Source organism: Sceloporus occidentalis, unplaced genomic scaffold (assembly GCF_023333645.1).
Source record: "Sceloporus occidentalis isolate IW3139 unplaced genomic scaffold, rSceOcc1.0.p SCAF_4, whole genome shotgun sequence".
NCBI classification, from domain to species: Eukaryota; Metazoa; Chordata; class Lepidosauria; order Squamata; family Phrynosomatidae; genus Sceloporus; species Sceloporus occidentalis.
This window is the reverse complement of record NW_028316984.1, coordinates 155,847,903-156,136,260: the sequence shown is the minus strand read 5'-3', so window position 1 is coordinate 156,136,260 and position 288,358 is coordinate 155,847,903. Positions and strand designations below refer to the sequence as shown.

Sequence of the window (288,358 nt, the reverse complement as noted above, 5' to 3'; positions counted from 1 at the left end):
ATTAAAATAGCTGCAAGAAGGAGAGACAATCTGAACTATTACCATGACATATTCAAGGAGCTGTCTCTCCCCCATGCTATTTTCCTCCCTCAGATCCGCCCTACCTGTGAGGATTGGTGGCTTGTACATCAGTGACAATGATGAAATCACTCCAGGTTTAGGTCTGAATTCTAAAAGAGCTCCCCAAGTTATTGAACCCTTCTCCCCCTCACTTCCAGCACCTTGGATAGCTCCATTAAAGTTCAGACTGAGGGTACATTTACATTGTAGAAATAATGCAGTTAGACACCATGTTAACTGCCATGCCTCCATCCTAAGAATCCTGGGATTTGGAATTTTGTGTGCTCTTTGGCAGAAAAGACCGAAGTTCTTATAAAATTACAGATCCCAGGATTCCATAGGATGGCACTTCAGCACTTAAAGTGATGTCAAACTGCATTATTTCCTAAAACTCAGAGTGGATTCTCTACCCTACTGACATGGGAGCTAGTAGCTGCTTCTGGATGGCATCTCTGAGAACAAGTAGTAGTATTGGAAAGTGTAGCAATTGTAAAGAAAACTTTGCTTCATATAAGAAAGGGCATAAATCCACACAAGCTGACTGGACTGGTAGTTAAATTTTCCTTCAATATTGGGAATGACAGAGGACCCTCCATGACACAAACCGTTTCATCAGGTACAGGAGAGACTATGTAGCACATGCACATCTGTCCTTCAAGGGAGTAATTGGATATGTAGACACAATGACTGGGATGTTCACTACTGCCACTGACCAGCATTCTCTGCTTGAAGTGTATGCTTCACTCTGCCTTATGGCAAGGTGGCCCTAACAGGCAAAATGGCACAGGGAAAGGGGCTAACATGGCTTTCCCCAGTGCAACACTTCCCTGCTAGCTACCCTTCTTACCTCTCAAACAGGAATTCAACAATAATTTGACAGTTTCCCAGCTAGAGTCAAATCTGGGGTTCTTGACCCCCTGAGAAATTTGTGTGGGAAAAAATTGACACGTTGAAAGTTCCCACAACTTCCAGGAACTTTTTTCTTCTTGTTATTGTTCCTGGCACAACAGGAACTGCACAGGAGCATGAGAAATTGTGCAGCTTTGCTGTAAAATCGTACACTCACAGTCTTTTCCGTTTGCCTAGAATACTGCACAGCGTGTTTAAAGAAAATTCATCCACTTACATTCTTTTTCGCTATGTACTTGGGAATGGAGCAAAAGTTTTGACATTATGACTGCAGCCTTTGATGGCATGATAATGGGGCTTTTCCGATTATTTAAGCAGCACAGGTAGCTTTCTTTCCAGGTTACAAAGGGTTAAATGAGGTGAGGAGGTTAAGTTACATTTTAATGGGGCTTGGCATTACAGAGTTGAAGAGAGAGCAATTGCCCAGTGAGATGGCCAGTTGGGCAGAAGTGCAAACCTTCAAGAGGCAGCTGAAGGACCGGAAGACTGTGGGAAGAGAAGGAATAGGTGCGCACCTGTTCACCCTCTTCCCTGCCATCCCAGGCCTTCATAAAATTATAGAATCATAGAGGCCTGTTACAGACAGCCAAAATAAAGCTGCTTCGAGTCACAGTGGAGGTATGGTGTTTCAATGATGCATGCGTCCTAAGAGTCCAGAAGCCACACCAAAGCCATGATCCAGTCCTTAGGGCTGGAGCGTGGCTTTGGTGCGACTTCTGGACTCTTAGGATGCATGCATCATTGAAACACCATTCCTCCACTGTGACTCGAAGCAGCTTTATTTTGGCTGTCTGTAACAGGCCAGAGTTTGAAGATACCCCAAAGGCCATCCAGTCCAACCCTCTGCCATGCAGGGACTCACAATCAAAGCATCTATGACAGATGGCCATCCAGCCTCTGTTTAAAGACCTCCAAAGAAGGAGACTCCACCACTCTCCAAGGGAGTGTGTTCCACTGTCAAACAGCTCTCACTGCCAAGAAATTCCTCCTAACGTTGAGGCGAAATCTCCTTTCTTGTAGCTTGCACCCATCCTTAATATGACATCCCTTTAAATATTTAAACAAGGCTATCATATCACCTCTTAACCTTCTCTTCTCTAGCCTAAACATAGCCAGTTCCCTAAGTCTCTCCTCGCAGTGGATGGTTTCCAGACCATTCAGTATTTTGGTTGCCCTCCTCTGTACATGCTCCAGCTTCTCAACATCTTTTTGGAATTGTGGTGCCTAGAACTGGACACAGTATTCTAGGTGAGGCCTGACCAAGGCAGAATAGAGTGGCATTATTACTTTCCTTGGTCTAGACACTATACTTCTATTGATGTAGCCTAGAATCGCATTAGCCTTTTCAGCTGCCGCATCACACTGTTAACTCATGTTGTGGTCCCCTAGGACTCCTAGATTCCTTTCACACATAGTCTTGTTCAGTCAGGTATCCCCCATCCTATATCTCTCTATTTCATCCTGCTTTCTCTGGAGAGGTGGTTGAAAGCCCAGGAGGGTGGGGGAAGAGGAGGAAGAGGCATGCACCTGTTCCTCCTCTTCCCCCCTCACCCTCCTGGGCCTTCAACTGGGAAAATTCCTCCCTCAGAAGGCAGAGGTCCTGCCCCCAGAAGGTGGTTATGTAAAGGGATCCAGTTTTGAATACAGTTGGTAGTACATTTTATCTTAGAAGTTCTAAAATTTGATTTTCAATTGTTATAAAGTGGACTTTTAGTTTAATTCGGTTTCAGTCATTTATCTTGCTTTGTGTTTATTCTGGAGGTAAAGTGAAATGTAAATCTCTTGAAGGATGAAGGTAACTCTGCTCCAATTCTTGTTCCACCACATGCTGAGGAAATGCAACAGGGTCAGCCTCAGTAGTTGGCAAGACCCACTGATTGCAATGCCTATCGAGAGCCTGGGTACCCCTCTCTACATTCAGAACACAGCAAAGGGGCAAGGGACTTATGAGTGTCCCATCATTTTAAATTTCCCACAGTGCTCTGGATTGATTCAGATTATGTGTGTCTACACTGGCCAGAATTCTCTGGGCTACTCCTGGAATATTCTGGCCCCCCAAATCCCCCCCTTTCTTACATGTTCTGGAGCAATACCTGGGAGTTTTTAGACACTGTGTTCCACTGTGCTATCACTGCCAGCAGTGGTGCAAGTTGCTCCCACCGACTCTGAAAACAAGATGCACAGTACTGATCTCAGCACCTTGTTGTGATCTCAGAGGAGCAAGTCCTGCCATTACTGTTCCTAGTGGCAAGTAGCACAGCAAGAAGCTGAGTAGACAGTTGCCTGGCATCACTGCAGAGTGGTGTTATTAAAAAGTGGTGAGTTGTTTAAAAGTGGCCCATGGAATTATAGTTCACAAAATCATGTGATTCCTGCAGAAATAGTGTTAATTATACAACCAAGAATAGAATTTAACAGTATTTGTTTCTTTGTAGAATGTATTTCTCTAATGACAATTCTGCTGTTACACGAGCCCTGTTGAAATCAGTAGTGCTTGCATGCAAGCATGGGAAGGAATGATTGTTTCCAGTGAGAGATTCTGTGGGTATGGTATATGTGACAGTTTAAATATTAAACTTTTTTTTAAACCAAAAGAAAAAAAGAAAAAAAAGAATTTCAGCTTTAAACTACAGATATTCAGTTTTTACTTTTGTATTGTGACTTCTGAAAGTGCCTTTTCCAGACTATTACTGCTTTAGTGGAGACAATGTACTGTGTATCAGTGTGCTGTGTGTTTCATGCTGACATTCTTGTTCTGTTTTTTAAATTGCTCTATACCAGGGATGTAGCCAGGATTTTAGGAAGGGGGGGGGGTCCAGACTAAGTGCCACCATTATATTGGGGCTTGGGTGCGGCAGCACAGCAGCACGCACCATTCATTTTTCTAATGGAAGGGGGGGTCCGGACCCCAAGAACCCCCCATTGGCTATGTCCCTGTCTGTATGTAGTTGCTCAGAGTAAACAATTTACATTCTTAAGGACTGATATGTTTCAAGCTCTTTGTAATAAAACATATTCAAATCCAAAAAAAAGTGGGGGGTTAAGGGAGGGATGGTCTGGATTCCCTGCGGTATTGCTCTTTCCACGTGAAGACTGTCTGCAGTTGAATTGGAGCTTTGACCCTATGTTGTCTGGACATGTTCCTCTTGCAACATGAATGGAAAAGGAAAACACAGCAAATAGCCCTGTATAGATATGCCTTATGTCATGTTTTTCACTGTCTCTGGTAACCCCATTGGGGGGAGGGGGGGCTGGAGGAGCCAAATAGCACTTTGCTGAGGGAAAGATTTCCTCCGCCCCTTCTTGGATACACTCATTCTTCCACTCTGCCCCCTATTTTTGGAATCTTCTTCCCATGAATTTGCGGACCACTACCTCTCTAGACTAAGTCTAAATTAAAGACTATGCTACTCAGGGAAGGATTCCAACTTTCATTTTGATTGTTGTCCATATTATTTGTATTAATTCATAATTTTATAGTATTGTTTAAATCTTGTTATAATAATATTTTATTAATTTTATAATCTTGTTTGTGGTTTTAGATTGTGTGCCATTGGCAGGCTTTTGTTTTTATTTTGGATTGTTTTTCTCCTTTGTAAAGTACTATGTAAAGCCTATGGTGCTATATAAATAAATGTAATAATAATAATAATAATAATAATAATAATAATAATAATATAAAACTGAGTTGTCTAATAAATGGAGAAGCTGGGATCTATTACATGTTGGACCATACTACATTTGTTTCCCATCACTAAATGGTGGACTAGTTAAAGATCATAGGGATAAAATGAAATGAAACAATTCTAAGAATCTACCATCTTGATAAGGGATGGAAGCATGGTAGACAGTAGGCAGAATTCTGTATTCTTTGGAACTGCCAAAAGAAAAGGCTATTTCTGGCTCTTCAATATTTCTTCTTGGGAAAAGCATCCAACCATTATCCATTTTTTCTTACAGAAGCCACAGATGATTTGGAGCTTATTTTAACAAATATATATAAAGAGCAGCTGCTAGCATCTTCAAGCAACATCTGTGACATATTCCTTTACATTTTGCAGATGTACTCACACTTCTGCTACTATTGCCTGCTCCTTCTTTTTGATACATATATTAACTGATGAGTTGGAAACAGAAAAAAGGCACAAATCTAGCAAGAATATCTTCTGTGTGATCTCACTGATAGTAATGAAAGCTGAACACGTCTTTGCATGTCTGTGTTTATTTGAATGTGATTAATATTTCTACATTTTCATTCTCTTGTAGAATCACAAAGGTGATCATTGGTACTGATTACAACAATAATAAAGTACAAAAAAACCACAATTGTAAAAGTAACAGAAAATTAAAACAAAACAAAAAATGAAATGAATGGTCACTGCCACCATGAGAGAAAATTAATAATTGGCATTTAAACTTATTTATAAAAATGGGATTGCCTAGTTTGCTTATGATAAAGTATTCAGTAGAAAGCAAGTGTTGAATCCTGATGTTTGTTGAACTACCAAACATAGGGTAGTTCAACAAACATCAGCAGGGACATAGCCGGGGGGGGGGGGTGTTCTTGGGGTCTGGACCCCCCCTTCCATTGGAAAAATGAATGGTGTGTGCTGCTGCACCACCACACCCAAGCCCCATTATAATGGTGGCACTTAGTCTGGATCCCCCCCCTTCCTAAAATCCCAACTACGTCCCTGATGGCAGGGGGTGAGATTGGCTGTTTGGGGCATGGAGCTTCCTGGAACAGCATGGAATAATTGTGCAAAGGGATTTTTTTTTCTTTTTGCATTTTATACATTTTGCATTTTATACATTTTCTTTTACTGAAAAGCAGCCTTTTAAAGCTTTTTAGTGGTGCTTTCAGGGCCTTTGGGTAGGTATTGTGGCCATACTGGAGCTACAAAGGGGTGTATTTTGTTCAGTCTGCACAATTGTCACTACTGGTTTATTCTATTTTTTTGGTCAAAATTAGAGTAGTAGACCAATTAATCAATGCCATTTACTTATGTGTTGACTTGCTGTTCAACTAGTTATTCAGTGGTTCTACTCTAGTTGGGACTACCTATATGTCTGATTATTATTTATCAGCAAATGCTTCTACAAGCAACAAAAATATATTTGCACATCAGACTGAAATAATCTTTACCAAAAATAAAATAAAATCATATAGTATAGGAATGAACCAAAACCATGAAAACAGCAAAACCAAGCAGTATAATATCATTTTTTAAACAGGGGGCAGGTTAAAAAAAAAAAAAAACAGGTTAAAACCACAGGTTAAACAACAATAACACATTTTAAGCCACCAGAACCACAAGCCCTTAAGAATACTATTCAAACCAATATGATATGGAGAGCCAATGTGGTGTAGTGGTTTGTGTATTGGACTAGGACCCTGGAGAGCAGAGTTTGAATCCTTCTCAGCCACAGAAACCCGCTGGATGACCTTGGGCAAGTCATATTCTCTCAGCCTCAGAGGGAAGCAAGGGCAAAACGTTCTTAAAACAAACCTCAGAAAAAACCCATGATAGGTCCATCTTAGAGCCATCATAAACTGGAAATGGCTTGAAGGTACACAACAACAATGGAGGCTGTGCATTTTAAGTGTTGCTTATAGGTGAGTTTTTCCAGTTTATCACACCAACTAGATCATTTTTTGCATGCCACAGCATTTTAAAGTGTTTTAGTAAAACAGCAACACCTAATCCACAAAGTAATCTTAGGTTTGTGAGTGACTAGCCGCAGATTGCTACTGCAATTTAACAATTCAAAGAGGTCTCGTTGGAATATCTGTTTTGTATGCATTGGCTCATTCTGGATGAAATCCATACGTTAGTTGTTCCTCAAGCTGTTCTTCAGCTAAGATTACTGTTTATTTCCAAACACCATTTTACAACTGAGCCAAACCAGTAACTCAAGAGTCCTTCTTGTGGCACAACAGTTTAAACAGACACATCAAGTGCTTTGTTCTTCATTTATCAAGAGCTGTGGCTCAGCCAGGAGTTTTCAGGTAAAAAAAAAAGATCCTCTAGCAATCTGTCTTTCCTTTTGCACAAACCCGTTTTACAATGTCAGACCTGTCAACACTGCTGAATATTCAAAGTGAACAAAGTTAATTGCTGGGTGAATGAAGGTCGGGCGCATTTCAAGTGAAAAGGAAGCCCCTTAACTGAAATCCATCATTTTATGACAAGCTGTAATTTATTCCCACTCCATAATAGACAAGGCCAGGTTCCAAACCTTTCTTCAGTCTTTGTCACAAATTGCAATTATAATAATGTATGGTGACATTTGACCCTAGAGGTTGTGGCCCTATTTCACCACACATGAAAGACTTTTATCTCTCAGGAAATTCTTGGCAACCCCAGTCTGAAAAAGAACCAAAACCACTTAGGACTTCCAACTGTGTTTGCTCATCATCCACTGTGCCTGAAGGATTTATTAACATTCTGTATTTCATAAGTATACATGATATTATTCTGAAAATGAAAAAGGGAATAGGGTAGGATTGTGTGCAAGCTTTTGTATCAGGATTTGTGTTCATGTATACTGGGTTTTTTTTTATGCATGCATTAAAAGTGCAGCGAGGCCTACTACCAATGATCAGGCTTTAAAGATATAAGCACACATATTACATGTTGTAAGGTGCATTTAAAAAAAAACCCTAGTGGCTGCAAGGGATACAAAAATATCTAATTTATTATTTAAGTTCTTTGTTTAGTATATTTATATCCCACCTTTTCCTCATCTTGGCAGCTTACAACAGTTTTTAAAAGTATAGTTAAAAATTCATGTCATAAAATGCTAGATACAATTAAACTATCAATACAATTAAAACCTGTTAAAACACAAACCATTTAAAGGAAAGCAGCAAATATGAAATCCAGCACATTGCCTTTGAGCGATCCATTTTCCAAGGCCTGCCAACACACAAAAAAGTCCTCACCTGCCTGTAGAGAGATAGTGTCAGTCTAATCCTTCCGGGAAAAGAGTTTGAGAGCCAGGAATTTCCCAGATCTCAGAGTCTGGCCCTGAATCTCCAGTTTTCATGGGCCAGTCTCCAGATTTGGGGGACTCAGCACCAGGCAAGAAGAAAGAGCTGCTTCCAGATCTCCAATTCAGATAGCAGAACAGTAATTTACTCCAATCTGCTGGCCTGAATTAGCTTGTTGTTGCAATTTACAGAATCTCCAGGGGAGTTCTCTGTTTATTTAGGATTTGTCTACACTTGCCAGAATACCCTGGGTTGCCCTGGAGTATTCTGGCCCCAAAATCCCATCAAATTTGTCCTTTATGTTTCTATCTTCTCCTAGTAAGTGATGAGCAACTGCCTTCCCACCTGACCTCCATTTGACATTTGATTCTGTTGCAGATATCAGAACAAGTGCCCAGGCTTGCTATTAATGGTGAGTGTCTCATTCTTACCTCAGAGCAACTAGCATCCACAGCAGTGGCACCAGGCGATGAACAGGGACTGTGAGTGGAAAAATAGCTGGTGAAACCTCCCTCTCCCCCCCCCCAAAGGGGGGGGGGGAAGAGAAAAAAACTGCAGCAAAAGATTAATTTTTCAAATCCAGGTTGTGGGAGGAAACCTCAAATCAGACATGGGCATCATGAAAACTGTCCAGACTTGATTTGGGGTTTTGGCCCAATTTTGTCTAAGCAGGATGAGTGAGCTGAGAGGGAACTTCGGTTAAAAGACCCATGTAGACAAGGCTCTGCTTGACTTCCCCATTGTCTCCTAGTAATTGTGACACAGGACTTACCCTCTGCATCCATCTTCTGGCTAAAAGCAAGTAGGCTACATAAATGTAGGTTATCCTGTCTCCTGAAGTGAGTGAGAAGGGATAAACCTCTCATTCCATATTGATCTGTGGATAGGCTTTTCAGTTTTATAGACTCCTCTCTTCTAAACAGGAAAATGTGTGTGTGCATGTTTGAATGGCAAGCGGTGAGCAACTGTGGTTGACACTTATTCCATAACAATGACTTCAGCAGGGGCTATCCCTAGCTCTCTAGCTTTAGCCCGGAGACCTCACAATCTAGGACGATCCTGGACTTACTAATGCAGTTTGACACTTCTTTAACTCTCATGGCTCAATGCTATAGAATGCTGGGATTTATAGTTTTGTGTGAAATTTAGCCTTCTCTTATCAGAGAGTTCTGATGCCACAACAAACTATGAACCCCAGGATACTATAGGTTGGAGCCATGACAGTTAAAGTGGTGTCAAATTGCATTAATTCTTCAGTCAGGCAGCAGCCTCAGAAGGCCCTCTCTCATTCTCACTCTTGTGAGCTTTGGCCCCTAGTTATAGCACTGGAATTTCACTGTAACTGACCTGGTTGTGTCCCATTGAATCCTGGGATTTGCAGTTTAGAAAGGGGTGTTTACAATTCCCACCCAGAGAGCCTCACCAAATTATAAACTTCAGGCTTTCATAGGATGCAGTTATGGCACCATGATGGAACCATAGTACTATAAATGTCTAGTATGAAAGGCCCCTTTCTCTTCCCTGCAGCCTTCCACTTTACCATTAAGCATTATTGTCTTTTCTAATGAGTCATGAAGCACCAGTCTAGTCATTTTGGCTTTTAGTGAGAATTACAGCTGGATTTGCTCAAGGGTCTATTTACTGGTCATTTTGGCAGCCTGTAGTATCCAGCACCACAGTTCAGATGAGTTGATTCTCTTCCTGCCAGCTTTCTTCACAGTACAGCTTTCACAACGGTGAATTTCACAAGTGATTTTACAAAAACCTTTCTATGCACATGGTTTCAGCTCGTTTTAAACCATTTTAACCCATTTAATCAATCTTTCAATGTGCTAATCGCTGAAAATATTTTTATCCTTTTTAATTATTTTAATTATTTATATTATTTTAAAATTATTAAATTGGTTTTATTGTATGCTGCCCTGAAATCTTCAGGTAAAATGCAGTACATAAATATTGTAATAATAAATAAATAAGAAATACAATAGCATGGATGATCCTGACTTTGGTATTCAATTAGATATCTTTACACTTGGGTATTGTATATAGTTCATTCATAGCTGTCCTTTCAAGTCTAAATCATCTTCTGATCCCTTGATTATAATCTCCACCTTTATTAATGACTGACCCTAGGTGTAGAAAACCTTTAAATATTTTGATATCATCATTACCCACTTTAAAGTTATATAAATCATATGTAGTCATATCAATGACTTGGAGGACAAAATTGGGGGCATACTTATCAAATTTGCAGATGACACCAAATTAGGAGGACTAGTAATACCCCAGAGGACAGGATCAAGATTCAAAATGACGTGAACAGACTAGAAAACTGGGTCAAAGCTAACAAAATGAAATTCAACATGGAGAAATGTAAGGTACTGCACTTAGGGCGGAAAAATGAAATGCACAGATATAGGATGGGGGACACCTGGATGAATGAAACTACATGTGAAAGGGATCTAGGAGTCCAAGTAGACCATAAGTTGAATATGAGTCAACAGTGCGGTGGCAGCTAACAAGGCCAATGCAATTTTAGGATGCATCAATAGAAGTATAGTGTCTAGATCAAGGGAAGTAATAGTGCCACTCTATTCTGCTTTGGTCAGGCCCCAACTGGAATATTGTGTCCAGTTCTGGGCGCCACAATTCAAAAAGGACATTGAGAAACTGGAGCATGTCCAAAGGAGGGCGACTAAAATGGTGAAAGGTCTGGAAACCATGCCCTAAGAGGAACAACTTAGGGAGCTGGGGATGTTTAGCCTGGATAAGAGAAGGTTAAGAGGTGATATGATAGCCCTATTTAAATATTTGAAGGGATGTCATGTTGAGGAGGGAGCAAGCTTCTTTTCTGCTGCTCCAGAGACTAGAACACGGAACAATGGATGCAAGCTCCAGGAAAAGAGATTCCACCTCAACATTAGGAGGAACTTCCTGACAGTGAGGGCTGTTCAACAGTGGAACACATTCCCTCGGAGTGTAGTGCAGTCTCCTTCCTTAGAAGTCTTCAAACAGAGGCTGGATGGCCATCTGTCGGGGATGCTTTGATTGTGATTTCCTGCATGGCAGGGGTTGGACTGGATGACCCTTGTGGTCTCTTCCAACTTTACGATTCTATGATTCTATGATCCTATGGTCATTATTTTTGTTTTCTTAACTTTCTACTAAAATCTACTTTTGTACTTTCTGTCTTGACTTTCCTCAATAGTTGTTCCAAGCCTTTGATATTTTTTGCTAGTGGTATATTTTCATGCTTCCATCTTCTGAGACTACTACAGCTTTCCAGCTGATATATTGTGTGTTTAAACCTAACAGATAGGGTCATAACATGCAGCTTTGCCTGACCCCCTTGCCAATGGGAAACTATTATGTATTTCTATATTCTATCCTTACAGTGGCCTGTTGTTCTGAATATAGGTTACACATCAGGACAATCAAATGTTGTGGCACATCCATTCATTTCAGAGCAATTCATAGTGATTCATGATCTACGGATACAAAGGCTTTGCTATGATCCAGTGGTTCTCAAATGGTGGGGCATGACCCAAAAGGGGGTGCAAAAGTTGCTCTGGGACACAAGAAATATAGTCACAAATTAACTGAAATCTGATCCACGGAGGCAACCCACCTCCCTGCCACTTCTGATGAGAGGAGAGGGGCTCTGGCCAAAAATTGCATGCTCTCATTACATGGAATTGAAATGACTTCTACCCAGTTGTTTTCCTCCCGTTCTTCTTCCTCTGGCAGATGGGTGACATGGCAATGGCAGCCCAGCTGTGTGAAGGAAAGGCTTCCAATCCTCTAGCAGTCCCTGACATACAATCTCCTTTCTCCCCTGTCCCATGTCTAGAATCATAGAATCATAGAATCAAAGAATCATAGAGTGGGAAGAGACCACAAGGGCCATCCAGTCCAAGCCCCTGCCATGCAGGAAATCACAATCAAAGCATCCCCGACAGAAGGCCATCCAGCCTCCGTTTGAAGACTTCTAAGGAAGGAGACTGCACTACACTCCGAGGGAGTGTGTTCCACTGTCGAACAGTCCTTACTGTCAGGAAGTTCCTCCTAATGTTGAGGTGGAATCTCTTTTCCTGCAGCTTGCATCCATTGCTCCGGGTCCCAGTCTCTGGAGCAGCAGAAAACAAGCCTGCTCCCTCCTTAATATGACATCCCTTCAAACATTTAAGTAGAGCTATTTTATCACCTCTTAACCTTCTTTTCTCCAGGCTAAACATCCCCAGCTCCCTAAGGCGTTCCTCATAGGTAGGGTTGCCATAATTGTCCACTTTTACCAGGGACAAAATGTGGAACAAATTCAAGACCAAACTGTAGGACAACTGCAGGACAAAACTCAGCCCAAAATGTAGGACATTGAAGAAAAATGGTGGACCTTAAATGTCCTACATTTTGAGCTGAGTTTTGTCCTGCAGTTGCCCTACAGTTTGGTCTTGAATTTGTCCTACATTTTGTCCCTGGTAAAAGTGGACAATTATGGCAGCCCTACTCATAGGGCAAGGTTTCCAGACCCTTCACCATTTTAGTCGCCCTCCTTTGGACACGCTCCAGTTTCTCAATGTCCTTTTTTAATTGTGGTGCCCTGAACTGGACACAGTATTCCAGGTGGGGCCTGACCAGAGCAGAATAGGGTGGTACTATTACTTCCCTTGATCTAGACACTATACTTCTATTGATGCAGCCTAAAATCGCATTGGCCTTGTTAGCTGCCGCATCACACTGTTGACTCATGTTCAACTTGTGGTCTACTTGGACTCCTAGATCCCTTTCACATGTTGTCTCCTTAAGCCAGGTGTCCCCCATCCTATATCTGTGCATTTCATTTTTTCGCCCTAAGTGCAGTACCTTACATTTCTCCCTGTTGAAGTTCATTTTGTTAGCTGTGGCCCAGCTTTCTAGTCTATTCAGATCATTTTGAATTTTGATCCTGTCCTCTGGAGTATTAGCTATTCCTCCTAATTTGGTGTCATCTGCAAATTTGATAAGTATTCCCCCAATTTTTTACTCCAAGTCATTGATAAAGATGTTGAACAGTACTGGGCCCAGGACAGAGCCCCGTGGAACACCACTGGTTACTTCTCTCCAGGATGAAAAGGTGCCATTGTTGAGCACCCTTTGGGTTCGGCCAGTCAACCAGTTACAAATCCACATAACAGTTGCCTTGTCTAGCCCACATTTTACAAGCTTGTTTGCAAGAATATCATGGGGAACCCTGTCAAAGGCCTTACTGAAATCAAGATATACTAGTGTACCTACACTACTAGTATGTACTTTTGTGTATGTACTTTTGTGCCACTACTAGTGTAGTGGCACAAAAGTTTGTGTACATACACATGCATGAATACATGTGTACGTGTGTACACATGTACACCATGAAACCTTTTGCAGTCTCCCTTCCTTCCCTCCTACACTTCTTTTGCTCAAGTCAGTATTTTACATTTAAAATTACCTAGCTAACAAGGTCAGGGCACTGCTTCTCAGCCTGGCCATCATGAGTTAAAAAAAAGTTTTTTCATTTCAATCCGAGGTTGCTCAAATCCACAGATATCAAAGGGCCCACTGTACTGGATCAAGTGGGTGGTCTCAACATGATTATGTAGATGTAAAGTGGGACCCAAGGGGGAGGAGTTTGAGAACTGCTATTATAATCTATAAAACATAGGCTGACTTTCTTGTGAAATTCTTTGGTCCATTCCATTATGCTGTGTATGTTTGTAATATTATCCCTAGTGCCTCTTCCTTTTCTAAATCCATCTGAGATATTTGGCACTTTTCACTCCACATATGGTAAATGTCTTTCTTCTAAAATCTTGAGCACCACTTTGCTTTCATGGGAGATCAGTGAAATAGCTATGTGGTTTCTATACTCCATGGAATCCCCTTTCTTGGGGATTAGAATATAAATAGAGCATTTCAGGTCTATACACCATTGTTTTGTTTTCCATATTTGTTGGCAAATTTTAGTTAGAATTTGAATGGATTCTGTCTGTGTAGCTTGAGACAACTCTATTGGTATGCCATTTGTGTCTGGTGATGTATTCTTTCCACATGCTTTGAGAGCAGCTTTAACTACCTTTTCTAAAACTGAGTTCTTAATCAAAAGGTTCTTCCTTAAATGAACCAGTTGTCTTTTCATCTCTTTACAGTTCTTCAATGTATTGCTTCCATAATCTTTTTATTTATTTTTCTTGCTCATACAGTGTATTCTCCTCTTGGTCATATTCACACTTGGTTCGAATTTCTCTGATTTCATGAGCCTTAAGAAAGACATCACTTGTTCTACTTTTTGTTCTCATTATCTGTTTCTGTCATATGGCCTAATAGTTGCCTTTGTCCCCAGGCATTCCTGTCCACTTTTAGCTCATGTGCCTCATGTATTGCAATGGTTATAGCCTCCATTTCTTGTTTTACAATATCTAGCTTTCCATGATTTATGATTCTCACATTCTGTGTTCCTATAATATGTAGCTTCAGACTTTCTTTTCACCTCAGCATGTCAACAGCTGAACATTGTTTTGGCTCCTCTCCTGCTGCATAATTATACACAGTGCTACTTGTAGCTGTCCAGTAGCTCTCTTGTTTCATTTAGGATTACTTTATCATAAGGTTTTCATTATTCAGGAGGTGTTTACCAGTGGCTCATTCTGTATGGTGATAACAAGAGTTAGTCCCGCTGCCATTGTCTCTGAGAGATTCTCCACCAGTGTCACCCCCACTACTGGTACTGCTTAATAGCTATAAAGCACATTTAGTTTGGCTCCTCATCCAAAGCCTGTCTAATGTGAAAGACCTTACCAGCAGTAATGCTATCAACAGCATAGCCTCTTGCTTCACAGGAGTATGCAATCCACTGTCATGGAAAGGTAGTGCCATGGTGAGCAATTTATCCTTTGCTGTAAATACATTTTAGTTTATGCTCCAGTAAAGGTAGAATCCATCTTCTCCACTTCTGTTGTATCTATTCAGTACCATCCAGCTGAGTTGTTCTTGTGAGCTGTGGCTTATTGTATCCCAGCATATCTGATGAAATAGAATTACCTCTTTCTACAGTAACAAAATTGTTGATGTTGTGTGCACTGAATGGAGAACTCAAGAATAACTCTGTTCTATGCAGGCAATCCCTACATGGCAAATGGTACATGTGTCAGGACATGTAGAGTATAGAACTGCACATTATATATATTTCCCACATTTATCTTCCATCTCACATTAAGTGAGCTTGTATTCCTCCTGACAGGATGAGCCAATGACCAGCCTTGTTCCGTTACTATCCTGCCTTTCCCCCAAAACTGAAACTCAAAGTGGCTTACAAAAATCCCAACAAATACTGGGGGAAAACCCTCATACAAAACCATAATTAAAAACACATCAAAGTTTTGTAAAATGCAACAAAACCATCCATAGTATAAAAAGCCATTTAAAACAAACCCACTAAGGCAAGATAGTTTGCTTCTTAAATGCTAGTGAGCACTCTGAAAGTCAATGAAGCATGTTCAGTGCTGCAAAATGAAATCTAGCTTCATTTTTTTCTCCTGCCCTCACTTCCTCTTAGACACTATTGAAAAATATGGACCAGATAAATATACATTGTATAACAGGGCCAGATTCTGTTGCAGATGTTCTTGAGTACTCAAACAAGTCAGTAATTTAAAGAGAGATGACCTATGATTGTTTTTATTATGAGAAATTTTTGTTTTATGTATTCTATTTGCCCTGCTGGTGTTTACTTACTTTTCAAGGCATCTAACAGCAATTAAAACAATACTATACAATACACAAAGTATAGTAAAAAAAAACAACAGAAAGATATTATAGGCCCCATACAGACAGGCCAAAATAAAGCTGCTTCAGGTCACTTTGGAGATATGCTGTTTCAATGATGCATGCGTCCTAAGAGTCCAGAAGCCACACCACGATCCAGTCCTAAGGGCTGGTGCACAGCTTTGGCACAGCTTCCAGACTCCTAGGAGGCATGCATCATTTAAACAACATACCTCCAAAGTGACCCAAAGCAGCTTTATTTTGATCTGTCTGTATGGAGCCAAAAATTACATTAACAACAGAAAAGCAAATGTCTGAACAAGAAGATATTTACCATATGGCTAAATGCAAAGATTGTGCCAAGCTCACTGTTTGGTGCAAGGTATTTGAGAGACTGAGTGCATGACTGGTACACAGCTGGTACACAGAAAGAGGCCTCTCTGCCCAATTTTAGTGCTGGGCACTTTAAGCAATCCTTAAGGTACCCTGGACCTAAGCCATGTAAGGCTTTAATGTTATGACTGACACTTTGAATTGTGCCCTGAAACAAATAGGCCACCATCAGTGCAGAGGTGTTAAAATGTGATGCTGTAATCAAGCACCCAACAACATTCTTCCTACAGTGGTGCAAAAGACCTGCTGAGCTGGCAGGAAAAGAACATGCTCCAGGACCCATTTTCATAGGCAATACTCTCACCTGGCCAACAGTGCTATTAGAGAAAAGTTGCCTTTATACTGAGGCAGAAATAGTTGTTAGATGCAGTTACACATGGGTTTTGATTGTTATTAAATTCACCCGAGACCAGAGGGCAAAGAGACTTCATACATTCCTATTTTAAGACTGAGCTATAGCTCTGACTGTGCTGGCACTGTGGAGATAGAGAAAGGGTGAGAATCATGTAGTCCTAGATACATTGTTGGATTGCAGCTATCAGCATTCCTTACCATTGACAATGCTGGCTAGGGCTGCTGAGAGCTGCAACCCAGTCTGGAGGGCTGCATCATTCCCAACCCTGATGCAGAGGAAGCCCATTCCCCTCGAGTGTATCAGAAATAATAGGAATGTCCCAGGGAACCTACAGGATTCCTGGAGTAGTGACTGTACCAGAAGATTCTTGGATTCAGAACTCCAGAATGAACCCCGTCCACCACCAGTATTAATACTACTGGGTGTTTTCCCTGGGGTGACCCATCAGGTTTCTGCCCCTGTCTAATTAGCTATTCAAGTCCCTCAGGGCTCTGTCTTGGGTCCTTTACTGTTCTCCTTTTATACCCTGCCCCTAGGAAATCTTATTAACTCCTATGGCTTTCAATATCACCTGTATGCTGACGACACCCAGCTGTACTTCTCTATCCTGAGATTTCACCGGGTGTTGAGCAGCAATTGTCATCATGTCTTGCTGCTGTCTCTGAGTGGATGATTCACCAGTGCCTGAAGCTCAACATGGCCAAAACTGAGCTATGTGTCTTCCCACTCAAGCCATCTTGGCAATGTTCTTTGTCAGTTACTGTGAATGACATTTCTATTCAATCTGTCAATGAGACCCATAGTCTTGGCTTCCTATTTGACTCTTCATTATCATTTACTCCACAAGTAATTAAATTATTTTGTCTTCACTTGTCCTTGACATAAAGAGAGGGTCTTGCAGAACAGATCAGTTCCCCTACTTACTGCAGGGGGCCAAGGATTAAAAATCCCTCACATCTTCTGGTTAAGGTCACCCTGAGTCCAAAATACCATTGGTACACAAGGTCAGTGCAACTGTGCCAGAGGAGATGATGGCAGAAGGAAGAAAATGGCTGCAGTTGCAGTAGCCACCATAGCAGTAAGACACAAGAGATATAGGCTCCATGATGCCAGAAGGTATGAGTTGGCATCCTGTTAGTGGCATACGCAGTTGAAAGTCTACCTTACACCTGTATATATTGTAGTTTGTTGTTTATGAGGTTGGAATTTCTTTCACAAGGCACACCCTGAATTTATTGTTAAGCTGTGACAGCTCCCCTGGACATTCTATGGCTGATGGTGAGTTGTTGTATATGTCCCTATAGCCAGACATGAAATGATGACATCATCTGCTGAGACCTCTGGAGGAGCTCAGTGGAGCTCAGCAGATGATGTAATTATTTTGCATCTGGCTACACTTCTCTGACATCTCCTACACTCTTCACCAGCCATAGAAACATCATCATCATCATCATCATCATCATCATCATCATCATCATCATCATCATCCCTGCCTGTTTCCCACTTCAGAACTCAAGGTTGCTTAAAGCAATTAAAAACACAGCTAAAAATTCAGAACATACAAAAGTTAAAAATGTAATGAAACCATAAAAACATTAAAACCAATTAGCAACATAAACCATTCAAAAGAAAGTAACAAACAGACAATTCAGTACATTATGCAAGGCCTGCTCCTACAAAACAAAAACAAAACAAAACAAAGTCTTGTCAAAACAAAAACGGTCTTCATCTGCCTACAGAAAGCAAGCAAGGAGGGTATCGGTCTAACATCTCTGGGAAGGAAGGTCCAGAGACTGAGATCAACCACCAACCAGGCCCTATCCTGTGTTCTCAACAGGTATATAGGCCCAGTGGGGAGCTGCAGTGTCTCAGTGGTATGCCCAATTATAGCATTGTTCTGTCTGTAGAACTATTGTGCTACGTTATCTTGTACAGGATTCTGGCCTTTGTCTTTCCTCATTACTATTCTGTGACCCTAGAAAGATTGTGATTACTCACATAGTGCACCAACAGGGTTCTGGCCAGTGTGATGGCATGTGTCTTCTATTCTATCCTTTAATGTACACACACAGAGTTTTGAATGGCACTGAAATGGTTATTATTTTGCTCCTCATGTTGCTGTCTTTTAAAGGTGAGAAGATCAGGAGTGTGGGCAGGAGAACTACAATTTTGAGGCCCTAACAACATCTCAACTAGTGCTAAAAGAATGGATAGTTGCAATCTTATCCAAAACTTTTTAAAATGAAAGTTCGCAGACATTTTTTTTTTTAGAATTAGCCAATGCCTTTGGCTTGTCTTATGAATTTGCTCCACTTTACTCCTTTGCTGAATGACATAAACCTGAAGAGAGAGTTCATTTTATCTTGGTGCAGTCTCTCAGAACACTTCTAATAAAGAATAGACTCCTTTTTCAGGACTGTCTTTTCATTAGGGCAGAAAGCAAAGGCCTTGAAAGTGGTAGAAAAACATGGTGTAATCACTAAGGGACCATTATCCTGTCCCTAGTAACCATTAAGCGTAAGCTTCCCAAAGCCAAGGAGAGTAAATTACTCATTTATTGTTACCTGAGCTGTCTAAGAGAGATTGAAATCTGGACTATTAATGATTTTTTCATTCTGTTTGGGAGAGATTCAGTAAGAGTTCGTGTACAAGCTTGGATGCTGGCTGTCTACATTTTCTCCAGGTGCACAATAAAATAGAGGTGGAGTGTCATCTCTCTCATATGAAAAACCCTCATCTCTTTCTGAGAGTAGTTCTAAGCAGATAAAAAAGTGTTGCTCTTGTTATTCCCAGGCAACTCAGAAAAATATTAGATGGCTTGCGCTTTTCATGTTTTCTCAGGGGGAAAAGAAAAAGAAAGAAAGAAAGCTAGGTGAAAATGAACATTTAATGTATGGATGTTTGGCTTTCACAGATAAGCTGTGTTCTGTATACTTACTAAGTACAGGAAAGTAAATATAGTTACCAATTGGCTTGATCATCAACTATTTTGTTGTGTTCTCATCTTCCTCTGTTGCTATGTTCATTCCCCACATATGCATAGCCTCTTAACATGCACACATGCATGAACAGTGGTGGCTAATGGCTTCCATGTCAGGAGGGCAATCAATCTACCCAGACTTAAAAGGAGCTCTCCAATTGCTGAACTCTGTCCCCAACATAAGCTCTGCACCTTGCATTGCTCCTTTAAGCCCAAAATGAATTCAATACACATTGGCCATCATTTTGTGTGTGCATGTACCTGTGCATGTGTGTACATCCACATAAGCATGCCTGCACATACACACACACACACACACACACACACAGTCCTTACAGCTTAAAAGTACTCCTTACTCCTTACATCTGGGGATGGGCTAAAAAATTCTATGCCACCATTCACCCACAAAAGTGTGGTGTAGTGCTTTGAGCTTTGGATGACTCTGGGAGATTAATCTTTGAATCCATGCTCAGCCATGAAAAACCACTGGGTGACCTTGGACATGTCACACTCTCTCAACCTCAGAGGAACACAAAGGCAAGCCCTCTCTGAAAAAGTCTTGCCAAGAAAGCCACATGATAAGAGTCACCATAAATTGGAAATGGCTTTAAGACACACAACAATAAAAGACAGTATGCAAAACTAAAACTCCCTGCTAAGGGAGGCTGGTCTGTGGAACTCCTTTCCAAAGGAGGATAGCATAGCTTCTTTTTGTTGACCTTCTCTCAGCAGGCAATGACCTTTTTATACAGCTGAGCTTTTAGCAATTAATTGGATTTTTGCTAAATGGATGCTTTATTTTATTTCTTTTCCTTTTTATTTATGCATTTTAATTTTTTTTATGCTGGTGCATAATGAATTCTTCGTTGGTGTCAAAAAAAATTCTTTGGTTAGAATTACAACTTAATGAAACTGTCATCCTGCAAGGTTAGATGCCACTACTATTCTAAACTTCTACCATAAGGACCTCCCCAGTTTAAGACCACCAATGTCCTGCACAATCAATAATACTTGGTCTGGAGTGTGTTCAGTAAAATTTATCTGGCTGGCAATATATAGAGAAAAACTTGGTTGACATGGTAGCCATAACATTCCAAGCAATTTTCTTAAAGGAGCCTCCAGACGGATGTTGAAACTTTCCAATATAAAATTTCTGGGGGTTTCCAAAACAGTACTTGAGAGCACCTCAGACAACTTGTTTATGGTGAGTGATGGGTAGTTGAGGCAGCAGCTGATAGGTAGCTGAAGCTGAAGGTATGTATATCAGCACAAACAAGCAAATCCAGCACCTGATTTGATGGTAAGAAAAATGTTCCATAGAGATAACAGCATCTCCCATGCTCTAGTGGATAGTCTACTCTAGTTTGCCAAAATTCACTTTGCCAAAACTCAGATACTTTCTCTCCTTCCAGTGTGCCCACATAGATTCATCCACCTAGGTTGGTTTATTTGTAGAAAATTAAATTATGAATAATAGATTTCATTGTGTGGTCAAAATCAGCATTAAAAGCAGTATTACAAGACTGGGTGCAAATTGACAGGGTCTCCCAAAATAATTTGGACAGAAGAAAGACCAGAAGAGTGGGAGTTCATAGATGGTTACTAATCTTACACTTTGTAAACCCGCTTAGGGAGTGCTTAAGTGCACTGATAAGCGGTATAGAAATGTACTTGCTGTTGCTAATCTATCCCCCAGTTGCATACTTTCGTCTGCCCATGAGTACTATAACAAATAAACCCACATCTTTCATTCTAAAGAGTTTTTGAAGCATTGCATGTCAGATAGTTGTTGTCTTCAGGTTCTCATTCCTTTCCCATGGGAAATTTCCCTGTGTTTCAAAAGTCATTGTGACTTCTTCAAACCTTCCTGGTTCTAGATAGGAAAAAAATATGAAAATATGGAGACCCCCTTATACAGAATGGGAATGCATGGTGTGCTAACAATGTTGATTATACTATGCACCCCTTGTGTTGAATGGTAGCATTGCAGAACTAAATGCCCAAATGAATGTGCATATCCATACAGATGCACATGCACATCTGCATCACATCAGATGCACACCAAACTGTGCGTGGATGAGCATGCATTGCATGCGCTACTCTATTTCTGCAGCTTTGAACTGAACAAAAACATTTTGCATCCATCAGAAGTTTCCAAATGCTTCCATGGGGGATAGTATACACTAACAGGATTCTGGGTGATGTTAGAAAGTATACTTACATTTTAGGATGTAAAGCATTCGTCTGAAGATATGCAGGGATAAAACTGGGGACAATCTCTCACAGCTTCTAGTGTAAACTAGGCTTTCATACTTTGAGTCTATGGATCTTAAGAGTGCAGTTATTACACTGAATGCATTATGAGGCTCATGAGAATGATAATTCTAATAAGACTGGGCTCCTACTCAAGGGAGCTCTGGAACACTATTCTGCTGAAAGTAGTTAATACAGCTCTCTCCAAACCTTTGCACTCAATGTGTGAAGATCTAACTTTTATCCAGGTGTTTGGGGGAAGACGTTAGGTGTTGGGTTTACATGCACACTTCTGTTTCCATCCCCAGGTGTAGTCCTACACATAGAAATAAATGTATTATTTTGGTGTGCATTTTTGCTAATGTACACACATTTTCAACACATTTTCCTACCGTCTATGGTTTGTTACTGTGAATTTTTCATTTTTCAATCACATGCCTTTAGTTGTGCATAATCTGAATTTGAAAACAACAACAATAGCAAAAAGAATCTGATGCTTATAGTTTTCCCCTGGTGACAGCTAGGGATGGAAAGAATATTTGCCATTATTAGTTTTCTGGCTGACAAATGGGCTTCTGATACATATCCCAGTCAGGAAGAATAATAAAGAAAAAATCTTGTGCAGTTTTTGCACAGTATTTACTTACACATCTCAAAGTGTCTCCAAAAATTACTGTGCACAGAAATACATTTTTGTTTTGTTTTGCATCAAACCTCGCCATTTCTCAAGGCTCCTTGGGATGCTTGAATATTGTACAAGAATATTCTGTTCAGAAATATTCATTTTCTCTGAAGCAGGGAGAAAGCTGTGGAATTATTCATCCTCATTTGTGAAAATGGTATAGCCAAATATTAACATTCCCAGTGACAGCAGTGTTGGGATATAGACTCCTGAGAAAATGCACAATGTGGTATTTAAATAGTGACTGGATGACAAAGGGTCACTGTCAGCCATGATGACAATGCATTTTTCCACCAGTGCTGAGTCATGGGAAGTGACATCAGAGATGCTAGTCACCAAGTGCAGAAAACTGCTGCAAAAGGCTGCAAAAGTGTAAAGTCACCCTGGACAGAGGACAGAGATCATTGTGACACAGGAGGAAGAGGCAGGGCCAAAAAGGCCACATGAAGCCCTACCTATAAAAGGGGTATGCCTCAAGTCACAGTGTGGGTTGTGGATGATAGTGGATGGTGGAAGGTGTTGGAGTTGTAAGATAGCCTTGAACATAGTGGAACTTCTGAAGAATAAAAGTCTCATGAAGAGACATCTGGCTAGAGTCTCTTTTGTCAGCTTCTGGAAGGAGAGAGGCATTTCTCCAGTTTGTACACAGCTGCCTGTCGCTTGTGAGGTGGTGATCCTGGTGTGACACATCATGCACTGCGCAACCAACGCTAACAAAGGTTATGGGCCCAGTGTGTGCCAGCAGATCCGCCTGAGTGTCTGTGTGAGTAGCTGTTTTGTGAACAGTGGTCCAGAAGAGCAGCTTAAGATGACTGAGTGCTGGAAGGCAGAGTGTTAAGGAGCTGAGCTGCTGGCTGCCTCCTTATCTTCAACCGATAGTGAAAGCTGGGAAGGTTGCCAAAGTTGAGCATTTGTTTGTTTTGTTGCCAGCATGGATTTTGTGAAGTTCCCGAAGTTAAGTGATTCCAATTTCTTCCAGTGGGTTGTCTATGCAGAAGCAGTTCTAATAAGTGAAGGATTCTGGGATGTAATCGAAGAAGGTTTAACTGTGAAGAATCCTGAGTTGGGATAGGAGAGCTAGAGCCATGTTGCTGCTCACTCTGGAGCCCAGCCAGTTAGACTATGGTGTTTATCACACTATACTCTTATAGTGCTACTATTCCACTTTGACTGCTCTAGCTGCCTCCTGTTGCATTCTGGTATTGGCAGTTTTAAGGAAGGGTATTTAGAATTCTCAGGCAGATTCTCTGCCTGAGAATTCTAAATACCCCTCCTTAAAACTGCAAATCCCAGAATGCAACAGGAGGCAGCTAGAGCAGTCAAAGTGGAATAGTAGCACTATAAGAGTATAGTGTGATAAACATCTATGTAAGGGATAAGGTGTGTGCTAAGGAAGTCTGGGAAAGTCTGAGAGATTTGCATCAATCTGATTCTGCATTGTCTAAAATGTTCTGGAGTAAGAGGCTATATGCTTGCAAGATGCAGAAAGGACAGCCCCCAGAGGAGCACCTGGCTGCCATGCGGCACCTTTTCCTAGAGGTAGAATCCAGAGGGAAAAAACTTCCAAAAGAACAAAAGGCATACATTATGCTGGGCAGCTTATCTAGTGACTTTGATCATATATTGTATAGCCTTCAGGGGGTGCCAGAGAGCCAGCTCAAAATGGACTTGGTGTCAACACGTGTCTTGGAAGAATGCCAGCGACGGCATTTTGAGAAAAGCATTCAGAGACAGCAACATGCCAAACCAAGGTCAGCAAACACACCGTCTGAAGCAGTTCAACAAACTGAGAGTGCAGCTGTCTGCAAAGCGAAGCATTGCTACAACTGTGGATAGACAGGCCACTTCAGGAGGAACTGCAAGAAGCCACCTGCTGCCAGAAAGAAGAAACAGCACTGGACTCCTAGGAACAGGAAGGGAGTTGTTTTGGCAGTGAAGAAAAGTGACTGTCAAGCCCATGTGGCTGCTCAGGCCAAATTCCTTTGGCTTGTTGACAGTGGAGTAATGCATCATTTGGTGAACCAGAGGTCCTTGTTGAAGCCATCAAGTATAGACTCTGTGGTCTGGCTGATGGGGGTTCAAGCCAAATAAGGGACATGGGGACTGTGTAGTTTCCTGGGTTTGGCAAACACTTTGAGAATGTGTTGTGTGCTCCCCAGTTGCAAAATTGTCTGGTCAGCATGTCCTCACTGACCACAGACGGGTATGTCCTACATTTTGAGGGGGATGAGTGTGTCATCACAAAAAGGGGGCAGGTTTGTGCACAAGCACAACAAATTGTATTTCCTTGATGACCATGCACAGTATGCCACAGTGAACAATGTGCCTCTGCACTCAAACTGTGCACACTATTTTCATAGGGTGCTGGGACACACTAGTTTCACTAGTTTGGGGAAACTGGAAAGTGTTTGTCCTGAGCTGAAGATGAAGGACTGCAAGAACCATCTGGAATGTTCTGTGTGCAGCAAGACAAAGCTGAAAGTTGCCTGTGAGGGTGCCGCCACAATAAAACACAAAGCCGCATGTGGAGGAAAGGCCACAACTTTATTAACGCAAGTATCAGCAAAAAGGTAGGGTTGGCCAAAAGCATGAGTTCTGGATCATCTTACAACCCGCCGTTGTAGGATAAATGGCATGTCATATAAAGCAAGGCATCGGGATGAGCTAGGGGCTAGATTACCAACCTCTCGTATCCATGCAACCCGCAGATTACATTTAACTAAAGCCCCTAGTCACCTGGAAGCGGTGTCACGTTATGGCCCCCGCAATGACCACAACGTATGCCCTCATCGCTCCCGTGTCCTATAGGGACTGCCAATACGGTGCTATGCAACCTTATAGACCATGCCTACCAGATCCAGAACCTCTGCTGCCGCCACTAAGGCCGTTCCAAAGGAACGCCACCGCCAACCCCATCCCGCAAGCAATACCAACAAGGTTCAGAGGAGCTGCCAAGCCGGCCTGACCCATGCCAAAAACTAAAAGTCCAATATGGCTTAAGCTGCAACATATCACACGTTCAGCCTGGCGGAAGCACATCTGAGAAAACGCATAATGTCCACCAATGAAAAGCCAGGTTCCACCTCAACGCCGCCAGAGTAGCAACCAGTAAGCACAGTCATCCGGCTAGGCAGCAGAACAGCAAATAACAGCAATGTTGGTACTTAGCCCAAACCTGCAAGTGAATGGACTGAACAATTTGGAAAAAGCAAAACAGTATAACAATCCAGAGATCAAACATGCACATGTAAGGAAGGGAAAAAGGGGGGTACCAACACGAACCAAGTGAACAAACCACAGCTCAAACATGGCTATTTAGAAGCAGGGCCAGCTCCCCTGCTGAGAAGAGAGGCAGAGCGAGGGATCGGCGAGGCCTGAGATGTTGGAAGGACTAGAGGGCAGGACAGCCTAGCATGAGGACCTCTGCAAGAAGCACAAAGATGATCAAATTTGCATTGTGGGCAAGAACACTTGCCAACATTAAAATCTCGGCAAACAAGGCCCAGACTAACAGGGGGAGCAGAACAAGTGGAAGAGGCAGGCGGCATGGCCTGAGTTCCAACTTCCAACAGCCAAATTTCGGAGTGAAGGTGATCCCATCACTCTCTGGAATTCTGGGAGGCATGCTGGCGAAAAGCCATATCATAAGCAATAGCTTCCAAATCACCAGCGAACTCTCTGGCCTTAAGGACATGCAGCAAATGACTGTCAAGCTGCCAAGCCCGTTCAGGGAAGGCCATGGCAACAACAGCCTTGAAAATGGTGAAAACCTTCTAGCCAATTGTCAAAATTGCAGTCAACCGGAGGGGAAAGGGGGGGGGGCTTCTTTTTCCCTCTGGTAGAGGTGACTGCCAAAGCTGCTTGACCTGTCGGAGGAACCAAACCAAAGACATCAACAAAACAGCCCCTGAGGATCAGTTTCTTGGTTTTGTGAGGTAGATGAGAGCCAGGAGGGCGCTCTCCAGGTGCATAAACTGGAAACCCTTGTGCTTCCTGGTTGACCCAAACCCCCTGAAGACTGGGTCGCCAGGTACGATGCTTGATGGCCCAACGCGGTAGGCCTGGGGCCATGGCATGCTCAACCCAAAAGCGATCTCTGCCAGAAGGTAAAGGTGAGTTGACAGCAGTGAAGGCATCTTGAGCAGCTTGCAAGGAACGAGCCCAACAATGTCTTTTCTTGGCTCTGCGTCCTTTCTTGCGCTGTCTACGTCTGTTGTCACCATCCCTGTTGTCGATCACCTTGCCGTCTGAACTGGAAGATGCCAATGATGTCGAACTGGAGCTGGAGGAAGACAAGACTCTCAAAGGCCTAACTGTCCCAGGAGTCCTGTCACGAGCAGCGGAAGGTACTTGGCTAGAAGATGTAGCTCCCTGATAACTGTCAACTGATGGAATTGAAGTAGATTCTGGAACACTTGATCGGCAGAGTGCAGTGGCATTAGCAATCAACTCAGCAATTGAATGCGACAACTCTGACATCACCAATTGGGACAAACAAGGAGCAGCTGGAGCTGGACCAACACTTGAAGATCCAGATGTAAAAACAGCTCTGGAATCTGAGCCTGGCGTACCTCTGAAGGAGGAAGTGGGAATGGGATCCAAGGCCGGCATAGTCTGAATATTTCCAGCTTGCTCAGATGAAATTTGAGTTGACAAGGCAGGGGGTGCCTTATGACGCCCCGCTTTGTTGGGCATGATGAAAAACACAATAAGCCAATTACCAGTAAAAATGGATAACAAAATTAGACAGGTGGCTGAGAGAGTGTTACCAGTCTAAAAATATCAACAGATAACAAAGCAAAAAGGCCCCAACCAAACAGACCCTAAAAAGGGGAACCAGCAAGGTAGGGGCTGCAAACCCCAAATAAGCCCAAAAACAAGCAAACAGGGTTTTAAAGTGCAACCGCACACTCACCAAAAACAAATTAAAATTGTCCATAAGCAGAAAATGGGGAGAGAAGCCAGCAAAGTACTCTCTAGCTGGGCCCCCCAAATGAGGAGCCCAGCCCAAAATGGCGACCGCGTCACCCCTCTCTCCCCCAAGGCCGCAAAAAAGGTGGGGGAGGGGACAATAGGCCCCACCTTGTAACGCAGGGCTGCAGAGGACCCCTGGAGTAACACGGGGAGGAGGGGGCAAGTCCCTTATGCTCGCCTCTCCGAAAGCTCAGCTCTGCTCAGCAGCAGAGCCGAGCAGAAATGGCACCGAGAAGGACGCCACAAGGCCTTTTTATAGGCCTTTTCCAAAGGTGGGGGCCAAGAGGGGAGTTGCCCTGCCCTCAGGAGCAGCCAGCCAATTGGCTGCCCTGGAGGACCAGGGCAACCATAGAGAGGGACTATCCACCTCCTAGAGTGTCACTCAGGAGGTGGAAGTCCCTCCCTTTCCCCCCTCAGCCGGCCAATCAGAGGCCAGCGCACCCCAGCAATGCATGCTGGGGTGCGCCAGACCTCTGTGGCACCTGGCCCCGGCAGCAACACTGCCTGCCTGGGGAGTTGGGCGGCAGCCTCTTTTCCTGTTGCCAAGAAAAGCAAATGCATCACCCAGAGTCCATTCCAAATGGTCCATACAGATATGGACTCTATCTAAATGAAAAGAAAAATGTTACCTCCAGGTTTCCGTGGCAGTGTAGGCCCTAGACTTCCAGCTGCTTAAAACATGAGCATAAGGTTGCCTTTGCCCACATGGACTGCTTGTGGTTGGCCATTGTGAAAACAGAATGCTGGCCTAGGTGGACCTTTGGTATGATTCATGAGGGCTTCATCTTTTTGTTCTTCTGATAGAGGTAGCTGATATCTATTCTGGTTGGTGGGTTAATCCTGTCTGCACTGCACCATGGGTAGTTTGGTTTTCATTTAAACTAACAGCAGTTTACCTATCACAGTATGCTCAAGATATGGGAGAAATCTTATGCATAAAAGATTTGAATTTATTATTATTATTATTGTTATTATTATTATTTATATAGTGCTGTAGATTTGTAGATATATTCTGAAATGTGTTTAGAATTTTCTCTAAGTGTTCAGCAGGCAACATACGAGGTAAAGTTCTATGGCTTCTGTTGTGACATTGTTCTGAACATCCTTGTTCCAATATTATATACTTGTTTCCTGGCACAGCAGATCCAAAAACAAAAACAACTCCCCACAAAAAACACCACATAAAAACAAACCCCTGAAATAATTGGTATACTTCATATTCTTCTGTAACCAGTGGCAGATCTCCCTTTGATTTTAATAGATTTGGGCTGTACCTACTGTTTTTGTTTATTTTAATCTATCCCTTTCATTTCACTGTGTGCTGCCTTGTTGTTGGGTTTTTTGTTTGTTTTTTTTGCATTGCAAACACAGCTAAATGTTCAACAGATTCAAGAGGCACCAGCTGAGCTGAGTCTGTATCTCATATGAAAATTTTCAAACATTCCAGAAGATTTGAAATGGTATTATCATCTCTTTAAAAATGCATTTTCTTCACCATGGGGAAAAAGAGATAACCACACTGACTTGATCAGGTTTTCATTTTTATTGTCCTAAGAGAGAAGGTAAAAGTCAAGAAAAGGAATGAATTTTACCCCTCCCTCCCTGTCTCTGGAATTTATCACTTCAGATTCAATACAAAATCAAAGAAAATATTTCTACTACAGCTTATGTTTTGACTATCATAATATTTTCTTTCCCTATCTGAAAAAGTTCTGAGATAGAGCTATCATTCTTTCAACTGCCTTCTCCACCATGGTGCTTTTCCAGATGTGTTGGACTGCAACTTCTGTCATTCTCCAATGCCATTGGCTATTTTGATAGGGGATGACAGAAGTTGTATTCCAACAGATCTGGAGAATATTGAGGTGGAAAGGGTATTCTAGAGAAATCATTGGTGAAGGGGCTGTTACATTTGATCCCTGAAGGAGGGACAAGGGGTACGTACAGGATCATGGTGACCAGTTTATGAAGCTCTTTTTTTGGTATGTGTTGTTCACATTTGTTCTGATTTAGTTTACATTTTAAGACAAAGACCTATAGATAAGTCTTTGGCTTCTGTTTGTATCATTTAATTAGCAAATATAGGTTTCAACTACTTTAGCCTGAGTAAAATCATAAAGTTAGAAGAGACCTCAAGGGTCATCCAGTTCAATCCCATTCTGCCATGTAGGAACACACAGTCAAAGCACCCCTGACAAATGGCCATCCAACCTCTGCTAAAAACGTTCAAAAGAAGGAGACTCTACCACACTCCAAGGGAGTGTGTTCCATTGTCAAACAGCTCTTACTATCAGGAAGTTCTTCCTAATGTTTAGGTGGAATCTCATTTCCTGTAGTTTGACTCTATTGCTCCATATTCTAGTCTGTGGAGCAGCAGAAAACAAGCTTGCTCCATCCTTAATATGACATCCCTTCAAATATATAATATAGAAATATGACTATCATGCTATCTCTTAATCTTCTCTTCTCCAGGCTAAGCATATCAGCTCCCTAAGCCACTTCTCGTAGGTCATGGTGTCCAGATTTCCTCCCATTTTGGTCACCCTCCTCTGGACACACTTCAGCTGGTCAACATTCTTTTTGAACTGTGATGCCCAGAACTATGGTGCCAGAATTCAGAAAGGATATTGACAAGCTGAAGCATGTCCAGAGAAGAGTGACCAAAATGGTGAAAGATCTGGAAGCCATGCTCTATGAGAAGTGGTGTAGGAAGATAGGTATATTTAGCCAGGGGAAGAAAAGATTAAGAGGTGACATGATAATGATGATAATAATAATAATAATAATAATAATAATAATAATAATAATAATATTTATTTATATCCCACCTCTCTACAAAATGCAGTCGAGGCGGCTCGATAGTTATGTTTAAGTCTTTGACAGGATATTTGGAGGGAAGTTCTATTGAGGATGGAGCAAGCTTCAGTTGATTGGATGGTTTGGCTCTTGCTCTTCTTTGCTGATTCAGATAACTACAGTGGGACTGACCGATAGGGTAGTTGAGGTTTGAAAGGTTGCTTTCAGAAAGAATAAATTGCCATCATTGTTGAAGCAATTATGGTCCCTGTATCTGAAAAATGTTTTCTTTAAGCATTTTCTAGGTACTTCGGTGTCATTCTCTGGTATGCGTCTGCTGACAGTTGGGCTTTATTTCAATAGGATTTGCTGTTACTGGCATTTTCAAGTTTCCATATTATGTCTGCAGATATGAGAGTCATGCTGTACTTGGGCCACTGGCCTTGTATCTAGTCTAACATCATTATTGTTCTTCAGCAAAATGTCTGAAATGTTGGTAACCTAACTCAAAGGAATTGATCATCTAGGTACTAGCCTATCTGGATTTCAGCCAGATTTTAAAAACCGAGAAGCTTTGGTTATCCCAGTGATGGATGATTTATGGTAGGAGTAGGAGTGTACCCTTCGACAACCTCAGGTAAGACCTCGAATAGGGATCCAGGCTGTGTTAGAAGGGGTTACACTCCCCCTGAAGACACAGGTTCCCAGTTTGGGAGTACTCCTGGACTCATCTTTGAACCTGGAGGCCCAAGTCTCTGCAGTGACCAGGAGTGCTTTTGCACAGTTAAAACTTGTGCGCCAACTGCACCCGTTCCTTGAGATGCTGAATCTGGCCTCAGTGGTACATGCCTTCATACATCCCATTTGGACTACTGTAATGCACTCTACTTGGGGCTTGAGGAATTTTCAGAAATTACAGCTGGTCCAAAAAGCTGCAGCTGAGTGGCTAACAGGGGCAGGTTACAGAGACCACCCAACACCCCTATTGAAACAGCTCCCCTGGCTACCACTTTGTTTCCAAACACAATTCAAAGTGCTATATGACTCAGGCCCAGGCTACTTGGCAGACAGTATCTCCTTATACTAGCCAGCCTAGGCCCTTAGATTCTCAGGGGAGGCTCTTCTTGTCATGGCCAGCCAAGATCAGCTCTCGGAGGATGAGCCTCCTCCAGAGCAAGGGCTGATTGAGGCAACGCCAGGTGTTAGTTCTGCTCTGCCAGGTCCCAGCTGTGATCCTCCAGCCCCAGAGCAGGAGATTCAACCAGGTCCTAGTGCCGAAGAAAGGCCTTCTAGGGTGCCACAGCCTAGTGGTGATTCAGGAGACGAGGCGTGCCTGCAAGTGCCTTCTTATCAAGAGAGAAGGGCCGAGAGTGCTTGCAGGCGCAGATCCAGGAGGATTGCAGAAAGACAATCGGCAAACCAGCCTCAGGTGGCTCGAGGGAGAGCTTCCCTGATTTAAGTGGGAGAGAGGCTTGAGTTTGTTGCTGGAGTTTATTGCATGAGCCTTTGGTGTGATTGCTGTCGCTCTAGCTCCTGACATCTTGTTACCTTGCTACCTTGACCTCGGACCGGACCTTTGTTATCTCTTGGCTATTGTGACCTCGGACTGTTTTGACCACGCTGCTTTCTGGCTTCCTGACTTCGGCTCGTCTTTCGGCACGCTTGACTTTCTGCAACCCCGACACCGGCTTGTTTTCTCGGCTTGCTCCTTGACTGCTTCTCCACAAGGTTTGTTTTGCCTACACGTGTTGGTTGCAGGCCTGGTTATCAGCATAAGTCAGAGATTGCTGGCAGCAATCCCGGACACTTCTCTCCATCCCACCACCATCACAAGCATGGGTGGTGGGGACACGAGAGAGGGCCTTTTCCATAGCTGCCCCTAGACTTTGGAATTCCCTCCCCCTTCCTTGATGGCCTCCCACTGAAAGGTGAAGATCTCCCTCTTCAGACAGGCTTTCAAAACAGAAAGCTTTTAAAGTATGGCCTGGGGTGCTATATTGTTCTAATGTACAGTGTGCCTGCGTTATATGTGGACGCTTTTTACGCAGATTCCAGCATATGCTGGAAGCTGCGATGGAGATGAGGGAGGCGCGCACTGGAAGGAAACAATGGTGCATGCTCCTGCGATGTGTGCCCCATGTGCTGTTGCCATGCTGCCACAGACACAAGCCCCATTCATTTGAATGGGACTTGAGCATCTGTGTTTTTTCCTTTACGTGGGGGGATCTGGAACAGATCGCCGCATAAGGGAAGGGTGGACTGTATTTTAAACATTTTTTCAATCTTTTTAAAGTATTTGATATTTTAGTATGTAATTTGTTTTAATCACTGTGGTAATTTAATTCTATTTTAATGTACTGTTTTTGTATGCTTTTAAGTGTTCTGTTTTTTAATGTTAAGCTGCCCTGATTCCCAGTCTTGGGAGAAGGGTGGGATATAAATAAATATAACAACACCAAAAACAACCTGGATATAATTCTCAGGTACCTACCAGGGACAAGGTTGGGAGCATTGTCTTCTGGGTAGGTCCTGTTCTATTTAGAGATTAGGTGACAGGAGGTTGACCCCCCCCCCCCAGCCATTAGTTTATGGTGCTCTGTAGGATTTGACCTTTTCTGCTATGCTATTCTACATCTCCATGAAATCACCAGCAGAAATTATCTAGACATCTATACTTGGTGATCATCCCAATGTGTTGCTGACAGCCAATGTTATTTCTTATCTTCCACTTGGGACCGGAGGGTGGGGGGGATTTCTTATGGTCAGTAGGAAAGCTAATTCAGGAATACATGCTTTCCAGGTTGTGACTTGAAGGACCAGGACTGTAGGTTTTTTTGGGGACTAATGGATGTGGCTATGTTCAAGAAAGCATTTTTATATAGTGGGACTTTCCCTTATGTGGGGGATCCATTCCGGATCCCCCAGCATAAGGGGAATTCCATGTATAGAATCATAGAATCATAGAGCTGGAAAAGACCACAAGGGTCATCTAGTCCAACCCCCTGCCATGCAGGAACTCCCAATCAAAGCATCGCTGACAGATGGCCATCCAGCCCCTGTTTAAAGAACCTCCAAGGAAGAAGACTCCATCACATTCCAAGGGCATTTTTAGAGACATTTTAACAAGATTTTTTCAAGCTTTAATCTTACAGTCTTTTCTTCTCAAAAAGTTAAAAAATAATAGAAAAACTATGAGCAGCATTGTATATCAAGTTAGATTTTTCATTATGACAAGTAGCAACAACAGGCCCCATCTCAAACTTTGTAACAAGTGACACAAATTAATTATTTCAATGAATATTTTCAAAAACTAACTTTCAAGGCTGACAAAATGAAAATCAAATAAAAATTATCAGGAAGCTCTGTGGTTTGAGATGATGATATTTTAAGGATTGCAGTCACCAGGGGCATCACTAGGGGTGAGGGGTTGTGTGGTCCGCACCAGGTGATACCATAAGGCTGTCTTTGGGCAGAAATAGGCTGTGGCATGGAATCATAGAATCATAGAGTTGGAAGATACCGCAAGGGTCATCCAGTCCAACCCCCTGCCATGCAGGAAATCCAAAGCAAAGCATCCTCGACAGATGGCCATCCAGCCTCTATTTAAAGACTTCTAAGGAAGGAGAATCCACTACACTCCGAGGGAGTGTGTTCCACTGTCGAACAGCCCTTACTGTCAGGAAGTTCCTCCTAATGTTGAGGTGGAATCTTTTCCTGCAGTTTGCATCCATTTCTCCGGGTCCTGTTATCTGGAGCAGCAGAAAACAAGCTTGCTCCCTCCTCAGTATGACATCCCTTCAAGTATTCGCCAGTGCTCCTTTAAAATGCTGAAAAGATGGTGTGAGTTGGGCAAGGCTCAGTGGGAGAAGAAAGGAGAGGCCGCAGGTTTTTTTAAAAAATTAAATTTATAGTTGAAAAAAATAATTTAATTTTAAACATTTTTAAAATTTAATTGTTTAACTAATTTGCTTAAAAATAACATCTTACAAAATTTTAACTTTAAATACATGAAACCATGTACATGTAAATCCACTTAGGCTGTGTGCATATTGTAATTTAAAGGTATAACTTCAGTTTTGCTATGTCACAACTATTGCTCTTACATTCAGTGATGTACAGGAATTATGATATATGAGTAAAATTAGTACAAAAACACTGCTATGGATTCTTATGGCGTGGCATGGGAGGAGGTCTCTTCCTTTCCTGTTTTGAATTGTGTTTCAGTTGGTGCTGGATTTTAGCTGTCTCTCTTTGTTTTTATCATTGTTTTTATTGTATTATGGTTTAGGCTTGTGGTTGTAAACTGCCTTGTGAAGCCCATCTAGGGACAGAAGGTGGAACAAACACAAATGTATAAATAAACAACCCCTACCACCATTTCAGATTGTGCACACAGAAAACGTAAACTTCTAAATGGTAAAAGGAAGAATGATTAAGATCTCAACTCTGGGAAGGTTTTTAGACAGAAATGTAATTAAAGGCACTGGAAGAGGTGACTCAAAGAAGTTAAGAGAAAATAATGTTGTAATTTTCTAGAAAAAGAGCACGCGCGGGGGGGGGGGGTGTGTCCAGAAACAAGCATTGCTGAAATGTATTCTTCCTCTTTCCAGTAGGTGGCAGGGAGCTCTTCAAACTTTAAAAGAAAGGAAATAGAAAATATAGGTAAACAGGTAATCTATTTGCTAATATATTTTTGACAGTGAAGATGAGTAGTGCATTTCAATATTAATACAATATTGCTGTTTCCCAAAATAATAATAGAAAGAAAGAAAGAAAGAAAGATAGACAGACAGACAGACAGATACTATATAAAATATGCCCATGACCATTTATCACAAGAAATACTAATTATTGCTAGACAAAATGTACCAGAGTTGAACAATGCAAAACAACATGGGCTAAAATCTTACAGACTCATGGTGAAAATGACTGACACCTGAAAGACTGACACCTGTTTTGATGAAAATTAATTTACAAATCACTCCTACGACATTCAGTGGGGCTTATACTTTTTATCTCTCAAGTTACCCTTTTTTTGGTAGTGGTGGAAACACATTGCTTTAGGCAATGAAATGTAGAATTAGGTTTATTGCACTGGTAAATGTAAAAGATGTCTGCTGGTTGGATTGTGGTGGCACAGTGAAGCAAATGGGATATAGATTTGCAAACATAATCAACAGGGGATCTATGGGATCACAGAGTCTTGTAGAGTGGAAGAATCCTCAGTTAACACCTTCCTTTCTCACTTGCTTGGCAGCTTAAATGAATACTAAGGGGCCCTTCACACTGCATATTTATAGCAATATAATGCCACTTAAATGCCATTCTATGAAATCCTGGGATTTGCATTTTAGTGAGTAGTATTTAGAATTCTCAGCCAGAGAGTTCTATTGCCTCACCAAACTACAATCCCCATGATTCTACAGGATTGATCAATGGCAGTTAAAGTTGAATTATAGCACTATAAATGTTTAATACAAAAGGGCCCCTGGTTTCTGGCAATATCTATGGCAGCTGCTGTCAGTTACTCATTACATTTGCCATCTTTCTTTTGGCAAAAATGCAATGTGTATCAAAGCAAGAATGCTTTCCAATCCACTACATGCACACTATCAGTACTGTAGTTAACAGAGTGTGCTAGAGATCTCTCACAGATTGTGTGATCTTTTCCAATTCTTTCATAGCTGCCCTCCCCATTCCTGGTCTTCTTCATTTTTCTTGACTGCAATCCCCATTCTGATCAAAGTTTGACGCAAGGTATGGGACCTTTTTTACTGGATGGCTGGCTGGATGGGCAGGTGAACCAGTGAACAGCCCCACCTCCCTCTCTCCTGCCCATCCACCCATCTGGGTGGCTGGCTGGGCAGGCCGGCCCGTGAGGCAGTGGACTGCCCAGCCCTCTCTTCCCTGGAGGGTATCTTCATATATACTAAACTTAAACCGATCTACAAATCTACAATTTTGTATAGCTTATCTTCAGTGTTGGGCTTTATGGTAGGGTCCATGTGCAACTGTGCAGGGATGACAGGCATGCCATTAGCAGGACTGTTTTGAGAGTATGAGAAGCCTATCATACATCTTTTCCTGTTGCTGTGCATCTACAGTCTTATTTCCTAGCAGAAGTTCTGGTAGCCCATTTTTGATGCAAAATTATTGTTGTCATCACAGCATCTAAATAAAAGCTCAGTTTTGCCCTGAAGAGGTCATGTGTCTGTCATTCAATTAGTAGTCCTACTTCAAATCACAATACTGATTCAATCTAATATTAATTCTTTCTAAGGTACCTTTTGTCCCGCTAGGAAAAATATACAGAGAGACCAGTCTCATGCCTGTTCTTAACATTGTTATTGTTGTGTGTCTTCAAGTCATTTCCAACTTATGGCAACCCTAAGGTGAACCTATCATGGGGTCTTTTGTTCTTAATATTGGTGCGTTACACACGCGCCTAAAGTGCGTATTAGGGTTAGGAAGTGGCATATTAGGGTTAGGAAGGGGCGTCACTTCCTGACGCCCCTCAACCCTAGTACGGACTGAGTCCGTACAAAATGGCAGCGCCCGTCCACACAGGGGCTGCCATTTTGATGTCGTGGACGCATAGCGTCCGGGCATCACGTGGCAGAAGTAACGCCACAAGTGCGTGACTAGTGCCCCACGGCGCCACTTCCAGGGCGCAAAAAGAAGCACCATTTTGGCGCTTCTTTTCAGCTGCACCCGGGAATCGCACGGTTTGGCCACTGCGGTTCCTGGGCGCAGCCACCGGCAGACCACCGCTTTTAGGCGGTCTGTAACACTCCATAGCAAACTAAAAATGGTTTTCACTCATTTTTTCACTGTTAATGAAAAAACTGAACAATCTCATTCCAATCTCATTTGTCCTGCCCATTAACAAATATGACATAAAGTTCTTCTCAAAATCTTAACATTTTCAAAGCAATGGCAACAAAGGAGCTGGGTGAATTAAAGTGACGATGCTCTCACAAAACTAAGGTGATGACAATTTTATAACGTGACAAAAGTCTCCTGTTCTTTTCTTCCTGGACTAATATATTCTAACTTCATAATCTTTGCCAGAATATTACCATGTTTTGATATATAATTAATTAATTCAACTATTTATACTAGGAAGGCTGCTAAACACCCATTGATGTATAATCACCATCATTTTAGATAAATCTTCCTGTCATTGACACATTTGAAACACATTATTTGGCCTCTATAAGCATGTTTGTGCTTGATCTCAAATCTGAATGAAGGTCTTTCATGTACATTACAGAGTTCAGTCTGCTAGGGATGGGGGTGGTGGCTTATGACAGTGGCATTCTTTAGAAACGTTTCAGCTTCCTGTAGCAAGTAGTACATAAAAGAATCCTTCATTCAAACTAGGAGTTTGCATGCAAACTTTCTCCTTTCTTGACTCCTCCTTTGTTATTTCCCTACTTCTTCTTTTGAGTTTGTATCTTCAGGCAGAACTGCAAAGAGATGGGAGGGGGGAGAGCTTTATAATAAAACTTGTGCTGATCCATAATTATGAACACAATATCCAGAGCATGTAGGCTAGTCGCAACCAGAAAAAACAAACAACCAAACTGTTGAATAAAGGGATTTACAGAAGTGTTGACTTACCATTCAGCAATTGATTCAATGGGTTTATTCTAGCTGGTATTAGTAATTGGATTTGGGCCACAAGGTTAAGCAGCATTATTAGGAGTCACTTCACAGACTCTCAGAAGCCATGATATGAATTGAATTACCAGGGATTTTTAGAAGAGTCATTTTACAACTTTTGTTGTGCCTTACGACAATATAGAGAGAATATCCATTTACATTTCAAGTAAAATGATATAGGCTGCTAACCAGGGACTACAGCTGAAATGTCTTTATTCTCAGTTGTAAATGTAAACTCCTTCAATGAGGGAACAATGATTCTCTATAACTAAAAGGAATGTATGAGAAATGTTGGCTAAACTTGAATGCCAAGAATTCATCTCAGAAAATGAAAGTAATAATACTTCTTTAGGAGCATCTCAGTTCTCCATAAATTAATCAGAAACAGTTACATTATTAAAGAAGACAAAAATTGATTTAATATGTCAATTTAAAATGACTAAGTTTTTAGCTTGTCCTTAACTTTTATAATTTTGCTGTAGAATAAAGCATCACAATTCCACACATGTCCCATCCCTTTTCACAGAGCACATGAAAATAAATGAGGAACAGAAGATTCATATGCACTGGGGTCTGTTTATAGACTGGAGTTCCTTTGGGTTTTGGACAATGATCACTATCTGTTTTATATCTTCCTGAATACTGGGAATTTCCATCTTATGAAACTTGTTGCAATACAAAGTATACCCTGCCTCCTAAATTTGCATATTTCATTGCATTTTTAGAAGTAAAACTTGTGCAAAATAATGCATACTTTTTAGATATGTGAACCACTAAACATGGGTACATTTTTTAAAAACCAGGAAAAAATACTCAAACTCCCTTTTGATGGAAAAAATCACAGCTGTTACCAAAAAAGGGTCAGCAAGAATGCAAGTGCTATTTGCAAATAAACAATTTACCCCCTCCTCCAGATCTCTAACTATGGCGGGATACAGACCGCCGCTTTGCGGCGGTCTCCCGCCGGCGCCATTTGCTCCACGAGGGAGCCGCAGCACTCAAACCGCGCGGCTCCTGCGCGGAGCAAAAAAGAAGCTCCAAAATGGAGCTTCTTCTTGCGGCGCCTTTATGATGTCGCGAGGCGCCTGGCGCGGACTCGCGACGTCATAGGCGCCGCGACACGTCTGGACGCTATGCGTCCAGTACGTAAAGATGGCGGCGCCCATGTGGAAGGGGCGCCGCCATCTTGTACGTATTCTATACGTACTAGGGTTAGGGGTGTGTGGAAGCACCGCCCCTTCCTAACCCTAGTATGTATAGAAGACGTACTATATGGCGGTATGTATCCCGCCAATGATTCATTTGAATAGGGTTATGCCCTCTGTACATTTACTTATTTATTTCATTTTATACTGCCTTTCTCACAGAAAGGGACCCAAGATGGCTAGCAAAAACCAAAACCACATTGTAGTGATACTTTTATGAGGCCAACAAAAAGTTATTTTAGAAGAACAAATGTGAGGATGGAAGACCACAGACCTGCATCTTTCCTGAAATGTTAAAGGTCAGTTTAAGATGGTGTTGGTTTGATGCAGGTAATGGTCAGACTCCAAGGTGCCCATGGGGCATTAGGGATTAAAAAAGCAAGGCAAGGTAGTCAACGTTTTTATCCATTGTTAGAAAGAAAGACAAGTCCTTTGAGATATAGCCCGTATCTGTTCTGTGAGAGGCTTCAAGTCATTTTGTAGGCAGAATACAGGAGTCCCTTGAGAAGCTACTATGCTGACACACTTAGAGATAAATTTAGGTGCTATAAAAGGTAAAATGTATCAATGATAATTTCAAATTGTTTTACTTCAGTTGGAGGGAAAACCTCAGAGATCAAGTCCCAGTTCATGTACTCTCTCCAGTTCTCGATTCCCCTGGTGCATCTGAATTCAGTATCTTCAAATCCAAAAAAATATAAACAGGGTAGCATCTGTATATAAAAAAGTTCACATAGGCCTGAAACAGACAGGCAAAAAGTGCCACCTTCAGGCTGATCCAGGGCCATAGTGTGTAGATGATGCATGCTCCTAGATTGGCTGGAAGTCATGCTGAGGCTGGCTAACATGGCCCAAAGCCAGCTGCAAAAGGAATGGTGAAAAACCTCTCTTTGCTGTCGGTCTATTCTTGACCATGGAATCCATTTGCCACAGTCCTGTGCCAGTCGGGGCTGGATCAGGGCTGGAGCAGCCTCTAGCCACTCCAAGCTGTTGATCTGTTTGATCCCATACTTATTGATACAGCTGACTATCCTTAGGTGGCACAAGGGGCATAATTTTCTTCTTTGTCTCAGGCCACCAAATGTATTGATCTGACTCAGTAAACTGGAACCAATGGCTCAAACCAGTGGTCTTTATGGTCCCAAAGATTTTTCTTCAAAAAAGTGGTTGAAGTCTCATGTTTCTAATTTATATTTTCAGTAGAGAATTTAGTGAATTTAGACAAGCTTCTTATTTAAGCATTTACTTTGGAGACTGGAGAAAATTTTAAATTTCATTTGATAGAGGCTCCATTTCAGTGTAAATAAACATATTTTTGTGCCCTGCTGTTATTTGTGATCAAACAGATTTATGCATTTCATTTAGCACTACAAAAATCTGCAAATGTGTTTAGCAGAGATGATTCTAGGATGAGCTTATATACCAAGAATGCTTGTCATGGTACCTTCAATACTTAAAAATAAAGAAATAAAAATGGTCAGCTTCTAACCAAAAGCTGTTCAAAATTATTTGTCATCTGTTATCATTTTTCAAAAAATGATTGATCACAAATCTGTTGCTGTTACTCCTCACATTTCTTGTGTCCTTGTCAATGCAAATATAGCACAATATTGTTTCTATACTCCCCCAGCTGTATGTGGGTAGTTAAGTACTTTTCCACAGAAATATTTAAACTCAGTTAGCATCCACAGTAAATATGGCTTTGAGCTCAATCTGCACTCCAATAAAACTTGGTTCTTAAGGAAAGGAAATACAAAACAAATGTTGATACATGGAAATTAATTAATACCTGAACTGGACAGCAGGCAAAGTTACACTGGCTATTCAGCTGTGTTAGTATATGAGCAATGCTAAGTCTTGGATAAGCTAAGATACAAAACTGAACAGAGATTCATTAGAGAATTAAAACATTAAGCAACAGAGAGCATTTTGTGTGCTATAGCCATCATTGTGGCTGCAAACTAGTTACTGCTTTTATAACCCCCTTGATTTATTTTAGTGACCTAGCTGTCTCAGTGAGAGGCCAAAGAAGATGTGGCCACCTTAATTGGAACTTCCTACATTGATTGTTCCCATTTTTTAACCATTTCTTTGTCTCTTCCTAGATGTATGGGCATATAACTATGTACAGGCCAGAAAACCACAAATGCAAATGCATCTTTCTCTATTACAGAAGAAGAAATGTGTAGAAGAATCTGGATATATGCTAACATCATGGGATTCTTTGTCTGCCAAGTGGACAGTATTAATTCTGAAATGAATGAAACTACAGACTCAGCCATTTTATTACAACTGTTGAACTCTGTACCTTGGTACCAAAACCTTTGAAATGTGCAGTTGAACTGTGATATAACCCAAGTTTCATATGAAACTATCAACATGTCTGGTAGGAATTAAGCCATATCTGAAGCTTTCAAATGTGCAGTTATTATTTTATCACTTTTAGATCTTTGAGATCTAAGATTATTTTCTACAATTATATGCACCTATTCCTGTCTGTATGGTATTTCATTAACAAGATTCTAACTCTGGTATGTCCAGTGCTTGTAAATGTCCTCTAGGAGCTGCTTCACTTGCAGTTTGTCTACAGCTGATGAAGTGTAAAGCTCCACCAAACGTCTCATGCACACAGTTGTAAACTGTCCCGAGTCCCAGTATTGGGAGAAGGGTGGTTATAAATAATAATAATAATAATAATAATAATAATAATAATAATACCACCAGTGGGAGAAGTAAGTTATTAATTTACAAAAAGAAAGACTTTTTTGTGGTGATGTCCCAATGTTTTACTTTCTTTGCTGAAGGAGACATGATTGGTGCCAATCTTTTCAGCTTCATATCAAAATGCTCTATTTTGCCTAGGCTTTAAAATTTTAACATGGTATGCATATGTGATAAAATTGATTTATTGATTTGTCTGCTGTGCAAATAGTTTTTGTATGCTACCATGGGATCCTTCATTGATAAATAGTGGTTTGTGCAATTAAAATAAATGAAAGAAATATAACCATTCAGAAATTAAAAGTATTAGCACAATGATTTCTAGAATAATGTACTTTGGAGCATCAGAAACACTAGATCACTGAGGTTTCAAATCAAGATACCCTGAACACTGGTACTGACATAATCCATGCCCACTGGCAATAATCTAGGACTCAAACTCTGTAGAAGTGTGCTGTGCATGGTTAACTTTCAAAGGGAGATTAAACATATTTGCATAATTACCCACAATAAGGAGAAGGCAAAGATAGCTACCTTTCTCACAAGTAACTTTCCATGTTTTGATTTCCTTCATTCCTTCTTTTTAGCACTATAATACCTAGATTGCAAGCATGGAAGACTGCAGTCTGGTTTGCTTCTAAAACACTGTGCAGAAATAGTCAGTGTTTATTGACTATTAATAGATTCCAATTTGAAATCTAGGGTATTATTAGAAATGAATAATTCTATTCAAAATTGAAACAGAGATGCAAAATATCTGTAACTGCAGCCTTCCTCCTGCAGGGTTGAAGAATGAACATTCAACAGAAGACACTCATTGATTAAGCTGAGACCTTACACTTGCTTTCCTAATAATAAATCCAGTTAAACTCAGTGGACTCTATTTGAAAATGTTTTCAATATAAAACATGGACACAGAAAAGAGCAAAAGAACATTTTTGAAGCAATGGTTGCTGCCTGAGGCTATACTGTAATTCTATAGAGGCCTGAAGATCCTAGTGCTCATAGCAGAAAGGAATGTCTCTATCAGACCTTTCCTATCTTGCATCAAGTCTATCAACATGGGTCCCACCATACCAGAAACAAGTGTTAACTTCTTCTAAGGAGTACAGTCATTCTGTTAATTTATTCACCAATTAAGGTCCATTTTAATTGGTGAACAACTGCAATAGTATTGCTGGGAGTGTACAAAAAAAAATCTCATTAGAAATTGAAAATTGTAAATTATATCACTGAAAGCTGGACAGTGAAAAAGGATGACACAGGGAATAAAGCAACTCATTTAAAATGTGGTGATGGAAGAGAGTTATATGGATACCTTGGACTGCCCAAAATTGAAATAAATGGCTCCTAAAAGAAATCAGAGAGATACAATGGTGTAATGTTTTGAGTCCCCGCTCAGCCATGAAAACCTGCTGGGTTACTTTGGGCAAGTCATACTCTCTCAGCCTCAGAGGAAAGCAATTACAAACCCACTCTGACCAAATTCTGGCAAGAAAATACCAAGATATGTTTGTCTCAGAAATTTATTATTATTATTATTATTATTATTATTATTATTATTATCTTATATCCCACCTTTCTCCCAGTATAGGGACTCAAAGAGGCAAACAGCAAATTTAAAACAATACAATATAAATAATACAAAAGCATTAAAATGTATAAATATAAAATTAGCAAACGATTAAACAATTATAAAAGTTAAAATAGATATGCTTTAAAATTTAAAATATGTTAAAAATGCTATACAGACCTTAAAAACTAAATTATAAAGCATTTAAAGCCTAACCATTGTCAGTTTGAAGGATGTTTTTATCTGCTGAAAGGAGAGCAGGGATGGGATGTCCTAGCTGCTCTGGGGAGGGAGTTCCAGACCCTGGGAGCAGCCACTGAGAAGACCCTCTCTCTTGTTCCCACCAAACGAGCCTGAGAAGGTGGTGGAACAGAGACAAGGCTTCTCCAGGAGATCTCAACACTCTAGTGGGCTCGGAAAAGGAGATACAGTTCTTCAAATAACCTGGATCCAAGGTGTATACGACTTGAAGGCACACAAGAAGAAATTAAGCCTGTACTCTCACTAGAAGCCAAAATGATTATCATACTTTGGACATATCATGAGATGACATGAATCATCGGAGGAGAGGATAATGCTGGGAAAAGTAGAAAGTCACATTACAGATGGATTGACTTAGGGCCAATCCACACTGCAGAAATAATTCAGGTGGACACTGCTTTAACTGCCCTGGCTCAATGCTAGGGAATTCTGTGAACTGTAGTATTGTATGACATTTAGCCTTCTTTGTCAGAGAGCTCTGGTGCTACAATAAACTACAATTCCCAGGATTCACTAGCACTAAGCCAGGGCAGATAAATCAGTCTCAAACTGGATTATTTCTGCAGTGTGGATTGGACCATAGTCAAGGAAGTTATGAGTTTCCATGACCTGAGTGGTGCTGTTCATGATCAGGACTCTTGGAAGAATCATGTCATAGGATCATCCTAAAATGAAGCGGACTTAAGCCAGATTTACTGTACAACAAAACTAAATGCTATGGTTTATGATAAATGGGAGCCCCTCTGTTTATTAGGGTCTTTTTCCCTGTGGGAGGGGGTACTGTAAGATAGGAGGAGTGAAGACATCACTGGTGGTGTGAGGGCAACCAGCCAATCGGATGGCAGTTAGAAAAGAACCTTCTAGATCAGTGGTTCTCAACCTGTGAGTCCCAACTCCTTTGGGGGTTGAATGACCCTTTTACAGGGGTCGTCTAAGAAAACACATATTTCCAATGGTTTTAGGAACTGAGACACGGTTGGGGGTTACCACAATATGAGGAACTGTGTTAAAGGGTCACTCATTCCTTTTAATGGTCTTATCTCTGCAAGTGTCTGTTCTGATTTCAGGTTACCAGTAGGAGGCCCAACAATGTCCCAATGCATTGCTTGGGTGTGACAAGTTAAATCATTGGGTGGTGCCAGCAAGTTGTTTTTGGGATTAGGGTGGTCTCAAGGGGTCCCATCCAGCTCAGCAGTTGGACCATAGGGAACCTTCACATGGCTATTGTAAATGTAAAGCACAAACAAAATAGATGAAAATGCAGTAGCATTACTAGCAGTGAATGAGAACAACATGCTTTCCCTCCCTAGCCTACTTCTGACCTGAATCCAACTGTCAATCCTAACTAGAATAGACACACTGAACCAATGAACCTTACATAACAGTTGATTTACAAAGTTTGCATTTATTCAATATGTCTGCTTTAGTTAGGATTAATTATTAGATATAGACTTTTATGTCCCACTGGTGGTACATATTTCACTTTCTGAGACCTGCTATCTTAGAAAACTGCACTAGAATGGGATTGAACATTAAAAAATGCACTGAATGTCCCCCTTCCTTTCAAGGACTGCTGATCTGTGTCAGAAGCAGAAAAGTTGGATGAAAATGAATAGTTGTTAATAAGCCAAAACATTTCATTCAATTACATTTATGTTAGAACGGAAAAAAATCTATTAAATTTATGTAATATTGCCATTTATATGTACTGATAAGTTAAACGCCTGCCCTAAAAGCCTTACCAGAACTTCTCTGCCTGAGAATTCTAAATACCCCTCCTTAAAACTGCCAATCCCAGAATGCAACAGGAGGCAGCTAGAGGAGTCAAAGTGGAATAGTAGCACTATAAGAGTATAGTGTGATAAACATCAGAGTCTTCATAAAAAAGAATCCAGATACATTTTGACTATCAGTTTTCATCAGTGGCCAATGAAATTCTTATGTTCTCCAATATTTCCTCCAGACAAAAAGTTGAAGAGTATAATCATATTGATATTGAAAGCACAGGCATACACATTTACAAAGAAACAATTTCAATCCAGTACTTACCAACACTATGACTACTTCTCCTAGATTGCTACTTATAGGTTTGGACTGGCTTTAATTTGAACAATTGATTATTTTAGACATTTATTATATTTGCTATATAATTTGGCACACACAAACAATATTTATATCCTAGTTCTTTTGATTTTTCCCCCATCTGCGATTGAAGGAAGGGCCTCTCCTAAGGAACTCAGGGCTTGGGCAGGCTTATATGGAGAGATATGGACTGTCTGATAGCCTGGAAGTAACCTGTACAGGGCTTTATAGGTCATAACCAGAAATAAACTGGCAGCCAGTGGAATTTAGGAGCAGCAAATTTTTATGGTCTATATAATCAGCCTGTTAAAACTGGCTACACTGTGTTTTTAATCCCCATTTATGACTGCACTGAAATCCTTTTTCAGTTGCTTTGTGCAAGAAAAATACTTATTTACGTTGTTTATTGTTTACTTTTTACATGTATACCCCACCCCCTTTTCCTCTTATAAACTCAAGGTGGTATGCATGGCTTTTTTCCTTCCCACTTTATTCTTCTCACACTATGAAATCTATCAGGTTGAGAATGACTGGGCCAACATCACCCATTAGAAAATTTCCAACTTAACTGATAGTATAAATGATTTTAATTAGTTTCTGTCATTGCTCTGTGCTACTGTCAAGGGGGAAAGGCATACACTGGGGAGACAAGAGCAGAGTAGCAAATGACAGTGCCTCCTTCGAATATGGCTTTCATGTTATGCCAGGGATCACAGATTTGGGGTTCAGCTCCCACAATTCCTTCTGCAAAAAGACAATGACAACATCATTGTGTAGGCAGCAGATTCTTCTCTGTTCAAGTAGTGGGAGGTGTAGATAAGAGTTTCAGTGTGCCAGCTTCAAAGAACCATCTCCACCCACTATCTTGTCTCACAACACCCTGTAACTGTTCTGATCCTCAGAGTAGGAACAGACAAGTCAGTCAAATTCATATTCTGATTTTCTTTACTAATGTTTGTTATATTCCATTTGGTTTTTTTTGTTTTAAAAAATATGTATCTAAAGACTTCATGAGAATATTTATGTAATCTTATATATACATATTCTGTTCAATTTGCCAACCATGCACATTTTGGCAAACATATAATGCTGCTTTTTCAGTAGTATTTCACAAAAGTGCACAGCTTGTGTACTTTTCTCTAATGTACATGTTTATAAACATTTTCTTGTTGAAATAACTGCACTGTAAAATTCTGAAAAGTATGCATAAAAATTGACTTTGTCTTGGTTTACATATTGATTTGGGAAGTCATCTCATCCCTATCTTAAAATGATCTAAATTAAGACAAGCATAGTCTTAAATAGGATTGTGTACACAAAGCATCACTGACTCATAAAGTCATCATTCAGAATGATGGTGAAAGGTGGTGTATATATCTAGTAAACAAATAAAGCACTATATTTACTGGGAGAAGTAGCCAGTTGCTGCTATTCTGATTTTAAGCTCGATCCTAGGTTTTGATCCCAATTTTTATGCTTATTTGTTTATGTTTATCCAGATAAGGATTTTTCACATGGCATAAAATGGATGGCTATAAAAAGATCCATGGAGATCAAAGGTAACTCGTCAAGGATGTATGTGTGTACACTTTTACTCCCAGCTCTCTTGGGGAGTCCTCACAGGTAATTGCTTGTCTGTGTGGACAACTGAATCATGGACTAGACTGGCTTTTGGTATGGCCTGGTATGGTTGTACTTATGTTCACTCCTATTTATCACTCCGTCCTCGAAATCACCACTGTTTCGTCGTTCTTGATTCCAATATGCCAAGTACATAAAATGCTTCAGCCCTTCGTGTTGAACTCTTATGAGTTGCTGAGGCTGGCAAAGGACTGACATGAACTCCACATGAACTACAACTGGCTTCCTGCACTTACCTTGTGGCTTGAACATGAGATGCTATTTTCCTAAGCCTCCTTTAAATATCTAGAATTCAAAGTGACCATAACAAAATGGCCACAGAATTTCAAATTATGGCACTGCAGTATCGTTTCAAGAACAGTCAATCTAAAGTAAGACATTTCAGACATAAATCCAGGACATGTTGTAGTGTAAAGTCACAGCCATTGAACAAAGAGAATAACATTGCCTCCTGTACTGCATATAGTCCATCAATGGTTGCTAGTCATAATGACTATAGATTATTTCCCGTATTAGAAATATTATGCTTCTAAAAACCAGTTGCTATAAAAAGACAGGCAGGAGAGTGCTATTACATTAATGTCCTGCTTGTGGGATTCCCATAGACAAATGGTTGGCCACATCGTTGTTTTCATCATTACCATCACCATCACTATCACCTTTATTTATATCCTGCCTTTCCCCCTCAAATGAGATTCAGGATGGCTTACAAACTAAAATGAGTACAATATAGCTAAAAACACATAAAAGACAAAAGCTGTAGCAAATACCAGAGGTCCCTAGTGCGTGGGCATCTCATCTCTCAGAGGTTGGATGGAGTATATTCCTTTGCTGACACCACAGGCTACTGTTAGCATCCATGCTGGCTTGGTTAGGCCTTTGGTGTAATCTACTGTAGGTCTTCTAATGTTTTTATTCCATCTTATTTATTAGCTCAGACTGGAACAAATGCACAGTTCACAGACTAGGAAGGAACCACCTAGTCCAAATACTCTTTGCCCGATCTTCTGGAAGAAAAATCTTTGGCTCCATTACGTTTAAGCAGGATGTTTGGTGGGTATACAAGTAAGTGCTTTGACTCCTTGCTGAGGGAGGCTAGTTTGGTCCACTCCTTCTCTTTGTGCAAACAGGCAAAGACATTTTTGGTATTTAGCTGGGTTTTTAGCTGTAATTGCACATTTTTTTTCTTTTTATCAATCCATCTTTGTGTTTTAACCTATTTGTATATTTGGCAGTTTTTTTTTTTAAAAAATAATGTTATTGTTGTTGGGACACCTTGAGTGCCTGTATAGGCAAAAATGGTGAGGCTTATATTTAATATATAAATTAGTCCATTATTGGTAGAAAGGAGGAATATAAAATAATAATAATAATAATAATAATAATAAAGCTAATAGCCAGAAGGCCACTGGTAACTTATGCTGGTAATACTGTGCTTTCTAGGCAGTTGTGGAAGGAAACCATGGTTGTGCAAGCTTCATAGCTGATGCACAACAGGGAAGCACAAGGCACTGCACCCCAGTTGCACAATCAGCTGTGCAACTGCTACAACTACAACTCCAGCTGCAACTCCAGCATAGCTGTGTAGGCATAAAGTTTTGCTATGCAACTGGTGAACAGAAACCTGGTCAATACATGTGATGGGCAGTATATTAGATATCGACCAAGGTCCATGTTTATATTCCTGTTGTCATTTTTGTTATGTGTCTTCAAGTCCACTCTGACTTACAGTGACCCTGTCATAGGGTTTTCTGGGCAGGATTTTTTCAGAGGAGGTTTGCCATTCTTCTTAGGCTGGAAGAGTGTGACTCGTCCAAGATTGCCTACTGCAGTGGTTCACAACCTTCCTAGTGCCACAACCTTTTAATATAGTTCATCATGTTGTGGTTACCCCCAACCATAAGATTGCAGTTTCTCGGTTCCTAAAACCATCGAAAATATGTGTTTTCTGATGGTCTTAGGCCACCCCTGTGAAAGGATCGTTTGACCCCCCCCCCCCAAAGGGGTCATGACCTACAGGTTGAAAACTGTTGGCTTAGTGGGTTTCCATGATTGCACAAGGATTTGAACTCTGGGCTCCTGGAGCCCTAGTCGAGCACTCAAACCAGTACACCATGCTGGTTTTTAAAATCCTGAGAAATTAATAATAATAATAAAAAAGTAATTTTTTTATTTCTATCCCGCTTTTTGCCAGGCAGTCAAAACGGCGTACAACAAGTTAAAATACATCCATATATACATAGTGCCCCCCTTAAAACAAGATTAAACAGTATAAGATTAAAAACTACATATTAAAAGCCGACTAGTCCAAATAATAATCATCATGGGCAGAGTTCACTAGATGGGAAGTCTTATTCGTGGCCGAGTATTTTATTCCGGGAAGGCCTGCCAGAAGAGATCCGTCTTAATGGCTTTTTTAAAGCTCTCTAGATTGGTAATTTGATGGATCTTGTCCGGCAGGCCATTCCATAAATTGGGAGCGGCTGCAGAAAATGTCCTCTGGGAGGTCGCCGTCAACCTGGTCTTTAAGGGCTGTAATAAATTCCTCCCAGAGGACCTGAGTGTATGGGGCGGATTGTATGGAAGCAGGCGATCCTTTACATAGGTTGGGCCCAAGCCATGTAGGACTTTAAAGGTGATAACCAACACCTTGTACTGTGCCCGGAAACTGATAGGCAGCCAGTGGAGTGACTTCAATATTGGTGTTATATGGTCACTCCTTGCTGTTCCTGTGACCAACCTGGCTGCCATATTCTGTACCAACTGGAGTTTCCAGACTAGGCACAAGGGTAGCCCCATGTAGAGCGCATTGCAAAAATCAAGTCTTGAGGTTACCAGCGCATGTACTACGGTTTTGAGGTTACCCTGTTCCAGGGAAGGGCGCAGCTGGCGTATCAGCCGAAGCTGATAAGAGGCGCTCTTGACTGTCGCATTCACCTGATTCCTCATCTGAAGCGATGGGTCAAGTACACCCACACTGCGAACACAGTCCTTCAAGGAGAGCGTGAGCCCCTCTAGGACTGGAGGTTGCAGCCCAATACCTGGTTTGGGGCCCCCTACCATAAGTACCTCCGTTTTGTCTGGATTCAACTTGAGTTTGTTTTCCCTCATCCAATCCATTATTGCCTGAAGACACTGGTTGAGGGGAGAGATGCCTTCTGTCGTTGTCGCTGATGACCAGGACATAGAAAAATATATTTGGGTGTCATCAGCATACTGATAACACCCAGTCCCATATCCACAGATGATCTCTCCCAGCGGCTTCATATAGATGTTAAATAGCATCGGGGACAGGATGGCACCTTGAGGGACACCACAATTAAGCTCTGTTTTTGAAGAGCGACTGTCCCTGAGCATCACCCTCTGGAACCTGCCTGAGAGGAAGAAATGAAACTACTGCAATGCAGTGCCTCCAATTCTTAACTCTCTCAGGTGTTTCAGGATATCGTGGCCTATTGTATCAAATGCTGCTGAGAGGTCTAGCAGCACCAACAGGTTCACACTCCCTCTGTCAATGGCTAGATGAAGGTCATCAGTTAAAGCGACCATGGCAGTCTCCACCCCATACCCGGTCCTGAAGCCCGTTTGAAATGGATCAAGAAAATCGGCTTCATCCAAGACCGTTTGGAGCAGAAAAGCAACCGCCCTCTTGATCACCTTACTCAAAAATAGCAGAGGAGAAACAGGCCTCTAATTTTTCATGTCCAGGGGGTCAAGGGAGGGTTTTTTCAAGAGCGGTCTAATGATTGCTTCTTTCAAAGAGGATGGTATATGTCCCTCCCCAAGGGAAGCATTGATGATACGTCTGGATTCAAATTCATAGCCTTGTTCACATCATTTTCTTGTAGCCTGATCTTTCTCACAAGACACACCCTGCAGATGCCACCCCGAGATCCTTGACATGAAAAAGAAAAGGCTACATCCACCAAAAGGGATCCGTCGTCAGAGTTCAACAGGAAGGGCTGAAGCATATTATGCACTTGGCATATTGGAATCAAGAAGGATGAAACAGTGGTGATTTCGAGGATGGCGTGATAAAGATGAGAGAACATAAGTACAACCACACTAGGCCATACCAAATGCCGATCTAGTCCATGATTCAGTTGTGTCCACACAGACAAGCAATTACAGCGTTTCCCTGAAAATAAGACACTGCCTTATATTTATTTTACCTCAAGAAGACACACTATGGATTATTTTCAGGGGATGTCTTATTTTTATTAAGTATGGTGCAACAATCAACATTTATTCAAATACAGTTAAGTCTTCTTCTTCCGGAACATCATAACTCTCCAAACCCTGATTTCCATCCTGAATTTCTTGCGACTCCATTTCCTTTAGAACCATTGGCCAAAACCTTTATTCCTTGGACGCCTGGTGTGCTGTATTTCTTCAGGTGCTGGAAAGACAAACTCCTCCTTCCTGCATGAGATGTAAAGTGCTTCAAGTTGGAAAATGACATCCACTAGATAGGATGTTTTGTGTGTGTGTGTATGTTTGGTAAACAGGACAAAAAAAAATGACAAGTGGTGGGTGGGATTCTTCCTGATCATTCTCCATTCACAAAATAAAATGGGCGAGGAGGAGCAGCTGAGATGAGGGACACAGCAGTCAGCTTGAAGGGAGCCCCCAGCTCTCTGTGGTGACAGCTCCCTCCTTCTCCTGTCAGAATATAACTGGTAATGGTAGTGGAGCTCTGTGGGATGGGAGGCACCTCCAAAGAGTTGGCTGACAGGTAGGAGCTCCTACTCACCCACCAACCTTAACCCAGCACAGAAGCTGCCAAAAAAGCAGGCAGGACCCAGTTTCTCCAGGCTCTCCCATCCCCACTGGGTTTTCCCTTGTTCCCTCTCACCAGAACAGCAGCAAGTGGAAGAAGCCTCAAGAGGAACAGCTGGGATGAAAGCAGCTTTGAAGGTATTCTTGAGGGAAAGGGAGGTTCTCTCTGCATGAAGGGCTTCCAGGATAAGGGTGGGGGAACTGGGGACAAAGAGGGGCGCTAAGAGGCTGGGGAAGGAGGGCAGGGATTAATAATAATCAGATTTATTTCTATTTCACGCCTCTTTGTGAGGCTCTCTCTCTCTCTCTCTCTCTCTCTCTCTCTCTGAGGCAAGCAAAAGTGCAACAGGTGAGGCTTTCCCAGGACAGGAGGCAAAAGAGCTTTGGGAGGGAAGAGGCCAGGGGCCCTTGGTTGGCCATTGGACCTAACCCACTACTGCTGCGTCCACACGGTGGAAATAATCCGTTTTGGTCGTCCTTTTCACTGCCAGGGCTTCCAGGCTATACCTAGAATTCCACCGCCTGGAAGCCCTGGCAGTGAAAAGGACGACCAAGACGGATTATTTAAAGAGTGTAGAACTTATTTTAACCTGGCGGTGCGCCTTAGCCGAGAAGAGGCGGCCAGGCGGGTCCTTCCTCCTCCTCCTCCTCATAATAACAACTACAATAATAATAAAACTTTATTTTTGACCCCGCCTCTCCATGAGGCGACGGAAGCCCCGAGTCCCTTTTGGCTCCCACCTTCGGGCTCCCTAAGGGACTTGTCTCCCTTTCCAGACCCGCCACTCGGGCGCCGGAGCTGCTGCTGCTCCTGAGGCCGCCGGGTGGCGGCTCTTTTTTGGCGCCGACGACGAGGCTGGCTCCCCGCCCTTTCCCCTTTCCCTTCCCTCCCTCCCTCCCTCCAGTGGCTGCAGCCCAGGCGGCCCCATCGCCTCCTCCTCCTCGGCCACCTCGCCTGGCCTTTCTTCTCCTCTTCGACCCTACTTTCCCCCCTTCTTCTTCTTCTTCTCTCCTCAGTTTTTCTCCCAAAGGGAGAATTTGTTTTGCTCCCAACTTGTAGGTTTGGACCAAACTCCTCCTCCTCCTCCTCCTCCTCCTCCTCACTGAGCTTTTCTCTCTTCTCCTTTCTTTCTTTCTTTCTTTCTTGGTCTCTCTCTGGCCTTGAAAGTTGTCGATGAGCGCCCCGCCGGTGATCCGCCCGCCCAGTCCTTCGCCGCCGGGCAGCAATAGCAGCAGCGGCGGCGGCGGCGGCATCTCTTTCCACCTCCAGATCGGCCTCAGCCGGGAGCCGGTCCTTTGGCTCCAGGACTCTTCGTCGGGGGAGTTCAGCCTGGCCCACGTCCGGGAAATGGCTTGCTCCATCGTCGATCAGAAGGTAAAGCCGCCGTGCCGGGAACCTTTCCTCCTTCTCCCTCCCTTTCCCCCTTTCCCCTTTCCTCCTTCTCCCCGTTTTTCCTCCGATCCTTTCAACGGATGGGCCGAGAGTGCCTCTGAGCGCGAACAGAATGCCTGCCTGGACCACTCTTAGGGGAAGCGCTGGAAGGCAGATGTTGCTTCGACCTCATTTTATTAAGGATCGGAGGGAAATCCATACGAAAGCTGGTGCGCAAAGACATCTCCACGGAGCCCTAAGATCATAATAATAACAATAACAATGATAAGAACAACAATAATAGGTTTTTTAATTTATATCCCGCCTCTCCCTCAGGATCGAGGCGGCTTACAACACAGTATATAAAATACAACGTCGAGTTAAAATACATCCCCATTAATTTCTTCCCCCGCCCCGTCCATACTAGGATAAAATATCATTAAACAATCAAAAACATTAAAAATTAAGAATGGAAAGAATTACCATTAAAAGATTAGCTGTTGTTGTTGTGTGCCTTTGTGTCCTTTCTGACTGATGGCAACCCTGTATGGTATTATTATTATTATTATTGGTCTTTAAACAGAGGTTGGATGGCCATCTGCCGGGGATGCTTTGATTGAGAGTTCCTGCATGGCAGAAAGGCAGACTGGATGGCCCTTGCGGTCTCTTCCAACTCTATGATGCTATGTTTCTATGATTTATGTAGGATTTGCACAGCGCTTTACATAGCAGAAATCAAAATGACCTAAGGATAGGGTTATTCGCCAGAGGGTTTTCCTGGCCAGTTCCTTCAGAGAGGGGTTTGCTGTGGTCACCCTCTGAGGCTGAGAGAGTGTGACTCGCCCAAGGTCACCCAGGGGAGGTGGGGGACCAGTTAGCCCTCCCGTTTAACCAGTTCAGGGTTTTCAGAGCAGTGGTGGGATATTACATGGTGGCTATGAGTTTGTTCGCCTGTGTATATATTGTAATGTAATAAGGTAATTCAGTCGTCTTCGCCGCTCAGTTTGTCCCTGTTCCCCCCACCTCTCTTTTTCCATCCTTCTTGTTACAAAGAGTGATTAACTTGGGGGGTAGGAAAGAGGACAAGGGGGTGGGAGCTCCCCAGCAGCTGTCAAAATAATAACACTCCCGCCTTTGCACTGCCCGCTGGGAAAGGAAAAAAGTTTCCACTTCATCCAGCCAGAAAGCAAAACAAGGCAGCCCACTTGATGGAGGAAGAGATCAGATCAGCAGCAAACCTGATGCCTAGAAGCAGGACACTTTGGGGGATGTCAAGGAGGTCTGAAGAAGGTCCTCTCCTTCTTAAAGCCAGGAGTCAGCTCTGTAATGAAGTAGAATTCAAAGATATAGCTATGCTAGTCTGTAGAATCAGTACCTAGAGAGATCTTGTAGCACCTCTGAGACTAAGTGAAAGAAAGAAGTTGGCTGCATGAGCTTGCCTAGACTTAAGACTACTTCCCCAGAAGCACTTGGAGGAATGCATCTGAGGAAGTTGACTTAAGTCTAAGAAAGCTCATGGTGCCAGCTTCTTTGGCCCTCCACATTTTGACTTTTGTGGATTTGATTATTTGTGGCTTTGATTCCTATGTTCTCTCAGGGAATCTCTAGGCCTTCCAGTGCAACTCTGCCAGAAGTTGACCATAGAGTTGTCTTGGGGAACCTAGGAATTCCTAAAGAAAACACTTCTCTGTGCATTTGTAGGTCCTCCAGCGGATGTTGAGCATGGAATTGCACTGGGGGACCTGGAGATTCCTAGAGAGGTGTTCTTTCAGGCAAAAAATAGTATTTTTTATTTGTGGTTCTTCCACATTAACAGGGATCCTTCACCCATAACCCCAGCAAATGTGGAGGGACCACTGTACACGATCTCTGTGCTGAAGTGTGAGGAGTTCCAAAGTGGAACTTACAAGCCCAGTTCTTCTTTACTTTTACTGACTAGTAAGCCCCCACTAGCAGGGACTAGCTCCCATAAAAGTGTGCACAAAACACTGCAGCCTTGTAGCGCATGCCTGTACATGCCCTACTCAGAAGTAAGCCTGGTTGAATTCGAGTGGTCAGCTTTCTGGGTAAGCATGTATAGAATTACAGCACTGCACAGCACTTTCAGCCTAAAGATCCACAAGAGCTGTGCAGTAGTTTGGGTTGTCCAGATTCATGCTTTGTAGTGGAGTGAACACAGTGTGGTTAATCATTTGTCCAAAAAGTACATCTTTACTTTGAAGTTATGTTTAAACCCCCCTTTTACACTTGTCCTGTATGTTTTAATCCGTCCCTCTTTTGTCACAGTGTTGTTACTTTCTGCTCCTTGGTGCCTTAGTAAAATTCTTAGTGAATGCAATGATGTTTGGTTTTGAGATATCTGTTCGTAAGCATTCCATATATGCTTCAATCTCATTGAGAAAAATGAAGCTAGACACAACCCACAGTATATTGTATATTTATTTGTTTTTTTCAAATTGCACACATTGGATAAATTACTTTTTTTTTGACTGCCTGAGGATTCTGGAAGATGTAGTCTAAAAAGTAACTTTTCCAAGCTCTGCTAAATGGATATCATGTTGTTTTGCCAAATCTGGCATGCAATAATCTGAGTGATTTAACATCAGAAATACAATTTAAACATAAAAGCAGCTTGAAAACACACACACACAGACACACAGCCCAGATGAAAAACACATTTAACTTAGTCAAATAAAAAGGCAAACACCACTCAGCTAGTCAATGCTTGCTTCTATCTGTGCTGAAGGTTTGACCATCTTTTGCTGATCATTTGTTGTTGTTTATGCTCGATTCTCTGAAGCCCTGCATGCCTTACAACTGGTTCCCAGGTGATCCAGGGCCAGACTCTCTTAGTTAAAGCAAGAGAATCTGGCCTGTTACAGATTGCCAAAATAAAGCTGCTTCGGGTCTCTTTGAAGGTATGTTGTTTAAATGATGCATGCATCCTAAGAATCCGGAAGCTGCACCAAAGCTGCACTCCAGTGCTTAGGACTGGAGTGTGGCTTTGGCGCGACCTCCGGACTCTTAGGACCCATGCATCATTTAAACAGCATACCTCCAAAGAGACCCAAAGCAGCTTTATTTTGGCAGTCTGTAACAGGGCTCTGATAGCTGTGCTCTCAGGCCATTTGGTTGGGAGACTTGCCTTTTTAACCCTCTGAAAGTGATGACATCTGGCAGTCACACAGGAAGCACAACTGCCTCCTAAAAGTGTGAAGAGAACCTTACAGACAAAGTGCTGGCTTGATGTGGCATCAACCTTTTGAGAAACAGTTTTATCAGATGCATGAAATGGACTGAAAAGGTGGCAACTGGTGATGTATACTGTTGGCAAGGAAAGTTTGACAGCTTCATTGCTTGTTCCTCACTATCTAGAAGCTAAAGCTAATGTTAGTTCTACATAGACACATTGAAATGAATGGGACTTGCTGACCATAACTCACTTAAGCCATCATTTCTTTGTCATGTGATCCAACTTCTTTCTCACTGAACTTTTGTCTTGCAGCTTCTCTTTTGGGGAGGCAGGTCACCATAATGCCAAAACAGTAAATTCCTGGATTTCTAAATTGTGACCTATATGGACAGTTCTTATTAAACTTTCTAATTCAGAGATGGATGGATTGTGGCTCTTCAGACATCATACAACTTCATGCCCCATTATTCTTACTGAGCACAGCTGGTGGTGAGGAATGCTGGGAATTGCAGTCTAACAATATCAGTTCAGCCCCAGCAAGAAACCAACTCATGGTGTCAAACCTAATCAGGTAGTCTTCCAGGAACTGACAGGTACAGGCAGTATAGTACAGCCTTCTCCATCATGGTGCCTCCCAGACTTCTTGTACTACATCTTCTGTCATGCCATCAATCACCAAGTTAATTACAACTTTCACTGTATCAAGCTAGCAAGGTAGCCCATTTCCTGAGGAAGCCTGGAGTTCTAGTCAAGCATATCAGGTGTATGTCTGTGTGTGTACCGGGTTCAAGAGGAGGGCTGCTATACTGTTTTCTTACTCCTGTGGAGTGTACAGTGGGCCCTTAGTATCTTCTGGGGTTTGGTTCCAGGACCCCCCATTGCAGTGGCATAGTAAAATACAAAAATATACAAAATGGCCAAATCAAGGTTTGCTTTTTAGAATATATATATATAGAGAGAGAGTGGTGGGGAGGAGGAGGAGGAGGAGGAGAGAGAATATTACCAAGCTTTTGATGGGTAAATCTGTGGATAACAAAATCCATGGATATTGAGGGCCAACTGAACATCTTTAATGAGGAACAGTATTTTCAAGAAAACCAGAAAGTAATATACAACTTTCTGTATCCAGGATGCAGAATATGTGAAAAATTTGTAGTTAGATACAGTACTTAAGCAATATCCTGCCTTGTTATTCTTTTAATACGGTACATGCATTACTCATGAGCCTTAACTGCAATATTTCATTTCTTTTTAATGGGTTTATTTGATAGCTGCATTGGAAGGCAGAACAAGATAGATAGAGTCCAGAGTGATGTTTTAGCTTCATCATAGTTCAGTTAAGCTGAGTGGTGACAATTGCTCAAGGCCATCAAGTGACCTTCATGGCTGAGTGAGTATCTGAACAGGGATTTCCCACATCAAAGCTCAACCCTCCAGCAACATAACACTAGCTCTGAGATGATGGGTGAGGGAGTTGCAGGGGTGACTATGGCGTGGTAATAATGTGTGTGTATAGTGAACAAAGCTCGGTAAATATTTCAGCACACAGTCTGTACTGTAAATACACTGAAGAAATGCAGACTCTGGAAAAAAAAAGAAATAAAAGCTGATGTGAAATTACAGAGTTGGGGACAATGAAGGAGATATATCTACTGTATAACCATTTTTCAACTTTGTGTTTAAACTGCACCTTCCTAGTGGCAAAGGGCTTCCAAGTCTTAGGAAAATGAGAAATTGCAGAAACAGAAATAGAGCTTTGAAGAAAGATGGTTTGGCCCCACAGAACAAATGGGTGCCAAGCTTGTATCTGTTGTGTTGTTATTTAAAAAAAATCCTGGAAATATCTAAGATGCAAAAGCATTTCTTGTTACAGAAGACTGTAGAAAGGCTGTAACAACTATAGGATACCATGGCCGTGCATTAAAAATATAAATCTCCTTGGGAATAATGTGTGCTATGAACAGAGATGTTCAGATAGTCACATTTCCAGGGAGAAGGTATGAAGTTTCCAAATTCTTTGGTGATTTTTGATTCAAACAACTTGTGTGGTGTGGAAGTAAGAAGGTCATCCCCCTCGGCTAGACATTCAGATGCTTGTCAAAAGTTTAATGGGAACAAGTATCTGTTACATCTCTTCCAACTCTTATGATTCTAATAGGAGTGAGGTACAGTGTCTCAGAATACAGTGTCTCATATTATTATTGTTGTTTCCCAAAATTACATGTTTTATTAAATAGGCAGAAATATCCAATACAAAATTGTACATGTCTTATATAATCTCTAGACGCTATTCTTTGCTTGTAGAAAAAAATCCTTTTCAAGCACAGCTTGGAAAAATTATCTTTTTGGCCTACAGCACCCATAGCCACTGGACCTATTGTCCAAACAGTAACTTTTACCAAATCTGGGTTTATTGCCTTATGCCGGAATCAAGGATTGTCAAATGAATTAGTCATACTCTTGGATTTTCAGTGTTCTTTCTGCTTCTCTAGATTTTTTTTTCTCTTTCTTTTTGGTCAGTACCTTTAGATCATCTCAGTGGAATGCAGAGTTACTGGCATTAAGAAAACATAGCAAGGGCTAACTTTTTCTGCTTCTAGGTGGTAAAGTGATATGGAATGGGAAAAGGCAACGTAAACAGCAGCTTCTCATGTTCTGACACCTGCAGTGTGCTTAGCCGGCTTTTTGATGCTTATGAAAAGCCTTGTCTTGGGGGGACAAATTGAGCTTGGAGCAAATGGCTATGATGATAAGTGTGTCATGTCCCAGGCTGCCCAAGAACAAAAAGAAGAAGAAGTGAGGGTAGGCAGAAGTCTTTCAAAAGGACTGGTGCTGAATTTCAGCCTGGGGAATTGGCATGTGACCTCTGTGCATAATGAGGGTAATTGAATCGCACTTTGTTACAGCCTGAACTATCTAGTTATAGAACTGCTGAATACAACGATGCAATAAACACAGAGCAGAAATTGTTAACTTCCTAGGGCCCAAAGTAACTGTTTTGCTTACATGGCCTCTGTCTTTTTGTTCTGTGATTCTCAAGAGGAACAGATCTGTGACCAAGAGATTCTGTCAGGAATTACTCTGGTATCTTCTAGGTGCAAAATCTTGCTAACATTTGGTTTACACAGTGTTATTTTTCTCAAGCTCTTAAAGGTGTTTGTTTTTAACTGTTGTCAAATTGACTTCCACTGATAGTAAATCCACTGAATGAGAGATCTTCAAGTAATGATATCATCAACAGCCCTGCTCAGGTCGTGCAGACTCAGGGCCCTGGATTCCTTCATTGAGTTTATCCATATGGAATGTGGTATTCCTCTTTTCCTGCTATCTTCTACCTTACCAAGCACTATTGTCTTTTCTAGTGAGTCATGATGTAGTCAAAATATGACAGTCTCAGTTTAGTCATCTTGGGTTGCATCCACACTGCAAAAATAATCCACATTGACACCTCTTTAACTTCCATGACTCAGTCCTATGGAATTCTAGGAATTGTAGTTTGTTGTGACACCAGAGCTCTCTGACAGAGGAGGCTAAGGGGCTGGACAGATGGATGGCATCCAGCTGCCCTTTTAATGGCTGGATCGGTGCCGCAGCAACCGCATGCTGCAGCACTGATCTGGTCTCTAGGGAGCACAAAAAGGAGCTGGGAAAAGGGTGTCATAGCCATAGTGGTGTGGCTTTCTGACACCCTTTTGGCGCTACAACGACTAGATTGCCATGCGCCATCTAGAATGGGCCAGAGTCACAGCATCCAGCATGTGGACACTGCACCATGGCTCCGCCTTCAGGCCGCCACAAAGTGCCGATCTGTAGAGCCCCTCAATCTCTCACAAAACTACAGATCCAAGAAATCCATAGCATTGAACCTTGACAGTTAAAATAATGTCAAACTGGATTATTTCTGCAGTGCAGATGCAGCCTTGGCTTTTAGGGAGAGTTCAGGTTTGATTTACTCCAAGACCCATTGATTTCTCCATTTAGCAGTCCATGGTGTCCATGGAACTCTTCTTCTCCAGCCCCACATTTCAACCAGGTTGATTTTCTTCCTGTCAGCTTTCTTCACTGTCCTGTCATCACACCCATTCATAAAAATGGGAACTACAATGGCATGGATAATACTAACTTTAGTATTCTGTGATATATCTTTACACTTCTCGATCTCATCTAGTTCTTTGATAGCTGCCTTTCCAAGTCCTAGTCTTCTTCAGATTTCTTGATAGTAGTCTCCACTGATTAATGGCTGAGCCAAGGTATGGAAAACTTTAAACTATTTTAATGTTGGTTTTAAAGTTAGGTAATCATATGTGGTCAATATTTTTGTTTTCTTCATGTTCAGCTGTAACAATAATCTGTTTTTAGAACTAATATCTTCATTTGTATGTTTGGAGTAAATAATCCTCCCTACTTTTCCTATATTTAAAAATTCATATATCTCTAAAGACAATCATCATTAAATACCTTGAAGTCTTTGATTTTTCACAACACTGCACTGTAATTCAGTATTCTGCGTAGATTATTTATTTATTTAATGATGCCCTGCCTTTCTCTATGTACAAGATCAAGGCATCTTACAAGGCAGTTTTTTTTTTTTTTTTTTTGGTCAATACCAATATTGCTTTTGTTCAACAACATTTATTTAATCCTCTACATACCTGGGAATTCAGATAAATTATACAGTTCAATTTTCAAGAAAATATGCATAAGGTTTTTTTTGTATTAGTTAATACAGAAATTAGGCTTTTTGTATTAGTTAAATGCATGATTAACTATCAGTAGTATGGCACTTTCAAAGTTTGGCTTCTCTCACTCAGGTTTGTACTAGGCTTAGGGGCAAAAAGCAAGAACATCATTTTGTGAAGGGCAGGTCAGTTATCACATTTCTGACCCATCTTTGGACACCATGTTTGTGCTCAGTTTATTAACTCTGTCTTTCTTAGCTGGTTGTAATGAGTTGGAAGAAACTGAGGGTCTTTAGAATAACCAGTCTTCATGGTAATGGTGCAGTTTCACCTTGTCTGGAGGTAGTGGTGGTAGAACTATTTTTAAATAAGCCTTCCATTGATCCATGTGACGTATGGCAGAGAGCATTGGTCTAGTATGGACTTTTAGCCTTTAATTGAAGTAATCAGATAGGTGGTGGGCATGATAGTTCCAGGCACTTGAGGTAGTAGTAGATTTTCGGAATTCATTTCAGTCCATCTTCAGTCTGGGCAGGGCAATGAGTTTACTATTATTGATTTGGTAGATGCTGGTATGCATGTATGTGTGTGTTCCTGTTGGTTCTCTTATCTTTCAGCACTTTTAAAAAATATAATGGAGTGGGGACATTCCTACTTTGTTACTTCTGACACATTAATATGAAAGTTGTTTTCCTCTATAAGACAGCTTATTTTGGAAATCTCAGCAATCTATCTGCCTTGGTCCAGGCCTCGGAGGTAGAGAGGAACTGCTGGACCTCTTACCCTTTCCCTCCACCACTCCCTTCTCCTTCTGTGTCATGTCTTTTTAGATTGTAAGCCCAAGGGCAGGGAACCGTCTAACTAAAAAGATTGTATGTACAGTGCTGTGTAAATTTACAGCGCTTCATAAATAAAGGTTAATAATAATAATAATAACATCTGTATGAAACCACAGACTATTTTAAGTTATGGAGTGGGTTGCCATCAGTAGGCAGACGATACCTGATATATATATCTTTTCAGTCTAAACCATACAATGCATTGCCCCCCCTCCCCCCCAATAATAATCTGAAAGTGGGAATGGACTATGTAAAGATGTCACATATCAATGGTCAAATGAAGTTTAAGAGTACTCTTGGGCTCCCCCTGGATGCCCAATTTGGGGACAGTGTTATCAGAAGTTTTATAATCTTCCACAAGTTTGTTAAGTGTGTCTCTTTCTACAAAAAAGAAAGAGATCTTACCACTTTGTTACATGGCTCTGGTAACCTCAAGTGTGGGTTCAGAGGAATATGAGACAGGATTTAAAATTAGCCAGGTTCCATTACCAATTTTTTTGTATTTACTAACTAAAATGTTAAAACACACAACAAATTATATTGGTAAATGGGTTCAGAGGTACAGGAAAGAGAGAATCTCTGATAATGAATGTGGGGAATGGTCTGGAGGTAGACAATGTAGGATTGTCCAGGTACCGGTCCAGTTCTGGGCACAATTCAAAGTGCTATTTATGAACAGTACAGCTCCGTACAGCTTAATCTCCTTCTGTGAGCCTGCATGATTTGTAAGGTTTTAAAGGCTTTCTGTCCTTCAGGTGCATTGGGTGAGGACAAGACAGAGAGCCCTTTCATTGGCTGGTTCCATCTTATATAATTCCTTCCCCATAGGAGGCTTAGTTGGACCCCTGCATCCTTTCCATTGGTGGGCACATAACTTTTTATTTAGGCAGGCATTTGATTTTTATGTTACTATGATAGAAGCATCTCTTTAATGGAATGTATTATATGTTTTACTATGTTTTAATGTGCTTTTAACTGTTGTAATTTAGTGTTTTTAACAGAACTGTTTATTTAATGTTTTGAAACTTTTCCATATATTAGATTTTTAGTGTACATTGCTTTTAACAATGTGAATTGCCTCGATCTCCATTCTGGGAAAAAGGTGGGATGTAAAAATAAGATAAGATAAAATAAAACAAAATAAATGTCCAGACCTGTTGCACAGCAGTTTGCACTTCTTGGGGTGTGCAGCTACACTGTATAAATAATGCAGTTTAACAACACTTTAAGAGCTGTACTTCCATCCAAAGCAATCAGGATTTGTAGTTTTACAAGTTTTTTAGCCTTCTCTGACAAAGAGTGCTAGGGCCTAACAAAACTACAAATCCCAGGATTCTGTAGGATGAAGCCATAGCAGTTAAAGTAGTATCAAACTGCATTATTTCTACAGTGTAGATGCACACATCAGTGATGTATAGATTTAGTCTCCCTTATCTGGAATTCCAAATTCCAAAATATTCCAAAATCAAAAGTTGTCCTCACTGGTGGTGCAGTGGTTAAATGGCTGTACTGCAGCCATTCACTCAAAACCACAAGGTTGCGAGTTCAAGACCAGCAAAGGGGCCCAAGCTCGACTCAGGCTTGCAGCCTTCCGAGGTCGCTAAAATGAGTACCCAGACTGTTGGGGGCAAATTAGCTTACTTGCTAATTAGCTTACTTGCTGTTCACCGCTATGATCTTTGGAATAGCGGTATATAAATAAAACAAATTATTATTATTATTATTATTATTATTGGTGTCTGAGATAGTGACACTTTTGCTTTCCAGTGTACACACATATTGTGCATAAAATTATCTTATTAGGTATAAGGTGTATATGGAACATAAATGAATGTCATGTTTAGACTTGGGTCCAGCCTCTAAGGTATCTTGTCATGGGTATGCAAATATTCCAAAATTTGAAAAACTCTGAAATCCAAAATACTTGTAGTCCCAAACTGTGACAGAGTTGCTAGGGAGGCTTGGCTTCCTGGCAGCCAATCATAGTTCAGGCAGACTATGAGGGAGGGCCAGCAGGGGAATTAGAATATATAGAAGCAGGAGCGACTGTCTGAGGCTGCATCTGCAGTTCAAAAATAATCTGATTTGACATCACTTTCACTGTCATAGTTCAGTGCTATGGAATTATGGGAAGTGTAGTTCTGCTCTGGTGCAGCAACAAACATTACTTCCTAAACTGCTGTCAAACCGGATTATTTTGGCAGTGCAGATGCAGCCTGAGAGAGGTTCTTCAGATAGGAAATCTGACAGGGAGTCAGAGAGGGATTCTGACAGGAGTGGCATCATTTAAGGAAGTTCAGAGGGGACTGTGATAAGCCCGCAAGTGTATGTTAATGTAACCACACTAAGTTGAAGTAACCCACCTAAGATGCTTTCTTGCTTTATGTTATTTAATGTTATTTAATAAATTTACTGCTCATTTTTATAACATGTTTCTGTCTAAGTCAGTGGTTCCCAAACTTACAGGTGTTTTGGACTTCATCTTAAAGAACTGCTGACCTTTGGATAAGCTGTCTGAGGCTTCTGGGAGTTGAAATCCAAAATACCTGGAGAACCAAAGTTTGTGAACCACTGGTCTGAGTTAATTTTATACACTGTAAATAAAGGCAAGCATACTGCCTAAAATATAGAACTGGTTTGGGGAAGACACTTGGGACCCTGGCCATATACACTGAGGGGGTGTACAGACTGGCCATTAAGGCTGTCCTGGAGGCAGAGTCGGGGTGAGGCATCCGCATGCCCCGACTCTACCTCTAGGCCGGTGTGATGCTGTGTGCTGCACCACACTGCATGTGACGTCATGTGCTCCTCTGGCACTGTGCCTACATGATGCAGTGCCAAAGGAGCTCCGAAAAGCCATGGCACTGGTGGCTATGGCGCCCTTTTCGGGGTGCAAAAAGGAGCCGCAGCTCCTTTTTGCACCATGGAAAGGGGAGAATGGAGTCCCAGCATGTAGTTGCCATGGCCCCAATCCGATGCTAAAAGGGGCAGCTGCAGGCCACCCCTTAGGGTGGTCTGTACAGCCCCTTAGAGAGAGTGTTAAAAGGATAAAAGCAGGCAGGTGTCAGTGACTAGGGCCCTTCTCTGGAGAAGAGGTAAAAGGTAACCTCAGGCATATAAGAAAGGTCCCATCACACAAGCATTTTGAACAAGGGAGATTCAATCTCTAGAAGGTTTCATAGAATCACAAAATCATAGAATCATAGCGTTGGAAGAGACCGCAAGGGCCATCCAGTCCAACCCCCTGCCATGCAGGAAATCTCAAAGCATCCTCGACAGATGGCCATCCAGCCTCTGTTTAAAGACCTCTAAGGAAGGAGAGTCCACTACACTCTGAGGAAGAGTGTTCCACTGTTGAATAGCCCTTACTGTCAGGACGTTCCTCCTAATTTGAGGTGGAATCTCTTTTCCTATAGCTTGCATCCATTGTTCTGGGTCCTGTTTTCTGAAACAGCAGAAAACAAGCTAGCTCCCTCCTCAATGTGACATCCCTTCAAGTATTTAAACAGGGCTATCATATCACCTCTTAACCTTCTCTTCAGGCTAAACATCTCCAGCTCCCTCACTCGCTCTTCATAGGGCATGGTTTCCTGACCTTCACCATTTTTGTCCCCTTCCTTTGGACACACTCCACTTTCTCAACATCCTTTTTAAATTGTGGTGCCCAGAACTGGACACAGTATTCCAGGTGGGGCCTGACCAGAGCAGAATAGAGTGGTGCTATTACTTCTAGACACTATACTTCTATTGATGCAGCCTAAAATCGCATTGGCCTTGTTAGCTGCCGCATCACACTGTTGACTCATGTTCAGTTTGTGGTCTACTTGGACTCCTAGGCGCGTTACAGACGTGCACAAAGTCCGCGCTCTGAGTGTACTAGAGTTAGGAAGGGGCGTGCTAGGGTTAGGAAGGGTCTTACCTTCCTCACAGCCCCTGACCTTAGTACGTGCGGAGTGCGTACTAAATGGCAGCCCCCGTCCACACGGGGGGTGCCATTTTGACATCTCGGGTGCATAGCATCCGGACGTCACGCGGCGGAAATGACGCTGAGAATGCGCGACTTGTGCCTCATGGCGCCACTTCCAGGTCCGAAGAAGAAGCATCATTCCGGTGCTTCTTTTTAGCTGCGCCGGGAAGCCTCACGGTTTGGCCGCTGGGGCTTCTCGGCGCAGCTAATGACGGCGGCGGCAGACCGCCTGCTTTTGGGTGGTCTGTAATGCGCCCTAAATCCCTTTCATGTGCAAAGCAGTGGCAATAGGGATGTGGTGAGACTTCTTTTTTACTGTATAGCACATCACATGATTAAATTGTTTGTCAAGAGGTATGTGAGCCTCAAGATGTTTTAGGTTAAGCTTTTCAGTTTGAATTGTGCCTGGACTGCTACAGGGCACCCATGCAGATTCCAGAACGGTGCTGTAATGTTTATGTAGAGACCACTACATTCTGAAGAATACTTTGCTTCTCCTCCAGCCTATATATTCATTAGTCATGATATCACTGTGTGGTTTGCAGATTTGTGAAGTATGGCCATTAAACCCCTATCTTAGTTTGTGAATAAAATATGGATGTGCTATTCCCACAGGGAATTGTTATACTTGCTCATGTTTACATGTGCACACAATGTTACAAGCAGTGATTACAAGGTTAATCTGATTAGATAAGCAATTGCATGGTTCTTCTGAAAATTTAAGAAAATAAAATTGATACAGAAGATAATCAATAGCATCTAGGACAGATCTGTTCACTACTTTCACTGTAGCATGATTAATCCCACAGCAGTGCTATACAACTAGAATTTATGGATGAATAATTCCTTCCCCTCAGTGATTTACTTCCCAGTAAATATGTATGAGGGAAGGGAATACTTGCACCTGCTTACATTCAGCCACTTCCTCCAATCTCATTAATCTGTAGATAGGCAAATTGTGGCCCTGAGACCTAATGTACATCAGTTTTTAGGCCTTTGATTCCTGCAGGCCTTCAAGGATATCCTTTTCTTGCACTCCCTCAGGTGAATTGCCTCTCCTGGGAGTCTCTAGGGGGCTGTACATATGGGAGGCAGGCCACTGTTCCTTTTTGCCCTGGATGGAGGCCATGGCAACCGCATGTCATGGCCTCCACAGGGAGCAAAAAGAAGCCCCGAAAAGGGGCTTCTTTTTCATTCCGTGTAAGGGGCATCATAGCTGCGATGGGGAGGCATGATGACGCCCCTTCCACGCTGCACCGTTTGGGTGCTTCACAAGAGTTGTGCCATGATGCTACGTGCTGTCTAGAAGGGTGCACGGCATCATGGCGTGATGGGGGCAGGGTCATGGCATCCAGCATATGGATGCTATGCCGTGTCTCCACTCACAGGGCGGCATAAAGTGACGGTCTGTATTCCCTCTAGGAGATGCAATTCATTTTTGAAAAGGCACATCCCTATTTTATACTGTTTAACATTAAAAACTCACTCATTTTTCTAAAATGGGAGTAGTCCCCAGACCCATTCTTGTTGCCCATGCCAACATGAAATCTTTCAAAAAGCAAATCATTTTCTCATCAAAAATTTAACAGCACATACATAGGTATGGGTTTAGTTTGAGTCAAGGCCCAGTAAAGCCTAGTTGTTCTTGTTTGCCTTCAAGTAGTTCTGATTTATAGAATCTAAGGTGAATATCATGGGATTTTCTTGGCAAGATTTGTTCAGTATCATACTCCATTTTTTCCACAGCTCACTCTTGCAAATATTCTATAATAACCCCTGCCATATGCAGAGTACATCCCCACTGAATCTTTCCCTATATGTGTGGAAAAATAGCTTTAGTTTTTCAGTGGATAAGGTATCGGTTAATGTGACATCAAGAGGTTTTTTGGAGACCCCTGGTATTGATGTTAGAAATTCATTAACATGCCTTAAACATGGGGCAGTAGACAACAAGTTTGAAAAGCAATGTTTGCTTGCCACTGCTGAGAATCTGGATCCAGTATTTTTGTTCTCTGTAATAACCTCTGGATCCAGCATTTTTGTTCATTTTTTCTCAGTTGGAATAATCCAAGGTGATTTCTGCTCACCTCCCCTTCCTGAGAAGAGCTTGGAAGCAACAAGTTGTAAGTAGTAACTGGTTACATTGTTACATACTGAGGGTGCATCAAAAGTATATTTCTAAAGTAACAAAACAAACAAGAGTATAGTTACAACAACTGGCGATTTCTAGGTACAGGCACTCTCAGGAATAATTGTAAAGACATTTTAACGTATACTAGAAGGATTTTCCCTTAATTTTAATGTAATTTTCTTCTCAATTCTAAAATTTTACCCTCCTAAAAATAAACTAGGCAATAGAAAAGTAATGAGCTGTGTAACAAGTTATTTTTTCAACACCACAGTTCACAATGACAACACTTTCTTTTCCAGCAGTATAATGAGTAGTTATCCTCATTAATTCAGTGTTGTAACTATCATCCACACATCTGCTCTGTGTCATACCCCATTTGATGGCACACAACAAGAAAAAGAAGTAATAGGAGCAAGTTACTTTTAAAAAGTAACTTTCCAATCTCTGATATTGAGACACTGATTTTAAATATCTAATACTAATGATTTGACTTGAAACACAGCTGGAAATTATTCTTCATATATTTCAACCAGGAGGAAATTGAGTGCAGCCAGTCCTCCATATCAGTGGGGACTTGCTTCCAGAACCAAGCCCACCGATATTAAAAACTGTGGGACTCAAATCCCATTATTGTCAGTGGACTAAAATGTACATGCATCCATATTGTCATGGCCATGTGCATGCACTGCCAGTGATGATCATAGAATCATAGAAACATAGAGTTGGAAGAGAGCACATAGGCCATCCAGTCCAACCCCCTGCCATGCAGGAACTCTCAAGCATACCCGACAGATGGCCATCCAGCCTCTGTTTAAATGATAATGGGGTGGGGCCATCCACAGATGGCTAGCTTGCCTATACGAAGGGCCAACTGTGTTTCTTCCATTCTGGATGTAAGAAGATTTTGTTTGGATAGACCAAAAGGCTATTTACTGCAGCATGATGTTCTCAGAATGGTCACCTAAATATCTATAGGGAGCTTATTACATCCTTTGTGTTAATTGTTATCTTCTGTCTCCACTTCTTCTCTCTAAAGTTTTGGAGAGAGTGGCCATTTCCCTATCAATGTCTTATTTGATCACATATGATTTTCTTTTTGATCCATTTTAGTCAGGGTTATAGATAGGTCATTCCACAGAAATGGCTCAGACTTACATAGTAAATGATATTTTAGTGGCAAAGGCTCGGCGTCAAACATTGGTGCTGATCCTATTGGATCTGTGTGTAGCCTTTGAAACTTTGGATCATCAGAACTTACTATTATGGTTGGCATCATTGGAATTGACAGGAGACACTCTGTCCTGGTTTAAATCTTTTTCTTTCTTTCTTTTCTTTTTTTAAAAATCATTTCTCAGCTGTTTTATTTTGAAGAACTATGGCTCAGTACAGATGGGCAAAAAGTACCGTCCTGCAGGCAGGGTTAGGACTGAGTGTCCCCATGCTCACAGCCCTCCCTGTGCTGCCCGGGTACCATTTTGGTGCATGGCAATCCATACAGCATTCACAATGATGACTTCCCTTTGGTGCAGCATTGTGCCAAAGGGGCGTGATCAAGCCACCTGGTAGCAGCTATGGCACCGCTTCACAGGCACAAAAAGTAGCTGGTTTTTCCAGCTCCATTTTGTGCTCTGCAGAGGCCAGATCGGTGCCATGGTGTGCGTTTGCCGTGGCACCGATCCAGGGCAGAAAGGGGCAGCATCTCACCACCTCTTCCTGCCCATTTGTACAGGGCCTATGTCAGCAACCTTCCCTATAGCTGAAGGGGTGCCTCAAGGATCAGTATTAGGTCCTCTTATTTTTTCATTATATACAATTCTCCTTCAATTTTTTATTTCAGAGATGGGTTTCCAGTATCACATTTACTCAGATGATATTCAGCTCTTCCAGAACTTTGATTCAATTGATACTACTGTATGGAAGTCTCTGACGGACTGCCTCTTTAGTGTTTCTCTCTAGATGACCACTCACTGTCTTAAGCTGATCATTGATAAAACAGAGATCCTGGTGTTTCAACCTGACCGTCCAGTAGCCCCATTTTCATCCCCTTCACTGTGCTTACAGGGTTGTTTGTCCTTATACCTCTTTATTGGGATAACTGCAAAGGCATGTAACATTGATCTTTTTGAACATCTATAGGATCCATAAGTTTGTAACTGTTGAGGCTGCCCATTGTTTGTCCAGGCCTTGGTTGTATCACACTGGCAGATTTGCTTTCCTGCTCTCTTACTCCTCTGGTTTTAATCTAGAACAATGCTGTTTGGGTTGTTTTAAATCTCATGAAATACTCATATGTCTCTTTCCCTTGTAGATCCCTCCACTGGCTACCAGTTCAGGCCAGAGCTCATTACAAGCTTTTGGCCCTTGTATTTAAGGCCCTGTGCTTTAACTTCCTCCAGTATGTGACAGCTTAGCTAACATAACATACCATCTAGAAATCTACAAACAAAGGATTCCACCAATGCATATGGCTCTATCAAAGCCGCCAGCCTTTCAGGACCTGGCTCCACATTTGTGAAACAGTCTTCCTTTGCACCTCTTTTGTAGAGGATCTTACCTACTTTCATAAAGGGTTCATGGATTCCCTCTTAATTTTGCTGGACTAAGGGGCTGTATAGGCTTTCCCTTTTAGTGCCACATTGGGGTCATGGCAACTACATGCTGCAGCCCCCATCTCGCCTTTCCATGGTGCAAAAAGGAGCCGCAAAAAGCAGCTCCTTTTTGTGCCCCGGAAAAGGGCACCATAGCTGTGGCAACGTGGCTTTTTGGTGCTCCTTTGGCGCTGCGTCATGTAGACACAATGCCAGAGGAGTGCCATGATGCCGTGTGCTGTGTGGTGCGGCCCGCAGCATCACACTGGTATGAGGGTGGAGTCAGACCATGGACCGTATGGACACCACACCCCAATTCTGCCCCCAGGCTGGCCTTAATAGCTGGTCTGTACAGCCCCCTAGTTGCTGAGTGTGCCTAAGATTACATGTGATTAAGATGCTGCTGGGAAGAAACATCATGTAGTTCCAGAATGTGAACTATACAAGTACCCTTCCAGTGTGGAAATGATTGTCTGGTCTTCCACAGTCCATCTGCCTTTGGAAGAAAAGGGAAGAGCAGCCAGGGATAATAGCAAAATTTGGCTGATGGAAAACCAGACTATTGGCTATGGAGTAGAATTTTCTGTATATTTTAGTGGGGTGCTGGAAGTGAGTGAGAGGGAATCTTTTCTTGACTGCATCACAGCAAACTTCATCCTTTGACTTGTTCTGCAGGCTTTCCTGCTTCATAAGTTTAAAGCACAAAAACAAATAAAACACAATGATGCATTTCCCCTTAATTGTATGTTCTTCTGCTTTGACTGAGGGCCTCCACCCTTCAAACATAATATTAGAAGTGCCAATAAAGAGCAGACTGTTTAAATGGACAAATAAATAAATAACTCCCAAAGATGTTCATGTACAGTGAAGTTCTGTTTCAATCAAAGGGTGACTTGTGCAAGCCACAGATGTTGTGTGAGTTTATGATTAGGGATATACCTTTTAGTTTCTCACTTGGACAAACCAGTGGTAGCTAAGGAAGTCTCCCCCCCAATATATGCACCACTGTGCCCAATGTTCAAATATTTGGGGACAGGCTGCTGCTTCTATTTTAGTCCTCTAGCACTTGGGTGCTTGAATGTTGACAGCAGGGTACTTTTGACACATTTGTTTGAGCCATATGGAGCAATCTATTCTGCTTACCCTGATTTTGATGCCCATGTTTTTGCTTGTGGTATAAAGTTCTTCATTATTTTAATGAGTGAAGGTGTTATGGTAACAGTTAAAGGTGAACAGATGAACTTAATGACCTTTGTTTCTTTAAGCTTTGAAGGTACTCAAGACAGTTTATAGAACTTTAGACTTTTGGCAGTCATTTGCATAAAATTAATTTTTTTTTAAAAAAAATTAAAGAACGGATTCTCTTCAAACATCTTGTGTTATTGCTGTAAGTTGAACAATAGAAGTGATACCATGTGAAACACAAGTTGTTGGAGTCAAGTGCCTGCAGTTACTGTTTACAAAAAAGAAGCATGCAACACATGCATATGTATGGATTAGAACCATAAACTGAGATTATAGTAGATGGGAACTGGATTAATAAAACAAATATGCATTTTCCTGATAGCCACAAAGTAGGCAATATCTCCTGTATAATATTTAACCTCCACCTTTTCACACCAGGAGGAGCCATCAACACATCTGAATTACAGGTGGTGGAGAATTTCATTTGGTTCATTTATTTGTTTGTTTTTCAAAATGCACAAATTACTAATTAAATTTGATAGAGTTTGATTTTTTAAAAAAAAAATACTGGGAGAAAGCCAGACTGAAAACCTTCCCTTTTCTGTAAATGTTTGATCCAGGATTACTGCTATTTATTTTTTGTGTGTGATGAAGTATAACTAATACTATCTTATTTATTATGCATAATGTTCATGTATTGTTTCTCATTGCGTGTGAGAGGAGGGCAGGGTGAGAGGAACTGACAAGGGGACTTTTGTCTTGAGACTCCCATTTCCATGAAATATTCCTCTTCGTAGGCTGCTGTTTGGATCAGAAAACAGAGTGCATTTATCCAGAGGAAAGTGGGTTATAAACCTATGGGAGTTTACTGTGATGCACAACATTCCTTTTTTTGTTTCCACTAGAAAGCTACATTTTAAATAGGCAGGAAAGTAACAGAGATAATAGGAGATTCTCTTATGAACTTTTCTAACAGGCTCTTGCATTTCCCTGTATTTGGTCATGACACTGTACAAATGTCCACATTTAACTGAAATCTAATCAATATGCCAATCACAGTTCAAAGTGTCTATGGCCCTTGTTTATGGATTGCTGCCATAGGTTCCTCATGATAATTGAATAGGCTCATTCCAAACACTACCCCTTATTAGGAAAGCAATGTAATTTAATTTGTCAGTGTACAAAAGTAACATTTTTGCTCTTCCCAATATAGTACTTTTTTTTGGGGGGGGGGGAATAAATAAAAAATGAGCAGCTCACTTAAAGCATTTATAAATTTGTAAGGGTGACAAGGTGTCAGCCATCCAAGAAATAAGGGGCTTGTCCAAAAGCACCCTGCTATGACTCCTCCAGTACCTGCACTTCCAATTACAGTATGCCCTCCACATTCGCTGAGGTTAGGGGGGCTGGACCTTCATGAAAGTGAAAAACTGCAAATAAAAAAAACATTATTTTTTTATCTGACAGAACACCTCTCTAGTAATCTCTAGGTCTTCTGGCCTAAAAGCTGGCCATAGAATTCCGCTGATGCCCAGAAAATTGTTGTTTCTAGTGATCTCTAGGTCCTCCAGTGGAATTCTGTGGGCATCTTCCAGAACAGTTGTGCTGGAGGACCTAGAGAGTCCTATAGAGAACCCACTAATTGAATCCATGATTAATCTACAAAACCCTTAAAAAGGCAAAGCCACAAATGTGGAGGCTAACTGTTCATCAATTTTTATCTCATTCTTTCTCAAAATGATTCTACAGTCAGCCTTCCTTAACCACGGATTTTTTATCCACGGATTCAAGCATCCACAGTTTGAGAATATTCCCCAAAAATATAAATTCCAATTAGCAAACCTTGATTTTCCATTTTATATAAGAGACACCATTTTACTACGCCATTGTATTTAATGGGACTTGAGCATCCACAGATTTTGTTATCCATGGGGGGTCCTGGAACCAAACCCCAGTGGATAACAAGGGCCCACTGTACTTTATAGAGGAGTTCTGATGAAGATAGGAGGTATTTTGATTCACTGTGGTGCAGACAGCATATTATTTTGATTCACTGTTGTACAGACCATTAATGCTGGAGTGAATGGGAGTTGAATTCCAGTTCCTGTGAAGTTGCTTTCCCATGATTGAATGGGAGTTGAATTCTAGTTCCTGTGAAGTTGCTTTCCCATGAGGCAAGCTATATAAATTAGATAATTTGCCATTTGAAACACAAAGTATAGTGGCTGGGAAATGTAAATCTAACTATGGCCCGTTACAAACGGACAAAAAGTACGTGCTCGGCACGTACTAGGGTTAGAAAGGGGCGTCCTTTCCAGATGTCCCTAACCCTAGTACACGCCAAGCGCTTACAAAATGGTGGCGCCCGTTCTACATGGGCGCCGCCATCTTGATGTCGCGGATGCCTAGCGTCTGCATGCCGCGTGGCGGAAATGTCGCCGCCAGTGTGCCATTGGCGCCTTGGGGCGCCATTTCCGCAGTGCAAAAAGAAGCCGCTTTTTTTGTGCAGTTTGGTCACTGGGGCTCCTCCACACAGAAAATGACGGTGCCGGCAGACCGCCCTTTTTGGGTGGTCTGTAAAGCATCAATGATAAATAGTAAAAGAATACATTTGACAAACAAGGCTGAATGAAATTTCCAGGAATTCAAGAATATTGTTAAATGTAAATCCTTTCATTTCATGATCATAGAGAACAATGATTCTGTTACTGTAATTGAAATATTTAAACATTTAATGGAAAACATGACCATCAACATGTCTCAGTAAAGCCTTGAGACAAGAGAGATGTAGGCCTACAACTGTAAACTTGTCAATAGATTGATAGGCTCTCTTGCATGTTACATAAGAAACAAAAGGAATTTGTGCTAAATACAGGGGAAATTATTAAAGCAATCTGCCCAACATGGTTCTCAAGTTAATATTCCACTGTGTCTATTGAATGCTTTTTCAAGGGTAAGTTTAATGATACTAACTAGCATGTTTCTCTATCATTTCTAAAGTCTTGGACTTTAGAATTTAGATATTTCCAAGCCTAGAGAATTGCCCTACTGGTTCTCTTTGTGGGATCAACAAACCAGGAAATTAAACTTTTGATTGTCACCCACCAGATTTGTAAACCAGGTGACATTGCTGCTAAACCAGTGGTTTCCAAACTTTGGTCTTCCAGATGTTTTGGGCTTCAGCTCCCAGAATTCCTGTTTGTTGGACAAACTGACTAGGGCTTTTGGGGGCTGAAGCCCAAAACACCTGGAGGACAAAAGTTTGGAAAACACTGTGCTAAACTGATAAAAGTGATTAGTGGATTCTTTTTCTAGAAGATCTTTTTACAATAATTAATGATTTTGGAAAGGTTCCTGGCAGATGTGAAAAGAAGTTATTCTGATTATATGGGAAAAAGGAAGAGAGCACAACCCTTAACCCTTAAAACAGAAGAGAGCACAACCATGTTATTGTCCATGTTTGGAAAACTATTGGCTTCTTTTGTTAACTGCCCTTGAGTCAGCTAGGGGTTATGGGGATGCTGTGGGTGAGACATCTCCAAGCCACCCTGTCCTCCACTACTCTGCTTAAATCCTGTAGGTTTATGTCCTTAATTGAGTCTATCAATCTGGTGTGTGGTCTCCCTATCTTTCTGCTGCTTCCCACCTTTCCCAGCATTACTGTCTTTTTGAGTGAGTCATGCCTTCTCATGATGTGGCCAAAGTATGTATGGTTGGAATCTGTGCTGAAGAATGTTGAGCATAATTTGCTTGCTTAGGATATTAACGCTATGGTCGTATAATTGCTGCATTTTTATGTCTCTTTTTTGTGGATTGGGATGTACACTATGGCCCAGTATATACTGGCACCGAAGGATGCCCTCATCATGTGTCGAGGGCGTCTTTGTTGTGTGGTGTTGAATAGATGGCTTGTGGCGGCACAAAAAGGAGCCACTTTTTAGCAGTCCTTTTTTCCGCGTATCAGCACCATGCAATTTGGCTGCTGCAGTGTTGCTACACAGCAACGAGAGGCGGCTCGCGGCTGCCTCTTCCTGATGCTCTGTACTGCGCCTATATTGATCATTTCCAGTCTATTGGCCTCCATTTTGTTTTCCATATTTGTTAACATATTAGTTAGAACGAGAGTTTCTTTTGTCTGTGTGCATTGTAGTAGTTGGATTGAAATATCTCCAACTGCAGCTTATTAAAATTTGCTTATTAGAAGTTGGGGTTCATCTTCATATGGTTCTTCTCTCCAGGTGTCATTCATTTTTTCATCACTTTTATATAACTTCTGTGTATTGTCCCCCAGTGTCTTTTTATTTCTCCTTAATATTGTAGTATGTTGTCTTTCATGTCAAAGAGATTTCCAACCCTTGGTTTGGATTTCACTTTGAGTTCTCAGATTTTGTGGAAGAGGTCTCTTATTTTTTCCTTTGGCTTCATACCTTATGTTAAAACAGAGGGACCAGATCTATCAATATGCTGTTTTCTGCATGACTAGAGACAAATAAACTGGATCATTGCTTGGCTTTATTACATCTTGCTGACAAGTGTACAGAACTAAATGATGGGAAGATATTTGTACCTTGTGCTGACTAAAAACAGGGGTGGCAATCATGCTGCTGGTGGGCTACATGTCACCCTGCCAGAGGTTCTCTATAGCCCTTGGCCTTCTGCCTCCCTACAAACAACTGAGCTAGCCCCGATTTCTCTTTAAAAATCATTGTGTGGGTACTGTCTACATGGAAAACACTGTCTTCACAAACCAGCCAAAATGCTCAGAAATTTCCCAGAATGTGACTCAGGGTTTTCACAAATAGGGGATGGACAAGTTTAAAATGACCTTTTGAGCATGCCCACTCTAAATTGTTTTAGATTCTATATCGTAACCAAAACCGTGGGACAAATTGTTCAAATAGAAAGAAAACTTGTATTTAATTAAATCACTCCATCAGTGCTCACCAGCACAGCTATATTGTATTCAAGGACACTATTTATATGTGGTAATTCAGAGAATTTAAGGAGTTAGATAAGGATTTGTACTTTCCTCTTTATTACTCAGTTGATATTTTTCAGGTTTCTCTTGCTTTCTTATTACAGTGAAATTTGAACCCCTCCACAAATTGGTATCGTGCAGGATATCAGTTCTAATATTTGCTTATGATGTTGTTGTAATATATCACTTGAAGTTAGGTTTAAAATTATAAAATTTACAGAATCAGTGCATTATATATAAGCTATGGGAAGTCCCTGGTAATGATATTCTCAAAGGAAGAGAGCTAGATATAAATGGAAATGAAATGAATAAGACATTGGACAAGTGTTTTCATTTAAGCATCTAACTATACTTTCAATTTACACTTAACTGGTTTGTCACTTTGGAGGTATGCTGTTTTAATGCTGCATGTGTCCTAAGAGGCCAGAAGCCATGCCAAAGCCACGCTCCAGTACTAAGGACTAGAGAGCAGCTTTGGCACAGCTTCTGGCCTCTTAAGATGCATGTGTCACTTAAGCAGCATACTTCCAATGTGACCCGTAGCAGCTTTATTTTGGCCTGTCTGTATGGGCCCATATGTCATCATTTCCCCAAACATGTCAACTTTTTCAGAGTTAAAATTTAAAATGGGTAGATTTTTTTTTTAAAATCCAGGTTTTCTTACAGGGTCTGGACTGCAGGAAGTGGACAATCGGGTAATAGAACTCTGGGGAGGTGGAAGGGAGACATGCCAGGTTAAAGCAGGAGAAGAGAAGCCTCCCAGCCAGCCTCAGACCATAGGGGTTGCTGAATAACTCACTGGCTTCTGGCTGGGTTGGGGCTGGGACCACTGCTGCTGTTGTCATCACTGGGGCTGCCATCTTCTATCCTGAATGGAAGACCCATCAGGGAGGAGGATGGTATGGTGCCTGGCAGCAAGGAAAGTCTGTCTTGCCTGTTGGAATGACTAAATTGAGGAACAGGGGCTCGTCTTACAATTGCCTGGAGTTTATAGGGTATTTAAAATGTGAGTCGTCATAATGTTTAGTGGATTGAAATTGTCAGGAAAGTGTCCTTTTTTGCTTTTCAAAATATGGTAATCCATATAAATGTCAAATGTCAACGAAATAAAAATCTACTATTCCCTCTGGATAAAATATGCAAAAATGAGTTCATTAGTAAAAATGTGCAAAATATTGTGTGTTAATTTCAGTGCAGGAAGAGAACACAAAGTCTTGCAATCTGGTAGAAGAAAATACCACTGGATTAGGAGATATATTGAAGAAAATTGAGATGGAGAGATTTTCAATTCCCTGCTCCATATCTTAATCATCCTCTGACCTGGAACAAAAGATTCGATTTTATAAGAATTGTCTAAGTGTCTCAATTCTGTGGAGAATGTGATTCAAAGTTATGTTTCTTTTTCTGGAAGACATCTGGATTATAAACTGTGAATGAGCAATGAAGGCATGTTTGTGCTGTATTTTGATAATCGAGTGAAGTTGTGTATGGGTTTGAGTCTCTCAATCCAATGTCCCTGACAGAACTGCAAAGAATTTAAATGTAGTTCATATACTTTAAAATAATAATAGTAAAAAGCCCTATACAAATGATTAAGAACAATTCTGAGTTTTCTAGAGGGTTCGGGGGGGGGGGGGGAGAGTTTGAAAAGTATTCAAGTATCCGCACATGAAGCCGATCATTTTCATTCATCATCTCAAGTGTAGCAAATCATCCAAGTGGCCTTGTTGTTGAAAAGGATTTAAAAGTCAACCAGTGACTTTATCAGCACTTGGAAAATATCACTTCAAGAAAAAGAGAATGATTATACAGCGGGATACACAGTTATACTTAGAAGACAATTACTTTGAAATATTGCCTTTTAGTGTCTTGTTGTAAACCATGAAACAACTACTTATTCAAGTTAAAGACTAATGAAAAACATCCTATGTAACATGTCTGTACTTGTTTGCCAAATTGGGTGGGGGTGGGAGGGAAAGGATTTTCACAATTTTCAATCAGAGTTCCAACGTCTTTTGTTTTTGGACAATTATTGTTCTGTCTCTTTAGTCACATTGTCATAATGCAGTGAAAAAACACATTTATTTCAGGCAAGCTGACGTTTTCTCCATCTGGTACACTTAATAGCTATTTCTCAAGAAAACTTGTTCTGGACACATTGCAGTTAATTACTGGTTTTGAAAAAGGTTTTATTGGCATTTACTGGAGAGCGAGAGAATGAAATTAGTAATAGGCTTACAAATACTACAGAGAACAAAATTGCAATGCCCCAAACAGATACCTATATTTTCTTTATCACAGGGCAAGCAGTAGTGCAAGTAGGGATAATTCTCTACAAAGCAAGAGTACTACCAGCACAGCTTTTCTAGTCAAATTGATCTCCTTTTTACTGAAACAAAACATGAAGAGATCCTGTCTGGCCCAAAAAGAACAATGCAAAGTTATCTGTTTTTAAAATGTAATGGTTATTTAGCAGTTTTGGGGCAGACTTTAGGGAAGATTTCGGTACTTTTTTCACAAGAACTTCTAGATCCCCAGTTAGAATAGCCACTGACCATTTTGGCTTGCACATTTTGGCCAATTTAGTCACCTCCCCCTCCCCTGGTGGCACAGTGGTTAAATGTCAGTACTGCAGCCACTTACTCACAAACCACAAGGTTGCGAGTTCAATAACAGCCAAGGCTCAGGCTTGGCTCAAGCTTGCATCCTTCCAAGGTCGCTAAAATAAGTACCCAGCTTGATGGGGGCAATTAGCTTACATTTGTAAACCTCTTAGAGACTGCTTAGAGTAGTATGGAGTGGCATATAAATGAAGATGCTGTTACTATAGCTGCTATCTTTCCAAACTCTGAAAGTATTTTTCATTTGCACCCCAGAAATGAAACTTAAAAAAAAGAAAAGAATCATGTACAACATTTCAGCCTCTTTAAATATGTGTCTTCCTGTTTCATTTCATACCTGATTTGTGGTGATTTTTTTTTAAAAAAACCATAATATACAATCACAACAAAGTGGCAAAGTGTTATCAAGACTTTAGTCAGTTTTCTGTTGTGTGCCTTCAGGTAGTTTCTAACTTCTGGTGGCTCTAAGGCAAAAGGGTTTTTTTTTTCTGGGGCTGAGAGTGTGTAATCTACCCAGTGTAACCCAGTGGGTTTCCATGGCTGAGTGTGGAATCAATCTCTGGTCTCCAGGGTTATAGTCCAACATTCAAACCACTACACAAGTTCTTTTAGTCATTTCTGTACTTTCAATTCATTTCCCTCATAGCTAGGACATTATTGAATCTGCCCTTTAATTAATATATTTTTTGTCCCTTAGCTCCCAGTTCCTTTGCAGCTATCGAAAATCTAAATGACTGTTAAAAAAGTTTTTAAAATCACAATTGCAGTAATAATAATAAAATAATAAAAGTCATTAACGTTTTCTCTAGCTACAAACAGGAAATAATTGTCAGGGATGATGGGAGTTGTAGCTCTTCACCTCTGGCTCTAACTCACCACCTTGTTATGCAGCGGTGCTGACCAGCTTTGGTCAGTAGTTAATGCTTTTCTTCCAAGCAGCAGAGTTTCAGAGAATAGGCTGAAGACCCTGACAAACTCTCCAAGCCTTCTCACTCTTCTTCCTCAGATGTCTCCAAACTTCTCCAGGATTCTGCTGGCTCTTGTATCTTCACTCAAGACACCAGACAACTCAGTAGTCTTATATAAAAGATCTACTTTATTCTACTATATACAAATACTATATGCCCTACAAATCACAATCTCTACAATCTCCAATACTCCACAATATCTCCAAACTACTCCAACTACCCAACAAAAAACATTGGCAAACATTGCAATTATTATAGCCATTGTTAATCACCACCCACTAGTCAGTTTCCACCCAGTGGGCGTGTACATTCATTTTGATTGGTTCACATAGTTCAACCCATACTTAAGACCAACCCAAGTATTTCATCATTTTACCTTGTACACTTAATGAATCTCAGGTGTTTCCAATTGTACATTCTATAATTCTGTCCTTGACATTCAAGACTTCTAAATTACATTAGCTTTTTCACCTGTGTGGCTTCTTAATTGCTCTTGCTTAGTCACTGTGACTTTCACATACATATTTTATTTCTGTTACTGTATGTCCCATGTTGCATTTTCCTTAACAATAATTTAGTGAAGAACTTGTCAGCCAGGTGTCAAGAAATCACTGTCTGAAGTAATGCAGTAACTAAGAGGAAACCAACTAAATAAAGGCACAATAGCCCTGAGTCACTTCAAAAAGAATTAGGAAACTCATGAGAAGAGAGTTGAATCAAGCAGTTTTATGGATTGAAGATCTACTTCTCAGTACACTTTTATGGCTGAAGAAGTGTAGAAGATAATATAATAATTATAATAATAATAAAATTTTTTATTTATATACCGCCCTTCTTTAAAATCAGGGCGGTGCACAACATTTCATACAATACAATACAGAATTATACAAACAAAGTTAAAATCCAATAAACACACAATAAAAACTCTCCAGCCACCTTGCCACTGCTGACATAGAGGAGGGGGAGAGGTTAATCGAGGCTCATATCAGGGAATGCCTGTTTAAATAAGAAGGTCTTCAGCCCCTTTTTGAACTGGGCCAGGGAGGTGGCTGAGCGGAGCTCAATGGGCAAAGAGTTCCAGAGGTTAGGGGCCGAGATGGTGAAGGTCCTTTTTGTAGTAGAGACTAGTCTAGCCCCTGGAACCCTTAACAACTGCTGCCCAGATGTTCTGAGTGTGCGGGGCGGATTGTATGGGGAGAGGCGGTCCTCGAGGTATCCTGGGCCCAAGCCATTTAGGGCTTTATAGGTAATAACCAACACCTTGTATTGCGCCTGGAAGCGAATAGGCAGCCAGTGCAAATCCTTAAGCACTGGTGTTATGTGACTGGCTCTGAGTATGCCAGTAACCAGTCGGGCTGCCATATTCTGCACTAGTTGTAGCTTCCGGGTATGGTACAAGGGTTGCCCCATGTAGGGCGCGTTGCAGAAATCCAAGCGAGAGGTTACCAGAGCATATACTACAGTTTCAAGGTCCCTCCGGCCCAGGTAGGGACGCAGCTGGTGTATCAGCCGAAGCTGATAACAGGTACTCCTGACTGCCGCATCCACCTGAGATGTAAGGTGGAGCGACGAGTCAAGGAGCACCCCCAGACTGCGTACCAAGTCCTTCACGGGAAGCGTGATCCCGTTCAGGACAGGTGGAACCACCGCCATTCCCGGGCCAGGAGAACCTATCACGAGCACCTCCGTTTTCTCTGGATTCAGACTGAGTCGGTTGTCCCTCATCCAGCCCATTACCGACTCCAGACAGGCCACGAGAGGGGAGATGCCATCCTCGGTCACTGCATCAGTCGGAGACATAGAGAAGACTATTTGGGTGTCATCAGCGTACTGATAACCCCGCGCCCCATGTCTCCGGATGATCTCTCCCAGCGGTTTCATGTAAATGTTGAAAATAATTGGAGACAGAATGGCTCCTTGAGGGACCCCAGATATAAGGGCCCTCATATCGGAGCACACGTCTCCCAGCTGCACCATCTGGAACCTCCCGGAGAGGTAGGATCGGAACCACTGGAGCGCAGTGCCCCCGATTCCCACCTCTGCCAGGCGCTCCAGAAGGATACCATGGTCTATGGTATTGAAAGCCGCTGAGATGTCCAAGAGCACCAACAGGGACACGCTCCCCCTGTCAATGCCCAGACGGAGGTCATCGACCAAGGCGACCATAGCAGTCTCAACCCCGTAGCCAGCCCGAAAGCCGGTTTGAAATGGGTCTAGATAATCCGTTTCATCCAAGATCGATTGAAGCTGGATTGCAACCGCCCTCTCGATCACCTTCCCCAGAAATGGCAATAGCGAAACAGGCCGATAATTATTATGCATCAGGGGGTCGAGGGAGGGCTTTTTAAGCAAAGGTTTTACTATGGCCAATTTTAAGCTTGATGGAAATTGCCCATCCCTCAGAGAGGTGTTAATGATCCGGTGCAACAATGAAGTTACCACCGGTCCCCCCTGAGCCGCTAGCCATGAGGGACAGGGATCGAGAGAGCAAGTCGTCTTCCGAACACTTCTAAGGATCTTGTCCACCTCATCGGTACTAACAGACTCAAACTGATCCAGTTTAATGGAGTCCACGGAGGCTCTGGATACCTCTACTCTAGGTTCTGCTCTAATGCTGGCATTAAGACCTTCGCTTATCCGAGAGGTTTTATCCGCGAAGAAGTTGTTAAATTGGTCACAGCAGGCCTTAGAAGGTTCAAGGATCTGGTTCGGGGCAGGAGGGAGCTGAGTTAGCTCCCTGACCACCCTGAACAACTCTGCTGGGCGCGACTCCGTGGACGCAACACGAGCACCATAGAACGAATTCTTAGCTGCTCGTATCGCCTCTCCGTAGTCCTCCAAAAGGCGGTCTAGGGACTGAATTGGAAGGTGAGGTTGAAATTGTAACAATTCCCTCTGATGGGTTTGGTTCACAGCATGGATTTAAATTAACCTCAGAAACTCTTTCCTCATCAGATTGGAAAGAGGGACTTTCCAAAACTAGCCCAGGTGTGTCAGCTGGAGGAGGAAGATCAGAAATTCTCCAGCTTCCAGGGATTGCTCCTGCTGGTAATCCGTTTTTTGCTATTATCTTGTTGTTTTCTTTCTTACAGCAAGTAGCTTTGGTTATTGATAAGGTCTAACAGAATAAAAGCTTCTAGCATTCCTGCAGACAGGGATCTGCCCTCAGTGCCATCTTCCAAAATAAATATATGTATGCCTAAATAAACTGATCCACCGTGGTGTAGTGATCTGAGTGTTGAACTATATGGAGATCAGAGTTTGAATCTCCGTTTGGTCATGGAAACCCACTGTGTGTCCTTGGAAAAGTCACTCTCTCTCAGCTTCAGAGGAAGGCAAAGACACATCCTCTCTGAACATATCTTGACAAGAAAACGCTGTGACAGGTTTGCTTGAGGCTTGCTGTTAGAAACAATGTGAAGGCACACAACAACACCCTCCCTCCATAACTGTCATCTTTTGGCCTATGAGGGAGAGAGTAGGCTGGCCCAGCTCCATCAGGGCTAGCCTGAAGATAGAGCACCCTCCCTCCATAACTGTCATCTTTCGGCCTGTGAGGGAGAGAGTAGGCTGGCCCAGCTCCATCAGGGCTAGCCTGAAAAAGAGGCTCCTCCCTCCATAACTGTCATTTTCCAGCCTGTGAGGGAGTTGACCAGGCAGGCCCAGCTCCATCAGGGCTAGCCTGAAGAAGAAGAGCCCTCCCTCCGGTCCATCTGCCTTGGTCCAGGCCTCAGAGGGAGAGAAGAATGCTGGACTTGATCCCCTCCCCCCTCACCATTCCCTTCTCCTTTTGTGTCGTGTCTTTTAGATTGTAAGCCTGAGGGCAGGGAACTGTCTATTATTCCCTCTGTTGTAAACCGCTCGGATTCCCAGTGATTGGGCGGTATATAAATAAAACCTATTATTATTATTATTATTATTATTATTATTATTAACAATGTGGCAAACAAAATTTAAAATGTATACCATCTTCATTTTACATGCTATATAAGAGATTCATTCTTCCTAAAATGTCACTTGAAAGGAAAAAAAATGATTACCTTGAAAAAAGTCAGTGGTATCCAATTTGTTACATTATTGCTTAAATTTATGGAACAGTGTATTTTGTTGAAAAGAAACATTTATCATACTTAGAAAATTCTGCTGTGACTGAAATATGTAAGTAGAGTCAGAGGTTATCTAGTGAATTGTATTTATTGATATTTTGGATATTTGTGGGTTTTATAGGTTCATGAGACACCACATTATGGTCTGAATTTTTCGGCAACTTGTTCTTGTTAATTATTCAATTTATTCCCTACCTTTCTTCATAAAGGCTCAAGGTGACTCAATGCTAGAATCCTGCTGGAGTCCTAACGTGTGCATCAATTCCCTTTAAGACATGGTTGGACATTTTTGTATGATACATTTTGATATGATAAGTGGAGCTGTGTATTTAGTACCACTGAGCATGCACATATGCACTCTTAGCAAATGGCTTTCCCTGTTGAATTTAATGAAAGTACTCCTGGTTAAGCATTTAGTTTTACAATCTTGCCCTTCAATACAAGGGTCATGTAATCACAAATGATGTGTAACTCTGCACACAGAGATTTATACTACACCATATATCACATTTTGGTTACAATATATCACTTTAAAAAAAAAACCCTCTAATCTCTGAGATGTCTATGACAGTATTAACAATATCTAATGTAATGATCTAAAAACATAAATAGCACATATCTAAAATTACAAATATTTAAAATCAGAAATTGGCAAAATCCAATAAAAGCAAGATAAACAAGTAGCAAACTATTTTTTTTAAAAAAGTTCTTGGAATCTCATAGAAATAGACCTGTTTTTAACTAGGAACCTGGAGATAAAAGCGTGTAGTGTTGTGAGTACGGTGGGGCCATTCTCTGTAGAGTATAAAGTTTGGAGAGATCCATATGCTATGATTCTCTGGTCATTTCTTCAAAGCTTCCTAGAATGGAACAGTATTATCTTTGTGAATCCATAATAAAGCCATTTTAGAATTAAAATACTTTTTATCCAAAAATTAATACATAAATAATTGGACATACATAAACACTGCCACAAGCCCACATGTAAACGTATGAACGACAATCCCCGTCCCCCTACCTCATCCCTTTAAAACACTTCCTAATTATTCTCTATCTGGTATCTTAAATAATAATATTCTCTTCCTCCACAAGTCTTTTAAATTCTTCTTCTAATCTAAATATTCAACATATTGATATTATTTCATATCTCTGCCATTAACACAACTAATTCTTTTTTTCCAACTAATTTTTATTCAGGAATCATAACAATATTTCCAACATACAAACAACATCATCACATATCATCACTATCACTCCCTCGTATCTCTCTGTCCCTTCTTTTTCTTCTTCTTACCTCCTATTTTCACCCTTTCCATTTCTTCCATCTTTCAGTCTTCCTCTTTCCTACTCACCTTACATCACCTTCCTTTTCAACCATTTTTCTTCCTCATCTTAACCATTGCCTTTCTTTTCCACTTCTTACTCATCTCACCCCCCTCTAACCTTCTACACTTACTCTAACCTTCCTGTGCTTCACCTACATAACTAATCCCTATTTCAATTCTACCACCTCAATTTCAACCATATCAACTCGTATATTCATTTACTTCCTTCCTCCCTTGTTTGATTAAGTATCCCTTTTTATTTTTATTTTTCCTTTTCCTAATTCTTTACATCTGCTATTCTATTACTATACTATTTTGTATTCTATACTATTTGATCTTATGCTTATTGTCCTTACTACATTTTACTAAAGTTTATTTGTTCATATATCACTTTTAAACTTTTTATGAAATCTTATTTTACCTCACATTATATCAATATTATGTTCTTCCATTGCCCCTTTATGTATTAAAGAGTTAATTACCAGTCTTTGTCGAATTTATCTAATGACCTATTCTTTAGAATTTGTGTCAGCTTGTCCATTTCTTTTATGTCGAACAGTTTTATCATCCAATCATCCTTTCTCAGAATATCTTTAGTTTTCCATTTTTGTGCGAATATGATTCTTGCAATAGATGTCATATAATCAATATTTATAAATGCTTTCTATTTTTCTATAAATAATAAAGTCATTTTGAATATTCATGGCTACTTTAAAATAGGTGGTGGGCTAGACTAGTGGGAGGGAGCAAGTCAAACTGCAAGTGATTGTGGAAATGATACTAAGGCCCGGTACAGTCCGGCAGGGAAATGCCAGCCTCCGTTGCTTCACAGTGTTGCTGCAGCAACCAAACCGCATGGCACAGATGTGCAGCAAAAAAGAAGCCACCTAGAGTGGCTTCTTCTTTGCGGCGTCGTAAGAGCTGCAATGCAGTCCTATGATGTCGCTTGCTGTTAAAAATGTGTGGGTGCTCAGACACCCACACATCATAGACACGCCCCCTGTGTGGGCAGTACTGTGCAATAATGGCGCCACTTGCATGTAGTAGGTAGGGCTCGGGAGTGTGTGGTTGGTGCGCGCTCCCAAGCCCTACTATCGTCGCCAGGATGTTGCTTCCTGGCAGTGTGTACTGGGCCAAAGGATGCCTATTAAGCACTGTTGCAGCAGGCAGTTGAGAAGCAAAATCTCTTTTATAAACGTTGGTGTTTTTGTTTCTGATATACATATTAACATTTAATCATTAACCATTGTAATTAGCAAAAGCTCTTCTGTTGCATCCTGTGTTCTTTCAACAGGACCTATTTGTATTAAAAGATAATTATATCTGGCTCTGAAACGACTAAGGAGCAGAGTACTACTTCAAGCATAAAGCTCACCACTGGTTTCCTAGTTTTGAGGACTAGTTTTTGAAGTGGTGTTAAAACAGTCTTGAGAGTCTGTGGCATTTTAAATTTAGACCAAATAATACCTTTGTCTTCCGTTCTTGTTTTTATAAGCTTAGTGGTACATGAAGACTGTGCAGACTTAGCAAACCATTGTCCTTCTAGAGATTGGGATGAAATATTTTTGACAATAAAACCATATCCTTGCTTTTTTTTAAACTGTTTACCTTCAGCAGCCCTAAACCTATTCAACTGGCTGTCCAGATTTTTTGGGACTGCAAACTCAAGAGTAGACAGTGGTTGGGAATTACAGAATTTGTATGATCTGGAGAGCCACCTGTTCTCCACTTCAGCTTATAGCTATATGCACACATGTTGACTGGTCTTGCTGCCAACCCTAGAAATATGCTGCCTTGCCACTGTTTTCATCATTTGCAGTACTATGTAAAGCTCACAGACAATCTCCTACTGTCCTCAACAGCTCTGAAGTGCAAATAGAAAGAAGCTGGGAAAAGTTAGTTGTGCATTGCACTGGCAAGATGTTCTGCTACATTGGCAATGTTAGGCCAAACAACTCCTTTTTCCTAATCATGTACCTGGATAATGCAGTAGGAGTTATTTCACAGGTGTGGGAATTCCTGTCGCATTCTCCATGTTCAAGTGGAAGGCTGGGATTCATTACATTCTCCATGTGCTAGTGACACACTTGCTGTGGTGAATGAAAATACAGAACCCTGGCCATGGTCAGGATAGTATTTTAATTGATTGTAGTATATGTGTGGATAGGAATAGTACACTGCTAGTATTCAAATACATTCATTTAGCTTAAAATGCATTGTGAATTTTGATCACGCAAGAAAATGCATTGGGAGGGATGCCTGAAAACAACACAGAGATAGAATTCATAGACATAGGGGTGGTACAGATGAGAAGAAAGGGACATTGCTACAGCAACAATCTGGCTCAGAAAGGAGCTCTGAAATGGAGCTCCCTTTTGCGCCATCATAAGGGCTGCAACACGCTTCTGGCTAGAGCCATTTGGGCACTCTGGTGCCCTTACGTCACGAGGCTGCACCCTGTGTGGACAGGACTGCAGCCTTATGATGTAACGGCAGTGATATTAGGGCTTGGTGAATGTGGATGCTGAGTCACATCGAGCTGCTGCCATGCCACTTCGTGCCAGTATGTACCGGCCCAGTGTTGATCTGGGCTATCAGTATGCAAAGAGATCTTGCAGCACCTTTGAGACTAACTGTGTGAAATAAATGGTAGCATGAGCTTTCGTAGCCATGATCTACTTCAGTCCATGTTACAATTTCTTTTTTTCTAGTTTCTTACTACAACTTCTTTTGCACATTTAGTCTCAAAGATGCTGCAAGATTCCTTTGCATACTAAAAACAATGTGGGCTGTCTTCAGTGACTGAAGTTACCCAATTGCAGAACAAAAAAGGGGGAATTCTCAATGATTTTGTCCTCCTCCTTGTAGTCCCTTCCCAATCTATTCTGAAGATTGTTGGATTTTCCAGATCAGATTTGGAGGGTGTATAGTAGAGATAACATAATTATGGCCTGCAAAGTGAAGGGCAGTAGGAAAAGAGGTAAACTGCATTTAAGGTGGATTGATTTTATCAGGATGCCAGAGTCCTGAGTATGCAAACGACAACACCTGTAAAGGTTTTGTATCTGACCATGACATTACATGCCTTAGTTACATGCTGTTTGGATTACTGTTAACATGCAGTATGTGTGTCTGCCTTTGAAAAGTGTTCAGAAACTCAGTTGAGCATCCAGATTGTTAACTGGAGCTGGTTATAAGGAGCACACAATTGTCTTGTTATAACAGATCCATTGACTGCTAATCTGTTTCTAGGTAAAATTCAAAGTGTGGGTTATAATCTATAAAGCCCTAGACAACTCAAGATCAGGTTATATGAAGGACCATATCGTCCCATGTTAGGCTGCTTATGTTGGGATCTTATGGGAAGGCCCTTCTCTCTGTCCCATTATTTTCAGAGGTATGTTTGGGAGTAAGATGGGAGAGGGCTTGTCCCAGGCTCAGGAACTCACTTCCTAATAAGAACAGATGGGTGTCTTCCTTGCTGTCTTTCTGCAGGCATGTAAACAGGTTTTTGTTTGTTTGTTTGTTTGTTTCATCAGGCCTTTGGAGGCTCAAGGAGAACAGGCCATGTCTATTTATTGTTTTTTTATAGTTATGTTTTAATTTTATTGGCAATTTAGGCCTGAGACAGATGGGCCAAAAGTGGCATGGCAGTGATGATATTAGGGTTCCAGACTGCGCAGCAACCACATGGTCTGAAACCCGAGTCTGTAATGGCATTGTCCTCATGGTGGCATCCCATCCACATGGGTGCCGCCATCTTGATCTAAGGGACACACAGCGTCCACACATCACTGCATGTCGCTTATGTCACGAGTGCACCAGTGGCACACTTGTGATGTAACCTGGGTGCCACAAAAAGAACTGGAAGAACCGGGTTCTTTTTACTCTGGAGGGACATCGTGCGGCTTGGCGGCTGTGGCGTCCCTCCGGGCATCTGCAGACCCCCATTTTTGGGCAGTCTGTCTCAGCCCTTAATTTCATTTTTAACTTTTGTATGAAGTACCTTTTTAGCTATATTTATTTAACTATTGTACGCTTCCTTGAGCCCTGGACTGAGAAAATGATGGAATATAAATAAATATTAGTATTATTAATCCAATAGGCTATAGAACTATGTGAGAAAGTTCTCAAATTGTCTTCACCCTGTTCTATTCGTATACATGTTCAAGCAGTGGATAATAATAGATAACATTCCATTTAAACAAAAATGAATTTTTAATTTTTCTTAGAATTCATCTAAAATCAATCAACTATGGATCTTGTTTACCAACACATAGCTTGTTAGCAAATATAAAAGGGACAGTTGCAACAATGATTTTATGCTTGCTCCATTCTATAAATCAAACTGCCCCCTGAAAAACTCTTAACAGTTAATGGTTCATTTAATAACCCACTGTCTTCTGCTAAGGAGATATGGATATCTGCATAAAAATGTAAGCTAGGATTCCTGCTTTTAGTATCTGTACTGTTCTCTCTATATGTTCATGTTCAATCCCAAGACAAGATGATAATATCTTTAATATGACTGGAAGTGATTGTCAAACCCAAATCCTATCTGCTCCAAAATGCCACATGGTGTCTTGCTTGCTGCCGGTATTTGTAGCACTTCCACTATGGTCAGTTTATTAAAGGTCATTCGAAAATAATCTCACTGTGTAAATTAGTAGTGAAGTGGGAAGGTTCTTCCCTTCCCCAAATGCTTTATGATAAAACCACCTTGTAGTATAAAATTAACAAGCATAAACAGTGTAACCTTAATAAATTATTTTGAGCATCCTTTCCAGGCATGCTTTTTAAAAATGTAGTATTTTAAATTGCATCATGTTAAATGTCGTGTCATATGACAAGGTGTTACATGAGAAGTGGCAGAGAGCAAATGTTTGTGACATTAAGTACCACACGTCTGTGCTTTAATTTTAGGGGCATGATTTATTGGAAAATTGCATTGTTAATACCATCTGCAGCTACCAGATGTGTCATGGGAAGGGAGGAAATGTTGGTTCAGAAAATCTCTCAAGTCATAATATCAGTATAGATATATTTGGCTATTTTAACTGAATTTATTTTTAAAAACTTTTGCACATAAAATACTGCATAATCTGCACACTAGAACAGTGAAAATCAATCATTAATCTGCATAGCAAGATACCAAAAAAGCATCTTTCTACTTGAACACATTCCTCAACAATCTGTTTCTCTGTGTGAGCTGTTATGGTTAGCATGTGTCAAAGACAGAATACTGGAAACCAGTTTGTGAGGAGAGGTTAGTCAGTGCATATTGGACTTAAAGCTTCTGGCTCAACCTTACAGGCAATGCACTTCTGATCTTTTTAACTCCTTCCATCCCTATGCCCACCTTTGAATAACAGTTGCTGAAAACACTTTTGGGGCAGAGAAATGGCAGTTTCCCAGAGTTTCTGCTCAAATATTCCTTGAATCCTAAGTCTCATTGTCCTTAACCTTGTCCAAAATAATGATGGCAGGGAGTGTTCATATATGTATGGGTATTAAAACCTTTTTTGTTATGCTTCCAATTGACTATGTGAGCTGTTGTCTTCTGATAAGGAGATATGGATATCTGCATCAAAACATAAGCGAGGATTCCTGCTTTTAGTCTCCAAACAGGCAGGCCAAAATAAAGCTGCTTTGGGTCACTTTGGATATATGCTGTTTAAATGACACATGTATCTTAAGAGGCCAGAAGCCTCTTAGAACTTGGAGTGTGGTTTTGGCGCAGCTTCTGGCCTCTTAGGATGCATGCATCATTTAAACAGAATACCTCCAAAGTGACCTGAAGCAGACTTATTTTGGCCTGCCTGTTTGGGTGCTTAGTATCTTTGCCATTCTCACTGTATTTTAATTGAACACCAGTGCAATCCTAAGAAAAGGGTGGCTTTAGTATCTGGATAAAAGTCTGGAGCATTTCAGTGGTAATTACATGGGCATAAAACGAGTAAGCAAAACATGTCTCCATATATTCAGGGCAGTTGGTCTCCCTGTCTGTGAGGCCATGAATCTTTTCTAGGCTTTGGGGTTAGATACCTTGAATAGCTCCATGAAGGTTTGGGTTAAAGCCTAGAATAAATTTAGTGTTTTCCTGACATGAAAGCCACCAGTTGCCACTGTTTAGAGCAGTTGACAGAATGACATTGAAATTTATCTCCCACTTGATAAAGTCAAAGTGATTTCTGGGAATATGGAGGTGATGAAATGGTGAGGACAATGACTACAGACAATGTTGTTAGTGGAAGATTCTCAAAAGTTTTGGCAGATTATGGCCTAGAAAGTATGTTAGGGCCTAACAAATGGCAACTGTAGCAGTTGTTTCCTGTGTGTGTGTGTGTGGTAGAGGGGAAGGAGGATACTCACTGTTTGAAATGGGGTTGTATCTAACATGCCTAAAGCAAGGGTTTCCAATCTGGGCGCCTACACTATCAAGTGGAGTGAGATGGAATTTCAAGGGTTTAAGAAGAAGTGGCTTGTGTCCTTGAGTGATGAGTCATCACTCAGTTTTTTCTGAATAAATTAGAATCTAATTGCGCAAATTAGATTTGCATTTTCTCTACTGAGTTAAACACTTATTTCTTTAAGTTTAATTTGTTCACTCACAGTATTGTATGTAGTTCAAATTTGTGGTTCAAAAATTAGATATTAGACTTCTTAATCTTCAACTGTGATACTATTTTTGTAGGGAGTGTGAACATTAATCAAACATTTCCTAGTGGTGTAGGGCATAGAAAAGGTTGGAAAACAGAGATAAGCAAAAAACAAGATGAAATCAGAGCAAGCATTAAAAAGAAACATGGAAAGCAAACTCACCTTCCCCAGCTGATTCTATTTGAAATTATAAGGAAAAATTTAGAGAGGGAGTTGCTGTTTCAGTCTGAGATGGGTCCTGCACATTACACAAGTTGCCAAACAAGTGTTATTCTGTAGCCACTATTTCATATGCTCAGAACTTCATATCCAGCACAGTGGATGTCATGAACACAATGCAAAGAAGACTGTCATGTTCTGTCATCATGGCCAGTCTGCAGCACAAGTCTTGTTTTGCTAATTTGTTCCCTTCTTCCATGTAGGACAGGGCAGCTTATACTGATTAAACAGGATACACCTGAAAACATTAAAGAATAATAAAAATGATCTCATATTAGAGCATCACTGAATTAAAAAAGTTTCCAAGCATTTAAAACATAACAAATATAAAAGCCATTTATTAGCCAAAAGCCTGCCTAGATTTTTTTTTTTAAAAAAAGAGTATTAGAATTAGAAAAGAGAGGAGCCAACCCAGCCTCCTGTGGCAAGGAGTTCCATTACCTGGTAGCAACCACTGAGAAGGAATTTCTTGCATCTTCACTAAAATGTGTTTGGATAGAGAAAGAAAGGCCCTATACAGACAGGCCAAAATAAAGCTGCTTCGAGTCACTTTGGAAGTATTCTGTTTAAATAATACATGCATATTAAGAGCCTGGAAGCCGCACCAAAGCCATGATCCAGTCCTAAGGATTGGTGCACAGCTTTGGTGCAGCTTCCGGACTCTTGGGACGCATGCAGCATGTAAACAGCATACCTCCAAAGTGACCCGAAGCAGCTTTATTTTGGCCTGTCTTTATAGGGCCAAACTCTCCCAAAGATCTCAAATCTTGGTCAGTTATAGGGAAATGTGAGTGCTGTCTGCACTAGACAGGATACTCTGGGGGCAGCCCAGAATATCCTGGCTCTGGAATTGCCCCAACCTTCCTCCATTACTTCAGGCTTTCTGTTCTGATGCCTAGTGGCTCTTTGCTTGCGTGTCTGGCTGTGTTGCCCAATGCAGCCATTGCTGTTGTGAATCACTCAATCATGAGATCAGAAGGAGGTGCTCAGCCTCAGTCACATGGCTGGGTACCTCATTCTCACCTCAGAGTGAGCAACAAGTAGCAGTGGTGACAGCACTATGTAACTGCGGCCCATTACAGACGGGCGTGTAGTACGGACTGGGTCTGTACTAGGGTTAGAAAGGGGCACCACACGGGGGCCGCCATTGCTACATCACCACCGCGCCGCCTCCAAACGCATAGAGTGCCCTTTCTGTGGCGCCAGAAGGAGCTCTGAAACAGAGCTCCTTTCAGGATGTGTGTTGCTGGCGCAGCCTTTAGACAGCTGCGCCAGTGACGTAAGGCAGAAAGGGGCCAAGCGGCCTCTTTCTGCTTGTCCCCGCTGCCGTCGGTTGTCCAAGGACCTTTTGCCGCTTCTCTGTGGCCTGGAAAGCAGCGGATCGGGGCCCCAGAGGCTGCCGTTCTGGCAGCTGAGGCCCCAATCCAGCAGGGAAAGGAGCGCCTACAAGCCGCCCCAAAGGGGCAGTCTGTAATGCGCCACAGTTGCTCAGCAGTGCAAGAGAGGGCTCTGAATCTTCCAGGAAGATAGCTTTTTGAGTCTGTATTAACTGGGGTATACTGAGTTTGGCACTGAACGGGCCAGACATCGTACAGTCTGTTCACACCAGACTTTGGCGGGATACAAACGGGCAGGGGAAGACGTCTTGGAGGTGTATTCTGCTGAATACGGAGCCTCCAGACCGCCCACCCCAGGGGCGTGGCTCAGGAGATGGGGCTTCCACATGGGGGGCAGTGAAGACGCCTCACCTGGGGCGTTTCTGACCCGCAGTTTCCAAACCGCCGCCTCGGAGGACGCTGCAAAGAGAGAGGCAGCTTCCTCACGGGTGGCAAAAAACGGGGCTTTTTTTTTCCTTTGCCGGCTGGCGGATGCGCAGCTGCACAGCTGCAGCGCTAAGCAGCGGGCGGCAGAAAGCCTATGTGCACATTTAAAGTGACCAAGCCCCTTTAAAACTTTTCCCCCCGCTCTGCCCAAGAACAATGGTGGTCTCCTGCCAGCTGGTGATCAGCTGGTGTTGGCATCCTTGTCCGCTTGCACTTTGCCAATGTCACCAGCATCATGGATGCCTCCTCTCCTTTGGTCCCCGCGCTCCTGCTGAATCTGCAATGCACAGCCACAGCTGTCGCCGCTGCCACCGCTGTCCCCCTGCCATCCCCCATCACCTCCCTTGTATATATGTAAATATTTACAGTTTTAGGGGTTTTTTATTGTTAGGTGAAAATGGCACAGGAATGTGTGTAGGGGCTCACTTTAAAGTCCAAACTTTCCAAGCAGCGCATGCATACATGTTGCTCTAGGGTTAGGGTTAGGGTTAGGGTTAGGGTTAGGGTTACGAGTCTTAAAATGCGCTGCAGCTGTGCTGCAGCTTCCACACCTGCATGGCAGCTGACGCTGCAATTAAAGCCTGACTGCAGGACCCCGACTCATTATGCGATGCAGCAGACACGGAGCTTTTAAATGGGCAACTTAAATTAGCGGCGTAGCAATTCTGGCGTACCGGTGCAGCAGCTTACAGACAGAGCTGCGCAGCTGCGCATCAAACGGAAAAGAAGCGGAGAAAAGCAGCACCTTTTTAATGCCGCTTCTTCCCGCTTGGGGCGTGCGGGGGGCGTGTTCATGGCGGCATTCAGGTAAGGCCCGTCTGAAGGCTCTACCTTCATGACGTCATGAACACACCCTTTTTTGCCCGTCTGTATCCCGCCTCTGTGTTAGGGCCATGGGTTGTCCAGACTCCCTGCTGAAAGGATGGGAGGTTGGGGAGGCCAGTTTATTTGGCTCATGCAGACAAGCCTTGGTCTTTCAGGTCATCTAGACCTAAGCTATATACAGTGAATCTTTGGTATCTGCGGGCATTTGGTTCTAGGAGCTTTTGTGGATACCAAAACCCATGGATGCTCAAGTCCTATTAAATATAGTGGTATAGTAAAGTGTCTTATGTAAAAAGACAAAATCACAGTTTGCTTTTGGAAATATATATGTATTTAAAATATTTTCAAGCCTTGGATAGTTGAATCTGTGGATACAGAGGGCCAACTGTATGGCTTAATAGGTTAAGACCAATACTTTGAATTGTGCCCAGAAATAGACTGATAGCCAGTTAAGTTGTAATAGGGAAGTGGTGTCTTACATGTAATTAGCCTTAATAAGCAGTCTGGCTGCAGCCTTTTGAAACTACTGAAGTTTCCAAACACTTTCCAAAGGCAGTCCCACAGAGAGCATGTTACAGTAATCCAAACAGGATGTAACAAAAGCATGTGTCACTGTAGCCAGATCAGATATCTCCAGGAACAGGCACAGCTGGTCCACTAGTTTTAAATGTGCAAATATACTTTTTGCTACTTCTAAAACCTGGACATCCAAGTTTAGGATTGAATCCTGGAATACACCCAAATTGTGATCTTGAAATTTCCTGTTTAGTGTAACCCCATCCAGATTAGGCTGAATCCATATTCCCTGATCTGACTTGACCAGCAAGGAGCACATTTATCTTGTTTGGATTGAGCTTCAGTTTGTTCAGCCTCATCCAGTCCATTATTAATGAGACACCTTGGTTTAGAATCAAAACAGCTTCCTTGGAATTAATTGGAAGGTGTGTGTGCGTGTATGTGTGTGTGTGTGTGTGTAATCAGTACACTGGTGGCTCCATACTACAAACAAACTCTACTAGTGGTTTCATATATATGTTAAATAGCAAACTGACAAACCTGAGCCCTAACAGACCAGTGGCCACAGTGAGTGGCCAAAAAGTCAAATAGGAATCCCTTAGCCAAGAAGAACCAAATCACCGAAAATTCCAGCTAGAGAGTTAGGCCAGGTAGATTCCATGTTTGGTGGTGCTGAAAGCTGTTGAAAGATCTGACAGAACCAAAGGGGTCACAATTCCCTTTTCTAGCTGCCAGCATTGGTCAGCCAAGAAAATGAACAAGCCTGTTGATCATATTTGTTGTGATGTCATTGCTACAGTTGGTGTAGATGCAGTTGCTGATATTTCTGCAGTTCAGACAGCATACTGGAATCCTACCTAAATTAAAGTTTAATCTAAACAAAACAGACAAGTTTCCTGTTAGTAGAACAGCTGAACTGGGAACTGGTAGTCTATCCATCTTGAAAAGGAGAGATGTGAAATATGGTGCCACCAACACTATTCCTTCCATTACATTCTGTGGAGCTAGTGAGATACTGAATGGGTGCTTGAGAACAGTGATAGAATTAAAGGGTGGAAATGGACAGATGCTAATGGAAAGAAACAAAGGTGCTCTTAGTCAGCTGAACTATGAGGCTGATAAAGCAAGTAATGTAAAGGCATGTGTAAACTTAATTAAGCTGAACGGACAAAATTATAACAAACATATCACACACACACACACATATATAATAGTATGTGCTATCTCAGATACAATGGTTTGGGCTAGGCAATACTAAATCTGTTACTAAGTACACATAATTTTATAGTTATTGCAGTATCATAAAGAGGAGAACTTTCAATGTGTAATGCTAGTAGCAATCTGTTGTGGTTTTTTTAGTCTATTTCAAGCTGAACTGATTAGTGTTCAGAAAATAGGCCAATCTGAGGCTTGCTATGCCTCTCATTTCCCCCTCTTAGCACCATATAGTTTTTTGACATCTGCAGTTCATGTGACTAAATATTTCATTTGCTGAAATGTACATTTGGATTTGACTGTCATGGTGTTTGCTCTGATATTACTGACATCTTACAAATGCTTCACAGCACAGCAGTAATTGTCTCCAATTCCCAGCATCACATTTTGAGATATTAGTATGCATGGGTGCACATGAAAAAGAACTGCAGCTGAAGGGTTGTGTTGCTGCTCATCATACTCTGCAACCTAATCTTGGTTTTTATTTGTTTTGTGGATTGAATGAAATGTAGAGGGAATTTGAACTAGGGCTATTATCAGTTTTGATTGCACCCATTTTCTTTCCTACTTCAGTTCTGAAAAGAAAAACCCTGCATTTTGGGGGGTGATAGTTACAAGGTGGCAAGGGTTGGTGGATGAGGTTTGTTAAATAATAGGTTAGTAGCATAAATAATGTTTGATTCTGCAAGACCAGGTGCCATTATATTGGAAGGGTAAAAGATTTTTATGGAAAGGAAAATACACTTGACCCAACTAGGATAAATTGCAATTTTATGGGAAATTACAGTTGAGAATTGGGGTGGAAAAATGAAGAAAAAATGTTGTAGTTTCATCTATAGAGTGGTCTATAAAATAGCACTAGAATTATTGAGCTGGGTAGAGACAATTTCCTTCTATTTACTAGTAAATTAATATGTTTGTGAGCTGAGACAATCTAAGAGTAGATACAATAGGGAAAATGCCAAGGTATGTAGATAGTTCTACTTAAGGTAGATATCATTTTGCACAATTGTCTGGAGGCAAATTGTGACTCCACTCTTCCCCCTCCTTGCAAAAAATAAATAAATGGTACAGTGAAATAACCGTTACCTTTTCAAACGTAGCTCCCAGAAAGCCCCAGACAGCATGCTCAGTGGCCTCCCTGGCTAGAGCATTCTGGGAGCTGCCGTCCAAATAGTATTTCCATGATCTAGATCAGTGTGAATTTTCACCAGAGATCAGCATGCAGTTGACTGTTTCAAGAAGAGAGAAGGCTTTAAAATCTCAGCTTACTTTGCGCCCGAAACCCACAGATTGGAAAAGTTATTTTGTGAATTACAGCTCCCAGAACCCCAAGCAAATATAGCAAGTAGCTGCAGTCATGAAAGCTAGCTTTTCAAAGCTCTGCCAAATTATTGTGGCTGCTCTTTATCATTCCCCTTGTCTGCAGTTTGTGGCAGTCTGTCTGTTCACACCATAGAAGACCATAGATTAAAGTACCTGTAATAGTAGAAGAAGAGGGGAGAAGCACACCATGATGCTTTGGGAGCATGGTTGCAAGAGCCCTTTAGAGACAGATCAAGTTTTGTAAAATGATTGTGTGTTTACTCCAGATTTGACTGTTGAAGGGGTAACCAGTTTTTCGTTGTCTGTCACACATTGTCACTACTGAAACCTGTGTAATAGCCCATTAATATTTTAATGTGATCTTTTAGAATGGGAATTAGTGTTAAAAAGCTTTATTGTGTATATGAAGAAAGTTGACTAGTTTGGCATAAAGGGTCAGCAATATCAGATTACTTCATTTGTATTCATGCTTTGTATTTTTCTGATTTCAATCAGTTTCTCTGATACACTGTTTGTGATCTTCATTTGTTCTTCGCCTATTGATTCCTGCTTCCCTGCTGCCCTTGACAGGGACTTTTGTCACAGAGGAGGATTTGGCACATCTGAATTATGCAGGTACATGATTGTAATAGTTTTGTTCAGTACTCTGAAGTGCCTACATGGAGCATTTCCAATTTAAATATTTTGATATTTGATTATAGGATTTATGGAATATTGTTTTCACTCCCTACAGTTAAGTAAATAGAACATGTTATATGTTATATTTAGGGATTACTTTGTTTGCTTCTGTGTAGGTGTTCATAGATGCCCCCCTCCCCCCCGAATGGATGTCCTCTGGAATTAGCAGGGTGGCATTATAGTTCAACATATTGCAAGATATACCCTGTTTCCCCCAAAATAAGATAAACCCATAAAATAAGCTGTAGCAGGATTTCTAAGCATTTGCGCAATATAAGCCATACCCGGAAAATAAGCCATAGTGTGTCTTCTTGAGGAAAAATAAATATATTTCATCCTGGAGAGAAGTGACCAGTGGAGTCCCAAAGGGTTCTGTCCTGGGCCCAGTGCTGTTCAACATCTTTAGCAATGACTTGGATGACAGAATTGGGGGCATACTTATCAAATTTGCAGATGACACCGAATTAGGAGGAGTAGCTAATACCCCAGAGGACAGGATCAAAATTCAAAATGACCTAAATACATTAGAAAGCTGGGCCAAAGCTAACAAAATGAAATTCAACACAGAGAAATGTAAGGTACTGCACTTAGGGCGGAAAAATAAAATGCACAGGTATAGGATGGGGGACACCTGGCTGAATGAAACTACATGTGAAGGGATCTAGGAGTCCAAGCAGACCACAAGTTGAACATGAGTCAACTGTGCGATGCAGCAGCTAAAAAGGCCAGTGCGATTTTAGGCTGCATCAATAGAAGTATAGTGTCTAGATCAAGAGAAGTAATAGTGCCACTGTATTCTGCTCTGGTCAGGCCCCACCTGGAATATTGCACAATTCAAAAAGGATGTTAAGAAACTAGAACTTGTCCAAAGGAGGGTGACTAAAATGGTGAAGGGTCTGGAACCCATGTCCTATGAGGAACGACTTAGGGAGCTGGGGATATTTAGCTTGGAGAAGAGAAGGTTAAGAGGTGGTATGATAGCCCTGTTTAAATATTTGAAGGGATGTCATATTGAGGAGGGAGCAAGGTTGTTTTCTGCTGCTCTTGAGACTAGGACCTGGAACAATGGATGCAAGCTCCAGGAACAGAGATTCCACCTCAACATTAGGAGGAACTTCCTGACAGCAAGGGCTGTTCGATAGTGGAACACACTCCCTCGGTGTGTGGTGGAGTCTCCTTCCTTAGAGGTCTTTAAACAGAGGCTGGATGGCCATCTGTTGGGGATGCTTTGATTGTGATTTCCTGCATGGCAGGGGGTTGGACTGGATGGCCATTGCGGTCTCTTCCAACTCTATAATTCTAAGACAGTGGCTTATTTTCGGAGAAACACGGTAGATATTGCAATTATGTGTTTTACAAGTTGGGATGATTCATCAGCAAAGTATTTTTTTTTAAAAAACTTTTATAAAAAGGATCAACAGTTAACTGTGTGTGTACATATTTGAGGGAGAGAGCTGCAATGTTTATTGTGTGGAAGAAAACACAGAAAACAGTTTAGTATACAAGGTTTGTATATCATAAGAATAAATGTTTTGAGAGAATATAGAATGAACAGGAATATAATACATAAAAAGAGCCAGTGTGGTACATTGATTTGAGTGTTGGAGTAGGACTCAAGGAAACCAGTGTTCAAATTCCCTCTTAACCCCGGAAACCCACTGGGTAACCTTGGGTAAGACACACTCTCTCAGCTTCATAGAAAGGCATTGGCAAACCCCTCTGAACAAGTCTTGCCAAGAAATCCCCATGCTAGTTTTGCCTCAGGGTCACCATAACTTAGAAATGACTTGAAATGACTTTTTATGCACCATATAAAAAATAATGCATGAAAGTACTGAAAACATCACCTTTTGGAATATACAGGAGATTTTGTGGCAGCATTGAAGGATTCATCAAGACTGTCAGGTTTTAGTGCACTGTTCTCAATTGACAGAGCTTTACAATCCAACCCAGGTTGGCCGCCTTAGATCGTGCATAAGGAAAACGGTGACTGACTGTAGGGAGTGGTGCTCATCTCCGTTACTAAGCTGAAGAGCCAGCATTGTCAAAAGGCAACTCCAGTGGTCACATGGCCAGCATGACTGCACAGAATGCTGTTACCTTCCCACTGAAGTGATACTTATTTATTTACTTGCATGTGCATTCTTTTGAACTGCTTGGTTGGCAGAATCTGGGACTAGTGATGGGACCTCCCCCTATTGTGTGTCACTTGGGCCTTGAACTGCCAACCTTCTGACCTTATGATAATCAGAATTGGCATCTTAATAGCAATAGCAATATAGCAATAGCATGCACATTTCTATATTGCTTATCAGTGAACTCAGCACTCTCTAAGCGGTTTACAATCAGTAAGCTTATTGCCCCCAAAAGCTGGGTATTCATTTTACTGACCTACAAAAGGATGGAAGGCTAATTCAACCTTGGAGCCCCTGAGATCAAGCCCACAACCTTGTAGCTGCAGTACTGGCATTTAACCACCGTGCCACCAGGGCTTCCATATTAAGCACTAAGCCACCGCATCCCTCTTTGTAAGAGACTTGGGCCTGTTCCGCACGGGCGTAAAGTACGTCCTGGGGACGTACTAGGGTTAGGGAAAGTGCGTGCCTTATGCATGCACCTAACCCTAATATGTTCCCAGGACGTACAAAATGGCGGTGCCCGTTCCACACGGGGGCGCAATTATGACATCACAAACGCGCCGCCTCCAAATGGGGCGGCACGGACGTGACGTCTTTGTGCTGCGCAAGGGCGCATATAAGGAGCTCCGTGGCGCTAGAAGGACCTCCGAAACGGAGCTCCTTCCACAATTTGCATTGCTGGCACAGCCTTTAGATGGCTGCGCCAGCGACGCAAGGGAGAAAGGGGCCAAGTGGCCCTTTTCTCCTCCTCCCCGCCGCCACCGGGTGTCCTTGGGGCTTGAAGCCCCAAGGACACCCCTTTCCAGGCCGCGGGGAAGCGGCTTTTTGCTGCTTCCCCACGGCCTGGAAAGCAGCGGATCGGGGCCCCAGAGGCTGCCGTTCTGGCAACTGAGTCCCCGATCCCGCAGGGAAAGGAGCACCTACAGGCCGCCCCAAAGGGCCCAAACAGATAGGCCAAAATAAAGCTGCTTTGGGTCATTTTGGAGGTATGCTGTTTAAATGACACACTCATCTTAAGAGGCCAGAAACTGCACCAAAACTGTGTTCCAGTCCTTAGGACTGTAGTGTGGTTTTGGCATAGCTTCTGGCCTCTTAGGAATCATGCAGCATTTAAACAGCATACATCCAAAGTGACCCAAAGCAGCTTTATTTTGGCCTGTCTGTTCGGGCCCAAACTCTCTCTTTGTAAGAGAGAGCCACGTCTCTCTTACAAAGAGCTTTTCAAAGAAGCACAGGAAACCAAAGTTCATGATTTTATTTAAAAACAAAACAAAACGTGAAGTTCTTTCCATTCAAAATATGCAGTTTTTCAAGTGCAACTTTTCTCCTTTAAAATAGACAAGTTGCTCTCTTTCAGTTATAGGGTAAGCTCTGCCTAAATAATTTCTCACAGGATAGTTGCCAGTAACTGTAATTGCCTGATAAATTGGTGCAGTGAGAATTTGGAAATACTGTACTAAAAGCTGTATGGGAAGAAGTTTTGGAAGAATGACTGTTGCTACAAAATTGGCAAGAGTTGTGGAAAAAACAACCATTTAATATGGTGTCAGCTAATGTAGGAGAGAATTCAGTGGAAATAATCCATTTGCTGGTACTCCTATCTATTAAAACTTTATCATTCTAATACTGTTTCTCTGAATTATTGAAGGGCTTGTGGAAACATGGAAATATGTTTCATCCTGAAACAGGAATGTGTTGGCAGAAATAGGCTCTTGGAGCAAGTACTTTTATATAGTTATGACCCCATACCTAAATTGGTGTTATTGAGTATTTTGAGCAGAAACTTCAGAACACTGGATGTCATAAACTTGATTTTGGTATTTTCTTTCATCAAGACCAGAAATAACTTGCCAGTGGAAAAGTGAAGGTTCTCTTAGAATGGAACAATGCTATAATAGACAAATATGACCCTTGGCTTGAATGGGCAAATGAAGAAATCATATGCATGAGTATAATGAGAGAGATGATTCAGACTTTATTATGGATGATTGGTGTCCATTCATCTTGTTTGTAAATAATAAGCTACTGATTAAATGTTTTGCTGTGAGACTTACTCTGTTCTGGTCAGATATGCCCACAATGTCTGTATAAAAGTAACTTGTCTTATTGTGATAGACTGAGAGGACAATCCAGTACTTCAATTATGCTGCCCAAAGAGTCAGTAGATATAATGGAAGCCTTGTTATGCTGGATGAAAATCTTGGAAACACTGGCAGCATTAGTGGCAGTATATCCAAATCCATCCATGTTTTCCCTGATATGTTTCAATTACTATTTTTGTTTGTTTGTTTTATTTCCCATAACTACTATATGAACTTGTTATTTTTCTTTTCAGTTAAAACAAGAATAAAATACAGTAGCCCCTCCCAACTCATGAGGGATCTGTTCCGGAACCCCCCTCCTCACAAAAATGGTGACTCACACATATGCAAGTCCCATAGAGGATAATGGTGCACATGCATGTTTGCATCCATTTAAATATAGCAGCTCATCCCTCCTACGAAGAGTGAGACTGCGGACTCCAAGTCCACACATATGGACGGACAACTGTAATAATAATTATAATAATAATAATTTCTTGTTACCTCTCCTCTTGGATTGAGGTGGAGAACAACAACAGTTGTCAAACAAACAACATCAGTTAAAACACACATCAATTTGAAAGGGCAAATAATTATTACTCATATCTCAAACTAACTAGGGAAAGATAAAAAACTGTAGAGAAGAAGCACCCTGAGACAAACCTAAAAGATTATCTTAACATATAATTGGTCAATCTGAGAAATTTGTATTTACTGCTGTTGGGGCATTTCCAGAAGGGGTGTGGGCATTAGAAATAGTTGCGGCGAACACAAGCTGTTCTGAATTGGTAATAGAAATAATCAAATATTGGAGGATGGAGGGAAACACATACTTGTCCCATCAATATGTGTGTGTGTGTGTTTGTATGCATTTGCAGACTGAGATTCTTTCCCACACACTTTCCCAGTGGGAGGTACTAATTACAATGTAAGAACTCTGGCTCCCCTGCCCCCACTTTCTTTAAACCTCTCTTTTCTAAACAAAAAAAATCCAGTGTTCAGCCTCTTGTTATTTGGAAAGTAGCTCTCCTCATATAACTGTAACTATTAAATAGAGCCTTAGTGGCTGGGCAGGCTGATCTAGAATAACTGTATAAAATTGCTTTTATTGTCCTTTAAGAGCTCATTTGAAGTGATGAGATTAAGCAGATGACAAAGAGTTTGTCCATCTGGAATGTTAACTGATGTTGAGCGATATGTTTTCATGGATGAAATATTTCTGAAAGCAACATATAAAATTATTAACTTTACAGGAAAAATGAAACAATGTCATGCTGTATTTCAGACATTTATCATGTGCACAACATCTAAACCTATGAGGTTACAAACAGGTTTTCAGTGATAAAGCTGCATCAGACCACTTTAGACAGTAAAAGGCACTCATGGACACTGCCATTGTAACCTCTATGCATATTGGTTATCTTAGCTGGTGGGGAAACCCCAAGGAAGGACCTGTACTTGCTGATTCAGTTCAGAAGGAGAAAGAGAGAGGGAGAGAAGGTGCAGTTGCCAGGTCTAAGGAGTAGATCCTTTGCACTTTGAATAAGGCTTTACATTTACACCAGATGATGCAGTACCACTGAGCAGCACAAGTGGAAGAGTCATGCAATCAATGATTATTATTATTATTATTATTATTATTATTAATATCTTCCTGCCTCTCCCAGGTGGATCGAGGTGGGATTACAGCCTAACAATAACAATAAAATACAAGAATAAAACATAATTTTCAAGCATTAAAACAGTTAAAAACAGTACAGTCAAACAATTATAAGATATAGTATTCTGATCCTGAATAGAAGCGTGAATGATGTCTTTACAGAAGATTGGGTGGATAGGCTTGCCGGAGCAGAGGACAGAACAGGGGAATTTCAGCACAGAATAAGTAAAGAGATAGTAGAGGAATACCTTGTTAATCTAAATGAATATAAGTCTCCAGGACCAGATGAACTACATCCAAGAGTATTAAAAGAACTGGCAAATGTAATATTGGAGCCATTGGCAATAATCTTTGAGAACTCCTGGAAAACAGGAGAAATCCCAGCAGACTGGAGGAGAGCAAAAGTTTTCCCCATCTTCAAAAAGGGGAAAAAAAGAGGATCCCAACAATTATCGTCCAGTCAGTCTGACATCAATACCAGGAAAGATTCTAGAGCATATCATTAAACAGAGAGTCTGTGAACATCTAGAAAGCAATGCCATAATAAAAAAAAGTCAACATGGGTTTCAAAGAAACAAGTCATGCCAGACAAATCTGATCTCTTTCTTTGATAAAATTACCAGCTTGGTAGATGAAGGGAATGCTGTGGATATAGTATATCTTGATTTCAGTAAGGACTTTGACAAGGTTTCCCATGATATTCTTGCAAACAAGCTTGTAAAATGTGGGCTAGACAAAGTAACTGTTAAATGGATCTGTAATTGGTTGACCGGCCGAACCCAAAGGGTGCTCAACAATGGCTCTTTTTCCTCCTGGAGGGAAGTGACCAGTGGGGTCCCACAGGGCTCTGTCCTGGGCCCAGTGTTATTCAACATCTTTATCAATGACCTGGGTGACAGAATTGGGAGCACACTTATCAAATTTGCAGATGACACCAAATTAGGAGGAATAGTTAATACTCCAGAGGACAGGACCAACATTCAAAACGATCTGAATAGACTAGAAAGCTGGGCCAAAGCTAACAAAATGAAATTCAACACAGAGAAATGTAAGGTACTGCACTTAGGGCAGAAAAATGAAATGCACAGATATTGGATGGGAGACACATTGCTGAATGAAAGTACATGTGAAAGAGATCTAGGAGTCCAAGTAGACCATAAGTTGAACATGAGTCAACAGTGTGATGCGGCAGCTAAAAAGGCCAATGCAATTCTAGGCTGCATCAATAAAAGTATAGTGTCTGGATCAAGAGAAGTAATAGTGCCACTGTATTCTGCTCTGGTCAGGCCCCACCTGGAATATTGTGTCCAGTTCTGGGCACCACAACTGAAAAAGGACATTGAGAAACTGGAGCGTGTCCAGAGGAGAGCGACTAAAATGGTGAAAGGTCTGGAAACCTTGCCCTATGAGGAACAACTCAGGGAGCTGGGGATGTTTAGCCTGGATAAGAGAAGGTTAAGAGGTGATATGATAGCCCTGTTTAAATATTTGAAAGGATGTCACATTGAGGAGGGAGCAAGCTTGTTTTCTGCTGCTCCAGAGAACAGGACCCGGAACAATGGATGCAAGCTACAGGAAAAGAGATTCCACCTCAACATTAGGAAGAACTTCCTGACAGTAAGGGCTGTTCGACAGTGGAACAAACTCCCCTGGAGTGTAGTGGAGTCTCCTTCCTTGGAGGTCTTTAAGCAGAGGCTAGATGGCCATCTGTTGGGGATGCTTTGATTTGGATTTCCTGCATGGCAGAGGGTTGGACTGGATGGCCCTTGTGGTCTCTTCCAACTCTCTGATTTTATGATTCTATGATTCTATTAGAAATCCGTCTTAACTGCCCTCCTGAAATCCTCCAAGGAGGTAATAAGACGGATCTCTTCTGGGAGGTTGTTTCATAGTTTAGGAGCCACTGAAGTAAAGGTTCTTTGAGAAGTTGAAACCAGTCTGGTTGAATGTACTTCCAACAGATTTTTCCCGGACATTCTGAGAGTGGGGGGCGGATTATACAGGGAGAGGCGTTCCTTTAAGTAACTCAGGCCCGAGCCATGTAGGGGTTTATAGGTGATAACCAACACCTTGTATCGCGCCTGGAAGCTAATGGGTATTATATGGTCAAATTTTGAAGAAACAGTGACCAATCTGGCTGCTGCGTTTTGTACTAATTGAAGCTTCTGAACTTGGTACAAGGGTAGCCCCATGTAGAGTGCATTACAGAAATCAAGGCGAGAAATTACCAGTGCATGTACCACTGCTTCAAGGCCCTTTTGCTCCAGGTAGGGATGCAGTTGCCGTATCAACCAAAGTTGGTACCAAGCATTCCTGGCTGTCGCATCTACTTGAGATGACAATTGTAGCGATGAGTCCAGGAGTACTCCCAAACTACAAACTTCGTCGTTTAGGGGAAGTGTGACCCCAGGACGTCCAGGACAGGTTGACTAATTTCCTTCCCAGGACCTAGGGAACCTATCGCTGGTACCTCCATTTTCTCTGGATTCAACCTGAGTTTGTTTTCCCTTATCCAGCCCATTACTGACCCTAGACAGGTGTCCAGAGGAGAGATGCTGTTCCTAATCACTGCAGCAGTCAGAGACATAGAGAAATAAATCTGGGTGTCATCAGCGTACTGATAACACCGTGCCCCATGTTTCTGGATGATCTCTCGTAGCGGCTTCATGTAAATGTTAAATAGCAAGGGGAATAGAATGGTGCCCTAGATGTCAGCTCTCTCTTAGAGGAGCAACTATCCCCCAGCCTCACCATCTGGAATCTGCCGGAGAGGTAGGAACGGAACCACTGAAGCTCAGTGCCCCCGATACCTAGCTCCCTCAAGTGTTCCAGAAGGATACTGTGGTCAATGGTATTGAAGGCTGCTGAGATGTCCAAGAGCACCAACAGGGTCACACTTCCCTTGTCGATGCCCAGACAGAGATCATTGACTAGGGCGATCATGGATGTCAAGTCCTGAACTGTCACCTCATTGGTTGCATAGAACCCTTGGGACAATGCCTGGGTTTTAAATTTAGTATATAATTTGTTGTATTGTTGTTCAAAATATATATTGAGATTTAAATCGCAGCACATTTCAATATTCAGTTATAGTTGGCCTCATGGAACCAAGAAAAAGATACATCATCACTTATGCTTCTTAGACAGTACTGAATCCAGAAGAATCTCCAAAGGGTGAACTTGATCCTTAAGGGGAATGCTACTCCTGCAGAACTGGTTACATTCTTTACTCAGATCAAGTGGTTTCTCTAACCACAGCACTTACTTTTTGTCTGGATAATGATTTGGTTTCTTTTCTCAAACTGTCTCCACTGTTTAGGGATTGTGGAATTTCCCTGCAGGTTGAAAATGAAGGCAGAGATACATAATGTTAGCACATTGTTGACATTACAGTTGAAACCTCTATATGACTTTTGTCAGATGTTTCATGTACATGTTCAATCTTCACACTGCTTGGGGATGGGCATTTCTTCTATCATCTACAGAGGAGGGGGAGAATCACACAACTCTCCAAATGTTGTTGGATGACAACTCCCAGCATTCATCACCATTAACTATTTGCTGAGGAGGGAGGCTGCCACAAAAGACCAAGACACCAAATTGGAAGAAAGGCCACAACTTTATTAACCAAACAGCACAGGGGTAGGATTGGCCCAAAGCATGAGGTCTGGATCTGGATCATCAGCCAACCCCTGATTGGTTGATGAACCAATTTGCTTGGTCATGGACATGCTTTGGGGTGACATAGGGGCCACGAAAATCGCCCTGGATAAGACATGCAATCGATCGATTGCATGTTTGCTATTAAGCCCCTAGTCATCTGGAGCTGCTGAATTGATGTGGCCCCCGCAATGGCCACACCGCATGCCCTCAGTGCTCCCGGGTCACAAAAGACTCCCAATCCAGTGCTACGCAGCCCTGGATAGCACGCCCACCAGATCCATGACCTATGCTACTGCCCCAAAAAGAAAAGTTGTGACAACACCAAAGCGAGGGAGGGAGGGTGGGACAGCCGAGCAACTGTCACCCAAACAGAACATCTTGTGGCCTTATATAGGCCCACCAATCAATCAGGCACCAAGATAGGAAGGAAGCACTGCCTTTCTGGCTCCCTCAACCAATGAGCTACCCAGGGGGAACGGGGCAGCCAATAAGAGGGCTCTTCTGCCCCATCCAGCAGAATGGGCCAATAGTGGTCCTGCCTGACCCCAGCAAGGCATGCTGGAAGCCCAGGCGGGCTAGCAAGGGCCCAAACAGTGGTTCCCTCCCCTGGGCAGCAACAAGGCTGGCCCCGAAGATGCAGGGCAGCCTCATTTTAACTATATATGTTGGACTTTCAGTCCAACAACTTCTGGAAAGTTGCATGATTCACACACCCATAGGAAGCAAGAGCACCTCTGTGTCAAAAGCCATGTGACCAAATGGTTCTACAGTCTGATTTTGTCCCTTCACTAAGAGTAGGAGCCTTTGTAATATCGTTCCTTCAAACCCAACCAAATGCTTCAGAAGGATGCTGTAGCTGATGGTATCAGCATCTTAACAAAAAGTATGGAAGAAATTATAGGGCTGTCTTCCCTTCATCCATACTCTCTCTTCTTGTCATTTAACAGGATGACTGAAGCTGAGTCCACATGGCCTGGAACCATATTGGAATGCATTTTAAAAAATTAGTTTTCCCAGAGGTACCTGCTTTTGAAAGGCAAACATTTGCTTTAGTATTCTGTTACAAAAACAGAACCAAAACATGGAATCTCCATGGTAGTTTTCTTTTGTCATAAGACTTTTTCTTTTTCATAGGACTCTCAATGCTGCCTACTCAAGAGTGGCAGAAACTACATCTTTACTTAGCAAAGCACTGATTTCTTTGAAAGCCCATTATCTCAGTCCATATTTTTGGAGCCAAAAATAGTCAAGTGACTACAGTAAATTGGCATTCCTCACTCAACCCTTATTATCTGGTGCAAGCTGGAACATACCCATGAAGACAATACTTGATAGGGTTGTGGTTGCATCCATCTCTTATGGTTAAAGCAGTGTCTTTTTCACACTATAAATTATAGCATTTTGATACCACTTTAACTTTCTTGGCTCCATGTTATGGAATCCTAGGATTTGCAGTTTAGGGAGGGCTATTTAGAATTCTCAGGCAGAGAGCTTTAGTGCCTCATCCAGCTTCAAACCCCATGACTCCATAGGATGCTGCCATGACTGCTAAAGTAGAATAATAGTACAAGTTGAATCTCCCTTATTTGAAATGATTGGCATCAGTTTTTGTTTTTTTAATTTTGGGTTTTTTTTGGGGGGGGATTTGGAATACTGGTATTTACATATAGATACATAATGAAGTATCTTGGAGAGGGGACTCAAATCTAAACATAAGATTCATTTATGTTTCATATACACAATATACACATAGTCTGAAGGTAAATTTATACAATATTAAAAAGAATGTACCTGAACCATAGTTTGTTCCCTTCCTTGACCAACAAGCATTGGAGGGTTGAATGTTCCATACCTGGATCTAGACTGTATTGCTTACATTTATTTTAACCTGCCATTGCCTAAACATGAATCAAGATTTGGGTGAAATTCTGTGGTGCAGCAAAATCAGTCATTAGGTAAAATGTTACTAATTTTTAATCTTGAAAATAAATAAAGAGAGAGGCTGATTTTAAAAACAATGATTCTTACTCTTTTATAGCTTGAAAAAAGTTGCTGACTAGTAGTATCAGCAACTATCCCAAACATATATGCAGCTCGCCAGCAAGACGTTAAATAAGTTTAAGATTATTGTTATTGTCTAATGATATGTTTGGAAGGATGAATTTTTTCAGATCTTAGTGTTCCAGATGCTCAAACAATGTGCTTTAACTACTACATTCACAGATCAGCCCCATAATGTAGAAGAATTGCTATTTTAGGATTTACATAGTGAATGATATGTACAATATTTTTTAAAAAACCACACTACCACCACTTACACTTGCATATCTGGATAGACTGAATTAGCTAATTAAGGCTACAATCCTGTCCTTAGTTACATCATTCATATATGTTCTCCTGCAAATGGGTGCTTATAAATGTGCAGAATTTTAGCTTTAAAAGGCATTGTGGAATTATATAGGCAGAGGTGCAACTGTCTGCTACTTGCTATTATGTCATTAATACATCTTCAACAAAGAAAGCTTAAGATCAATTATTTTCTGACCTTTTTTATTTTCATTATGATGCAAACTCAAGTAACTGTTGCAAACAATAACAGAACATCTAAAACAGTCCAACACAACATTTTTCTTCATTTTTAGCAACTCTTTTGGCCTGTGTGTCAAATGTTTGAATTTTCAGTTTAACGAAATAAATGTAATTTCTTTTTATTCTCTTTTTTTGTATTGTATTGTAAAATGTATACATTATATTCAGCCTCTGCATTACTTACAAACTGAAGGAGTGAGACAGAGCATGGAATGGAGAATCAGCAGTCCTTGGTAGGAGCGAAAGTTCTTGATTTACCTCTTGTATCTTGTAAACAAGAGGGTCAGCGTTACATAGTGGTTTGAGTGTTAGATTACAACTCTGGAACCCAGGGTTCGATTCAAGCTCAGCCAAGAAACCCACTGGCTGACCTTGGCAAGTCACATACTCTCAGCCTCAGGAAGGCAATGGCAAACATCCTCTGCCAAGAAACCCCCATGATAACCCATGAGGGTCACCATAAGGCACACAACAACATCTGGGAAACAACAGCAAAATTGTAACTTGTGAGTACAGCTCCATAAACTATGAAAGATCTGTAAATGAATTCAGGCAGCAATGTGATTGTAGCTAAAATGGGCTGAATTTTCTTGTTCATGTTAGTACGTTTTGCCACAATATTTAAATTGTAATTTTCAAAACAAAGCCTGAGAATTTTGTTCGAGCACATTAAACCTAACTTTTATATCTTATTTTGATTACAAACTACAACATGATTCTAAGAGAATGAAAATTTTTGTCAGGGATAACTGTGGTTTTAACAAGATGAAAATAGCACATATGATATTGGCGCGATACATATCGGCAAAATGTAGCATGGTGGTGGTGGCAGTAGGGTTAGTGAGCATGCACCATTCAAACGCTCCCTAACCCTAGTACGTAGGGTTAGCCTAGTACGTACTGGCAGCGCAAAATGGTGGCACCCTGTCTACATGGGCATTGCCATTTTGATGTGATGGATGCTTAGTGTCCGCACGTCCCAGCGCGTTTGTGATGCCGGAAGTGCACCACTGGCGCATTGCAGCATCACAAATGCGCCGCAAGAAGAACCCGCTTTTTGTGGGTTCTTTTTGCTCCACGGTGAAGCCCCGCGGTCTGGAGGCTGCGGTTTCCCCGTGGAGCAAACCAGGTGGGAGACCACCCTTTTTGGGCAGTCTGTATCCCGCCATAGATATTCTAAAAGGTGTTTGTTTTCTCACTTTAAAATTATTAATAGTAGACATCTGGGTTGGAGGGGAAAGCTTGTGGTCTGAGCCTGAGACTGTAGACACCAGAGCTTGCTGAAACCTTATGAAGCTGCAACTCCTAGCTGGATTGGAACTAGAGTCAGGGTGTGTTGTTAGGCCAGATTTGCAATGGGATCAGTCCAAAATCACAGTTGTGTCCAGAAGTGAACCAAGGAAGCAATAATGAGGATGCAGCAAGATCAGGAAAAGGGAGGCTGTAAGCATATTGAACCAACCCATAACTATAAATACCTAGAAAAGGATATCCAGAAACATCTAGAAAATGTTTAGAAATGACAGTGACAATGACACTTACCTGACTTGGAAACAATTAATGTTAGAAAACCATAGAATCATAGAATCGTAGAGTTGGAAGAGACCACAAGAGCCATCCAGTCCAACCTCCTGCCATGCAGGAACTCTCAATGATAGCATCCCCGACAGATGGCCATCCAGCCTCTGTTTAAAGACCTCCAGGGAAGGAGACTCCACTACACTCCGAGGGAGTGTGTTCCACTGTTGAACAGCCCTTACTGTCAGAATGTTCCTCCTAATGTTAAGAAAGTGGTTTTGCAGAAGCTGGAAAGAGCAGATCTTATATTCCATTAGTGCATTCTCACCCCTCAGTGGGAAAACTCACCAGGTGAAGAGAGAAGTGCGTGTGATCTGAGGTAGCTTGCATCCATATGCATTATCTTGTCAAGTGTTAAGAAAGCTTTTATCAGACATCAGATGTGGATTAAGTTTCGTAAAAATTTCTTGTATAGGCTCAACATTTATAAGAGAGACAGAACCCCTGAACCTAAAGTTTAATTGCTCTTTTGAATTACAATTCAGATAAACATTTTCTTTAATTTGTCTACATTTGCCAGACTAGGTTCTCAGCTTTGTCATCTATTATTATTTCACCAAAGGCTGCTTTTATATTAAGAATCAGTTTCCATTTTTTAAATTCTTTGTCCACTTAAAAAAAAATCACATTTGCCTGCAGCCAGATCACTTCGTTACACAGAATCTTTAATATGAAACCAAGGAATGGTTTTGACAGATACAGTAAACAGTTTAAACCCAGCCTGAGGCATTTTTATGGCTGGCATCCTTGTAGTTGAAATTAAAGGTGACACAGACCTTGCTTTCATAAAGATGACATTTACTTGGAAGGATTATGTTGTAAAACATGTTATGCAGAAGCAAGGAAGAAGAGCCATGGAACCAATATACTTGATTCTTAACAGGAAATGGAACATATTGGATTGATTCCAAAAGAGTTTAGTCACACTTTATGAGGGAGTGCTAAAAAGTTCTTGGCCCAACCCAGTTCCTAAAATCTGAGCATAATTTTGTTACTGTAAATTGAAAGTGTTCTTTTGTATTATAAATTGCCAGTTTTCAGGATCGTAGCTCCAATTTCTGGATTTTTTCAGATCATTGATAGAAGTATGTCAACAAAAAGCATGGAATTTTCAAATGCTGAACTCTGGACTGTTATGTGGTTCCTGTTCCTGCAGAAGAAAACTCCAAAAGAAATCCATAAGTATATGGCAGACATTGAGTGACAAGTGTCAGTCATACTCTAATGTTAAAAAAATAGTGTGCCAACTTTCAGCATAGAGATTTTGGGACTAAAGTTGCACAAGGTCTGGGAGGCCTTCAACAGTGTCAACTCCCGAAATTGTTGAGCATGTTCATGGCCTGATTATGACAGATCAGCAAATCTCAGCTAAAACAATTGTTGAGTCACTAGAGAGATCCTAGGAATACACCGAGTTTATAATTCACGAGTGCTTTCATACACAGAAACTGTCAGCCAAGTGGGTGCTGGAATGTCTGAATGGTGACCAGAAATGAAATTGAGTCGATATCTCCAAGTTGATTTTGCAGCATTTTAAGAAATCTAGTGATAATGTTTTGGAACAACTTATCACTGTTAATGAAACAGGGTTACATCACTATGATCCAGAGACCAAACAACAGTCCTTGCAATAGTGGTATTATTCTTAATGAAATGGGTCACTGAGTCTTTTGCAGTTTTTGAGCTGCCAATTCCAACATTCTTTAGAGCCTTACAAGAACAACAAAAGTTAAATAAATGTTTAAAATAAAACCAACATGTACTTATATTTTATCTTTAATACAGGAAGACATGGATTACTAGAATGCTTGGTTATTTTTTTTTACTGTTCAGAATTATTCTTATAATGCAAATTTACACTAGAGAAATTATGAACAAGAAATGCCAACATTCTGTTGCTGAAACAAACAAACAAACCATGGGAAGAAGTATATTTGTTGCAGTAATGCTTTTTTTCTACTAATTTCTGCTATTTGGATTATAGGGCAGACATTCATTTTCTGAGTTACATATGTAATTAAATTTTGAAGGATAATTTTGAGTTAAGTTATTCAGATTTGTATCCAGCCACATTTCTAATACTGAAGCCATTGAAGGTCTAGAAGGCATACTTGTAAGTGATGTTCCGATAATTGCTGTAGATCTGTATCTGTGAGAGGCTGTTTATTCATATAAATTCTACCCCTTTGGAATAGGATTGGAAGAGGCAGGTTGCAGATCATGTCACTATAATCAGAGCTTGGACCATAACTCCCACAATGCCCAAGGCAGCATGGCCAAAGGCCAATGTACTGTTTTATGAAATGAGGACATTCCTTTGTATTATTTTTGATCTGCTGCGTTTATGTGTGTGTGTGTGTTTGTGCATATCCAGAAGAATTAAACTTTCTTAATTTTAAAACTTCACAACTTTAGATTTAATTTAACATTATGCAAATTTAAAATGGAATTTTTGGCATATTGAGTTGTCATCTTTTAAAAGTTTAAAATCTAGTTATTGGCTTATTTCCTTCAAAATATATAGCTATTTTAGGAGTGTGACAGTGCCATCAATGTTAACCTTATTTAAATTATTATTAACATAATTGCTAGTTAAACTTAAAGTCTTATGTCTTTTCAGTTTTTCATTATATGGATGGGAATTTTAAATTGAAACTAACCTTCTTTTCCAAAAAATATTTGCCTTTTCCTGCTGCTCTCTCTCATTCTGAAGCTGTAATGTGAAATTGTTTAAATGTATCAAATGTGTAAAAATGCTACCCTTTGATAACAAATCCTGGGAGTGAAACAGACAGGCCAAATAAAGCAGTTTCCACCCGCACTGAAAGTAGGGTTGCCATAAGTCAGGACCTCCAAACCGGGACAAATGTAGGGCAACATTTTCAAATATAGGACACATTTTTTTAAATGGAGGACACATGAAAAAATTTGATGATTTTTTAAAAAATGTTAATATAAATGCATGTTTCTTAGGCATGATCAAAATGGAGGACATTTTGGCATTATTCCTAGACAGATGGCAGAAATGTACTTCCCTTTCTGGCCAAACCACCCCCCTCCATTCCGTCATCATCACTATCGTTTTTAAAACAAGGCAGACCTGTTAGCATTAAAAGCACCAAAAATACACAAAAAAGACACTTTGAGGGAAATAAACCTTTGGAAATGGGCACCCACCTGCTCCTCCTCTTCTTCCTCTTACTTCTTCCTCCTCCTCTTCCCCCTCCTCTTCCTCCTCCTCCTCCCCTTCCTCCTCTTCCTCCTCCTCCTCTTACTTCCTCCTCTTCCTCATCCTCTTCTTCTTCCTCTTACTTCTTCCTCCTCCTCCTCATCGTTGGTTGAATTTTGCGCCAGGAAATGGCGCTTTTCCCTCCCCCTGGCCCAGAGGCCTATCCTCCTCGGTCCTCCTCCTCCCAGTCCTCCTCCTCCTCCAAAGCTCACTGGCCAATGGCAGACTGGGGCTGGAAACAGGCCAGCCCCCACTCTTCTGCCATTGGCCAGACAGCTTCAGGGACGCGCACTCCTTTTTAAGCCCCGCGTGTGGGTGCGCAAGAGGGGCAAGCGCACGCTGCTGCTGGCTGCTGCCCGGGCAAGTGCCACGGCTGGTGCAGCAGCTGCGCAGAAGAAGGAGGAGGAGGATTGGAGGAGGAGGGCGGCGCGGCCGAGGAGGAGGAGGTGGGTGGCCGCCCAGTGCCAGCCGCATTAGCGGCGGCCCGGAGGCCGGGCCCAAACCCAGGATTTAGGGGGAACCTGACCGGGGCGGGCCAGGTCCCCCAAAAGCGTGATTGTCACGGGAGCTGCCGGGTTATGGCATCCCTAACTGAAGGTGGGGCATTTAGAGGACATACAATTCCAGAGCAGGTGGAAACTGGATTGAAGCCACACTCGGGGGCTAAAAAGCAGAGCAAAAAGAAGCCACGATAGTCCAACTCAAGGAAGAAAATGTGCACCTTTGACCCTGCATATAAATGTGCTGATGTGTGACCAGTTCTGAAGGAGCGATTCATCCTAACCCTAACCCTAAAGGTGCATATAAATGCACTGGTGCAGGTGTGCATTAAAAAAAGATGGAGCCAACATACCAAAGTGGTTGGAGTGGCAAAGCAAAAAGGGAAAGTGTGATACCTCTAATGGATATAAATACAACATACATGAACCAGACAGTCCAAGAGGGGGCAATAAATGAAGAGGGGGAGTGAAGGGGGCATATGTGTGTGTGTGTGTGTGTATGGGGGGGGGGGTTCTCCATGATTGTGCTTTGACAATGTTTTACTGGGTACACTGATGCTCCAATGCCCTGTACTGGTGGAAGATCACAGGTGCAAGTGTGTGGTCGATCAAAGTGGCAGCTATCCAGTGTGTGATGGTGCACATGCATGGTGGGGAGGTGACAAAAAAATTACCCAGTGCCACAGCATGATGCCGTGCTGTGTGATTGGCCTGTGCACGTTCAGGCCACCTTGGAGGCGACCAGTGGGGTTTCAAATCGCTTCTGAAAAATGCAGGTTCTAATTGCTTTTCCCTGCCCGTCTGTTCCGGGCCCTGGGAAAAAAAATGAGGATATCTGAAATTTTGATGCATTTGGTATTAAATCTCTACCCACACTCATTTATATAGGGGTGAAGCTAGGGGTGGAGTGGGAACAAATGACAAAATGAAGATACTGCTCTCCCAAATAAGAATTCTCCCCCATGACATGCTCAGTTGAATATTTAGAAATACATTTTAGAGTCCAAAGAAAAGAAACGGGCAAATCTAGCAAGGGAATGGAAACACAACAAATGGAAGAGTTCTAGATATTTTTGACTACCAATATCTCATACTGTGCAATACTAGAAATTTGGGGACTGGAGGAAAATGTCATGGGCAGGGGACAGAATTCTTATTAGGGGAATGCTTTCCTTTTGTTACCTGCACCTACCTATGTGTATGCGTGAGTAAACATTCAAAGTATGAGAAAATATAAATAGAATTTTAGATTATTGGTTGATACTGGTGATTACTAAGGTTGAAGTTCAAGACTCCTTCCTTTTTTGGTAAAGGTAGTCTTTCTTTCTTTGTCTTTGTCAGGCATGTAGCTTTTTTGCCAAGATTTTGAACCAGTTTTCTAGGTGGAAATAGTTTATACTTCTTTTTGGCTTCCTCACTTTCAAGCTATACCATGTAGACCATCTTACATTTTCTCTCTCTGACATTCATTTTATGTTGCTGTTGTATATACAAAAGCAAGCATTTGGAGGCCACATTCTTTCAAAGAGATCCCATTTACTTGGTGGTATAACCTTGCAGGTTTGACATGTTTAGCCTGAACTCACACAGCTTCACTATGAAGGCTTTGTGCTTCAAACAGCCTTGACGTTTCAGTATGTAGATCACATTTTATTCAGTATCTCAGGATCATTATTTACTTCCATACAGTGTCTCACAGATGACGCATCTTACTGTCTACCACTCTAAAACTGTCACAAAAGTTTACTAAATGTTAAAATGATCTTTGTGACTTTGTATACAGAAGATGACAATATGTTTTATTTTGTTTAGTGTGAGAATTCACAATATAAGTCTCTCTCTTTCTCTCTCTGTGTATTGCATTTATAGAACTATATGGTTAGATTTCGACAATTTCAGTATATATAGGTAATTTTCTTCCTGTCTATGTAAAAGCAGCAGAAGCTAGGTTCTAACATGGCCTTGAATGTTTTGTAGCATCTTACAGAAAACTGGAAATCTCTGTTGGAGCAGCAGTGATCTCTCAAATGAGATCAGGCTGACTACTAGGATTGAAGTGTTTCCAATAACAGCTTAAGCTGTAACTATTTGACCAATCATGTTCTTGATTGTTTGTACAGCTATTAGTACCTCTGGTTATTATGAAGGAGACATCTTCTGTTTTATGGACTGATTTTTGAACTGCTTTGTGGTAGTTTGCTGTTATAGGCCTTGAAGAAGATGTGGACTTATGGGTACCATATCATAGGGTTTTTTTGGCAGTGTTTATTTAGAGGAAATTTGTCATTGCATTCCACTAGAGATGAAAAATGGGGACTTGCCCAATGTCACCCAATGGGTTTCCATCACTGATCAGTCCTAAATCATTACTCAAACTGCTACACTAACTCTCTGCGATATGTTACATTGATTAATTTTTTTAAAAATAAAGAAATGGCTAAGCAATGTTGATTATTGTTCTATAGACTTTTCAAATTGTGTGTTTAAATTCATTTCTGTCTCCTGTTGGAATATTTCCCTATATCTCTTTCTTTTTTTCTTTCTAAATGGGAGAATCTGTGTTTTCTTGCAGCCATGCAGATATCAGGAAGACAAATCCTGCTTAATACCTCCACAGAACACCTCCAGTTATGTTTCGTAAAATAAATCTTAATTGCAAGATCCTATATGTGTGGTTAAATATTAGAAACAATTGTGAAAATATTTCATTTAACTAATATCAAATTTAAGATTAAAGATGGAAAGTAAAAATCACTTGGTGAAAAACTTCACAGTATATAAAAGCTTTAAAACAGTGTAGATCGGGGAGTATTCAAGAAGGTAATTACGGTTCACATACATGGCAAGAGCGTCAATGAAAGTTTCAGCAGGTAGAAAAAAGGAAAGTTTAACTGAAGTGATTTTTAATTAAAGGGAAGAGGTGAGACTCAAGATAGTTCAAAATGGTTTAGCTAAGTTTAAAGTTAAATTGCAAAATAATCCCAGTGTACATTAAAAGCATGGTCTGCATACATTGCCATAACTTGCTTTACAACCCAGAACAATTATTTAAGTGTAGAGTTTTATGTTTTTAACATGTTTACCTAATAAAGGCCCACTTTATTGTGATATCATAGTAATTGAATATGTGGAATAATAGGCTGGGCAGATAGGTATTCCTGAAGGTTAAATCATATGCAGTTTGGTATACAGGGTGAAGGGAGCAACCGGCTTGCTGTCCCTTAAGTAGTACTTCTGTGTGTTACCCATGCTGCTTCATATAAATTTTGGTATAAATGATAGCCCTTAATGACCCCTGGATGAACTCTAGTAGCCTGTCCACCATTGCCAGCAAGGCATGAGGACATGTACACACACCCCTGAGGGGCATCATCACATTATAATATCTAGGGAGTCGCATAAGAGGATTATCATAGGACCAGGAAGAGCCTTGCCTGAGGCTCTTACCCCCTCCCCAGGTCTGTTGTCCCAGCAGCTTAAGACCACTAAGACAATCAGACAGGGACATCCAGGTGAAAAGAAAGTAATTAAACACGTTTGTTCTCACCATCAAGCACCTTTGCCAGAAGCAAGATTTTGCCTATAAATACTCCCAGATTTGCCTGTTCACTGGGCCAGTCTGGATTTCGGGGGGAAGCTATGTCCCTTTGAATCCTGGCTCCTGGCCAGTCATTCCATGGCTGAGCCTCATGCTATCCTCATCATATTCTATTTGGATTCCTGGAGGGAGTCTACATTCTGGTACGTATCACCCCAGTGATGCCTAAAATCCTATTCCATGCTAACCTATGCTTTTCCTGAGCCTTGTATGTGTGTGTGTATGCTAGTGAATCGTATGTGTTTTCCCCCATTATAAATAAATTGGTTATTAATTCTAGAAGTCTGTCTCAGCTCCATTTATTGGAATCCCCTGGTCTACTCTGTATACACAATGGGAGCCGATTCTGCAAGGGCCGTCGTAGCAGGCCCTCCTCTTGCAATATTTGAGCTAATAACAATAATAATAAAATTCCCCTAAACGGACCCTTGGCTACATGTGGAGACATTGCTGTGGAGATTATCAAATGGAAAAAAAGGACAGGAGAGAAACGAGATGCTCCCATCCTTATTGCACGAAGATAATCACATGATGTCCTGCGTCATCGTGCTCATCCTGTACTTCTTCCATCAGTGAAGTGGAATGGTCCTCTAACTTTTTATTCATGGGAAACTGCTGTGAATAAAAAGTTATAGAACCATTCCACTTTATTGATGGGAGAAGGGTGGGATGAGCGCGATGTTGCAGGATGTTGTGTGATAATCTTCGTGCAATTGCACAATAAGAACAGGAGCATTCCATTTCTCTCCTGTCCTTTTTCTCCATTTGATAATCTCCTGTGATAGGAGGGTTCAAAGCAGGGACAACCTATTCAGCAAGATAGGATTCACCGCAGTTAGTTCAAAGCCTGAAAAACAGAGAAGCTGAAGAGAGATTATCTGTGGAAAACTAGATTACCTAGAGTAGCAATGTAAAGAACAAAGTATTATGTATTACCTGTCTTGGAATTCATCTATACTGTAGTAATGATGCAGTTTTACATCACTTTAAGTGCTATAGTTCAATTCCATGGAATCCTGGAATTTGTAGTTTTACAGAGTTTTTAGCCTTCTCTGCCAGAGTACTGGCGCTTCACAAACCTACAAATCCAAGGATTCTGTAGGATGGAACCATGGCAGCTAAAGTGGTGTCAAACTGCATTATTTCCACAGTATAGATGCACCTTTGCTATGTGATGAGTTATAATATATGAATCCTAGCTTTAGCTCCTTTTCTGACTGCATATGTGTGAGATCACTAAGGCCTGGAACAGATGGGCCTTTGAGCCGCCCTCGTCATGTGCGAGGGTTGCCTGGTGGGCAGAGCGCCCACATGCCCGGCAGCCCTTGCATGTGACGAGGGTGCTGCAGCTGCGGCGTGGCCACCAGACGCAGCGCATAACGGGGGCCGTGCAGCTGCGATGTCATTGCGACATCCCACGCTTTGCGGCATTGCAGCAATGTCACAAGTCACACAGACGAGCTGTTTCTGGGAGGTCCTTTTTTGCTCTACAGGAGTGCCACACAATTTGGTTGCTGCGGCTCTCCTGCAGAGCAAAGAGAGGCGCCGGGGAGGTGCCTCTTTCTGGCGGTGTGTACCCCACCTAAATCACATAAAACAAAATAGTGACATTATTTTAAGGTGTATCAAGGAATAATGTTCCACACTCTTATTCTTTTCTCTATCTCTGGGGTCTTTCACATAGCCCAATGTGTCACTAGGGTGGAGTCTTAGGACTCTTCTGGACAAGCCTCATTGTTGCAGCAGTCACAATGGTACTAATAAAATGGTAACACACTGCTTTCCAAATAGCCATCACTTCCCCACTCTCAGTTGTGCAACCGGGGCTACTGCCCCAATGTACTTTCTTCCTGATCTCTCCCATCACCCTGCCTCTTTGCCTCTCTACCCTATCCAGCATGCATTTAGGATTTCTTTGGTTCCTCCTTTTTTCTGACACAGTTCCAGAGCTCTGCTGCAGCAAAGTGTTTTAAAAAAGAAAGAAAATACAATAAAATAAAGATAATCTGTGTGCTTCAGAATATCAAGGGGGAGAGGGGACAGATAGTGGAGGGCACACAGACACAACGTGACTGGCAATCATACAACTGCTTCGGAAGTGAGATTTCATACCTAGGGACCTGCACAATTGCCAGGTCATTCATGGGTTTTTCCTGTGAATGAAAAGGAATGGACTGGGACTAGTACAGCTGTGGGTTGGAGGTTGCATCATGCAAGTGAGGATCACCAAAGCCACATCTTTCTTGGTGGAGTCATGGCTTAAAATGTAGTAGTGTAGTAATGTCCTTAGTGCAGGCCCTAAGCTATAAGTATTTATTTATGCACCTATACATTGATTAATTCAAATAATTTTCAGGCCTCAGGGAACTGCTGCATAAAAGATCAAAAAGTTTATTTTTTTCATCATGATCTCTTGATCTCTTGTATCACTCCTTTGTGGATTTTGAATTTGGAACCCTAGAGTTCCAGGGAACTCCGGTTGAGAAACCCTGTGATAGTATATAGTTACTTGGTGGAAAGCCCATAGTGAAACTGCCTTTTGCGTGGTTTGTATGCATTACAACATAAACCTTCTCATGCAATGAAACATACTGTAGAGTCTGTTTTCTTTTGAATTCAAATTATTGATATTTGCAGGTCTGTTTTATCTTGTTTTAAACACTTAGCCTAGAATATGAAATTAAGAAAACACATTTTAACACACACATGCACAAACACACACACATTTTAATAACAAATGACAACAATGAATTAGTGTTCTTCCATTGCAATGACATCATTCTGTTTTTGAAAGGAAGATTGTAATGGCAATAGCCTTGTGTTGGTTCTGCAATGTATTTGTTAGCATCATGCCTGCTGACTAGTATGAATAATCACTAAAAATAAAGTCTAAGTTGAGCTGTACTTACAGGCAGACAACATTAGCTGAAGAGTAATGGGGCTTCTGAAAGGACATTTTAGGAGAACATGGCTTACTCCTTTGAGCACAGGAGTATGTAATGCAGTCTTGCTTTCCAGGAATACCACATTTGGGTTTTTTCTGTGACTGTTTCTTTTAATTAGCTGCCTTCTTTGTTCAAAGGCATCCAGGAAAAGCTCTAGTCCTCTTATGTTTACAAGAACTAACAATGTAGGGGTGAGTGAGTACATAAAAATGGAGTTTATGTGACTGTTGCTACTCCACTTAAAATCCTCTGAGGAGATGAATGCAAATGATCCTGTGTCAGCATACCCTTAACCACTCTTTAAGCTTAGTTGAACAGTTAGATGCACAGGCATCTTTTAAAAACCAAGTCAAGTTCTGAATACATAGTGCCTGGGTCTGTGCTGCCAAGGAACAAGTCATGAAAGAATTTCATATGCACTTCATGCTTCTCTTCTTTCACCTCCTCCACAGTGCTTTTTGTCTTATTCAGTCATAGTGGTGGAGATGCTGACTCCATATCAGTGGAGTGGTGAATTCACTTCTGGTTTTAGTCAAAGCATTAAAGGACTTATGCAAGGGTCTGAACCCAGTCCCCAAACAGGGACAGAACACTGGAGTTCAGACAGCATCCCATCACCCATTGGCATATGAACACAAGTTATTTTGACTCCTATGTAGTCCAGCATTCTGTTTATACATAAGGCAATCAGTTGCCCATGGGAAGGCTGCTACCAGGAGAATGTACCTATCTATCTCATACTCCCTAGCAACTGATACTGGAGATGACAGATACCCATCCTGACTAGTAGCCATTGATGGCCCTGTTCTCCATGAGTTTGACAGACATCAGTGCATTTTGTGCTAGTGAATGCCATAGTTTAACTATAATGGTATGTGAAGAAGTGCTTTCTTTTATCTTTCCTAAATTTCCTGTCATTCAGTTTAAGAGGATGACAGATGAACTCTTAAAACTGAGTTATAGAATCATGAGGGAAGTAAAAAGGTTTCTTCCTACCTACTTGTTGTGGTTGTGCCTTCAAGTTGTTTCTCAGCCTATCAAGGGGAGCATTGGACTGTTTCATCCATTCTTTTTTTTGTTCCTTCATTTGTTGGTTCGTTCATTCATTCATTCATTCATTCATTTTTATTTATTTATTGCACTTATATCCTGCCTTTATCCCAAAGTGGCTATGGAGACCTGGGTTTGAATCCACACTTGGCCAAAGATGTTCACTGGGAGACCTTTAGCAAGTCACATTCTCTCTTGACCTTAACAAATCTTACCAAGAAAACACTGTGTTAGGTTCTCTGTAGAGTTGCCATAAGCTGGAAACAAAGTGAATGCACACAACAACCTCCTCCATACTATGCATAATGATTTATATATTTCTGTCATGTCATACTATAACTTGTCCATACAAGGACATCACTATAGTCTCTTTCTTGTTCTCTGTAACCTCCTCCTCCTCCTCCTCCTCCTTTTATTTTTTTTAAAAGGCATGATAAGAGGTATGGAGAATAAAACATATGAGAAGAGAATGAAGCAGCAGAGCATGTTCAGCTTGGTGAAGAGAAGAGTGAGGGATGACATGATTGCACTCTTTAAATACTTCACAGACTGCCACAAAGGGTGCGGGCTTGATCTCTCTTGCTTCAAATTGTAGAAGAAGATCTAACAGTTTTAAGTTACAGGAGGGTAAATTTCAGGAGGAACTTCTTGAGAGATGATTTCCCCTCCTCTGGACACCTTCAAAAAGAAGGTAGCCAGTTGCCTGCTGGGGATGTTGTAGCTGAAGATCCTTCATTAAGCAGGGGGTTGGATCTGGTGGCCCATAGGTCTCTTCCAACTATACAAGCTGTATACATTGGGCAGTCTCTGAAAACTGCTTTGAAACTTCATTTCATAACCTGAATATGTTTTTTATCCTGTAAGTTTTATTCTATTTAATAAAGCAAAATTTCTTTTAAAAAAAGAGAAAAAAACTTCATTTGATCCAGATCTCGGAGAGAATGTTGATTGAGACTGGTTCAATAAGGCATGGCACTTGGGACCTGAGGCTTTTAAGAATTTTATGTTCCTGAATCTGTCTGGACCTTGAGATCATTAACTTATTGAAGCGATTAAGATCTCCTGGAAAAATGCTTAGGAACTGTGTATGTCTATAGTAATAAAAGAAAGTGTCTGTTTGTGAGCATGTCTGTCTGTCTGTGAGCATGTCCATAATCCATTGGCACATCATGCCGGATGCCTCAAAATTTGACATATCATTGTTGGTTCATGTTCAAGTTGCAGTGTTGAGTTTCAAATCAAAATTCTAAACATGGGATAGTGGTTACTGTAGAACCTTTCCCCCCCAAATATCAGCCTTACTTAACCTTGCTCTTACTATATCATCCCAAAAGCATTCCTCCTCTCATTCCTTCAATCAATCAAAATCAAAATCAAAATTAATTTATCACACAATCCAAACCTGATGCTTAGCCTTTATACACACCTCAACCCTTACTTGGTATCCCGACATTACATCATGCCTCAAAAAAGGTGTGTGTTTGTTTTTGTGAGGGAGTATTGGGTATAGATTTGGGTAATAATGTAGAAATCAGGAAATGACTCACTGAGGCTGCACCAGCACTGCAGAAATAATCCAATTTGACACCACTTGAACAGATTGCTATGGGATTATGAGAATTGTAGTTTTGTGAGACATTTAGCTTTGGCTGTCAGACATCTCTGGTGCTCAAAGAAACTACAATTTCAAGCATTCCACAGCATTGGACCATGGTGTTAATCTGGATTTAGGGTTGCCATAATTTGCTACCACCAAACCGGGACAAAATGTAGAAAAAATGTAGGACACAATGTAGGACAAAATGTAGGATAGAATTTGCCCAAAAATGTAGGACATTCAAGAAAAATGGAGGACACAACCAACTAAAAGCCAGAAACATTAATATTTTTTAAAAAAATTAATATAAATCATTATTTACAAAAAAATCGAGGAGATATTGACACTAGACAGAAGGTACACAACAACAGATATAATGAAAAATACATCTTTACCAACCTGTGAGATGCATCTGCTTCTGCTGGAGGAGGTCACTGGAGGACTCCTTAATGCAGTGGCCTCTCTGAAGAGGGCCCAGCTGGCTGGCTAGGTCCCTTGTGGCTCCCTCACGGGCAGTGGAGACGCAGAAGGAGGTCTTGCCGTGGCAAGGCCTCCTTCTCTGGGTCCTAACCAGCTGGCTAGGCCCTTCTGCTCTCTTGGTGGCAGTGGAGCCACAGAAGGAGGCCTCGCCGTGACAAGGTCTCCTTCTCTGGTGTCTACCCAGCCGGCTAGGCCCCACGTGGATCCCTCGCAGATGGCAGAGCCGCGGAAGGAGGCCTCACTGCGGCAAGGCCCCCTTTTCTGGATTATTTCTGCAAAGCAGATGCAGGCTGAGGCATCTTCACTGAGATTACTGAGCATAAAACAGGGCAGGAAAATGTAAGAGGGCTCCTTGTGTTAACATTTGTTGCATTAGGTACAGATCCAAACAGTGGCGGCTACACATAAACTCATAGAATCATAGAAATATAGAGTTGGAAGAGACCATCCAGTTCAGCCCCTTGCCATGCAGGAACACACAATCAAAGCATTCCTGACATGACCATCCAGACATCAATCCATCTCAAATAGCAAATAACTAATGTTTACTGATAAGATCTTCTAGTGCTTGAGTCATGTCCTCTCTGTTTTCATCATGACAATGTACAATGGAAATCAACCTAAAGGGATAATTGATTACAGCTTTATTGATATTCCCTTGTTTGAGAAAGACTTCCTGGAACTGCATCCGTCTGCTTACTCTGTCTCAGTATAAGAGGATAATTAGATTATCAGATTAGTAATAAATTACTACTTTGGGCAGATGAATCATTACTCATTTCCTTTCTCTTATGTTTCACATTGTTCTATACCAGTGGTCCCCAAACATTTTTCAGGCAGCTGCCCTCTTTCCTCTTTGTCAACAATCCTAGCACACACACCCATGCTTATTTCTTGATATTAGGTCTACTGTTCTACTGCAAATTCAAAACAAGCAATATAGCAGTATAATGTCAGTATAGAATCTATATAGCAATAGCAAGTACATTTCTATACCGCTTATCAGTGCACTTAAGCACTCACTAAGCGGTTTAAAACGTGTAAGCTAATTGCCCCAACAATCTGGGTACTCATTTTAGCGACCTCGGAAGGATGCAAGCCTGAGTCAAGCTTGAGCCCTTTGCTGGTACTGAACTCGCAACCTTATGGTTTGTGACTGAGTGAGTGGCTGCAGTACAGGCATATAACAACTGCGCCACCAGGGCTCCTCCACTGCACCACCAGGGATCCTGATATTGATCATGGGCACAGGCCTTCAGGGTTCAATGAATGTCTCAGAGTTCATCTACACTGTAGAGATAATGCAATTTGTCACCAGTTTAATTGTTTTAGCTCCATCCTATGAAATCCTGGGATTTGTGGTTTTACAAGGTCTTTAGCCTTCTCTGCCAAAGAGTGCTGGTGCCTCACAAAACTAAAGACCACAGCATTCTATAGGATGGAGCCATGGTAGTTAAAGTGCTGTCAAACTACATGCACCGCAAATGTGGCTTATTTAGTTAAGTAGAGGCTGCATGGAAACTGCAGCACTTTGCATAGCTACAAGCATTAAAAGTATCTGGCAAAGGACAGAATTCCACACTTCCCTTTTCAGGTTTAGTCTTCTCCCTGAAGAGTGGAAAGTGTTTAAAAATTCTAGTCTTCTGGCTATTGCCCTTCAGTGATCTCCTTTATTGTGTGTTTCCTTGTAACCAGACAGGGAGCATCAGCCACTTGGTGTGAAGAGAGTTGTTCTTTGGGGGATTCTATTTCATGGGCTTCTGTCTCAAAGAGATTGGTTTATGGGGTGAGGAGCATGTTTCTGACTCAAGGAATTGCTAGCTGAGGAAGTTCATTTCATGCATGGTGTTGGGGCTGGCTTTAGAATCTGTATAGATTTAGAATCTGTGTAGATTGGGTCTGTATTGTAGTTTTTAATATATGTAATTTTATATTCTTTTATTGTTTTAAATTATTTAAAAACTTTTATTATAAAGTTTTAAAAATGTTTTTATTTGTGAGCAGCACTGGGTCCCTTTCTGATAGAAAGGTAGCATAAGAAAATGAAATAAATAAATTAATGCATACATAAATAGCTTATAGAAAATGGTTTTCTTGACCTACTTGTTTTTAGTCCTGACTGTAGTTCAGGGTCAGAGGAGTCTAGATTTCCAAGAAACTTTCCATTTAGTGATGCCAATGGGCTACTGCCCAAAACATACTGCCGAAATAATCCAGTTTGAAACCACTTTAATTGCCCTGGCTCAGTGCTAGGGAGCCCTGGGAGTTGTAGTTGATTGTGATACCAGAGCTCTCTGATAGAGAAGGCAAAATGTCTCACAAAACTACAGTTCCCAGACTTCCCTAGCATTGATCCAGGGCAGTTAGAGTGGTCACAAACTGGATTATTTCTGAAGTAAGTTTTGGACCTATGAAAGTCCATTCTTCAGCTCATAATTTAACAGTCTGATTCAGATGCATTCCTGAACAAAACCATATTGCCCTTGGCATTGTGGCTACTCTTTCTCTGCTTCTATTGCTACCACTGTTGGATTTTTATGCTCTACTTTCCCTACTTTGGGTTGGAAGGCTAAATATACCTCTCATATGAAAACAGCCATCTTTAATCTGCACAGTCATGTCCAGAGGAATTAAGAGTTGACCTAAGCAGCCCTGTTGGTGCAGTGGTTAAATGCATGTACTGCAGCCACTCACTCACAAACAAAAGGATTCTGGGTCCAGTACCAGCCAGGAGCTCCTTCTGAGATTGCTAAAATGAATACCCAGCTTGTTGGGGGCAATTAGCTTACACATTGTAAACCGCTAGGGAGTGCTTAAGTGCACTAAGTGGTATAGAAATGTACTTGCTATTGCTGAGCAAAGCATTAGAAGACTGGCTCATCACAATTCATGGTGCCCCTCCTGAAGTTCAGTTCATTTTCTGTGCTTAGCTCAAGAGAGGTTGAAAGAGAAACTTTTCCTTGCCAAATGTAACATGCAGCAACATGGAACACTCTAAATAAGGCAAGATATTTTAGTCTTGTTTCTGAAATTGCTAGTTTCAACCTCTTATTTTCTGAGTTCTACCCTATTCAATAAATGGCTTGGCACCATCTCTTCAGGAAAGGAGAAACTTCCTATAGAATTACTGGGGTGTGTGTGAGATAGAGAGCTCATGGGCACATACCGTGTATTAATGCAAAACTAAAGCTTTACTTATAAAGTTGAGCTATAAATTCACACAAGATGACAAATCTGCATGTAAATGTATTGTGGGATCTTTGCTTTGAGATTTAGTCATTTTAATGTGATTTTTGTACTACTTGCTTATATGAGATTATATGCAAATTTATTTGGAAACTTTAATAGTTTGATATTTCAAATATAGCTCAAGAACATCATTTCAAGCTGACTGTTATATTTATAATACAGGACATGACTTTATGGTTTTATCAGCTGCTCTGTTCAGAAGTAACACCTACTAGTTGGCTAAAATTATAATGCTTTCAGAAGGGTGAAAACTGTATTGTTTTGTTAGGTTTATTTTTTGCATGCTTTATCTTATCCTACAGAAATTTGTCCCCATTCTTACCATATCAAGTTAGTTTTGATACTGCAAAATGCATTGCTCTTTTAAAAAAATGGTTTTGCACTGTTTTCTACTGGCTTTATCAATATTGTGTTTAGGTTTTAGTAGTGTTATCAGCTTGTCAGTTCATTAGTTCACAGATACCCCTTTTAGCCTTGAACCTCCTATTTTCAAGTTAAAAAAAGGGATTTGTCCTAAATAGGATACTCTTTTTAATAGAAAAAATATATTGTTCCTCACAAACAATTCTGCTTCATCTTTTCCCCTTCATTTATACAAAATAAGACAATTTTAATCTTTTCAGCCATCCACATTGGAAGACAAAGAAACATTCATGGTATAGCTGTAATGTTTTCCTCTCATTTTGTACCCTAATTAGTGTGAGTGACAGTCACTTGTTCAGTGATAAGTGAGCCATACTTTTGCTGACACACTTTTGAACAAATATGCACAGGTTGGGATATTAAAAAAAAACCCCACCAAACAATGATACTTTTATTGGCCAACCAAAATGCACAATATACTTGTTGCAAGCTTTCAAAGCTGCACTAGCTTCATCTTTAGGCAAGATGTTACAAACGAAACAGGAGGGGAAAAAATGGAGATGTTAGCAAGATGTCTGCATTTTGTTGTTTCTGTCCTTAGTTAAGATGGTATGAAGAGTTCCTCCTCCTTCTGGCCATGTGGTAATTGAAAGTTTAACAAAATCCAGGAATAGATTTTGTGGGTGTTGGGGGCTATGTGGCCATGTTCTAGAAGATTTTTTTCCTGATGTTTCACCAGCATCTGTGGCTGCCATCTTCAGAGAATGCTCGCCTGGAAAGGAATTGGGTGTGTGTGTGTGTGTGTGTGTGTGTATACACACACACATACTGTGTGACCTGGAAAGGCAGGAGTGATTTGCATGTGTATTGTTCTGTTGGTAATGGTAGGCCTCAGGGTGGGAGGGTCTGCAAAAGAGGATTAGTGTCTGCTTGATTAGTGCTCATTGTCTGCTGGGAAAGCCCCTGACCCTGAGAGATTTCTCATTAGCATTTGATGAGTCTTCATCTTGCTATTTTTCAGGACTGGTAGCCAAACCTTGTTTACTTTAAGGGTTTCCTCTTTCCTGTTGAAATTGTCCAGGTGTTTGTGGGTTTCAATGGCTTCCTTGTGCATCCTGACATGGTAGTTATTGGCACGGTCCAGAATTTCAGAGTTTTCAAACAGTATTTTATGCCCAGGATGGTTTATAACATGTTCTGCTACTGCTGTTTTTTCTGGCTGACCCAGTCTGCGTGTCTCTCGTGTTCCTTGATTCTTGTTTGTATAGCCCTGCCAATAGCAACAGAACAATACACATGCAAATCACTCCTGCCTTCCCAGGTCACACAGTATATATATACCTGACTCCTTTCCTGTCAAGCATTCTCTGAAGATGCCAGCCACAGATACTGGCAAAACATCAGGAAGAAACTCTTCTAAAACATGGCCACATAGCCCGAAAAACCCACAAAAAACTATGGATGCCAGCCATGAAAGCCTTCAAAATCCAGGAAATTTAAAGTCCATTTCCATATCAACAGGACTCTTCTCTTGCAATCCAGTCAGGTCTCAATTCCTGTGTTCCAATAAAGATATTACTGTTTGGTGGATTTTTGTTTGCATTTGCTAAATGGCCGACACAACTACACTTGCATATAGGTTGGGCTATTCTATGTGTTAGAAATCTAACTTCAGGTCATAGTTCATATTAAAAACAATACTGGGTATGATTAGGCAAATAAATCAATAAAATCCTAGTTTTCTTTCATTGCTTGGTCAGTTTTTCATTTTTAAGATGTGTGCTTCATTTCTCTTTTCTTTTTTAAGATGCCTGAACATGGCTCATGTTTAATGATTGCCTTGCTTAAATAATACTGTACATGTTAATAAAGAAAAAAGGTACACAAAGTAAGACATGAAATTTGGTCATGGTGTTTCTTGTGAGCTGTTGTGCTGCCTCTTCCACTTTCCCAGATTGACTCAATAGCTGTTTTTTTTTTTTTTTAAGCAGGTGAAATATTTATAAAGAGTGATCAAATAACTTGATATCTCTGTTCCAAAATGACTGGTATTTTTGTTAGAAGAATGCTGTGGTTCACTGTGGAATGTTGACATGGATTCTGAATAAATTAACTCCAGTCAGTGTTTGTGGAACTCAGTGAGCAGGCATAATCATTAACAAACAACATGTGCTTCTGAAAGTATACTGGCTTAAAAAGAATGCAAGGTAATATAAGAAGGTACATATTTCTTGCTTGTTAAGGTTAAAGGCATGTGTTAAGATTGTGTCCTAGAGCCAGGCAATAGTATTTCTGTAGAAAAAAAAATGTTAACAACTGGTGAAAGAGCCTTGCTAGGTTGAATCTGAATGAGCTTTCTTTTTAAATAAAAATAAAAGAATGATTACTACTTCTAAGTGAATTGCCATCTATAAATCTAAGTACAAAGTAATTTTAATTCAAACGTAAGAACATGAACACTGAAACTATTTATTAATACAATTTATGCCAAAGAAGAATTCTATGTAGTACAAAACATTATATAGCGATTGTTATTTGCCAATGTTTTAGGCCAGGAGTACACAAAGTATGGCCTGCTGGTTGCATGTGGCCTCTGGACCCCTGTATTGCATGTGATTTGATTAGTCAAGAACATTCATTGAAAGGTGGAGGAAGACACCACCATCTGAAGAGGTTCAGAGTTATAGCTCTCCACCTGTCAATGCCAGGGCTTGCATCCATTGAAGGAAGGACAGAAAACATGGGGGGTGTTGTTGTCAGTGGCACTCTGGTCATATTTAGTAAACAAAGTTACATTGGACACTATGGAACTTATTTCTGAGTAAATACAGAATAGGATTGTGCTGCACATTTGTGCTAAAAATTTTTTTAAAGAACAAAGCTCTTTGGGTGTGAGAACAAAACATGCCTCCAGTGTGACAGAGAACACTAAACTATAGTCAGGCAGTTCAGATTAACTTTTTGAACTTATGCAACTTTCAAGAAGCAGTTTTGTTTAAAAAGTGAAAGCATTTTTTGTTACAAAGAACTAAGAAGAATGTGACTGTCTACCCCCCTGTGTTGGTGACAACAGACTGGGGGTGGTTGTGTTCTCGCCCACCATGGAGTTGGATGTAATATGTCAACAATTTTATTCTGTGAAGAAACCTAGCATGTTTGGGTAGGAACTAGGGATGAGATTTAAGCATATGTAAGTGCCAAGGAAAGATTGGAGGGCAGAGAAGAATGCATCCATGAATGTACTTTTATGAAGACAATGTTAGACTAAAGAAAGGTGCTTTACACAAAAAGATTGTGCTCCTATTCTTTGTGATCACTAACTGGGAATATTTTTTTTCAAATGAATACAGATGTGTAGGTTTGGGAGTATTCATGCTAGACTTTTACTGCAACACTCCTAGCTTTTGAACATAGTCTATACTTACAAAACAAAACTCACAAATGTTTGAACAACTATTGATATAGATTCATAAAACCATAGAATTTGTAGAGACTGATCCATCCAGTCCAAACTCGCTGCCGTGCAGGAATGCACAATTAAAGCACTCTTGACAGATGACATCTAGTATCTGTTTAAAAACCTTTAAAGAAGGAAACTCCACCACACCCCAAAGTAGTATATTCTACTGTCAGGCAGTGCTTACTGCCAGGAAGTCCTTCTTAATGTTTAGGTGGAATCTCTTTTCCTGTTGTTTGAATTCATTGCTCCATGTCCTAGTGAGTCTGTGGAGCAGTAGAAAACAGGCTTGCTCCATCTTCAATGACATCATTTCAAATATAAAACATGATTATCATGGCAAATCTGTTAACCTTCTCTTCTCTAGGCTAAACATATGTACAGTAATTCCCTAAGCCACTCCTCAGAGGGCATAGTTTCCTCTGGACATATTCCAGCTTGTCAATATCCTTCTTGTATTGTGGTACCCAGAACTGGATACAGTATTCAGTGTAAGGTCTGATGAAAGTAATAGAGTGGTACTATTGCTTCCCTCAGTCTAAACACTATATACCTATTGATACAGCCTAGAATTGCAGTGGCTTTTAAAGCTGCTGCATCACACTGTTGGCTCATGTTCAGCTTTTGGTCTAAGACTCCTAGATCCTTTTCACATACACTGTTGCCAAGCCAGTTGTCACCCATCCTGCTACTCCTCCTTTCCCATTTGTTCTGTATCTCTGTATTCTGACCACGAGTCTCAACCCACCAGGTTTCAGAGATGCCTATTGTATAATATTTCCTTTTCTGTATTAAGAGTTCAAGTTTATCTTGTTTATTTCCCACACTCTCTGCCTTAGTGTAGAGACTTCTAAGATCCTGGGACATTCTCCAAGCTGCTTATTTAGCACTATTGCATTCTTCTGCTATTTGTTCAGTTAGTGAGTATACTAAGACAAATGTTCTCTGTCCTCTTATAATACCTCCACACATTCTCTCGTAGCCTCCCCTCCCATCTGAGGAATTGTGTGTGTGAACATGAAGCCATGTATCTTTCCTTCAAATTCCTATTCATAACCTACTTTTTCCACATGACTTTAATAGTTTTTTCATGAATCTCATTTTCCCTAGAATCAAGCTAATTGTAGTGACATATTGTTTCCTTAATCAATCTGTGGTTTTCCTATAATCTACTTTAGATTGTAAATTGTTTTGGATCATTGATCAGTCTGTGCATATCATTCTGTAAGATGATATATATCTTGATTTGCATTGTATAAACTGGGATTGGGGAATGTGTGGTCCTCCATATACAGTATTTTTGTCCTGAAATTCTCACCATTTCCTATCATTTATGCTGGTTAGAGTTGAAGGGAGTTGCACTAAGAACATCTTGAAAGCCACATGTGCACCATTCCTGGTTTAAACAATGGGATGAGCATGGAATTACACTCCCATGGGTGAAATAGATGCTTCTGCCTTTGAAAGACTTCTGATATAGCAGAACATTTCTTCAGGCAGAATGAAAAGGAAGCAATTTTTTGTAAATTCTCTCTCCATTGCTAAATGTACTCCAGGGACAGGTGGGAGGTGGTCTTGGGGGCTGGAGGAGAAGCAAGTTGCTCCTCCAAGCTATGCCACTCTAGATGGTATAGTTGAAAGGCCCTTATCTTAAGGCTCTTTGGAATTGTATCACATACATCCAAGGCTGCTCCCCTAGTCCTCTAAAAGCCCAATTTAGAGGCCTAGCAGGAGCTACTGTTGGTAAGAAAACTAGATTAGTTTTATTTGTCTATGGTACAATGGCCATTACAAAACATTAGACAAGTTGAGTATCCTTTGTGGATAATTCCAGATTCTGAAATACTCAAATCCAAAACCTTTTCAGCTATGTATATGTACTGTTTTTGCCAGGCTGGAGATAGACATGACTGGAGAGGGATGTGAGGTTCTGTGAAATGGCAGAAAGCATAGATTTGTGCCAAGGACCACACTTGGGTGTCATTCACACTCACATTTTTGTACCAAGGAGATCCAAGGGAAAATCAGCAATGTGATACCGAATTAAAGTTCCCACTACATTTACCACAATCAAATTGTTGTTCATATTACCATAGTATCAATTTTGAATGGAGTCAATCAAATGTTGCACATCTTCATCATACTGCTTACATCAATATTTAAAGGTACTTTCATACTGATAGAGAATGGGAACCATGCAAAAGCAATGATGCACATAAGCTGTTAGATTTTATTTTTTTAAAAGTCCACTGTCTCGTCATGTTTCCAAGAGAACCCCCTCCCTGGCTTTTTGTAAGCTCTGGGAATCAGCCATCGGTGCAGATAAGGGGACTAATTCACTGGATAAAGAGGGTAAAAAAAGCTAGGCAGTGCTTTTCCGAAGCATGGGAAGTTTAAATCCACCACATTTATGGAGTCGGTTTCTTCGGTCTCGCAACTGAGTGTGGAGAGGGGAAAAATGGTGCTTTGCATGCCCCTGAAGTGGCGGAAAGCTGTTCTGAAGCCGCCGGCAAAAGGAGCGGTAAAAAACTGTTCCTGCTGATAGCTTTTTTGGGACTGCAGCAGCAGCCCACTTTGAGAGTGGACTGTGCAGTTGTTGCAGTCCTGGTCTGATTGTGGCTGGAGTGGACAGAGACCACTCTTTGCTGCTGGTCTGCTTTGCCACTAAGACAACTGTTTGCCTTTTGAGAAGACCACTGGCAAGTAGATTTTTCTGTAGGTTGCTTGGACTTCCTGGGCTGTTATGAGTCCCCTCTGCTCAGGAAATCTCTCTACTCCAGTGGAAAGACACTTCTCATCTTAATCTCTGCTAGACAAGAGATCTGTGGGGTTATAATTACCTGATCTATTGAAAGCAGGTTTCATTAAAATCAATGAGCCAAGTTTGTCATGAGACCTAAGTCAGTGGGCCTTACATTTCAATGATTTAATTTGGTATTATTATTGTTGTTGTTGTTACTATTATTATGATTACTATTATTCCTAATTTGTAAGAGCTAGCATGGTACAGTGGTTTGAGCACTGGACTATGACTCCAGAGAGCAGAATTTGAATCCCCAGTCAGACATGGAAACCCACTGGGTGATCTTTGACAAGTCAGACTTTCTCAGCCTCAGAGGAAGGCAATTCATACCTAAGCTGAACAAATCTTACCAAGACAGGTTGCCCCATGACAGGGTTGCCATAAATTGGAATTAGCTTGAAGGGACACAGCAACAACATAATTTTAATAGTTGCCCCAGCTTTGCCATCACTGAGTGATATAATGAGCAATCCATTTATCTTTGCTATGTAACATGTGATTAATACATATTTATTTCAAATGGGCTTTTTTTAAAAGCTAGTGTCACTTGTGTATATTTAAAACAGAATGTTCATTTATTAAACACTATTGTGTTTTTATGTTTGTTAGTAAATTTTACAATCTGTCAAGTATAATGCATAATCTAATTTTTAGAACAATGCTGATAATTATTACTGCTGTTAATCGCTTTGTGAGCATGTTGCTTTGAAACATACGCTCCTTTGTTTAGAAGATCTTTTAATTTTTTTTGTTCAAAGTATATATATAAATATCATTCTTCCATTATTACACAGTTTCTATTATGATCAGTTTCAAAAGCTTTAAGTGGCTTAGGCAGGTCTGAGATTTTTAGACAGAGGGGAAGCTCAGTGTGTGTATGTGTCATGTGTGTGTATTTGCCTGTCCTGTTGTCTGTTGACTTATGGTGACTCCATGAATTTCATTGGGCTTTCTTAGGCAAGGAATTATCAGAGATGGTTTTGCCAACTCCTTCCTCTGAAATATAGCAAACAACATCTGGTATTTGCTGGTGCTTGCCCATCCAAGTACTAAACAGTGCTGAACTTTCTTAGCTTACAAGATCAAATGGGATCTAGTGCTTTTAGGGTATTTAGGCAAAGCTAGAGGAGGAGTATAAATATTTAAATAAATATTTAAATAATTACAACAGTTTAATAAATAGCTAAACAAACCATCACTGGGTGTCTTGTTCTGACCTCAGCAGTGAGTGACTCATGGTGGTCGCATTGGTCAGCTTAGTGGGACACCCGTGTAGACAGCCACCCCTGTACAGAAATGGGGGGCCAGGTAATAGGAGGAGGAGATCAGGACAACTCTGAGGCCAGGATACTACAAGTTAGTAGTTAGGATACTCAGAGTATCCAGTGCAAGCAAGGGCTTAGTCTATTTAATCAGAAGTGAAAGTAGAAGTTAGTCTCAAAGGTGCTACAAGATCCTTTTATGTATCATTTTTATTTAACAGGCATTTGATGGTTAAGTTTATGGTGTTCGTGTGCTATATTTTTGTCTTTAATATTATGTTTTTAAACAATTACACTAATGGAATTTTAATATACTAGCTTGTTCAGTTGTGTTTTAACTTTTTATCACCATATTTTTAGCTTTCTCTTGTTTTAATCTTGCTGTAAGCTGCTTTTGGTCCCATGTTGGGAGAAAAATAATGGATAAATACATTAAAAACATAAAAACAAATAAATGAAATAACATGCTTTACTTGAAATGAGATGATCTGGTTCAGAATAAGTCAGTAGTTTGGTTCTAGTGGCAGCAGGGGTGGTACTGAAATTCTGAAGGCATCAGGAAATAGAAGAAATGTATCTGAAATGCTGTTTGGTCATCCTCCATCTCTCCTCAACAAGAGATTTGCCATGTCTGTATGAAAATATTTCTTTTTATGACAATAGCAGTGATTCTTATGTACCAAAGCACCTATGTACTTTGTTGGGTTATTTATGAATTTCTTTAAATACTTGATTGGTTCCAGATAGGCTCAAGAAAAACTAATGAACAATATAACAAAACAAAATTTAAAGTAACAGTGAAGTAGGACAGGCTACAGATAAAAAGCAACTCAGACAGATTAAAAAGCTTTAAAACCTGGCACATTTTCTTAGGGTGGGAATTTTATTTATTTATTTCATAACTGGAGCCCTGCTAGGGTTACCATACTGCCGGACCTCCAAACCGGGAAAAATGTAGGACAAAATTTTCAAATGCAGGACACACAAACATTTTGTCCTACATTTTCCCTCGCGATCGTGGCGGGGAGTGGAGGCCAAGCGGAAGGCTTTCCCTCCCCGCCTGGGCCCCGGGCCTCGCCGCGATCGGAGGCCAGGATCGGGGCCTCGCCTTGTTCCTGGCCCCCGCAGGGACCAGGAAGGAGGCGAGGAAACCACCGGCCATCTCTGGGACTTCGCCTCGTTCCTGGCCCCCACAGGGACCAGCAAGGAGGCGAGGAGACCGCCGGCCATCGCTGGGACTTCGCCTTGTTCCTGGCCCCCGGGACCGGGCAGGTGCCGCCAAAACCGGGGAAAACCCGGTTGCAGCCAGGTTATGGCAACCCTAAGCCCTGCAGCTGAGAAATCTTTCTTCCTCTTGATGCCTGTCATGCATTTGAAAAAAGCCTCATTTAATTTAGGACTTTAAAGATCCGCATGGTATAGTGGTTTGAGTATTGAACTATGACTGTGGAGACCAGTGTTCAATTCCTAGCTTGGCCATGAAATCCACTGGATGACCTTAGGCAAGTGACATGCTCTCAACATCAAGGGATGGCAATGGCAAATTTGTGAACAATCTTGCCAAGAAAACCACATGATAGGTTCGCCTTAGGATCACCATAAGTCGAAAATGACTTGGAGGCACACAGCAATAAGCAAACAGCTGGCATTTTGACTTGGCATCACAAATGAAGAAATAGTCAGTAAAACTATTGAGATGTTGTCCTTGTTAAAATTGTGACAGCTGCATTCTGAGTTGAGACTGCCATGGTCGTCTTAGTCAACGATCTCCATCTGGGCATGGACAGGGGAAGTGTGACCCTGTTAGTGCTCTTGGACCTCTCAGCAGCCTTTGATACTATACCACACCTGAAAGAGTTAAGTATTGGGGGCACTGCATTCCAGTGGCTCAGGTCTTACCTCTTGGGAAGGTTCCAGATGATGATGCTTGGGTATATTTATTTGACCAAGAGGGAACTCAAATTGTGTGTCCCTCAAGGAGCAATTCTGTCCCCAATGCTGTTTAACATTTACATGAAGCCGCTGGATGGACACATGGGGCAGGGTGTTCTCAGTACGCTGATGACACCCAAATATACAGTCGACCCTTCTTCTACACAGATTTTTTATACATGGATTCAAAAATCCACAGTTTGAAAATGTTCAAAAAAAGTATAAATTTCAAATATCAAACCTTGATATTTCATTTTTTATAAGGAGCACAATTTTGCTAAGTCATTATGTTTAATGGGACTTGAGCATCCATGGATTTTGTTATTCATGGGGGATCTTGGAACCAAACCTCAGTGTATAAAAAGGGTCCACTGTATTTCTCTATGTCTTGGACTGCAGCAGTGACTAGGGATGACATCTCTCCTCTTCGTGAATGTCTTAAGGTGGTAATGGTCTGGATGTGGGAAGACTGACTAAAGTTGAATCCAGATAAGACATACTTGCTATAGGAAACCCGAACCCAGGTATGGAGATATGTTCACTGGTCCTAGATGGGGTCACACTTCCTCAAAAGGACTGTGTTTGCAGTTTGGGAGTGCTCCTGGACTCATCCCTTCAATTGACAGCTCAGTTAGATGCGACGACCAGTAGCGTTTGTTATCAGCTTTGGCTGATACGCCAACTATGACTCTACCTGGCACCGGGTGACCTAGAAACAATAGTACAGTGCACATATGTGATCAAGCTGTGTGGGGCGCAAGGGGCGGCACGTCCCATTTACATGAATGGTGCACACGCCTACGCCGCTGTGCGCACAAGCCCCATTCACCATACGCGGGGGGGGGAATGGACCCCAAGGTAAGGTGAGGGTCACTGTATACGTTCTGGTAACCTCTCAATTAGACTTCTGCAATGCAATCTACATGGGGCTACCCTTGTACCAAACTCAGAAACGTCAGTTAATGCAAAATACGGCAGCCAGGTTGATTGCTGGAAAATCAAGAGGCGACCACATAACTCCAGTTCTGAAATATTTACACTGGCTGCCAATTAGTTTCCGAGCACAGTACAAGGTGTTGGTAATCACCTTTAAAGCCCTACATGGCTTAAGTCTAGCTTACTTAAGGGAATGTCTCCTTCCATACAATCCACCCCGCATTCTCAGGTCCTCTAGGACAAATTTACTACAGCCAAAGAAGACCAGGCTTGCTGTGGTTATCCAGAGGACCTTTTCATCGGCTGCTTCTAAACTTTAGAATGACCTACCAGAGGAGATCCGTAACATAACATCTCTTGAGGCCTTTTAAAAAGTAATTAAAATGGATCTCTTCTGGCAGGCATTCCCAGACTGATACACGCCCCCGTCCACTGTCCCACAACTATGACTCTCCTTAAAATCGCTTCATTGTAATGGGGATTAATTCTATTGTAATTTTTATTGTGATTTTAATAATTCACTTTTTATGTTGCTGTGTTTTAAATTGTGGGTTAGGGATTGTGTTATTATTTTATTATTTTATTTTGATTGTAACCCACTCTGATCCTCCAGGGAGATCCGGCTATAAATATTATTATTATTAATAATATTAATATTAACCAAAACCTCTGAATCATGATGAAAGATAGCCACACATATAACATATTGCAGTAGTCTGCAATATGTAGAGGTTCCTAGGGCATTGGTATTCCTCTGTCCAAGAGTGGCTGGACCTAGTGAAACAGAGAAAATGCAGTAAAATGTCATAAAAAGAAAATGCAATTTGAATTGATTTCCCCCTTCTCTGTATAAGGATTCCTATCACAAGAAAGAGTTTGCTATTAGTACAGTGGACCCTTGGTATCCACTGGGGCTTGGATCCAGGAACCCCTACCCCACCGCCATGGATACCAAAATCCTTGGGTGCTCAAATCTCATTAAATGCAGTGGCATAGTAAAATGGTGTCCCTTATAAAATGGCAAAATCAAGCTTTGCTTTTTGGAATTTATATTTTTTTAATATTTTTAATCCATGGATGGTTGAATCTGTGGATGAAGAATCCATAGATAAGGAAGTTTGACCGTATAGGATACTTCTGTTTTGTCTTTGTCCTTTTCATTAAAATTTGATCTTGTTTAGCATATTCTGTCAGCTAAAAAATCATATTTAAATGTGCTTGGTGAATATGATAAACTTGGGCAAGAAATATTTGCCTTATGTTTTCCTCTTGGAATCCGAAGCTGATACACATTTGTTTGTCCTGTCCAATAAACAAGTGTTTAATCTGTTAAAAAGCCTCTAGTTAGGCTGCCATGGCAACCAAACAATGATTGAAACTCAGCTGTCATAGTGACTTGCCTGGCCTGCACTTTACCATTCCAAAGCTTTTGTTAAGAAGAAAAAAGAGAGTGAGTGAGTAAGGAAAAAAGCCTGCAATGTGTTATGGGAGTCTGTGTGGATGAACAGAGAAGACCTTTTGTGGTAGCAAAATGTTCAGGAACAATTTGAGAATACAAACTTGACTTTGGTTCATGGTCATTCTTGCCTTGTGCCTTCACACTGCAATGGCAAAAATAGTTGAAATTTTTCCAAACACTTCCTGGCTAGTGTGCTGTGTATAACTGCTCCCCCCCCCCCCCCCCCCGAATCATGGGCAAAGGGGTACAAAATCTTAACAAATATAAATTGTGGTTTGCCAGTGTGGTATAGTGGTTTGATCATTGGACTATGACTCTGAAGGCCAGGGTTCAAATCCCTGCTCAGCCATGGAAACCCACTGGGTGACCATGGGCAGGCCATACTCTCTCAGTCTCAGAGGATGGCAGTGGCAAACCCCCGCTGAAGAAACTTGTCAAGAAAACTCTCTGATAGGTTCGCTTCAGGGTTGCCATAAGTTGGAAATGTCTTGAAGGCACATAGCAGCATCAAGAACAACAACTACTACTACTCAGACTTATTTGAACATAGGGGTAGCCACTCTTGGCATCAAGGTTGCCTTTTGAGGCTACAATTTAAAATGAAACTAAGAGATAGGTTGTCTACAGGCCACTAAATGAGCAAATGGGCCCAAGGTTTAGGACAACTGATACAGCTAGAGGAATGGAAAGTCAGACTAAGACATACACATACAGGTCACATTTGGCTCCTACTCGGCTGTTCGGTATTCCACACTGTCCCCATTGTCCTGTCCCCCATTGTTAATTTATACTCTTAAATTAACAATGTCATATATTGTTTGTTTATGGATACAGATAATAACCATCCTGTATTGAAATCTGCATACAATATGCACTTCAATATGTGAGTATGTATGTTTGCTGCTTTGCTTCTCTGCAGTTTGGAACCATGTGCAATGGTTGTGTGTTCCTAGAATTCTTTTCCTAGGGAGACTGGACTGACTCCATCCTTGCTGTTTTTCTATCAACAGGTGATTATATTTTAGTTCCAACAGGCATTGGAGAACTGATTGTTCTTTCAATAAAAGGGTTTTTCTTGGTGTAATATATCACTAGTATTAAATTGTTTTTAAGTTGAGAAGTTTTGACTGATTTTAATTGTGTAAGACATTTTAATGAAATTCTGAACATAATTTTGGTACTTTTTAAATCTAGTGATACAATACTCAATATGAGTATGGCACAGAAGTTTGCAGAAATGACCCTTCTTCCTCCAAGTAGAACCAACTGCAGGATTCTTGCATTGTTCACTTTGCGATTGCTATGACTTACAATTTTTGTTCCCTCTGAAACCAACTGCTGTATTGCTTTCCCTGATTAGTTATTCATATGTTGGTATAAATGCATTAACAAAAGCAAGCCTTCTGCCAAACTGTTGGCAGAAGGATATAAGAACAGGACAGGCTTCACTTTTGCAGGTGAGCAAATCCAGAGACATGGAGTAGCCACCAAAAAACCTTTCTTTCTAATCCTAACGATAAGTGCCTCTGAGGGTTGGAGGTCCTAGAGAAAGTCCTCGCTTCAAGAAAGCTGAAAACAGAAGAAAATATCAACATTATTTTGGTAGAATTCAATGACATAGCTGTGTTAGTCTGAAAAATCAGTATGCAAAAGAACTTTACAGTATCTTTGAGACTACAGACCTCATCCCACAGGGCTTTTAGAATGGGCCTGGAGCAGAACGAAAGGGGGTGGGAAGGGAACGGAACGGGGAAAGGATGCAGAATGCTGCCAATGCCTCTGGAAGTCCCCGTTCCATTCCCCAACTGTCCCACAGAGGGTGATTTTCAGGAACTGTTCAGAAAGAAGTTGTAGCATAAGTTTTTGGAGAAGAGCTTTCAGAAGACGTTATAGCATGAGCTTTCCTTGCATCTGAGGAAGTAGACCAAATCTATGAAAGCTCATGCCAAAACTTCTTTTGCACAGTTAGTCTCAAAGGTGCTGCAAGATGCTTTTGCATACCATTAATTTGATAGGTTCCTCTACAAATATCATAATGATAGTAAAACAAAGAAAGTTATGTCATATTCTGAAATTAGTCTACTAGATTATATACCATATTTAAAGTAATAAAAACATTTTTGTACTGTTTCTGTGTAAATAAATATAATGTTATCCATTTGCAGTTTCCTGAATGTGGCTTCTATGGGATGTATGATAAAATCCTACTTTTTCGACATGACCCTACCACTGAAAATATTCTCCAGCTTGTCAAATCAGCTACTGATATTCAAGAAGGTGATCTTGTTGAAGTTGTGTTATCAGGTAAAATGCTCATTTTAATGCTTTCTTATTTTTATTTCTTTTATAAAAAATATTATTGTTAAAAAATAGAAAACAAATATACATATACAGTCGCCCCTCCATTTTCACAACCTTGGAGTCCATGTCCCTTGGAAAGATATGAGGGGTAAATGGAGGGTGACACAATGGGGTGCGTGCCTGAGGCGTGTGTGTTGCAGCACATACAGGAGTGTGCCGCCATTCGAATCAGTAGGGACTCCAATATCAGCAGTCTTCCATTTTCGCAGGGGATACAGAATGGATCCCTCACGAAAACGGTGGGGCGACTTTACGTACAAGACAAAACAGTTCCATTACATTTACACAAACATCTGACATACAAATAAAATGACTTCCTACTTCATTATTATATCTGATATTGTAAAAATCTGTTCTTTTCTTTTCTTTATTTAATTCCTCCATACAACATTTAATATTATTTCATGTGTATGTCTGTGTATGTTTCTCTTACTTTCATTTTGTTTGCATTTCCTATATATCTACATAAATATCTAATTTCCTATCCACATATTTATATACTCTCATATGTACAAATCTCATAAATAACTTTTTCAATTTTAATCCTCTATACCATAAATAACATTTTCCTTCCCATATTTCTTTGAAATTCATTTGTAGGCTTAACCAAACTTGCTTATATTTATCCATTGCTTCATTTCTAATCAAGCAGATAACCTTGTCTATTTCCATGAAATAATATAATTTCAGCATCCACCATTGTTCTTCCCCTGCTTTCCATTTCTTTGTATTCTGACTGCCACTATCATATAAAATAACAACTTGCCATGCTTTCTTTCTGTCTCTTCGTCAGTTGTCAGTAGATATAGCTTAGGGTCCAGCTTCATATTTATGTTTAGTATCTTCATACACACTAAGTGAATTTGCCTCCAGTATTTTTTTTTACTTGTTTAAAGTCAGACCAAAGTACCTTTTTTCCCTAAACATTTTCAACATTTGTTTTGTGTGTGTGTTTATTTATTTTAGTTATTTTATCAGGAATCAAGTACCACCTAAAATTTATCTTACAATAATTTCCCTTTACATCATAACTAAGTATGGCACTGTAAGTACAAGACTAAGAAAAGGCTAAACTCATAACTACTTAAATTGTTATATACGTATCAGTGATAGGAAAGCAGAAATTATGTATTCTTTTAAATGTAAGGCATAGAGGAGAATCCATTTGGGTGCAATGCAGTCCTATAATTATAACTCTAGTTTTGTATTACCTATGGTAGCTGAAAGAACTATAGCTTTCTGACTGATTTTTAAAAATGATTTAGTTGACAATGAATTCACTTATTTTATTTATGGAAAATTCATAGTTTTGTTTTATAATATAATATATGCCAGGATCCAAATGGGTATTTTCATGATTGCATGAAACAGAGAGGAAAAGCAATCCTTTTTCACACATCTGCAATCCCCCAAGAACCAAGAACCCATTGTGGGGCAATATAATAACAATAACAATAATAATAATATTTATTTATTTATTTATTTATATCCTGCCTCTCCCTTCTGGGATCTAGGCGGGTAACAACAGTCCAACAAAACGGATATACAGACAATAATAAAATTTCCCTAATCCTCTTAACCCTCCCTTCTTCTGCTAAAATTACACATAAACATCAAGACACAATACAATACCCCCCGCCTGGAATAACTGTGATTTACTAATATCAGTGAAAACTGTTACTGTGATTTTAAAATATCTGTGATTCAAAACTGTGATTTTCTGTGATTTCTGTGATCTGTACACTACGATACTGTTGCTACTGATCCAGGATTGAATCAGTGATTTTCTGTTATTTCAGTGGTTCCTGTGACCTGGCCACTACTGTATTTTTATTTGTTAATTAATTTGTGTAATATTAAAATATGTATTTATGTTATTTAAATAATATAAAAATAATTGACAAATGTTGAGGGATTCAGACCCGTTGGACCTCCCTGGCTATGCCCTTAGTAGTAAACCAATGCATAAATCAATTTTTCTTACCGCAATATCAGAAGAATTCAAAATAGTTTTTGAAGAGATATCATCAATACAAACAGTTGGATGTTTGCTCTTCATATATTTCTTTAGGTTGGAAGTAGATGTCTTGAAAGATAGCTTGTTTTTACATAAATTGCATTCTGCAGTACTGTCACTTTTTGGAGAAAAAAACCTCCAAACAGGACTCCTAAATTTCTGTGTTTTATTCATTTTAAGACACTGATTATTTATATAGCTATAACAGTCAGTCAGAGTTCCAGCAGTGATCTGTGAAAAAGTAGCAGTTCTGTGAAAATCACAGTTTAGAGCTCAGTAGCAGAATGAATCACAGTCACTGAAAAAGTAGCAGTTCTGTGAAAATCACAGTTTGGAGCTCAGTAGCAGAATGAATCACAGTCACTGAAAAAGTAGCAGTTCTGTGAAAATCACAATTTGGAGCTCAGTAGCAGAATGAATCACAGTCACTGAAAAAGTAGCTGTTCTGTTTAAATCACAGTTTGGAGCTCAGTAGCAGAATGAATCACAGGCGGGTTATAGACCGTCCATTTGGGGCGGTCTGCACCCACTTCTTTCCCCGCCGGATTGGGGCCTCAGCGTGCAGAGCGGCAGCCGCTGAGGCCCCGATCCGCCGCTTTTCAGGCTGCAGGGAAGCAGCAGAACGCCGCTTCCCCGCAGCCTGAAAAGGGGTGTCCCTGGGGCTTCAAGCCCCAAGGACATCCCGCGGCGGTGGGGAGAAGGAGAAAGGGGCCGCTTGGCCCCTTTCTCTTTTAGTCCGCTGGGCGCAGCCGTCTGAAGGCTGCGCCCAGCGGACTAAACCAGGAAGGAGCTCCGAAACGGAGCTCCTTCCTGCTCCGTGTTCAGGGCGCACTAAGCACCCTGGTGCGGAGCAAGGACGTCACGTCCATGCCGCCCCATCTAGAGGCGGCGCGGCCGTGACGTCCTCACGGCGGCGGCCATATGGAAGGGCCGCTGCCGTTTAGTGCGTGATGAGCACACACTAGGGTTAGGGCGGTGCGGAAGCACCGCCCTTTTGTAACCCTAGTGCGTGCTCGTCATGCACTAAAGTGCTGGTTTGTAACCGGCCACAGTCACTGAAAAAGTAGCAGTTCTGTGAAAATCACAGTTTGGAGCTCAGTAGCAGAATGAATCACAGTCACTGAAAAAGTAGCAGTTCTGTGAAAAGTAGCAGTTCTGTGAAAATCACAGTTTGGAGCTCAAGAGCAGAATGAATCACAGTCACTGAAAATCACAGTTTGGCATTCAAGCCAGTCACAGTTCCAAACAGTGACTAAAATATCTGTGAAAAAGTAACAGTTCTGTGATTCTATTCCATTCTCGAATTATTCCAAGAGGCCATCAGGAGAGGCGGTGAAAGAGTAAATGGATCAATTTGGTTAATTCAGATGGAGGTTAGTCTGGAAAGGCCCGCTGGAAGAAATCTGTCTTTGTCCGTAATATGGTGGATCTCTTTTGGCAGGTCATTCCATATTTTAGGAGCGGCAGCTGAAAAGGTCCTCTGGGAAGTCACCACCAGCCTGGTTTTCTTTGGCTGGAGTAGATTCCTCCCAGAGGACCTGAGTGTGCGGGAAGGACTGTATGGGAGGAGGCATTCCCTCAAGTATGCTGGACCCAAGCCATGTATATAAGGCTGCAGAGAAAGGGGTGAAAGTTTCATCAAAGTAGCAGATATTTCCTTGTGCAATGATGGATATAAGTCTATATTCCCCAAATAAAAAGGTCTCAGCTAGTTTTCACAGTGGGCTGTCCAAACAACATACAGGATGATTGGAGCCAAATCTGTTATTTTTCATCACCTCAGGGCTTTAATCTGGAGAAATAAAAGTGGGGATTTATCTCAGTTTGGATATCTCATTGTTTTTCCATAGCGATGTTGGTGTGAAGCCAGGGAAGGAGTTAAGAAATACATAAATTTGAATGCATAAGGAGCAAAGAAAGAAAGAAAAAACATGTGTGGTTGTGCATATTGCAATTTATTGGATCAAAGTGTGTTCTAAAGGGAAAACTGTGTAGATAGTCTGTCTGAACTCACCTTTGTGTGTGTAGATAAGCCCATTGTTGCTGCAGATTGGAGTAACCCAAAGGTAAAACGGACTTTCCTGTCAATGTAAATGCACCCTTAAACTGCCAAAGTATGTTGTTGTTATATTCATTCATGTACTGCCTTTTCCACTACTAAGATTGAAGATAGTTTACAGAATATTAAAACAGGAATAGATTAAAAATATACATAACAATCAGTTAAAATATATTAAAGTTATTTAAAAACAATCTACGGAATTAAAATAATTTAAAATTTTGTTAAAGACAGGATATATATGTGTCTGTGTGTGTGTGTTTATGCACATGTCTATGCAACACATCTTTCAAAGCCCACTGCAATTAATTCCTCAGAGACCCCTGGAATAAGAAAGTTTTTCTTGGCAGTGAAAAGAGAACAATGAAGGAATCATCTCTGGAAGAGATTTCCACAATCTGTCAGCAGCAACCAAGAAGGCTGTCTTGCTTGTACCTACCAAATGTGCCAGGGAAGGTGTTGGGACTGAGAGAAAGACCTCCCTGTAAGATCTCAGGCAGCTCATATTTGCCTGCATTTTTTATTTACACATCTGTCTTTCCTTACCCTGTGCTGAAATGTAGAAATTAAGCTCATCAAGGCAGAGTTTGCTTTGTATTTCAGTGTTTACTTCTTAAATATCGAAGTTACTTTTTTCTTATGCTTCAGTTGTTTAAAGACTTCCTGTCTTTGACATGTCACACATGGACTAGGATTTTATATATATATTTTAGAAAAAAACAGTATCGTGTATAGCTAGAAATACCTGTTAGTACGGTTGGATTGGAAGTCATCTTTTTCCCTGAAATGTTTGGCTCTTTTTTTGTTCAGTGAAAGAACAGTGCATCTAAAATAATGTTCTATAAATCTGAATAGGCATTCATTTTGTGGTGATCTGTCTTCTCTGGCATGTTAAATTACAGGGTGCTTATGTAATGAAAAAAAGTAGAAACCTGGAGGAATTTTCACAAGTTGTTACATCAGACATGAATAGATTAAAACCTCTTTAAAAAAACCAGGTTGACACTGTGCCTGCCAGCCAGATCCACAGCATAATTGCATCAAAGGGAATGGAAATTATTGCAGTATGATTTTACCTAAAATATTAAATTTTATATTACCACTGATTCACCCAAGGAAATTAGATTTTCCAAATTTTATTCTTGGCGGCACATGGAAACCATTGCATATCAACTTAGTATAATCAAAGAGAAAATGAGACTATATATATATATATATATATATATATTCTTCAGAAGGGAAACTATTCAGAGGATATTCAGCTTTACGCGCAGAATTCCAAGAGGCTTTTTCACCCAGTGATGTTGAAGGTAATTGAGTTCTCTTTCACTTCTTTTCTGTGTGCCACATTGGAACATAAGAAAGAACATTACCCTGCCTAATACCTGCCATGATGGTAGGGAGAAATACTGCATTATTCAAGGTGTATCCATCTAATGAGCAAATCTTATTTGTAGTGCAAGTATGTTGAAATAAAAAATAATATTAAATGGCCTTTCAGAGTTAGTGAGAGTTGTCTTCATGTGGTTCTTCTGTGAATTCAGTATAATATGCTATGATCACTGTTCAACAAATCACAGTTCCCTCATTTTAGGCCTACCTTCATTTTTGACAGTTTTATTAGGAGTATGGGGCTTCCTATTGTGTGTGATACCTGAAAGTACTGCTGAACTATGTATGTGTTTTAAAAAAACTCTTGTAAATAATTCTAGAACTGTTGTTGTTGTTCTGCTGTTCTTGTTGTTTTGCTCTTGTTAATTTTAAGGAACCATGTGAAATTAATTATCAAAATCCACATTTTGACTGGAATGGGGAAAGATGTTGCCTCTCACTGCAAAATGTAGACTGGCTTCTCCTTCTTCTCCTTCTTCTTTTTAAACTTTTCTATCTGTAACAATTCCTCCCTTGTGTCAAACTATGACTCATACTTGTTTCAAGCTTCTGTGAGTCAGTTTAAAGACAGACTGTTAGATAATTAGGTGATGTCATTTTGTTTCATAGGAGAAAATTTTGATTTGAAAGGGTAGTTTGTTTTATAGAAAATAGAAAACATTGCATCACTAGGTGAAGAAAAATTCTTCTGTGAGATTGTGTTTTTGTGCATGACTCTGTGGATGAAGGGAGATAAGAATGGAAGAATAGGGAAGGAAGATAGGTAGGTAGGTAGGTAGGATCATAAGGAAAAGCTTCATAGTGTTATCTGCAACTCTGTCCTTCCTAAGCTTCCTCCAACTGAATATTTATCAGATTTTGAAATCCTTATGGCACTTTAACCATTCCTGACATTTCATGAAGCATGACAAGGATGGAACAGATTTCTAGAAATATCACAGTCCCAATAGATAGTTTGATCCATGCAATTACATTTTTCTTGAGAGACCATTTTTTAGAATCAGTTGCTTGATAATGGTTAGTTGATATTTATAAAATAAGTCATGATGGTTGGGATGTGCTATCTGCTAGGATGCACATACCCACTAAGATGACTGATGCTACAGTTTTACTAGTGTATGGGAGATATAGAGAAAACAGCACTTTATAGAGGTAAAAACAAGCATTATTACCAGTAATTTGAGGTTGGATAGAAAAAGGAATTGCAGGGATTCCAGATCGATGCTGCTGGCTTTTGCAGACATGGATACTCTTCCATATTTTGGGTGCATATCTGTAGTACTACTAATAAGAGAAAGCAATAAAGAAAAAGAAAAACACAGAGAGAGGTTCATTACCCATCTCTGCTATACTTCTAAGACCAGGTGGGTATCGTGCAACCTTCCAGATGGTCTTTGACTATAGCTCCCAGCATTTCTCTCTTGTGCTGTTGCTGCTGGTACTTGCTGACCAACAACATTTGAAGGACCACTTTATTTCCATCATTCTTGTAAGACATCCAGATATCTGAAACTAATGGGACTCTAAGGTGTTTTTTTTTTTAAAAAAGGGACAGTGGTGTAGTGGTTTGTTGGACACGGACTCTGGGACACCAGAATTCAAATCCATGCTCAGCCTTGGAAACCCACTAGGTCATCTTAGACAAGTTACACTCTCTCCATCTCAGCAGACAGCAAAGGCAGAATTCTGGCCAAGATAATTCTAGGACAGAGTTGCAGTAAGTAGGAATCAATTATTTTTGTTAATTAGAATAAGTCTCTAGCTTGCATTACCATCCTGAGTCACTAGGCAGCAGCCTACTCTAACCATTGATAATTCACACATGTGGTGCCCCTGAACTATACCAGTGATTAAAAAGATAGACCAATGCTCTTGCTGTCTGGTAAGAGCAAGAACAATAAATAGATGGGTATATGGAAGGGGGAGGAGAGAGAGGAAGGGAAGTGAAGGGATAAAGACAGAGAAACAAAAAGTATTTGGGATAATGGGAATCTTCTGAATCTGGAACTTCTGTTATTTTTTAATAATGTATATCAACAGTTCTAAGTCATTCTCATAATTTTTAATAGAACACTTTTTAAAAGAGTTTTCTAAGAGCTGTTAGTTTACTTAAGAGTACTTAGACAATATAATTCTGGGAAGTGATGACTCAGTTTCGCCCCGCCATTTGCCTTTTTTCATGCCCTGTGGAACAGAACAATGACCCTTGAATTGACCAAACCACAGAGAATCAAGAATAAACATGGTGGGTGTATTATATTTGGCATGTTTGTGCTGGAAATGATTTTAACCCAAGTCAGAGGGACTAGGTGAAGTAAGAGAGAATGTTACATTTAATGCCTTGCCATCACTTTTATGAATGTTTTGATATGTCTATATAATGTGGTCAGTAGAGATTCATAATAGTTTTAAAACAAGTGATTAGCCATTGTGGGCCTGCAGAAAGAGTAATGTAGAAGATTCCTGTCTGTACAGGTATTACACAAAATAACAAAATGCTGGAGGTGTGTTAGAAACTGGATGTAATAGGTGGTAGCATTATATATCTATTCAAAATGATATTATTTTAAGCTAATATACGGTATTTTTATTGGGTGATGGTAACTTTACCAAAATTACCACAAAGAGAATATAAGATAACTGTAGTAACAATAAACTGGAATAATAGAATGAAAGGATCAAGTCTTTCTGATTTCATTCAAAGATATTTACCTTACGTGCACTTTTAAGGCTGCTATTGAACTGGATGGATCATAGAAGTGCTTTACTTACATCTTTACTTGGAAGTAAGTCCCATTGAGCTCAGCAAGATAAACAGTGTAGAACTGCAAGTTTAAGCTGAAGTCTATTGATTAGAAACAATATGTTTAAGTGTCAGGGAAATTCCTGTTGAATTTCCAGACTGTTATATTCTTCTAGTTTAATATTGTTTAGATATTTTCAGCTCATAGCATTCCGAGGAGCTAAGTGATCTTACATTTTTATTAAACAAAGTTCAGTTTGTAATATCAAACCATACATTACATAGGCTTGATCGACATAAGTAAATGACTGTCCTCAGGTACAGAGATCAAGTGGAGGCATGCACTATAAACTGCTACTCCACAGATAAATTTCTACTGTATTTTTTCTGACCATAGTTTTATACAGTATTTTGGAGTTCCTGTGATAAATGAGAGAAGCGTACCTATAGAGCACGGATTCATATATTAACTTTTTTCTACATATGGTCCCTATTTTTTTGAGTGAGATTGTTTGGTGGTTATGTTCATCTGTATGATCACAAATTTAGTAAAGCTGGTTTATAAAAATTAGTTGTGCTGAATCTTTAGAATGAAAGTTGCTAAAGTTGTAGCCTCCCTGAAAGTTATAAATTTGGGGCTGGCAGCTTTTTTTACATATCCTGCTTTCAGACTGATTTTGGTAATACAGGAACACTGGGCTGAAAATTGGTTGTAAGTCAAAATAGTCTGGAACTCTGTCTCAGATAAACCTCTGGACATTGGGCTTATATCGATATACTATAGGAGTTACGAAATGCAGTTGCAATCTTCAGACATCAATGATTGATATAATATTTGTTCTAAAGTGGTACATTTTATTTTGTTATATCATTTATCCCACACACGTTCACAAATTCTTTTTGTTTAGAGGGTTACGAGCCTTGATGACCCCTTAATTAATCCCCAAAGAGTCTTGTTGGATAACTTATGGTTTCTCTACATGCAATACCAATTGACAGGGATAATTAAGCTGAAGTCTGTAAACTGTATGCTAATGAAGTTACTACAAGAGTGAAAAATCTAAGAATTCATCAGTGGCAAATGGAAGTGGTTTAGGGGTTGGAAAACCTAAAAACAAATGCCTGGAGATAACTAGTGATACATCTTTAGCTGGGTGTAGGTCCAATTTAACTTAAAAGGGTATACTTCTAAGTAGACATGTCTAGGATTGGAAATCTTAAATCAGAACAGCTTAATTTAGCATGCTCAATAATGAAGATTAATTGTTTGAGCATTTCCAGTTCAAGGTGCTCCCCAACATGCTCAGAGATCGTACAATATTGCTTGTGGATCAGCCTCTGTTGTATTTGATAATTTAATGCTAAATGTGGAATAAGGAAACTGGTGGTGCAGTGGTTAAATACTGGTATTGCAGCCACTCACTCACAAACCACAAGGTTGTTTGTTCAATCCCAGCCAGGGTCTCAGGGTCGACTCAGCCTACCATCTTTACGAGGTCACTAAAATGAATACCTAGCTTGTTGGGGGTACTTAGCTTACAGTTCTAAACCGCTTAGAGACTGCTTAGTATGGTATGAAGGGGTATATAAATGAAGTGGCTATTGCTATTGCCTTCCTTCCCTACAATGTAATTGTTCTACATTGGCGGCTGGTCACACTGGAGCCAAATACACTTGCACACTGTTCACAAACACATTGATCACCATACCTTCTGTACAGTCTCTTCTCCACCTTGTGCTACTCAGCCATTTGTCAGGAAATATTTGATGAATGAGGAAAAAGGAGGCTATGGAGTCCTGCCACTCAGCTGAACAGCAGATGTCTGTACAACTATTCCTTCATCTGCTGTTCACAGAGAAGTAAAACAGGGAAAAAAGAGTTCACGGGGAGGTGAAATTTAAAACAGCTGCTGCTAATCTCATCCAGTGTTTTTCATTTCATCAGGGAAAAACAGCTAAGGAGTGAGGGAAAGGGATCTGTCTTTATTTAGCTTCATACCAGTGGGAGGAACATGAGATGTGCAGCAGAGCACATGGAACCAGATACAGTCGGCCCTCTGTATCCATGGATTCAAGCATCCACAGCTTGCAAAGATTCCAGTAATATATAAATCTCAAAAAACAAAGCTTGATTATCCCATTATATATAAGGGACACCATTTAATTATGCCATCATATTTAATGGGACTTCAGCATCCACACATTTTGGTATCAACAGGGGGGTGGATACCACCCCTGGAACCAAGCCCCAGTGGATACTAGGGGCCCATTGTAATGGGAAAGGGAGGTCCCTCCATGTAATCTCCTACCTCACAATTGATATCCTGCTCTTCTGATTGGTAGGAAACATTTAAGGGATGGATGGGGTCTGGTAGGCAATCTTAGCAATCTGGATGGTGAAGCCCAGTGGCTGGTCTGATCACATTTTTATCAAGATACCATGTGTGATGGAGGAGGATAATATTCAGCTTGGTCTAAAGATGAAACAGCAAGCACATGCAATAAGGATGTGTTTGTTATACTGAAGTGGTATTGGAGATGGAGGGACAATGCTTTCACATTACCAGTGTATTTTTGGAACACCATTGCTTTAACTTGGCAAAATAATGCACCTGTTGCTTTTCTGTACTTTTAATTGAACTTAATAATAATATTTATTTATTTATTTATTTATTTATTTATTTATTTATTTATACACCGCTCTTCCGCCAAGGCTATCAGAGCGGCTTACAGTTTGTTAATTAGACATTTTCCTGTCCTCACTCAGATATCTTTCTGATGTATTAGACTATAAATTCTATTAGGATGATGTCTAATAGGACATGGGACAACAATTCCAGCTAGGGGAAACGTAGCATTGCACAATACTTTTGCAAGTATATCTTTGTTTGGAATTGTATAGTTTATGTTCCATGCATGCTGGAGAACTTCATTTTTACTGTCCTCTCAAAATAGCAAACCTTTGTTTCTGTGTTTAAGTCAAACAAAAGTCTTAGAACTGATACTCTTATGCCAAAATGTCTCAGGCATTATATCGTTTGGATAAGTAACACACAGCGATAAAGTAAGTAGTATGTGTAGCATTTATGGCTGTATCAGTTGTTTCATAGCATTTCTTGATTTTGTATAAGAAATTATGTGAAAGAATGTTCACCTTCATACTATTAAAGTTACCTCTTTTGAAACAAAACTTTGTGAATCTTTTATTGCCACAGCATCTGCAACATTTGAAGACTTTCAGATTCGACCACATGCTCTCTTTGTGCATTCATACAGAGCACCTGCATTCTGTGACCACTGTGGAGAAATGCTTTGGGGTCTTGTACGTCAAGGACTTAAATGTGAGGGTGCGTGAATGATCTACCTCTATATCTTTGAAATGTCCCCCAAAATATCACAGGTAATATGTATCGTGGAAAGGAATATGTAACATGGAAATATGTATCATGGAAATGAAGGTTTTGCTCCTGGAAACATAACTCCTCTTTGATTCCATATGGCCTGTGTTCCCTCTGGCCTCATGTCATCCAGTTTATACAATGCAGGCCAGAACCTTGGAACCAGGATCGGGCCCAATCCTACAAGAATGGACATGGATCCAGTGGATCTGGTCTGATCCTAGGGTAAACAGCCTTTGTAATTTGACCTGTACTTTGCAACAGAATTTCATAGAAACTCCACAGCAAGTCTTGGCTGTTTACATGGCCCCCTGTGCTCTTTATCTTGCCACGCCATTGCTTAGACTCATACTATGCTCAGCCATAGGAGAATGTTGGTCTGCTTGAAAAAACCCAAGATTGCAAATCTAATAATCAGCTAAAGGAAAAATTAGAGGGTAGTAGGTATTATTATTTATTATTATTAGACGCAGCTTGTCATCATAAACAATTGACTAGTCATGTGGGGAGGGGAGATGTGCAGCCAGCAAAAGGAGGAAGGTAATGCTACTCAGGGAACAGCCACTGAATTTTTTCAGGCTATTGGGAAATGGGAGACGGTTGAATTATCTTGGGGTAGAGTTTATGATAGGGTATTAGCCATGCCCAAACTGTCTCCCATCCCAAATAATCTGGATAACCCTCCAGGTTAAAATGCTGCTGCTTAATGCCAGTTCAGTGAATGGTAAAACAGCTATCATTCAGGATCTGATCTTGGATAAACATGTTGACCTGGCATGTATTACAGAGACCTGATTAGATGAGGTTGGGTGGGGGTGTGGGAATTTCTCTCAGTTTTGCCCACCATGATTGTCTGTGCAGCAGCAGACGAGACTTGGGGGGCAAGATTAAGTGGTGGTGGAATATCAGAATAATATCCCTTTGACCAGGTGTCCTGTCCTTCAGTCTGCAGGGTTTGAGTGCATTTAAAGGTGGACACCTAAAATAGATTAGGGATTCTGTTGGCGTATCACCCACCCTGCTGCTCAACAGTCTTCCTGCCTGAGCTAGCTGGGGTGGTCTCAGGGGTAAGGTAGATATGGGTCTATATAGCATAGTAATTATATGTAAGACATTTTTTTGGCTATACAGGCATACCTCAGTTAACAAAATCTGACAAAGAAGCTCCATTTCCCAAAATCTTTTTATGCCTGTCAGCCCAAACCTTTTCTTCATGCCCTTTGTCTAGCTGGAAGTTTATTTAGCAGAATCAGCATTGGGAGGATGGTAAAAGAGGGCTGGATAAATACATACTTTCAGTATCCGTTTGCAGCAGCATGTCTGCAGTAAACAATGCAATAAAACTTGAACTAGGAAAGAATGGGATTCTGTTCTGGCTGATCATACTGTAGCTGCATATGCCTCCATATGATAGACAAGGTATACAGCATCTGTTTTCTGAATCTCTTACTGAGCATGCATCATCAGCAAAACAGGATAAAGCAGCTACACCTGCCTCACCAGCCACTCCCAGCATGTTAGAAAGCATAGATCTATACATTGGCACACCAAAATGGAAATCATAAGAAAAGTGAAGGCTGATGAAGATGAAAAAATAATAATCACAGGAAGACGCTTCCAAGTGTTCTCAAGCCTGAGGGCAGGGAACTGTCTAATTAAAAATAATAATTGTAAGGCGCTCTGATAGCCTTTAGGGCTGAAGGGCGGGGTATAAATACCATAAATAAATAAATAATAAAGCAAGTCTTACCTGTCCTGGTGGTTTCATTTCACATGTACAAATCATTAGTTTTGAATAAAAATTTGCTGAATATTGTCGAAGTGCTCTTCTGCTCTTCTCTTTTGCAGTGTAGAAACCTATTCCTATTCTTTCCATATTATTTCTGCTTTTGGTACCATTTTTTTGTTTGTTTGTTAAAGAAGTAATGCCCAGGAACACATCTGCTTGTTAACAGAGGTATACCTATAATTACTTTGGGTTGAATTCAAAGGCACCCAATTTAAAAATGTATTAGTGCTCTTTTGTGAACTCTAGTGCACACTGTTAGCAGATGATATCTCACACATCAGTGCCATATTGTATGGTAGGTGGTAGTAAGGAAAATATAGTGCATGTTATATAAATTCTAGTGGACAGCAAAATGTTTGCGAGAATAAGTTTGCATAGAGTTTTAGTGCTAAACTACACATGAAATTAATCACATGTCCTTCATGATTTGTCTTTTAGAAATAGCTGGCATTCAGACTATCCAGGTGATTTAGAATAGGATCCTAGAATAGGGGTAAGAGAGATTTTGCTTTCTATGTCTTCCAGCAAGAAGCTCCAGTGCTTGTGGTCAGCGGGATAGTGGGAAATAAAGTAGTACCTTATCCTCCACCATGCCAGTGTCCTGATCAGGATCAGGTATCCTGCACTGGCCATGTCTAGAAGAAATAATGGATCTTCTAGATATATCATATAATTAATGTTAACATTGTGCTTTGACTTTTTTTTTTTTTTTTACAAAAGCTTCCAATTACTGTTTTATATCGTGATATACATTTCTAATTTTTCAGGATGTGGGTTAAACTATCACAAGAGATGTGCATTTAAAATCCCAAACAACTGCAGCTGTATCCGGAAGAGACGGCTTTCAAATGTTTCCTTAACAGGACTTAGTAACATCAGAACGGTGTCTGCAGAACTCTCACCCACTACTTCAGATGAAGCTCTCCTGGTACAAAATTTCTCACTACTAAAATAGTAGGTTGTATAATGAATTAGTGCATCTCCTTCCCAGTTTACAGAGGACATTTCACACATACCCTCCATTAAAAAAACAACACTATTTTGATTTGCCTGGTGCTTTCCAGTTCACATGCAAATGTCCATGTGATAAATTCATTTCTGGAAGTGTCACTAGGGTAGCATGCCATTAAAATTCAGTTTATATGTTATGAGTTGTAACAAAACCTCATAGCAGAAATAACTATGTCACTCCTGCAGCATTTTGTATAGTGGGCGAATATATACAATCTCTTCCCCTCACTCAAAACTGAACAATTTACAAATAATTCTGTTTGAGAAAAAAACGTAAGCATACAAAACTCAAGGCAATGTTCCTTGGATCTTGCTCAGAATAATTATAAAGAGGCCAGTGTGTTAGCATAACACATGATGGGTGTCTGTCTCTGCAACGACTCATAAAAGACTTGCTAGTGATTTAAGTGGTAGTACGATCATAGCATAGGCCAGTGTGATTAAAGTACCTGATATAAATGTTTGCATCAGAACTGTGGAAATATTCTTCATAGACATCTGTACTATTACCTTTTGCTATAATGTGACAGAATATCATTCAGGCTATTTGATCCAGAGTGCTCCCCCCCCCCCCCCCCCCATAATAGCAAATCTTAGCTATAGGCCCAATTCATTTATTTAGTTATCTTTTTGTTTATGATAACCTTTCTCCTGACATGGGATCCAAAGAAGATTATGGTGAGGATAAACATTTGATGCTAAAAAGTTAAAACACAGTTTCATGAGCCATTAAAACAACATTAATGTACAAAAAGTATAAAGTCATTTAAACATATCAAGAAAGGTAAAATTCCAACAACCTCATAAAAAGACCCAGTTAATAATAAATAATAATCACACCCAGTTAATAATAAAACACATGCTTAAACAAATAATATTACTGGATAAATATATGAAATTGTATATTGTTGTTATATTTAAAAATTTTGCTTCACATTTTCTTTTACTTTCCCCCCTCCCCATTATTCTCAATGTCTTCTGCCTGATCTAGATCCCTACAAGCCCAAGCTTTGAGGTAGGTACAAATTTTGCATTCTTCACCATCATATCTAAACATATGAGAAATTCAACTGTTTTAAATTTCACTGAATTTAATATAGAAGTAACATTGTGTCACTCATTTTTAGTGCTAAGATGAACATAATTGTAATATAATTTGATTTTAAAATGTATTTTCTAATTGAAATGTTCACAGACTCTTTTTTTAAAAAACATTCTATTTAGAATAAACAGTGTTGTATTAAAAGCCATGGATACTTTAAAGAGTTTTCATTACGCCACATATTAATACTGCAACATGAAATGAATGCTCCTAATAGAAAGTACTGCTATCTGTGCAAAGTACTGATGTCTGCTTGAAAGAAACACCTAGAATCTACATTGCATTCTGGACCAAAATCTTGTAGAATTTTGCCTCATTCCAGAATCATGTTTGTGGCATGCACAGGTGTAATTGTGTTATGCCTTCATCTGCACTCTTTCTGCAAATGGAAGTATCTAGCACCCCCATCCAAAATGCCCCCATTTATATACCACTTGTCAAATGGCTGCCTCCTCACAGCATTTATTGGTAAGCCCTAACAGATGGGCAAAATAAGCCTGCTTCTGGGCAGTGTTGGAACGTGGCATTTTGATGCTGCATGTCATGAAGCCACCTCGATGTGGGCAACTTCATGACACTGCAGCAGCACAGCATTTACATGCTGCATGCTGCTGGAGCATCATGAAGCTGCCATGGGGCTGCTGTGGGACTGGCAAAGCTGGATTTTTCCTGGCTGAAAAGGGAGCAGATCTTATCCGCTCCTTTTTCGGCCAGGTTGAAGGCAGATTGGGGCCACAGCGTGTTTTTTTGTGGCCCCAATCTATCTTTGTTGGAAGAAACCTATGCATTCTCTTTCCTCTCATTATATAAATCGGGTTTCCTGTTTAGGTCCATCTCTCTTTAAGTCTGTCTATATCTCAAGATAACAAACTATTAATTTTACAGTTATTGTGTGTCTCTAGCCTGACTGCTAGTCTCTCTCTCTCTCTCTCTCTCTCTCTCTCTCTCTCTCTCTCTATATATATATATATATATATATATATATATATATATAAAATTTGTTTTATTTATATACCGCTATTCCAAAGATCATAGCAGTGAACAGCAAGTAAGCTAATTAGCAAGTAAGCTAATTTGCCCCCAACAGTCTGGGTACTCATTTTAGCGACCTCGGAAGGATGCAAGCCTGAGTCGAGCTTGGGCCCTTTTGCTGGTCTTGAACTCGCAACCTTGTGGTTTTGAGTGAATGGCTGCAGTACAGGCATTTAACCACTGCGCCACCAGGGCTCCATAATATATATATATATATCAATCTTCCTACTATAGATAACTAAATATCTATAGATGCTATAGATAACTAAAACCTAATCTAACTAAAAATAGTTATTTTATTATTTGCTTTGTAAACTACAAATGAGTAAGTCTTTATTCTTTAGAAAGACAGATTTAAAATAATAGTCTGACCCACAGTTCCATTGTTCTTCTGATGAAAGCTGAAGTGTAACTTTCATACCTGTGTATTTTTGTTTCCCCATCCTGGGAAACTCAGCTGTGGCGTGTGTTTGCTGTGGCCTTGATCCATCTTTGGAAGGGGCGGCTTCAAGCCATCCCTTCCTGCCAGTCTGTTTCCCCCCAGGGAGAGGGAGAGGGAGTGGGAGAGAAACCAGACAGCAGCTGGTTGTGTTCTTGCCGCCAGGAATAGGCATCCACCTGGAAGTCCCAGGAGTCCTCCAGAGATAGTGGAAGAGGATGGACCTTATCACACGTGGGGGGGGGGGGGGGTTCAGCTCAGATCCGCAGTCACTCCTGTTCTAGCAAAGCAAAGTGTGATTTTTTCCCACACCAGATCCAGAGTCACTCCTGTCTAGCAATGCAAATTAAGGTTAAAACGTGATGTTTTACCACACCTGGTTGCCTTTCCATTGTCCTTCCGAACTGAGGGGGAAGCGGAGTCAGTTCTATTCCAAGCAAGTCACGTGATGCGGATTCAAGTAAAGGGGAGTGAGTGCACATTGTATTACCACACCAGAGGGTTCAACAATTTGAATCGGCACCCTTGGGCATGCTCACTGGGACTCTGGATCCTGCCCTCCTTCCCTGCCCCCTCCTTAGCTGTCATCTTTCATGGGGTGAAGAACCAGTCAGGGGAAGATAGGATAGGTCACTGGGGCCAGGATTGGGAGGCAGGGGCAGTCAGAAGATTATGGGATAGGTCGCTGGGGCCAGGATTGAGAGGCAGGGGCAGTCAGAGGATGATGGGATAGGTCACTGGGGCCAGGAGTGGGAGGCAGGGGCAATCAGAGGATGATAATAATAATAATAATATAATAATAAAGATTTATTTCTAGCCCGCCCAGTCATGAAGAATCCGGGCGGGTTACAACAGTAAAATACATCAAGTTACAATAGAGTTAAAAAAACAAAAACAAACTCTACACCAACCCCCCCCCCCCCCCGCATTCCCAGTACTAAAACAGAATTAAACAGTAATAGTATAAAAACATTAAACAAAAAAATAGGCAGAAAGATAGGCGGGGAAGAATAGACAGATGAGGGGGCAAATATCTCTATATCTGGGGAGGGTAACTAATGATGGGATAGGTCACTGGGGACAGGATTTGGAGGCGGGGCAGTCAGAGGATGATGGAATAGGTCGCTGGGGTCAGGATTGGGAGGCAGGGGCAGTCAGAGGATGATGGGATAGGTCGCGGGGGCCAGGATCGAGAGGCAGGAGAAGGCAGGGGATGATGGGAATGATGGGATGGGTGGCAGAGGGGGCGAGATGGCATAGAGGAGGAGGAGGGGAATGATGGAGCAGGACGCAGGGAGCCAAGAGGGGTGACATTGGAGTGGTTTTCCACACCAGACCAATTCGCAGTGCAATCGAAGGGAGATTGGAAGCGAATTCTTTGAAGTCCCTTTTTTATCAGTTTTACCAAAATGAGGGGTCACTTCAGAAACACTGCTGAAGCACCTCATAAGGAGCTCCCATAGAAATCAATGGCATCTGATAACACATTCACTTTACGACATGAAACCGCATCGTTGGAAGTGCAGTCACGTCGGAAATGAGCTGGAACTGGGCCAGAAAACCACCCAAAAGCTCTGTGTGATATACTCCGATCTCTTCCTGTGGCTGCCTCTGAGAACACCACTGACTGCTTCCTGGCTACTCTTTCTTTCTCCCACCATCCCTTAAATAAGCTGTGTTGACTGCTAGCTTGGGTGTGTATAGATCTCTGTGTGTGTGTGTGTGTGTGTGTGTGTGTGTGTGTGTGGTTGGAGGATACTTAGATAAACCTTTATGCTCCAGTGCTATTTAGGATCTCTTCCATAATCTTTACTGTTGAGGGTTATATTTTTTCTTGCCTATAACTAGAAATATACTCTTGCCGATATAAAATTCTGCATTATGAAAAGATGTGCAGAATTAAGAATTATTAATCTATTATGGCTGGAAAGGCAGAATCCAGCCTAAGGTTCAAGAAGTGAGAGACCAAGTTGTTTGTCCAAGGAGAACAGTATCTGTGACACAGACATCAAGAACTGAGGTAGCTAGAAATAATGTAATATGAAGACATGCATGTTGATAGTGACAGAAATCCAGAGATGAATGCATTGATAGGATTATTGGTATTGAAATTTCATGCATGTTCAATTCATCCTTATTTGAAAATTGAAAACAATTCTCCTGTACTTTTTGTATGTATATTTGAAAACAAAATGCATATTAATATATTGAACATTTGTTTGCTTGTACCAGGAGTAAGAAAAAAATGGTACCAGGTTGCATATGTCCCCTGCTTGCAGGCTCCATCCTCCCATTGCCAACATTTGGTAATGTGCCTGAGGAAAAACACTACAATTTCCCAAAGGGGAGTCATACTTTTGAACGTACAGCTCTTCTTTAGGACAAGGCACAGACTTCCCCTTTTTTTGAAGTGCTTTTCTGGGAAAATAAGGCACTGTTTAGTGTGTGTGTGTGTGTGTGTGTGTTGGAGGGGAAAGTAGATGTAGCTCACATTGGCTTCATTAAGGAGGGAACAATGAGAAAACTTTCTCAGAGTATGAGCTGGGCTATTATAGTCCTTCATCAAGGGCCAGAACAGACCGGCTTGGGGGCGTGGTGTACACATGACACATGCCCTCAAGATGCCCAGAAGCCAGCTTCATGCTGCATGGCTGCCCACACGTGGGCCGACTTCCAGGTGCTCCAGCAGCATGGCTTTTAGACACTGTATGCCGCCAGAGCCCCTTAAAGCTGGCTTCTGGCTGTGGTGGGGTTGAAAAGCCTGCTTTTTGCCAGCGCAAAAAGGAGTGGCTATTTGCTGCTTCTTTTTTGGCTGGCAAAAAGGAAGATTGGGGCTACAGCCTGTGGTTGCTGTGGCCCCAATCCGGCTTTGTCAGGGGTCATCTATTTCAACCCCAGGTCAGTTCACAAGATATTTAAAACTCACATATTTAATTAGTCTCAGAAGGAGGTAGTGACTGCTCTTGATTTCAGATGAGTTCAAATTCAGAATTCATGAGAAAGTGTGTGTATAGATATTTCTGTTGCTTTCAAGTGAATAAGCAGCGTTTCCCTCAATTTTCAGTGTTATTTTTAGCTCACTTTATGAGATCCTTAAGCTTAGAGTTTGTCCATTGTGTTCCAAACTACCCTGCAGAAATAATTCAGTTTGAGACTGCTTTAACTGCTCTGGCTCAGTGCTAGGAAATCCTGGGAATTGTAGTTGATCGTGGCACCAGAGTTCTCTGACACAGAAGGCTAAATGTCTCACAAAACTACAGTTCTCAGAATTCTCTAGCATTGAGCCAGAGCAATTAAAGTGGTCTTGAACTAGATTATTTCTTCAGTGTGTTTTGGACCTAAAACAGCCTAGCAGCAATGCAGTTTAAATAACTGCATATATCTACAAACTCCTTAGCATTTACAAAATGTATGGAAAATACTGCAGCCATTGTTCATGCTGAGTGAGAGTGATGGAAGTACATCTGGAGGGCACCAGTTTGGGGAAGGCTGAAATACAGTGTTGTCCATTGTAAAGTAATTTTGTTTAAAACAGTTGTACAGATTTGCTTAGTGCCTGGAGGGCACTGGCTTCTGTAGTTTCCATAGTGTAATCTAGTTAAGCAATTGTTTCCTGGTAAGTATCCAAGCTTCCTGAGTCAGGAACCTGGCTGGCTACCCGGAAAAAAATAATTCACATCTCACTCTTTAACTAGCTACCAGTACATTGACTGAAGAAGTATGAGTTCAGCACAGCAGCTTTGAATTTTTACAAACACTTCTATGAGAAATAATTTAATTTCCTGACAAAAACATTAGATTTTATTCTGCATTTATTTGCTCTGACATTTAAAATCTGTCCTTAACAAAAGTTTCATTGTAGCTCTGTTACCTCAGTGAAAGAAATCAGAGTCAGCTCATATTTATCATTGTTTTATTGAATGGTTCAATTAAATGCATACATTTATATACGTTCACATTTTGAAGCATATTTTTTAAAACAGCATTTGCCTGTCTCAGCAAACACCATGCTAAGTCCAAATTAGATTATGATGGGCTCTGCATTATTCTTATTTTCATTTTTCAGGGGGTGGGGGAAACACCACTGAAGATTAAAATCAGAAATAGGGACTGAAGTGGGTGGCAAGGGCTATGTAACTTTCCAATCATAATTTCTCCCCATCTATTTTTACAGTCTTAGGGAGAAAAGTTACAGGGTCCCTTAACTTTTTTTACCCAAAGGAAATCAAATAACTTTGCTGAGTAATTTAATTGGACAAGTGGCAGAAAGAAAGTAGTCAAGCAGGCCCTTCATTTCTGTATCCACCCACACTATGTCATCCCAGTTTTAGGTCTTCAGGATGTTTTTCATTAAGGGTGAAAAATGGGAAGAATTATGAACTTCCCTTTGAAGATATGAGAAAGGAGAATGCATTTGGTTTGTTTGTTTTTAAAAAAGAAGCTGCCTGCAACTCACATATTATAATTGGGTGAAAACTCTGTTGCCCAGCTAAATAAGGACATAGTTTTTCAAAATATCTTAATTGATTGATATGTCTGATTGACTAACGCTGCTTGTTTTCCTCACTGTTTTAAAGTAAAACAGCAAAGTTTTAAAGTAATACAGCATTGAAACCACAAGTGTACATTTGAAGTTCAAAAACCATTTCTCAACCACCTCCTCCCACAACTACCCACAAGCAATATATTAGGAACACTTCTATACTGTATTTTACTATACAGCTTTTCTGTCAGTACAGATTACAATATTACGTTCTCTTAACTTCTTTACATGTAACAAAAAAATTGTGGATGTGTTTGATAATCTAACTGGGGATCTTGTAGTCTCAGTTATCCCAAAACATCTTTATGATTCTGAAGTATCCACCTCTTGCTACACCCCATAATTAGCTTAGACTTAGTAAACCACTTAGGGAGTGCTTAAGTGGACTGATAGGCAATATAGAAATGTACTTGCTATTGCTATTTGTGAAGGCCATATGGTGCTTCAGCTGTGATCTGTATAAAATTAAGACATGCGTACCTGCAAATTAGCTGTTTACACATGCAGTCAGCACTCTATATCAATGGAGTCTGCATCCCCTCATTCAGCCATTCATGGCTTGAAAATATTTTTTTTTAAAAAAACTAAAAGGTGAACCTTAATTTTGCCATTTTATATAAAGGACACCATTTTGCTATGCCATTGTATATAATGAAACTATAGCATCCACTGATTTTGGTATCCACAAAGGGTGTGTGTGTCCTGGAACCAAACCCCAGCAGATACCAAAGGCTCACAGTAGCAATTTTGTATTAATGTTTATTGAAGATGATGTTTACTAAAATATTCTATGTACCTTTCTCCACTTTGTCATATTGTAGCAAAAATCACCGCCTGAGTCATTTGGAAGAGAGAAGCGGTCTAATTCACAGTCTTACATTGGTCGTCCTATTCAGCTCGACAAGATTTTGCTTTCCAAGGTTAAAGTGCCTCATACGTTTGTGATCCATTCATATACACGGCCAACAGTTTGCCAGTACTGTAAGAAGCTACTCAAAGGACTTTTTAGGCAAGGTCTGCAGTGCAAAGGTAAACATATTTAAGAATTAGCTTGAATGCTAATAGCCACCTTTTTAAAAAATTGTTTTAAAAACTGTCATATTTGATTTGATTTGCTCCTTCTGCTTCTTACGGAATAAGGGACTGTAGTGTAACATACTGAAGGAGTGTAGTGTAAGATACAAGCTTCTGTATCCCTTGTGACTTGGAAACCCCACCAGATAGTAACCATGAACAACTGTCACAAAGGCTGGAAAATTTCCATTCCTTCCTCTTTTTTTAAAAAAAAGGAAAATGCAAGAGGTTTTGTATAACAAATTACTTCCCATTTTTGTACATCTGCGCAGCATCATGGAATGCAACAAAATAAAAATAAAATAAAATAGAAGTATGTACATTCCACAAACATATTGTACTCAGGAGTATGATCACCACTGGCAGTAAAGCTGGCTAGTAAGGGGAAGAATTAAAACCAGATTTTCAGACCTTACATTCCAGTACTATTTCCAATCAGGATAAAACAAAATGTACCTTGTCAAGTCAAAGGCTTTCATAGCCGGCATCCATAGTTTTTTGTGGGTTTTTTTCAGGCTATGTGGCCATATTCTAGAAAAGCTTATTCCTGGTTTGTCTATGCAAACCTCCTAATTCCAAGAAACTTGTTTTTATAGTATTCTGCTTTTTTAAAAAAATATAAGCAGTTGATGTTGCAGTTCTGCAGAGCTGCAGAAATAGCACAGAATATGGAATGTTGTGACAAAATGATTCACTTGAAAATTCTGGCTTTCCCCTTCGAACAAACCTTCAAATTTCCCATTGAAAGATATGATTGTATGTATGTGCAATGCCAGTTGTGTGCTTCTGGCTTTTTTGAAGTTTTAATGTCCAACTAAATTTTGGTACTGTCTGAATGAGCCTTCACATTCAAATAGGAAAAACATAATTTTATTTGCCCTCAAAAACAGGATCAAACCATATTTAATAACCCTGGCTTGGGGACCAAATATTGGTCAAGATTTGCTTGTTCAGATATAAGGGGTGGAAGGGAGAGAATCATAAGAGGATGAGGGAGTGTGCAAGTTTGAGGATCTTTCTTGTTTCCATACCCAGATTTACATCTGAACTGAGACATATGATCTCACATCCAGCCATAGTTTTATGCCGATTTCTGCAACTCTTTCCCTGCCAGTGCTATGTTATCATTAATGAGAACAGTTACATATTTTCTTTTTAATTAGATTGTAGGTTCAACTGTCACAAACGTTGTGCACCTAAAGTGCCAAATAACTGTCTTGGGGAAGTGGCCATTAATGGAGGTAAGTTACACTGAAAACTTTTATGGATGAGCAGAGAGTAAGGGAAGATTAGGGAGTGGGGGTAGGAAGAAGGGAAGGGTCATAGTAGAATGAACGTTAATGTATCGGCTATTGGGATAATTAACTTGATAGTTATATGTTAGTATTAACACTTTTTAAATTAAAATTTTGTGTATTGTGTGTGTGTGTGTGTGTGTGTGTGTAAAAGTAATGATTGTTAACAATACTCCAAATTCAACAAAATAAAAATAAAATTATTTTTAAAACAAAAGAAAAATATTAGTAAGGGAAGGGAGTCATATGCCATTAAAGGTAAAAAGGTAAGGAAAGTTATGGCCTAGTTGTTACCATTTCAGAAAACCAAGATTTAAACAGTAAACTATTAATTGAGAATGAGCTCTCAGTGTTGTACTTTAAAAGGTTAGAAAATACACTTAATAAATCTAGCCCAAAATAGTAATGGGTGGAAAACAAGACCATAAGTTTCAAACCTGAGATAGCTGTTTTAATATTCTTCCTCTTATATGCTGGTGACTACTTCTTGTGCTTAGATACTGAAAGAGGAGAATATACCTATATCACACTGTAGATAACCCAGAAAGAAAGATAGCAAAATGTATTAATAATTTTAATTGTTGAATTTTTATTAATTTTAATGGTGGGAGGGTTTAGAGGTTAATGTAACCTTTTATTGTGTTTTGTAATTTGTTATGCTGTAATCCCACCTTGATCTGCAAGGTTAGGCGGGAAATATAAATAAATCATATTATTAATATCATTATTACATTTAAAAGCCCATACTTCCTAATTATGGAGGTTTCAGCTTCCTTAGTCTGAAAAACCAGAACACAACAATCAGACAACAAAAAAGAGGGAAGTGTACTATCAGACTCTAGGTATTTAGTTTGCCCAAAGTCACTGTGGTTTTTGAGAAATAAAAAAGTTGTGAAGAGCTATTGATTTTAAACCATGCAGAAGAAGTATTGGGAACCTCTGAAGTTCTCCTGTCCTTTGAGGCATCCAGAGCACTGTATCTGAGTCTCTGATGAGCATATTGTGGCAACATCAGTAGACAGGGTTTGTTGTTGTTGTTATTTTAGAGGTTTTCAGTGGTAGTATCACTGAACTCATCATGCCCTCTTGCTATGTGTAGAACTAGCCCTTTAAGGGAAAACAATTGAACTCATACTTGTGAATAGGAAAAGCCAAATCATTTTTCTTTCCTTTCATAGTTGTTATGACTGCCAAATCCCTACTTTAGGGAAGTGGCTCTGAGGAAACTCAAAAGAATTGTTTGTCACACTAAACATCCATCCAAGGATTACAGAAATGTTTATTAGAAGTTCATTTCAAAGGAGAAAAGAAAGATTACTGGTCTTATAAATATGTAATAAGTAGGCATCATCAGGGAAAGACTTAACAATTTCCTTTTGGCTCAAAATGTATATTGGCTGATAGAAATGAAATGAGAAAATTGGCACTATTCCTCTCCATGTGATGTTATTTCTGGATAAAGAATGAAAGGAAATACTGTGACACACTCATCTGTAATGTTCTAGATCTACTGTTGAGGCTTAGAAAAATGCTACTTTATATGCAGTAAATAAAAGTATGCTATTGTATCTGAATCATCAGATGATGTTTGCACTTGCATTGGAACCCAGTGTCAACCAGAAATGGCCCTACTCTAGTTTGGTTGTTATCTGTGAGTGACTGTGTGAGTACTGAATAACAAGAAGAAGAGCCCTCTCTCCATGGCAACTGTAATCTTATGGCGGGGGGGGGGGGAGTGAAAAGGCTGGCCCATCTCCATCAGGACTAGCCTGGAGAAGAAGAGCCCTCCCTCCATGGAAACTGTCATCTTCTACTCTGGGGGTGGGGGTGGGGTGGGGAGTGAAAAGGCTGGTCCATCTCCATCAGGGCTAGCTCAAGAAGAAGAGTGTATTTTTACTTTTATTTTTATGTATTTTATATTTATTTTTATTGCTGTAACCCACCCGGATTCCTTGTGATTGGGCGGGCTATAAATAAATCTATTATTATTATTATTATTATTATTATTATTAACATGCTAAGAAAAACAGGTATAAAGGAGATATTGGCAAATTAGACTATTTACAGTACATGACATATTTAATAGTAAATCTATTCTTATTTTCCCATCAGTGTGTGATTAAAAAACAATCACACAGAAATTTATGATTTAAATATCCAATGCTAAATTATTTTCTATCAAAAAACACATAGTTGGAAGAGGCCATAAGGGTCATCCAGTCCAACCCCCTGCCATGCAGGAATGAATAATCAAAGCAAATTCTGACAGATGGCTATCCAGTGTGTTTCAGTGTTGAACAGCTCTTACTGTCAGGAAGTTTTTCCTAATGTTTAGGTGGAATCTCTTGTCCTGTAGTTTGAATCCATTGCTCAGTGTCCTTGTTGGCGAGGGAAAAAGCAAAATACTGGCAGTCTGGATACAGACCAATCCAGATTCAGCCAAACAATATTGTAGCAGCAGAAAAAGAAAAACCACAAAAGCAAAATACCAGCTGTCAGTATTGACGTTGCTCTGATACACTTTTCACACACAAAATAAGATTCATAGACATAGTGGTTCATCCAAAGTTCTGGAGGCCTTATCTTCAGTTACGATGTGTACAATACAGCAAATATATACACTCTGACTTGTCTCCATCAGCTTCCAGCCAACTACTATATGTTGTTACTCCGACAGCAACTCGAACTATAACTTCACACTAACGCACATATAACCTGTCTCTTGGCCCACTTATATACAAGAGTGGTTCTGGGTCATTACCCTGTGTCACATAGTATGATGCAAACTTATTGCAACTTTGACCTATGCCATGTGTCCATGACTCAGCTGTGTTTGCCTGTCACATAGAATACATGTCACTCCATGTCAGGTGTCACTCAAAATATTTTTCTTTTGTTTAAGACACAATTACTCCAACAGTCCTAGTCTCCAGAGCAGCAGAAAACAAACTTGCTCCATCTTCAATATGACATCTTTTCAAATATTTAAACATGGCCATCATGTCCCTTCTTAACCTTATTTTCTCCAGGCTAAACATACCCAGCTCCTTAAGCAGCTTTTAATAATAATAATAATAATAATAATAATAATAAATTTTATTTATGTTTCCCTGCCTCTCCCATAGGATCGAAGCGGGTTTACAGACTATTAAAAACCATTACAAACAATCTCATAAATAAAATCCAATAGTACAAAAACTCTAAAAACAATCATACAACATACATATCCAGGATAGGCAGAGAATAAGGTGTGGTTTCTAGATCTTTTACAATTTTGGTCACTCTCCCCTGGACATGTTCCAGCTTGTCAATATCCTTCTTGGTGCCCACACAGCATTCCAGGTGAGGTCTGACCAAACCAGACTAGAGTGGGACTATTATTTCTCTTAATCTAGACATTATACTCCTATTGATGCAGTCTAGACTCACATTGATTTTTATTTTTAGCTGCCACATCACAATGTTGACTCATGTTCAACTTGTGGTCTTCTAAGACTCCTAGATCCCTTTCATGCATGCTATTGTATTGTTGGAGTCCTGGTGGCACAGGGGTTAAAAGTCCTTCTTTAGGTCACTAAAATGAGTACCCAGCTTGTTGGGGCAATTAGCTTACACATTGTAAGCCATGGTATAGAAATGTACTTGCTATTGCTATTGTCAATCTAGTTGTCACCCTTCCTATATTGCTGCATTTGATTTTTTCTGCCATAAGTCTGTATTTCTCCCTATTGAAATTCATTTTGTTAGTTTTGGCCCAGCTTTCTAATCCATTAAGGTCATTTTGAAATCTGATCACATTCTCCTTTAAATATGTTTTATTTCAAACACATTGAGATAAATGTATTAATCTCAAATATTTTGCCTAAAAGTAGGGCCAGCAATGAAGGTCAGATTTCTCAAGCATGTCTATAATACATGCAGATGAAACTGAAATTCCTTTCCTATTTTTTAAACATTGTTGAATCAGTGCAATTCCAGTTTAAGAGCAAGTCTAGTTTTTCCAAGCTTGGTGTGATTTAATAAATGTTAATTTGTTTTATTTATTTATGGAAGAGTACACATGGAAAGAGGCGGTGCTTCATATATGCTGCCAGTACTGTGAAATGTACCACTTAGATAGTAACAAACTGGAAGGTAGCAAAATTTTTCCAAGGCTGATGTAATGAAGTCTTCAAAGAAGACTCCTGACACTACCCAGAGTTTCTGAATGCTTTTCAAGAGCAGCCCCACAGTACGTTGCAGTAATCGAAGCATAATGTATTTACAATGATGAATAATTCCACGCAATTTTCCCCCCTCACATATTATTATATTTTTGGGGGGGGGGGGGGGTTGTATATCTAGTCTACTTTTTTTCATTCTAGTTCATTCATTTGCATGTATTCTTTATAAATGGTTTTTTGATACTGAATATGTGTATTCAACATATGTTTAGCTTATTTATACTTTTTCCAGTTTTTAACTTGCTTTAATGCTATTTGTATGCTGTCCTCAGATCTGATATAGGGTGGTGTGTGTGTTTCTCTTTGTGTGTGCATGTACACACACACATGCACACGCACACATCCTTTTTTGAAGTGAATGTATTCCTCAGTGTTACTTGTTTAACAGAAAATGTGGTACCAGAGGGAGAAATCATATGGGAAGAACAGGTTTTGAAGCAAACTTTTTATTCAAAAGTAACAATATGCACATGTGACATGAAACAGGTCAGGTAACTTTTGCGTAACTAATCACAAGGATTTCTAGAGATTGCTTGGAAGCTTCATCCAAAATGCATCCCTAGATTACTCTTTTCACCAGCCTCCACTTTTCTTATGACTTCCATTTTAGTGTCCAAATGTATAGATCTATTTGGGTTTTTTAATCACAGTGGGGAAAGCTATTTTTCTCTGCTCTCAATTTTTCCTCTGTTTTGTTGTTTATGCACACCCAATGAGGGATTTTGGAAGCAGCTGCAGTTTAACTTACCTGCTGTAGGCAAACTCATGCACTTACAGTGGTATTGGCTAGAGTGGACCCACATTCTTTCCCTGCTCAAGCTTTCTTGTGTTGTTTACTGCAGCAACTTTACACTGAAGGTTTATATTTTTCCATCTCCCCTTCACCATTCTCCCAAGGAAGAAAATATTTAGGGTGGGAAGAAATATAAAGACTTTGCTTGTTTGTCAAATGCTTTATTAAGTGAACTATTCCTGTATTGAAATACTGTATTGGAACTTTCTGGCATAAACAAATCTGTTAAGAAATAAAGTGCAGTTCTCACAAGCACATAAACCCTCTCCCCCCAGAGATGCAATAATGTGGAATTGTATTTTATCTTTCCCTATCTAATTATAATTTTATTGTTCTGTAAACATATGCCCCAGCTCACACAGCTGATAGTCTTGATATGTTTTCTGTGTTGGATGGATTGCTCAAGGCTATCTTAGAATAAAAGAATGACTTGGGCAAGTCACATTCTTTCAGCCTAAAAGGAAGGCAGTGGCAAACCACTTCTGAATAAATCTTGCCAAGAAAACATTATGAGTTAGAATCAGCTAAAAGGCACATAACAACACCAACAGAGTGTTCAAACTGAGTAGTCCCCCTTATCCAGAACATGGCTTTTGTCAGTAAACAGGAAGGTGGCAATTCCACCCTCACTGCTACAGTCTCCTGTGCTATTTAGGAGGGCTGGGTAGTCTTCTGGAAGATCTGAAGAGGACCTAGGTGACTTCAGAGGGGAGGTGAAAATCCCAGTGTGTTAATGGAAGTTTGCTTCTGTGATGTTGGATCTCACCCCATAAGTAAGCATGCCTTTGTGTCAAACTGAACATGGGATCTATTTTTCAGGCGTTCAAAATAATTCAGTTTTAATACATTCCAGATCTGCTTAGCCCTGGTGCGGAGTCTGATGTGGTCATGGAAGAGGGAAGTGATGACAATGACAGTGAGAGAAACAGTGGCCTGTTAGATGAAATGGAGGAGTCTATTGCCCATGATGCAGAGATGTCTATCATGAACCAAAATGACAATGGAGAAATGCAAGATGGTGATCCTGATCATGATGAGAGCAATAGAATGATTAGGTGAGTTTTTGCTTACTGATCGAATTGGAGGCATATGTAGTTGTAGCTCTTCTTCAATTGCATCCTCACCATAATCATGTGAAGTAGGAATTCAAAGAGTATTTGCCATCATTTGTTTCTGGGACACTTAGGAAACCCAGTCATGAAGAATATTATATGAGAGAGTGCTGAAAAATTTTCAGTCTGACCAACAAAGGAATGATCTAAAGCCCTGAAAATTATATGCTATCCCAAAATTCACTCCAAAGTTCAAAAGCAAAAGTAATAACAGTAAAACTAATACTACACTTGGCACTTGGCACATCATTTCTCAAATTTCTTTAACCCCCCCCCCCCCGCCTTCCAAATATTCTGATAACTGATAGATGAAATACTGCTTTGCTTCTGCTGTTACCTCTGAATCATTCAAAAATGTCCTTCCTTTCAAATTCTTTTAAGCTTTGGAAACAGGACATTGTCAGGTGGGGCAAGATCTGATGAGTAGGGTAGCACTCAAACCCCAAATTCCTCAAAACATCTTTCATCTTTCCTGAGAGCAGATTCACTGTCTTACAAAAAGAGAACATATTTCTGCAGCTTCACTTGCAGCAAGTTAGAGTAATAATAAGAATAATAAATTTTATTTGTATTTCCCACCTCTCCCTGCAGATCGAGGTGGGATTACAGCAAATAATAAAAACCACAATACAATACAAAATACAATATTATCTAAAAATACTGTCAGTAAAACAACAACAATATTAGTACCAATCACTAAAAAGGCCAAATCATCGTCAATTTTCTGTGCTATCAAGTCAGAGTGGAAATTTCAGCTATAAAAGGTCAGGTTGATAGGCCTGTTGGAAGAGATCCGTCTTAAGTGCCTTTTTAAAGGCTTCTAAGATGGTAATGAGACAGATCTCTTCCGGTAAGTTGTTCCATAATTTAGGGGCCGTGGCTGTAAACGCTTTATGTCAGTCTTAACGCCGACATTCAGGCAGAACCTACCGTAGAGGCGTCCAGGGCCTCCGTGGACTTAGTTAAGCTGGATTGGTTTGAGTTGGTAAGTACCGAGGATGTGGACAAGATCCTCGGAAGTGTTCGGAAGACAACCTGCTCTCTCGATCCCTGTCCCTCGTGGCTAGCAGCCCAGGGGGGACCGGCTGTAACTTCATTGTTACGCCGGATAATTAATACATCTTTGAGGGAAGGGCAATTTCCATCTGTTCTTAAATTGGCCCTAGTAAAACCTTTATTAAAAAAGCCCTCCCTCGACCCCCTGGTGTATAATAATTATCGGCCAGTTTCACTGCTGCCATTTTTGGGGAAGGTGATCGAGAGGGCGGTTGCAATCCAGCTTCAGGGGGTCTTGGATGAAACGGATTATCTGGACCCATTTCAAACTGGCTTTCGGGCGGGTTATGGGGTTGAGTCAGCCATGGTCGCCTTGGTCGATGATCTCCGTCTGGGCATCGACAGGGGAAGCGTGTCCCTGTTGGTGCTCTTGGACATCTCAGCGGCTTTCGATACCATAGACCATGGTATCCTTCTGGGGCGCCTGGCAGAGGTGGTAATCGGGGGCACTGCGCTCCAGTGGTTCCGGTCCTACCTCTCCGGGAGGTCCCAGATGGTGCAGCTGGGAGACGTGTGCTCCGATGAGAGGGCCCTTAAAACTCGGGTTCCTCAAGGAGCCATTCTGTCTCCCATGCTATTTAATATCTACATGAAACCGCTGGGAGAGATCATCCGGAGACATGGGGCGCGGGGTTATCAGTACGCTGATGACACCCAGATCATTTTCTCTATGTCTCCGACTGATGCAGTGACTGAGGATGGCGTCTCTCCTCTCGTGGCCTGTCTGGAGTCAGTAATGGGCTGGATGAGGGAAAACCGACTCAAACTGAATCCAGAGAAAACGGAGGTACTCGTGATAGGTTCCCCTGGTCCAGGAATGACGGTGGTTCCACCTGTCCTGAACGGGGTCACGCTCTCTGTGAAGGACTCCGTGCGCAGTCTGGGGGTGCTTCTTGACTCGTCCCTTCACCTGACTGCTCAGGTGAATGCGACGGTCAAGAGCACCTGTTATCAGCTTCGGCTTATTCGCCAGCTGCGCCCATACCTGGCCCAGAGGGACCTTGAAACTGTGGTACATGCCCTGGTAACCTCGAGACTGGATTTCTGCAATGGACTCTACATGGGACAGCCCTTATACCAAACCCGGAAGCTTCAAATGGTGCAGAACATGGCAGCTAGGCTGGTCACTGGCACGTCCAGGGCCAGCCATATAACACCGGTTTTAAAAAACCTCCACTGGCTGCCCATTCACTTCCGGGCGCAATATAAGGTGCTGGTGATGACCTATAAAGTCCTAAATGGCTTGGGCCCAGGATACCTGAAGGACCGCCTCTCCCCGTACATTCCGCCTCGCACCCTCAGAACATCTGGGCAGCAACTCCTTAGGGTTCCCGGGGCGAGATTATCCTCCACCTCTAGGAGGTCCTTTTCCATCGCCGCCCCGGCCCTTTGGAATACGCTGCCCATAGAGCTCCGCTCAGTTACCTCCCTGGCCCAATTCAAACGGGATTTGAAGACCTACCTGTTTCAAATAGCATTCCCCGATTAAGTCCCTATAGGCCCCCCCGCCGCACAGGCCGCACAGGCAACGGTTTGGCTAACCCGGGGGCTTTTGTTTTTGTTTTTGTTTTTTGTTTTGTTTTGTTTTTGTCTGTAGTGTGATTTATGTAATTTTTGATATGGTTTTAACTTGAATATTGTGTATTTTTAACTGCTGTAAACCGCCCTGATCTTACGGAAGGGCGGTATACAAATAAAATGTTTATTTATTATTATTATTTATGGGAAGTTGTAGTTAGTCTAGTTTTCATATGTTTCAATAGTTTCTTCCCTGATGTTCTAAGAGTGCGGGGTGGATTGTGTAGGGAAAGGCGTTCCCTTAAGTAACTCGGGCCCAAGCCATGTAGGACTTTAAAGGTAATAACCAACACTTTGTATTGCTCCCGGAAGCTGATCGGCAGCCAATGAAAAGATCTTAACATTGGAGTAATATGGTCAAATCTTGATGTTTCTGTGACCAATCTGGCTGCAGCGTTTTGGATTAATTGAAGCTTCCGAACTTGGTACAAAGGTAGCCCCATGTAGAGCACGTTACAGAAATCAAGACGAGAGATTACCAGTTCGTGTACTACTGCTTCAGGGTCTCTCTGGTAGTATTCTACAGTAACAGTTTGGCCCTTGTGAAGATAGACATCAAAATACCTTCCTTATCCCCCATGGGCCATGACCTTTCCTGCTGAGCTTTAATTTCTTTGACCATGGAGAATCTGAGTGCCAGCAGCTGCAAGGACAGTTGTTTGGTCTCCAGATTATAGTAATATAAACATGTTTCATCAACAGTGACAAGTCCTTCCAAAACCACTGGATCACTCAAAATGCTGCAAAATCAACACTACATACAATGCATGCATAGTTAATGTGTCTCTCTTTGGACAGAAGCTATTTAAAGGGATCTTATAGCACTTTTGAGACTAACTAAACAAACAAAAATGCTGCATCAGAAGAAGTAGACCAAGGCCCTGTACACACTGGCCATTAAGGCCGGCAGGGGGTGGAGTTGGGGTGTAGCATCTTCACGAAGCATGCCCAACTCTGCCCCCCCCCCCCCAAGGCACCTTGACACAGTGTACCACTCCACATGGCGTGCAGGCATCATGACACTCCTCTGGTGCTGTGTTCATATGACACAGCACCAAAGGAACGTCATATAGCCACAGCAATGCAGCTATGGGGCCCTTTCAAGGGCACAAAAAGGAGCCATTTTGTGCAGCTCTCTTTTGCGCCCTCGAAAGGCCGGATTGGGGCCACAACATGAGGTTGCCACAGCCCTGATCCAGCTAGGAAAGGTGTGGTGTCATGCCACCCCTTAGGGGCTGTATGTACAGCCCCCAAATCTACAAAAATTTATATTACAAATTCTTTCAGTCTCAAAGGTGCTACAAGATCTCTTTGCATACTGATATTTTAGACTAACTCAGCTATGATTTCTCTTTGAAAGGATTTGTTTTGTGTTAACATAATCTCTTACCTTCATTTATTATTTTTCTTATAAGCCCTTCAACAAGCAACAACATCCCATTAATGAGAGTGGTACAATCTGTCAAACACACAAAAAGGAGAAGCAGTGCAGTGATGAAAGAGGGATGGATGGTTCACTACACAAGCAAAGACACTCTGGTAAGAAAACTGCTGAACAAATAAGTAAATTTCACTGTTAGTGTGTGATTCCCGTAGGCAGAGGCAATTGCTTTCTTGTTCTCTTAGGATGGGCGACACCTGGCTAAACAAGACTACGTGTGAAAGGGATCTGGGAGTCCAAGTAGACCACAAGTTGAACATGAGTCAACAGTACGATGCAGCAGCTAAAAAGGCAAATGTGATTTTAGGTTGCATCAATAGAAGTACAGTGTCTAGATCAAAGGAAGTAAGAGTTCCACTCTATTCTGCTTTGGTCAAGCCGCACCTGGAATAATGCTGTGTCCAGTTCTGGGCACCACAATTCAAAAAGAATGTGGAGAATCTGGAGCCTGTCCAAAGGAGCGTGACTAAAATGGTGAAGGGTCTTGAAACCATGCCCTATGAGAAATGACTTAGGGAGCTGGGGATGTTTAGCCTGGAAAAGAGAAGATTAAGATATGATATGATAGCCCTGTTAAACTACTTAAGGGTAAGCCATATTGAAGAGGGAGCTGCTCCAGAGACTAGGACCCGGAACAATGGATGCAAGCTACAGGAAAAGGGATTCCACCTCAAAATTAGGAGGAACTTCCTGACAATAAGGGCTGTTCAACAGTGGAACACACTCCCTCAGAGAATGGTGGAGTCTCCTTCTTTGGAGGTCTTTAAACAGAGGCTGGATGGCCATCTGTCAGATATGCTTTGATTGAGATTTCCTACATGGCAGGGGGGTTGGACTGGATGGCCCTTGTGGTCTCTTCCAACTCTATGATTCTATGATTCTCTTGATTTGTTGAAGGCTGTTTTGTACTTACAAAGAGTTTCAGAATCCTGCAAACACAGAGATTTGGGTTTCTGAACATAATGTTGAATAGGTCTACAACTCATTTATTAAAATACTATTAAAACATTTTTATTTGTTCTTATTTTAATGCAGAGGAAACGACACTACTGGAGATTGGACAGCAAATGCATTACACTTTTTCAAAATGATACTGAAAGCAAATACTACAAGGTAAAAAATAGATGAGATTTTATTTTTATGAATACTTTGATGTGTAAATGAAATAAAGTAAATGAAACATTTTGATGGTCTCCCCTAGTAAATATAGGTGAGCTCCACATCCCCACCCCACCAGTCCTTTATATATGATTATCTTGCATATGACCTAAGTAGCTGCTTTAATAAATTGGATAGCAGTTTGGTTTAGTTTATTGCTGAATCAAATTCACTTAACTCTCCCCCTTCACACACCAACAGATCATGAGCCCCTAAATCTCCTCCAGCTACCAAGCTCCTTTCCATCCTAGCAACACATACCCAACCAACTTTTCTATTAAAACACACTCGATACATACAAAAAAATACAGGAAGAGGGAATTGAGGAAATTAAAAATGCTACACCCAATAAAACCATGGACTATTTCTCCACTGAAGACCATTTATTATTAAGGGTCTTCTGCAAGAGAAGGTTATTTGGCCCTCATTGGTGAAAAAGTAATAAATGCAGTCTTATGTTGAAGGTTATGATTTAAGAGTTGGTCGTAATAATATGTTAAAATGAAGCTCAAACCTTATGGCACAACTATCACAAGTACTATGTAGACCTAAACTGCCTCTGTTCTAGTTGGAGTCTCTTAAGAAAAGTGGCAAAAAAGTCCACCCAAATTTCTGTATACAGCTATTCCACTAGTTATTCCACTAGCCAGTCTAATATTTAAGCTCCTAGTCTATATCTAGGTGCCTACATGGATCCAAGGGGATCCAAACAAAACAGAGATGGAATACAAATACTAGCATTAATTAGAAAAATTGTTGAAGATCTTCTGCTGTAAGCTCAGAAGCAGTGCTTGGAGTCTCAGTACCCAGACTGTTCTCTGGTTTGAATTAAATTTTTAGATAAAGAAAATGATCAAGAAAACAATAGAAGCAGCAGCTTAAAATATTATTTTGGTACCTGAAAATCATGGCAATTGTTATTCTTCTCAGGAAATTCCGCTATCTGAAATTTTATCCCTGGAACCAGCAAAAACCTTCGATTTATTACCACAGGAAGCAAATCCCCATTGCTTTGAAATAACCACAGCAAATGTAGTCTATTTTGTTGGGGAAAATGTTGAAAACCTGCCAAGCGTTTCATCTAATAACAGCGTTTTGACAAGTGGTTGTGGCCTGGATGTAGCAAGGATGTGGGAAATGGCCATCCAGCATGCACTCATGCCTGTTATCCCAAAAGGGGCATCCACTGGTTCAGGACCAAGCTTACACAGTAAGTTCACTTTCCTATTTCAGAATAAGCTGGTGCAGAGGATGTCAAACTAGTTGTTAGTAAGCTCCAGGGAGGTGGCTTGCAAAAAGGCTGTGGAACAGTTGAAAATATCTGTTCAAGTTGGCCCTTTATTCTAACAGAGGATATATGACTGTTTAAACTAGTATCAGATCATCAAACCAGCTAGCAGGGCCCTGGCATAGGACCTGAGGTTGTTCTAATATAGTCTCTGTTGCTGTCTACTAAGGAGCTGTGCAGATCCCCCGCCCCTTTAGAACTAGATTGGGGCTGTGGCAACCGCACACCATGGCTTCTATGGCTTTTCTGTGGTGCAAAAAGAGCTGCAAAAAGCAGCTCCTTTTTACACACTGGAAAGGACACTGTAGCTGTTATACCATGGCTTTACGGTGCTCCTTTGGCACCATGTCATGTAAATGTAGTGCCAGAGGAGCGTCGTGACACTGTGCGCCGAGTGGTGCAGCACGTGAGTATATATTATAAATATATAAATATTAGTAAGGGAATATTCTTTGCTTATTCTGTGCTGAAACTCCCCTATTCTGTCCTCTGCTCCATTATCCTCAGGTTGAGCACCCTTTGCCTTTTCTGAGAAGACTGAGGCAAAGAAGGTGTTGAGTAATTCTGCCTTTTCTCTGTCCTCTGTTAGCATTTTGCCATCTTCTCCATGCAGTGGCCCTACCGTTTCCTTCTTCTTCCTTTTGCTCTGGATATATCCAAAAAAGCCCTTTTTGTTGTTCTTAACCTCTCTAGCAAGCCTGAGTTCATTCTGTGCTTTGGCTTTTCTGTCTTTGCCCCAACACAGGCTTGCTATTTGTTTGAATTCCTCTTTGGTGATTTCCCCATTTTTCCATTTCTTATACATGTCCCTTTTTAATCTTAGCTCAGTTGAAAGTTCTTTAGTCATCCATCCTGGTTTCTTGAGACATCTCCCATTTTTCTTCCTCGTTGGAAGTGTTTGAAATTGTGCCTTCAGAATCTCCCTTTTAAGAAACTCCCATCCATCTTGAGCTCCCTTCTCTTTTAGTATAGTTGACCATGGGATCACACCCAGTATTTCTTTAAGTTTACTAAAATCGGCTTTCCTAAAGTCTAGAATGTGTGTCTGACTATGCCTGGCTTCTCCTTTCCATGCATTAGGTCTTTTTCTAAAACAAGTAGTGAACATGTTGCAAAAAAGGCCCCATGGTGAAAATGCCTCCATGCCCCTCAGGGGGCATTTGGGAACATTTTTTGTGGAGAGAGGGAGGTGCAGAGAGGATGTGTGGCTTTCCAGGATCTTCCAAGGGGCTAATATGGCCCCAGAGTTGCTTACTGCTACTTTAGTTCCCCCCCCCCCTTAAATTGAGTAATATACCCTAAGATTTAAGAAAAAACATTATATTGGAACCCAAACAGTTAATTTGAGATTGGATGAGCAGATATGGGGTGGATGGTGGTTTCATTAAGTAACTTTGAACTGAGTAAATCTCACTGTTATTTTCCTTATAAGCCATACTACTTTGCGGATATTGATGTTGTTGTTATTGTTGTTATTGGCTAACAACAAATTTAAAACCGTGTAAGTTAAAAACAATACAAAAACATTAAAAATATACATATAAAGTTTAAAAAATTATTTTTTTAAAAAAATTACACATTAAAATATTAAAATATATTATAAACTATATACAGCGCGCCCACGTCATACGCGGGCGCGCTTTATGCGGCTTGGGCATATACGCTCAAGCCACGGGGCACACTCAGGGGCGGAAGGGGCGGCACGTCCCATTCAATTGAATGGGCGCGTGCGCCTGTTGTGCGCCGCTGCGCCGCCGCGCACGAGCCCCATTGTTTCCAATGGGGCTTGAGCATAGGTGGAATTCGCCTTACGCAGAGGGATCCGGAACGGATCCCCGCGTAAGGCGAGGACCCACTGTACAAACCTTGGCATCTGAATTGCACAGTATTTAAAAGTAATGGGCATTCTAGGCTAGGATCCTATGTATAAAACTGGAACAGTTTATTATCAGTCTATTTATGACTGATTTATGGAGTTGGATTAAGAAAAGGGCAAGAACTTTGTAAAAGACCTGCCTTGTCATGATCACCCAGCTACATTCTGTTTAATGTAAATTAATTTTACCAATTGTCTTGTGTTGCAATTTATATGGTGGCTGGTGCAATCTTACCCAAATGCACTCTTTTTATACCAATGTACTTAGCTGTTTACAATCTGTAAGCTAATTGCCCCAACAAGCTGCGTACTCATTCTAGTGACCTATAGAAGGATGCCAGGCTGAGTCGACCCGGAGCCCTTGGCTGGTATTGAATTCACAACCCTATGGTTTTGAGTGAGTGGCTGCACTCAGTATACCACTATATAGCTAGCATGTTTTCCAGGTATATGGACAGGAAGGTACAAATATATTGGCTCTGTTCATAAGCCAACTGTCTCAAAGACCACACTATGAGACAACTGTATAAATCAATGTAGAAAGGAAACAGCAATAATGTGAATCCACTGTAAACCAGCGGTGGATGTCATGAACTAGATAGTTAATTGTTTGATGATTCTTCAAATGCACAATGTGTATGTGTGCAAGGAAGAGGGAGGAGGGAGAGAGAGACAAAGAGGCATGCAGTAATTACCGTACCTTTTCTTCTAGGAAATATATCCATCAGTATTTCAGTGTCAAATTGTCAGGTCCAAGAAAATGTGGTAAGTGTTCTGAGTGTTCGTGCCAGACATAACAGAGTGCAGTTTGCAAAGTCATTGATCTGTTTGGAAAAGTTTCAGAGGATGCCTCACTACCCATTTTCTTTAGTAAAGGACAAATAAGCAAAAGACTAAGGAAATTGTGCATTTAGTTTTTGTAATCCAAGAGACAATTTATAGATGACTTCTCCATTGTTGCTCCATAGCAAAATTATTTCATCGTAGTACTCTGTGAAACAGCATGGTTTCTAGGTACTGTATGAAACTCCTGAACACGTCCTCCTAAAATAGTTTTCTTTGCAGTTTTATTCAACTTCAACCTGACTTTCTGAATTTCACTAAGTTTTGTGCTCCCATGTGCTAGGGTCCTCTCATGGCTTAGTGCACCCCGATGAGGCCACTGGATGTGGCTGGAGACTCTACAAAATATTTATTGTTCACATCACAAAACCCACAGATTCATTAAGGTTCAGGGAGAACAGAAGGCCTTTGTAGAATCCTTGGTTGCCACTGGACATTTGAGGTGTATTTCACTTCAAATTATGCCCACTGGCTTTGAGTACATGAACATTTGGCATCCATGTGCCAAAATCCAAAGCTCAACACAAGACATTTCAAGATGACACAGAACTCAGATTGGATTCTAATGAATATCTGTGAGACTGACACAACTCCTGCACAAACAAAATCCAGAGTCTGACACTCAGCAGCATCTCTGTCAAATCAATTTCCACAGCTATTTTGCTTCAGCAAAATAATTCATTTCTCAGCTTTATTTCCATATTTTGTGCTTAATCTGCTGTTTATATTTAAACTTGTAGGATATCAGTACAGTGTACCAAATCTTTCCAGATGAAGTACTGGGTTCGGGACAATTTGGAATCGTTTATGGAGGTGAGACTTATGAAAATGGGGCAGGTGGGGGGGGAATGTCTCTTAGGCGGGATACACACCGCCATATAGTACGTATTGTATACATACTAGGGTTAGGAAGGGGCGGTGCTTCCGCACCCCCCTAACCCTAGTACGTATACAATACGTACAAGATGGCGGCGCCCCTTCCACATGGGCGCCGCCATCTTTACGTACTGGACGCATAGCGTCCAGACGTGTCGCGGTGCCTATGACGTCGCGAATGCGCCAGCGGCGCCTCGCGACGTCATCAGTGCGCCGCGAAAAGAAGCTCTGAAATGGAGCTTCTTTTTTGCTCCGCGCGGGAGCCGCGCGGTTTGGCTGCTGCAGCTCCCGCGCGGAGCAAATGGCGCCGGCGTGCGAACGCCACAAAGCAGCGGTTTGTATCCCGCCTTAGTAATTTAGAATTTATGATATAGTCATTGTTTTCTTTTTGACGTGCGTGTAAAACTATTTTAATCTCTTAGGATGAGAAGACAGGGGACAAAATAATTACATTGAACAGCCATTTTCAGAATCATTTAAGGTACAAGGGCTTTATCATGTGAAGTTATATTACCTTGAACTAAGGTTTCTTGCTATGTAGAATTCCAGAAATACCTTAATAATAATAATAATAATAATCTGAGAACAATTGGGGCGGCTAACTAAGTTAAAAATACAAAACATATAAAATCCCTGGTACGCTCCCCTCCTTAAAAAAGTATTAAATCCAATGCAATATTTAAAAAACAGAACAAAAAACAACAAATAAACAAACAAACAAGTTAAAAACTGACTAGAAGGTTAACAACATCATACCAACAAACAATCAGTGGGAGCAGCAGTATCTTTCGTTGCTTCACATTAACCATTGTTAGTTTAAATAAGACAGCTTCACTAAATATGGTTTAAACTTGGCTTGTACTGTATAAGGCTGTCTTCAATTACAACTAACCATAGGTTTTATTATTTGAGGGAACATAACAAACTGGTTAAGCAAAAACAGAAACTTACAAACCTCTTTGCTTGCCTGAAGGTAGGATGATTGGGAAGTTCAAAAGCCAAAGATTAATTAAAATTCAGTCCTGCTTCTGGGGGTTGCAGTAATCTATCAATTAACTTGTCATGAGAAGGTGGCCATTATCTATTGGTAGTATATTTTTATGGACTCTTGGGGACAATGCATGTTCATGTATGTTAAGATAGATAGACAATATAGGTACAGTGGGACTTCACTATCCATGGGGGAGCCATTCCAGACCCCCGCAGACACCAAAATCCGTGGAATCTAAAATCCCGTTGTCCCTAATGGAAGCATGTGGATGCAGCTGTGCCACTATTAGGGACAACAGGACTTCAGGTTAGCCTCCGTTGTTCCCAGTGGTGGTTCATGCCTGTGGCTGTACCACCATTAGGGACAGTAGGACTTCAAGTGAAGTCCTGTTGTCTCTAATGGTGGCACTGCTGCACTCATGTGCCTCCACTGTGGACAGTGGGACTGTCCCTAATGGCCATGTGCATGCACTGCCATTGGGGAAAAACATGGGCTTGCCATCTACAGATGCTTGAATCCATGGATGGCAAGTCCATGGATACCGAGGTCCCACTGTATAAACTTTTTCATGTACAGTACGTTAGTAATATTTGAGCTTTTTTGCTTATACTATATTGGTTGACAATACACCAATCCCAAACATCCCATTTTTGGGCAAGGTATTGGAGTGTGCAGTGGCTTCGCAATTCCAGGGGTTCCTGGATGAAATGGATTATCTAGATCCATTTCAGTCTGGTTTCAGATCTTGTTATGGGAAGAAGATGGCTTTGTTCACCTTGGTGGATGACCTATGCCAGCAACTGCACAGGACCAGTATAGCCACATTGCATTTGCTGGACCTCTTCATGAGATACTGGCGGGATACAAACCGCCATATAGTACGTCTTCTATACGTACTAGGGTTAGGAAGGGGCGGTGCTTCCGCACCCCCCTAACCCTAGTACGTATAGAATACGTACAACATGGCGGCGCCCCTTCCACATGGGGGCCGCCATGTTTACGTACTGGACGCATAGCGTCCAGACGTGTCGCGGTGCCTATGACGTCGCGAATGCGCCAGCGGCGCCTCGCAACGTCATAAAGGCGCCGCAAAAAGAAGCTCCGCAATGGAGCTTCTTTTTTGCTCCGCGTGGGAGCCGCGCGGTTTGGCTGCTGCGGCTCCCTCGTGGAGCAAATGGCGCCGGCGGGAGACCGCCGCAAAGCGGCGGTCTGTATCCCACCACTGTTCTACAGTGGCCACATTCTTTCCTGAAAAGGCATACTCCTTGGCCATTGGCCTACAGAATCCCATATGGTTCTCTTTTGTCCCATATGCTATTTAGATGGAACTGCTGGGAGAGGTTGCCTGGAATTTGGGGGCCAGGTGTCACGAGTATGCTGATGATACCCTGCTCTAGTACTCCTTTCCAGTTCCAATGAAGTACTTTCTATGCTAAACCACTGCCTTGTAGTTGTAAGAGGCTGTAATGAGAGTGAATAAACTGAAGCTTAATCCAGGCAAGACATGCGGTAGGTATGCCCAGTCAGTCAAAAGACAGATCTGTGAGAAGGGATTCAGCTTGTGTTAGATGGGGTTACATTCCTCATGAAAGTGCAGGTTTGCAATTTAGTTATACTTCTGGAGTCATCCCTGAACTTTGACTTTTAGTGGTGACCAGGAGTGCATTTGCACAGTTAAAGCTAGTGTGCCAACTGTGCCTGTTCATGGAGAAGTCAGATCTTGACATCGCATAAATGATCAGAAACAAAAAGCTGCTGCAAGATTGCTAACTGGATTGCTAACAAGATTGCTACAGGGAATACACAATTCCCTTGTTGCAATATCTCCATTGGTTACTGGTCCAATTCTGGGCACAATTCAGAGTGCTGATCTATAAAGCCCTATAAGGCTTGAGTCCCGTGTATTTGAAACTCTATGGCCTGTTACAGACTGCCAAAATAAAGCTGCTTCGGGTCTCTTTGGAGGTGTGCTGTTTAAATGATGCATGCACCCTAAGAATCCGGAAGCTGCACCAAAGCTGCCCTCCAGTGCTTAGGAATGGAGTGTGGCTTTGGCGCGACCTCCTGACTCTTAGGACCCATGCATCATTTAAATAGTATATCTCCAAAGGACCCGAAGCAGCTTTATTTTGGCAGTCTGTAACAGGCCTATATCTCCCCTTATGAACCCATTAGAGCTCTAAGATCTTCTGGAGAGGCATCTTTCTTTTCCTTCACCTTCTCATGTTCGTTTGGTGGGAACAAGGAAGAAGGCCTTTTCTGTGGCTTCTGCTACTCTTTGGAAATGCTTCCCTCCTTACTCTCCTGCCAGCTGAAACCAAGGCTTTAATAGATGGGATGGGATGGGCTTTTAAAGATGTCTTGTGCTGTGCTGTTTTTGTTTGTTTGTATAATCTTTTAATGCATATTAATGTTTTTAATATTTAATGTTTTAATTTTATAAATAATTTAAAATAGCTTTTATATAATGTCTAATAATTCTCCCCAATTCCTTGATTCCATTATGTAGAGAAAGGTGGGAAAGCAAATAATAAATAAATAAATGTTAAGAGAGATATTTTTTGTGGCAGGAAGAGGCAACACTGAATTTCACCTCTCCTTTTCTCAAGTCCAGTTTCCCCAGATTTCTTTGGAGCTGCTGTTTATACAAAATGTGTTGATTGCATTCACTTAACGAATGCCACATCTGGTTTGACCCTCAGTTAGCTTTAGTTCCAATTAATTATATCTAAATGCTGCACTCTCCTGGATGGTGTTTTGATCTGCTTTTGGCTAAAAAAATCAGTTTTTAAAAAGACTAAAACTCTGTGGTTGTGACTTTAAAATGTGGCAGGTTTTGTTTGTTTATTTTGGAAGCATAGCTTGCCAGTTTTTAAAAAAATATTTGGCTTGCTTTCTTTTTCTTTGGTTTTGCATATAATATGAATCAAAATGGAGGCATCTCACTAGAGGTCCATGAGTGAACTGAAAGCTGAGAATCTGAAGTCAACAGGTGGACCCAAAGAAGTGTATCCAGCTTTAAGTGTAGGCTAGTTAATGTGTTTCAACAGTAACACAGCTGGGCTTTCTTGAATAGTGAGCCTTAAATTCTTCCCTGTCTTTCCATGATGTAACTGCTAATGGCTGTGTGTGTGCACAAGGTGGTCTGCACTATGAATATAAAGCTGTTTCTGCTAGTCTGGATTACATACCACATTTATAGGTCAGAGTACATATAATTATCAAGCAATTTGCTGACATTTTTACCCTGTGTATAGGGGAAGAGGATGCAAACATATGTGGAAGGCTTGCTTTATACCTTCGTCCTTGTGTTGTTTTTCTTCTAAAATTCTTGTCTACTGTTTTTTGCTGCATGAGAAATACCATGAAATTAAACAAAAGTTTGAACATCTTACAATAATCTTCTGTTGTAAGGTGACCTTGCCAGTGAGGTTTTAACATAACAGAAAAATTTAAGCCTCTAGAAAGGTGATGCTTCTCGTAGCTGATCATGTTAATTGGCATATTTTTCATCATACAGGAAAACATCGCAAAACAGGAAGAGATGTAGCAATTAAAATCATTGACAAACTGAGATTTCCAACTAAGCAAGAAAGCCAACTTCGTAATGAGGTTGCAATTTTACAGGTATCTTTTATTTAATTACCAATTATATCCTGTGTGTATTTAATTTAGAGCAGGGCAATAAAACTTACTGAGAACAGGTTTCAGCAGTTGAAATCTATGTAACTAATTATGCCTTGAATCTCCAAATAAAGTTCTCCAGTAATGTCTTTTTCAAATAATTTCTAATCTGCTTTAAATACAGACAAATTGAAACTAAAGTGTTAATAACTTGCTAATTGGCATGTTTTGCAGTAAATGCACTTTTTAGATAATCTAAGCAATTATTATTCTGATGGCAAATCAGTGGTTATTAAAGGATCTTATTACTTGCACTTCCTTGTGAAGCAAAAAGAAAGCATGAGCCACATTTCCTTTGAACTATGGAATGAATTAGGGCTGCAGTTGAAAGGGAGGAAGGGAGAAGAAAATTAGATATAAGGTTGGAAGTGAGTTTCCTGCAGGAGGGCATTGCCTGGCTGGCTGCAACCCTGAATAGGATCCCAGTACAGTGTACTTTAAAGAATGAAATGTTGTTTAAAGAATATGTATTCAAGACTTGAAATTTAGATTCCAGGATCCAACAAGTTGGAAGCAAGATGAAGATACAACACAGTACTTATTCCTTCAAAACAGCAAAAAAAGAACATGACACCTTTAAGAACAGCAGCTTTATGATAGTAGTGATTCTTAACCTTTTTAAGGTCAAATAATTCTTTGAGAATCTGGTGAAATCTATGGACTCTATACCTGGAAAATGTACATAAACATAATAAATAGAAAACGGTGGATATGATTTATGTTACTGCATTGGAATGTGAATTCCTTCCCCTGTTCACTTTTGAAATGTTCTCCAATATAGAGGAAAAACTAGGGAGAAAGAGTTATCGAGTGAAGAGGGGAACTCCTTTTCAATGAGCTTAAACTTTATTCCATCTGCGGTAGGAGAGCTGTTCAAAATAATGAAATCAATGTGAGCTTCATCATGATTTCTTGTGATGTCAGTGAATTGTAATATTCTTTCAGCATTTGCATATATTTTGCAGAAAAGCTCTGTTATTGCATAGGTTTGATGAGTTTTTTCCGTACTTATTTAAAAAGAATATTCTCTTCACAGAAATGTTTATGCCATTAATACAGTTTCTATTCAATCACTAGTTAAGACTCCTTTGTTCTCCCAGGCCTTTTAAATCTTTGCTGCTGTAATTCCTATTACATTTTGTTTGTTTTATTTTATGTTTAGTTTTAGCTCATATGCTTTTTATTACATTTTAGTGTGTTGGTTCTACACTGCAGTTTTATTATCTTGATTTGGTCTCTGTGTCCATATCCTTTTATAATTTTTGGCAAATAAAAAATTACCTGAAAATATTTGATTTCCTTTGCATGGACTAATCTGGAATAAAAGAAATTATAATTTACACTTGAAAAGATAAAAATTGTTGTTTTAAGATTCACAGTGACAGGAAAAAAACAGAAAAGCTCTTGAAGGAAAAAAAAACATATTTTGCACTAGTGTCACGGTCCTTTGGAAGCCTATCAGGTCATGGATGCTAGGCTAAGAACCCCTCCATTATGCCATGACACTGTGGACTGTGGTCCACAAAAGCTCATGCTGTCTTTCTTACACCTGTTAAAGATGCAGCATGAGCCTGTTGTAGAATGCAACATACCGATGTCCCTTTGGAAATGGTTCTGTTATGTTGCTCTTAGAATGAATTCATTAGGACTAAGTGTCTATTTTGTATATAGCTTTAGAATGTTCGTATTGACTGGTCAAAATTTTGACAGGTTCTATGTTTGTGTTGTCCTGGCTGCTTCACTTTGCATAGCAAATTATTGCCTGCATTTTTCATCCTAGTATACCTACACTGGTGTTAAAGTAATCAAAAAATGAATAACCTAAGTTTCCTGAACCTTGACACTGGTTCTAGACAAATATATCTCATTCTAATAGTGTTTATCTTTTATAACAGAATCTGCATCACCTGGGGGTTGTAAATCTGGAATGCATGTTTGAAACACCAGAAAGAGTGTTTGTTGTTATGGAGAAGCTCCATGGAGACATGTTGGAGATGATTTTGTCAAGTGAAAAGGGAAGGTTGCCAGAGCGAATAACCAAGTTTTTAATTACACAGGTAAGAGCCCATTAAGGGGTGTCAGCTGTTACATTTCTTTCCCTGCAAGATTCACTTCTACAAATTAAAAATACCTTCACATAAACTCTTCACATAGCTAGCAGATGACATGCTAAATGAAATTTTGGAGTGTGTTGGCAGGGGCTGAAAATGAGAAAGCGGGTACATTCCAGAATACAGAAAAAGTATAGTGTCCATTACTAGGATGGTTTTATGCTTTGTAGCTGGTTTTTTTTTTTTTACCATATCTTTCTCTGTAGCATCTTTGTTATGAGAAGGTCTGAACAAAACTAGTCCCCACTAGAATGTACTCATTTAATTAATGGGATTTACATATTTGTTGACTATTATTCAGTAGTTGTTTCAGTGGGTCTCCTCTATTTCAGATTGGAAAACTGCCCCAGTTTATAATCTCTGCCTTGATTGTACCTTAATGCAAGAAATCCCTAGAAGCCAAAATGACCAAACTGAAGATATTACTACATGTGGCTTTTAAACTGTGGTTAGACTTGGGGGGAAAAACAGTTTTGTGGATACTTTATCACACAATGACACCTTTGACCCATAGCAGCTGTATCCCCCAAGTCCAATTTGGGCATCTCTTTTCATTGATGGGGGAAAGCGATCAATGAGCTCGCAATCATGCTAGTCCTTAAGTACAAAACAACACTGCTGGTGCAATTGCATTATTGACAGTCATGTGATGTCAGTGCCCCTCCTCTCCCGTATCCCCCTCCCCCTTGCGATTCCTAAATAGCTTGATTACCTTAATTTTTTCTAGTTTTTTTAATAATAATAATAATAATGATGATGATGATGATGATGATGATGATAATAATAATAATAATAATAATGTATTTATTGATATCCCACTTTCCTCCAGTAAAGAGACTCAAGTTGGCTAACAAAACTTAAATTTCAGTAGCAGAGCTCCAGAACTATACAAAAAAGTAAAAATCAAAATAAATCAAAATAAATTTTAAAAATCCAAAAAGCATGATGGGTAGAGCAGATTAAGGGGGGATTGGGAAGAATGTGCAAAGACAGTAGCAGCCCCAGTCACATGATTGCAAAGACGTGCAGTAAAGGCTATTACACAAAGAGGTACAATTCCATTTTCATTTACAAGTTCGATTGTGGCAAGAACGGGGATTGTGAGGAAAAGCTCTGAGACTAGTGTATGAGGTGACATGACTAATTAAAAAAAAGATGACCATGTTTGGTAAAATGGGAGTCAATAAGGAAATAGGAAGGAAGCCACAACCCTGTGTTGCAGGTCATGAGCAGCTCATAGCCCTGTTGATGACAACATGTCTTGGAGGTTTGCATCCAAAAGGTTGCTACAAGGTGCAGCTAACTTGACAGTAATTAACAATGAATTGGAGTTTGTATATGCAATGCAGTTTGTATATGTCATACATATATATTTGGTACGGATAATATTTTCTGAATACTTGGTATGGAAAGACTTTTTAAAATTAAGGAGCCTGTCATTCACATTATAGGTAGCATTCTTCTGTATCCCAATTCACAGGTGCCTGAGTAATATCATAGGCTACCCCTAAATCCCACTTCCTCCCCACCTCCCTGCTTTGCTTTCCAGCACATACCTAAAATTTTATACAGCATGAGTTAAAAGTTTGCTTTCCCAAAAATGTTCTTTGTCCCTTCCCCCCACTTCCCTAAATGAGTTTTCTGAAGTCAGGCCTTGGAAAGATTATCACACTTTGTATTGGTGGCTGATGAAATGCGGTTCTCTTAACCAGTAGAGCAATGAGCATCTGTAAGTAGATATTTATACATAGTTTAAAAATTGTATTAATATTAGTCATGACAGTAGGAGTGTGCTACTAATTGGGAGTAGCTTACTTGCTAATTAGCTTACTTGCTGTTCACCGCTATGATCTTTGGAATAGCGGTATATAAATAAAACAAATTATTATTATTATTATTATTATTATTATTAGTTTAAGTATTAAATGCTTTTTTAATATCTCTGTATGATCCATGGAATAGGATCATATAGTAAAAGCATTTAAATCACTTGAATTAAATTGTCTTTGTGCTTGCTGTTGTTTCATCTCATATCCATAAAACAAATTAAAACAAATATTTGTACTGAAAAAATTAATGTTACCTAACAGCTGATTTCTTTCTTTTCAGATCCTTGTTGCTTTGAGACATCTTCATTTTAAAAACATTGTTCATTGTGATCTCAAACCAGAAAACGTATTGCTGGCATCAGCTGATCCTTTTCCACAAGTAAGTAAAAATAACTCATTGTGTTTTGGGGAAAGTCAGCTCTAATAAAGCAGATTACAATTACTAAAATTTGTTTTGTGTCATTTCCCTTTGGATAGAATTGTTTAATCCCTTTTAAAGGGGGGGGGGGTTGTATATATTGTATTTTTAAAGGTTGTACACTGCTTTGATTGTGGTAACAAAAAGCGGGATATAAATTAAAGTTTTATTTATTATTATTTATTATTAATAGAAATTTAATTGGAGTTGGTTTCTCAGCAAATTGTTCAATGATAAACCATCTTCCTTTAATAAGTTAAAAACTCGGCTTTTCTTAGATGCTTACCATCCCAAAAAACCCTTCCTATTTTCCAACAGCCATCTGTCCCCTTTCTTGTGTACCTGTAAAATGGTAATGGGCAAATTTATACATCTTGCCAGTATTCTAAATTCTTGCCTTTACTCTAAAACGGTATACAGAGCAAACTGTATATCAGATTCCATATCTTTCCACCTTGCTCATCAGATGCACATATTTTCTGTGAACCTGCAAATGAATAACCCCCTCTCATCCATCATGGTCATATTAATCAGTCAATATCTTCATTGGGCTACCAAATTTCAAATATCTTCCTTTAATCAAAATGAAGAGAACAATAGCTTATCTTCTCCCTCCACAGCATAACAAAAACACACCCAAATATGACATGAAAAAGGCTTTAGAGAAGTCTGTGGGTGCTTTCAGATGTGCCTAATTTGAATGGTGGGCCAGCATACTTGTCACAGTAAGGATCAGGCTCAGGGGAAACATGCTTTTTCTTATTTCCATCCAAAGCTAGCCATCACAATGGCAATTAGCTAGCTTCCTGTGGTATGATGGTAGAGCCATTGCCTTTCCTCTCTTTCAAGCATTTTAAAAACATTTCTAAAATAAGCTTAGGAGGTGGGATATGTGTACTTCTTTAAAAAGCAAGGAACAAACATCAAAAGAGAAAATATATATGCTGTACTTAAAAAAAAGTAAACAAGACTGATACTCCCTTTTACCATTGAGGAAGAGGCAAGACAATCAACTAAACCAGTGTGAGATTCAGTACATCTGTCATTGATATTTCAGACTTGTCAGGAAGCCGTGCTTATATTTATGGGAAACATAATGTATGGATGTTGTAGTTGACACAGGTCCAGTGGATGTAATCTTGGCACCTGCTTGTCCTGTTTTATTGGATAAGTTTTGATCTGTGCAGCCTGATGATGTGGACAAGATCCTTGGGGAAGTGAGGACTACTACGTGCATACTGGGTCCTTGTCCTTCCTGGCTCCTCAAAGCAGCTAGAGGGAGGCTGGCCAAGTGGGAAAAGGGAGTGGTGAAGCTTTGCTATAGCAAAGTAGATTTCCATCCTGCCTAAAGGAGGCTGTGGTGAGGCCATTACTGAAAAAGACCTCCCTAGATTTCTTATCCACCATCTTGCATAACTATCAGTCAGTCTCTAATATTCGATCCTTCAGCAAGGTTCTGGAGTGAGTGGTGACCTCCCAGCTGGTTTCAGCAGTGGCCATGAGTGCATTTGCACAGTTAAAACTTATGCGCCAGCTACGCCCATTCCTTGAGACATTTGGATTACTGCACTCTACTTGGGGCTGCCTTTGGAAACTGTTTGAAAACTTCAGCATGTGCAAAATGCTGCTGCTGGAAACAGCTTCACTGGCTACCAGTACGTTTCTGGGCACAATTCAAAGTGCTGGTTATGACTTATAAAGCCCTACATGGCTTAGGTCCAGATGATATGAGAGACTGTATCTCCCCATACAAACCTGCTAGAGCCCTAAGATCTTCCGGGGAGGGCTTTCTCTCAGTCCCTCCACCATCACAGACTTGCCTGGTGAGGACACGAGACAGAGCCTTCTTGGTGGCTGGTCCTTCCCTCTGTAATGCTCTTCCATGAGAAGCAAGGCTGCCCCCCTTCTTGCTGATCTTTTGTCGGCAAGTAACACTGGCCCTGTTCGGGCAGTCTGTTAATATGTAGTTATAGGATGGGTTTTATATGGGATGGGTATTGTGATTTTTCTTTATGCGGGGGATCTGTTTCGGACTCCCCCGCGTAAAGGGAATTCTGCCTATGCTCGAGCCCCATTTAAATGAATGGGGCTTGTGCACATGGCAGCACAGCGGCACAGCAGCACACGCGCACCATCGAAGCGCACCCCATTATTCCCTATGGGATGTGTCGCCCCTTCTCCCATTGCGGCTGCATTTGATGCAGGCGCACTGTATCGTGATTTTAATATTTGTAATTTTATATTGTTTTTAGCTGATGTTTTAATTGTTTTATTGCAATATGTTTTTAAAATTGTTATTGTGAGCCACTATGGGTCCCTTCGGGGAGAAAGGTGGATAGAAATTAATTAAATAAATAAAGTATGCCCTTGCTTTTATTATATCCCATATGAAAATTCATTTACCTAAATATTTGTCTTCTCATTCTGACCCCAGTCTTGGAAGATCAAACGTGTGTTGTTGTTGTTGTTGTTGTTTGCCTATGCTGTAAAATGTATTAATGGTGTTGCATTTATAATACTTATAATCGGGCTTGACAGAAGAGCACTGTAGAAAGGTTATTACATGTCACATGTAGAAGAGCACATGTAGAAAAGCTGCCCATGCAGTCAACATTGTAAAAGGAGAATACTGGAGTATGTCCTATTGGCTGTGCAATATTACACAGTGTTAACAAAAATGAAGACCTGTATCTAATCTCTACTTACCTTTCAACATATTAACAAGTTATTTGCATATATATGGATGATGTGTGTACCTCAAAGTACAAATAAATGAATAAATAAATATACGTTTGAATTTTAACAAGTTTGTATCATTGACTTCTGTGCTGACAGGTGAAGCTTTGTGATTTTGGTTTTGCCCGAATCATTGGTGAGAAATCGTTCAGACGTTCGGTTGTGGGTACACCAGCCTACCTTGCTCCTGAAGTCCTGAGAAACAAAGGGTACAATAGGTCATTAGATATGTGGTCCGTGGGGGTCATTATCTATGTCAGCCTAAGTGGTACATTTCCATTCAATGAAGATGAAGACATTCATGATCAAATCCAGAATGCTGCTTTTATGTACCCACCCAACCCCTGGAAGGAAATCTCCCATGAAGGTATTACTTTGTTTAAAAAATCTAGTTTACACACACACACACGAAAATGAAAATATTTATATCCCTCTAGATTTCAGTGAGGGCTGCCTGAAGCAGTAAACACTTCAAACCTCCCTCCCTCACCCTCTACAAAAAATATCACATATCTTTAAATAGATAAAAGGTAAGATTAAACAGCTAGCTTTAAAAGAGAAGCCAGAAAACAATCCTGCCAAATAAGTAGTAGAACAAAGTATGCCAGAGTTCCCTTCTTGTACTTCCATAGGCTCATTTGTCTTGCAGAAGGGTGGGTGAAGGGGGATGAATTAGAGGAAGTTTTAAAGTTTTCAGTCAAAATTCTAAGAACATATCCTTATGGTCTGCCTTTCAATATTATGTGGCAGGATTTCCCCTCCTTGTCCCTCTCCCAGATACATACACACAGATACACTCAAAAAGAGAGCACTGTTCCACTTCAGGACATGGTTTGGCATCCTGCATTAGCCTGCTGGTATTTCAAGAATGCCCCTGCAAATGATTTCCAAAACCCAGCAGTAGGTCACCATTTGGAAAGAAAATAACGAAGTGTTGTTTGTGTATATACTTAGCAGTTCTTATGCTGTCTATACATATATTTATCTTCATCATAACAAATCTAGTATTGGATGTTGTACAGGACATGTGTACACAAGGTGGTTCTGTCATTTTGGTTTGATTAAGGGAATGATGGAGACATTCTTGCGTCCTCCCCAAATTAGAGCACCAGGTTTCCTAGATGTCTAGCTGCACCCAGCTAGCCAAATGAACATCAGCCTTCATAGATTTTCCTCATCATACTAGGCTTCTGTAACTATATATGATGCACCATAATCTAGGAGGATGGCCTGAACTACTGCTGCCACCCCCCAAAAACTGACCAATCTCACCAGAAAATAGATAAACTCTCACAATCCAATAGAACAGTGTACATTTTCATAGTTGTGCAGGACTAGACTTGAATTGTGTACACATCTTTCAACTGTTGTGTGCCTTCAAGTCATTTCTGACTTTGGGCAACAACAAAGGAAACCTATCGTGAGGTTTTCTTGGCAAGATTTCTTCAGATAAGGTTTGCCTTTGCCTTCCTCTGAGGTTAAGAGTGTAGACTGTCTAAGGTCAACCACTGAATTTAACTGACCAAGAGGGGATTTGAGCTTAGTTTCCCACAGTCCTAAGTGCATCTACAGTGTAGAAATAATGCAGTTTTAACATAACTTTAATGCCATGGTTCCATCCTACAGATTCCTGGGATTTGTAGTTTTGTGAGGCATCAGCATTTTTTGGCAGATGGAGCTACAACACATAAACTGGTGTCAAGCTGTGTTATTTCTACAATATAGGCCTGAAACAGATGGGCCAAATAATGAGGCTTCCAGCCACTTAGGCAGCATGGCATTTAGATGAAATACACTCCCAAAGTGACCAGAAGCCATGCCGAGGGCACGCCAAGGCAGCAAAAGCCAGCCTTTTCAGGAGCAGATTAAATCTTCTCCTGCCGGCAGCCCATTCGGGACTGTAGTAGCAGCTCATTTTGAGAGCAGGCTGTGCAATTGTCATGGTCCTGAGCTAATTGTGGCCAAAACAGGCTCTGGCCATTCCTTTTGACCCATCTGGTTCACCCTATAGATAGATGCACTCCAAATCCATGCTCAAACCACTATACTACAATGGTGCCCCCTCTCTCGTCATCTCTCTCTGTCTGTCTCTGTTTCTCTCTCTCTCTCTCTCTCTCTCTCTCTCTCACACACACACACACACACACACACACCCTACCTTCCAGTACTAAAGTAGTATAGTATGGGATATTTTAATGTTTGGTGGGGATACAAAACTTTATAAATCTTCTTAAGACATGGAACATGGGAGAGATTGTGCATGTTTCTAGCAATGAAAGATGTATTTTATGTTATTTTTTGTAACAGTTCAGAGAACATTCAGGTAGGAAGGAAGTTTCATTCTTCCAGCAGGGGAAGGAGGATCAAGCCTGAGGTGAGAATTGTGTGACCTAAAAACCATATATGAGAGAGGGAGCATGTGAAACCATTGGACCTCCTTCCCATCATATTTCCAATTCAAAATAGAATATTGTCTTTTGGGGACAAAACTGTTTAATCCCTGTTTTGAAAATGTCAATTGGATCTTGTTTGGTCTCCAGCTTTTATAGTTAGTGACTATAACTTCACCTCTCCATGGCATATTTAACTAATCTAGAAGTATCTAATCAGTGGAGAGTCTTTACTCTAGCAAGATGCCATTCTCTCCTTCAGCTGTTCTTGAAAGCTGATATAGGAAGATCCCTTATTTAGAGAAACAATGCCCCTGTAAGTCTGGTTATATAGAAACAATAGAATTTGTGTTACTCCAATGTCTTTATTACAGAGACATTCACACTAGTTTCATTTCACCCATATTGTATAAATATCCAGGATGCACAATTATATAATTTCCTATTGTTTACAGACACTAAGCCTGATCTAACATGATATAACATGCCAATTGCATCTTTAATGTAAATATAGAATGTTGTTGTTGATTATGATGATGTTGTGTGCCTCTAAGGCATTATTGGCTTATGGTGGCCCTAAGGCAAACTTATCATAGGGTTTTCTTGGCAGCTTTCAACAGAGGGGGGTTACCATTGCCATCCCTGAGAGGGTGTGCCTTGGTTTTGATGATCAAGCAAGGAATCCAGCACACAAACCTCTGCACTATAATAGCCCAACATATATCAGAATTTGAAAATTATTTTACTTCTTGTTCCAGTGCCAGCTTTGAACCTATGTGCAGCTACAACCTATGTACCTATACATAGCTACGTGCAGCTACAACCTATATATTTGTGTACAACTTCAGAGAAAGACGGTTAATCCAGTGATTTTGCAATGTGCCTGTTTCTTTGCCATTCAGAAAGAAGTAATGATTTACCTAATCACAATACCAAAAGCAAAGGGAAAATATATTATTGCTGGAGAGGGAGCTTTGAAAATTAGCACCAAGGTCTATTCATTTGATTCCTGCCTTGCATTTCATAGTGAGAGTTTCTGTTTCACCTCTTTAATGTAGGCAATATTTCTCATTAAAATGTGGAGAACAGAATGTATGATTGCCAATTAAAAGAATTGCATATTGATGTAAAGGCTTTAACTTGGCCTTATTATTTTGAAAAGCAGTATTCTGCTCAAGGCTTTTCTAGCCCATCAAAGCATCTAGCAAGAAAATTGGTTGACACTCAAGGCATGTTACTTATGTGATTATATATGAAAAAAACTGTAACTTTAAAAGTTCCTTGTGCCTGCCCAGCCTTACAGCTGGTTATGTTTTTGATCCTACCTTCATTCTTAGAATATTTTTCTAAGTAATTTGGAATATAAGATAACAGAAGAAAATACCAGTGATTTTAATTTTGTAAACATAGGTTATACCCTTGTACAATAATATCAATTGATGCCCTTCTTATTCCCTAAATTTATGATGTGCAACCACTTGTCAGGTTCATACTAATCTTTCTTACCATATTAAATGCTACTTTGTGGGTTAACTGAGAGCAGCACACTTATTTGGTTTCCCTAGAAATGCATGAGAATGCATGAATTAGAGGGCTCATAATTCTCTAAGAGAAAAACATAATTTACATGCAAAAGTTCTGGGTTCAGGCCTCACCATTAAAGAATGAGGAAGTAAGGCTGCATGTGACCTCTGCCTCACGTTCCTCAGAAACTGCTGCCAGCTACATAATACACATCTGGCCTATATGGCTAATGAACAGGTAGGATAAAATACAATAACACTTAGTGTATTCAGTGAATACTTGACATTAACAAATTATTTGTGTTCAGGTGTTTATATATTTAGCATTTTCATTCTCTTCTTTAGCTGAAAAAGGTGACTTATATACAATTGATAAGACACAAACCAAATCATGCCAATATATTCACAATCTGAGTGGTTGTGCAGACTAGCAAGAAAAGCTGGCCTGGGAGTAGAGTGTCCATATGATGCATGCCTCGGCTCTGCTTTCAGGCTGGCGTGATGCTGCATGCCACAGCACACAGCACACAGCATCACAGTGCTCCTCTGGTGCTGTGTCCACATGACGCAGCGGCAAAGGAGCACCATAAAACTATGGCACCATGCCTATTGTGTCCTTTGCAGTGCATAAAATCCTTTTTGCACCTTGCAAAGGCCAGATCGGGGCCGCAGTGTATGGCTGCCACATCTCTGATCTCACCATAAATGGGGCAGTCTGCATAGCCCCTGAGAGATGTTAGAACAAGACAGACACTTCCCATAGGTTACAGTCTCAGAGAAGACACAGAAAGAAACTAGCAACCTTCAGGTCTTAATGTTAAATAACAGTTCCTCTTATAACCTACTGGAAGGAAAAATTTTTAGACCAGGGGTTCCCAACCTGGGGTGCCTACAAGGGGTGAAAGAAGAAATTTCAGGGGTGTGACAAAGAATGGCTTGTGCCCTTTAGTAATGGGCCATCACTCATTTTTTCTGAATAATTTAATCTACCGTATATAGTCAATCTCATGTATAAATTGTGGGCAAGTTTTGGGGGGCAAAATGATGGATTTTGACATGACCTATGGATAAGTTGAGTGTAAAACTTAGAGGCTCCTTCAGTGTGTGTATGTGAGTGGCAAGAAGGAAGCAGCAGTCAATATGAGGCTTCAGTGTTTCTGCCTTCGTCCCCGAGACAGCCAAAGCACATGGGTGGGAGAGGGACTGTTAAACGAACATGAATTAATCAATCAATCACCAAGGACTCTATCTGCTTGACTCAGGACAGAAAGAAACAGCACGGGGAAATCTGAAAGAGCTGCTATCACATAGTTTATGTGCCTTTTAACAACTATGTCCTCAACTAAATTATTATTTTTTAAAAGATTTGAAGTGAGGAATACTTGAATTCTCTGTCCATAAGGGACTACATGTTGTGATATTGAGATTAGACACAAACATATTTCAAATGACAGATTACACTTACTGCAGAACCTGTCTGGATAATATATATGGATAAAAGCATTTGTTTTGTGTTTATCTCAGCCTCTTTGTGGACAGAACATCAAATGTAGGTCTTACTGTTTAGTAAGAATGAGCACTAACTACATTGGAATAGAAACCAACTATATTGCTTGTAGCAGAATAGAATTGGTTCACAGCATCAGATAGGATTAATCCATTCATTGGTTGACCTGACCTCCAGCCAGGGAAAATCTATTCAACAAGCCTGTGGGATGGGTACTGTTGTAATCTGCTTGGGCAGAAGCTACTGTGTGGTTTCACTGCCACCTAGGAATGAGACAGAGCCATCTGCCTCCTGAGCTGGGTGTAATAATAATAATAATAATATATACCACTTTTCCAAATTAGATCAAAGCGGTGTACAACAGGAAGTATAATACACATCCAAGGTCCCTAAGAAGAATTCCCGTACTGGATATGAATGACAAATGGCCCCTGTTGAAGTGATCTGAATATCTATGCCAAACCTATCCAAATTTGTTACACTCTATATTAGCAGTGTTGAACTACAAACACGAACTGAGGGAGGGTTGGTAGGAGCAATGACTGAAGCTGTCTGAATGTTGGTATGATTTAGAAAGCTGCTTATATGTGCCAGGAGTGGACCTGAGAGAAATCTCACTTTGCTCTTGAGCTTCCTACTAGCTAACCAGGGTGCCTCTGGTTGGTTGGTTGGTTGGCTGGCCATCCTACTCCATTCCAGAGATCAGGGAAACTGTTGGCTTCTGGGAAATAAATAGCCCCCATGTTTGTAACATGGTACCACCCACAGCTGCAGTCTGTAATGTGGTGGGCCCAATCCTTATGTTATGTGTAGGAGAATCGCATACTACCTGAGGAACAAGGCTGCACTACCAGATGGACTGTGGCATTCTTCACCCAAGGTAGTCCCTACATTGATGTGTTGAGCTTGGATGTCTGATGAGATACCCTTCCCCCCCCAAAAAAAAAAACAACCCATACATATTGTAGCAAGTGTGAAGTAGTGGTTTGAGTGTTAGAGTACCACTCTGGAGATCATGGTTTGATTCCCTGCTCAGTCATGAAACTCACTGGGTGATGTTGGGTAAGTCACATGCTCTCACCTTCAAAGGAAGCAATGGCAAAGTTCCTCTGACTAAATCTTCCCAAGAAAACCCCAAGATATGTTTGCCTCAGGATCGCCATAAGCTGGAAACAACTTGAAGGCACACAACAACAATATGAACACATACTGGTCTCTTAATCCAAGGAACATATGGAAGCAGTTACTGTTTTTCATGCCATCTCCCCCCTCAACTGTAGTTTTCCTTGCACCCTACTGTATTGTAGAATTGGCTTGGAAGTTGAAGCATTTGTTTAATGAAGCCTAGTACGTGAATGAGCATAAATATTAAAACATTGAGTTTTATATGTGGGTACCATTTGCAATATACAGTGAAAACAAACCTGTTACTTTAGAGATACTGGTCTAAAACAAAGATGAGGTATGTCCGCACACATGGGAACCATACTTTTTTCTCTCTACAATAGTCACTGTCAAACAGATACACAAATCAAAAAATATCTTACCTAACAAGGAAGCAAAGCAAAGAATAGCAATATTGCAGTTGTATTTTTGGTACTACTGAAGAAGAGTACTGTCTAGTACATTGCTGTATCTGAAATGTCAGAGGAGTAGTAAAATGATTGTGTGTTTTTCTTTATCTTTATTTCAACTTAAAAAAATTATTACTTTTACGTATGTGTTTGTGTGAGAACTCATAGTGACTTGCTTAAAACAGGCAGAAAGTCAGGGTACATCAACTGGCATAACTTTTGGAAACAGTGATAATTTTTTGTGGGTTTTTCGGGCGATGTGGCCATGTTCTAGAACAGTTCTTCTAGAACATGGCCACATAGCCTGAAAAACCCACAAAAAACTATGGATGCCGGCCATGAAAGCCTTCGACTTCACAGAGACTGATAAGTTTTGTTTTGCAGTTTAGTTTTTGTTACCACATCTGTCTTGTTACTATATGAGATTCAAGCAGGCATTTGAGAGTGATGTCTTTCAATATTATTTTTTTTCTCTAGCTATTGATCTCATAAATAATTTGTTGCAAGTGAAAATGAGAAAGCGCTACAGTGTGGACAAGACATTAAGCCACCCATGGCTACAGGTAATGCTGTAAATTTCATGTCTTTTGCCTTCTGTGTCTTTATAGTTAGATACCAAATATGGGCATTTTTATAACTCCCACTCCAAACTGAAGGAGAGTTATCTGTACATCAACGAAGAGTAATGGTTAAACTAAGTGATGCATTCCTTGTTCAGGAGTTGCTGAAAAGTGTGCTCAGAATGCCAGTCATTAGAAGCCAGGTGTTACATTTGAATGTCCATTCAAACATCTGCCAGAGTATGTATAGTATCCTGATCCTAGCAGAGGCTGTACCTCAGTGGCAGTACATATGCTGCATACAAAAGGACTGAGGTTCCATTCCTGGTATCATTAGGATACCCAAGTAGACATTATTTTTCAAGTTTTTGGCTGCTTCTTAGTTGCTCTTTACTGCTGTATATTTTTAATTGCTTTTATTGGTTTGTCCTGCATTTTTGCAGATTTATTATTTTATAAATTTACTGGCTGAATTAATGGTACATGTATAAGGTTTGACTTACCAAACTGTAATTGATTCACTAGATTTATTCTCATTGGGACTAACACTTAGATTTAGACCAGTTAAGACTGGTGATGCACCTGCATTTTTGGATAGTAGCATATACCATCTGCCTTACTCTTGTTAGAATATAAAGAAATGAGCATTTGAGGTATTGTCTTTTCATATGGATCATATTATTTTGCCTCCTCGCAGGATTACCAAACCTGGCTAGATCTACGTGAGCTTGAGTGTAAAATAGGAGAACGTTACATCACCCATGAGAGTGATGACTCACGGTGGGAACAGTATGCAGGGGAAAATGGCTTGCAGTATCCAGCACACCTTATCAGTTCAAGTGCTAACCGCAGTGAAAATCCTGAGCCAGAGGAAGCAGAGTTGAAAGCCCTCAGTGAGCGTGTCAGTATCCTTTAAATTGCAGCCCTTGTAATCTGTCAAAACACTGTGGAACTAATAAATACATACGGTCATGTTTAACATTTGCTTTGCAGAACTGCCATTATTTTCTGTCAGATGGGAACAAAGCTGTTACACTGTTACCACCATTGATGTATGGGAGTTGCCAAGACAAATCAACAGAAGCATTTTTTTTTAAAAAAAATTGTGTGAGCAACTGTGTTATATTAACAAAAAGTTCTCAGAAACACTCAACCTGTTGTTGTGGATGATTCCTGTTGTATGCTGAGTATTCAAACCTATTTCCACTGTGCCTTTTCAGAGAAGTGTTTCCTTTACTCAAGTCTCATTTTGTAAGACAAAACATCTCCAGGCAGATCTCTGCTTTTGTGTTCATTATTAGTTGGTATTGTATTTGTTTGCAAACTCTTGAAGAGTAGATTACTACTGCTGTTCTGTGAACAACTTTTAACATTTTCAATAAAGTTGGGGATTTCTGTTTTTTTGTTTTGCTGTGGAACAATATATTGTGATATTGATGCAAAAAGCATGGGGGAAATTGTAAAAAAGACACAGAATTGTACATATGCAGACCAGACACCCCTCTGTGATGAGCATTTGAATGAACGCACCGGCCAATGAATCATATTACTCAGTCATGGAAGGTGCAAAATTTTTAAACCTAAATGCCTTAGTAATGTACATTGTAGCCCTTATTGGTAGTTTATTTCCTTGTTCTTACAATATCCTGCTGTAACATGTACATTTAGAAGCTAAAAATCATGTTGCCTTTATGTATGTTTTGAATAAAATTCTGCTTAAAAGATATGTTTTGATGTTGAAATACTTTATACCAATCTTAAGAATTTCCAAGTTTGGATCAAGAGCATTGGTAAAAATATTAACTAATATAAATCATTTTTAAATAATATAGTCCAGTGATTCTAAATTATGTTAGTGGTGTTCATACCATTAATGTCTGATTTAAAAAAAGTAACAGTGGATGAAAAATTAACATTAGAATTGCAGTTTTGGATAGCAGTGCTAAGAACACACGTCTTGGAAATAAATCCAGTTCATCTATATAACTTGATACCTGGTTAAGTAGATAGGTGGATAGATAATTTGTTATTTTAATTACCAGGTTCAGTGAAGTTATTTCTTGAATATTCCTGATGACTCACTCAGGCTCACAAAATATGTTTTCAAATTCAGATCATAGTTGATGTCTATGTAATGTTAAGGCAGGTTACTATAATATGTACTATTGCATATTGGCTGTAGTACTCCCCTGATGACTCATGGAGTCTATACAGATCACCCTCTAGCAAGTTGTGGCTCTCAGGCAGTATATTATGCTAATTTTCCAGGCTCTACAAGGCTTCCTAAAGAATTGATTCACATTTGCATGACTGTATTCTCAGTTACTTGCTTGTGCTAAGAATGAGCCATCACACATCTGAGAACACAGAAATATGTGATCTGCTCAAGGCAATGCTTTTTATTAATAGCTCTCAAATCATTTGCTACGTGTATAGACCAATATCTGTAAAAACATCAAGTGATAGATATGCATAGCTCCTTCCAAATATCTGTTTAAAGCAAATTTTTATAAAACAAGTGTATGTTGCATTTACACATGTTATGGAATATAGTCAGATGGATGTCTGGGAAAGGAGGAGCAATAAGATTGATGTCTGCATGTGGCTGTGTACGTACCTAGTATAAAAGTTGGATGTGCCTCTGCTTATTGTATAAAATCACAGAGATCAACCATCAGTGGTAGGAATCACACCCAGAATCCTATTGGGTAGTTACAAATGCATAATCTAGAGTCACACACTTGTGACTGTTTCATGTTCATAATCCCTACATGGCCCCTAGTTTTGGGGATGCATAGGCATAGTGACATTCTCCAATCCTCACTTACTGGACAGCAGCCCCTACAACTGATGGAGTCTGCTCACCTGTCATCCAGAAAGCAGTAGGTGATGGTCCCAATCTCCCTTGCAAGAATGATCACTGGCTTGAAGAGGAATTGCAGTAGGGACCTGTTTCTGCTTGTTGCACTAAAGATTGTTCACATTAGGAAGTGGCATGTCACTATAAAGATGGTGCTTGCTCATGTGAAACTCTCCAACAAGATTCTGGCTTACTTTTTTTTTTCTGAGAAGGGAATCAAAGGAAGTAGCTTGCCCACCAGGACAGAGTGATGTATAATTAAAACAGCAATAAAACCATACATTAAAATCAGGAAATCATAATAGCAAAATAAAAGCAGTAATGTGACTTTTTTAAAAAAGGAGTAACATTATCAAAGGCTCAGAGGAACAATACAAGTTTTGCTGCTAGTTAAAAACATGTTAAAGATGGGGCCAACCTGATTTCCCATTGGGAGGACTTCCATATTCAGGATGCTGCTATAGAGAAGAGCCCTTATCCCTTGTACCCACCAACTTATACTTTAGGTGGTACGATATAGCAGAGGGCTTCTGATGGAGATCATAAAATTACAGTTAGCCCTTCACACTCATGGACTTGGCATTCGCGAATTTGATTATTCAAACAAAACAGCTTCATTTATATACCACTTCATACTGAACTAACAGTGTCTAAGTGGTTTACAACTGTAAGCTAACTCCCCCCAACATTCTGGGTACTCATTTTAGCGACCTTGTAAGGATGCAAGCCTGAGTCAAGCTTGAGCCCTTTTGCTGGTATTGAACTAGCAACCTTATGGTTTTGAGTGAGGGGGTGCAGTACAGGCATTTAACCATTGCACCACCAGGGCTCTTTCACGATTGGAAGGGCTGGGGAGCCCACCCCCAACCCCTTCTCTCCTCTGATGCCTGGGACAGCTTGCTCATGCATGGGCTCGCCTGGCCCCTCTTCCCATGCCTGGGACAGCATGTCCCAGGCATGAAAGGAGGAAGTGGGCAGGGCTTGCCCTATTGGTGAATTTTCCACATTTGCAGGGGCCTTGTTCCCCCAACCCCCGTGAATGTGGAAGGCCGACTGTATTAGGCAGTCCTACCTTCTGAATTCTACCACCTGGAAATCAGTTCCAGAAGATAACACTCGAACACTGTAGGATGTGGAGCTAGAAAACTCCAATTTCTTTTAAATCAGTCTCTCTTGTCTCTCACCTTTCTATTCAAAGAAGAGCAAATCACAACCCAAGCAACTGGATTCAGCCACCCTGGCTATTGTCACTGATGTGAAACTAAACATAACAACTCATGAGCAATGCCTTCAACATGGAGGTTTTTGCTTCACAAAATAACCAGAAAGTGGGAAATACACCATGTATACACAAGCATTTAGATTCTTTTCATTCTTTTACTTCTTTTTCTGGTTCTGGTTCCCGCCATAGGGCCAAAAATGTAGTCTGAAAAAAAGGACAGAAAATACAACAATCTTTTAAAACAGATCAAAACCTGTGAAAAAACCTTGAGATTATTCTTGATCATACAGTATACTGTTATATACTGTTTTTAAATTTTTTATTGGATTTGTATCTATAGTTGTAATTCTATTGTGCTATGATATGATATGTTTGTCTTAACTGTATCTGTAAACCGCTTTGATCTTGCTGGAAAAGCGGTATATAAATAAAGTTCTTTTTTAATTATACATGTGTGACACTGCAACAAAATGTGATGCTACAAATAGTATTTTAGCCTGCATTAATAGAACTTCGTTTCCATGGCAAGGGAATTATAGTTCCACTATATTCTATATTAGGCCTCATCTAGAGTGCCATGTTCAGTTTTGGGTACCTTATTTTAGGAAGGATATAGACAAGATGGAGCAGGTTCAAAGAAAGACAAGCAAAACAATAGGAATTGAGGGATCTGGACATATTTGGTGAAGAGATGATTGAGAGGATGACATGATTTCACTCTTTAAGTTTCTAAAGAGCTGTCACAGAGGAGAGGGTGTTGGCTTGTTCTCTGCTGCTCCAGAGGGTAGGACTAGGTCTAATGATTTTAATTTACAGGAGGGTAGATTTTGATTGATTATTAGAAGGAGCTTCTTGAGAGTAGGAGTTGTTTGATAACAGAACCAATTATTAAGAGAGGTGGTGGGGTCTTTTTCTCAACATCTTAAAAAAAGAGGTTAGATAGCTACCTGCTAGCAATGTCCTAGTTGGATTTACTGCACTGAGCAGGGAGTTGGACTTGATGACCTATGCCGTTCCTTCAAATTCTATGATTCTAAAACCAGTACCATCCTGAACACCCTTGATCTCATCTGATTTTGGAAGCTGAGCAGGGCCTGATCCAGTTAGTACTTGAATGAAATACAACCCAGCAACACCAGGGATTTCCAAGTAGAGCTAGAAACGAGCCCTGAAAACTGCTGCTATTTATAATTGCTGGTAGTGGGCTAGATGGAGCAATGGTCTGATTCACTGTAAGGTAGCTTTCAGCCTCTGTGTCATACAATGGATACCTTTCTGAAATGGGCAAAGTCAGGTCATGTGAGCACTTCAGATGGAAAATCCCAGCAAATATTTCTAAAACAAATTGTTCTTTGTGGTTTCCAAATTATGTAGAACATAAAGGAAATATATATATCTATATGGGGGCGGAGCACTTGAGAACCAACTTCTTTCTCTGTTACAATGCAAATTGTCTCATTATCCTATATTGTATTTGTTTTCACTTAAACACTTTAACCATTGAATGCCAACTGAATCATTTCCTCCTCCCTCCCTTTAATGGCCTGTGGGGAGAGGCGCTTATTTTTGAAAACATGTCAAGATTGGAAACTCATGTAAGGAAACAACCAAAATGTGGCTTTTGTATGACTACATTTGCACAATTACAATAATTAAGTAAAATTTGCTCTGATGATAATGGAATACATACAATTTGCAAAGTACTTTAACTTTTATTGTGCTCTAAAACTTAGAAAACCTGTTTATTGTTGGAAGTTATACCTAGAGATTAAAACTGATACAAGAGGCTGCAAATTAGTATAATATTTCAAAAGGCTGTAATTGGAAAGTGATGTCTGTCTTTTAACTGGGGGATTAGATCATATTTCATGCCCAAGACTTTGAATTACACCCATGAAAGTACATCAGAATGAGTTGGCAAAGGAAATGAGCTGGCCACTGTGCCAACATGTAATATGTAATATTTGAACACATATAGCCTGGAAGCATATATAATTGAGATAAAACCAAACATATAATGTAAAACAAGAGCCTTGACTGATTAAATTTGGTCTAGGCAAGAATGGTCCTTAAACACTCTAAAGCTCCCATCTGATCCTGGAAAATAAGTAGGATCACCGCTGGTTAGAACTTAGATGGTAGACTGCCAACCAACACCAACTGCTGCAGGCTATATTTCAGTGGAAGGAATTGGCAAAACCACCTCTGAACATCTTTTGCCTATGAAAACACTATGAAATTAATGGTGTCGCCATAAGTTGACAGATGAGTTGAAGGCATGTAGATACACAGACTAGAATGGACTTTTCCACTAACTCTTCATTTTTTGTTTTCAAGGTACAGATCATCCTATTCACCCCTTATGCCTAGCCCCCAGTCTCTTCCCGACTCCATGCAAAATGCTCCACCATGGAGTTAAAATTGCCATTGTGTCCTCCTTTTACAGAGGACAGTTCTCTATTTGAAGGGCTGCTCCCTAGCAACCATTCCTTTGAAGGGGCCCTTCTATAATATGAAAGTGTGCCTAACTGAAAGATAAAGAACTAGAAGATGGGAGAGCTGGAGCTTTCAGCGATCTGAGTAAGTACACAGGTCAGTTGAGCTGTGTCAAACTACACAACTATGTATTGATTTCCCTTTAACTGCCTTGGCTGCATCCTATGGAATCCTGGGATTTGCAGTTCAGGGACGGGCATTTAGAATTCTCAGCTAGAGAGCTCTAGTGTTTCATGAAACTACTGTACAAACCACATGATTCCATAAGATGTTGTCATGGCAGTTAAACTGGGTTCATAGTGATAGTGTAGTCCCATTGTCTCATCCCTTCCCAGTATGATGGGATGTATTGTATGGCAATTTATTTTATTTATATCCTGCTCTGCATCTAAAGATTTCAGGGTTGCATATGATCAAATCAATATAAACAATTTGAAATCTGAAATAATGGTAATTTACAGTCTGAAAACATATTAAACTAGTTTACAAACTAAGACAAACTAAAAAGTCAAAAACCATGTGCACATACACACTAAATAAAACAATAGAGACAAAGGCATTAATAATAATGCTTTAACTTGGCACTAAAATGAAGCCAACATTGGTGTCAATTGAGTTTCTATGAGGAGGGCATTCCACAATGAGGACAACAGTAGAGAATGCTTTCCCCCCACATCTTCACACAATACATTGCCTCACAAAGGAGGGCTGATCCACCAGAACTCAGTCCTCAAATAGGCGTAGATATGGAGAGCCTGTTCTTTAATGTTGGGGGTCCCAAGCTATTTAGAGTTTCAACTGTTATCTGCAGCACCTTGAATTCACCTTGAAGGCAGACAAGAAACATACTGGCAGAGAATGGTATCCTTTTAAGACTGGTGTTGTAAAGTTGTGTATGATGATTCAGTCATTAGTCTAACTGCTGCATTTTGCAAGAGGTGCTGCTTCCAGGTCACATTTAAGAGTAGTCGTGTCAAAGATCCTTCTCCCATGTACAACATATTGTGCTACTCTGATAAGAGAATTATTAGTGCATGCCCAGGAGCAGTTGTAGCTGGTGGATGTCTTAGCCCCGGGCACTCTGAGCAACAAAATCCACGTGGAACCCCAGTTACAGAGATGGCTCTTTAGTAAATAATTACTAATTAATCATTATTAGAGAAGACCAATTGAATCAATTGTTGAATGGTGAGTCAACAATGTAAATCACATGGACTCAAATTGGAACAACCAATAGGAATCATTCCCCTCTTTCCTTATGCATGTTTATTTCAGATCATATGTAATATACATGTTTATTTTCATATCATATGCAAATTGAGACATGAATGGAGATGACACCCCTGAGAGGTGCCCATCTAATCTCTGTGTAAAAAGCTCCAATGAAGGATAGTCCAAGGACTTTATTGCATGTAATTTTCACGCCAACCAAGACATGGGATGGGATCGGGCTGGAATGGGTTAAAACTGATTTTACTGTATGCAAAATTGCTGCTGTGCAGCTGCCCAACCATCACCTGTCCTCCAGCAGTGCTCTGGCGGCCAGTGTTGATACTATGGAAGCTTTCCATAGTACCAAAATTGGCCGCCAAACCACTGCTAGAGGATGGTCGAGTGGCAGTGCAGCAGCAATTTTGCATGCAGTAAAATTAGTTTTAACCCGTTCCAGCCCAATCCCGTCCCATGCCTGGGTCGGTGTGAAAATTACATGCGATAAACTCCCAAGGTAGTCTATTCCACTGCTACTCTTAACATGAGGATGTTTGCCTCAATGCTGAGTCAGAAATTGTTTTGCCTGTAATTTGGATCAGGTCCTTTCCATGAGAGCAGCAGAAAGCAGCTTATTCCATATGCTACCTCTCAAATGGTTAAAATAGTTATTGTATCATCTCTTGGTGATACCACTGTTCCATGAAAACAGTCACAACAGGTATATGATGTAGAATGGTACATATACCCTATTAGCTGGAAATGATTGAAGGTAAACTGACACATTGCGCTGTCTTAAGTTTCTTGAAACCAACTCCATCCTTGATCCCTTTCAGTCTGGTTTCCGCCCAAGGCATTCCACAGAGACAGCTCTCACTAAGATCTCGAATGACCTTTTACAGGCCAAGGCTAATGGCCTTTACTTTGTTCTCATCCTTCTCGATTTGTCTGCAGCCTTCGACACCGTTGATCACTGTCTCCTAATTGACATACTCTCTGACCTTGGGTTCTCAGACTCTGTTCTCGACTGGTTTAGATCTTACTTGTCTGGCAGATCTTTTGCAGTAGTTGCAGGGGGTCAGACTTCTTCTCCTGTTCCCTTATCTGTTGGAGTTCCCCAGGGCTCTGTTCTGGGTCCCCTTCTGTTTTCTCTCTACACACTGTCCTTAGGAAAACTCATCAGCTCTTTTGGTTTTTCCTACCATCTGTATGCTGATGACATCCAGCTGTATCTTTCTGCCCCTGACCTTTCTCCAAGGCTTGATCAGCAAGTCTCATCTTGCCTCACAGCTGTCTCGCAGTGGATGCGCCATCGGCGTTTGAAGCTCAACATGTCCAAGACGGAGCTTCTTGTCTTTCCTCCTAAGCCCACCCTTCAACACTCCTTTTCTGTCTCTGTGGACAACATTTCTATTCAACCAGTCCAGCAAGCCCGCAGTCTTGGTTTTATCTTTGACTCTTCTCTGTCGTGTATCCCTCAGATCCAGACCACAGCCAAGGCTTGTAGATTCTTTTTGTACAATATTGCCAAAATCTGACCATATCTCTCTGCCTCTACTGCCAAGATCCTGGTCCATGCCCTAGTGGTCTCACGACTTGATTACTGTAATGTCCTCCTGGCTGGGCTTCCTCTTTCTCACCTCCGTCCTTTAATCTCTGTCCAGCATTCAGCTGCACGCATTATCACTTCCACCCACCGCTCTGACCACATCTCTCCTGTGTTGGCATCCCTTCACTGGCTCCCTCTCCCTTTCCGCATTCAGTATAAGCTCCTGCTGTCGACATTCAAAGCCCTCCATGGACTGGCCCCTCCTTACTTATCAGACCTTCTTTCTCCTCACCTTCCCACTCGGGCCCTCTGTTCTGGTAGTCAAGGGTTCCTGTCTCAGCCCAGGATTTCCTCTGCCCCATCCTGGATTCGCCCCTTTTCACTTGCTGGAACCTTCTTCCCCCACAAGCAAGAGCCATCACTTCTTTAACCAGCTTCAAAACGGAGTTGAAAACCATCCTTTTCAGAGAAGCCTTCCCAGGCATTGCATAATTGTCACTTACTATCTGATGTTCTTTTGTTGCCTGTTTATCGAACCATTTCCTGTATTGCTATGTATTGTATATGTATTATCCTACTTGAGAGTATGTATTTTCCCTGGATGAAGATTAACCTTCCATTTTGAAGCCAAGCCCTCCCTCCAGTCCATCTGCCTTGGTCCAGGCCTCGGAGGTAGAGAGGAACTGCTGGACCTCTTACCCTTTCCTGCCACCATTCCCTTCTCTTTCTGTGTCATGTCTTTTTAGATTGTAAGCCCGAGGGCAGGGAACCGTCTAACTAAAAATATTGCATGTACAGCGCTGTGTAAATTTACAGCGCTTCATAAATAAAGGTTAATAATAATAATAATAATAATAATAATAACATCTCTCAGTTCAAAGTATCTACCTTTGCTTTAAATAATTTCTAGTTTGATTAAACTCTAAAACCACTGAATAGTTGCAAATAGCACCAAGCTTATCCACTGTTGAGCATTCCTATTAATTCCTCAAGATGCAGTAGTGCAATAGATAGATCTAAAGCATATAATTTCTCACATATAAATTAGAAACAGAGCTGAATAATGGCATCACAGACTTTTTTTCATGAAATATTTTATTTGCAGCTCATTGAACTATGATAGCAATTGGTTTCTCCCCCCGGTGTTCACGCAATAAGATTTCCCCCCTCTCCTTCAGCCTCCTCACTTGAGTTTTCAAATGTGCCAGATGTATTAGAGAACTTCTTGTACAAATATTTGTTGGTTCTTTATACTAGAATCTCTTGTTATTAATCAACAGAATAAATTGCATTTTTCTTCACTGCTCTCCAAAAAGCTTATGCTGTGAAATCAGAACTGTTTGCAAATCATTGAGGCAGACACACTTGTGAATACTTCAGATAATAAAAGCTTGCAAAAGTTGCTGTGAGGAAAAGAAACATATCATTGTATTTATTGAAATGAAGAAGCAAAAAGCAGGATGATCTCATACTGAAATGACCCTTTAGCTGTAGACTTACCCTATGCTGCTGATTTATTGCTATCCAGTTAGGCAGATGTACCACTGTCAAGATCTGAGCCTCTCAAAATTGCTGCCATGCTTGTTAGTCAATCAGGTTTTCCTCTTTACCTGATTTGCTTCATGTTACTGGATGATGGGGTTTGTCATGCAGGTGGTGCCAGATGGAAGGGAATGGTTATCTATCCTGGAAATCAGCATGAAAAGAGATCTTGTAGCACCTTGAGACTATCTGAAAGTCTGAAAGGTGCTACAAGATCACTTTGCATGCTGATTTTCCAGACTCACATGACTATGTCTTTGAATACTATCCTGAGGATCTCTAACAAGCATATGTGAAGGAAAGGTGATGGGCACTGGGTACTGCCAAGGCCAGTTCTGTGGGAATATCTGTGTACAAGGGGAAACAACTGGGCAGTCTGGACATTTGCTTTTATGACAAATGAGGTTTGAGTGCCTAAAAGGTTTGAATTGCTTTGTCCTTTTATTATACTGTATAACTGAATTGCCTCAGTCCTATGAATATCACCATACTGTGAACTGCTTTGGTTTCTGGATAAAGCTTGGGATTTCTGAGCTAAAGTTTGCCAGTACAAGACAGTCACATGCGTAACAACCTGTTTGACATCTTGTTCGTCAATTATGATGGCATAAATTGAACATATTCCATCACAACTCACTTTTTAGGTCCTTGCAAAGATCAGAATTCTCTACCAAGGAGGAAAATCCTTTTCTCAGCTGCAATCTCCCAAGCCTGGCCATTTCTGGGTTGGTGGAGAATGCAGGGGACAGCAGAAAAGTGTCCACCTATTTTCCTGTTGTTGGATGTACAGCAATGAACCAATTCTATTCTCCTATAACCAACATAGTTGGTTTCTATTCCAATGTAGTTTGTGCTCATTCTTGCTAAACAGTAAGACCTACTAATCTGCAAGGACTTCTGGAGGACTTCTGGAGGTTACTGTTGTGCATTTTTCTATAGGAAGAAAGGTAGATGTTTGTCTGTTTCTCCACCTGCTTCACACTAACCAGGAAATGGCTGCATTTTGGGGTGTGAGGTGCTACTGAGCAAAGCTGGGTTGGAGGGAGTAAATATTTATTTGTTCATTTACTGAATTTATAATTCGCCTTTCTCCCAAAATGGGATTCAAAGCAGCCTATAATAATTTTAATTTGTTTTATTTATTTATGTACCGCTATTCCAAAGATCATAGCGGTGAACAGCAAGTAAGCTAATTAGCAAGTTAGCTAATTTAATAATAATAATAATAATTTTGAAAAGATCTAGCTAAAAAAATAATTTACAAAAGTTAAAAAGAAATGAAATATCTCAAAACTATCTAAAACAGAGTTTCAGACCGCATGTACCACACACCACTTTACACACAAATAATGCACACACAATAGAGCTCCATAGTTAAAATTCAAAGACCTGCCTAGATAAAAAATATCTTCACTTGTCAGTGGAAAGAGCAGTGATGTATTTACTCGAAGTCTCAAGTCAAGTTTTTCAAGTCTCTAACCTCAAGTCTCAACTCAAGTCTCAAGTCCTTGCAAGATACTTTCAAGTCAAGCCTCAAGTTTGGGAGCTGACTTTTAACAAAAAAAGAGGAGATGATGGAGGGGCACGTGTTGTATGGTGAAGTTTCAATAATTAGAAAATCAAGAAGATGTGCACAAAGTTAGGTTAAAAAAATTAATCATAGGCAAGTTCAACAAGGCTTGATTAAAAGAAAGCTATGCTGTTAATAAAATTCATCAAGATTGCATTTTTGAAAAACTATTTTTCCCCACAAGATTATGTTGTAGTGCCTATGGAGTGGATGAATATTATACCTGTGCTGTATGAGGCAGGTTGGTGTTGGTTGTGCACGCACTCAGAGGGATGATTTTATTTCCTGAGAGGTGTGGCTGCTAAGGGGAGCAACATGGGGCAGAAAACTGTGTTTGTATCCTGACAGCCAACCCCACCACCAGCAGTAAAGTGAATGGCATCATTCACTTAGACCAGCAGTCAAGACTCACCCCTGAGAGCCCAAAATGTGTTTCTTGGAAGGGAACAGCAAATGTAATAGGTATGAGTCCTGCACTCTGGAGTGCGTCTTTGTTTGCTGTTCCTCTCCATTTTCTGTTCCATGACATTTCATGATGTATGCATTATGTTACTGTATCAAGGGCAGCAAGCTGAAAATATACAAGTCATGACCTGAGCCGGTTTGTCATTTATTGCGGAGTCATGTCCAAGTCGAGTCACTGAAGCAACTTGAGTCCAACCTGGGTCAATTGACTTGAGTCTACAAAGATTTTCACACTAGCGCTTACCATGGGTTAAGTTCCAGTAAAGTGCTGGTAAGATGTCCCTGAAGCATGAGGGTGTGAAAGCCGGTCATGCTTCTGAAACGTCAGTGAAGTGTTCCCCTGCCTCTACCGTCCTTGAATCGTTTGTGAAGCAGCCATTTCCGATTAATACAAAGTTTCAGTTAATAGGAAATGGCTGCTCCACGAATGATTCAAGGATAGTAGAGACAAGGGGACACGTCATTAACGTTTCAGAAGTGTGACCAGCTTTCACACCCTTGCACTTCAGGGATGTCTTACTGGGGCTTTACTGGCACTTAATGTTAAAGTATAGAAGGTATGAAAATGTTCAGATGTAACAAACTTGGAAATGGTCATCTACTTTGCAGAAACCTAGAATTGGCTGCAGCTGGATGATGTCCAGCAGGTGATGTCCAAAGTCACAGTGTGTGCCAGAAGCACGTAGCAATATGCAAATATACTGTGTCATCTTTGCAAGGGGGAAGTATTCCAAGATGCACAGGAACTTGTACAGGAAGGGGCAGAGCAAGGTGGCCGCATGGCAAATGTAAGCCCAGAAGTCTGTTTGTACAGTTTGTTGGGGTTTGTAGTTGGTGGATGGTGTTGGTGATTGTTCTTGCGTGTGCCTTTGCAACAAATAAAACAAAGTGCCTCTTCGAAGATAAGCCAGGCGTCGGTTTGCCTTTCTTCTAGCAGCTGTTTTCCTGGCATGCTCTGGCAGCTAACAGTTATTTATCTTCAACACAAGGCTTCCAAGTTTACTCTGCGTGCTCACGTTTGCATCAACACTTAACCTATAGTAAGCACTGGTGTGAAAAATCTTCTCTATCACTGGGAAAGAGATCAGGGAAGGAACCAACTGGATCTCTCATGGAAGGAGGTTCCACAGCCTGAAAGTGTCCACAGAAAAGGCTCTCTTCTCAAGTCCTTACAACTACACCTGTGAAGGTAGTGGGAGTGACAAAAAGCCCACCCCTGTGTATCTTAAGAGTTTTCTTGGCTTATATAAGGAGATACAGGGGCTGTACAAACAGTCCCTAGGGGCAGCATGCAGTCACCCCTTCTTGAACCAGATCAGGGCTGCAGCAACCTCATGCCGTGGTCCTGATCCAGCCTCTGGAGGGTGCAAAAAGCAGCTCCTTTTTGTGCCCTCCAAAGGATGCCTTAGCCACCGTGGCTGGCTGTATGGCGCTCTTTTCGTGCTGCATCATTTGAACGCAGTGCCAGAGGGGCGTCATGATGCTGTGTGCTATCTGGACTGGTGTACAGCATCATGGCGCCATGGTGGCATTGTCAAGAGCATGCATCATCTGGATGCGACACCCTGACTCTGCCCCCAGGCCAGAAGTAAATGCTGGTCTGTACAAGACCACAGTTTTTCAGATAATCTGGACCCAAGCCATATATGGTTTTAAAGGTCATAACCAGCACTTTGAATTTTGCCTGGAAATGGACTGGGGTAGCCAGTGAAAGTGTTTAAATGAGGAATTATATGTTCCCTGTAACCAGCCCCAGTCAACAGTCTGGCTACAGCATTTTGAACTTGCTGAAGTTTCCAATTCTAATGGCAGCTTCACTTAGAGCATGTTCCAGCAATCCAAACAGGATGTAATCAAGGCATATGTCACCATAGCCAGATCTGACTTCTCAAGGGATGGGCACAGGTGGTGTGCTAGTTTTAAATGTGCAAATGCACTCATGGCCACAGGCTCAGATCTAAGCCCAGGAGTATACCAAAGCTGTGTCCCTGTGATTTCAGTTAGAGTGTAAGGGCTGGACAAGGGCTGACACTTACAATGTTGTAGGTCTAACTTATGACATTGGCGCAGTACAGACCGCCATAAAGCAGTGTACTCACGCCAATACTAGGGTTAGGGAGCACACACCAACTACATGCTCCCTAACCCTAGTACATGTGGATGGTGCCATCATTACGCGGCACTGTCTACACAGGGCACGTGACGGTGATGTCACACACATGCCACATCCAAATGGAGCAGCGTGTGTGTGACATCTCTGTGCCGCCCCAAGCCACTTACGGTGCCCTAGCTGCTTCTTTTCATCGTGTGCATCATTCCCGCAGCAACCAAACAGCCGCAGGAACAATGCTGAGGAGAAAGGGGTCAGGTGGCCCCTTTTCCCCATGGCTGTGGCTCCCAAGGTGTCTGGGGGCATGAAGCCCCAAGGACACCCCTTTTCCGGACCACAGAGAAGCAGCATTTTGCCGCATTTTGCTGCTTCTTCATGCCCCATAAAAATGGTGGATTGGGGCTGCAGAGCTGCCGGTGAGACTGCCCTGGCCCCAATCCGGAGTGAAAAGGGGCGGTCTGTACTGCACCATTATACACTTTGGAGTTAATGTTTACAGTTGCTGCACCATTGCAATAGCTGAAAGTGCTCCTCAAAACCTTCCATAGAAGTGACGCACCCTCTCTATAGAGGGATTTCCAAGGCACTGAGGAGAAGGGTGGTGAGAGAAAAAGATCTACCTTACCCCTCCCATTAAGGCAATTAGCAATAAGCAATTGCAACAGTGCTCTGCAGGGATTCTGCAACTACCTATCACAAAGTGCCTCACTGTCAGGATCATCATAAGAACAGAGCAACATTTCTTCGTTCAATACGTATCCTGCTTTCCAGTTGTGTGGGCAGGTGGGGGCACTTTGAGAGACGTTATGATGTTGGAGCTCTGTCATCATAGATACATTTGTTGGGGCAGGATGCCAGCTGTGGGTCTCCCCCCCCCCCCCCCCACACCTTCTGAGTTTTCTGCACAGAAAAAAAGTTTTTCTGGCATAGAAAACTCTTGTTTTCTCTGTGCAGAAAGCATGAACTTCCCATATGCGTCTTTACAGAATATTTCCTCTGCAACATTTCATGATGTTTGAATATGTGGACAATACCAGAGTGAAATAATTTATTTATTTAAATAATTTCTAATTAATTTCTAATTAAAAAAATAATATTCATTTTCTCCTACATTTGGAGGAGAAGGAACTACTGTAAATGATCATTATCCAAGCTTTTACGTTTCCTACAATTCTATATCTTAATATTTTATTCATGATTAAATACATAATAGACTCATCAGCAAACCATTCTGTGATATGCTGATTTCATCAAATGAAGTCATTTTACAAAAGTTACAGAAAATCAGTGCACATTTTAGTGTGTCTGCATACATATTCAAGCTCCAGTGTATTCCATTCCCCAAGTATATAGCCACACACACACACAATATAGTCCATTTATATATATATTCAACATTATATTAAACATTTTAAAATGATTTTGAGCAATTTCATCTCTAAGTAAAAGAAGAAAACACATGTGAGTATCATTTTGTGCAGACTATAAAAAAATAAATGAATCTCCAACTGATGGTCTGAGAGCATTTCTGAAGAACAGGTTATAAATATAATAAATAAATATATAATGTGAGAACATTGTTTTGCTTGTTCTGCAATGCAAAATTGGACAGATTTGTCCTACTCTGTGTTGGAGCAGATAGGCTTGTGTCTGATCCAGCTATTGTTCCAGAGAAAATGGAGGTACCTGCGATAGGTACCCCAAGTCCAGGGACTGAGATTTGTCAACCAGTCCTGGATGGGATCACACTTCCCCTAAAAGACAAAGTTTGCAGTTTGGGAGTACTCCTGGATCCAGCTCTATAGTTGTCATCTCAAGTAGATGTGATGGCCAGGAGTGCTTGGTACCAACTTCGGTTGATAGGCCAACTGCACCCCTACCTGGACCAAAAGGACCTTGAAGCAGTGGCACATGCACTGGTAATCTCTCATTTAGATTTGTGTAATGCACTCTACATGGGGCTACCTTTGGACTTAGTCTGGAAGCTTCAATTGGTTCAAAAGGTGGCAGCCAGATTGGTCACTGGAACACCTAGATCAGACGACATAACACTGGTATTAAAATCCCTTCATTGGTTGCCGATTAGCTTCCAGGTGCAATACAAAGTGTTGAATATTACCTTTAAAGCCCTTCATGGCTTGGGCCCGAGTTACTTGAGGGAACGCCTTTCCCTACACAATCCGCCCCGCACTCTCAGAACATCTGGAAAGAACCTATTGGAGTACTCAAAAACCAGGCTAACAACAACTTCTTACAGAACATTCACTGCAGCAGCCCCCAGATTGTGGAACAGCTTGCTGGTAGAGATCCATCTTATCACCACCTTAGATGCCTTCAAGAAGGCACTAAAGATGGATCTCTTCCGGCAGCCCTATCCACCTGATCTTTTATAAGAGATCTTAAATACTCCGCTTCTGATCTGATTGTATGAATGTTAGTTGATCCGTTATTTTAGTGAATTAATAGTAATGTCATTGTTTTAACGACTGTATTTTATATGGAATTGTTTTATTGCTGTAATCCCGCCTTGATCCACAGGGAAAGGCAGGAAATAATAATAATAATAATAATAATAATAATAATTATTATTATTGTTATTTCTATGCATATAAATTAAAATATTTGTAGGTATGTGTATGTGCATTTGTAATGATGGATTCAAAAGCATGATCAATCATTCTAGTGTTTATCCTTTTGAAGAAAGCAGGGAGATGCCCCCAAAATGGTGGTGGGGAGACCACCCTACAAGCCACAGTCTACAAGCTGCCCACAGTTAGTTACACCTATGAGGATTAAAACAGAAATTTGGGTGAACTGGATCCTATTTTTCTTCCCTGTGAAGTCCACTGTAATAACAGTAGGATTAATTCCAGCCACTGCTAGGGCTTGCATGGCCTTTTTGGATCATATAACTTCCAAACATTAAGCCAGTATACTAATTAGTTATCAGATGGCTCATCAAATTTGGTCAGCAAACAGACATAGCATGCCCAAAGGATTGGCTGATTGATCATAGATACACAAACAGCCTATTCTGTGTTGTTGCTTTTAGTTGTCCATGCAGTACAGTAACAGCCATCACATTTTCCTGTTTTTCACATTTTACAGAAGTGCACAAAAGCCACATTCAGAAATACCTAAAATCTCTCTAAGACTTGAAATAAAATAATTTTTTTCCATCTTGTGGGAAAAATTTATCAGTTTGTTTGTTTTTTGGCACTGTCTCATTTAGCAAGTGAGTGTGAACCAAGTAAGAATTTATTTATGTGTGTTTATATGTCTTCAAGTCACCTGCTGATTTATGGTGGCCCCATGAATTTCATGTGTTTTTCTTAGGCAAGTATTATACAGAGGTGGTTTTGCCAGTTCCTTCCTCTGAAAGTATAACCTGTATAACCTGAAGTACCTAATATTCGTTGTTGGTCTATCATCCAAGTACTAACCACGTGTAGCTTCCAAGATTAAACAAGATCTGGTGCCTTTAGGGTATTTAGGCCCTAAAATTTATTTCCATGCTCTAAATGTATTGTGTTCAGGTACTGCCCCTCTGTGATTATGTGGTCTGAGATCACAAAAATAACCCTGAGGGAAACATGTAATCTCAGACCTGCATTTTGTTCACTCCTGCTTTAAGATCATCCCCCTCTACTTTTTCTCCACCCACTTTTCGTAACATCAAGAAGGGACCTGAAGATTTTGGAAGTTTGCACATATTTTTGTGCCACTTTGGCCTAATGAGGCATTACCACAATATCTTATTTCATTTCATTTCTGGTCTAAATTCCAACTAGAGGAGACCTATTGGATTAATTGCTGAATGGCTCAGCTCAGCCATGAAACCCCCTGGGTGACCTTAGGCAAGTCATATGCTCTCAAGTTTCAGAGGAAGGCAATGGCAAAACATCATCTGAATAAATCTTGTCAAGAGAACTTAGGGTGACCATTGGCAAAAAATGACTTCAAGGCACACAAAAATAACAAAAACAACAACAGTGTCTACATTTATGTAGGCTCTATGGGTTCCATAGATCGAATCTAGCTAGGATCAGCCATTGAATTTAGGCCCCTATAGGAAGAGAAACTTGTGAAAGTTAAAAAAAAAAGTTTCCATATAACCAGGTGATCTTTTAAATATAAGTTTTAAAATTTTAAAAAAGAAAGTTATAAAACAAACAGTATATTGATGGAATTGCTAGGAAAAATATGAATATATGAGAAATACACCTTGAAATACAGTTATTGCTAGCAAATTCAAGCTCTTTCATATATAAAGGTGTAAAACTTATTTGTGCTTGGAAGAGGTTGGTGGTTTTTTTGTTTTGTTTTTGGTTTGGTGCATTTGTGTACCTTGCCACCTAGTGGCTCTTTTACACATTTACATGAATCTGTTAGCAACAACTTACAATGTGTGTACAGTGGACTCTGCAGCAAATGCTTCAGCTATACTTCATAGAAAGGGGAAATCAGTCTGTCTTGTTTAGCAATCCTTGTTAAATGCTGATTTTGCTTGATGGCTATCTTTTCAGTATTATGTTACATTCATACTTAATGGCATAAAGATATCATCCATTAATAGGCGCTTGTTTTTTACTTATAGTCCAATTATGTAGTTTTATACAACTGTAACATATTGGTTAAGGTTAGTGCTAGAAGGTTTCACACCTCTCCTCTTCATCATAATTGCTTTTGCAAGAAAAAATTAGGGGGAAGGGTGAGGAGAGGTATGTTTATTCTATTATTATTCTGATTTCTACCTATTATTATGATCACTGTCAGATGGTGGTTTCCATGGTGGGGACTCAATCCATTTCAGGTTTTTGTCAAAACTTTATAGGCGCTGTCCAAGGTTTTTGTTGTTATTTGCCATCAAGTTGACTTCAATTTATGGGGTCTCTATGAATGAAAACCTCCAAGACCCCAGTAATCTATGTCTGGCAAACTCAGATCAGTGGCTTCCTCCATTGAATCAATCCATTTGTAATTCAGGCTTCCTCTTTTCCTACGGTCTTCTACTTTATCTAGTATTATCATCTTTTCCAATGACTCACGTCATCTCATGATATGTCCATAGTACGATAGCCTCAGATTAGCCATTTTGGCTTCTAGATAATGTTCAAATCTGATTTCCTCTAGTACCTATGCATGTGTTTTCAGGGAGTCTGTAGAATTCTCTCCCAGCACCACATTTCAAATGTGTTGATTTTCTTCCTGTCAGCTATCTTTCCTGTTCAGCTTTCAAATCCATACATAGGTTCAAGCACATTGGATAGGCCATCTAAAATAAAAATAGCCTCCTTGAAACTCATTTTGGGAGAAAGGCAGGATGTAAATCCAATAAATAAAATAAATAAAAGTTCAATCTAAAATCTGGAGTGGACTCACCATTCCCAATGATATGGAAGCCACCAGCCATCACTGACTGTAGAGAGTCTGTAAACTCACAGGAACGATGTTCCCGAGTCAGAGAGTTGCCTCTGGAACTAGCTAGTAGGCAGGAGCTCTTTACATAACTAGAGTTCCAGTTGATTGAGCTCGCTAACAGAATTTGGGGATAAAGGCCAGGCCCACAGGGTTCTTTACACTGGTGTCTAAGAGGGGAAGCCCACAGTCTTGTCCAGTGCCTCCTTAAGACTTTTCAGTATGGACATTGAGGGACCTGCTGCAGTCACCTGCAACACTTGTGGGATGTTTGTCTTCTTACCCACAAATGTGGGGAACATCACCTGCACTAAGTGCAAGTTGGTAGCCCTCTTGGAAGAGAAAGTACAGCAGCTGGAGGCCCAAGTAGCTACACTTCAGCATCATAGGGAGCAAGAAGTTTTCCTGACCAGAACAGACCAGACAGTCCTGAACGGGAAAAACACAGAGGAAGTTGCTGGGGTGGAGGAGGTCACTTCACACACAACAGAAGTAGATAGTTGGAGGAATGTCACACAGAGAAGTAGGGAAACCAGGGAACATTCTGTGAGCTTGCAGCTAGAGAATCGATTTGAATCTCTCTCTGTTATCAAGGATGATGAGGAAGAGCAGCAAGGATAGACTTCAGGGAAAGAGCAGGGGACCCTGAGAGTTCCACCAAAGGGAAGAGCCGCTGCAAAGCCTTGGAGGAGGCATGTGGTGGTCGTGGGGGACTACTTGCTGAGAGGCACTGAACCAGGGTTTGTGGGCCTGACAGGATGCCTTGGGAAGTGTGCTGTCTCTTTGGGGCAAAGATCCATGATGTGACAGAGAGGCTGACAAGACTTGTCAAGTCTACTGACCATTACCCCTTTCTTTTGGTTCATGTGGGAACCAGTGATACTGCAAGGCACAGCCTATAGAACAGGGGTAGGCAACCTGCGGCCCGCGGGCCGGATGCGGCCCGGCAAGGCCTTGGGACCGGCCCCCGCCCGGTCCTGCCGCTGATTGCCGCCGGAGCCTTTGGCCTCTTGTGTGAGGGCGTGGGGCCTTTGACCTATCAGGAGGAGGCGGGTGGGGGGGCAAGCGGCAGACAAGGGGGGCAATTGTCTATAGAAGCCTCCGAAACATGCATTTATATTAACATTTTTTAAAAATCAGCAAATTTTTTTGCATGTCCTCCATTTTTAAAAAAACTATGTCCTCCATTTCAAAATTTTGTCCCACATTTGTCCTGGTTTATTTATTTAATTAGTTTTTAAAAAAAATATTTAATTATTTATTTTTTGGCTTCAGCCCTCCAGTTGTCTTGAGGGACAGCAACCCGGCCCCCAGCTCAAAAAGGTTGCCTACCCCTGCTATAGAATATCATAAGGGATTATGAGGCTTTGGGTAAGAAGTTGAAAGAGATGTATGCACAGGTTGTCATCTCATCTCTTCTCCCAGTCGAAGGGCATGGTCCAGGAAGGGAGAGGAAACTAGCAGAGGTGAATAACTGGCTCCACAGATGGTGCCACCAAGAACGATTTGGATTTTTGGATCATGGTCTGAGGTTGAATGAGGAGGGACTTCTGGCAAGGGATGGGTTGCATCTCACACCAGTAAGCTAAAACGTTTTTGCCAATAGTATCAAAAATTAGATGAGGAGAGCTTTAAACTGAGTTTCGTGGGGGAGGGAGACAGTATTCTGGAAGGCAAAGGGGCTGGAGAAAATAGTCAAATTGTCATAGAGGGAACAAGACAAACAGTGCAAGGACCCAAAAGTGGAAGGCAAAAAAACTTGCACAGGCAGCAAGTAGAGTAAACAAATGGTCTAGGATGTCTCTACACTAATGCACAGAGCATGGGAAATAAGCAAAATGAACTCGAACACCTAGCACAACAAAGCAGATATGATATAATAGGCCTCACTGAAAGCTGGTGGGATGAGTCTCATGATTGGAATGTAGAAATAGTGGGGTATAACCTTTTCAAGAGAAACAGGCCAAACAGGAAAGGAGGAGGAATAGCATTATATGTCAGGGACATTTACACCAGTGAAGAGATCCAGGACATCAATCCTGGAAGCCAGGTGGAGAGCATCTGGATAAAAATTAAAGGGGAGGGAAACAACAGGGATGTTATTGTGGGAGTCTACTACAGACCCCCAAGTCAGATTGAGGAACTGGATGATGTCTTTCTAGAACAGATGCCCGCACACTCAAAAAGGAGAGATGTAGTAGTGATGGGCGACTTCAACTATCCTGATATTTGCTGTAAGTCAAACTCAGCCAAATCCTCAAGGTCTAGCAAACTCCTCACTTGCCTTGGAGACAATTTCATTTTCCAAAAGGTGGAAGCGGCAACAAGGGGGTCAGCTATTTTGGATCTGATCCTAACCAACAGGGATGACCTAGTTAATGGAGCGCAAGTGGTGGGATCCTGAGATGGAAGGAAGTGATCATGTTTTCCTCGAGTTTGCTATACAATGAAAAGGGGAAGCCAGGCATAGTCAGACACACATTTTAGACTTTAGGAGAGCTGTTTTCTGTAAACTTAGAGAAATACTAGGGGTGATCCCATTATCAGGAGAGCATCTGGATAAAAGAGAAGGGAGTTCAAGACAGATGGGAGTTTCTTAAGAGGGAGCTACTGAAGGCACAATTTCGAACAATTCCAATGAGGAAGAAAAATGGGAGATGTCTCAAGAAACCAGGATGGATGACTAAGGAACTTTCAACTGAGCTAAGTTTTAAATGGAACATGTATAAGAAATGGAAAAACGGGGAAATCACCAAAGAGGAATTCAAACAAATAGTGAGCACGTGTAGGGGTAAAGTCAGAAAAGCTAAAGCACAGAATGAACTCAGGCTTGCTAGAGAGGTTAAGAACAACAAAAAGGGCTTTTTTGGATATGTCCGCAGCAAAAGGAAGAAGAAGGAAATGGTAGGGCCACTGAATGGAGAAGATGGCAAAATGCTAACAGGGGACAGAGAAAAGGCAGTATTACTCAACACCTTCTTTGCCTCAGTCTTCTCAGAAAAGGAAAAGAGTGCTCAACCTGAGGATAATGGAGCACAGGACAGAAAAGGGGAATTTCAGTACAGAATAAGTAAAGAGATAGTACAGGAATATCTGGTTAATCTAAATGAATATAAATCTCCAGGACCAAATGAACTACATCCAAGGGTATTAAAAGAACTGGCAAATGTAATCTTGGAGCCATTGGCAATAATCTTTGAGAACTCCTGGAAAATAGGAGAAGTCCCAGCAGACTGGAGGAGGGCAAACGTTCTCCCCATCTTCAAAAAGGGGAAAAAAGAGGATCCCAACAATTATCGTCCAGTTAGTCTGACATCAATACCAGGAAAGATTCTGGAGCAGACCATTAAACAGAGAGTCTGTGAACATCCAGAAAGCAATGCCAGAATCACAAAAAGTCAACATGGGTTTCAGAGAAAGAAGTCATGCCAGACAAATCTAATCTCTTTTTTTGATAAAACTACCAGCTTGTTAGATGAAGGGAATGCTGTGGATATAGTATATCTTGATTTCAGTAAGGCTTGACAGAGTTCCCCATGACATTCTTGCAAACAAGCTAGTGAAATGTGGGCTAGACAATGTAACTGTTACATGGATTTGTAATTGGTTGACTGGCCGAACCCAAAGAGTGGTCAACAATGGCTCCTTTTCATCCTGGAGAGAAGTGACCAGTGGGGTCCCACAGGGCTCTGACCTGGGGCCAGTGCTATTCAACATCTTCATCAATGACTTGGATGACAGAATTAGGGGTATACTTATCAAATTTGCAGATGATACCAAATTAGGAGGACTAGCTAATACCCTTGAGGAGAGGATCAAACTTCAGAATAACCTTAATAGATTAGAAAGCTGGGCCAAAGCTAACAAAAAGAATTTCAACACGAAGAAATGTAAGGTACTGCACTTAGGGCAGGAAAATGAAATGCAGAGATATAGGATGACTGACACCTGGCTTAAGGAGACAACATGTGAAAGGGATCTAGGAGTCCAAGTAGACCACAAACTGAACATGAGTCAACAGTCCAATGCGGCAGCTAACAAGGCCAATGCGATTTTAGGCTGCATCAATAGAAGTATAGTGTCTAGGTCAAGGGAAGTAATAGTGCCACTCTATTCTGCTCTGGTCAGGCCCCACCTGGAATATTCTGTCCAGTTCTAGGCACCACAATTTAAAAAGGATGTGGATACACTGGCGCGTGTCCAAAGGAGGGCAACCAAAATGGTGAAGGGTCTGGAAACCATGTCCTATGAGGAATGACTGAGGGAGCTGGGGTTGTTTAGCCTGCAGAAGAGAAGGTTAAGAGGTGATATGATAGCCCTGTTTAAATAATTGAAGGGATGTCATATTGAGGAGGGAGCTATCTTGTTTTCTGCTGCTCCAATGACAAGGACCTGGAGAAATGGATGCAAGCTACAGGAAAAGAGATTCCACCTCAACATTAGGAAGAACTTCCTGACAGTAAGGGCTGTTTGACAGTGGAACAAACTCCCTCAGAGTGTAGTGGAGTCTCCTTCCTTAGAGGTCTTTAAACAGAGGCTGGATGGCCATCTGTCAGGGATGCTTTGATTCAGATTTCCTGCATGGCAGGGGGTTGAACTGGATGGACTTTGTGGTCTCTTTGAACTCTATGATTCTATGAATATGTAACCTGTGCAGAAGAGAACTTAAGAAACACTGGATATTATGTTTTCTCACAGTTCATTTTCATTTACTACATTTGCTAAGATTTATGAGTTTTATATATGTATTTTTATGAGTTTTATCTATGTATTGACATTCCATATCGAAATTTAACTTTAACACTTGGGGCTTATTCCTATTGTTTCTTTCTAACTAGATTTATGTACATGTTGACTCATGATTAAACAATTTATTCATTAGGGTCTACCTGGACTGGGATGAACCAACAGAATTTAAAACAAAATAGTGAATTTCACAACACAAAACACAGCATAGGGACTGTGCACACAGGCCATAAAGGCATGCCTGGGGGTGGAGTTGGGGCATGGCATCACATGACACACACCCTGACTCCACTCCCAGGATGGCGTGACACTGTGTGTGCTCCACATGGTGTGCAGCATCACACCGCTCCTCTGGCACTGTGTCCACATGATGCATCGCCAAAGGAGCACCTTAAGGCCATGTTGCCGTGGCTATTTTGCCCTTTTCGGGATGCAAAAAGGAGCCACTGAGATTGTGCAGACCACCACAGCCGCTTCCATCCTTCGTCAGATCACTGTGTGGATGATGTGTGGCGCTTACGTCACAAGGGTGGCGCCTGTGTACATGGGATGCCGTCATTAGTACCCCGCCACTCCGTACTAGGGTTAGGGACCATGTGGTTGGTGCGCCGTCCCTAACCCTAGTATCGCCGCTGCCATGCCCCTTTCTGCCCGTCTGTCTTGAGCCTAAGACACAGAGCTGTGGATTCTAGCTACAGGAAAAGATATTCCACCTAAACATTAGGAAGAACTTTGTGATGGCAAGAGCTACTCAACAGTAGAATATGCTGCCTCAGAGAATGGTGGAGTCTTCTTATTCAGAGGCATTTAAACAGGCTGGGTGGCCATCTGTTGAGAGTGCTTTGATTGTATATTCATTAATGGCAGGGAGTTGGAAAAGGTGGTCCTTGTGGTCTCTTCCAACTCTTTGATTCTATAGCTCTATTAATCATTTCCACAAGATGAAATGATGGCTGCCAACTAGGACAGCTTTAAAGGGGGACTACTAGTCACAATGGCCAGATATTACTCCAGTATCAACTGAGTATTTCCCTGAATACTGATTGCTGAGGAACATGAATGGGATGATGATCTTGCACTGATTTCTTGCTTGTGGTCATCCAGCAGGGATCTGATTAGCCACCATGGAAAGAAAATACTGGAATTAATAGGCCTTTGGTCTGATTCAGCAGACCCCTTGTGTTCACTAATAATATAGTGCATTTCTTTTGCTCTGGCTTGCATTATGATCTGAGTTGGAATAGTACAAGAATGGTGCTTGGTCCAGAATATGGAACCATAACTGAGTGGCAGAACACTTCCTTTCATCCAGATTCTATCCCAGCTTTAGTCCCTGGCTTCTGTAGTTAAAAGATCAGGTACAAAATTATGGGAAAGATTCACCTAAGAATATGAAAAGCTCCTACCATTCTTTATAGACAATAGTTAGATGGATCAACAGCTGACCTGCTAGTATGCCATGTTCCTAGGAGTACTACAGCAGAGTAAATTGGCAGACAAAGCACTAGCACCCAGTATATATTCTGCAGTACTGGGGTAGTAGCTCCTTTGTGGAATCTGTGGGGTTTTTCTTGTTCTCTTGTTAATTCCTCTGACTGTCTTGTGAATAAGCATTGATCCCTTTGATAATAAAGAAATGCACCTCTGAATTCACTGCACAGCATCCGTTTATACTTCTACTATCACCTCTTTTGTCATAGTTTGGGTCCATATGTTTGATGAGCACTTGTCAAGAGTGTTTCTCTGATTCTTCTGTTTCTCTCATTTGGCCTCATGGCTTGCCTGCTATGATTTCTCAGTAGGGCACTAGCAATTGGCAGAACAGTTCACATTCTTTGTTTTATTAGCAACTGAACTGGTGACAAGCCATACTCTAAGAATATTATAGTCTTACAGGACAATAGTGATTTCTACATTGACACCCCTAGTACCAAATGCTTTTTTTTTTTTTTAAATGACCCCCCCCCCTGCCCACGCCTGTATGGATCTTTCTAGTTTCCATTAGGCCATTTGATGGTAGTTAATGATGAAAGCTTCAGTGTTTAGCAAATTGTCTAAATTCAGGGCTGACAAATTGGGGCTCATTATTATGATGACTTCCTTTGGAATACTCTTGTCTCATGATTAACATTTACCTAGCTGACATTTTTATGCTGCCAATACCATGCAGTATGTTGATACAGGATTAAAAAAAATCTGTAGCTATTAAAAATGTCTTTGACTTCCAAGTAAATAAATAAGTGTCTAGACTTGCATGTGATGTTCATAGCAAAAGATAACTTAGCAGCTCTGCTCACTGTCTTGGTTGGAGTTGCGAGTTGATATAACCCTTTCTTCTTAAATTAGCAAAGGCCTTCTACAATTATCAGTTCCTCACCTCTCTTGCTTATTTTACAGTTTCCAGTTCTGAATTCTTTCTTAGGGATGTTTTAGAGTGCTTCCCTAATAAAAGCTCTGTGGTACAAAATTTTACTATGAACAATATAAGGAATTGTAGGTATGGTAAATAAAACATCCTTCCCCAATTTGGTGCCATCCAACTGCTTTAAATCACAACCCATGTCAGCTGCAGATAGAATGGCCAATAGTCTGGAAGGATTGAAGTTGTAGCCTAAAGCATCTGGAGTCCACTAGGATGAGGGAAAGCAGTTATATAGGTTAGAATAGAAACATTTCTATTCTCTCTCCCCCATACAATTTGGATCCAAATTCAAAACTGTGTGACTTCTGAGCATGTTGTTGTTGTTTGCCTTCAGGTCATTTCCATCTTATGGCAACCCTAATACAAACCTATCACAGGGGGTTCTGGGGATGAGAGTGTGCAACTCACCCAAGATCATCCAGTGGGTTTCCATAGCTGAACCCTGATCTCCAGAATTGTAGTCCAATGCTGAAGCTACTACACCACCTGAGTGTAGTGGCATACAGTGGCAAAATGACTTGAGCATCTCCTTTATTAAAAAAAGCAAACATTTTTCTAAGCAATCACTTCCAGGTACCAATGACTCATAATGACTAGTTTTATATATTTATTTAATTCAGTTATATCCTGTCTTTCTCTCAATATAGGACCCAGAGTGGATCAGACTGTAGGTTAAGACAAAATGCAGTGGAAAAAAGTACACAAATAAAACAATATTCTTGTGAGTGGGAGAGTAAACTATAACACAGTACTAAATATAGGAACAGCTCTATGATATATTACTTCAGCATCCCTGAACTAAAAATACTGGGACTGGATACTGAAAAACCCTGGTAAAAACATTCACTGTGATTAGAAGATGGAGCTGTCAGTGACAAAGCAACAACCTCCTTTCCCTCCTCCTTCCAGTATGAAGCCTCAGACAAATATTCCTCTCTTCATTAAATTCATTGCAGTGTAGATCTGTAGATGTGGCTGTATGGTACTAAATGAAAGCTTCTAAGTTCAGACTGTTTAAGCAAGCCATAGACAATTTTACTGCAGTTCAAAGTCACACTTCTATCAGACCTTGAAGGCTTCCAGGACTGAATCAAGCCTGCTCCATGACATCTTGCCATGTAAGGTTAAGGATGACATGGTATCATTCCCTTTACAGAATCCAGCTGTACTAAAAACTAAATTTTGCTCCAAAAATTCTGTCATAACAGTATACCTAGCAAGCCCAGATTAGCAGGCACTTGCCAGGCAGCCTGATGCACCCAACATTGCCCTTCTAATAGAGAGAAATGCCTGGCAAGCTCAGGTGGAATGACAGAGGAGGGGTCATTGCTGCTCTCCATATCCCTATATCTGTTACCTGGGCCATCTGATTCACTTTTCCTAATGGTATGGCTAGCCATGAATTGAATTTACAGGTCTGGGTGAACATGGTTCAACAGGGTTCTACATATTGTGTGACTTGGCCAGAGTAAGGAGCAAGACAGAGAGAAAGAGAGGAGGTTAGGCTTGCTGTGTGGTTCCTCATTGTAAGACACAGTGATGAACTGGAATGCATGTATCAGTAGTTTAGACTATGAAATAATTCATTGAATTTCTCCCACTTGTGGTGCTATATTTCAGATAATCAGACCTAACCTAAGTCATGGTAGGATAAAGATGTGATAAAACAATGACCAAAAAATGTACTATTCATTTGGACCACCATACCGTGCCTCTAAAGCTCTCTGAGTTCGGGGGCTGGTCCCCTTTTCCTCTTTCTCAACAATTTACCAAAAATATTTATTGCAGATAGCAACACATAGTTGTTTCAGCTAAAAGCTACTAAAATAGAACAGAATACAAGCACATTTGCTGAGACACACTTCTCCTGATGCAAACTAATTATGCAAAGATCTTCTGAACTGTGCTTCTGAATGATCTTTAAGTAATTACTGAATTAAAAAAAACAGGGCCCTTTGCAACTCTCTAGAAGAAAATAAGAATGTCAGCCCTTATAAATGAGATGAAAGTAGTTTTTATCCCTTCTTTTTTTTTAAATTAAAGCACAAAGCGTAATCATCCAGCAAGATTTCAGGGGCAAAAGCACTGGGGTGGGTTGGTGGGTAGCTAGGGGAAGAGTTATTCTTAGCAATTATCTACCAGGAGATGGCACCATTGACAAAATAATTTTGAGAGCCCACAAGCAAGCGCCTCACCGCCATCTGTTTATCTGAATATATTGACAGACCCAGGTGTTTACCATGGACCCAATCCTCTCAATTAGTATTCAGTCAGCCAATCCTTTCATTAGGACAACCTCACTAAAATTGGCTGCACCTCTGTGGAAGCGATGATTTTTCTGACTGTAAAAGCAGGTAAAAAGCAATTGATGGTTTGGCTTGGTTCAGTAGTACTGAAGGGGGGGGGGGGGAACCTGCTGACAAGGGAAAAATGAATTTTCTTTCTGGGAGACAAAAGCCTAAATGCTCTTAACTAGTCCCAACTGGAGTGGATTCATTGAATAAATTGTTGAATAGCTAGTTACCACATAGGTAAATTCCACTGATTCAATGGGGCAAATGTAGTTGGGATTAACAATATGATTCAAGCCTGAATTTGTTGTTTGTTTCTCAGACTGCATTCCTATATACATCTGTCTGGAAGTAAGCCCCATTTGAACACAAGCAAACAAATAAAAGTGATTTGGATTGCATACCATATGTATTTTTTTTATTAATTACCATATTTATAAACTGCTATTCATCAAAAGATATAGAATGGGGAAAATATTTTTTAATAAATGGTCATTCAACTATCATGCAACTTCTTACACTGTAATAAAATACAACAATAAGCCAGCATTTAAAGACAGTAAAAATGGAACAGATTGATCAGTTTATAACACATCTGCAAACAAAGGAATGATATGAAATGAATTGAATTCAAGACATTGCGAAGATCATAGGCTGTAAATGTTTGTTTCATAAAGAGGTTAGTGCTGATTGAGGACACATTTCTCCCAGACAATACAGATTCCTAAAGGAAAACTTGGGTTTTCAGTTGAAAGATATGCTGCAGTGAATCCTGCTATGAAACCATGAGGCATATTAAAAGAGTAGATTTTATAGATTTCATTGGGAGCTAAGTTTTCTTTATGCACAATACATTGTTTTTATTAAAGGTCATCAGCTTATGACAACTCTGTAATGAGTGATCAGAAAGTCACCCTATCAGCTGCAGCCCCATTCAGGTTTTGCAGTTTTAAGGCCATGGCATCCTTAAATGAATTTATCCATCTGGAATACACTCTTCCTCTTTTCCTGCTGACTTCAACTTTACCAAGCATTATTCACTTTTCTAGTGAATAATATCTTATGATATGTCCAAGTTCAACTGTTTCAATTTAGTCATGTTGGCTTTTGGGGAGAGTTCATATTTGATTTGTTCTAGGACCCATTTATTTGTCTGTGTAGCAGTCCATGGTATATGTAGTTCTTCTGCACCACATTTCAGATTAGTTGATTTTCTTCCTATTACCTTTCTTCACAGTCCAGCTTCCACAACCATAAATAAAAATGAGAAATACCCACTTTATTATTCAGTGATATATATTTACACTCCAGGAGCTTGTCTAGTTCCTTCATAGCTATCGTTTCAAGCCATAGGCTTCTTTTGATTTCTTGACTACAGTATCCATTCTGATTCATGACTCACCCAAAGAATGAAAAATCTTGAACTATTTCAATATCTTCTTTGTCAATTTTAAAGATTTGTAAAACATCTGTGCTCATCATTTTTGTTTTCTTAAATGTTCAGCTGTAAACCTGCCTTAGCACTTTCTTCCTTGTCTTCAGGAATTGTCCCAAGTCTTTGCTATTTTCCGCTAGTTGTTTGGTGTTATCTGTATATCTTATGATATGTCCAAGTTCAACTGTTTCAATTTAGTCATGTTGGCTTTTGGGGAGAGTTCATATTTGATTTGTTCTAGGACCCATTTATTTGTTTGTGTAGCAGTCCATGGTATATGTAGTTCTTCTGCACCACATTTCAGATTAGTTGATTTTCTTCCTATTACCGTTCTTCACTGTCCAGCTTCCACAACCATAAATAAAAATGAGAAATACCCACTTTATTATTCAGTGATATATATTTACACTCCAGGAGCTTGTCTAGTTCCTTCATAGCTATCGTTTCAAGCCCTAGGCTTCTTTTGATTTCTTGACTACAGTATCCATTCTGATTCATGACTCACCCAAAGAATGAAAAATCTTGAACTATTTCAATACCTTCTTTGTCAATTTTAAAGATTTGTAAAACATCTGTGCTCATCATTTTTGTTTTCTTAAATGTTCAGCTGTAAACCTGCCTTAGCACTTTCTTCCTTGTCTTCAGGAATTGTCCCAAGTCTTTGCTATTTTCCGCTAGTTGTTTGGTGTTATCTGTATATCTTAAATTATTGCTGTTCCTGCCTCCATTTTTCATCCTTCCTTCTTCTGAATCTAACCCTGTTTTACATATGATACATTCAGTTAAATAGATGGGGGCATTAAATGACTCTATTGCCTATTGGAAAATATTCCATTTCTTCACATTCTGTCCTAACAGTAGCCTCTCGTCTTAAGTATGGGCTATATATGCATCAAGATAATCAAACGTTGTGGCATACCCATTTCTTTAAGAGTAATTCATAGTTTTTCATGATCTACACACTCAAAGCCTATTTTATAATCTATAAAGCATAGGCTGATTTTCTTTTGAAATTCTTTGGTGTGCTTTATTATCTTACATATGTTTGCAGTATGATCCCTAGTGCCTCTTCCTTTCCTTAACCCAGCATGGATATCTGGCATTTATTGTTCTATATAAGGTAAAAGTCTTGTACAATTTTGAGCATGACTTTGCTTGCATAGGAAATTAATTCAGTGATCCTGTGGTTACGGCAATCCCTGATGTCTCCTTTCTTGAGGATCAAAATGTATATTGAGTAATTCCAATATGTGGAATGTTGTTTTGTTTTCCATATTTGTTGACAGATTTTAGTTAGAACTAGAGTAGATTTTGGCCCTTGAGATTGAAGCAGCTCTGTTGGTATGCCATTTGTTCCTGGTGATTTATTTTTCCCAAGTGGTCTGAGTGCAGCTTTCCACATCACTTTCTAAAATTGTAGGCTCATTTTCAAATGGTTCTTCTTGAATGAATGAATCTGTCATCCTTTCATCTTTTTTAATATAGTTCTTCCATGTATTGTTTCCATCATCTTTTTGTTTGTACTTAGTAATATAATGTGTTCCCCTGCTCGTCATATAGCATCATCACTCTTGGCTTAATTTTCCCTTTGATTTCTTGATACTTTGGGAAGGGGTCTCTTGTTTTCCCTTTTTTGTTGTTGTCCTCTTCTATTTCTCTGCATTGATTATTATTGCTGTTCTTATTGTAACTGTGCACAAGTAGTTGAACAGTTGTACTGAGGCTTCTGACTTTATTTCTGTCACTTTTTACTTTTGCTTCTGGTTTTGTCTGCTTCTGTTCTAGTGCATCCTTAACTGCTTGAAGAATTTCATCTATCAGGTGGCACAGTGGTTAAATGCTTGTAATGCAGCCACTCACTCACAAACCACACGGTTTTGAGTTCAATACTAGCCAGGGACTTAGGGTCAACTCAGCCTTGCATCATTCCAAGATCGAGGTTGCTAAAATGAGTACCCAGTTTGTTGAGGGAAATTAGCTTACACATTGTTAATCACTTAGGGAGTGCTTAAGTGCATTAATAAGAAATGTACTTGCTATTGCTATTGCTATCATCTATTGAGGCTTCACTTTCTTTTTGACTGCAAATAGTGACTTTTTTGTATTCCTTCCTGATAATATCCCTGGCTTCAATCCAGAGTTCTTCTGGATTATTTTTACATTCTACAGGGATGTTCTTCACATTGAATTTAGGCACAATGGTTGGTTTAATGTTCTTCTTTAGCTTTATTCTAATTTTTTTATATTGGCAGTTCATGGTCTGTGACACAATCTGCTCCTGGTCTTGTTTTTACAGAAAAATGGAAGCTTCTCATCTTCTGCCTCCAATGATGAAGTCTATTTGATTTCTATATTGGGTATCAGGTGATGTCCACATATATCACCACCTCTTCAGTTGCTTGAAGAATGTTTTTATGATGAACAAAATGTTGGCCTTGTAAAATACAGCCAGCTGCTCTCCTGCAAAGATGCTGCAGTCCTATGGGTGTACACACAATAGGATCTGTGACACATGGCAGAGTGGATGCGACACAGGCTATTAGTAACAGGATCGGGTGGTAAAAACCACTCTCCTTTCATTCATTTCTATAAGATGACCTGTGAAAAGACCTCTGGGAATTCAGGAAAATGTGAAAGACAATAAGATTCAACCACCAAGCTCAACAAAGCTAAAGTAATTTCACCATTGCCCCTATTAGACACACAAAGGACTAAAATGTGTCTCAGTAAGAATTCATTTTGGAGACAAAAGAATAGCCAGTCTGCATATAATTCCTGAGGATAACTGCTGTTATTTACTCTATCATTAGTTATGACACTGATACTTTAACTTCTTAAAATGTCATTTCTAGTTGTCATTGCACCAGAATGAAAGCTTTGACAATAGCTGCCTGCCACAGTCCCATTTGTTCCCAATTCTGAACTGGCTCCAGATTTGAGTGTCTTTCCTCAGGCCTTTACCTGGCCATGGGTTTACCTGACAACTACAACTAGCTTTGGAAAGCTATATATTATATTTTTTTACAGTACTTTGAAGCACCTGAGGTAGCCATGCAATGGCAGGTGCTCAGAGGCACTGAGGGCATTTAAAAAAACAAAAATGGGAAACAGTTTCACAGAATGAGATGCTTCTTCCAGAACGTCCTGCAGTGTATTTGGAGAATAAGGGTGGGTGGGAGCAGGCATAAGTCGTGACAGCTAGTTTCTCCCTCAGTAAGGCAGTAGATATAGAGGCTGTACAGACAGCCCTTAAGGGGCAGTGGGACACCACCCCTTTCCTAGCTGGATTGGGGCTGCGGCAACTGCACACTGCAGTCCTGCCCTGATATGGCCTTTCTGTGGTGCAAAAAATGAGCCAAAAAACCCCCACCCAGCTCCTTTTTGTGCTGCAGAAAGGACGCCATAGCTGCCAACACCGCAGCTTTTCAGCACTCCTTTGGCACAGTGCATGTACATGCTGTGCCAAATGAGCACTGTGATGACTCCTGCCATGTGGTGGGGGGCATGGCATCACACTGGCATGGGGGGGGGAGTTGGGGCATGTGGCATGTGGTTGCCACACTACCACTCTGCCCAGATACTGGTTTTTATTGCTGGTCTGTACAACCTCTTATTCTGCATTTTAGTCTGAAGTTTAAAGGTGCTGAGCCTATTTTGGGATAGGGGATATGCTACCAGCAACACTGTTAATATGATATAAAGCTCATATTAACACTCAGAGTGAATTCACTGTTCCACTAACATGAGAGCCACGAGCAGCTAATGTCCATCTGTGGTATATATACATAGGGATGTGGCTTTAAGTCGCCTGTTGACTTATAGTAACTCCATCAATTTCATAGGCTTTTCTTAGACAAGGACTACTCTGAGATGGTTTTGCCAGTTTCTTCCTCTGAAATATTGCCTAAAGCATCTGGTATTCATTGGTGGCCTCCCTAACCAGGGCTGATTCTTGTTAGCATAGATCAGATGGAATCTAGTGTCTTTAGGATATTTAGGCTTTTTTGTGGTAGATCTGGACAAATTACATAGACTCCAGAAGCAACCTGGAGGTACCAGGTACTGATACCAACCCTGTCTGGATTAGCTGTTTTTGGACAGTTGAGGATGGAGGGCACATTACTGCAAGTTTCTCAGACGATTCTGACAATGCAGTTGTGGCACTAGTAATCTTATTTACTATTCCTATCTCTAAACAACTTTATTTAGCTCATTTGTTTACAAAGAAAATATGGCATTTCATTTATTATCCTGCTAGTGGAAGCAAATGAAAGAGCAAAGCCTTGCTATGGATGAAATCAATGAACAGCACTTCTTGCACACAGTGGGCACTTGGCATCTGCTTGGTTCCAGGACACACTCTGCACCGAACAGCAAAATCCATGGATGCTCAAGTCTCATTATATACAATGGGCTAGTGAAATGGTGTTCCTTATATAAAATGGCAAAATTGGGATTTTTTCAAAATATTTTCAAGCTGTTGATGGTTGAATCCATGAAAGCATAGTTTGTGGATATGAAGGACAGACTGTACAACTAAATCCAAAATACACTTTGTATAGCGCATCTATATTGTAAAAATAATGCAGTTTGACATGATTTTAACTGATGTTGCTTCATCCTACTGAATCTTGGGATCTATGCTTTTACAAGGTCTTTAGCCTTCTCTGCCAAAGAGCACTAGTGTCTCACAAAACTACAAATCCCAGGATTCTGTTGGATGGTGCCATGATAATTAAAGTCATGTCAAACTGCATTATTTCTATGGTGTGGATTCATCCATCCACAAGGTAAAACAATTTAAAATAATGTGAACCATAGTACATGAACAAATAGGACAGAGACCAAAGGCAATAATAATAATAATAATAATAATAATAATAATAATAATAATAATAATGTTTTGACTTGGCAATGGAATGACTGGTGTTGGTGCCAATCTAGCCTGGGAGGGATGGAGAGTCCATATCCTTCTACGCTGTATTGCCCACACTGGTTGGAAAACAAGCCCACCCCTTAATTTTTCAGCATGTATATATGGGAAGAGGAGCTCCTTCAAGTATAACTGATGGCACCAAATCTCAAAACTCACAAGGACTTCCTCCAATAGCTTTATATAGATATCGAACAGCATAGGAAGCAAGATGGGGCCTTTATGCCCCCTCCAGCATTTCATAGCTTAAAACTAGAACATGTGTGGCCAAGTGACATCAGAGTGTAGTCAAGAGGGCAAAATGAGAAAGAAGCTAGGAAAAGCACAAGCCAGGAGATGCCGAACCTGAGCTTACCACAAAGAGGAAGATTCCACACCCTCCTCTGCTTACTGAGCTAACTGAATGCAAACTACTTTTGTACTTAAACTCATTTTGCAGCAACTGTAGTAAGCTGAGGACAAACGGATAAAGTGGTGAGGAGAAAGAAACTGGGATATTTTAAAAGCAGCTGAAAAAGTGGGGTGACAGAGGATTTATTATGACTATACCTTCCAAACTAAGACAGCTTAGGGTGTGAACTCTGTGGCATCCCACAGCACAATAGTCATGGGGCTGAACTGAGTCCCCCAGTGATACTTTTGGAACTGGCGTTGAAGAGTGGAGGTCTGCAAACACAGACTTTCCACTACCATTTGATGAAGCTAGTCCAATAAGTTACTATGATAAATAGCCAGAAAGCTGCTGAGAAGATCAAGAGGGTAGGTAGCATTCCACTGACCTGATACGAAACTGGTTTAAATCCAGGTATGTGTGAATGTGCGTATGTATACATGTAGGCACAGTGGTGTCACCAGAGGAGGTGCAGGGGGTTCACACCATACTGGGTGACACTCCAGAGGGGGGTGTCACCCAGTGGGCTGGTACATCCTTGGGGGACGGCTGCCTTCCGAGTCCATTGCAGTTGCTGTGTGGGACTCAGAAGGCCTCAGGGGGGCAGCGTGAGTAGAATGGTGCATCAAGATGAGGGGCACGTTCAGCCCTCTCAGAAAGTAGCCATTGAGACCTTCCAAGTCCCATGCAGGAGTTGCCACATGGGACTTGGAAGGCTGGGGGTGCAGCAGCTGTCTTTTGAGAGGGCTAAGCATGTCCCCCCCTCACTGCTCTGTGCTGTTCTACTTGTGAGTAGAATGGCACCATGGCAGCAAGCTGAAGGGTATACCCTTTTGACTGCACCCCCAGAGGTGCCACACACACACCCACATCAGGTGACACCCCAGGTGGGGAAGCCTCTGTGTTTGCATAATCCATTTTTTCATAATGGGGTACTTCTTGAGGCAATGTTGTACATATCAACCTCAGAGCACTCCACAATGTCTGGAAAGGCCCTGAAAACCAGCAGGAATGTGTGAATGTAATACAAGTACACTTTAGAAATATCAAAGGCTCGACAAGCAACTGAAAAGGTTCCCTTCTCTCTCTCTCTCTCTCTCTCTCTCTCTCTCTCTCTCTCTGTGTGTGTGTGTGTGTGTGTGTGTGTATGTGTGTGTATGTATATGTGTGTGTGTGTGTGTGTGTGTGTGTGTGTGTGTGTGTATATAAATCTTCTGAGTTTGAGGAGCTGACTCATATCTTCTGAACGCTGAGAGTCAGCTATGCCAGGGCTCCAAAACATCCCGGTTGCTGGAAGACTCATCTAATGAAAGGAGAGCTCATATGACATCCTGGTGTGCTGAGGACTCTTTCTTAATGAAATACCACACACTTTTTTGAACAAAAGATGTGAGGCTAGCTTAATAAAACACATGCTACCCAAACACATTTCAAAACTTTGAGGATCACTTTGACATAAAGGAAATACAGACTTTAAAGGATAAACACAACAAACTATCAGCCATTGCTTTGTGTCAGCCAAGAAGAAGAAAATGCATCTGTTTTAATTAGGTGGAGGTGAAGGTCTGAGGTGTAGCTAAACTGCTCCTTCAACCCTGGTGATTCATTGCATGCTGTAGAGGAAGTAAGGTTTGGGTTGCTGGGTTTTGATTTGTTTTGATATGGGTATTTTTTACTTTGCTGATCCTTTTGTTTTGCTTTCCCATGGAGTCTCCTATTGATTTTAAACTGTCTAGAAAAATAACCCCAGGAATGATATAGTTTCAAAGGATGCTGGAGGGAGGGGAGAGGATATGAAGAGATGCCTGATACAGACAGGCCAAAATAAAGCTGCTTCGAGTCATTTTGGAGGTATGCTGTTTAAATGATACATGTGTCCTAAGAGTCCAGAAACTGCACCAAAGCCATGCTCCAATCCTAAGGAACGGAGTGCAGCTTTGGTGCAGCTTCCAGACTCTTAAGATGCATGCATCATTGAAACACCATACCTCCAAAGTGACTTGAAGCAGCTTTACTTTGGCCTGTCTGTATAGGGCCACCGTTTATCTATATTAAACAGCTAAATAGTTAGAGCAGCTGTATACCACTTTAACTATCATGGCTTCATCAGCCTTTGGAATCCTGGAATCTGTAGTCGTGAAATACTTAGAATTTCCTTCTAAGGATCTATGGTGTGCTCCCTTGAACTAGAGTACTGGAGCTCTGTAGCAGAGAATTTCATGTAATTCAGCAAACTACCAGTGGCAAGATTCTATGTAATAGAGTCATGGCAGTTAGTGGTATCAATGGTCTCAAAGTGCTCAATAAATGGCTGCTTTATTATAGAGAAAGCCCAGTGCATTTCAGTCTATACATATCTATTTATGGTCATTATTAAAACATAAAAATAAATATAAAGTTAAGAGAACAACAAATAATTGTATGATAAAACACATAAAATATCAGAACAAATATGTGTTTCCCCTTTGGTATCAAATTTCTATAAGTGTGTAGTACAGCCAAAATCTGGCTGTTGTTTCTTTAAGTCCTTTCTGACTTAGGGTGACTCTAAGGCTAACCTATTACAAAGTTTTCTTGGCAAGATTTGCGTTTCCTCTGAGGTTAAGAGAGTGTGACCTGCCCAAGGCCACAGAGTGGATTTCTATAACAGAGCAAGGATTTCAACTTTGGCCTCCTGAAGTCCTCAACTGCTTCTATACTGCAGGAGTAATGCAATTTAAGACTGCTTTAGCATCCATGGCTCTATGCTATGTAATTCTGGGATTTGTAGTGAGATATTTAGCCTTCTCTTTCAGAGAGCTCTGTAGCTCTGGTGCCACAACAAATCCCAGGATCCAATAGAATGAAGCAGGACAGTCACAGCTCAGCATACTTGCTGGGGTTCATAAGATCTCCTACTTAGGATGCTTGGTAGATAAATTGTTTACTTCATACCAAGAAACTTTTTGTAACTCACTGGAAAGCCTCACATGTCCACAAAGAATGTTTAGTGCCCAAAAGTTAATGGGAAAAATAAACATTACTTGCTGCACAATGAAAGTAAGGCTATGACCAGTTATTAACTTATTTTGTGAAAAGAATATCATTACACCCCCATTGCCCCTAAAAATAATGTGTTACTTCCAAGCTCTCATACCAGTTTCATACTAAGTCATAAGGACATTATGAATAAGTGGTATGTTAAGATTCACTTTTTTGGTGTGACACACTAAAGTTTCAAGAATGCAGTCATTAGTGTACCATATACAGTTTATGTAACAACATGCTAGTACAGATTTCAGAATTCAAACTGATCAATTTCATTCCAAACCTTATTATTTACAGTAGTTTTGAAAAATCTGCCCAGCAACAGTGTACAAGAATATAAAACAAGTTGCAGAAGTGCACTAGATATATTTTATCCAATCATTAAACAACAGTTTCTATGAAATGCTAGAAAATTACTATTCAAGCAAGGGGAAATTATTCATGCTGAACCTTTCCCTTACATTTCAGATTGTTATTAGTAGAAAGTGCCAACCAGTTTGCCTCTTAGGGGCTCAACAGACTGTCCCATAGGGGTGGTGGGACACCACCCTTTCCTAGCCAGGTAAGGGTCACAGCAACCTCGTGCCGCAGCAACCTCACGGTGCAGCCCTGATCCAACCTTTTGAGGGCACAAAAAGGAGCTGCAATAAGCAGCTCCTTTTTGAGCCCTTGAAAGGGTGCCATAGTGGTGTGGCTGTATGGCACTGCTTCGGTGCTACTTCATATGGACACAGCACTGGAGGAGCATCATGATGCCGCACACCATGTGGAGTGGTGTGCAGCATCATGGAACCCTGGGGGTGGAGTCAGGGCATGTGTCAACTGGATGCAACGCTCCAACTCTGCCCCAACTCCACCCCCAGGCCAGACGTTCAGGCCGGTCTGTACAGGGCTATTATCTGTTTTACCTCAATATTCCCAACTGCTTTTTAATTATGCTTTTTAAACTTCTTTTTTCTTCTTTCCATTTATTATGGCTATACCTTACATAGGTTTTATGGTCCCCTCTTACCTCTCCACATCATGCTGTTAATTTTTAGTGTGATCTTTTTCATTATGGTCTAAAAGACACTGCAGAAATAATCCAGTGTGAGACAGCTTTAACTGCCCTATCTCCATGCTGGAGAATTCTTGGAACTGTAGTTTTGTGAGACATTTAGACATCTCTCTGTCAGAGAGCTCTGGTGCCATAACAAACTACAGTTCCCAGGATTCCCTAGCACTGAGCCAGGGCAGTTAAAATAATCTCAAACTGGTTTTTTTCTGTCATGTGTTTTCAACCTATGTAATTGTTTTAAGTATCCATTAACACACCTCACTATTTCTCAACTTCAAAAAAATAATAATAATGTTTACATTTTTTTAGAAAGAGTGCATACTGCAGTACCACCTGCTACATAACATGTGCCTAGTGATGGGCACTAGTCTTCCTTTTTAAAAAACAACAACATATTTTACTTCTCCCTAGTCAAAAAGTGCATATGGACAGGACAGGGTGTGTTGTTGTCGAACTGTTATATATGGGCATGAAACAGAGTCAGGGCATCATTGTATAAGCATGTGGAAAGACTGTAGAGGCATCAATAGCAAATCTTTGTCCATATAAACTATGATAACCTTTAGTTTAGATTCTGTGTCCAGGACTGTCTATTCTAACTGACCTGAATTTCCAATATCTTGGGCAAAGATCTTTCCCAACTCTAGTAACTAGCACACAAAAGCTCATGCTTCCAACTTCTTTCTTTCAGTTAGTCCAAAGGTGCTACAAGGTCTTTATACATACTGATTCTATAGACTAACATGGCTGTATCTTTGAATTCTGGCATACTTTTAATTAGAGATGGAGACAACTGAACTCGGGATATTATCTAGTAGGTCTCTGCCTTTTCAGCTTCCCTAGAAAGTCTGCTAACAGCCTTAGAACAGAACATAAAGGAAAGATATTCATTCTGTGCTGGATGGGGGGGTTACACTCCCCCTGGATCTGAACCTGGATGTCCAGGTTTCAAGAATGGCCAGGAGTACATTTGCACAGCTAAAACTAATGTAACACCTGTGCCTGATCTGGTTATGGTGAAACACCGTATCTTCCTGTATTGGTCTAACCAAGTTTAATGATCTTTGGGGGAAGACTTTCTCTCAGTTCGGTGAGAACCCCAGAGACACCCTTCTGTGTGGTTGCTCCCAAGTTGTGGAACTCTTTTCCTCAGGAGGTACTGATGGCTTCTCTCTCCTTTCGTTTCACAGGCAGGCAAAGACCTTCTTATCCAGGCATGCCTTTGCTTAAAAATATATGCAATAGAAAGAATTTGTGGTAGGGTTGTGTTTTTTAAAATATTTTTAATACAATCTCTGTTTTTATATTGTTTTAATCTTCTGCTTTTAACTGAACTGATATTTAATTCATTTAAACCCTTGTATAGAGTATGTTTTAACTGTACCCTGTTTTTAAAATGCTGCAGGGTATCTTGGATCCTCCTTAGTGAGAAAGGCAAGATATGAATCAAATCAAATCAAATCAAATGAATAAATAACAGGAGTCAGTAGAAGAAATGGGATTCTAACCAGTTCCCAGAATGGCTCATTTGGTTGGATGAAAAAATAGTGAAACGCCGTCTTATGGCACCTTAAAGTCAAAAATATTTATAAATGTTGTTTTTTAAAGAAAGGTGTATTTGGAGTATAGAATGAAAAATATATAAAGAAAAACTACAAATCTCTGTGCCTCATAGAACACTTATCTTTGGTTCAAGAGCAATGAGCTGTATGCTATGTCAAAAACTACTCTTTAAAATATTTATCTGTTGGAATCAGTTGTTTCCACAAGGAATGCTCACTTGTACAATGAGCAATAAAGGGATACCACATGCCACATGAATTTCTGTCATTTCTGAGTTTGCTCTGAATCTTCTCCAATTATGCATTAGCTTCTCAGCAAGGGCTGTTGTCCAAACACTGGTCATCCATTTTTTGACAGTGAGTCCTTCAAGCACTTTCCAGTCTTGTACAATTTTCTGTTGTGCAGTCATTAATGACACTGAGATTAGACCTTTATGATACAGACTGGAATTGCCATCTTGAAGCAGAGAAAATAGTGCTAATTTTCCACTATGTTTTATGTCCTAATTAGTAGCACAGTTACTTCCTATTTCTTTAAATTTATCTTCATGGAATTTCTGCACATTGCCCGCAGTTAAACCATAGATCCATTAAAGTTTTCCTTTCATCACAATTACACCAACACTAACAAATTATTGGTGTCACCATATTTTTCTTCAAATGAAAACTATTCGTGTCAGATTGCTCTATTTTTCTCTATTTATCCTAGAAAGATAGAGAAGTGGCAATATGAAATAGCATCCCAATGCAAGCTGTTTTTGGAAGAATAATTGTAATTTTTTTGGGGAAGAGGGGATTTTTCTTTCAGGATGGAAACTACAAAGCCAAGAGTTAAAATCAAGGGCTTCCTTGCCTAGTATTAATATTGAAAATGTCATGGATGACATGTTATTGCTAACTATGCATTCAGTATAATAGGTATCTTGGGCCTAAATTGTCTTATGCTACTACTCCACAGAATTTCTTTATTTTTTTTTACACAAAATTGTCAAGGCAATGTTAAGTAGGGGGCCTAGATTTCTGTGTTATTCTAATATCCCTGACTCCCAGCATTGCTCATAAAGTGAATAGATTTGCTTTTGTAGGAAATGAAAGATATTCATGTCACTTCTAACAAGGGACACAAATTTCACACTCTTGTTCTATCAGCACAATTTGTTTTCCCCACTTTACCCTAAGAACTAAAAGTGAAGCCAGTTAATAAAACTCATTAAAGCCAGAAGATTGCTAACTGTGGTCATTAGCATATCCTAGGTTTGTTCTCTCTCTCTCTCTCTCTCTCTCTCTCCCTCCCTCCCTCCCTTCCTTTCCCTCCCTCCCAGTGTTTTAGCACCACCAATGCAAGCGGGATGTTTAGCAAAGAGCACCTGTCAAAACAAAAGAAGAGCTTCGCACCTTGCAATTTTAAGCCCCAGGTAAGAAAGGTGGCCTGGCGGATGGCAAAAAGAGGAAGACATTGCAACCTGAAACGAAAAGACCCAGAGCACAGTAAATGAGATCCCTCTGGCTACCTAAAGGCTTTTGTTTGACAAGATTAAAATCCTCTTTGTTTCGTTATAGACATGAGGGCAAAAACAAACAGCCAGATAGAGATAAAGGCCTTGCAGCCTTTCTTTCTCTGTCTTTCCCCCTCCCTCCATCACAACTGACACCTCTTTAGTGGACAAGCTTAAGGGAACTTACTCACTCCACTCAGATAAAATTGAGGAAGCCTTCAGTGCAGGTGTAACATGAAAAGCTTTGGAACTTTTAATTTTTTCTCTGTCGTAAAGTGCAAACCACTTGTGTCAATGACCCGATGAAATGATAAGCATGCCGGTTTCCTTTCCTTTCTAATTAATTTTCTCTGTGTTGAAAGAAACAACTTAGAGTTACATGAAGCTAGAGAAGGGTTTTGCTTCACACCAGGGGAGAGGGGAAAAACATCCTACAAGTGGGGAAGAAAACCCACACATGAACAAGAGCCAGCATTCCTACATGGCCCATCGCTATATGAAACTAATTACACCAGTATTGCAGCTTCTTCACATTTATAAAAGCCAAACTTCTCCCTGAAAAATGCTGATTTTATTGTTATGGAACACTAACTCCTTGTCCTTAAACAAACAGGGAACACTGTCAGCTCACCAGCTCTAGGAAACTGACAGAAGCTGGGGGTCATATAGATACACATTTTAATTATCTCGTTTGAATCAAGAATATCATTAGGCAAATTTATTGTCGTGCATATATCATGAAATAATTAGACTTCTTACAAATTCGGCGCTGTGCTGTGGAACCCCTGTGCAGCTTAGCACTGCAGCAGCCGTACTGGCTAGCAATTGGAACATTAAAGATATTATTTGCACCAGATTCTTACACACTTTGTATTTTTTATTTCAATGTTTTTAGTGCTCCAACTGTGCAGAGATTTTTAAAAATCCTTGATGAAGGGTTTTTCTTTTTTTCTTTTTTGCTTATCAAGCAATATGATCTACATAAACTTGGCTAATCTTTCTTGAGTAGATAATCCTATATACAGATAGGTGTGTGTCTGTGTGTATATGTTGGACTGGATTACTTTTACAATTATGCTAAGGATGCTTTTTTGACTCTAATAGTCTTTTTAAAATTTTCCCAATTAAAGTTTATGCTAGTTTCTAATTTGTAATTTAGAAACATATTTTCCAGATAGATATGGAATCTTTTCTTTATTCATTAAAAAATTAATATGCACCTCAGCAACAACAACAACACATTCCTATCAAATGACAAATTTTCATTATTTGAAATCCCACAAAATGATCCATTATTAAAAATAAAGATAACTTTCCTGCTTTATAAATAGGCTATGTGCATCTGTAAGTGGATTTTGCAGGCTGCAAATAATCCCCAACACCACACTAAATTTGCTGCTGCAGTATCAAAATTGGGTGGTGTAGTGTGGTGGCTGTGATTTAACCCTCCCCCCACCCCCCCCCCCCAATCTTTTATGTGTTTGCTTTAAAACAAGGTTTATGGGGAACATTCACCTTGTTTGGAAATCAAACCATGATTTGGAAAGCTCTTGAAAGTGTAAGTGAGCTTCAAAACAAGATGAAGGGAATGCCACTGATGTACCATATCTCAGTTTCAGTAAGGCCTTCAACAAGGTCCCCATGATTTTCCTGGAAACAAGATAGTAAAATGGGGCCTAGAAAATGCTACTGCTAGGTGGATTTGTAATTTGGTAACTGGCCAAACCCAAATGGTGCTCAGTAATGGATCCTCTTCATCCTGGAGGGAAGTGACCAGTGGGATGTCACAGGGTTCTGTCTTGAGCCCAGTGTGCTGTTCAACAGATTTATCAATGACTTGGATGATAGAATAGAGGGCTTATTTATGAAATTTGCAGATGCCACCAAATTAGGAGCGGTATTAATACTCCAGAGGACTGGGTCAGAACTCAAAATGACTTTAACAGATTAGAAAGCTGGACCAAAAGTAACAAAATGAATCTCAACAGGAATAAATGTAAGGTACTACACTTAGGGAGGAAAAAAAAGTGAAATGCACAGATATAGGATGGGGAACACCTGGCTTGACAACAGTACAAGTGAAAAGGATCTAGGAGTCATAATAAGCCATAAAGTAAACAGGAATCAAAAGTGTGATGTGGCAGCTAAAAAAAGCCAATATGATTCTAGTCAGTATCAATAGAGGTATAGTGTCTAGACTGAGGGAAGTAATAGGACAACTCTATTATGCTTTGGTCAGGCCTCACCTGGAATCTTTGGTCAAGCCTCACCATATCTCGGCACAATTCAAAAAGGATGTTGACAAGCTGGCGTGCGTCCAGAGGAGGGTGACTAAAATGGTGAAAGATCAGGTAAGCATGCCCTATGAGGTGAGACCTAGGAAGCTGGGTATGTTTAGCCTGGATAAGAGAAGGTTAAGGGGTGATATGATAGCATTGTTTAAATATCTGAAGGAATTTCATACTGAAGATGGAGGAGGTTTGTTTTCTGCAGCTCCAGAGAACAGGACCTGGAACAATGCATTGAAACTATAGGAAAAGAGATTCCACCTAAACATTAAGAAGAACTTCTTCAGTAAGAGCTTTTCATCAGTGGAATATGCTGACTTTGAGTATGGTACAGTCTCTGTCTTTGGAGGTTTTTCAATAGAGGCTGGATGGCCATTTGTCCTGGGGGGAAGGAGTTGTTTGTGTCTTCCTGCATGGCAGGGAATTAGACCTGATGGTCCTTGAGATCTTTTCCAGCTCTGTGATTCTAAGGGCGAGAAATGGCGTGGCAGCGGCGATACTAGGGGTCAGGAGCACGCAGCAACGACAAGCTCCCAAGCCCTAGTACGGGCAGATGGCAGCATCATGACACCCTCCTGTCCATACGGCAGATGCCATGATGACACCAACGCTGTGCAGCATTCGGACATCAGTTCCAGGAAGTGACGCCATGGCGGTGCCATTTCTCCTTTAAGGAACTTCAAAAAAGAAGCCGCTTAGAGGCGGTTCCACGTGGTACAGCTGCTGCGCACCGACAAGTGGGAAAGACAGGTGGCACAGAGCTGCCCGTCTGTACCACGCCTCTGATTCTATAATTCTAGGGCTCATTTAAATTTTAAAAAATACATTTACTGATTCAAACATTGAACTATAAATAACAAACCATATGAGATAGAGGGTGCAGAAGAAAGATTTACATGTTATATCTCACAATTATTTTAAACGAAATATATCCTTGTCTCAATGTAAAAGTGTGATACCTTTTTGCTACTGCTGGGTTCCCATAGTTCAGGACCACAGAGGTATTTGGAGTGGGGTGTCTAGTGGGTACTAGTGTGCCCCTTGACCATGAGATGTACCCTGCACATCTTAGGCTACATCTGCTCTGCAGTTTCCAGGCACAGTACAAGGTGTTGGTTATCACCTTTAAAGCCCTACATGGCTTGGGCCCAACCTATCTAAGGGATCGCCTGCTTCCATATAATCCGCCCTGTACACTCAGGTCCTCTGGGAAGAATTTATTACAGCCCTTAAAGACCAGGTTGACAGTGAACTCCCAGAGGACATTTTCTGCAGCTGCTTCCAACTTATGGAATGGCCTGCCAGATGAGATCCGTCAAATTACCAATATAGAGAGCTTTTTAAAAGCCATTAAGACGGATCTCTTCCTGCAGGCCTTCCCGGAATAAAATACTCGGCCACAAATAAGACTTCCCATCTAGTGAACTCTGCCCATGATGATTATTATTTGGATTAGTCGGCTTTTAATATGTAGTTTTTAATCTTATACTGTTTAATCTTGTTTTAAGGGAGGCACTATGTATATATGGATGTATTTTAACTTGTTGTACACCACTTTGATTGCCTGGCAAAAAGTGGGATAAAAGTAAAAATATTATTATTATTATTATTATTATTATTATTATTATTATTATTACACAGTTTGACACTGTTTTAAATGCCATGGCTCAATGCTATGGAATCCTGGGATGTGTAGTTTGTTCTGACACCAGAGCTCTCTGACAGAGAAAGCTAAATATATCACAAATTTACAAATCCCAGAATTCCATAGCATGGAATCCATGGCAGTTAAAGCAGTGCAGATGCAATTTTACAAAGATGACAATGGGTCCATTTACACTAGACACTTGTAGCATTATTATTCCACTTTAATTGATATGGTTCAGTCCTATGGGCTCTTACGACTTGTAGTTTGATGAGGCACTGGAATACTCTTGCTGAAAATTCTAAATACCTCTCCCTAAACTGCAAATCCCTGGATTCCATAGGACAAACTCATGGTAGTTAAAGAGGAATAATACTGACATAATTTGTTCAAGGAGGGTGCTCCCTGTGTGAGTGTAGTTCCCATCAATTGTATACACATGACACCTCAGCACACCACTGTAGTTTAACTAGTGCAGAGTGTATTATCAGTAGTACTAGCACATTAAAGTGATTAAGAGACAAATGGCTGCACTAGTTCTCTGAACATCACTCTTTTGGGTAGTCATTTCCTTTCACAGAAAGAACGGCTGTCTTCTAATGGCTCTCTCTTTCCATGTTTATGTGGCTATAACTGTATATGTGAACACATGAACACTTGGGAGTAACTAGCTCTTATCTGTGGACTTGGGGGAGCTCCATTTTAGGCACATTTAGCACTTGGCAACTTGCTGTGTTCTGGCTTCCAAATTGCCATTAGAACATTGTCACTGCATGCTAACAGGATTTAGGAACACAGGTTGAGTCAATACACTTAATGCTCTTTCTTTAACTCCTGGTTGCAGAAATCTCTCTCAGAGTATGAAGAAAATGTGCTGGAGGTTATGTAAGATGTAAAGGAAAAAAGACTGGACATCAACCAATATATACTATGTCCGTAAGCAGCATTGGAAATTCACATTGTACATCAGTTATAAGTCAAACCAATTTAAAGCAAATTTGAATGTAATATATAGGTTTTATTATTTTATTAATTGAAACATTTCTTGTCTCAGGGTGGCACACAAATAAAATCAATTTAAACTATTTTAAAGTTAAAAGAGTGAAATAGAAAGGGGCAGAAAGTATATGGAACAATTTATTAAGTAGCTAAACCATTTCTTAAGAAGACTGAAATAATTTCAAACCATGCACATCTTCAGAGTTGGACAAAACCATGAGGCTCCAAAGGCTTTGATAAAAATCTACCTTTTGACGGTGTGAGAATGAAACCAACATCTCCATCGATCAGGCCTCCAAGGAGAGGACAACCCACAACTGAGATGTCACAATTCATAACATAGCATGAATATATCAAGCTTTAAAATATTATATCACTAGTAGGGATGCAAAGAAAATAAAAAATTATTTGAAAAATGGTGGGAAAATAGGTTTCTCAAGTGACACAAAATCCTGACAAAGATCAATTTAGATAGCCACAACTCTTTGCACTTTGGGAGTTACTCTGTGCAAAAACCTGCATGTGTTGTGGCTTTTTTTTCTACAAGAAATTAAATTTTAGGTGCAGAAAATCACATTTCTGTGCAGACAACATTTTCTTGTTTTCTACTTTCTGTGCAGAATATATTGCCTTCCATTCAGGAAAATTGTTTTCTTTCCAGAAAGTGCACAGAAAATGTGAGAAATATTTTGGCATAGAGTAAGACCTTAACTGCAAATAGTTTTCCAAAGTTTCACAGTTTTTAATTACTGTCTTACAGTGAGGAGCAAAAATAAATAAAATTATTTGATCTTACCTATGAGTATGAGATTTTGTGAAGATCAATACCCCCATAAAATGCTGCCAATATACATAGAAACATTGCTGAAGGATATACATGAAAGTTTTATTTTCATAAAGTTTCTTCAGGTTATCTGTATTTTTTAAAAAAAGTATGCATGTTTATTTACTAAAACATACTTCTATTACACAAAGGCAATTACAGACACTAAATATTGATTTGGTTAAGCAGTTCTGTATAAGATCCAGGTCCATGCCCTAGTGGTCTCACGACTCGATTACTGTAACATCCTCCTGGCTGGGCTTCCTCTTTCTCACCTCTGTCCTTTAATTTCTGTCCAACATTCAGCTGCACGCATTATCACATCCACCCACCGCTCTGTACACATCTCTCCTGCGTTGGCATCCCTTCACTGGCTCCCCCTCCCTTTCCATATTCAGTATAAGCTCCTGCTGTCAACATTTAAAGCCCTCCATGGGCTGGCCCCTCCTTACTTATCAGACCTTATTTCTCCTCACCTTCCCACTAGGGCCCTCCGTTCTGGTAGTCAAGGTCTGCTGTCCCAGCGCATGATTTCCTCTGCCCCATCTAGGATTTGCCCCTTTTCACTCGCTGCCCCTCACTCCTGGAACCTTCTTCCCCCACAAGCAAGAGCCATCACTTCTTTAACCAGCTTCAAAACGGAGTTGAAGACCATCCTGTTCAGAGAAGCGTTCCCAGGCATTGCATAACTGTCACTTGCTATTTGATGTTCTTTTGCTGTCTGTTTTATTGAATCATTTCCTGTATTGCTATGTATTTTATATGTATTATCCTACTAGAAAGGCCCCCTTCCCCACCACCACTCCTTTTGTGTCGTGTCTTGTTAGATTTTAAGCCTAAGGGCAGGGAACCGTCCAATTAAAAAGATTGTATGTACAGCGCTGTGTAAATTTACAGCGCTTTATAAATAAAGGTCAATAATAATAATAATAATAATAATAATAATAATAATAATGTTTTCTTAAGGTCATATTCATGCCATTCTAAACATTGATCTAAACATAAGGACCAGGATTTAAATGAACTTGTCTTAGATGTGGGACAGACCACCAAGAAATGGCAGTCTGCCGGTGCCCGTTTTTGCTCCTCAGGGATGGCGCGTGCCGCCACTGCGGACCAAAAGAATCCAGAATTTCTGGGTTCTTTGTACGACACCACAGTGACGTTGCAAGTGCACCATTGGTGCACTTGTGATGTAATCGATGTGTGACATCATGCGGACGCCGTGCAGCGCTTACATTGTCCATGTACAAGGGGCGCTGCCATTGTTATGCCGCCTCCATGTAGTAGGGTTGCGGGGCATGTGGTTGCTGTGCCCCCGAGCAACCCTACTACGTGTCTAGGCTGGCGCAAAGTGCCGGTCTGGATCAGGTCTTAATTAGAGGTTTTTTTTGAGATCTAGCAGCTAGAGACGAGCCAAATGAACCAGTAGGTTTTTACATAAATTGTGATTTACCATTCAGCAATTTATTTAGTGTCTCTACTCTATATTAACTTTTGCAAAGTGGGCTACCTTTGTAGCAAACTGAGAAACTTCAATTAGTTCAACACAACACAAGGCAGCCAGATTGGTTACTGGGTCATCCAGGAGTGAACATATCACACCAGTATTAAAATAATTCCACTAGCTGCCAATTAGTTTCTGGGCAAGGTACCAAGTGTTGTTTATTACTTTTAAAACCCTACATTGGTTGGGTCCAGGTTGCCTGTATGCCTTCTCCCATATAATTCACCCCATATACTCAGATCCTATCTGAGACATTTACTCCAGTCACCCAGGGCTAGGTTGCCAATTGTCACCCAGAGAACTTTTTTTTTCAGCCACCCCTAGAGTGCGTAATAACTTGCTGGAAGAAATTTGACAGCTGAATATACTGTCCAAATTTAAAACAGCTCTAAAAACCAGTCTCTTCCAGTAAGCTTATCCAGATGATTTTTAAACTGTAAATTTTAAATGATGAAGGTTTAAACGTTCATTGTTTTAATATGTATGTGTCTGGTCTGTTCTTTCAATTGATATGTGTTTTTAAATGATGTTGTCTTTTTAACTGATGTTTAAAAAGGATGTATTTGTTGTTCTGTTGTCGTCCCTTGCCTTGATTCATAGAGACAGGTGGATAAGTAATATAACAGCAGCAGCAGTAGCAGCAGCAGCAACAATGACAATAAAAAGTCTAGCTGTCTTATCTAGATTTCAACCCAAATATAACAATCTTAGGCGTGTTACAGACCGCCCCTTTGGGGCGGCCTGTAGGCGGGCCTTTCCCCGGTGTATCGGGGCCTCAGCTGCCAGACAGTGTATCGGGGCCTCAGCTGCTTTGCAGGCTGCGGGGAAGCGGCAAAAGGCCGCTTCCCCACAGCCTGGGAAGGGGTGTCCTTGGGGCTTCAAGCCCCAAGGACACCCTGCGGCGGTGGGGAGGAGGTGAAAGGGGCTGCTTGGCCCCTTTCTCCCTTGCGTTGCTGGGCGCAGCCGTCTGAAGGCTGAGCCCAGCGACGCAAACCAGTGATGCAAACCAGGAAGGAGCTCTGTAACGGAGCTCCTTCCTGCTCCACGCAAAGGGCGCATTAAGTACCCTTGCGCGGAGCGACGTCACGTCTGCGCCACCCCGTATAGAGGCGGCGCGGTCGTGACGTCGTCATGGCGGCCCCCATGTGGAAGGGGCGCTGCCATTTTGTACGGACTCAGTCCATACTAGAGTTAGGGGGGTGCGGAAGCACCGCCCCTTCCTAACCCTAGTATGGACTGAGTCCGTACTTAAAGGCCCGTTTGTAATGGGCCTTTCTGTCTTTTTTTTTTCTCCTCCTTTCATTAATTTTCTATAATTACTCATTTAATTTTCTATAATTACTCAGCTCAAGAGTTTGCACTGGGGTTGTATTCTGCATGCAGACTTATTAACTGAATGCCAACCAAATGCACAAATGTATCCATGAGCAAGATGCAATACAAATCTATGCACAGAGATCTATGTCTGATATGTGCACTTTAATGCACAATGCATATTCATGTACAATGGCACTATATGTACAACTCCGCTTCCTTAGCTTTGAATTAAATGTGGACATTCTTGAGAGGACAGCCACTTCTTTATGTGAACCAGATGTAAGGTACCAACAGGATTCCAACCTGAGGGACAAACAAGTAATTTAAACAAATTTCTCCTTGCAGCATGAATGTATTGAAGAGCTGTGCAGTTTTTCAGTGTTCTAAAGTAAGAATAAAATCTCCCCCCCACACATTTTTCCTTTCACCCCCCCTCCCCCAGCTATGAAGGAGAGGGCTGGGATAACAGCTGAGATAGCAGTTGAGTGAGTAGGATTGCCCATTGATAGTTATCATAGTTGTTGATGGACTGGCTTCACTGAGCTATTCCCTCCTCACACCCTTGCCTGGCCATACTGGCTGGCAGGAGGGGTTTCTGTGGGACTGAGTGAGGACTGCCTATTGATGTTTATTATAGCTGGTGATGGACTAGTTTCCCTCGCCTATCCTTCCCTAAACCACTGGCACAGCCATGTAGTGGCTAGCAGGAGGGAGAAGGGCAAGGACCAATGAACATGACCTATTAATGGCTATCATAGCCAGCAATGGAAGAGCCTCCCTCTGCAAAACCCTCCATGGAGCAGGAGGAAGTGGGAGCAGGCATTTGAGCAAGGAGGCTTTCCTGTTAATGGCTATCATAACTGGTTCATGATGATGCAGATATCCTCCAGAGGTCCTGACGGATAATATAATAATGCACCAGCCACCACAACCTAGCCAGTTTAACTCTTTTAACCCCACATACCCTCCAACATTGACCACATGAAAAACAACACACAGGATAGGCTGCAGCAGTATACTTCTGACTGATCCTACAAGGAAAGGCAAGATTTTGCTCCCTCTTGTTCCATTACCCAATGGGTTATTTGTGTCCAGACTACTTTTACACTTTTAACTCAGCTTGCAGCTATTGAAATAAGCACAAATGGGGACAATGGGAGAAGAGAAAAATTGGACCATTAAAAAAGACAGCCCAAAAAAAAAAAAAAAAAAAGAAAAGAAAAGAAAAGAAAAAGAAAAAGAGAAAGAGAAAACAGAGGATTGATCAGGGCTTTCCCTGTCAAATTGGGTCAGCAGGTGACCGTATCCCACCCTCCTTCCTGCCACTATATGGACATGTTGGAGGGTGGTGGAATATGAAGCAGTTGAGTGAGTCCATGCTGAGGGGGCATAAGTGCAGTCTTTCAGTGTATTTGAGGATGGGGGAAAACAAGAAAGGGGCTTCTCAGGATTTCCCTTGTTACAGGACTATTTTTTTCAGAATTTCCTTACACTTAAAATCCCTCTTTAACCCCTACCCCCAAGTCTTCAAATATTGTTTCCAATCAGGCTAGAAATCTCCCACAGTTGAAGCCAGCTGAACACATTTTATACACACAAATAAATGGTGCTTTCAAATGACAATTTTTGACAATGCTGGCCCTAATAAGAGTTGGGAGAGGTGTATAAGATCCAGTGATCAGCTCTCCTTTGGGGGTGTGTTAACTGCCACAATTTCATTTTTGTCTTATGGGGACCCTATGAACGAGAGACCTTCAAGGCATTCTTTCTCATCAGCCCTGTTCAGGTCTTGCAGACTCAGGGCAGTGGCTTCCTTAATTGAGTTTATCCATTTGTAATGTGCTCTTCTTTTCCTACTGCCTTCTACCTTACCAAGCATTATTGTTTTTTCTAGTGAGTCATGTCTACATTGTGATTAATGACTGAGCCAAGGTATGGAAAATCTTGAGCTATTTCATCTATTTTAAAGTTATGTCAATAATCTTTGGTCATTATTTTTGTTTTCTTAATGTTTAACTCTAAATCTGCCCTTACACTTTCAGCAATCCTCCCAAGTCTTTGTTATTTTTTGCTAGTAATTATGGGGTCATCTGCATGTCTTCAGTTGATGAAGTTTTTTCCTCCAATTTTCACATCTCTATCTTTACATATGATACAGCCATCCCTTCCTTTATATGGGATCTGTTCCAGCCCCCCCCCCCCCCACACACATATGTAAGGGAAATACCATGTATGTTCTAGCCCCATTGAAAACATGGCGCAGCATGGTGCGTGTGCTGAGGGCACGTGCTCCACTGCTACTTCCATCACGCAGCTTCAGCGTAAACTGAAAGTCATGTATGGTGTGCCCACATATGGCGCGAGTGCATTGTACAGTCAGTGTAGAAATTAAACACATAGGATGATAAAACAGAGCTTTGCCTGACCCTCCTGCCAACTGGAAATCATTCCCGATGTTAACCTCTTGTCTTGAGAACAAGTCATTTCTTTAAGAGTGACTCATAGTTTTTCATGGTCTACACAATCAAAGGTTTTCCTAATCTGCAAAGCACAGGCACACTTTCTTCTGAAATTCTTTGGTACACTTCATTATCTAACATGTTTGCAATATTGTCTCCTCTTTTCCTGAACCCAGCTTGAACATTTGACATTTATCATTCCGTATTTGGTAGAAGTATTTATTTTGGAAATTTAAAGCATAACTTTGGGCCGGAACATACCAACAGCTTCAGCCAGCTTCAAGCCAGCTTGGGGGCGTGGCATATAAACGGGCCACACTTCCAAGTTGCCCAAGTGTTCCTCCATGCTGGGCAGCTTCGGAGTGACTTGGGGGTGTGGCATTTAGATGCCACATGCCCTGAAGCTGGCAAAAAGCCAGCTCCAGAGGCAAAGGGGCAGCTTTTTTCCACCCCAAATAGGAGCAGATTTGCACATCTGTTTTATGTGGCCCCAATCCAGCCATATTTCAACCCTTTGCTTCCATGGGAAATGAATGCAATGATCCTGTGGCTACTACAGTCCCTGGTATCTCTTTTTCTTGGGGTTTAGAATGCATATTGGAATGGGATTAGTTGTGTATACATGATAAGATCCACAAAAAATCAAATCTAGGTTTTGGAATAAAAGATCTCTTCCCCACCATACTGCACTTATATCTCGAAAGGTAAGCAATGTGTGAAATTTTGTTTCTACATTAACATATAGTTTTTCTTATTTAATAAAAAAATTCTCAGCCGTCTCTCCCACAGAACAGATCCCTTGATCAAGGAAAAAGGTTTCTATTAAAAATACCTTTATAAAAACCCCATAATAGGTTTGCCATAAATTGGAAATGACTTGTAGGCACACAACAACAAAAACAACAGCACAGAATATGACCTGGGGCTGGAGAAAGCTTAGCTTCTTTCACTCATTATTCCATGTAGTTTAAAGGCAACTTAAGTTTTCTGCCATCATTATTACTTTCTTTTATCATACAACTGGATTTTTTCATAAATATTTCATAAAAATTCATGCTTAGAAATGAAATGTATTAAAGTGTTCCATTTAGATATATGGGCAAACCATTCTTTACTGAAAATGACAAAGACTATGTTAGGTTTGAGGGTCTGGCATATTTTAATGTAAAATATTTTCAGAGTGAAAGAATCTAAAACATCTGGGGGGAAAGAGGCAAAGCTAGAAAAGTGTTTAGCCTTGTTGTGAGTAACACAGTAGCATACAGTTACATTTATAATGCTTGCAATTTAACAAAACTGTTGCATGAAATATTTTGTTTAGCATTCATTAAAGACTGCTAATGCACTTTTTATGGACTAATTTTTTAACGCATCGTCTTCGTATAATTCAGATATGTGACAAAAAGGAAATAGTTTGGTGTTAAAAATGTGATAGCGAAATTTACACCAATCTGACTTTTAATTTGTACTGGGAATTTTTTTTTTTTACCCCACAACCCATCTTTTAATGATTGTTCTCCCAACTCTTATTTTTAAGTTCTTTTTGTCACTGTTTTGTAACAGAAACACTGTAAATATTATAGATGTGGTAAACTATTATACTTGTTTTCTTATAAATGAAATGATCTGTGCCAACACTGACAAAATGAATTAATGTGTTACTAAGGCAACAGTCACATTATATGCCTTCTCTTTCACAGTATGCAGCAGAGCATATGGTTTACTCTTAATGGAACACTAGCTTCTCATTAACATACCAGTAGCAATGTCAGAACTCACAAACCATCTTAACAGGGAAATGGGGAGAAAAAAAACTTATAAATTAGACCCTTTCAGTACTATTGAGAAGAAAATGACTGATCTTCAAAGGCACAACATTAAGCTAATGCAGACCCCCTTTTCTTCACTTTTCATTTTCCCCCCAAAAACTTTTCTCATGTTATAAACATAAATATAAATATTGAATTACAAGCAATTTATTACCCTACTTAAAAGAATGAGTGACACCCATGTTTTAAAAGGATTCTTCAGCACCCTTAACCTCACAGAAATGTTTCTGAACAGCTGGAATCCCCACCCCCCGCTTAGTTCCCCAACTATGAATCAACATTTGCAAAATAAAGAAGTGAACATTTATCCAACCAAATCTACCAATGCATTAAAAAGGGATGAAATGAGTACTTCTCCATGCCCACCCCCATCTTGGCAAGTAATGAGGTTTGAAATAACACATAATAGTGGAGGTAACTGCTTGTTTCCCTGTTAGTGTGGTGGCAAATCCATTATGGATTTTACTCTAAGCTTTAAAGGAACCATGCAAAGAGATGAACCCCTTGCCCAGAATAGGTTTCACAGTTTGGCTTAACTTCTTTAAACTACAACCTGGAATGGATTCACCATCTCATTGTCATGGGAAACAACAGCTCACACTGGATGGTGCAGGCATGGGAATTATATAGACTTCTAAATATGGTTGGTCTGTAACTCTCAGAATAATAATAATAATAATAATAATAATAATAATAATACATTTTATTTTTATACCGCTTTTCCAAAAGATCAAAACGGTGTACACAAAATTTAAAACCAGTTACAAACACATCATAAAATAGATAAAAACAATAACACAATACAATATATAAATCTAAAACAATCATTCGAAAGGGTGAGCCAGGAAGTTGATGGGATCAAAGTACACTAGTTCATTTTCCAGAGGGGACGGCTTGATAGAAGAGGAAAGTTTTTAGCCTCTTTTTGAATGTTTCTAGAGGGGTGATCAGGCGGAGTTCCTCGGGAAGACTGTTCCAGATTTTTGGGGCCACTACTGAGAAGGCCCTCTGGGATGTAGTAGCATATTTAGATGATGGAATTTCTAGCAAGTTCTTCCTGGTTGTTCTGAGTGTGCGGGGCGGATTATATGGGGAGATGCGGTCCCTCAAGCAACTCGGGCCCAAGCTTCAGTCATCACAACCAATGGATTAGGAGCTGCGCTCAATCAGTCTCTGGTTGAAGCACATGATTTCCACTCACGAGAAAATGAAACTAGCACTACTATTAAATTTTTTTTTGAAGAAAATGATATTGGGAATATGCCTATACAGACAACTTGGGATACGAGCAAAGCTGTAGTAAGAGGATTATTAATTCAAAGGACAAAAGAATTAAAGAAAACCAAACAAAATAAATACTTAGCACTCCGCAATGAATTAAGAAGAGTTGAGGAAGATCTGATAACTCAACCTAAAAATGAAAGATTGCTTAAAAAAATGAGAATGCTACAAAACGAGATTCAATCAGACATCACAGAAGAAATTGCAATTGAGTTGAAAAAAGCAAAACAAAAACAATTTGAAAACTCAAATAAGGTTGGGAAAATGTTAGCAAAGAAAATAAATAGAGAAAAAAAAAACCAACACAATTTTGGGAATTAAATATGGAGGGACAATAACTAACAGACAGGATATGATAAATAAGGCTTTTTGTAAATATTATGAGACTCTCTATAAGGAAGAGAATACGCCAGAAGGGAAAATAGAAGAGATGAACAAATTTCTAGATAAAAGGGAAATCAGAAAAATGACTAAAGAACAAAGGGAAAATCTAAATAAGCCAATCAGTAAGGAAGAGATTTTTCAGGTAATAGGGAAGCTAAAAGAGGGTAAATCACCTGGCCCTGATGGCTTTACGGCCAAATACTATAAAATCTTTAAAGAAGAACTAGCGAACCCATTACAGAAAGTATTTAATGGAATAAAAGATCAAAAAATCCCCTCATCATGGGAAAAAGCCACAATTGTAGTAATCCCAAAAGAAGGGAAAGACAGATCGTTGGTCCAAAATTATAGACCCATATCGCTTCTAAACACGGATTACAAGATATTTACAATGATATTAGCCGAAAGACTTAAACCAGTGTTGAATAATATGATAAAAAGGGACCAAAACGGATTCTTACCAGGACGGCAAACAAAAGATAATGTTAGAACAGTATTAAATATTATAGAATATTATAACAAAAACAAACAAAAGAAGGCAACTTTAATGTTCATTGATGCCGAGAAAGCCTTCGACAACTTAAGTTGGAGGTTTATGCTAGAGGTATTAAAGAGAATGAAAGTAGGAGAATGGTTTTTGGGATGTTTAAAACAGATATATAATCAACAATCGGCACAATTAAAGATAAATGGAGAAAAATCGAAGGAGTTCAAAATAAGCAAAGGATCGAGACAGGGTTGCCCCTTATCGCCATTATTATTTATTAGTACATTAGAAGTATTAATGAATGCCATTAGAAATAACGACAAAATTAGAGGAATAAAAATAAGGGGAAAAGAGAAAAAGATACTCGCGTTTGCAGATGATATGATAACAATAGTAGAAGAACCTAGTACAGGAATGGAACATTTGATGAATGAACTAAAGGAATTTGGAAGTTTTGCTGGACTGAAAATTAATAAAGAAAAAACTAAGTTAATAACTATGAATATCAGGAAAGAAGAAGAAGAAAGATTGAAAAAAAAAACAGGTTGCAAAACTGCTAAGAGGGTAAAATACTTAGGAATATGGTTAGAGAACAATAATTTGAATTTATATGAAAATAACTATAAAGAAAAATGGGAAGAAATAAGACATGACCTTATCAAATGGAACAAATTGAATTTATCGATCTTGGGGAGAATTGCTCTTATTAAAATGGTAGTGCTTCCTAAACTTATATTCCTATTCTACAATCTGCCAATTATTTGCAAAGAAGAAATAATCAAAAGCTGGGAAAAGGAACTAAAGAAATTTGTTTGGAGCGGGAGGAAAGCAAGGGTGAAATGGGACGTACTAAAAGACACTAAGGATAGAGGGGGAAATGCATTACCAGATATAAAATTATACATATGGGCTGCCAAATTATGCTGGATCCAGGATTGGGTAAAATTAGATAATACAGATCTCTTGAACCTTGAAGGTAATGACTTAAAACATGGTTGGCATCTATATTTGTTTTGTAAGGACCAGAAAATAATTAAGGGCTTCTTAGATCATCCCATTAGGAAAGCACTTTTCGATACGTGGGTGAAAATAAAGACAATGTTCTATAGGAAATTACCAATGTGGATATCTAGCCAAGAGGCATGTAGATATACATGGAACCAAAAGGGAAGATGGCTGACATACAACGATCTGATTAAAATAGAGAATAAGGGAAAGATAAGACTAAAGGAATGGAAGGAACTGGTGGCAGATGGTGCTAAATTGGATTGGCTTGAATACGCACAAATAAAAGCAAAATATAAGAAAGATGATAAGGAATATGGGATTGATACGGTAATAAATGAAATAGATGTAATATGGTGGAAAAATGAGAAAAAGAAGATAAATAAATTTTACAATGTACTTTTGAAAAGAGCTCTGGAGGGAGAAGTCATCAAAGGCAATATGGTGCGTTGGGCACAGGATTTTGGACGCCCAATTACATATGAAGCTTGGCAAAAATCCTGGGTAAGAACGAACAGGTTTACCGCCTCGCAAACCTTAAAAGAAAATTACTTCAAAATAACAAATAGGTGGTACCTTACTCCCATAAAGATCAAAAGAATTTATAAACTAAGCGAACTGAAATGTTGGAGATGTAAAAAAAAAGAGGGGTCGCTATTTCATATGTGGTGGGCCTGTAAAAAGATTAGTGATTTCTGGCACAAAATTCATTTAGAAATACAGATGATCTTTAGTTGTAAGTTTGATTTTTCACCGGAACTATATCTGTTGAATATGCTGACCCATATTGATAAAGAAACAGAAAAGAAGTATTGGAGAGTGTTCTTATATTTGATAACGGCAGCGAGACTAATTATCGCACAAAATTGGAAAAGTAATAACCCTCTGAGTATAGAAAGTTGGAGATTTAAAATACAAGAAATGAAAGAAATGGACAGGCTAACAAGATTATTAAATAGTAGACCAGAGAAGGACTGGAAACAAGAATGGAATCCGGTAATAAGGTATTGCGAAAAATCTTTTGAGATTAAAGAGGACTTATGGATATGTTAATAGTAGAGAAGTGAAAGAGAAGATATATGGTTAATAAATTAAGGAGAACAAATGACAAAGAGAATAAAGGGAAACAGTTGCCAACTTAAAAGGATTAAATATTTAGAAATTGGACAAATACAATCCGGCTCAAGGAAGACACCGCCTCTATTGTGTTTTGTGAAAGTCGTGACTATATGTTGATATTTGCAGTTTTATATCAGTCTTCTTTTTGTGTGTATGTATGTGTGTTGAAATAAAAAAAAAATTGCTTCTCTGACACTGTTATTTGGTATTATTTCTTTGAACCAAGAATGCATCTACACTGTAGAAAGAATGCAGTTTGGCACCATTTTAATTGCCATGGCTCCATCCTACAGAATCCTGGAATTTGTAGTTTTGTGAGACCCCAGCACTCTTTGACAGAGATGGCTAAAGACTTGGTAAAACTTGAAATCCCAGGGCTCCATAGGATGGACCTACAACACAAGCTACAAGTGGTTTCAAACTGTATTATTTCTACAGTGTATATGCACCACAAGATATGATCACATCTTGAGTATGGCTGTGTATACATATTGATAGTGGACAGCTCGCAATTCACTTCAGTGAAGCAGCATCAGCATTCTTTGGCTCTCTCTACTGAAATGAATGACCAATAGCTCATATGCCTCCCCCCCCCCCCATACAATCATGGCTATGTGGGAAAAACTGCCATACAAATTACTATTGACATGCAGTTGGCTGTCACAATGGATTAGCAAGCAGCTATACTTTGAAACACTTTTCTCCAGCATATAGGCATATTTATCCAGTGACATCTGTATGGAGGGCTGGGCAGTGTGCCCAGGGGCCAGGCAGGGCCATACCCACAATGCTTCCATGATGTCTGGTGCTTTCACTGTATTTAGGCCTTAGTCTTGATCCTAATACACGAGAATAAAGCCCTTTCACAAATAAATAAAATTTTATTCTCATATACCAGGATCAAGACTAAGACCTAAATACAGTGAAAGCACCAGATTTGGTCTGATCTTGGAAGACAGCAGTGTCAGTACTTGGGTAGGAGTCTACCAAGGAATACTAGGTGCTGTAGGCTACATTTCAGAGGAAGGCAAACCACCTCTGAATATTCCTTGGCTAAGAAACCCTATGAAATTCAAGGGCTCACCATAAATGGATAGATGACTTGAAGGCACCTTCACCAGGACTGCAGCCACTTTACCTTAACCAACTAAAAGCCAGTACAGATTAGAAGAAAGGGGCGGCCAGAATCCGTCCCTTTCTCCTCTGGATCGTTGCTGCGGCAACTGCATGGCCGTAGCAATGATCCATTGCAAAAAGGAGCTGCAAAATGCAGCTCCTTCCAACGATGCTGCCAAGGCACCATTACCGCCCTGGAGCATCGTGGTGACGTGTTCTGTGTGCCATGGAATTTGGATGCATTGCACAAGACACATTATTGGTACGTGCACTGTATACATGTGCTTGCACCAAAATGGCGCCGCTGACACACTAGGGCTCAGGAGCATGCAGTTGCTGTGTGCTCCCAAACTCTAGAATTGGTGCCAGCATGCCACTTCCCACCTGTCTGTACCGGGCCTAAGATACTTAATGGCTATTGCTATTGTCTATTTTTTCCCCCATGAAAGCAACATGGTACATTGAATTGCTGAAAGCAAAACATATCTGTACAACAAAATGTTGTTTCAGGAAAAACCTCTCACAGAAATTGTTTAATATTAAACTGCTTTGGTAGTCACTCACACTTTCTTGGAAACACGAGGTCTATAAGCATCTCTGATAGATACGTCTCAGTACATTTGCCACACTTTAATTCCCAGGACTGTTTCATTAGAAGAAAGTCTAAACAATTAAACTCATATGAAACTGCCATTCTTACTGAGTGTGATTCATTTTGGCAGCTCTTTGAATGCTATGCTATAAAGTGTATGCCTGAGGGCAGGACCTGTGTCTTTACTGTGATACATCATCCAGTTAAAGTAGGAACTCTGCAAAGAAATTAATAGCAAGTCATAATTATTTTCAAGCCTCTTTGTTAACAATTTAATGTTGTTTTCGTACAAAATATATTTATACCAACTGTTAATTATTGCAATGAGGCACAAATCAATTGAATTTACATTCAATCACAACCATTCCTATGGTTACAATAGTGTTACAAACAGGAATCCAGAATGGCTTTAACTGTATCATGTTTTCCTTAGAAATTCTCCCACAAAATATATAAGTATTTCCATAAAAGTGAAACAGTGTACTATTCTAATAGTACAAAGACACTTCCATGCTCAATTTTCCCATGTACTATTTCAAAATGTGATAATAATAAATAATGAAATCTTTATGATTTTGAGAACAGTGGTGTCACTAGGGTTAGCATCACCCAGTGTAGTAACTTACGGTGTCACCTTCCATTGACCTCCTCCCATTCCACACCATAGAGAATCTTTAGTCATGTTTTTTGTAGTATTGTTACTCATTAATCATAATTCCTGCACGTTCCTGAATGCCATGGTAATAATTGTGACATAAGCAACTAGCAAAATTAAAATTATATCTTTAAATTACAATATCACATGCACAGCCCCAGTGCATTTACATATACATAGTTGCACATGCTTAAAGTGAAAATTTGGCAAAAGGCGATGTTTTAAACAAAAATTTAAAAACAATATTTTTTTAAAAAAAAACCCTAGGAGTTCTCCTTTCTCTTTACATTAAATCTCACCCCATTCACAGCACCTCTTCAGCATTTTAATGAGACACAGGTGAATGCCATAGCCCTTTTCTGTCAAAAAGTTGATGTTTGAGGAGCAGTGGTGTCATCCCCTTTTAAGGTGCCACCTGTTCAGTCCAAACTCCCTGCATCCCCCTAGTGATGCCACTGCTTGAGAACACATGTACATGTCATTATAAGTATTCAGTAAAACTCCTAGAATTATGCAGAAGTAAGAGTGTGGATCTGACTAAAATCTAAATAAATAATTCCAAAGTAGCAACCATCCCATAAACAATTTATCATAACATAATCATAAAAAAGGCTTCTGTGGAAAAAACTACTAGCCACTTTGAATTTTCTAATTCTGCTACCATTCCACAAGCTACAACTCATTTTTATCCTTGAGGAGATGAAGTACATTAGAGCTAATAACACTCCCCTTCATCACAAGTAGATTTTGGTAAGAGGATTCAGGGTTAATGCATAGAAAAGCACCCATCATCTTATTTTTATCTACGTTCTTTAGAGTCTCTTTGAGTCCATTGACTAGCTGTTTGGTAAGACGCATGTGTTTCATATTACATACTCGGGCCTGTTACAGACAGCCAAAATAAAGCTGCTTCGAGTCACTTAGGAGGTATGGTATTTCAGTGATACATGCGTCCTAAGAGTCCACAGGCCACACCAAAGCCACGCTCCAGTCCTAAGGACTGGAGTGCAGCTTTGGTGAAGCTTCCAGACTCTTAGGACTCATGCATCATTGAAATACCATACCTCCAAAGTGACTCGAAGCAGCTTTATTTTGGCTGTCTGTAACAGGCCTCTGTTTCTAAAGGTTTATGACATTCAGTAGTAAATCCTGTTCTTTCAGAATGTGAAAAAAATGGCCTATATTTATGTAGTCCTTTTCTTCCTGTGAACACCAATAAGTAAAGCAGAGGAAACCTTTAAAAAATGCAGGTTTGACAACATAAGAGCAGGTGTCAAATCAAAACAAAGACCTACTTAGGTCCAAAACACATGGCAGAAATAATTCAGTTTGAGACCACTTTAACTGCCCTGGCTCAATGATAGAGAATTCTGGGAACTGTAGTTTTGTTAGACATTTAGCCTTCTCTGTCAGAAACTACAGTTCCCAGGATGCCCTAGCACTAAGCCAGGGCAGTTAAAGCGGTCTCAAACTGGATTATTTCTGCAGTGTGTTTTGGACTTTAGTTTAACATTTTGTTTTATTGTGAAGAGATGTCTATGAAAAGCACACTAGCAAGACGAACATTGCTTACCTGCTATGTTCTCTGGCCCCTGATTGCCACAGTTTGGAGATTTCAGAAAAGCAAAAAGTCAGATCCAGGTTTACTTACAAAGAGGCTAAAATCTTTATTTGAAAATACTACAGCACGTAGAGGCATTTCACACAGTAAAGATAAATAAGACAGGCATACATTCTGTCCAGGACAATCTGCCTGCCTGAACACCATCAATGGGATATGAAGTACTGTCTTTAGCCTACAGACCACAAAGATGACTTGTGATGTGAAGATGACTTGCTTCCCCGGAAAAAGCAGGAAAAATTAGGGGGTAAAATGATGCTGTTGAATCAAAGATCCATCAAGGAAAGAAAGGCATTTCTGACCCAAACACTGACATACCTGAATCAGAACAGTATGGAGCCATGACATCTCTAAAGTGCAATAGCCTCAGTTTAGTTTTCTTGGCTTATAGATGGAGTTCAGTCCTGATTTGCTCTAGGACCCATCCATGCATCTTTTTAGCAATTCATGGTATCCACAGACCTCTCCTCCAGCACCATATTTCAAATGATATTTGCAGAAGCTGAACTCATATAGAAAAATAGTATTAGAAAAAGCGGCTGCCTGACTCCCCGGGCCGGCCGCTTTGCTGAAGGGAGCCGGCGCGGCTCCCTGGCCCCAACTTCCAGGTTGGGGCCTGCCCTCCGCCCCGATTGGTGGCTCGGGCCAGAAGGCTCTAGTAAGGGCGGAGGAAGTTTCCATGGTGGGGCTCCAGTCCTCCAGGGCGGCCCATTGGTCGGGGCCCCCTTGGAGGAGGAGCCTCATTATGGGGTGATGGGTGGGGCCTTGGCCTATATATTGGCCATGAGGCCGGGCCCCACAGCCATTTGCCGCTCAGCTCTGCAGGTGAACAGAGCCGAACATTCAAGGGAGGCCCGCATAGGGAGTGCGTCTCCCCCTCCCTTTAGGGGCTTTTGGCCCCTTGCAGCGGCGGAGCGCTGGTAGAGGGCATCGCCTCCTTCCTGTTCCCCCCTCTTTTTGCCCCTCGTCAGTGTCTGGGGGTTTGCGCCCGCCATTTTGGCCAGGTTGGTGGCTAGGGGTCAATTTTCTTGCCCTTGTTGCCTCTGTCTGCCCTTACTTCCCTTCTTTTCTGGAGGTCCTGGATCCTGCCCCTTCTTTTTTCCACCACTGGTTTTTCTTGGGCCATTGAACTTGTTAATTGAGATATACTGCTCTGGGCTTTGGAGGATCATAATCCTTTACCAAATATATTAATTTTATCATCTTTCCAGTGACAATTTTATATAGTCATTAGATTTAATAATTAGTTTGGAGCTGACTGCTCTGGACTCTGGAGGCTTGTTTTGTGCCGTTGTTCTTGGACATTTATAGTTGGACTTTCTAGTGCCATCATGCCACCCAAGCCTCCATCCACGGCTTCCTCCTCACGCCCTTCCACCAGAGGCTTATCAGGTGCTCCTAGAAGGTCTTGGGCTTCCCCATCTTTGGCCTCTAGGTCATCCACAGCTGCTGCTGCTTCTGTGCATGGGCAGAATCCCTCTGCCATGGCTTCTTCCAAGTCACCAGTGGTTCCAACTCAGCCTCCGAGTGGCCTGTCTCCAGAAGCAGCTACAGCTTTATTTTGTCCAATTGCAGACCTGATTCAGCAAGTGATCACATCGTCTCATGCTGGCTCTTTTGATGCATCTGCAGTACCAATCAGTGAGGGCTCCGGTCTTGACCAGCTTTTCTAGCAGCAGTTCCAGCTCTTCCTCCTCATTGTCTTCTGATAAAGATGACCCACTCGGTGGAGTTTCGACATCTGAAAGGCGTAAGAAAAGGAAGAAGAAGCGCAAAGCCAAGAGAAGATGTCAACGTGCCCGTTTGGCTGGTGCTTCGCAGGTCACTCTTGCAGGTGCTGCGATTTCTGAAGTTACTTGTGGGAGGGATGGTTTTTGGGTTGAACATGCTTTGGTTCCAGGTCTGCCTAAGTGGGCCATTAAGCGTCGTGCCTGGCGCCCTGGTCTCCAGGGTGTTTGGGTCAACCCCCAAGCGGCAGATTTTCCAGCCTGTGCAACTGGTGAGAGGGCTCCCGGTTCTCATTTACCTAAAAAGGTCAGGAAGCTGATTCTTCGAGGATGCTACGTTGCTGTTTTCACTCTCCTGCCGCCGAAAGGTCAAGATGCAGTAGCTGTAACATCCACTAAAAAGGCCAAGAATGAACCTAAATTGGCCTCGGTTGAACACACCTTTGCCAATTGGCTTGAAGGTTTTGTGGTGTTCAAATCAGTGGTAGCCATGGCATTCCCTGAGAGTGCATGGCATCTCGATAGCCATCTGGTTAATGTTTTACGAGCTAAGTCCTTAGCTGGAGACTTAGCTGCTATTGCTTATGATGCCGCTTTCAGACAACATGCTTCTCAAAACTCTAAAGAACATTGGGACACTCTGCATAACGAAATTTGGTTGTTGGAAGTGGGGACATTGGCTAAGGCCAGAGGTCCTCAAAAAGGGCCTGTTTCTAAAGGTTTTCGCCGTTATTCTTGTTGGGATTTTAATGCTGGCAGGTGTACATGCCAACAATGCAAATATGAAACACTCTTGTGATATTTGTAAAGGTTCACATCCTAAGTTTTCTTGTTCATGTGCTAACCTTTCTTCTCAGCCCTTTTGTTCTGGGCGCTCTGCACAGTCAGCATCCGGCAGAAAAGAGGGTTCATCGTCCTCAGATGTCGGCGTGCCAGGGGGCCTTAAATAATGATGCTGTTGTTTTTCCTTCTTTTCAGATGGCCCACACCCCTGTTAGACCTGCTGCACTGATTCCTCTACTTGCTGCTTATCCTAATAAGGAAGCAGCTATAGAACTTGCTGATGGTTTTTCTTATGGTTTTCGTATCCCTGTTGCTTCATTCCCGACCCATTCCAACCCTCGTAACCTTAAATCGGCCAGGGACCAGCCAGATGTTCTACGGACAAAGATCCTGAAGGAGATTGAAGCGGGCAGAGTTGAAGGTCCTTTTCCTTCCCCTCCTTTTTCCAAGTTTCATGTTTCTCCTTTAGGGGTTGTTCCGAAGAAGGTGCCGGATGAATTCAGGATCATACACCATTTATCACATCCTCCGGGTTCTTCTGTTAATGATGCCATTCCCCCTGAGTTGTGTTCTGTAAAATATGCTTCATTCGATCATGCTGTTCATTTGGTCAAAACTTGTGGCAAGGGTGCCCTTATTGTCGCTGCCATTCACATCTGGTGCCTAGATTTCAGCAACAAAAAAGTTTGCTTTTGGTGTGACAACCAAGCGGTTGTTTCTGTGGTTAATTGTCAATCTTCTAAATCAGAAAGGGTTATGTCACTGGTCAGAAAAATGGTTTTGTGCTGTCTCTATAATAATATTACGTTTTCAGCTTCATTCCCGACCCATTCCAACCCTCGTAACCTTAAATCGGCCAGGGACCAGCCAGATGTTCTACGGACAAAGATCCTGAAGGAGATTGAAGCGGGCAGAGTTGAAGGTCCTTTTCCTTCCCCTCCTTTTTCCAAGTTTCATGTTTCTCCTTTAGGGGTTGTTCCGAAGAAGGTGCCGGATGAATTCAGGATCATACACCATTTATCACATCCTCCGGGTTCTTCTGTTAATGATGCCATTCCCCCTGAGTTGTGTTCTGTAAAATATGCTTCATTCGATCATGCTGTTCATTTGGTCAAAACTTGTGGCAAGGGTGCCCTTATTGTCGCTGCCATTCACATCTGGTGCCTAGATTTCAGCAACAAAAAAGTTTGCTTTTGGTGTGACAACCAAGCGGTTGTTTCTGTGGTTAATTGTCAATCTTCTAAATCAGAAAGGGTTATGTCACTGGTCAGAAAAATGGTTTTGTGCTGTCTCTATAATAATATTACGTTTTCAGCTCGTTTTGTACCGGGTTTACAAAATAATGTTGCCAACGCCCTCTCTCGTCTACAGGAAGACAGGTTCCGTCAGCTGGCCCCCGAAGCAGATCCGGAGCCGACCCCTTTCCCAGATTTCCTTTGGCAGGTTGGATGCATGAAATAATGCAGGGTGTTCTGGAGTCGGTCGCTCCTTCTACTCTCAAAGTGTACAAGCGAGCCATTACAAAACTGTGGGACTTTTTTCGATCTGTTGGTATGGAGTCAAGATGGCCGGTTGACTCAGCTATTGTTATGCAGTTTATGGTTTGGTTAAAATGGGCCAATTGTGCACCAAAAACTATGGCCATTCACTTGGCTGGTATCACATTTTTCTCAAAGGCTGCTGGTTTTGCCGATCCTTGTTCTTCCTTTCTTGTTCAAAAGGCGCTAGAAGGGTGGAAGCGGGTCTATGTCAAGACAAAGGACGAAAGAAGACCTATTTGCTTTCAGCAGCTTTCCAAAATTTGTTCATTGTTACCTATAATCTGTGCTTCTGATTACGAATATGCTTTGTTTTTTGCTGCATTCACAGTGGCATTTTTTGGAGCATTCAGAGTGGGAGAATTGGTCGCTTCTTCCAAAGGTGATGTTTCTTTTAAAGCATTAAAAGCTGGTGATTTGTCATTTACTAAGCATGCCATTTCTTTAAATGTACGCAGGTCCAAGTGCGATCAACTTGGTCGTGGTCAAACCATTGTTATCAGGAGGTTTAAAGGGTCCATGATATGTGCTGTCAAGGCCCTGAAGGAATTTTGGTTGTTACGCCCAGGCATTGATTCTTATCTGTTTTTACACCTGGATGGGACGCCTCTTACTTGCTTTCAGTTTATATCTGTGCTTCGGTTGGCTGCAAAACGCCTGGGTTTACCTCCTAATGAGTTATGTGGCCATTCGTTCAGGATCGGAGCTGCTACTACTGCATCTCAAGTTGGTTTGGCTGCTGATTCTATTAAAAGATTGGGGCATTGGAGATCTAAAGCTTATGTGGGTTACGTTCGCCCGCACTTGGACGCCTGTGCTGGTCATTAAGCCTGTGTTAAGGGTTGGTGGTAGGTGTTCCAGTGGAACGGCCTTTGTGGCGGCAGCATAGGCCAGGATCTGGTTGGTTTGGTTACCAGGGCTATGGAGCACTGGTTTGAGAGTCAATTGGGACCCGGGGGCAAGCTGTGCAAGGGTTGTGGCCATTGCGGGGGCCACAACATGGGTATGCCACCCGGTGACTAGGGGCTTTGTGATATAGAGAGCGCCTGGTGTGATGGCGGCCAGTTTGCGTCACTTAGCCCCTAGGTCATCCCAATGCCTGGCGGTCAACAGGCATGCTGCTTATCGATTAACCGAGGGGTTAGTCAATGCTTCAGATCCTGACCTTATGCTTTGTGCCAACCCTTCTGTTTTGGTTTGCTGTTGCTAATAAAGTTGTGGCCTTTCTTCCAACATGGTGTTATGTGGTTTTTAGCGCCGGCCTTCCAGGCAAATTATGTGGTCTTTATCTCAGACAGCAGTTTTATATGTTCAGAGCGCCCTGACCAAGAGGCAATTGGAGGCCTTCTGAATTTGTATGCTGTCTCCCTTTCTCCTATTAATAATACAAGACATGGCACAAACCATATTTACTTATTGGAAAGTATAGGTTTATCTCTACTCAGTCCACAGAGCTACCAGTGGCAAGAAAATTTTCATTACAAACACATTAAAACAATTTGTAAAAATCAACTTTTAAAAACCACACAGTCAACCCCAAAAGTAAACACTAAAACTAATTTCAAGGAGCAAAGACTTTGTGTTGTACCGCAATGGACAGGTATACCTCAACAGTGTAGATATATTCCTCGGCATTACTTCTTTAACAGAAAATTTAGTACCAGAGGTAGAAATAACATGGGAAGAATAAGGATAGGTTCCTGTATCAAAAACAGAACAGCAATTCAACATGTTTCAATAGACTTTTTACCCAAAACTAACACAATGCATATGTGAAATGAAATAATCATGTCAAGTCAACCTTTCATAAGGAAACAAAAACATTTGAACCTTTTACATATTATTTGAAAGCTTTTTACAAAATGCAGCCAAGGATAACCTTTTCTTTCTCCAGCTTCCACTTCTCTTGTGAGTTCCATTTTGGTGGCCAGGTTTATACAGTCAGCCCTTTGACTCCGCAGATTCTTTATCCATGGATTCAAATATCCACAGCTTGAAAATATTCCAAAAATGTATAAATTTCTAAAGGCAGACCTTGATTTTGCAATTTTATGTGAGAGACACAATTTTACTATGCCATTGTATTTCTCTTCCCTCTTTCTATTTGCTGTTTATGCATTCTCAAAAAAGGATTCTGGAAACAGCTGCTGTTTATGTTGCCTGGTGCAGGCAGGCACACAACTGTAGAATGACCAGATAGAGCAGAATCCCATTCTTTCCCAGCTTGTGGTTTTGTTTTGTTTTGCACTGTTTACTGTAGGCATACTATTAGAACCCTGTCCTCCTTTGTCATCCTCCTCTCAATTCCAACAGAGTCTAGGGGAGCCACCAAGAAGAGCCTCTCTTGTATCCCCACCAACTGTACTGACAGTGATGATGAGACTGAGAGAAAAGCCTCTCCTGATGATCTCAGAGCCCAGACTGTCTCATACAGTGAGTTATGATCTGGCATTGCAAAGAGTAAGATATTAGAAATTTGGTAACTGAAAGATAATTTCATTGAGGGAGCAGAATTCTTATTTGGGGGGCAATGCTCTAATTTTGCTCACCCCCTGATAGCTACATCCCTGTATAGAGAACACCACTAAAACTGTTTCCTTGTAAAAATTGTACCAAAAATAAAACAAATACAGCCTTGGCTGCCTATTCAAAGCTCAAAAAGGATGGAGATTACCTAACTTTCCTTGGAGTGAACTCCACAGTTGCAGTACTGCTCCAAAGAAAGCCCCCTCTTGTGTATTCACTGGCCTATTTACCTTTTCTAGCATTTAGCAACTTATCTTGTATTTTCAAAAGCTAAACAACAGGACTTCTATTAGAGACCACATTTTCCAGAGAGGCCTTTATGGGAACAACCTATTGTTTAGATATTCTATCTCCAAACCATTAAGAGGACAAAACCAGCACCTTGAACTGAGCTCAGAAATAATTTGAAAGCTGGCCAGTTCCTACAAGACCTATGATCTGTGTTCTCCAAAATGTATACTAGATAACACTTTGGCCAATGTATTTTGCAACAGCTGTAGCTTCCAAGCACTCTTCAAGGAGAGTTCCACATTGACTTTCCTTGAAGAGCAATCCTAGATGACACCCAAATAGTCTTCTCTGTGTCTCCAACTGATGCAGTGACTAGGGATGGCATCTCTCCTCTAAATGCCTGCTTGGAGTCGGTAATGGGCTGGATGAGGGAAAACAGTCTCAGCTTGAATCCAGAGAAAACAGAAGTACTGGTGATAGGCTCCCCTGGCCCAGGTAAGGAAATTTTTCCACCTGTCCTGAATGGGGTCACGCTCCCCGTGAAGGACTCTGCTCGCAGTCTGGGGGTGCTTCTGGACTCGTCACTCCACCTAACATCTCAGGTGGATGCGGCGGTCAGGAGTACTTGTTATCAGCTTTGGCTGATACGCCAGCTGCGTCCCTTCCTGGGCCGGGGGGACCTTGAAACTGTGGTACATGCTCTGGTAACCTCTCGGTTGGATTTCGGTAATGCGCTTTACATGGGGCAACCCTTGTACCAAACTTGGAAGCTTCAATTAGTGCACAATATGGCTGCTAGGCTGGTTACTGGATGTTCCAGGGCCAGCCATATAACACCAGTATTGAAAGATCTCCATTGGTTGCCTATTCGCTTCCGGGCCGAATACAAGGTGTTGGTTATTACCTATAAAGCCCTAAATGGCTTGGGCCCAGGGTACTTGGAGGACCGCCTCTCCCCATACAGTCCGCCCCGCACTCTCAGGTCGGGTGGGAAACATCTTTTGAGAGTTCCAGATGCTCGATTTAGTTCATCTCGGAGGGCATTTTCAGTTTCGGCCCCTCAGCTCTGGAACTCTCTCCCCCATGAGCTCCGTACAGTCACCACCCTTGATGGTTTTAAGAAGAACCTGAAGACCTTTTTATTTCGCCAGGCTTTTCCCCCATGAGCCTGTTGTCATCTTTTCTCCCCTGGCAATGTAATTGGCAGATTCCATCTATCCAGCCATTTGTATGGGGTTGTTTTGTAAGGTTTTAATTGTTTTTAATTGTTAATTGTTGTATTTTTATGATATGATGTATGTTTTACTTTCTGTTGTACACCGCTGTGATCCCTGGAATAGCGGTATAGAAATAAATTAAATTATTAATTATTATTATTAGATATGGAATAAAAAAGTGAAATCTTATACATGTCTCTTGAGAAGCATGCCTTATAGAGTTTTATAGGATTTGTTCTTCAGAGAGCAAATATAGGCTTACATCATTAAAATAGCAAACCCAACTCACCATGATGGCTTAGAGGGACACCTGAGTTGACAATACACCATCAAGTGCAAAGTAACAGAATGAGCTCCTATCACTAGTCCCAGTTTCTGCCAACCTAGTAGTTTGAAAGCATGTGAAAGTGCAAGTACCATTCTGGTGGGAAGGTAATAGCATTCTGTGCAGTCATGCTGGCCACATGACTATGGAGTTGTCTTTGACAATGCTGGCTCTTTCACTTAGTAATGGAGATGAGCACCACCCCCTGCAATGAGATATGACTTGACAAAGGGAAAACCTTTACCTTTAAGTATGCTGAATCTAAATGCCTCTCAGCCTAGGGATGTTGGAAATTACTTAGGACTAAATACTGTATAGACACCAGATCCCATCTAATCTTTGAAACTAGGCAGAGCCAATTTTGGTTAGGGCCAATCCTGATGGGAGACCAGCGACTAACAGCAGGAAGGCTATACTACAGAGAAACAAACTGGCAAACCACCTCTGAATATTCCTTGACTAAAAAGGGATTCCATTCCTGAGTCCAAACTCAGTCCAAGAACTGCCGCATTCCATCACTACTTCGTCTGAAAAATCAGTTTTTTTAACTATTAAAATCATTATCTCAATTTGTATTTCAGGTTAGAGCTGGGTTAAATAGTTCCTAGTTTTTGTTTACATGTAAAAATATTTTTTTCTTTGGTAGAAATATTGCTTCCAATTAAAAAATTACCATTCAGAATTTCCTGCATATCATATCATGTTCACTGCCACTGTTTCTTCTTGGCAACTTTGTTTCCTTCTCTATTTCTTTTTCTTTTCTGGGGTCTCATATGAATGGGATGATGACACAATGACTATGCTATCATGTCAGTCTGGATATATGAGAGTGTCCAGTCCTTCCTGAATTAATAATGTCAATGATCTCATTTAGTTCAAGATGACAGATTGTATAGGATGATGTCACAATGGTACAAAACTTATCAAATCTGGCCACATGGTGATCTTACTGAAGGCAGATGAAATCACAAGAAAACTGATGTCTAGAAATAACATTTTCTCAAATGTTTTGACAGGGGGATATTTTTCAAAATGACTGAAAATGTTGGTGGAGGAACATCTCTCTTCCATGTCATATTCCTGTTATTACAATTTTGTTCATACATGTAGTAACTGAACAAAAGGTACGTGCAGGTAAGCCTCATTTCATTGTTTCCAATGGATTGAGACCACAGTATCACATTCTTAAACAAATGCATTGTCAGCCTATGCATTGTCTCCTTCCTGCTTCCATAGCTACTGTGGAGTCTGAAGCAGAAACTAGCCAAATGTATAAACACATACCAAAAGCAGTAATGCAGGTCCCACCATCTTCATTACTTCTTGGCTTCAAAATAATTTGATATTTTTAAGGACAGTAATGAAAACATTAGTTCTATCGGGCCCTCTGGCACTCTTCGACTTTGGCATTTGACTCATGCTAGGTCTGGTGGTAGTATTTCAAAAGTCCAATGGACCTTTCTGGTATTAAAAACAGGAGAGCCCCCCAAACATGCTGCTTTTTGGGTGCCTCAGCTGCCTGTTCTCATCCATACATTTTTGGACTGCTCCTTAAAAACTTCCTTGCTTTCTGAAGCATTTGAAACTTTTGTTTAATGTTGTTTTATAATCCTGTATATTTGATTACATGTACTAGATAGTTTGTTTTTATTATATTGCATTTTGTGTGTTTATCTAGATAGATTGTATTTTAGAGATTTATTTTATTATTTCTTCTTTTCCTCTGTGGGTATGTGTATGCACACACTTTAGATTGTACACCTCTGGAGGGTCCACTGTTTTGAGTTATGGTACCTGTATATAGTAAACTGATGGCATTATATAAATAAACAATCATCATCATCATCATCTATGAGAAGGTGAAGAATCCCAGTTGAAGACATTGTTGCCCAGGTTGAATCTGCCCTTCACCATCTCCCAGAGGAGGAAGCTGAAGAGATAAGAGGAGAAACAGCAAGGATTCTGTGCAAGGCAAAAGCACCTCCCAGAAACATAACCTAAAAAGAAAGAAAAGCCACCAAGGACCCTCAATTCAGACTCAGAAATCATCATTCTGCCAGCAGACAAAGGCAATGTCACAATAATCATGGAAACAGAACAATACAAACAAAAAAAATCAAGGAACTTCTGGATCCTGCAATATACAAAAAACTGAAACAAGACCCAACCAACAAAATCACCAGAAAAACAAACACCTTGATCAAAACCTCCTCAATTCAGTCAACCACATGCCAAAGTTGCCACATATGCAAATCCTCTGCCACCAAGACAGTATGGACTTCCCAAGATCCACAAGGATTCCATTCCACTATGACCAATAGTGAGTGCCATTGGATCCCCCGCATATGACTTGGTCAGGTTTCTGGACACACAATTACAAACCCAGACAGGGCAAACCCTCCACTACATCAAGGACTCAGAACACTTCATAGGAAAAAATGAACGACCTTGAACTCAAACCCAGAGACATGCTAATCAGGTTCAACATGGTCTCCTTGTTCACTAAAGTCTCCATAAAGGACACCATGGCTGTCATGCAACAATTTTGTCCAGAAGACATTACAGTCCTGTTTGAACATTGCCTTATCAGAAGCTACAGTGCACCAATGCAGGTGCGCTTTACGTGGTCTTGAGCATATGCGCTCAAGCTGTGGGGAGCGTGCGGGCGGTGTGCCCCATTCAAATGAATGGGCACGTGTGCCCGTGGCACCCCGTGTGCCCCATGCCGCCGCGCCACTGCACTGCCACGCCACCACGCATGAGCCCCATTGTTTCTAATGGACCTTGAGCATAGGCGGAATTTGCCTTACGCGGGGGTGTGTGTGTCCAGAACAGATCCCCTGCGTAAGGCGACTGTACTTCCAGTGGGACAATGGATTCTATGAGCAAAGAGATGGGATAGCCGTGGGAAACCCTCTGAGCCCTGTGATAGCTAACTTTTACATGGAATACTTTGAAAACCAAGCTCTGGAAACAGCACCAAAAAGCCCACAACATCGTTCTGATATGTGGATGACAATTTCACCATCTGGAGTCATGGAGAAGAAGATCTGACTGTGTTTCTGAACCATCTGGACAATATCTACCCAAACATCCAATTTATGATGGAAAAAGAAAAGGAAGGACCACTTGCCATTCTTGGATGTCCTGGTCATCCACAAACTGAACTAATGATTGGGCTAGACAGTATACAGAAAACCTACACACATGGACAGGTACTTGCACAAGAACTCCAACCATCACCCAGGACAAAAAAGAAGCACAATAAAAACATAGGTAGACCAAGCAAAAAGGATCTGTGAGCCCCACCTCCTGGAAGTTGAATTGAAGCACCTGAACTGGGCTCTACAGGCTAATGGTTACTCCAGCTCAGATGTCAGAAGGGCTGCCAGACCCAGAAAAACCCAGAGGAGTGAAGACAAACAGCCACCTGAAGGGAAAGTTTTTTTTATCAACATCAAATTAGTCACAGACAGAATAAAAATTGGTGAGGAAACACAACCTCCAAATGGTTTTCAAACTGACCAAGAAAATCCAACAAATGCTGCGCTCAGCAAAGGACAGGAGAGACCCTCTTACAGCCACAGGAGTTTACCATATACCATGCTGCTGTGGGAAAGTCTACATAGGGACCACCAAATTCAGTGTTCAAACATTAGTCAAGGAACATGAGAGACACTGCAGACTGGGTCAGTCAGAAAAATCAGCAGTAGGTGAATACGTTATAAACCACCCTGGACATAAAATGCTGTTTGAAAACACTGAAATTCTGGACCATGCCAACAACTATCAGGTCAGAATGCACAGGAAAGCCATTGAAATCCACAAACACCTACAAACAGGAAAGAAGAAACCCTTAAAGTGAATAAAGTCTGGCTATCAGTCGTGAAAAACAACAAAATCAAGACCCAGAAAAATGCTAATGAAAACCAGCTAGGGTCAGGGGTTTTCCCAGCCAGCAATCTCAGAAGATGCCAGCTACAGATGGTGGCAAACGTCAGGAATAAACTCTTCTAAAACATGGCCACATAGCTCCAAAAACTCACAAAAAACATATAGAACTGAGATAATTAAACAGTAGTTATCATTGGTGTAGTGTTGCATTAGGTAATAATAATATTATTTTCTGGTGAGCTTACCCCCCTGACCTTGTGTAAGAAATACTGTTCTACTTTCTGATCACTGTATAATTGTATTGTATTGCTGTATGGCGATGAGCTAGTTTTAATATAATTATTTTTATTGTATTTTATTGATATGTTTTTGTATGTATTTTATGGATTGTAATCCCACTTTGATCCATTCGGGAGAGGTGGGAATATGTGTGTCTGTGTGTGTGTGTGTGTGTGTGTGTGTATATATATATAAAACAACCTTTCCACCAAAGGGAAGAACATCAAGCATATATAAGCAGAGACAAAGACAATAAAATATAACACTATAAATATATATAAAAACTGCAATGTTCCACTAGCCACCCAGCAACCTCAGGCACAATTCAGCATCTCTGGGGCTCAACAGACTGGCCATTAAGGCCAGCCTTGGGGCAGAGTCAGGGCATGGCATCTAATTCCACCCCCAGGCTGCCATGACACCGCATGCTGCTTCACATGGCACACAGTGCCAGGGTGCTCCTCAGGCATTGTATCTACATGACACAGTGCCAAAGGAGCATGGAAAAGCCACATGCCACTGGCTATGGCTCACTTTCTGTGGCACACAAAGGAACCACTTTTTGCAGCTCCTTTTTGCGCCACAGAAAGGAGAGATCAGGGCCGTGGCATGTGGTTGCCATGTCCTCAATCCAGCGCAGATAGAAGTGGCTGCAGGCCACCTCTTGGGTATGGTCTATACAGCCCCTTAGTCCAGCAAATTGAAAAGGAAGATCTTCAACCCCTTGTAAAAACAGGTGACATTTTCCTCCAGCTGTAGATTCAAAGGAAGATCCTTCCACATACAGTATGTGGAACTAGATCTTGAAAGGCTTGCAGTCTTGACAGAGCATGTCAGTGGAACAAATAATACTCCTTTGCAGGGACGTAGCCAAGGGGGGGGGGTTCCTTGGGGTCCAGACCCCCTTTCCATTAGAAAAATGAATGGTGTGTGCTGCTGCGCCGCAGCACCCAAGCCCCATTATAATGGTGGCACTTAGTCTGGACCCCCCCCCCCTTCCTAAAATCCTAGCTACATCCCTGACCTTTGCCTGTAGATCTTAAATTCCTATATTCTGCATACCATGCTGGCTGAGTTAGGGGAGATTAGAGCATAGGACCAAAAGTCTGAAAGCCTTATGTGTGAAAGTGGCTGTTAGACCATGAAGAAGCATGAATCTGTTTTGTTTTTCTAATGATATCCTTGAGCAATGGCTCATCATTTGCCACAATCAGCTTGTAAGCATTTCACAATGATTGCATAGGAAAATACAGAACAAAAGAAAAATTGGTTTTGTAAATGTGATGCAGACTTTTTAATAGATAACCCATGTAGAAGGTTAACACCTGGCTTCTGACAAATCCTACAGTTATGCCAATGGTATCACATGTGTACCTTGGATGGAATTTGACAGCCAGATCTCCAGAAGCCTATTTAATTTTAGGAGGTGTGGAGATGAAGCTTCAAAAAGAGCAGAAAGATCAGCCAAGCAACTTGGATTGTATATAATTATTCTGCCTGTCCGCTGGTCAGCCTTATGTTCTAATATGCAAATTAGATAGCGCGTGCAGATGTATAACCCAAGAAACATTCCAGATTCGTCTTTATGAAAATATGGCTTTCAGGAGCCTTGTGCTAGGCAGAACTACTTTGTCTAGAGAAACATGGCCAGCAATGACTGAAAAAGTGTTTTGATGAAAACAAAGATTTTATTCCTTCTATGGGCAACTTGCCTGGCTGGATATGAATTTCAGATATCTGATAAAAAAATATGGAAATCCATGCTCTCTTCCATTGTATTAAAGCCTGTTCTGCCACAAGCTGTTGTGATACAAGCTGAGAGGGTTTCTGTATCTGAGGTCCAAAACACATTGCAGAAATATTCCAGTTTGAGATTGTTTTAACTGCCCTGGCTCAGCGTTAGGGTAGCCTGAGAATTGTGGTACAAGAGCCCTCTGACAGAGTAGGCCAAATGTCTCATGAAACTACAGTTCCCAGAATTCCTTAGCACTGAGCCAGGTCCGTTAAAGTAGTCTCCAACTGGATTATTTCTGTAGTGCGTTTTGGACCTATATCACTGTAATTGCATGTATAGAGTCCAATATAGACATTTTTGGAGTTTCAGGATTAGATTGAAGTCAGAACCCTTTGCGGTCCTAAATTATCCATTGCCATGCCATCTCACTTCACACAGGGATGACAGAATTCAGATTTCATGAATTCCTATATGGAATGATGATGATGATGATGATGATGATGATGATGATGATGATGATGATAATAATAATTTTATTTCCCGCCTCTCCCTGTGGATCGAGGCGGGATCACAACAGTATCAGCAATACAAATTACAAAGTGCACAATAGGATAAAAGTGCACAATAGGAATGACACACTCAACATTTTTCCAACTAATATGTGGAATGAATTTAGCAGTCCATCAGATATGGGATTTCCCTTAATATTGTACAGTGCACCCTTGCTATCTGTGGGGGATCTGTTCCAAATCCCCCCACAGATAGTAAAAAATGCAGGACCTTAAGTCTTGTTCTTCTCAATGGACATGTGCACCCATTCAGGAAGCCAGGACTTGCCATCCACAGAAGCTCAAATCGCAGATGGCAAGCTTGTGCTTGGCACAGGTGCACTGTAAACCAACCTCAGTAACTTAAATCCACAATAGTGGATCAAACTGACCAAGCAGGAATAAGGAATGATGAATAGTCATCATTATTAATATTATTCAATATTGTCAGTGAATGATAATATTGGGAAAATAACAAAATGAACATAATATAATGGAGATAGAGTGACAATACGGTGTAGTGGTTTGAGTGTTGAACTGTGGGAGACCAGAATTCAAATCTTTGCTTGGCGATGGAAACTTACTGATTCACCTTGGGCAAGTCACACTCTCTCAATCTCAGAGGAAGGCAATGGCAATCCTCCCCTGTACAAATATTGCCAAGAAATCTCTTTGATGGGGTCATTTTACATCAGAAATAACTTTAAGGCACACGACGACAACAGCAGCATTAACATATAATCAATACATAATAAAGAATATACAGTATTCTTTATCTAGCCATGGTTAAAGAAAGCTATGTACAACAGTGAGACTTATGTTATATGGCTGGAAACTGGACATTGCAAACAAGTGAAACTTGTTTAAAGAAACCAAACTAGTGGGAAGAAGCTAAGCCACTTTCTTAAAGGAACTCACCTGGAACTTAAGCCATTATTGGTGCCCTGTTTGCTTCCCATTGAATAGACTATTAGGGAATTATTGAAAACTGCTGGGCTGCTGTGTTAAACTTTGTATCTGTTCAATGTTTGTGTATTTATGCAGTGCTTGCAAGCTCTAAATAAAATACTTTGACTTTTGCTTTGACAATTTGTGAACTGCATATTGGAACTGTAAGTACCAATCGTGCAGGTTGGATGAATTAAAGTCCCTGATCTATACACATTCCTGTTAGGTACCATAAATTTTAACACATGTGAAACATTTTGTGCATGTAGCTTCCAAGATATGGACATGAGATGAAGTGTGACTGTGAATGAAATATTGGTGTTGTGTGCCTTCAAGACATTTCTGGTGATCCTAAGGAGAACCTATCATGGGGTTTTCTTGGCAGAATTTGTTCAGAGGGGGTTTGCCCCAACCTTCCTCTGAGGCTGAGAGATTGTGATCTGCCCAAAATCATACAGTGGGTTTCCATGGTTGAGCAGGGATCCAGACCTTGGTCTTCCAGAAGCCTAGTTCAACACTCAAACCTCTAAACACACTGGCTCTTATGGGTAAAATATGTCTGTACAAAAATGACATTACGACAGTATGTCAAGCACAGATAAGCAAAAAATATCCAAATTGTTGGTTATAGGAGATAACTGATGAAAACAACCCAAAATTGACTGAACACGTGGCATTTCCATAAGTGTCCATGATCACTATTCACAGAACCATGAACTTGGTTGAAAGACTCTAAGGAAGCATTAGACTTTTTCTCCAGTGCTAGTACTAGCTCCAATTCTAGCTCTATTTCCAGTACTAGCTCCAGGTCTGCAGGGTGTATTGCCTTTGACACTAATGGCATTTGTGTGAGAGAGCGGTTCAAAGACTACAAATATCAAACAACTCCTCATCTAGAACAATCTTGAGGTCCTGAATGGTTATTTAGCTAAGCTGCTGATCCTTAACCCTGACCTAGAAAAACACTGCACAAAAGAATCACACACAGAGAGACAGTTGAATAGAATTTACTTCATTTCTGTGTTTTACTTCGGATTGCTGTAATCTAAAGGAGTGTAGTGTTACTCCCAATCAGAATTCTCCTCCCCTGAAATGAAATTCTTTTAGTTTCCAACTTCTTAGCATTGCAGTAATTTCAATTTGCAGTTGAACATTTAGTAATAAAGTTTATGCATCCAAAGAAAAGAGGCAAGCAAGATTACCAAGGGATTCACAATATAGCAAACATGAGATTTAGGTGTGAATTATTTTCAGTATGTCATTCAGCAATGCTACAGATTTGAGAACTGAAGGAAAATTTAACTTTGGTGTACAGAATTCTTATTTGAGAGGGCAATGTCCTTATTCCCCTGCACCAACATAGTTGCACCCCTACAAGACCCATCTGTAGCTGGGAGAAAACATATATTCCCAGAAACTATGTGCTTCTCCTGCTTTCGGTGGAGTTAAGAGAGAGTTCAATTTTATAAGGAAGGGGAAAAACATTTAATAGATCTGAAAACTTCAGAAGATAACTTTTTTTTCAGAAAAGCAGGACAACACATTTTTGCACGTTTCTGTACAAGAAATAGAATGTACTTACAACAATATTATTATTTCTTTAAAAATCAATATAAAGGAAGATTGAGTCTTTCTGCGTAATTCTACTGCACTCTAAACTGGTGTGAAAGAACTCAACTGTACGTGTGATCAATTGTATGGTACAGGCACAAAAAAGTTATTTTTCCTGACCGTGATAATGGCCCCCCACTGTTTCTACTAGTCTCCTCGTTTTTTGTTTACTCTGTTGCGATAAGATGAAGCAGGTAGCTTTGCTATGGTGAGTTTAGTGTCCGTCATCATTATGTTACAGAAAAACTTTCTTGTTGCTTTAAAAAATTCATTGAATTACACATTTGGCCTGTTGTTACACATATACGTTCTTCTGTATCCTTGTCCATTTTGATCACAAAGGGATATTCTTATGACCAAGGCTATATTCTCTTGCAAAGGGATTGTGTTGCACCTTTGAGAGTAAGTGAAAGAAAGAACTTGGTAGCATGAGCATTTTTAGACTTTAAGTTGGTAGCATGAGCTTTCGTAGACCCTTTGCGTATTTATTTTCAAGACTAGCATGGCTATGTCTTTGAACTATATTCTCTTACAATATAAGAAAAATTATTGAGAATTGTATGTTGGCAATGGGTGGAATCTGAGATCAAAATGGATGATATTTGTAACATTGCAGTACTGTATGACACACTCTTTCTGTCTGTGTCCAAGATCTTATTTGACACTGGCAAATCATAGGGCTTCACCAGTGTACATATGGAGTAGTTTTGGGAAGATGATAGCTACAAACCAGTAAAAGGCATGAGGGAGCTTGGGCTCATTTGTCTGAATATTCCTGTCTGCCTTTGGAGTATTCTGGCTCTGAATTCCACACAGCCCCCTTACCTGCTGCAGCAAAATGCAATGATGATGAGTGGCAGTGTCCCCATATAGTCATTGTGAGTTGTTGGGCACCACTACTGTGGGTGTGAGTCACTCTGAGGTCAGAATGCCTTGGGCAGGTTTTAATGTTTTGATTTGATTGTTTCTATAAAGGACCAAGTAAATTTATGGCCCCATACAAATAAAAGATAATAATAATAATAGTAGAATGACTCATGTCGACAGCGTGACTCAGCAGTGATGTTTGCAGGAGATGTATGGAAAGGCAGCCACCAATTGTTGTCACATTTTGCTCAGGATTTTCTGGACAACTCAGAGCAAAACATAAGTCTTTTTAATGTGGGACAAAGGGTGGAAACCCTGAATTGGGCATTATATAAACAGCTCGGACCTGATTCAGGATTTTGTGGATTTGTGCTTGATAATTTGAGGATTGTGTCTAAAACTGCTCTTTTTCCAGCTGCTCTCATCTGAAGTTTGGGAGAGGGGTGGGTTGGGGCATATAGTAATGTAGACAAGTCCCTCCTCTATAGTCCCATATGTTCCATTTGTCCTGATTTGGCAGGAACAGTCCCTATTAAACATGTCCATTTCATCCATTATTTTGAAAATGTCCCAATTTCTCTTTCCTCTTTCCACTTTCCCCTTTGTCTTCAGATTACTTCATTTGCTGCAAAATGAATTCAAAGTGCAAAAGTAGTTTTCATTCCATTAACTCAACAGGGAAGGGGAGGGGAGAGGGTGGAGCCTTTCAGTCATCGCAGGCAAAAGCAAACCACTGTAGCCTCTTCTGGCCTGTGTGCTCTTGCTGAGTAATAACTCTTGCTTGGCCACATGCCCCAATTTTTTTCTGTGAAATTGTTGAAAGGTATGTACTCTCTTTTGGTGATCAGTAGCTGTTCAGACCAGGGGAGCAGTGCTGTGCTCCAGTACCACAGGAAGCTCTTTTGAAGCAAGAAAAGAAACATTGTGCAAGTGGGTATTTGATATTTCTTTATGCAACATCTGGAACAGTAGTCACACCAATTTAATTCCCAGTTACACCAATATAAGTTACCAAGAGGATTCTGCCCTTTCTTTGCAACTCCATTCTCTTTCCCCATTTCAACCCTTCTGCTACCAAAGGCTACAAATGTCCTGATTACAAAAGTTTTCAATTTTTTAAAAAAACCCACACACAGTGTCGGAGAGACTAATTGAAATTTATCTGACAAAACAAGGGTGATTATGAAAGCATTATAGGAGGCCCAGCAATGAGATGGCATGGATTACCAAATCTCAAATTATACTTTGCCATCATAGTTTAGTGTGGTGAAAAGAATGGATAACGCTAAGAAGTAGATTAGATTGTTAGAAGTAGGACATGACGTATGATATGGATGGCATGGATATTATGGTCTGATAAAATTTTGGTGAATGTGAACTTATCATTATGTAAGACATGGCTTAGTGAGAATATGGATGAAATTTAAACCTAGGTTGTGTCTCAAAATGCCATTAGGGTTTTCTTCACAAGAAGCTTTTTATAGAAAAGAAACAACT

At 40.7% G+C, this 288,358-nt stretch overlaps 1 protein-coding gene across 4 annotated transcripts; it reads left to right on the top strand.

Moving 5' to 3' along the window:
* The first annotated feature begins 53,109 nt into the window (after positions 1-53,109).
* Positions 53,110-205,386, top strand: PRKD1 (protein kinase D1). 4 transcript variants are annotated; one of them, XM_089522047.1, is made up of 19 exons: positions 53,110-53,474; positions 144,048-144,186; positions 155,670-155,801; positions 158,409-158,569; positions 159,644-159,667; positions 166,590-166,797; positions 168,006-168,083; positions 174,007-174,208; positions 178,315-178,438; positions 179,376-179,453; positions 180,429-180,708; positions 183,375-183,427; positions 184,246-184,318; positions 188,893-188,999; positions 190,952-191,113; positions 193,277-193,375; positions 196,250-196,517; positions 203,622-203,707; positions 204,402-205,386. In XM_089522047.1, exons 1-19 carry the CDS (start codon positions 53,274-53,276, stop codon positions 204,618-204,620), a joined length of 2,694 nt encoding a protein of 897 aa, XP_089378173.1. In that variant the 5' UTR covers positions 53,110-53,273; the 3' UTR covers positions 204,621-205,386. The 4 variants fall into 4 exon arrangements, with proteins under 4 accessions (XP_089378173.1, XP_089378174.1, XP_089378175.1 ...); XM_089522051.1 differs by lacking the exon at positions 53,110-53,474 and adding an exon at positions 148,637-148,803 and having other exon boundaries at positions 144,114-144,186; XM_089522048.1 differs by lacking the exon at positions 168,006-168,083.
* The last annotated feature ends 82,972 nt before the right edge of the window (positions 205,387-288,358 follow it).

What these genes read in the sequence shown, in the direction of transcription:
- PRKD1 (XM_089522047.1), top strand. Translation starts at nt 53,274, where the DNA reads ATGAGCGCCCCGCCGGTGATCCGCCCGCCCAGTCCTTCGCCGCCGGGC. An exon ending in CTACAAGCCCAAGCTTTGAG is followed by an intron (nt 159,668 to 166,589) that starts GTAGGTACAAAT and finishes GTCATATTGTAG; the next exon opens with CAAAAATCACCGCCTGAGTC. An exon ending in CAGCTGATCCTTTTCCACAA is followed by an intron (nt 193,376 to 196,249) that starts GTAAGTAAAAAT and finishes CTGTGCTGACAG; the next exon opens with GTGAAGCTTTGTGATTTTGG.